Below are 288,358 nucleotides of genomic sequence, written 5' to 3' on the forward strand. Positions count from 1 at the left end.
GGGTTGTACAATTTGATAGGTTGGAAACACTTGTGTAGTCTTTGTGTTCCAGAGCTGCATCAGCATCTGATGGATAGTAAGCTAACTGACCCCAGGAAGCTTGCTCAGGACACAGACCATTGGCCAAATACCTGGGTCCACAAGGGGTATGTGGGAGACCCAGTCAAGGGTAGACAGGGCCCCCAACAGAAGAGTGAGGGGGCAAAGGATAACCAAAAGGAGTTCTCTAATGGGCCCCATAATAGTTCCCAGGGTACAGATTTCCAGCCCCCCAGTGGTAAGAAGCCATGTTGCTGTTTGTTTTGCCCCTCGCTGGGGCCAAAGACTTGAGACCGCAAAAGGCAGGCGGAGAACAGACCGGGAGCTGGGGGAGTGCAGAACCACAATCCCCAGTGTCCCCTGCGGCTTCCAGCACCGTCACACAGCCACCAGCGTTGCTTGTGCGCCAGGAGGCGCCTTTAAAATCTTTCAGGGCTCCTGCAGCGCGGGACGCGTGTGGGCCTGTCTGTGCCACGCCCAGGCAAAGCCTGGGCCAAGGGCAGGCCCATCTGCACCCATCCGCGTCTGGACAAGGCTGAGCTGGGCCAGGTCCCTTGGCCCTGTGGGAAAGGCACAGAGACATTGCATTGGTCCTACTCTACCCAAAAGGTAAGGAGATGGGGAAGTGCAAAAAAACAGTTAAGCCCACCTCCAAGGACTGTCCTTAATTACAAATTTCTTGACAAATGCAATGGGGTGATAACTAGTGAAATAGAATCCGTGGAGGAGCGACTGGGTGCTACACAAAGAGTTTTGCACAGCGGTTCAGTGACTGTGTTAGAGTTAGAGCAAAATGAGGCGCTGGAGCACAATGTTGGGGGTGATGGACCAGGGAGCTCTGACCCAGTTGACCCAGTTGTGGGGGCCCTAGCGCCTAATTTCTCTGGGACTGCAGTTAACACTAGTACTACACAACAAGGAGGTTTTGTCGACACACTAAGCCCTCCTCCGTCCAAAAAAACTAAGGCTTGTGGTAAAGACAAAAAAGATGTATCGCCCCCGGTAACACGAAAGAAAATCATGGCACCCCCTACAAGGAAAGCAGCAAAGGCTTTAGTTTCAGACACTGCCCCAGGCATTAGAAACATTGAGCATGCAGGGGACTTTTGGTCAACTACCATCAAATCATTACTTGAACCACTTATGGGAGTGCTAAATAGCATTGACACGTCTTTAAAAGTATTGATTGGTGCTAGTGTTTCGAGTTAAAGACACACAATTGATGGACGGAATGCAGAACAAATCAAAACATTCACCCCCAGTCAAGAGATCTGGGTTAAATCCATCATTCTTTTGTTTTCGAAATTAACACCTCGTCCAGGGTCTGTTCCTGATTCTACCAATAAATTAAATCAGGACATACCTTAAGCAATGCCATCTTATTTGGCAACAGCAACCCAAAATTGTATTGCAAATACCACTTTGATTGTATTACAACAAGCAAAATCACAAATAGAAGAGACACATACATTGGGTGATGGTCGAACAAACATAACAACTAGGTGCTGGGATCCTGGAAGGCCTAACGTTGCAGTCAGTCAGCGCAATGCAAGCCTGGGTGATGATCAAAAGGACTATAGAAGAACACTTCACCTCCCGCCCGAAGCTACTCCTTATGTCACTGTACTTAAAAATGTTGCACCCCTGCCAATCAAAAAGGAAGAGGACTGGAAACAGCTTAAAAATAAACCTGTACAGTGGTTGGCAAAGGCTGCGGATTGGATATGTAGCAATGACTTGTATTGTAAGATAAATAACGTTGAAAGTGTTTCATGGGTGCATACACAGCCAAAGAAGGAAAGTGGCGAATGTAGTATTGTTAATTTTAGGGACAAGTCCCCGGCATACTGGCTCATGGATAGGCTCCTTTGGAGTAACAAGACAAGGGGCCCCATTGAGGCATTACCACTGGATTATTTTTATAGGCCATTAATAAACAGCGGTCCTGGGTCTGAACCCACAGTCGTTAACAGGTCATCTGCCTTTGCCATCCCAACCTTCAATTGTTTCTCCCCTTTAGATAATGTGGATTGACTTTATTTTATGGGCCCGAATTTGTGTGGAGTTAAAAATGGTTTATTATATCCTTTTGTCTAGCATACTGGATCTTGGGGTGGACAACTCGCCATCCTCTTTTATGACCAAGATGGATGTTGCTAACTTTCCTAAGAGTTGTCACATGTTTATGCATGTGGTTAGCATAATTCGGTCTCCCCTGCTTCGTCTAACCCAGTCGGTATTACTTCCTATGTACCACCAGAGAGCAAGTCTCTGCCACTGAGCGTAATTTAGCAGGGTGAATTGGAACCACTGGTGGCATCTATTGACATTGTGCCTTTGGACAGCCACGTTCCATCTTTGCTATCCATATTGGAGGGGCCTACTTGTGACAATGATATGTCCGCCTATGGTAGATTATTCTGGAACATTGCAGGTTTGTCGCACAAGTTAGAAATTATTGAGTGGGCCGTCTTTATCCAAAAATATAGTATAATATGACTACAGGGAACATGGATGTGAGATACTGTACATGGTTTCTTTTCCATTCACACACCAGCAAACGCTTCTTTAGGTGGTCACACAAAGGGAGGATTACTGACATTGATTTCAACAACACTGAATGGCAGGCTAGGAAAGACTAAGACTGATTCACCGCACTTTTAGATTATTAATATCTCTCTCAGGAAAAATCTCACATTGGTTATTGTACATTTTTATCACAACAACTTTAATGTTACAAATATTAGTATTGCTCAAGATTTGAATAATGTTTTGTCAACCCATGTTGAAGAGTTGAATACGGATTTTGTAGTCCTTTGGAGCAGTGATTTTAATTGCAAACTCTGTCCTTTGTCCAAACAGGCTGCATGCCACCTGGTGGCTGAGGCCACCGATGGTAGTTGTCATGTTAATCACAATCCCTGTGGGAATATTTTTCGTTCACTTTTGTCAACATTTTCCCTATTCCTTACTGTGGATCTTATAAATTCCTTAGGCACTGATTTAGTTACATATACAGGGAGAGGACAAGGCACCCTAATTGATTTTATTGCTCTTTCAGAGTATTTTAAACCTCACTCTTTGATTTTTAACATACACAAAATTCGTTATGGTGATCACTACCCCCTATCCTTAGAGCTGATGACCCAATCTTATGAACATACTGCCACAGTTAGATCAGGTCCATTAACCTATGTTAAGAAAAAGGGGTTTCTTCAGAAGTGGTCTACTATTAACCCTGATCTGGTCTTATCTCAAATTTTAACAACTAATTTGACTCAAGTCCTAGATTGCCTGGAAGATGCCATAAATCCTTCAGTTATGATAACATCATTTGTCAATAACAAAGACCATAAATGTTGCATTGACCAAACAAATCAAGTCCAGCATACAGAGTAATAAGAGGTGGTTTAATAGTGACTGTACTATGTTCCATAATAAATTGATCAAGGTATTGAAAATAAAATCTGAAATATATCCGAGGTAAAGCAGTCACTCCTTGAGTATAAGCAGGTGCTAGAGAAACGCAAGCTAGAAATTAGACATGAGGCTTGGGAGCAACTCCATGTAGCTTGCCAAAGTAGAGACTCCAAACTGTTTTGGCAAACTGTTAACCAGGATTATTTTAATGGGAACCATAGTAGTAAGATTGATGTGGCAATTATGCCTGAGATTTGGGTCTATCATTTTTCAGATCTTTATAAAACTGGTAGTGATCTTGATTTCTGTACTCATTTTAATTATGCGGCCTCAACCCTGGCACCCCCCACATTAGATGAGGTGGATAGGGCCTTAAATTAGACTGTGAGGAATAAGGCCGCAGGCCCTGATGGCATTCCCACAGATCTGTTTTTAGCTAATACTTCCTTGTGGCTCCTTCTGCTATGCGGCTCAGGGACCCCTTGACTCTTGGCGATCCGTGACAATAGTTCTCATCTTTTAAAAAGGTGATAGGGCGAATCCCAAATGTTACCGACCAATATCCTTAATAGACTGTACCAGTAAAATTATGGGCAGAGTTACCTTAGAAAGACTGGAGGATTGGGTGTTGGAAACCGGCAAGTTTTCGGACATTCAATATGGTTTCAGGAGAGGTCTCGGCACCGTCGAACAGTGCCTCAATCTGCACCTACCATTAAGCAAATGGGGTATGACCCGAAAGAGTCAAAGGACCTGGGTATCGTATAGTATAGAGAACAAAGTGGTCCTAGACATAATTTATCTAGTACATTTCAGTGCAATATTCATTTTTGCATATAAGTAATCTTTAGAGGATTCAATCCTGAAATGGAAAAGACAAAACAACAAAAAGCCAAATGTGTATGCAGTCTCAGCACAAAATTATACATATGTACCCAAAAGCAATTATTACTTATTATGACTTATTATGACTACGCTTGCATAAGACAATAGTACATTCTGCTCCCTATTGGGTTGCCGCATTTTGAACATCACCTTTGGTGAATTGGATACAATCCTCTTGGATACTTTCCCTAGTAACCTCTCCATGCAAGGCAGAGTTGTTAAATCAGATGTTTAACCTTTGGAATAATGGAGCACACCATTAATTGGTAGCTACCCCCCATTCCTTTTGGGACGCTGTCTCTGCAGTCTAGGTTCGCCCCACCCCTTCCCTCTGTCCGTCCAGAGGAAGACCCGTAGCTGAGGCGTTGATCCTCCCTCAACAGCGCTAGGGTCGAAACGTCGACGATCCCCACCCTTTCTGAGACCTCCACCCTTTTACCCCACCATGTGAAATACTATAACGGAATCATATGAACAATATACGAGGAGCAGTCTCAACACTAAGAGAATAGAACCTTAGCTTTTGTTCTAAAACCATTTGAATTTTCTTTTCCTTATTTTTCTTGTCTCTCCTGAGCACACCTTTTTGCACTTTCTACTGCACTGGCAGAACTTCCCTATTCCTGTCTTAAAAAACATGTATATATTAATATGAAATAAAATGTGAATTTATTTTGTCGTACAAAACTCAGTGTGGTAATAATTGCTTTGGGTACATATGTATAATTTTGTGCTGAGACTGCATACACATTTGGCTTTTTGTTGTTTTGTCTTTTCCATTTCAGGATTGAATCCTCTAAAGATTACTTATATGCAAAAATGAATATTGCATTGAAATGTACTAGATAAATTATGTCTAGGACCACTTTGTTCTCTATACTCAATCTGCACCTAGTCATAGGTAAGTATACCCTAGCCAAGCCTGGATCCCTTTTCTTAGGGTTCATGGAGTTGACGTCTGCCTTTGACTGGGTGAGGAAAAAGAGGCTCTGGGATGCTGCAAATTGGCATCGAACTGGCCATTGTGCATTTTTAGCAGCAATGCACCGGGATGTCACAGGGAGGGTACTTTATGGAGCAGGTGGGGAACTCACTGTTCCAATTGAAATGAAACGCGGGGTACATCAGGGCTGTGTCCTTTCCCCATTTTTATTCTGTCTGTATATAAACGACCTAGAAAGCCACATTAAAAGTGGGAATGTTGACGCTCCCCAGATAGGACGAAGGTTGTTACCAGCGCTACTATATGCAGACGGTTGTGTCTTAATGTCCAGAACTGGGGTGGGGTTGCGAAGGCTTTTAACTAGTTTCAATAATTTTATGGATGACCTTGGCCTGAAGACAAATGTAGCTGAATCTCATATTATGGTGGTGGGTAAATCCCCCGCAATTTTAAATATATGTTTTATAAACAATGAGAAATTGCTTTATGTGCCCACCTTCTCTTATTTAGGAATTCTTTTTGAATCAAAAAATACTTGGTCTCACTTATTAGAGGCAAGGATCAGGGGTTTTAATCAAAGCCTGCAGGCAATCTTCAGCTTTAAAAAAAAACTAGGCTCTCGACCCATTAAGGTAATGACTGAAATTTATAAAGCAGGCACATGTGCTGTCACCCTGTATGGTGCCGGAGTTTGGGGTTCCTGTAATGTGGAATGCTTGCAGACAGCTGAGAATACGTTTCTAAAACGTTTGCTGAGTGTTCCAAAAAGCACTGCTGCTACCATCTATGACAGCGAACTTGATGTGATTTCCCTGTCCTTCCGTATACATTTAGCCCCTTTGTTATTGTGGCATAATATCTGGGTGAAGGAAGAAGCAGCTTTGAATCGTGCTGTCATCACAGACTGTTTAGAACTGGAATGGGTGAGTAAAATCCCATGGATCTCTTGTGTTAAGACTCGATTGGAGACCCTGGGATTGATGGATTATTTCGACAACCCTGGAAATATTGCCAACACATCAAGGGCAAAGCTGGAAAGGGACTTTTTAGCTCACTCCTATTCGTTGAGAGGTATACAAGAAACAACTTAAAAAAGGGTTGTTGATCACTCACTTTTAGTCTGCTCTCCAGGCACATGGATTTAGCTATCCTTCTACCTTAGCCATGCTAAATTCTATTACCTTATTAGGTTCAGGTTTGGAATCTCCCAGTTCTTGGTTTCATATTCAGAATCTGTTCAGAGCATATTGCACTTAATGTTTTTTTGTAAACTTTATACTAATGAAACACATGCTTGTTTAAAACCACTTTTAAAATTCCTAAATATAAGAAAATGTTGGGCCACCTTGCATTATCTCCAGCTTTTAAATGATGAATTTATTTGCCTAATGCTCCATAAATATATTTCTTCTGCAGTTCAGCTTCGAAACATTGTCGGAAATGACTTTTTATGTATTTTTTGTTCCCACAATGAATTATGTCAAAACTTAAACATGAAATGCGTTGCTGATATGTGCCATGCTTGCAGTTACTCCTCTATTTATGGAACTCTTATTTGATATTTGTATTTTATTTTTTATTTTTTTGGTGTTTGATCATCAAATGTGTTATTTCTGTCTCATACTCTTTTATGGCTGGTCACAGCCGAATAAAGATTTTCTGAACTGAGAAGCCATGGCCCCCTAGAGGGAAGCCATTCAGCAGGGGTCCCCCCCCCCACGTGTTTTGCATTTGGTCAGGAGGATCACTTAAGGGGGGATCCCAGGTGCCCCAAGCCAACATCCACTGATACTCCGTCACAGGGGTTAGTTAATGTATTGCTAGGCGATTAGTTGGTTTTCAGTGATGGGGGGAGCCAACTGTGATGACTCTTATCTCATTAGGAGACAGAGAAATGGTCCAAGAAACTTGCCTGCTGGATAGCACTAAGAAATACCTGTAGTGGATGACTATCAATGGGAGGGGGGTGCAAGCTCTGAGAAACACAGTAGCCAGTGTGGCATCTGTGAGGTGTCAGTGGGGGTCCGAGGAGCAGGTAATCCCCAATGTACTTCTCCCTGTAGTTGCTGCTAACAACTCTGAGTGCCTGGATAAGGTTGTGCAGGTTACCTTTGAGTGGGGGGGGTCTCAGGTACTTTGAAGGTCGTAGTAAGTCTATCCATGCCTGTTGACTGTCTCCTGGGCAATGACCTGGAGAGTTCCCCTTGGAAGTAGGTGGAACGCCAGGCTCATTTGGAGATGCTTGGTTTGCCTGCGTGTGTGTGTGTGACCATTAGGTCAATAGTAGCCAGTAGGGGTAATCAAGAGGACTTAGAGCCTGAAACAGTGTCACAGGTGCCTTCCAAAAAGAGGAGAAACACAGTGTGTGGGGAAACCCACCCCAGAAGTGCCCATGTTCCAGGAGGAGGCAGACCTTGAGGGGGATGCCCTGTAACCTACAGGGGAACAAGGGGCCGAACTGGGAGACCTACCTGAGCTGACCCATTCGCAGCAGAAAAGGGGATCCCACCAGGGAGGAATTCTGCAAGGCGCAAATGGAGTGACCTACTCTTGCTGGTTTGCGGCAGCAGGCTGAAGACCAGGCAGCAGCTGATCAGAACGGATCACATTGGATTTATTTGGAGAATGTCCTCCTATAGTGAACCTAAGGTTGCAGAGCCAGGGTCAGCCCATGTGCTGGTGGTACCCGAGCACTTTAAGACCTTTCTACTGGGGCTGGTTCATGTGCCACTGGATTCAAGCTGTCCTGGCTGATGAGGGGTGAAGCCCTGAGTCTGGTCCTAGGATGCTTGTTTCTGGTCAAGGGAGGACCTGGCTTGGCAGTTTGGGCTGGACTGTTCCGATAATGAACAGGGTCAAGACTGATTGACATATGGCCAGGTCTAAACTGGGGTGGCACATGGTGAGCAAAATAATGAGGGATTTAACCCGTATCTCTTGACTGGGGTGAATGTTTTAATTTGTTCTGCATTCCATGTGTCTTTTGCTGGATCATGATGTGCCTTTGGCAGGACATTTGGGGTGTGACAAAACCTTTCACAGGTTTGTCATCCACTTATTTTGCCCCAAATGGAACGGCACAATGACACACATTGGAGGACTTGTCAGACTGGCCAGGCAAGTGGCAAGAGTGGAGGGAAGTATAAGACTCCCCTACAACCCATCCCTGTGGTGAGCACCCCTTTCGCGAGGGTGGGCATTGATATTGTGTGGCCACTGGAACCCAAGTAAGCCTTAGGTAACAAGTATATCTTGATCTTGGTGGAACATGCAACCCGGTACCCGGAATCTGCCCCTCTCAGGACAATCACGGCTCCTTGGTGAGCCATGCATTGATGGGGATCTTTTCCCATGTGGGTTTTCCCAAAGAGGTTGTCTCTGATAGAGATACAAACTTCATATCTAGGTATATGACATAATTGTGGAAGGTTTGCGGTGTAGTGTATAAATGGGTTGGTTGAGAGGTTTAACTGAACCCTGAAAGGCATGATAAAAGGTCTTACAGATCCCATGAGATGTAAGTGGGATGTCTTCTTACCATGCCTGTTGTTTGCCTATAGTTAGGTACTGTAGAAATACTTAGGGTTCAGTCTCTTTGAATTACTGTATGAGCACCCTGTGTGAGGACCTCTTAGTCTGATAAAGGAGGGCTGGGAGAACACTCCTGGTAAGATTCCCCAGAATGTCTTTATTTACATGCATGCCTTCAGAAACTAGGCTCAGTGTTTCAGGAAGCTTGCTTAGGTGAACATCGAAGCCAGCCAGGAGGAGATGAAACATTGGTATGACCAGAATGCCACTCTGGTAGAGTTTCAACCTGGCCAAAAAGTGTAGGTGATGGCATCAGTTGAGCCTTGCGTGCTCCTAGACAAGTGGTCTGGGCCATTTGTGGTGGTGGAGGGCAAGAGTGAAGTCACCCACTTGAATTTGCATACTCCTAGGAATACTTTGAGGGTCCTGCATGTGAACCGCCTCAAACCTCACTCTGAGAGGTCTGAAGTGACTATGCTCCTGGCTACAGATGATGGGATGGAAGAGGAGACTAAGGGCCATATTCTCAAGGAGCTATCGCCGAGGTAACGGAACTTTATCTCAGCCAAAGTTGCGATAAATGAATCTCCCCATTCACAAGCTGATGTTAACAGCTGATACCACCAGTTTCCTGCGAAAGCATCCGCAAAAAACATCGCCATAGATGACCCCGGCAACTATCTCAAATGAGATGCAGAGTAGGCGTTCCCAAGCAAAAAGCCACGACAACACCACTCCACAACATTTTCAATGACCAGCCACATCAGCGATAAGATCACAAAACATGCGATAAGGCGCGTTAGCACCAGGAAACAAACACCTGCTCGGACCTGGTGCCAAGTCAGACTACAACCTGCACCACAAAAGGGAGCCCAGAGCCACACCTGAAGAACAACAGATGCCATGGAGCCTGAACATGCGTGTCGGACACCCAAGAGGGCCACAACACCCACCGCTACCACCCCCAGGACCACCCCCCACCGGACCTCACCCCGGGCAACCCCACCTCCCCCGAACTAAGACACTGCACATCAACGGCACAAAAACATGAACAAATGCACTCGCCTGATGTCGCACAATTGCAACAATCAACATACATGTGAGTACTGAAATCCTGATTCATACATTCACCATTGAAAGACCAAACAAAATGTCACATCCTAATTTGTCACCAAACAACTATTCAGAAGAGTCATGGCAGGGCATCCCTGGACAATCTGTGACTCACAGCCTGCAAGACAATATCCAAGATAAGAAGGTGTGTCAGGCACTCATCAAATGACATGGAGAGAGAGAAAGAGAGAGAGAAAAAGAAAGAGAGAGAGAAACTGAACAAGGATTGCAAGGCCAATCGGGCCCTTGGCTCATGCAAACATGCCAACAGCTGTCTGTGTCTCGAAATCTGTGCACCCCAGATCACAGGCCTGGCATCACAGTCAGCGTGAAGTCCACATCACATTCAAGAAATGCAAGCAGTAGTCAGACTGATACCTGGAATGAAAGCCCCTTTGTCTCAATACACAAGGCTGAAGGCCAGCCCAACCCCGACCTTGGTCCTGAATGTGGCTGGCACACAGTGCGTGAGATACCATACCAGCCTCCGATGACTCCCACACCATGAACTGCGCTAATGAAACACCAACATGCCCACACCCCACAAACACTTGTCCCTGCACAACCTACACCTGCAAGAGATGCCTTTGACACATAAGTCAAAAACTACCCATACGTCCAAACGTCACACACACATATGACTCATTGCCAAGAGCTGTGGCATATCGTCCACCGAACTTCTGCCAGTCTGATGTGTGCCAGTGCCACAAGCCCAACAAAGGCAATGGCAGGCATTCCCGGGCACATGCACAACCCCTGTCATGTGGAACTGTACTGTGCACGAATGCTGCATCTGTTGGGATCCCTGCCAATGGCAGTGTTGCAAATCAGTTACCGTCTGAGTTTCCATCGCCATTCGAGTGGCCCATGGAGGTCTGCCTATCCAACGCAACGGTAGCTGAATTGGAGTATGACCTGACAGTGCACCCCCTGTTAGCCCACGAACATGAGTGTCACCAGGATAGCCATGCATGGGATCCACTGATCTTTGGCGTATGTGCTGGCAGTTGTGCATAGGAGATTGCACAACTCCTGATGTGCAGTGACCACAGCTAGGCGCTATTGGGCAGTGTTGCTGATTAGGGAAACGGCGTGGAGTGAGCACATCTGCCTGGACCAGTTAATGGATTGGCTCACATTGGTGTTCCTTGAACCCGACAACGACTTACTATCGGAACACATTCCACATGAGGCTGCGCTGGCATTCATGGACGAGTAACTGCGTTCCTACAGCCACATCGGATTGTCACCCACAGCACAGGTCCCAACAACTTGTTGCATCGTGGGGAATGCTCACATATCCCACCACAACAGAGGAGGTCTGCCTTCGCCTGGACTCTGAATGCATGTGCGTGGAACTACACGTGTATACACACACCTGTGTAATGTGATGCTGTTCCATGGTCGGAGCAGCACAGCGTTGTTTGGCAACGTTACCAATTTGTACACACTGCTGGGGGAGAGCACAAACATAGCAATGTAGCACGACATGTGACCTAGTCTGACCCTTTCACCTGATCACTGTTATCAGAGCAGACAGTTGGCGCAGTCCGGTGACAGAGCACTATGCAGACCCCATGGGCTGTAAGTCGTGCCCCCTCACACGGGGCAATGGGCAGATGTCAAACAGCACATGAATCATCCAGCAAGGCAAGGTGGGCTGAGACCGTTGCCATCCATAATGATTGGTGTTCATCTCTGCCTCCCCATTTCCTGCACCTCGAAAAGTTCCCATGCTGCGTGCAAGTGTCTTAAGCATTTCCCTTCCTATTGTGGCCTTTGCCTTGTCTGTAATGACACGCACATGCCAATAAAGTCTACGCAACTTCACTGGTGTCTAACTGTGAAGAGTGTTGATTAGCTTGACCACTCGTGCGCCACAATACGCATCGTCCTTACACAGGGAGGGTCTGACTGACGCATGTACAATGGGGGTGGGTCCCTTTTGACAGCTCCACCTCTGTGAGCCAGACATTGTTTTGGGATAGTTGCTGGCAGACCAGTGCACTTACGTGTCGTCAGCAATGTGAGTATGGTGTCCAACCTCTGACCATGTGGAGCAATTACATGAATCAGAACAGAATGCGTCCACACAGATGTGTGTGAATAGGTATGCGACTTGAAGTTCTGTTGCCACATGTGATGTTGCACACCACTCCTGGCCTGCTACCGATTTGGTCATTCCTACACACAGCCCTATTCAATACATGGACGTGTGCCTACTTTGGTGGGTTGTGAGATTGCTGTTGGTGTGCAATGGGGACACAGCTAGTACTCACCTTCACAGTCATCCAATTGGCCATGTTCTCAGGGATAAACATTCGCATTGATGTAATTCACCAGATGGCACCTTCTTGTGCAATCATTGTCCCTACATCCAGCCATACTTTCATACATGAGTGAACATATTCATGACACATCTGTGTGATTTTGAATGTTTTATTCACATTCTGGTGAATGACGGAGCAAGAGTTGTACATGGCCATGAAAGCCCACATAACATGGAAGCCCAGTGGTGGGCCAACCAGAGTTCTTTGGGGCTTGAAAAGTGATTGGGAATAGGGAGAGTGCAGTCTGCCGCAGGATTACTGTGTAATTATCAAACGGTGAAAATGTGATAGTCCATGTCGGGGTCCGGGTGGATGTCGCAGAGTATTCCGGGGGACAGTGGGAGTTGTTGTCCCAGGGCATGATGCATAGGGCTGAACCAGGCAGGGTCAGGCCATCTGAGGGTTGAGTTTAAGAGCCTTTGTATAGCACACAAGGCGATCTACGGCCATGCTCCGGCCTACATCAAAGCTCGTCTGGAAGTATATAACCCAAAGAGAATACTTAGATCATCGGATTCTCAGCTACTGGTCTGCCCCCGCTACAAATTAGTGACCAAGGGAGGGAGAGCCTTCTCTGTTCTGGCCCCCCAGCTATGGAACAAGCTGCCTGAGGGGCTATGCAGGGAGGCGAACCTCTTACGGTTCAGGAAATCATTGAAAACTCTGCTGTTCGGAAGAGCCCTGATTGCAATGTAGCCTGTAGCTGTGTCTCTCTGAGGAGTGAGCCAAGTTATTGTAATAACATCGATTTCCAAGCGCTTAGAGACCTGCAGGTGATTGAGCGCGTTATAAATCAAAAATAACAATAACAATAACAATCTGGTGATGGATGCTACTGCCTCCTTCCTCACACAGTAATTACCATCCACATCTTACTCCTCTGATACTTCTTCTGTGTCCGTTGGGTCCGGTGTGTGTGATGGTGTAATGGCTGCATCACTGGGTGCCACTGACACATCAGGGTGCAAAGGTGATTTCCCTCTCATTTCTGTGGTGGAAAGTTCTGGAATCTACGTGGATCCACAAAATTCCACCCACCCCGCATTCCCCAGTCTTCAGAGAAAAATGGTACCTCACTTGTGTGGGTTGGCCTAGTGCCCGCAACAGGAAACAGCATAAAAGACAATGTGGACACACCCCATTTTCACAATGAAAAATTACCCTTTTTTTTGCAAAGTGCCTAGGTGTAGTTTTTTAACCCTAGCTCTGCCGGCACCTAGGGAAACCTAGCAAACCTATACATTTTTTTTAAACTAGACACCCAGGGGAATCCAGGATGGGGTGACTTGACTGGCTCTCACCAGGTTCTGTTACCCAGAATCCCTTGCAAACCTTAAAGATTGTAAAAAAACTAATTTTCCTCACATTTCTGTGGTGGAAAGTTATGGACTCTGATCCACAAAATTCCACCCACCCCGCGGTCCCCAAAGTCTTCAGAGAAAAATGGTACCTCACTTGTGTGGGTAGGCCTAGTGCTCGCGACAGGAAACGGCGCAAAACGCAACGTGAACGCACCACATTTTCACAGTGAAAATTGTCCTTTTTTAGCAATGTGCCTAGCTGTAGTTTTTGAACCCTAGCTCTCCTGGCACCTAGGGAAACCAAGCAAACCTATACATTTTTGAGAACTAGACACTCAGGGGAATCCAGGATGGGGTGACTTGACTGCCTCGCACCAGGTTCTGGTACACAGAATCCCTTGCAAACTTAAAAATGTGTCCAAAAAAACACATTTCCCTCACATTTCTGTGGTGGAAAGTTCTGGAATCTGCGTGGATACACAAAATTCAACACACCCCGCGTTCCCTAAAGTATTCCAAGAAAAATTGTACCTCACTTGTGTGGGTGGGTCAAGTACCCGTGACAGGCAAGGGCCCAAAACCTATTAAGGTGACATCAAAATGACCTATCACAAACCAACCTGGTTTTGCAACGGGGGTCCCATGAGTTTTTGGCCCCGGGCTCGAAGTCCATCTAGGGAAACCTACCAAACCCACACATTTCTGAAAACTAGATAACCGGGGTAGTCCAGCGAGGTATGGCTTGCGTGGGTCCCCTAACATTTTCCTACCCAGAATCCCCTGCAAACCTCAAATTTAGCTGCAAAAAATCGATTTTTCCTCAAAATTCTGTGTGGGAAAGTTCTGGAATCTGCGTGGATCCACAAATTTCCTACCACCCAGCGTTTCCCCAGGTCTCTCGATAAAAATGATACCTCACTCGTGTAGGTGGGTCAAGTAACCGCGACAGGCAAGGGCCCAAAACCTATTGATGCGACATAAAAATTATCTATCACAAAACAGATTGGTTTTGCAGGGGAGGTCCCATGAGTTTTTGGCCCCGGGCACGGCGGCCTTCTATGGAAACCTACCAAACCCACACATTTCTGAAAAGTGGAAACCTGGGGCATTCCAGCGAGGTATGGCTTGCGTGGGTCCCCCAACGTTTCCCTACCCAGAATCTCCTGCAAACCTCAAATTTAGCTGAAAAAAATCACTTTTTTCGCAAATTTCTGTCTGGGAAAGTTCTGGAATCTGCGTGGATCCACACATTTCCTACCACCCAGCGTTCCCCCAGGTCTCCGAGCTAGGCACTTTGCAAAAAAGGGCCATTTTTCACTTAAAAAATGTGGCGAGTCCACGTTGTGTTTTGGGCCGTTTCATGTTGCAGGCACGAGGCCAACCCACACAAGTGAGGTACCATTTTTCTCAGAAGACTTTGGGGGATACGGGGTGGGTGGAATTTTGTGGTTCCATACAGATTCCGGAACTTTCCATCACATAAATGTGAGGGGATTTTTTTTTTTGATACATTTTTAGGTTTGCAAGGGATTCTGGTGAGAGCCAGCCAAGTCTCTCACCCCATCCCATCCTGGATACCCCTTGGTGTCTAGTTTTAAAAAATGTACAGGTTTGCGAGGTTTCCCTATGTGCCAGCTGTGCTAGGGCCCAAAATCCACAGGTAGACACATTGCTAAAAAAAAAAGTCTGTGCCTAGTGGGCTTTTTGTCGCCCTGGGCTGGAATCGGGGGAGGGGTTTGCCTCGATATGCCCCCAAGGGGTTGAGGGCATTGGTATGCCCATTCTGGGCAGCCCCACCCTCAGCCATAAAAAAGCCAGCGTAATCGCAGGTGCCTAGTGGGATTTCTGGTCCCCCCGGGGGCAGAAATATTGGAATTTCTCTGGGGGAAGTGGGGGTATTGTCATGGCCATTTTGGGCAGCCCCCACCCTTACATGAATAAAAAAAATCCCTGGTTTCTAGTGGGCTTTTTGCCCCGGGGGCAGATTGGGGGCTACTGCCCCCATATGCCCCCCGGGGGGGTAGAAAGACTGAATTTTAGTGGGCAGGGGTGGGGGCATTGGCATGCCTGTTTTGGGCAGCCCCCACCCCTGATTGAAATTGGCAAAATAAATCCCTGGCATCTAGTGGGCTTTTTGCCTCCCCCGGGGGGGCAGATTGGGTGCTACTGCCCCATCTGCCCACCAGGTGAGACAGAAAGGCTGTAATGTTTGCAGAGGGGGTGGGGGCATTGACATGGCCCATTTGGGCAGCCCCCACAACTAAGTGTAATTGTCCAAAAAAATCCCTGGTTTCCAGTGGGCTTTCTGCCCCCCCGGGGGGGGCTACAGCTCCCATTTGCCTCTCAGGGGGGACAGAAAGGCTTTAATTGTGGTGGGGGTATTTGCAAGCCCATTTTGGGCAGCCCCCACCCTAATTAAATTGCCCCAATAAAAATCCCTTGCATCTAGTGGGCTTCCTGCCCTCCGGGGGGGCAGATTGGGGGCTACTGCCCCATCTTCCCCCCGGGGGGGCAGAAAGGCTGTAATTTTGGCAAGGGGGTGGGGGCATTGGTGTGCCCATTTTTGGCAGCCCGACCCTAAATAAATATGGCGGCAAAAAAATCCCCCCCGGGGGGCAGAAACACTGAATATGGCCAATTTGATTGGGGAGAGCAAAAGCCCTTACCCAAGGGGCCGTCCCCCCTCCCTGGTGTCTTAGTGGGTGGATCCCTGCTTGGGGATCGCCCTCCAGAGGACCCACACACCCTGTGTCTCTGTTGCATGTACCACATGGCTAATATGCCTGGACAGATGTAGTGAACTGTACAACCCACTGCACTTGTATGCAGTCCATACTGAACAGATTACTGGTTCAGTATCAAACCTTTGATTTATTCAAATGTTGTTTCATATATTTTTTCACATACACACACTGTATAGCTGCAGTAGCTGAACAAACTGACCCTGAAGAAGGCCGCAACACTACCTAGGTCCTCCGGCCGAAACATGTTGGTCTAGCTACACATGTGCCTCTAATGTCAGCATTTGTGTCATCAGCTCCTCACTGTTTTTAATCCTGACACCGGGTAGCTGAATAAAGTCACAATATAGCTAACCCTGTAACCAGTTTTAATCTTTCACACCACAGCACTGCACTCTTTTGCTCCACACACACAACCGGCTCACGTAGGGGTTTAGTACACCCTGCCTGATCAAATAAAAACATCCCTGAGCTCCTCCTTTGTAGAGAGGGGGTTGTAGCCCACACGAAGACAAAGGGGCCCATTAGGATGACCTGTCGGAATTTGGGACCGCTCGCCATAAGGGTGGGGGTCCCGTGGGGGGGTATTAGGATGTGTCCGCCACAGTGGCGGGCACATCCTGCATTTTTAGCATTGTGGCGGGCGGTGCTCTCTGCACCGCCCGCCACAATGCTAAAGATGCATTGATGCATGTGCATAAACAAAGCGGCAAAACCATAAACAAAACCACCATATTACTCCTTTTCTGCCCCGGCCGCAAGGCGACCGGGGCGGAAAAGCGGCAGACGGTCTTTCCATCCGCCGAGGTCCCCCCCGCCATACTAATATGGCGGGGGGAAAACGAGTGTGTATGTCGGGCGGATTGCCCCCGCCAGGTTGGCGGTGGCTACCGCCAGCCTGTTAGGGGCAATCCGCCCGACATCATAATGGGCCCCTAGGTCTTTCGTGTGAGGAGGCAACCCCATGATGAAGCATGATACCTCTGGTGTGTAAGGGGAAACGTCCTAAAAAGGGAATTTCTCCCCCTGCATGACACACTCACCTCCTCCCAACCCGGACCCGTGGCTTGTTTTGTGTGTTACATTATTTGGTGGGGAGTCAGCTCACGCAGGTCCTTAAATCTCCTCAAGCCCTCAAGTGTATTGATATGTCCTGCCTTTCCTGTGTGACTCTGGGCTGACTTGAATAGACCTTGGCTGCATTAGGAGTGGTGGGAGTTTCACTTATACCTGAATATACAGTGTCTTCTTTGCACAATGCTGTCTCCAACTCCTGCAGTGATACTACACCAAAGAGAACAGAACTGATTTGGACTGAGCTCAGAGACCCTTTCCTCAAAGAGAACAATGACAAACTGGGGTACATGTATTGCACCTAAAACCCCAGGACTTTAGATTGCTTCCATGGACATGAGGACCCTACCAAGAAGAAGAGCGTAAGGACTGCGTGAGGAGCGCTGAATTTTCTGAGTGAGTGGTGGGTTGGCTTGCAGTTGCTGCTTCTGTCTTTGGTGTATGAAAACGACTTACTCTATTTGCCCTACTGTGGTATCCTGCTTGGGAAAGAAATCTCCAACGCTTTGTGTGCTGGCCTCCTGTCCTGGGAAACTCGGGAACATCAAATTTGCAGTGTGCTTTATCACTAAGAGCTCTGGGTGCTTTACTTTCCAAGAGATTCATAGGCATTTTATTTTCACTTAAAACTACCTGTGCTTCCTGGAAGTTCTTTGAAGTGGAGAAAATCACTTGGCTTTGTTTTTCTGAGATCGCCTCAGTCCGCCTCTTGGGGAGGCCCTCTAGCACTACTACTCCACATGGGCGCTGCGCCGCCGTGGGCCCGAGTTCGAGGCTGAGCCAATCTGCTGCGGCATAGGAAATCGGAGGAAGGCGAGTGCAGCCGCTCAACAGTGAAGTGAGGGCTGCAGGAGTGCAAGGCCTTGCCTGGTAACCCAACCGATGCCGTTAACGTGGGTGCAGAAGCTGGAAGAATGGCTGTTGTTCACCTGTGCCCTACTACCACCAAGATGCCATGGAGAGTGCGCCCTCGCAGCGAGGAAGTTCTCCAAAGGAGAGAGAACTTCCTCTAGCCCGGATTAGCAGACACCGGCTCCGGAGGATGCTTTCAGAAAGGAAGAGTGCAGCCACCTTGCAGCCACACCAGTGAGCATCGCCAGCGAACCCTTTTGCTTCTCATTTATTGCAGCAGGAGAGGCTGCACTACAAACATCCTGTTGGTCCGCATAAGCACGAGCCTCCGCTATTCTTGGCTGCTAATAAAGAGGGGGCCTTATTTATGAAGGCCTTGCGCCGCTGGTGCGCCGCTTTTAAAATGGGAAAAAGTGACGCACCGGCGGCGCAAGGCCTTCATAAATAAGGTCCGGGTTATTTATTAGCTGGTACCACGCGTCTGGTGGTAGCGCACAGACGTTCCTCAATCCGGGCTGCCTCTGATAACAGCTAAGGCCCAGATTGTTAAGGTTGCCCTTTTTGTGAACGGCCGGTAATGTAGGAATAATTAATACAATGCCCAGGGTTTGCTGATCTGTGAAGGTGATCAAAATAATGGGGATCTAATGTATTTGGCATATGCCTCAAGGTGATATATGTGTAACAATGCACTGGATATGATGGTAGGTTTGCATAATTGAGTAGGCTCATTTATTTATAAAGTGGTGTGTGTATGACGTGCATATAAGAACCTTTCTTTTACTTGCACACATTTTTATTCCTATGACAGTTGCCTGGTTGGCACAGGGAGTCAACGTGGTTCATGACCTATGTAATTTGATGACAATTGTCTAGTGACAAACAGGTACATACATCATTGTAGTCATTTGCGAAGAATTCGCAAATGCCTATGCATGTAGAAATCGGAGAAATATGTGCGATTTCTAAACATTCCTTAATTGCGACTCGCAAATTGCAACTCGCAATTAAGGAATCCCTCCCCATTCATTCCTATGGGCCTAGAGGCCCATAGGAATGAATGGGAAGACATTTTCATTCTGCGAATCGGAATTAGCGATTCGCAAACGGAGAATGCGAATTCAAGGGTGCAGGGGTGTCCAAAGGACACCCTGTTGCACCCCTCTAATTGGTATGTGCACCCATGTTACGCACACACATGTTCCAGAGGCATGTGTGTGCTTAACATGGGACATTAAAAAATGCAGTTTGATGCTTTTTTTTAAAAAAAATCGCAATTTACCATCACCTTACATGTGATGGTAAATTGCGATTCTTAATTGCGAAATCGCAAATCTTTTCACTTTCTTGCATTACATTTAAGGAATCGTAAATTGCGATTCCTTAAATGCAATCGCAATTTAAGAAATCGCAAAATTTGCGATTTCTTAAATTGCGAGGGGCTACTTGTTTCATGCATTCCAAAAGCAATTTTTACGATCGCAAACGGCCGATTTTTGTGATTCGCACCGTTTGCGATCGCAAAATGCTTTGATGCATGTGCCTGAAAGTGGTTTATGTGATTTGAGGTCTAATGTGTCTTATGTATAATACAGCGGAAATTTTTATATAATCTTTGGTGCAATCTCTTTTTGTGGTGTGCCTAGTGTGTCACTGGTGAGTGTGTGTTGCGCAAGCGCTTTACACATTGCCTCTGGTGTAAGTCTGACTGCTCTTCCAACCTACCAAGAGTGTGAGCAGGGGTTATCTTGTGGATGTAACTCCCTTAACCTAACTAGAGTGGTGGGTTCTACCTGGCTTAGGTGCATACCCCAGCCAACCAGAAATCCCATTTCTAACAGGATCACTAGTACATTTTCAATGATCCAAGGTGTCAGTGGAAAGGTACTTCAGGTCTAGAGAAATGCAAGTATACAGGAGCAGTGAGAATGATACTCATCCTTATGGGTAAAATAAAAAAATCAATATCTTGAATTTGGAGAAGGGTTTTAACTATTTAGAAATAATGCATTCTTTTGATGTGGTTTTGTTGGCCTGACTAGTCCTTAGTTAGTTTGCATTGACAGCTGTTCAAATTTGCAGTATAATAGTGTGTTTTCCTATATGAGCATAGCCTGTCTTTCTTTCTCTCTCTCTCTCTGTATGCTTGTGTGATTTGCCATTCCAATAAAATCTTAGAAAAAGAACACTCAACAGTGGTGCCTGCCATGTAATGTGTTGTGTTCTGTCAAGTAAGCCGTGTTGAGGAAGTTCTTAATTCTGTAGCTTTTCAAGATTTCCAGCAGAGGTTCTGTGCATGTCATTCATAAGCTGTACATAATACTGTTGCTTTGTTATATGAACATGCCAACTAATTTCCTAAATTAGTTCTACACAGGCTAACCAGTGAAATTTAGTGGGACGTAGGTTTCTCTGGAAGTATCTTAAGTATTTGAATATTTTTCGATCCTTGTTGTTTAACATTGCAAGTCCAACCCTGTCATGCCTTCTGAAATAATGACGTGCATATCAGTATCCTGAAGCTTTATAAAAACATCTGAATTTTTTAGATCCTTCTGGCATACATTAGAGGGAACTATCCATCAGTCAGTCTATTTGTATTATATTTAGTTCTTGCGTTGGATTTCTTCAGAGTCCGACCTTATGTTATTCCTCTCGCAGAATGTGACTTAGTCTGTTTTGTTTGAGCAAATTCATGATTAACTAACTAATTAACTTTTGTTTTTTGTAATGACTATATATATTTTTTTAAATAAAACCATGAAGTTTTGACATGGAATCCTGTCTTGCGCAACTTTATTCTAATAAGCCTTTGTCTAAGTCGTAAAAATGCTCAGAATGTCTTTCAAATCCTCAGACCGTCCCGATCTTGTGCATTGCACCTTCTCATTAGTTAATTAGTGCTTGTGTTAATTTTACCTTTAAAAATAGATATTTTGGTATTTCTTAGCCAGTATGTTAGCTGGGTTGACTGAAGGTGACATGTTCAAGTCCCAGAAGAGCAGCTCTGCCATTTGTCTTTATGAAATTAATTAAGAAAAAATCTTGGACTTTGGTGAGGATAGTGCCCGTTATTTGTTCACCGAAAAGTAGTTCCTTTTCTGGTGTGCATCACATTGGTATCACATTTAATAATGTTAATAGCTGAATCTCAATCCTAGCATATCTGCTCTATCTCACATATACATAGACAGAAGTGCCAGCAGGAGACACGAATGACTAAATGCACAACTGAAAGGAAATTACAAAGGAATATTATTACAACAAGTAATGGAACCAATAGAAGATGTTATTTTTTATTTATTGCGTTTGACCATCCAGTACTGACAAAAATAGCAAGGTCCTGTAATCACTTTATGCTACTGGGAAAGAGTATTCATTAACAGGGAGTAAACATGATATGTTCATTTCATTTGTTAAATCAACATTCATTTAAGGTTTTGGGAATAAGGATGAAATGAGGGGAAATTTGTGCTCAGGATCTGAGGGGCATCCTGCTGAATCTGAAGGGTGAAGGGGAAATGGCTGTGGTTCTGGATCCTGAAATGGACCAATACCACCAGGGACAATAGGTTGTTCTGGCTCAACAGCCTCTTGACCTGGAGAAGATCCAGGGGGATCTATGGGATGTGAGGGGACAGGATTGCTTGGGGAGGGAAAAACATCAGTCTCATTGATCATAAGATAGTACTCCACTGAACCAATAGGTCCTCTGGGAGGTGAAGGGATCAGGTTTCGCCCCTTGTGTTCTGGCGATGAGCCTTCATCAGGTTTTTTGGCAGGGTGATTCTGAGGTTCACCAGAGATAGATCCGTGTCCATAGTTCTCCTCATGCTTTTCCGTATGGTAGTCTTTGATGCCTTTTGGAAGATTGATAATTTTTCCGCTTGGATCATATCGGTGTTTATAAAATATCTGAACCTTTCCATGTTCTTTACCGTGATGCTCATGGTGTCTGTAACGTGGAAGACCGAGTTTCTGTAACTGTAAGAAACACAAAAAAATGAAAAATGAGAGATTCTTCTATATAGTGATGACATTCTTGTCAATTGTAATATGATTCTCAGTATTACTTTTTACTTTGCTACACACTTCTATAAATTCTAACCTCCAGGCTTATGTGCACTGCACAAACTAAATAAAAAATACAATTACTTAATCCAATTGACAAGAAGGCCTGTTTTGCATTTTGAAAGGTTAAGCCTTGTTTTAAATTTAAACGTGGGTTTTATGGTATAGACATCATTTTGTTTGTGAGGTGAAAACGTTTTCCTATTTGTTTTTCCTGCTTCTCAATATAAATTATTTCTATGATTATTATTTGGTATAAAAAAACAAATGTCCTAACACTTGATCAAACATGTTGTTTGGTCAAAATGGTAATTCACAAAAAAATAGAACCCATCCAACCATTTAATGGACTATAGCCGAAGAAGGAAATGGTGACCCACCCACCCTTTACTTTTTCATAGAGACAAGTTTTCCTTCCTCGCTTCAATTTTTTTAAAGTAGTTTAAACTGCTAAATATTCATTTTCTGTGTTTCTGACCTGTGGTTTAGACGTGTCCCTAGTTTTTCCGTCATGCTGAAATAAAAAAAAAATATTTTGGGTCTCTTAAATATGTAACCCAAATTTGAACAGATACATTTAAAGCATATAGCATTATCGCATTTGACCTGTTGTAGAAATACTCGTCTTATGACTGGAGTAATCAATGAATAAGGGCATAAGGTAACATTCAGAAAATGACATTTGAAATCTGCTTTTTTATTTGGTTACTAAATGTTTTTTTATGTCCATGCTCACATAATGAACTCAGTATCCAGCACCCACTAAGAAGTTACAAAGGTTGCTCTTAATGCAACAAGTATTAGATTTATACTCATTAACCCACTCATGTAAAGTCCAGACTGTGCACTGGCATCCTTCTCTATTTGTCTACCTTACACAAAGTATTGTTTGCAATGCAGAAGTTATCAACAAGGGACGATCCCTAGCCAGTTCCTGAACACTAGAAAGTGGGCCCACATCCTCTGTCTGAAAAGTATGTCTAAAGGGGGGGGGGGCAAACCTTCACACTTGGCTCCAGTTACAAGACATGTCACTAACCAAGGACAGAGGCACTGCATAGAGTATTCAAAGAGCTGCTGTGATACAGGGTTGGTATTACTGATAGCCAGTCTCCCAGAGGAAAAGGGACCACACCTGAAATCTGCACCTCTTAATGGAGAAGCTGTGGGTCTGCCTGAGACCTGAGTGCCTTTCTGCCTACTGAGAGGAGGAAAGGGAGTTTCCTGTCCAGCATGAGCTCTCTCCCCAAGAAGAAGTCCAGCCACTGAGTCTGGGGAGAGAAGCAGAGCAAAAGAATCAGAATGTCAAAGGATTTTTTGGGCTTATTATCAAGAACGGCGTTAACATTATCGCTGCTTTAGCCGCAGAAAACTGATGCTAAAGCGGCGATAATGGGCTTGATAATACGCCGTACAGTATTCCCATAGAAGCCCATGTTCACACCAGAACATGGGCTTCTATGGGAATTCACAAGGGTGTATTATCAAGCCCATTATCGCCGCTTTAACTGAAGTTTTCTGCCGCTAAAGCGGCGATAATGTTAACACTGTTTCTTGATAATATGCCCTGTGTCCGGAGTTGACCAGTGCGAGCCCAAGAGTTTCATGGCCTTCCTGCCTGACCAAAGACAGACCAAAGAACAGCTTCATAAATAACACTCAACCAGGAAGCCTGCTCTACTACCATGGTGGAATACAGAGGACGTGTGCTGACTCTTCCTTTGTTGCACCCGATGACCTCATCCAGCGCCTCAGACAAGAGCGATTGATCCGTTTGTCAGGACTACCTTCAGCAAGCTATTGCAGTCTTCACAGACTCAAAAGGGAGAGGAGCAGCAATTCTGCTGAAACAAGCTCCAGTGATTGTGAGCATGACTGCTCATCACCTGAGCACAGCAGCTACCTACCTGCATTTGAAAGTTCAGAGAGAGATACTCATCAAATAATGAGAAACAATGACTCTTTGTGGTATAAACAGATTTTGATGGGACTTTGAAAGATAAATGCAACCCAAATTCAAGAACTGTATAATCAAAGCTTGCAGGCCGACCCATGGGTCACAGAGTACAGGAAAGCTATTCTGCTTCTCAACAGTAAACCTTTTAGTGTGCAGTCAAATAGTGCTACTTCTTCTCTTTGTGCCCTATTACATTTTGGTGTAATTAAAGCACTTATTTTTCTTAAATGACGACACTTGCAGGGCTTTCACTTATTGTGCCTGTTGCTTAATTGCTGGCATTCTATACCACAACTCTACAATCCTGAGACACTTGGACCACTTGCCCTCACTATCATGAGCGTCAATTGTGGTGGGGTGTACTTTGTGCTGTTGTAAAAAAAAACATCTGTGGTAAAAGGCCCAGTCCTCCATATCTGAGGCCCAGTAATCACTGCTTGCCCTGTTGCACCACCCCAAATTGGTTCTGACAAAGGTTCACAGGTAAACTTTATATTAGTTAAGAACATCTTCTTCATCTTAACAATTGTCTTCTGTGATGTGACAGCTCATTCATGGCTGAGATGCTTATTTTGGCACAACATATGAATGGCATATCTCACAATTGTAAATATTATTATAGCCGCAGCTGACGCAGGTGCCAGTTTCAGCAAAGACCAGAGCAGAGACAGCAAGCCTAAGCGCTGCATGCCAGGGCTTTGTTCTCCGTACCTGAGGATTTGTGCTGGGCAGGGCTGTGGAGGGCGGAGTATAATGGAGGAAGTGAGCGAGTGGGCTCCATGTTCCTGGGGGTCCGAGTAGTGTTCCGCGTCCTGAGCTTCGAAGAATTCTCGCCGATTCGTGCACTGCCTTTTCAGCAGTGGGACTACAGGTCACAGCTCCTGACTCTCGGCCACGGCACCAAGCCCCTCAGTACTTTGGCCCCCCCAGACTCCAGTAGCTTCACTCCCGGAAAAGCTAAGCATGGCTTGGCATCTGAATGCTGGCAAAGCAAACACAAGGAGATGATGGATGGGACGCTGAAACTTTTCAGACACTCACCCCCAGTCACAGATCTGGGTTGAATCCATTATCATTCTTTAGCTCACTTCCACACCTTAGTTCAGACCCAGCTATATGCAAATCAGACTTGGCCCTGTGCCTCATGGGAACAGTCCAGCCCAAACTGCCAAGCCAGGTCTTCCCTGAACTGGACACAAGCATCCTCAAACCGGTTTCTGGGTAACACTCTTCATCAACCATGCTAGCTTGAATCCAGTGGCAAAGGGAGCCAGGGACCCACGTCTGGGCATACCCTGCCAACTTAGGACGAACAAAGCAAACACAATGAGCTGCATATAGGGATGGCGAACACAGGAGCAGTGGCGACCATGGGGACCCCGAGAAAAACACTCAGAGCGATCAAGGTGGAGGCTACCCAAGACTAGACGACAGTCGACGAGCTGAAGAGGCAGATCCAGAAGTGACTTAACTGATTGGCACATGACTCGTGGCAATGACTCGTGGCCTGATGCTCCGCTTGGTTGGTAAGGCCTGCTGAGATGGGGAAAGAGAGGTACTGTGAACTTCTTGACCAGGGGCACATTGATCGTGACATTATGGAGTACAACTGTGTCATTTAGGAACGGGGGCTGGTCTTGGTCTTTGGGGGAGGAGGAGGCCTAGGTTGGCTAATATTGAGGAGTACGGTCAATAGGCTGACCGACATACAGTCACTGGCCCCCTCCAAGACATGTAGGATGTTTCCATGGCTCCACAGGGCACTAGCAGGTAGCTCTGGGTCTTCTTCGATCACTGAGGGTCTACAAACGAGATTAGGTGGGTAAAGAGGCCAACCCTTGACATGCTTAAATTATACTTGAGGATGACATGCGCTCTGTAAATTGGGGAGGTGGGTAGTTCTCGACCCACAGTGCAGGGTAGCAGGGAAGGGGGGTTCGGGGAATGGTTAGGTTTAGAATTGTCTTGTTAGTAGTTGCGGCGAGCTCAGCAAAACAGCGGAGGATGAGTGGACCGGGGGAGGATGGCCGTACAACGGGCGAGGTGAATTGGTAGGCACCAGTGACACCGACCAGACCAACACAATAAAGTACGCAATCACTCGGAACTAAAAATCATGTCCTGGAACATCAACAGTCTGGGCTCCAGAATAAAGTACACCCTGGTGCTGCAATATATTAAACAACAGGCCCCCGAACTAGTCCTCCTCCAGGAAACTCACCTGAAGGGTCAACGCTGTGGAGCCCTGGATAGATGGGGCTTTACCCTAGAGGCACATATGAGCTAAACCTTAGGGTCACGGGGAACAAGTATCTTGCTAAGGACTGCAACATCATATACACCTGGCCAAACCTGGTATGACCCCCTGGATAGGTATGCACTTTAAACTGGTCTGTGGGAGGGACACACTAGTAACCTGGGATATGTGTTTGCGCCCAGGGATACAGGTTGACATGCTCTTGCCACTTAGGGCTTCACTTTTGGATATGCCAATGGGCTCCCTGATCCTAGGTGGTGACATGAATGATGTGGTCTCTGTGACACAAGATAGAAGGCAGGGAAAGGAAGAGACTCGGGGTGGGACCCCCCTCAAATCCTTTTCGGACTCCATGGTTTGGTGGACTCATGGAGGTCACAACACAGGACTGAGCACCAATGCACCCACCTCTCAGCTAGACATGGCAGTTTCTTTCAATTAGATTACATATTCACTCACTGTTATGGGGTGGCCCATTTTCAGGACACTTAGCGCAAGGTATATCAGACCACTCCCCAGTAATTACCTCTCACAGGACTGGCCAGGGAGAAGGCTCCGCCACCCCGAATAGTGGCGTGGCACTTAAAAGATAGGAAGATACAAGACCAGATAGTGAAGGGCACTGAACATTATTTCCAACACAACGATGGATCGGTGGATTCGCCTTGCACCCTATGGAAAGCATACAAGGGAGTGCTACGTGGGCACATCCAGGCTCTTATTGGGGTCAAGAAAAAAGAGGGAGTTTTTTCTGAGTCTTTGTGATTGACCTGTGAGGTGACCTACAAGGCGGAGAGTGCAGGCTGCGGTGAGAGGAGGAGGGCTGCCTGCCGCCCCGAGCAACAACCGTTACACCGCCTACACCCGGGCTTTGGACTAAAGCCCCCAGGGTGCATCACTGCCCACACACCTGCTGCGAGTCAGGGGGTGGCGCTGTCACAGCACCTAAAAGCGCTGCCTCTGCCCCTGTGCTGCGGGAGTTTTTTCTGAATCTTTGTGATTGACCTTCCAGGTGACCTGCGAGGCGGAGAGTGCAGGCTGCGGTGAGAGGAGGAGGGCTGCCTGCCACCCCGAGCAATGACCGTTACACCGCCTACACTCAGGCTTTGGACTACAGCCCCCAGGGTGCATCACTGCCCAGACACCTACTGCGGGTCAGGGGGAGGCGCGGACACCTCGCCTAAAAGGCACTCCCCTTTCTCTGCGGCGCGGGACGCGGCACAGGACGAAGCCGGAACTAAGCCCGGGACCAAGGGCGGGCCTGTCTGTGCCTGTCCGTGACTGGGAGAGACTGGACTGGGCTATCCCATACAGATCACAGTATCATATATGGTATTGTTATAAGTTGTTGAACTATTTGTAGGGGCCCATTAAGAATGGACATAGGTCTGGGCTGGGGTTGGTTGGGGCACTCAATGTTAAACAACCAAAGGCATATTATTCTTCTCTCGTAAAACGTGGGTTCTTTTTGCATTTACCTTTGTTGAATCTTATCTCACAGCTGTAAGAATGGGCAAATCCAACACCATAAGCTCACGTCCTCCGACACTGCAAAAAACTTTCTCAACTGGCTTATCTACTAATCCAACTGCCATCGATAAAATGCTGCAAAAAGCCATCGGAGCAGTGTCAAGTGCCATAGAGAGCACAGAACGACGCCTTTCAATTACTCAATTAATCTCCAACGCCTCGTTGACACAAGGGCCCCCAGGTTATCCCCCCCCCAATTCACCGGGCACTATCGCTGACCTAATTACTAGCGAGATACCGTGTGAACAGCCCCAAATAAACGACTCATTAACACCCACACCTCCCAGTACTAACGCGCCAAAAGTTAACATCAGGAGCCATAAGCGCCACACTAGATCTAAGAAAGGCAAGCACGTCAATAAAACATCAGTAGTCGTTAACAAATAACCAGAGGGTTCTCAGGTGGGCACAGTGCCCACAAATCTTGCATTTGTACCCCCTGTTTTGGCAACCCACCTTTTAATTGATCTGCAAACGCATCTCGAACAACTCATCAAAACGCAGTTTAAAACAGTGATGAGTCGGATCGATAAGGTTGTTACACTGTTGAACACAAGGGGTGTGGGAGGTACCCATTCTAATGCTCCAAATGGGATTAACGTTGCTGATACGGCCCCTCACGGTAATCATCATTTCTCACCAGGTCTTGTTATCTCCAAGGGCCCACACGCTGAAAGGCCAGCCCCTGTGTTATCTCATGTGACTCCGTGTACCTCCGCTCCCAGCTCAACCAAAGCATGTTTTAACAACATAAATGAGGCTATCCCCTCGAACCCACAAATTAACTTCCAAGGTAACAACTTGAACCACCCTGTTCAGTTATTAGTTCCACCTGGTAGTAAACACAATCAGAACTCCATTGAATATCACCATCAATTACCCTGTCTGGACTTGCCCCCAGCAGCATCTCCATATGTAGACGTACTTGCAAGGGTACCATCGCTAACGTCTGAGCGAAGCTAATCTTCTGCAGAGCTCAAAAACAAGACCATTCATTGGCTGAATAGGAATAGACCACTTACAGGACCAGCCCAGAGAGAAATTTTGTTTGCCCGTAGAGTCAGATGGCTGGGGTCGAAATGCAAGGATATTGTTGGGAACTGTGTGGTCATTAACTTTAGGGATCAAGGGGTGGTCAATCCTATACTCGACTGGGGTAGTAATAATCCATCTGGCACAATCTACCCACTTCCCCAGGGCTATTTCTATCCACCAGATCCAATGACCAGAAGCAATCGGAGCACAGGGTAGAGCAATTACCATCCCCTTAGAGAACAGATTCAGCCCCTTGAATTATGTAGATTGACCATTATCAATGCCTAAAATATGGAGGGAAAAATCTTGCCTTACCGAAGGTAATCCCCCGGAGGTGCGGGGGACAACTGGGGAGATTATCTCCATTACAAATAATAGACTTACAGGGTGGAAGGCATTGAGTCCACATAGCGTTGTTCAACATCCCCTTAGTCCTAATGTTTCTTCTGGAAAAGTTCACATTAGTCCCCCCATGGTTAGGCGTCCACCCTTAATCACAGTTATTCCCCCAGAGGAGGACCATAAGACTATGCTTATTTCTTGGAACTTAGCCGGTATCACCTCTAAACTAGATCACCCGGAGTGGGGGGACGCTTATAGATCAGTACGATCTTTGCCTATTTCAAGAAACTTGGGCCTTGACAGCCCCCCACAGACCGGGTTTTGCCACTTACTATATTCCCGCTTGCCAGGGGACCAGGGGGCGACCATATGGGGGACTTTGTACTTGGGTGGGAACCCACCTGGGTTGTTCAGCAAAAGTGAAAGACACTCACTCCCCTGATATCCTTTGCATCCTCCTTTCTTTTACAGATGGCTTAAAGATAGCAGTAGTCAATGTCTATTCACGTCCCACTTCCTCCTCTCAGGCCTCCCCTATTTTAAATATGCTGGATCGACTCCTTTCCACACTTCCTGCCTCAACTCATAAAATATTAGGTGGGGATTTCAACTGCCACTATGAACCCTTAGATGGTATCACTACTGTCACCCAGGAAGAGGATTCTGTATGGTCCATCCCTGAATGCACTATGTACCCAACCAGGGGTTGGACTCATTTAGTCCTCCAGCTAAATAATCTCACAATCTCCCACTCAATTAGAGCCTGTAATGGAAGATTTCCTTCAGATACACCCGGCAAACTCACTTTTAATAGACCAGTCAGAGGCACCACGATAGATTACATAATGGTTAACATTGAATTTTGGACCCATATCAAGGGCTTTAACGTAAATAATAGACACGATAGTGATCATAATCTTTTGTCACTAGAACTAAAGCTTCCGATCGGTCATAGCCAATTGTCCCCCTCTGAGGAGTCCCCTTACCGTCCGAACTTAATTGCTACCGCTAGCGGTAGACGAATCAGATGGGATAAGCAGGTCCAATTAGTTGATAAGGTTGCTGCACTATACCAACATGCTGTCCCTTTTTTACAGAATGCTCTTAGTCACCCTGTGGAAAAACTTGACCTATCACACCAACTTGCTTTTAAGATTATCCATCAAGACCTCTCTAATAAACAAGCAACCTTTTTTTACACCTCCGCCAATCCTAAAGCTCGCCCCACGCGTTCCAACTTATGGTTCAATATTTCCTGTAGATTGGCGAAATGTACCCTTTTAAAGCAGGTCAAAAGTGGATCTAATGTAAGCATTAGAACAGCAAGATTTCATTACAAGAACACAATCGCTCAGGCCAAGCAAGATTGGGAGGTAGACAGATGGGCAACCATCAAAATAACACTTGACAGCCGTGATTAGGGCCTTTTGGAATTTAATTAAAACAGGCATGGTTGAGGGATGTGCTGCTATTGTGCCCAATTTAAGTGAAGAGGTTTGGAACACGCACTTTAAAAAACTGTACTCCCGAACCAATAGGCCACTATTCACCGACCTTTCTTCCACACCTGAGGGGACACTCGTCTCCACCGCCACCGGTAGTTCTAATTTGATAGCCCCGCCATGTACCATGAAAGAAGTAGTCGCGGTCTTGAAGAGTCTACCCTTAGGGAAAGCCCTGGGTTTGGACAGAATCCTGGGAGACTTGTTCCGTAGTGAACAGAAGGTATGAGCTCCCTACATTTGGGTGCTGTTCAATGCCATCCTTCAGGGTATGGAGGTACAGCACACGTGGCTAGAGGCAGAAATCATACCCATATATAAAAAGGGCTCCCCTCTTGACCCGGCGAACTATCGTCCGATTAGTTTGATAGACGTCCTACAGAAACTGTTCGCCCGCTTCTTTTTATCGAAGCTGCAGTCTTGGATGGACAAGTATCGGATCCTCACTCCCCTACAGGCCGGTTTCCGTTCTAAGGTCTCTACCATCGACCAACTATTTAGACTTCAACTAATTCATTGGAAAGCTGTGGTTATGGTGGGGGGTAGTTTGTATTTGATATTCGTAGACTTAAGATCTGCATTCGATTTGGTCCAAAGAGATAAGCTTTGGGCCATATTGAAATAAAAGGGTATTCCTTTATATCTCTGCCACTTGTTCCAACGTTTGCACCAAGGTACATTTGCAAGGGTGGGGTATGGGAAAAAGGGGGAACTTTCTGCTCCATTCCCCGTGGAAAGGGGGTTAGGCAATGGTGCGTGCTGGCCCCCACCCTCTTTTCTCTTCTTGTTAATGGCTTGATCGCTGACCTTCTGGGCAAGAAAGATTTAGACTCTCCTTGATTGGCAGATCGCAAGATACCAGCTCTCATGTTCGCTGATGATACGTGCCTCTTGTCTAAATCATCCATGGGCATCCAGCAAACATTGGAAGCGTTCTGTCAATTTTGTAAAAATAGAAATCTGGAGATTAATCCCTCCAAAACCAAATATATGGTTTTCATGCCAGTACAGTAAATTGCCCTCACCCCCATAAGGACGGTATGGCCCTCGAGAGAACCTCCACATTTGACAACCTAGTGTGACCATGAACGACCGGATGGATTGGGGGACCCACGTAGCCAAAGCCAATTTGAAGTTGGCACAAGCATCGGGGGGTATCCTTAAGGTCTATAATGACTGTTCCCAGAAAATCCTAGGACCCCCGATAGAAATTTATAAGACCCAAGCCAGGGGAGGAGCGCTCTATGGTGTTGAACTCTGGGGGCATGTTAGTGCCAATCCTATGTCCTCAACTGAGAATGATTTCTCAGACCCCTTTTAAGACTTCCCCAGAGCACCCCTATCCTCCCATTGCGACTTGGTTTGAGCATGGTCCCTATCTTGGATATAATAGCCAACCGCCCCATTCCCTTTTGCAGACGTCTTTGGAGCACACCCAAGCTCTTCAGTTACAGAGAGAAATTGAAGGATCTGTTATCTATCCTGGGGGTGAGGAAGATTCCTTGGCTTACGCAAGTTAGACATCTTTGCTACGCATTAGGGAGGGCAGACATCTGGCTTCTACCATAACAGACTTGTCCCCTTCTTTCTAAAAAATCTCTTGCATCTGCCCTTAAGGATTATCGCTTGGCTAGCTTATTACGAAATAGCACTCTAGGCGTACTGAGTTCTAGATTCTTGGAGGTTAAGTTCGATTTCCATTTTGAGCAGTTCTTGGACTATATACAGACCATTCTAGCAAAAAAATGATATCTGCAATGCAGATATGGAACACTTCCAGTAAGGGCTTACAGTAACAAGTGGATAGGTGTACCTACCCCTGCCCAGGGTTGTCCAGGGTGCGCTGCTAGTGTAGAGTCCGATTTGCATGTCCTTTTATTCTGCCCTTTATATAAAAAGGCCAGAGCTAAATGGATTGTTCAATTATGTAAGAATCTGGGTCTTAGGAACTATCTGGAGGTGTACAGAATCCTAAAATATGATCATCTTTTTTGATGGTATTCGTCACCTTCAGGTTCCTATTTTCTATGTGGTGTACTAGAAGTGCAAAGATTAAATCAATAGAATTAGGGAGACGCGTGGTTGCGGTCTCTCCTTCACAAACTTGAATTGTGGTATTACTATTGGTCCTAATCAGAAGGTCAGAGTCTTAGCCTAGCACCATTGTATCCACCTGATTATTCAATTGTAGTGTCTTTCTCTTTTTTTATTGATTTTATAGTAACTTATTCGATTGTTTTAACTTCATATTTTAAGCATTGTAGACTCAATTGTGATACCATATTTATGCTAATGCTGTTTTATAACTATGTAGGACATCTAATCTGTTGTATTGCTTTTATGGCCGTACAGCCGATAATAAAGCTTGTTTGACTGACTAACTGACAATGCCAGACCTAGGAAAGGGCATGAAAGGTCCTTAGAGGATGACATACTGAGGGGGGAGGCCCAAGGGACAGATCGGGTCCATTGCCTACATCTACGAGAGTGGTAATTGAAGGATATTCCAGAGAATGCGGCAAGGGGCCACACTTTAGCAGTACAGATGAGGCTATATATCATGGACGATAAGGCTACCAAGCTTATTGTAAGGTTGGATAAAAGGGACATAAGCAGAAGCTGGATCATCGAATAACACAATCACAAGGATAGGGTACACACTAAGAGTGGAGACATAGCTGAAACATTTGCAACATATTATGAGAACGTGTACACATCCGAATCCCACAGGGGGAGACTGTACGGAGCTCCTAGTGACCTCAACACTACGAGCTGGTATCTGAGGAGGAAAGAGAGGCCTTAGAACGGGACTTGATGGTAGAAGAACTTGAAAGGGCACTCAGAGGACACCAATCGGGCAAGGCAGTGGGCCCAATGGCCTCCCCCTTGAATTGTTTAAATATGTAGCCCACAAGATTGTGCCTCACCTTCTCAACATGTTCCTGGCTGTGAGGGATGTCAGGTCTTCTGATAGACCAGAGGACGGCCCCAATCATGGTGATTCCCAAGAAGGGCAAGCCCCAAAAGCCTGCAGCTCATACCGCCCTATATCCTTACTTAATATGGAACTCAAGGTGCTGGCCAAGGCCAACATACTGGCTGTTCAGTCCAGCTTTATCCTGAGATGGAGCACTCAAATAAACCTGTGGCAATTGAATTGAGTGATGCCTATGACTGCAAAACCAGACTCGGGGGAGGAGGCGATGGAGCTCTTCCTAGATGCAAGAATGGCCTTCAATAGCGACAAATGGCCTATGTCTTCGCGGTTCTACCTAGAATGGGGTTGGCCCTAAATTTTGCTTGTGGGTCTGCCTATTATATGATGATCATATGGCAGAAGTAAGCGTGAACCGTGCATTATCATGTGCCTTTGCTCTATGCAGGGGCACACGACAGGGTTGCCCCCTGTCACTGATGATCTTTGCCTCTGCCTTGGAGCTCCTGGTGGGCTTGGATACACCAGGACCCCCTTATATGGGGAATCAGGAACGTGAGAGAATTGGGAGAAATTCAGATGATATTTTGCTCTACATAACGAGGCCCCACTTCTCTATCCCACAGATCCTTCACATTCCCGACCTATTCAAGAGTTACTTGGGCTACCAAATTAATCGGAATACGTCCCTGGTGAGTGGGGTGTACCATTATTTTTGTGCTTAGTTTTTACAAATCTTAACAGTATCACAACTATCCAGAAAGAGCTAAAACAACAATATAATCTGCAAACTCAGTTCACTGGTATGCACATTACTTTTTAATTATTTAAAAAATTTACATTAGAAATGAAGATGGATATGGGAGTGTGATAAAAAAGAGTATCACAGTGATATAAAAAAAATATATCAGATGAACTGTATGTGGCAGAGAGTATGTGCTTAAGATGTTCGTACTGTTGAAAGTTACAATGAGCAATGCCTTTCAAAAATGACAATTCTAAAGGTCTAAGCATCATGTCAGGAACCAACAGATCTATGTTATTTGCATTTTGGGAATTGTAGTACTTTTAGTCACATTATTAAACCGGAGTAGTTTAGTCATGAATAAAAGATAAGAAAATGTGCTGGACCTGTATCTGAATTATAAAGTAGTAATACCTGTTAGGTATGTATTAGAAAGTGTTTGTAAATGTGTTTTTTAACTTACATGACCAATTTGCATAGGTTTAGATGCTGCATTATGGTTTTTCTGGTTAATAGTGCAGAATGTCTCTTGAGAGTTCTTGTGCTAGCTTCATTCGGTGTGTAACGTTTCTTTGAGAACTACTGAATATATGTGTTAAAGACACAAGAAATATTTGAGAAATAATGTAGGTATGCCCTTAAGAAAAGGCTTTGTGCTTTAAAAAAAGAGAATAGTTGTTTTCAGTTTTAGAAACGTACGGATGCATGTGCACGCTGAGCAATAGAACTATGCGTGCTCCTAGACAGCCATGTATCAAATTATATATCAAGTGAGATATCTAGACTTCACTCACACATAGCTCAGTAGAAAAGTATAGTTACACTAAAGCAGATAGTGTGAGACTGACAGAAGAACTTAAACAATGAGTCACAGATATCATCACATCTGACTCACGCACTATCCATGCACATATTCAATTACCTAGGCACTCTTGAAATCATGCAGGCACTGATTATGTAATCATTAAACTATGCATGCACTACCCATGCATTCCTCCAAACACCCAGGCACTAACTATTCAATTATACAATCATCAAGGCTGTACCCATGCAGTCATTCAAACACCCAGACACAACCCATGCACTCATCCAAACACCCACTTACAACCCATTACATCATCCAAACACTGAGGCTTAACCCATGCACTCATCCAAACACTCAGGCACTTCTCATGCACTCATCTAATTACGAAGGGAGTACCATTGAAGTGAACCTATCACCCATCCAGTACCTATGCACTCATTTAATTACTGAAGCAATACTCTTGTATTAATACAATCACCCCAGCAGTACACTTTATTTCATCTAATCACTCAAGCTTTAACAATGGACTCATGCAATCACCCAGACACTAGTCATGCACTCATCTAATCAGCCAGGCACTACTTATGCATTTACTCAATTATCTAGGCACTACTCATGTACTTATTTAAAGACCCAGTCACTAGCTGGTCACTCAACTAAATGCACATGGGCAGTAGCCATGTACTCATCCAATCACTGAAACACTACTCATGCACTCATCTAATCTGCAAGGGGCTATGCATGCACTTAAACAATCACGAATGCACTATCCATGTAGTCTATAAATAACCTATAAACTATCTATGTACTCCTGCAATCATCCATGCACAAGAGTTGCATTAACTTAATCATACAACCACTATCTATGCATGTATTGAATAACTGAGGTATTAGTCATGCACTTATCTAATCATCCAGGCCCTACTGATACACTCATCCAAACACTCAGATAGTAGTGATATAGTCATAGAAACATGCAGGCGATAACTATGCAGATATGGAACACCGCACTGAGTTCTCACATTCTCAGGGAATCATCCAGGCACTACCTGTATCCGAAGGGATTTAACTAGGTACTACCTATGCAATCATTTAATCATCCATGGAGTATTGATGTACTCAATCACAACCACATAAATTTATAAGATTTAGGGCCAGATGTAGGAAGCCTAATACCGGTCGGTAACAGCCGAAATTACCAACTTTCGGCCGTTACCGACCGGTATTAGGCATTTGAGATGTAGGTGGCTACATTTCAGATTCGGTAATTTACCGAATCAGTAATTTAAGGAATCGGTAAATTACCGAATTCTTAAATGCCGATTTGGTAAATTACCGAATCTGAAATGTAGGAAGCACTCATGTGAGTGCTTTTCACTTGTAAGGATTTGTTATGTACCACCAACTACAAGTTGGTGGTAAATAACGAAAACCGTTAAAAAAGCAATTTTGTGCTTTTTTAACAGTGCCATGTGGCAGACATACATGCCCTTAGGGCATGTATGTGTGCCACATGTGCACCCATGCCCTATTCAGGGGTGCAACAGGGTGTCAATGTGACAACCTGCCACCTGTGTAGGTCTTCCCCCTCTTACCGATTCGGTAAATACCGAATCTGTATTTACCGATTCGGTAAAAATTACCGAATGAATACCTACATACCATTTACCCATTCTAAAATACCGAATCGGTAAAATTCGGTATTTTAGAATCGGTAAATGGTATTTCTCTACATATGGCCCTTAGTGAGGAATATGTAGTGTTTTATATCCATATGGTGACTTATATATATGTTGATATGCACCGTTTTCCAAAATTTAAATCTGATGCATCTAAGTAGAAAAGTACTGAGACACAAAATCCACCCATAACAGAGCAGTAGACAGGCACACAAATAGCTCTTATGTTGTGTTTTCGGATTTACAGTATAAAGACACTGGGCCCAATTCACAGAACTAACTTAAGACAAAATCCTAAACTTACTACTTTTGGTATTCACAGAAGTTAGGATTTTGTCTTAAGTTTGTCTTAAGACAGACTTAAGACAGACTTAAGATAAAATCCTAACTTAGGTCTGTCCTAAGTCTGTCTTAAGACAAACTTAAGATAAAATCCTAACTTCTGTGAATACCAAAAGTAGTAAGTTTAGGATTTTGTCTTAAGTTAGTTCTGTGAATCGGGCCCACTGTATGTACTTGTACACTATGGGGATAAAATTAAAAGAACTTTGGTTGATGTTCATTTTAAAATTAAGTACTGAAGGGATAAAATGGTCTTTTACCAAGTAAGTTATGTGTTTTGCTTTGTGTTTGATATATTGCAGTAACTGCATGTAGTTATACAGATAGGTTTAACTGTAGATTTAAAACTGCAACATAACCTAAACACTGGTTTTGTTTTATATGTAAGTCGGTAGTAAAGTAGTTGGTACATTGGCTAAAGCAAAACTGTAAATAAACTTATTTTTTTTAACAGAACAATATCTACATAACTGAAGACAGTTAGAATGCATAAAAAAGCTCATAGGAAAAAGCAACAGAAGTAACTACAGTATATCTGCAGTAGTTCTGCAGAACAGAGACACAAAAGGAAGAAAATGCAGAAAAAGTGGTGAAAGAAAAAAGAGTTACTGGTAAGAGGACAACGCCATTTCTTAAAAATATATGTGGGCACCTGCAAAGATGATGAAAGTATGTAACAAAGATGGACACACCTTAACCAGGAGACAGAATCAGGGCCAGGAAATTTCATAGTAGAGTGGTTGTAAATCTATTGATAAATATGAAGTATAAAAGAAGGAGAGAGGCTCTGAAACAGAAAGAACAAGTTAAAGGAGTAATTGATAAAACCTTTGCTTTGAGGAAGAAGCTTTTCATTTTGATTATAAATCGAATGTAGCCTCTTGACAAAATGGTGTTGTACATGAGGAGACAAAACCAGAAGAAAATACTAATGAGTAGAAGTAACTTTTGTACAGTCTTTATTGGAGAATGGATACATGCTTCTACTATAGAGACTTTCTTTAATGAAGAAAGTTATCTCCAGGATAACACATTAGTTCATGCTATTGATGAAAGAGGATGAGGTTATGAAATGAAAAATGGCACTCCTATAGCGAAAGAGGTGATAGCATCTAGAAATGTAGAACAAGTTATTGCAGAAGAGGTACAGGGAAGGCATAGTCAGGCCCTGTATACAAATGGAATTGCGGTAGTGTTTGTAGTATTCAACAGCAATCCATTGATATACTAAGAACACTTTTATTTATCTTTCCTAGGCGAAGTTTAAAACACAAAATAAATACTTTACAAGGATTGGATCCTTGTCCTTGCAAGGTTACAAAGCATACACATTTGGAGGGATACTTACTACCTTGTTTATCACAGGAAGTGTGCCAAAGCACCTTTCATCATTTCAGATTGTAAGCTGTACAGCTTTAAATAATGCAAACTTTAGGTAGGAGGCTATACTATGTTAAAACTCCTGCTTTATGTTTAGGAGAAATGAATAGAGCACTCTTGCATGTTGCTGTGCCACAGGTAGAAAATGTTTGTGATGAAGTGCAGCTTAATTTTGTTTGGCCACAACAGGACTCTACGGAAAATGCAGAGTTGAAACAAGAGGAGTTGCAGAAAAGGACACAGGTATTATAATTGATAGCTTTGAAGAAGAGATTACAAACTTTAACACAGAGTGCTCTTAAAAATCCAGAGTATGATTGTATATGTTATCGACTCACTTACTACAAGATTGAAACACGGACTGTTGACTTGTATTTGAAAAGTGAAATAATGATAGCTAAGAAAAGTTTGCTGCATATTTTATTGTAGAGGAACGTTTTGCCTTGTCCATACAGCAAGTTATATGTAAGTAATGTTACACTAAAATAGAGGATAATAACATGTCTGCTTAATAAGTTAGTACTGGCTTCCATTCCAGAACTATTTCAAGTTTTAAATGTTTTTGAGTCAATTCTTATCCAAAGTATACTTGAATTTCAGGCCATAGTCCGTATGAAGCCAAAGACTGGCAATACACCACCAACTGAGATGCAGAAAGGTCTAAAAGGTAGAGTAGTGTACTGGATTACTAGTGTTTTCTCAAAATGTTTGGAAGTATGCTCAAGAATTTTTAATGGTAATACAATGACTATTAGAGGGAGAGGATGTGAATATCAGTGAATTATTTGGTTTAACTTATAAATGGAATTATAATTGTGAACATTGTGAATTCCTCTCTAGCTCTAAAATGAATTCGGAACAATTCACCTACTTGATGTAACCAGATTGTAAAGCTGTGGCCTTTGAAGATTGTAACCAAAAACACCCATCCAAATATGAGCTGTCCGAACTGCAGATCAGAACTCAAGTGTACATTTTTGGGAAATATGTCATAGCCATGCTACAGTGATGTAGAGTGGATGGTACTAAATTAGAAACTGAAATTACAAACTTTGTAGATGGACACATTTCCATCTCAAGAAGAAGTTTCACAAGTATAGCAATCATATTTCATGAAGAAGTTACTAGAATCTCTACACACTACACAATATATTTAAGATGTGAAAGAGGATGGACAGAGTGCAATGACATAGAAATGTACAAATCTAATGAGATGACCAGGCATATATATAGGCGCTCAACAAGAGTATGGCATTCAGTATAACATTCACAATAATGATATATGCTTCAAAGCAAAGAAAGGAAGGTCACCCCTCTTCCATACAAACCCAGAATAGCAATTCCAGGTAAACAATTCAAATTAGTTCCTTGCTGAGCAACACAATAAGTACAGTCCAATTTTTCGTATATATCCAAAGTTTTTCAATCCCGAAATTCCATATAGGGAGAGTCCCTTAAATTATAACATCAATTTTATTACATACTTCCTTCCATCAATCAAAATTGGCTGCCAATTTTGATTGATGGAAGGAAGTATGTAATAAAATTGGACTGATGCTGCAAAACAACAACATACCTTGGTGTTATAATTGAAGTGACTCTCTCTATATGGAATTTTGGGATTGAAAAACTTTGGATATATACAAACAATTGGACTGTACTTATTGTGTTGCTCAGCAAGGAACTCATTTGACATAGAAATGTAATTCAAATAAAGACGAATTAAACAAGATTTCGCAGTGCACTCTGTGAATCTAAGGTTAAACTTGGTTGATCTATTTAATCAGTGTTCATCCCTGCCATCGCGCAGTGTCCGATGGCACAAAGTAAATAATGACAACAAGTGTGCAGGGAGGGAAGGGTCCCTACCGGGCTGACGGGAAACTCAACTGTTTTCTTAATCAAACTTTGACGTAGTGAACCCGCTTTGATCAAAATTGATGACACTTAATCCGATATTGATGCTTGTTCCTTATAATTTTTCAGAAGGCCAATATCATTGTACAGCTGATGTAATGAGTCATTTAATATGTGAGCTCATAAGCAGTGCATTGCAGGGCATGAGTTATTGTTTGCTATACCTACTGAAATTTGAGTTTAACTATAACATCCCTGTAACCTTTGGCTTTTTTCAGTGAATAATCTATTACTCCTCAAATATGCGTTTCGGGCACCACTTGCCCTTGATCACATTTCTGAGAATGCAGTTCGCCAACTTTTTTTGTATGCTGTGTGCTGAAACCACGTGATAGAACAAATATAATAAACATAGTAAAAGCACTGGCACATTATTCTGCATGTGGTTGAGTCTGTTTTCTTTTCCAATATCATTCTGGCCTTATATTCAAATCATACAATATTCTAACCATAAATGATTTAAAGTGCACATAGTTACAACATAAAAATAACTGATGCTACAAGATGGAATAAAAAACAGTGTTTCTATAAATTAATTATTTTATAAAATACATATGTATATGAGTTTGTATACACAATGTCTCCGTAGTGGGTGCCTCCAATCCTGCAGGCCGGCTTCAGCTTCGATGGTGACGGAGCATCCCTTTTGAAAACAAAACATCCACAAAACATGCACAAAATCCACAAAAAATGCAGACACCCAATTCCTGATACTGCCAACATTTTATTTCAGAGAAAGGAATACAGTGTAGGATGCTCACTACGCTATATTCCTTTCTCTGAAACAAAGCATTGGCAGTATCAGGAATTGGGCTTCTGCATTTTTTTGTGGATATATATTGATATATATATATTATATTTTTTTCCTTTTTTCAGTGAAAAAAACAAAGGTTACCAGGATGCCATAGTTAAGCTCAGATTTTACACGTACAAAACCAGTGAAATTCAGTAGTTATAGTCCTGGGCTGATCCCCTGGAGCCCAGCCTCTCTAGTGGGTGCTCTGATGCCACACAGGCCACCATTCACACTAATGGGGACCGTGGGGGGAGCCTCAAGGCCCTGAGGTCCCTGCCTGCTTCCCACCTCCTGCAGGATCCGGCGTTGCTTTTACACGTAGGATGCTGCTAAACATACATCTCCCTCTGTATAAATCCAATTTTGCTTCGCTTCAAGCAAGTGAGAGCATTTTCTTTGCTCTTCTTTGCTAGAAGCTGAGCACAATTTGCTATGGCTGTTAAGCTCCCGCCAAGCCTTAGCTCACAGCTATTTCCCACAGGTGGGAACCCTAGGACATAGAAGGAGACGACTTTGGGAGGTGGCAGTCACCAGGGCCATGTATGGCTCCAGAAGAGGAGCTGCATTGCCCCTCTCCTCTCTTAGAATTTGCCACAGAGAGGTAGGAGTCCCTGGGTTTGCAGAGGGCTGCGTGGCCCCCCAGCATCTAATTTGACAAAAGCCCCAGGGAGGTGGCAGTCCTTGGGATTCCTAGAAGTGCAAGGGGCCCCACGTTGATAAATTAATATACCCTAGGGAGGTGGTGGTCCCGGGGGAAGCAAGGAGGGCCAATGAGGCCTCCCTCTATTTTTTGTTAAACAAGCCCCAGGGTGGTTGTAGTCCATGGGGCACCAAAAGCCCAGGAAAGGGGGCCTATGGGCCCCCCTCCTTTATCAAAATGCCCCCGGGACCTGGCCCACCTGGGGGCAATTAGTAATGAAGCACAGTAGTCTGCATTTAATTTTTTTGAAAATTCTTGGCGGCATCCGCAGATCCTGCGGAAATTTAAAAAAAAAAAGCTTTTGGGGGCCCTGTAGGGTCCCTATGGGACCCCCCTGGGGCCTAGGGGGTCATTTTCACCCTGCCCCCTTTTCTTTTTTTCATACTTTTTCGGTGACTCGTTTCAAGCAGAGTCACATGATGGCTGCCGGCACTTCCTGGTTTGAAGTGCTTGCAGCCAATCAGATCTCAGCACGTGAACAGGAGGGTGCCACGGATTCACCGTGTCCCTATAAATACAACTGGAAATGTATTTCAATAACTCCGCAACTACCGAACGGATTTACACCAAATCACAAAAAGGCACTTCCCTGGACCAACATCTACCTTACTGCCAGATTTGGTTTATTCTGTTTAGCAGTTTGGGCTGTAGCTGTGCCTAAAGTTCCCAAATGTAAATGAACATGGGGAAAATGCATTTTAGGACTCACCCCCTTTTCTTGGCCCCTGCCTAATGAATTACCCTGAAACTTTAAAGACAGCAACTGAATTGAGCATCAAAATAGTTTTGACACCAAACTTATTGGCAAATGAAAAAATGCTGTTCCTGCAGAAACTACACCCTAACTATAACTATCTAGTGCCGACAGTCAGTAGGTAATATGTATATGTATGTATATGTATATATATATATTTCCTTACTCCACGAAAACTGCTGCTCCTCATGAAGCGGGTGGGGTGCTGACATCCGTGAGGTTAGAACACATGTATTCATCATTTGCAATGTCCTACTCATGAATGAAAGACAGGCACTCTCGGGGTTCGATATACTTCAATTTATTGCTGCACAAACAAACAGACATTTTTCAGTACTCTGCCTTTATTATGGTTAGTGAGCCATACGCCATTTGTTTTTTCTTTTTGTACTCATCATCATTACAATAACATGAAAATCGACAAAGGTTTCCCGCTATATATCAGTAAACATCACGGTCATCTTGAAATATGCATTTACACATGTTATACTATGAACATTCGAGCAAAACAAAATGCATTCATTATTGTTGGCACATAGTTAAGGGAATCATTATTAAAAAATCAGAAACATCATCATTACATAATTATGTAGCTATTAGATATTGTCAATTGTTTGTAATATCACCACAATGAATTGCTACAACAATATTGATATACAGTATCTGCTCGAATCCATGCCATATGGAATGTCATCTGTGCCATATTGACTTCATTCGCAGGAACTAGGATATCTCCCCTCTATAAATTATGCCCTGAATTGGCTATCCTTAGACTGTTCCTAATTAATTACGTGTGCCCCAAATTCTAACTCTTTTACGATAATCCTGACAAGTGTTAAAATGCATTCACACCCAAATAAGATCTGCATGATAAAGTCTAAAAGTAGACATTTAGTAGACAGAAAGGACTTAGTGTCACACATCTCCAAAATGTATATTATACTTGTATAATATGAATTGCACCACCAAATTAAATAGATTCAGTTCTATATGTGGTTGTGGTCCTGATTAATATTCCAGCATTTGTGTTGTATCTATCGGTGTCAGCTGTCACTGTCAATCGGGGTACATGTTTTATATTTTTAAACCCATTTTCAACTTTTTATCTATGGCTCATTTCATAGGCAATGCTCACACCCTCACCAGTCGAAATCATTTTTAAATGTTCAATTAGTTAAAATCATTACTGTAAAAACAAGGTTGGGTTAAAAAACAGTTAGTGAGAATTTTAAAATGGATAAATGAGAATTTTAAAAGGACAATTCCCCCCGTTCCCCTACGCCCTCCCCACCCCATTATTGTCTTAACTTTGTAAATGGCCATTGTCCTTTTAATGGGTGGTATGGTTCCTCTGTGTCACTTGAGTTTCCATGTTTAGTTGAGATAAAAAATAAAGCTAGAACGTTAAAGTGCTAATGCTTCAAGAGCCCCAGGTTGGGCGAGTAACCTTTTGGTGCCTGTCGGGGGTCATCCTGCATCCTTCAACGTGCTGTTAGTTGCTGGCTAACTGTCGCAGGGGCAAGATTATTTTCTGGGACCTCATTTAGGGCAATCCTGCCCAAATGTGTGAATTTTCCCAGTCTGGCTAGATCCTTTGTCTTTGAATTGGTAAAGTATATGGCCGAGGCCTCGCTGCAGGACTTAGTCCCATTTGAAAGGCATATCGGGCGGAGAAGAAGCCGACGTTCATACTCAATTTAGAGCAGCAGCACAAAAGATGCAGCCATGATTCGTTACGAAAGAAACAAAGCCTGCACTCCATATTGTCCCCCTTGAGAGCCCATGCTGGGTTGAAGTCCTTGATGTGTAGCGGTGTTAGTGTCATGAGGAGAATTTTCCTGCAGGCTTGTGACATCAGGAGATGATTCAAATACTGCAGGGCTCTACCAAGCAAACATGATTTATTCAGTGCCTCTAGGATAGAGCTTGTGTGGAGGACTTTGGTATCTTGGGCAAAGGATGTTTCCAATATCTGCTTATTTATTGCTTTCTTCCAGGCAGAGAGTGGGATTTCTGATTGGTGGAAGCTTGCTGCCTCAATCCTCAGTGTTTTTACGGCAAGGTCAAGATTGGCGTGCCAGGCTGGCCCTGCTTCCTGAAAGGCAGATCTCAGCTGATATCTTAGTGAGGCCACTGGCGCCCTCAAGATCCTTAGATATAACTTTATCTGATCCCCCTGGCATGCGAGGTCCGGTCTCCCAATGCCTAGCTCTAATCTTAACCTTGAATTCCTGGCTGACCACAAGAGGAGCAGCACTGATTTGTATGCTTTGGTTTGGGTTATATTTAGGAACTCATCCAGCGATCCGGGAAAGGCCAGGTGTCCATAGCTGATGGCAGGTAGCAGTTTTTCTTTTAAAGCGTCAGTATCGGGGCGGCTGTTGGGCTTTGCAAGTACTGGCTCAATTGTTTTAGAAGGTGAATGATGGTGCTGGACTTAGAGGTTAGGTATTTTTGATGGATGTTAATATTGGCCCTTTCTGAGAGCCAGGCCCCAAGGTAATTGCAAGATGTTACTGTGCCAAGTTGCAGATCACCCATGCGCCATTGGGCTTGCCTTTTGAATTGGTGTCTCCCAAAAACAATTACCTTGGTCTTTCCCTGGTTGACCGTAAAGTAGTTGGCCTTGTTAAAACTGTCCAGCACATGCGGGGCTCTTTGGAGGCCCACCTTTGTGTGATTCATTATTATTGTGCCATCTGCATATTGTAGAACCGCCAACCTCACACTTCCCAGTCTTGGTTCTAATAGGTTGGCACCTTGGAAGGTGGCCCCCAGGTCCGCGGTATACAGATTGAACACCAACACGCAGCCCTGTATGAGCCCGTTGCATGTAGGGATTTTTGGGGTCACTGTGTTGGCGCTTATTTTGACCCGCACCCAAGTATTTTCACATAGTGATCTTATTGCCTTCAATAATTTGGATGGAATTCCTCAACTGTCTAATTTCCACCATAGTCTTCGGCAATCCACTTTGTCAAAGGCTGTACTATAGTCAATGAAGCAGCAAAACAGTGGGAGGCTCTTCTTCTTCCCCACCTGTGATGATAGATGAGCAAGTACTATTATGTTATCCAAAGTTGATGACTGTGCCCTAAAACCTGGCTGAAAGAAGGGGATGATGCCTTTGTCTTGTACCCAATACTCCAGGTCCTTCAGGAGAAGTCAAGCATAGCCCTTTGCTTCAAGATCGAGAAGGACTATCAGGCTCTAATTTGATGGCTTTGAACAGTCACCTTTCTTAAAGATGGGGACAAGTATGGAGCCCCTCCAGGAATCGGTATGCTTGCTGTAGAGAAAATATTAGTAAACAGTGGGGTTAAGCTTACTGCCCAAAAGTATGGCGCTGTTTTGAATACAGGAGCCGGTAACCCATTTGGCCCTGGAGCTCCATTGTTCCTCATTTTCTAGAAGGTCAGAATAAGGGCATCCGTGTTAATTTAGCTTGCCGGGTTGCGGAAACCCTCTTCCCAGCTGTGCTTATTAGTGGAATGTTTGTCTTGGGTGGCACTCCCTCCATGTTGGTTTATGTTGTTCGGTCCGCTCTGCCACTCACCCTGGTACATCACTTCTATTCAGCCTTTGTCTGGAGAGGCGTTTGAGTATAGTTGTTTTATGTAGTTTGACCAGTCATGTTCCGCCACACTGTTATCTCTTTGAATTCTATGATTGCTCAGCTGATTGATGTACCTCCACAACCTGAAGCAATTTCTTTCTTTCAGCAAGGTAAACACTTTGAGCCATTCCTCGTCTGCTTGTTCCTTTTTGTAATCCCAAGCTTTCTTTCTATAATCTGACCTCAGAGCTGTAACAGAGAGGCCCTCCGTGAGAGTTCCCCCTCTTTTATTTGCAGCTGAGGCCTTACACATTTGCTGTCAAGTATGTCTTTCGAATGGCGGTTACGCCCTGAGTCAGCAGGGCCTTAGTGCGTGGGCGTTGATGTCCAGCATTACCCAGTTTTAGATGGAAGTCCACTACAATGCTCTCCAAATCCATTATAGATGCTACCTAACTTGGTGAGGTGCATTTCTGCTTCGATTCCTGCCAGGCTCGCATCTTCTCTCCTGCGTTATCGGACCATTTTATCCTCCTAAGAACCTTGTGATCTTCTTCCCCTCTAGTTCCTTCTAGTGATTGGAAGGTGGTTGCTGTTGGAACCTCAAGCTGGATCACTGCTAACAGGGGCCTATGGTCGCTTTTGGCCTTGTCCTCTACTTCGAAATTAATCAGGCCTTTTGCAATTGTTTTGCTGAGTAGGATATAGTCGATTGTCTAAAATTACGATGGTTTGGATGCTAGGGTTTAGAGAGTGCTTCCATCAGTGTGTGGGTTGAGCTCAACCTATAGCTTTTAAGAAGATTATAAATGGGTTCTACCCGACCCCTGCTCCAGGGAATGATGGTAGGTTTGTCTAGGTCCCTCAGATTAAAATGCCTCGCTACGATTGTCTGGTGGAATCTGTATTTGGTTAGAAGCTCACCTAGAGTTCATGTCAGTCCATCCATTGGGTCTTTCATATTGGTCTGTGCTGGGTTAATGTAACAATTTATTAGCAGAAGGCTGAGCGGTTGGAGATTTACAATCAAGCCTCTGATCAGTAGTACTTGGGTTTCTGGAGTTTACCTTTGCATTTCTATGGTCACGAGTCTGCTGGTGAGCTTTATAAAGATGGCGAGTGCACCTCATGGTCGCCCAAAGATGTTCCTTTTTGTCACTTCAACATGATGTTCGTAATACCCTGCCAGGGGGGAGCTAGATAGAGCCCATTTCTCCTGAAAGCATAGTATGTCGTCCTTCTCTAGGAACTCCTTCATAGTTTCTCCTTTTGCAATCTTTCTTATCCCTGCTGTGTTCCATGAGATTAGGGTCAGTTGCTGCAGGGGCGGGTTTACATCCCTTGCATCCTCCTTGCCGGGCCTGCTGCCCTGTGTATTAGCAGTAATGCTGCTGTGATCTTAATTCTCCTATTCGTGCTGGGGTGAGGTGGCTGGAATGTCCGAATCGGCTATATAGAGGTTTATAATCCTAATGCCAGTGGAGGCCATACGGCCCTACCAACTGCTGCTATGGGCTCCAGAGCGGTTTGTCCCATTCGGGATGGGCCGGACGCCCTTGTCCCCTTTATAATCCTCCAGGATGTGCGGATATTTTGTTTGTGGTGGAAGATGTGCATCTATGCCCCACTCCGCTAGCTGTTGTGATTCGCTCAGTACCGCTTTTTGATAGGTCTTTTGCTTCAGGCCCACCAGAGTTGAGTCACCATGAGTGTCCCTACGGAGGCTCATGAATTTGACTCATTCCAGGTCTTCAGATTGGATATGTCCCAGGGAGGCCAGATGTTAGAAAAGATGAAGGATATTGCTCCAGTTCAGGTTGTCATGTTGTCCAGTGGAGTGGTATCGTGGAGTGAGTATCACCTCAAATATATTTGTTATTTGCTCCACGGCTAGTACAGCTCCTATTTACAGATCCTGGGCATCCAGACTTATCTCAGGGCTTGTGTTGGCTCAGTGGTTCAGAGAATTTCCTTGTTGGTTGGCAGTTTTCCTTCCTTGTGTGCTCAATGCACTTATCTCCTTCTCCAAACTTTGCTGAGAATGCAGTGGAATATCTGTGACCAAAAGCAGGTTGTCTAATCTTTCCTGGGTTGTTTTACTCACCTTTGCAGGTCATGGACCCACCAATGTTTCATGTTCTGCACTTGGTCTAACATGGAGCTGAGCAATTTTTGCATTGATGTGGCTAGAAGGAAAGGAAGGAAAATCATGTTCTTGATTATGCCTGTTTGTTGAGTTTGACCTAGCAGCTGGCTTAGATCCCCGCTTACCTGAAAATATTGGGTAGAGCTGTCTGTTTTTGGCATCGAGTGAGAGGGGGTCGATCTGTGATTGGGGGTTGTAATGGTCTCCTTTTTATTTGAGACTTTTTGAGTTGTTTCCTTAGCTTCTTCTTTGCTCTCCTTGATAGGGGTGCAACTGCCTTGACCGTAGGGCTCAGAGCACTTATATCTTGGCTGATTGTTGTTTACGCCTCGGTTGCAATATTATTTGCCCTCTCTATGCCAAAGGTGACCTGCAGCTGCCCCACCTTTTTGCAAGATCATATTCGTTTCTGGCCGTTGACTTCAGGCCTGGTTAGGCTCCTTCCTTCTTGCTTAGGTCAATGTAATGGTTGCTTTAGGGTGCCCGGCCGTCTGTCGTGTTGGATGACGGAGTGTCACTTCTCCCTCTTACTAACTCTATGATGTCTCCTAAAACCTCCGGGAGGGAGGCCTACTTATCCATGAGTGTTGCACAAGAGCATGTGCATGTATGTGGTTTGGCATCAAGATGTCTAACAATCTTATTTTCCACCCTGCTGCTCAGGTTAACTAGGCAGAGTGCTATTGATTGCAGGAGGTCTATTTGGACCTCCATCTTTGTTGCTTGCCACTGTAGTGCTCTACTTACTTAATTCTGTGATGCATTTGTTGAAATTCGTTGTGCGTCTTCATTGAGGTAATTGAAGTTGGCATTCGATATGTGACAATCGAGCTGGGTGCCCCATGGGAGTGCTGATAACCGCAGTAGATTTGGGGTAACCTTTAGAGTTCTTTCTATCTTTTGCCCCAGTTTTTGAAGAAAGGAAGTGGTGAGGCCGCTCGTTTTGAAATCTGAGGTCAGGTCACCTCTAGGTGAGCAGGAATTTAGAATAGGTGATAAGGAGTCATTTTTCTGGCCATCATGGCCGTGGCTGCCAGTCCAGTGGATGTGTGCCGCAGTCTCGGGGGGGGGTCCGCTTTTGGAAATGCAGCCTGTTTGTTCCTATTGATTAAGGGGTCGAGCACCGATTCTTTCATAGTGGATATGATGATACACCAGTGAGACCAACTGTAGAGGCATGGGAGGTGTAGCAACCTTCTTTTGTGAGTTTGTGGAGGCTGAAAGGGCTCTCCGCCCATACTTGTGTTGCTAGTTGCCTGTGGGGTGGACGTGTCTGAAATAGGAGAGGATTCCTCTTGAGAGCCATCCTTTTAGTCGCCCTGGGAGTGCTGAAGTTGCTGGAATTGGCATTTTTTTAAAGAAGTGCATAATGAGCCTCTTTGTGGGGTGGGCTGGGGGATTTTATTAGACTCGGAGGCTGGGTGGTACTCCTTGTGATCCTTTTTTGTTTGCAACTTCAGACTAGTCTGTTCCACTGGGATCATATTTGGGCAGCCGGTATCCTTCTTTTTAGGTCCCATCCTTCTATGATCGGGCGCTTGGGTGAGATGTCCACCTGGAGAGGCCATTGCTACCTCGCACTGCTGTGCTCTCCGCTTGGATTTCTTTGGCAGTGTGAGGTAGGGGTGCATGACAAGAAGAGGGAGCAGGTTTTAGGCCTCGTAGCACCTGCCACGTGGCACCTTGCGTTCCTCAATACAAAGCTTGGGTTTACCAAACTCCACCCTCTCTGGTACTCCAGTGGAAGGTAGACACGAAGGGAAATGTGGTCCGTGGTCCAACTCGGATGGCTGCCCATTTACACCATGTGCGCTGTCCCAGACCTGGCATTGGGTTGAGGGTCGACCCACTCTGGATAGAAAGCAGCTTCTAGGGGGGATGGGCCCGCTGCCTGGGTGCCGTGCCACCTGATCCCCTTCCACCACACCCTCTGCAGACACAAGTCTCCCCTGAACCCTGGGTCCGAGCTCCAGAAGAGGGAGGGTACTGTATGTAAGGCGAAGTGCCCGGGGTGTAATGCAGTGCCTGAGCGGGAGCTCACCATGTCCCCTGCAAGCTGCACCCAGACCTAGCTGGGCCACTTCGGCAGGGTCCTGGGCTTGCCAGCAGCAGTCTACTAAGACTGCCATGCTCGTGCCCTCTCTCAACCCCCTACCTTTAGCTGTCTGTAATGCCCAATGGTCAAATGCCACTCAGCTCCTGGTAGGCAGTGTAGGCAAATGGTGGAAGCGGGAGCTGCCTGTTGGTGCTCCACTCGGTGGGAGGAGACCGCAGCCAGCAGCAGACCCCATACCGCAGTGAGGAAACGAAGAAGATCGGGGACTTGTCCAGGCCAATGTTATGTTATGTTAAACTTTTATTTATATAGCGCACGGCTACTCAACAAGAGTGTCCCGGTGCTTTATGAGGGCGACTCAGCAGTTAAAAAACATAACAGTGAACAGCAAGGAAAACATAAAAAAAGAAAAGAAAACAGCCTAAAGGTTAAAAAGCCAGGTCTTCAGGCTTTTCCTGAACAGGATCAGACTAGAAATACTGCGTAGAGCAAGGGGCAGAGAGTTCCACAGCTGGGGAGCCTTAAGGCTGAAGGAACGACCCCCGGTGCGAGCCTTCCTCACCCGGGGAACCACGGCCATGAACAAAGATTCCGACCTCAAAGAGCGGGCCGGACGATAGAGGGCCAGTCTACGCTGCAGATACTTTGCTCCGGAACCAGAGAGTGCCTTATGCACCAGCGTCAAGGTTTTAAACATTATCCGCTTTCGGATGGGGAGCCAGTGAAGAGACTGTAGCACCCCAGATGTTCTTGCCCGCATGTGAAGGCCAAAAATGGCGCGAGCCGCAGAGTTCTGCGCCACTTGCAACCTTTGGACCAGATAATCCGGAAGTCCTAAATAAAGAGCGTTAGCATAGTCCAGTCTAGATCCTATTAGAGCTTGGACAGTGATCTTTCTATGCTCCTCTGTAAGCAGGGGTAGGAACTTCCAGAGCATCTTAAGGATGCCAAAACAGGTGCCCGTCAGACCAAGAATGTGCGATCTGAACGTAAGGTTATTATCGACCTTGACTCCCAGATTTTTGGCAGTCACAGATGACTGGGCGGGGGGACACATGTCCGCTGGCCACCACTCCCGCCATTCCGGTTCCGAAGCACAACCAAAAAGCAGAACCTCCGATTTACTGGAGTTGGCCTTGAGACCATTCTGCTGGAACCAGTCAAAGACCTTCTTCAGACATCCCCGGATGCTCTCCCCATCAAATGGCTGATCTTTCTTGCAGGTGAAGAGAAGCTGAGTGTCATCAGCATAGGACACGATCTGGGCCCCCGAAGCCTCCACAAGTGCCGCCAAAGGGGTCATAAAGATGTTAAAAAGAGTTGGGCTCAACACAGAGCCCTGTGGAACTCCGACTCCCTGTGGCGGCATCTCAGCCGAGCTTGAAGAGGCCCAGACCGTTTGTCGACGGTCCTCAAGAAACGATGTAAACCATTTGAACACCGTACCCCTCAGACCGATGTCATAGAGTCTGGTGAGTAAAGCCTCGTGGGGGACGGTGTCGAAGGCCGCCGACAAGTCCAGCATGACAAGCACGGCCTTCCCACCTGCATCCAGTGTCTGGCGGATGACCTCAGACACCTCAAGAAGTGCCGTCTCCGTGCTCAGGTTAGGCCGAAAGCCGGATTGCGAGGGATGCAGTAGATCATTTGATTCAAGGAAGCCCGAGAACACGCCGTGCACGTGCTTCTCTGTAAGCTTCGCAAGGGCCATATGGAGCCTACACCAGCCTACACCAGCAGGGTTTCCCTGGGCTGCCGGACAGTGGTATTGGCCCTCTTACGCCCGTTAGCTGCTTGCTGCTTGCCACAGCGGCTGCTCTGCGTGTGATGTCAGGCAGGTTCAGACTCGATCAGCCACTCCTCGCACCCTCCAGCCACACCCCCACCATGAAACCCTTTATTTGATCTTCAGAAAATATTTCCCTAATGCGACATACACTTTAATTTTTACAGAACGTTTAACACCTTTATGCATCCAAAGCTCCTTCTTGCTATTGAGACCCATTGGCCTCTTGGTCTGTAATTTAATAATGTATTCCGATTCCATTTTATAGAGGGGAGATATCCTAGTACCTGTGAATCAAGTTTTTAGGGCACGGATGACATTCCATGCTGCATTGATTCAAGCAAAGGCCATATATCAATACTGTTGTAATTCATTGCAGTATTATGACAAGAAATGGTCGTGATAGCTATGTAATCATGTAATGGTGAGGCATCTGATTTTTTAACAATGATTCTCTTAATGTGTGCAAACAGTAATGAATGAATTCTGTTTTGCTTGAATATTCAAACTATAAGGTGTGCGAATGCATATGTCAAGATGGCCGTCATTTTCACTGATATATTACGAGTATGCTCCACGTAGGAAATCTTTGCCTATTTTCATGTTATTGTACTAATGACGAGTAGAAAAATATTTAAAATGAGGTATTGCTCACTAACATTGATAAAGGCAGAGTGATGAAACTCCCCTGTTTGTTTGTGCAGCAAATAATTGAAGTATATCAAACCCACAAAAGGGCTCGTCTTTCGTTCCTGAGTAGGACATTGCAAATGGTTGTTTGATTACCTGTACATGTGCATGAGTGTCTGTGGGGGTGGGTGGGGGGGTATGTGACTCCCTCCATGGATGTGTGAGTAGGTTCATGAATACGTCTGCGAGGGGCTGTATGGGTGAGTGAGTGTACATTTGGTTGCGTTGGTGAGCAAATGGATGTTTCAGTTGTATATCTGTGAGTAACTACATAAGTGAAAGGCAGGATATGTGAATTTTGGAGTATATAAGTGACTATATGTGAGAGTGAGTGACTGTGAGAGGGCTGTATGGATGAGTGTGTGATTGTGTCAGTGATTGTATAAAAGAGTAAGTATGTGTTAGTATCTGTATGAATAACTGAGGTGGTGTGTGTATAACTGTATTGGTGAGTAAATGGCAGTGTGATTGAGTATTTGGGTGACTGACTAGGTGTGTGAGTATCTCTGTGGATGAGTGGCAGTATGTGAGTGTCTGTATGGGTGTATGAGTGCATATATCAGGGGCTGTATTGATGAGTGACTGCATGTATGAGTGATTGTATCGGTGAGTCAGTGGATGTGTGTAGACCTATGAATCAGTGAGTGGGCATGTACTAACTGGTATTGGTGTGTCTATGGTTTCAAGAATGGTAGTCTGTATTTTAGAGTGGGTGTATGAAAGGTTTTATTTGGGTGTGAGGAGGTGCGTCAGATATTAAATGGATGATGTCATCAGTGATGTCATTACGATGTCATGAGTGATGTCACTGACCATGTCATGAGTGATGTAATATGTGATGTCATCAGCAGTGCATTGCGGGGGCAGGAGTTATAGTTAGCTCAACTAACTATAATGGCCGAATTTCTCTGGTTTTGAACGAGTGAAATGTCCAACTCACTATAACGTCCCTGAAACCTGTGTTTTTTTCAGTGAATTTCTAAGGTTTTTAAATGCTAATTTTGAACTATAACGTCCCTGGAACCTATGTTTTTCTGTGAATTTCAAAGGTTTTTTATATGCTAATTTCTAAATATAACGTCCCTGAAACCTATGGTTTTTTCAGTGAATGTCTAAGGTTTTTAAATCCTAATTCCTAACTATACCGTCCCCGAAACCTATGGTTTGTTCAGTGATTTTCCAAGGTTTTTTAAATACTAGTTTCTAACTATGCCTACAGAGGTAGGACATGTGCATAAAGAGGAAGAAAGGTGCAGAAAGAAGCAAGAGAAATGCAGAAAGAGGAAACAGAAGTCCAGAGAGGCGAAGAAAGGTGCAGAAAGAAGCAAGAGATATGCAGAAAGAACCAACAGAGGTGCAGAAAGAGGCCTGGTTGCAAAGTCATCTTATGCCCCCAACTTTTTGCTGAGTGGCAATGGTGGTAACGGACTCTGACTAACCAGAATACTTAGAATACAGTGAAAACACCTGCATACACTATGGGTTGGGGTACCCCTGTGATTGGCATCACCTCCCCTGTAAGGCCCTAGTACATAATTGAGGCAGGGGGATTAAAACTACCTCTAAGTCAGAGGTGCAGAAAGAGGCAAGAGAAGTGCAGAAAGAAGCAACAGAGGTGCCAAAAGAGGCAAGAAAGGTACAGAAAGAAGCAAGTGAAGTGCAGAAAGAGGCAACAGAGGTGCAGAAAGACACAAGAGAGGTGCCGAAACAAGCAAGAGAAGTGCAGAACGAGGCAAGAGAATTGGTGAAAGAAGCAACAGAGGTGCATAAAGACACAAGAGAGGTGCAGAAAGAAGCAAGAGAAGTGCAGAAAGAGACAAGTGAGGTGCAGAAAGAAGCAAGACCAGTGCAGAATGAACCCACAGGGGTGCAAAAAGAGGCAAGAGGGGTGCAGAAAGAGGTAGGAGATGTGCACAAAGAAGCAAGAGGGGTACAAAAAGAGGCAGGAGGGGTGCAGAAAGAAGGAAGAGAAGTGCAGAAACAAGCAACAGGGGTGCTGAAAGAGGCGCAAAGGATGCACAGAGGCAAGAGAAGTGCAGAAACAAGCAACAGAGGTACATAAAGAGGCAAGAGAGGTGCAGAAACAGGCAGGAAAGGTACAGCAAGAGGGAACAGGGGTGCTGAAAGAGGCAAGAGAAGTGTAGAAAGAGGGGAGAGGGGTGCAGAAAGAGAAAAGAGGGGTACAGAAAGGTAAGAGGGATACAGAAAGAGGCAACAGAGGTGCATAAAGATGCAAGAGAGGTGCAGAAACAAGCAAGAGAAGTGCAGGAAGAGGCACGAAAATTGCTGGAAAAAGCAACAGTGGTGTAGAAAGAAGCAAGAGAGGCGCAAAAAGAGGCACAAGAGGTATAGAAAGAAGCAAGAGAAGTGCAGAAAGAGGCAATGGGGAGCAGAAAGAGGCAAGAGAGGTGCAGAAAGAGGCAAGAGATCTGCAGAACAAAGCAACGGAGGTGCTGAAAGAGGCAAGCGAGGTGCAGAAAGGGGCAAGTGAGGTGCAGAAAGGGGCAAGAGAAGTGCAGAAAGAGACAAGCGAATTGCAGGAAAAAGACAGTGATGTGCAAAAAGAGAAAGAAAGGTGCATAAAGGAGTAAGAGAAACGCAAAAAGAGGCAAGAGAGGCACAGAAAGAAGAGAGGTTTGTGCACCATTAGTACCAATTTAACACCCAAATTTAGCAATAAGTAACACATGACCATTTCAGCTTTGCAAAAGGCCTTCTACCACGCTGTAACAATCAGTAACACATGACCTTTCCTGCTGTGCAAAGAGCCTTCTACCATGCAGTAACACGTGACGCTGTATTTCTGGGTACATTTGAGCCTTTTGAGCTAGAAACAAGGCTTTTTTTGTTCAGATCTGCAGATTAGGCAGCAGATGATGGAATATTTGGTAAATGCGGAAAATGCTTAATTATGAGAAAATTGGTGCAGCCGAACAGTCGCATAATTCCAGTGGCCCTGCTCATGCCTCCGACTAGGTCCAGAAGTGCTTCTCAGTGGTTCCTTCTTTTTTTGGGTCTCATTGAGTATACAGTTTAGCTTCTATGGAAACGAGGAAGACTAAACCTGAGGTTACCACTCCACAACACAGACTACAATACCACATAATTACTCTCCAAAACACATAATCCCACTCCAAATAATTCCTACACACTAAATACCACATACTTTATATTCACGTAATTTCACTGCACAACATACCACATAATTCCACTACACACAACATACATCCACTCTACACCAAAAAACATTTGTTATTTACAATGCCAATATCTCTAACTGTTGCAAATGTAAGACCTATTACATTACAAATGCTTCTTTAACTGATAGTCTTGTTTGCAGAGTGGTGCAGAAAGGGGGCTGGGCCTCCGACCAGTGCTCTGGAATTTCGCTGCTTAGGACTTACAGGAGGTACCAGGAGGGCTTCTTCGTCCCCAAAGTCCCTCAGGAGTAAAGTTGACTACATCCCCCAACCAGTACTGTGCCAGGAGGTGCGTTTGCAGAGTGGTAGAGAGGGGTGTGTGGCCTCTGAACACCTCTTAGCAATCCCACTGTGTGGGACTGAGTGGAGGTAATAGGAGGGGTAGTTGGCCCCCTCCTATTACCTCCAGTGAGTCCCACACAGCGGGATTGCTAAGATGTCATGGCAGGCCACGCCCCCTTTCCCCACCACTCTGCAAACGCACTCCCTGGCACGTTCTTGGATAGGGATTAAAGTCACCTTCGCTGCTGGGGGTCCATAGGGGCTAAGTAGCCTACCTGATACCTCCAGTAGGCCCCAGATAGTGGATTTCTAATAGGTAGACACAGGCCATGCCCCCTTAGTTCTCCACTCTGCAAACTCCTGGCGAGTTCTTGGTTGAGGGATAAAGTCCCCTTGCCTCCTGAGGGTCCCTGGGGGCCAACTAGCCCACCAGGTACCCCCAGTAAGCCCCACCCAGCTGGATTGCTGAGAGTGGTCTGAGGCCATGCCGCCTTTTTACACCACTCTGCAAACACGCCTCCTGGTGTACTGCTGCTCGGGGGATGAATTCCACTTGTCTCCTGAGGTCCTCATGGACACAAGAGGACCTCATCGCCCAACCAGCAGTGTGTCAAGAGGGGAGTTTGCAGAGTGGTGTAAAAAGGGGCGTGGCTTCGGACCACCTCTCAGCAATCCCACTGTGTGGGGCTTACTGGAGGTACCTGGTGGGCTAGTTGGCCCCCAGGTACCTTTAGGATTCAAGGGGACTTAGTCCCCCAACTTAGAACGTGACAGGGGGTGTGTTTGCAGAGTGGTGCAGGGAAGGGGCTGACATCCGTCGAGATGCCAGCTTTTCTTTTTTTTTTTAAATGTTGTATTGAGGGAGGGCTGTGTGGCCCCCTTCTTTTAGTATTTTTTTGGGCCCTGGGGACCCCATCCCCCAGAGCCTGAGCATTTCTTTATTTTATTTTTAAAACGGGAAGGGGGCCTCCATCCCCAGGGTCTGCCCTCATTTTTATTTTTAAATAAATGTAATTTTCCCGAGTGGGGGGCCACGTGGCCTCCCTCCCCTGGGTCCCTTCTGGCCCCGGGGTCCCCATCCCCAGGGGCCTGGCATCAGCATTGGAGACCGTTGGGGGAGCCCTAATGCCCCCACGGTCCCTGCCGGCTTCCCGCCTCCTGTGGGAGCCTCCTCTGGCGCATACTGGAGGTTCCTGGTGAGCTAGTTGTCCCCCAGGGACCCCCAGTATTCAAGGGAAATTATTCCCCCTCTGCAAACGCGCCAGGGGGCTGCCTTGCAGAGATGTGTAAAGAGGCCATGCCCGTTTTTACACCTCTCTGCAAGGCAGCCCCCTGGCACATACTGGAGGTTCCTGACCCCTAGGCCTGCTCAGGGGGTCCCACAAGGACCCCCAAGGCCAAAAAAAATAATTTTGTTTTAGAAAACAAAATCCCGGGATACGCGCAGGGTACGCGTACCCTGCCGATCCCCCCCAAAAAAATTAAGGCACCAGTCTGCAAATGCGCCCCCTGGCGCATTTGCAGTGGGGGAACTAATTCTCCTTGAATACTGGGGGACCCTAGGGGCCAAGTTGCCCAGCAGGAACCTCCAGTATGCTCCAGGGGGCTGCCTTGCAGAGATGTGTAAAGAGGCCAAGCCCCTTTTTACACCTCTCTGCAATGCAGCCCCCTGGCGCATACTGGAGGTTCCTGGTGGGTTAGTTGGCTTCCAGGGACCCCCAGTAATCAAGGGGAATTAGTTCCCCCTCTGCAAACACGCCAGGGGGCGCGTTTGCAGAGAGGTGCAATCCGTCACCTCAAGCCATGCCCCGTCGCTTCACCACTCTGCAAACGCGCCCTCTGGCACGTTTGCAGAGGGGGAAGTAATTTTGCTTGAATACTGGGGGTCCCTGGGGGCCAACTAGCTCCCCAGATCCCTCCAGTAAGCGCCACGGAGCTGCTTTGCAGAGTGTTGTAAAAAGGGGCATGGCCTCAGAACACCTCTCTGCAATGCAGCCCCCTGGCGTATACTGGAGGTTCCCGATGGGCTAGTTGGCCCCCAGGGACCACCAGTATGCAAGGGGAATTAGTTCCCCCTCTGCAAACGCGCCAGGGGGCTGCGTTGCAGAGAGGTGTAAAAAGGGACGGGTCTCATTACACCACTTTGCAACACAGCCCCCAGGCACATATTGGAGGTTCCTGGTGGGCTAGTTGGCCCCCAGGGACACCCAGTATGCAAGGGGAATTAGTTCCCCCTCTGCAAATGCGCCAGGGGGCTGCATTGCAGAGAGATGTAATGAGGCCGCGCCCCTTTTTACACCTCTCTGCAACGCAGCCCCCTGGCGCACACTGGAGGTTCCTGGTGGGCAAGTTAGCCTCCAAGGAACCCCAGTATGCAAGGGGACTTAATTCCCCCAACTTAGAACGCGCTATGGGGCGTGTTTGCACAGTGGTGAAGGTAGGGGGCGGTGCTTGAGGTGATATGTGTGCAAACATGCCCGTGGCGCATTTTAAGTTGGGGAATTATTTCCTCTTCAATTCAGAGGTCCCCTAGGGGCCAACTAGTCCAACAGGTACCTCCATTAAGCGCCACGGAGCTGCATTGCAGTGTTGTAAAAAGGGGGTGTGCCCTCTGAACACCTCTCTGCAATGCAACACAGCTCCCTGGCGCATACTGGAGGCACCTGGTGGGCTAGTTGGCTCACAGGGGACCTCAGGATTGAAGAGGAATTAATTCCCCAATCTAAAACGCGCCACAGGGCGTGTTTGCACACATGTCACCTCAGGCCCCGCCCCCTTCCTTCACTATTGAGCACAATATTCCTCTAAAATCAGCGGAACTGCGAATTCAGATTTACTCACCTGTTATCACGACAGACGGCAGTGCTGCCTCTTTGAGCCCAGTACAGACCCTGAAAAGTAAATCTAAGAGTACTTACCAGTAACTTGTATTTCCTTCCATAGGAATCTATTGTGTGGTTTTCACCAGAAAAGTTTCTAAGTGTCTATTTTTGAAACATACAAATATTCCTCTAAAATCAGCCAAACTACGAATTCCAATTTACTCAACTGTTATCAGGAGAGACCTCAGTACTGCATCTTTCAGCCCACTACTGATCCTGAAAAGTAATTCTAACCATACTTACAGTAACTTGAATTTCCTTCCATAGGCTAACATTGACTGGTTTCACTTGGAAATTCTTCCAAGTGTGGAGTTTTAGAACTTTAAACAATTCCTCTAAAAGCAGCCGAACTACGAATTCAGATTTACTCACCTATTATCAGGAGAGACCTCAGTGCTGCATCTTGGAGCCCAGTACTGATCGTGAAAAATAATTCTAACCATACTTACCAGCAACTTGAATTTCCTTCCATAGGAATCCATTGTCTGGTTTTCACCAGAAAAGTTTCTGTGTCTATTTTCACAAACTAAAAATATTCCAAAAAAAATCGCCTGTATGACTTAAACACATTCTTTCAACTGTTTACAGGAGATGCACCAGTGCTGGAGCCAGGATCCACCACTGAGTAAGAAAAGGTAATGATAACACTACTTACCTGCTAAGTGAATTTCCTCCCATAGGATAACATTGGTGATTCTATGTGAAAAAATTTCTGTCAACTTTTAAAATGCAATAATATTCCTTAAAAATCACTACTGTAACTAAAACACTTTTACTCAACCGTTTACAGGAGATGTCCAAGGACTGAATCTAGGATCCAGTCCTGTGGTTAGAAAAGTAATCCATAAAGTAACTAATTGCATTTAACTAGAAAAACACATTGAGGTCAATGTTGCATTGTGTTTGAAATTGTGTTGCCATTGCAACAACTGTAACTACTGTACTTAAAAGTCTATTGCATATTTGGAAAGTATTTAAACTAAAGTAATTCATTCTGAGAAAGTTTATTTTGTAATGTAATGTATAATGTAATTACAATGTAATTTAAAAAATAAAATATCTAAAAATAAATAGTTTAAAAAATGTAGTAAATCAGTATAAAAAAATATAACAATTAATACATTTAAAAATTGTCATTTACAAAACCTTCAAAATTCACTGAAAAAACCATAGGTTTCAGGCCTGATATAGTTAGGAATTAGCATTTTAAAAACCTTTGAAATTCACTGAAAAAACTGTAGGTTTTAGGGGTGTTATAGTTAGCTGGACATTTCACTCGTACAAAACCATTGAAATTCCTCGGATATAGTTAGTTTTACTAACTATATCTCGCGCGCCCGCAATCCACTGCTGATGATGTCACATATTACAGCATTCATGACATGGTCAGTGACATCACTGATGACATCTCAAATTACATCACTGATGACATCACTGATGACATCATCCATGTGACGATACACCTCATCATACACTAGTATAACCTTTCATCACTCACTGTAAAATATGGAGTACCATATTTGAATCTATTGACACACCAATACAAGTTTCTAAAAATCCACTCAGTGATTCCTAGATCTATACACACATCTAATCACTTACCTACAGATTAACTCATACATGCAGTCAATAGAACACTATCAAATATACTTATACACCTATATCGACATTACACACCAGCACACATCCTATTCACTTATAAAGTCATCCTATTCACTTATGCAAACAATGGATCATACTTACATTTACTTAGCTATACACTTATACAAACACCCCTTTATCTATTCATATAGATAGTAAATTATACTTAGTGTGTTATAAAATCACTATTACAAGTATACAGTTATCCATACAGTCACGCATACAATCACTGAGTCGTATGTATACTTATTTATAAACAACAACTGACATACATTGCCTTTTTTTTCTACTTTGTTGGACATGTACCATTTATGAGAGATATTTGCTCATCACCACACCCATAAAGATATTCACTCACCCACACAACTGTTATAACATGTAGTTTTAACGTCATATACCTACTAAATCAACTATTCACACATCGGTGGGCAGTCACACACCTCCCACCGAACCACATACACATTCACTCTCCCATACAAATACTCAGTTAACTAGTCAATAACTAATATAGACTTTCAAATAGCTAGTAACCAACTGCAGAAGTAGTTTTTACAACAACTGACAGTGATACAGATGTTCACACAGTTTAGTCACTATCCAATATATTTAGAGAGACACTTTAAATTAGTCAAGTAAACAGTCAATCACACTTCTACTACATCCAGATATTTATATTTATATATCCACTCTTCTTCAATGCAAATTGCTATATATATAATACATATTGAAATAACGAAGCAAACCACATTCACTGGATGATGTCATCAGTGATGTCATCAGTGATGTCATCAGTGATGTCATCAGTGATGTCAATTGAGATGTCATCAGTGATGTCACTGATCATGTCATGAATGATGTAATATGTGACATCATCAGCAGTGGTTTGCAGGCACGCGAGATATAGTTAGTATAGCTAACTACATCGGAGGAATTTCAATGGTTTTGTACGAGTGAAATGTACAGCTAACTATAACACCCCTAAAACCTACAGTTTTTTCAGAGAATTACGAAGGTTTTTTAAATGCTAATTCCTAACTATATATATATGACTGGTCGGCCACAAAGTAAACTGCAAATAGCCAGTATCAAAATACAAATTCAAATGTAAACAGATGATGATAAAGTGATGTAAGAACTGTACAGTCAATACCCAGTATGGCAAGAATGTCAACAATAGCTGCTATTGCACATTAGGTTAAAGAAGATAAATAAATGTTTTATAATTATATTAATTTTATTTTTCACCAGCACATTAGGCACTTTTTTATAAGTTATCTCGAAGGAAGGTGATATAAAATTTCCAACAAGATATAGGTGTATGTATTTTACAACAATATTCAGAGACGCAATTAACAACAGTTACATATCAAGTTAACTTTTAAAGGGTTATGCCAAATCAACATTAGATATTTGTACAAACTATTTATGTTTTGTAAATGACATCGTAACAAGATAAAGATTGAACAGGAGAATATGTCTTTTCGATGCGAGGCAACCCATCAATGTTTTAATGATGTTTCAAGTATTTAACTAACATATGTGTATTTATTTCATTAATGTTTATGGCGTCCCTTTGCACAAAAACAAATATTTAAATGTTGGAAAACAATGCGCATGGAACATTGCAAATAAGAGCGATAGAGTATGTTTTCCATTTCCATAGAGATTGTAAAACACGTGATTCACCGAAATTATGCACTGCCACTTTCAAAATGCTTCCCAAGTCCTGATTATTTGTCGAGTGAACAAGCGGCGTGAAGCTGCGAAACGCGTCTTTGACTTTGGGGAAAATAAACAACTGTTTGCTGGTGGCGGCGCGTGAGTTAAGACGTGGCAGCTATCCTGACAGGATTACGCTATATATATATATATATATATATATATATATATATATATATATATATATATATATATATTAATATTACCTACTGGCGGTCGCCAGTAGGTAGTTATAGTTAGGATTGTTTTCCATAGGGAAATCGCAACATTCTATTGGGAATAACTTTGGCGCCGGTTGAGGAATCTGCCTGAAAATTTCCTCAAATTTGCCTCGCGGCTCTCCGCTCCGTCCCTGAAAGTTTGGGGGGGATTCGTCAAGCGGGGGCCGAGATAAAAGGGGGGTCCCAAAATGTGTTTTCCCCATGTTAATTTCTATAGGGCGGTTGGACTCACTTTTAGCCCGAACGGCTGAATGGATTTCCACCAAACTTGGCAAAATTGTAGGGACTGGTAGCCCGATGTGCCTTTGCTATGTCTCAAGATATGCGCTCCAGTGGATTTTGAGTAATTTACGTTAAAAAAAATATATATATCTATAAGCGCGCCCCGGTACGCGCACCGGGGAGCGCAATAGCGCGTACCGCGAATACGCGAGCGGAAAGCTGATTGGCTATCGGGTGTTTGTAAACATTCCAAACAGACTGGAGCGGCCGCCATCTTGTGTCTCGGTAGGATAGAGACACAAGAAGGGCCAAAAACAAAGGGGGAAATAACCAAAAGGGGGCAGGGTAGACCCCCCCTGACCCCCTAGGTTTGATGTGGGGGACATAAAAGGGCCCCGGCGCTGAAAACGGAAAAAAATAAATCGATTTTCGCGGGGGGAGCGACCGGTACGTGCCCCGGTACGCATACCGGGGAGCGTACCGTGGAGAAAAAAGCATGATAGAGTTTCCCAAAAAAGTTGCTTTTTTTTATACATTAGAGGTAGTTCTAAAAAGAACTGTTGTTTTTATTCTTTTTGTTTTTTTATATATTTTTTTTTTTGAACATTTTTTACTTTTTTTGACTTTTCTGAACAGTTTTATATTTTTTTTGTATTTTTTAAGGGGAGAAACAAAAAACAGGGAATTCTAAAGGGCTCAACACGAGCAAAAAAAAAAGCGGAAAAAATTAATGTTTCCTTGGGCACTTGTGGTTATCCCAAGCATGGTTAATAAGTGTGATGCTTTTCTCTCCATAGCATATTGTTTGTCCACAAAAAATACAAACCATTTTAAAATTGGAAAACTTTGTTTGTATGGTGGAGCACATCTCCCTAACTTTCGGTCCCGATGGGGTAGGAACATTAGTTTGGGAGGTGCTGGCAGAAGATTGGACAGTGTTTTTGGCCAGTTCCCTGACCTCTGCCCTAGCATAGTTATTTGGATGCTTCCGTTGCATATGTCTGATCATGGTATGGTTAGCAAAGGAGTATTTTTTGTTGGGATTCCCCCTTGACAGCTCCTGATAACATATTAAGCAGGTTGCCTTAGGCGCATTTACTTTTTTCTTGTCCTTGGGGATTGAAAAAACTGCCAGATGATGTGCTCTTTAGGTTTGTAGGTAATATTGTCCTCTCTGACGAATCTCCTCTCCTCCTCCTCCTCCTCTTCTTGATCTCCACCACTGTGAAGTTGTGGTGGTCCTTGTGGTGGTGGTGGTGGTGGTGGTGGTCCAGAAGCTCCAGCAGCAGCAGCTAATGTAGCCATTTTCTACTGAAATAACTGCAGGTCTACCTCTCTCAAAGCACAAAGGTAGAATGAGGAAAAAAGGTGGGGTCTTTCATCATTTGGAAAAGAAAACTGTTCTGAACCAATGAAAAGTGTTATTTTTAGGTCACATGACCTGGCCTTACATCATTAGGAAACCAAAAGTGAAATGAACCAATAAAAAGTTTTATTTTCAGGTCACATGACCCGACGCGCTTACGCTACGCGCCCCGGGGCGCGCAACGGTGCGCGCCCCGGGGCGCGCCCGGGGACGTGTACGCCACGGGCGTCATATGCACCGCGCGGCTACGCGATACTTCACGATGTTGTTTTCGTTCGCGGCAATAGCGTTAACGGGACGCTCCCCGGTACGCGCATCGGGGCGCTTACCGGGAAGCGCACCGAGAGCGCTCCATGGCAAAACACAAAAAAAAAAAATAAACATGATCACTATATTAAAAAAAATAGTATTATATAAATATACAATATAGGATTCATTATAAAAAAGTAAAATATTTAATAGCTACAAAAATTAGCTATTGAAAAACCTATGAAATTCACTGAAAAAACCATAGGTTTCAGAACAGTTATAGTTAGGAATTAGCATTAAAAAAACCTATTAAATTCACTGAAAAAACCATAGGTTTCACACCAGTTATAGTTACCTGGAAATTTTACTGACATAAAACCATTGAAATTCCCACGTTATAGTTAGTTGGACTCACTATAACTCGCGCGCCCGCAATGCACTGCTGATGATGTCACATATTACATCATTCATGACATGGTTAGTGACATCACTGATGACATCACTGATGACATCTCAAATGACATCACTGATGACATCCTCCAGTGACTGTTTCTGTAAAGTTTAAATATGTTTTACATATTCAAGAATGAGTGGGTGTATAAGTGTCTAGATGAAGGATTTAGTCGGTGCATGACTGACTGTATAAGTGAGTGATTAAATGTGTCTTACTGAATGCATGGGTTAGTGACTAAACTGTCTGAATGTGTGCATCAGTATGTCTGTTGTTGTGTAAGCTGCTGCATGTGTTGATCAATAGCTATATGAGTCGCTATATGGTTTATTGATTGGTTGCACAAGTATTTGTATGTGAGGCTGAGTGTGTGTGTGTGTGGCTGGTAGGTGTGTGACTCTGTGCATAGATGTGTGAGCAGTTGATTCACTAGCTGTATGGGTTCAAGAGTGCATGTGGAAACAGCTGTATGGGTGGTTGACTGTGTGCATGACTGTGTTGGTGAGTGAATGGATATCTCCGTGCTACATGTCCAAGTAAGTACATATGTAAAACACAGTGCATGTGAGAGTTGGCATATATAAATGACTATACATGAGAGCCAGTGATTGCGTGAGTGGCTGTATGGATCAATGTGTACTTGTATCAGTGATTGTAAAAGAGAGTAAATTTAATGTTTTGTGTGTATAAATGTATAGATGAGAAAATGGGAGTGTGATTGATTCTTTGCATGACTGACTAGGTGTGAGAATAACTCTGTGGATGAGTGTCAGCGTGTGAGTGTCTGTATAGGTGTATGAGTGGATATCATAGTGTTCTATTGATAAGTGACTGTATGTATGAGTGATTGTATGTGTGAATGAGTGGATGTTTGTGTAGACCTAGAAATCAGTGAGTGCGTATGTAGTTACTGGTATTGGTGTGTCAATAATTTCAGGAATGGTATTTTTTATTTAACAGTAGGTGTATTAAATGTTAGATTAGAGTGTGAGGAGGTGCATCGTATTATCACATGGATGATGTCATCAGTGATGTCATCAGTGATGTCATCAGTGATGTCATTTGAGATGTCATCAGTGATGTCATTTGAGATGTCATCAGTGATGTCATCAGTGATGTCACTAACCATGTCATGAATGATGTAATATGTGACATCATCAGCAGTGCATTGCGGGCGCGCAATTTATAGTGAGTCCAACTAACTATAACGTGGGAATTTCAATGGTTTTATGTCAGTAACATTTCCAGGTAACTATAACTGGTGTGAAACCTATGGTTTTTTCAGTTAATATATATATATATAGTTTTAGTATTAGGGTTGGGTTATAGGTTATGGGGTGGGTAGAGGATTGGGATGAGTAGGGGTACAGGGTGGTAAAGGTATTTTACAGTTTATGGATGAGTAGGGGTATAAGTTGGTAAGGTATTTTTAGGGTTTAGGGGGTAGATAAGGGTATTTGGTAGTAAGGGAGTTTTTAGGTTGTGTAAAGGTATTGGTAGTAAGGGTGTTGAAGGGTGTGGGGTGGGTAAGGGTTTTCTGTGGTAAGTTTTTTTAGGAATTAGGGTGGGTAGGGGTATTGGGTGATGAGTGTATTTTTATGGTTTATTGGTGGGTAAGGGTAGTGTGTGTTAAGGGTGTTTTCAGGGTTTCGGGGTGAATAAAGCTATTGTAAGGGTAGTTTAAAAAAAAAGGTGGATTAGGGTGTCTCCCCCCAAAGATATAAAACATGGGTGTGTGTATATATATATATATATATATATATATATATATATATATATATATTACCTACTCGCGGTCGCCAGTAGGTAGTTATAGTTAGGATCGTTTTCCATAGGAAATCCGCAACATTCTATTGGGAATAACTTTGGCGCCGAATGAGGGATCAGCCTGTAATTTTCCTTACCTTAACTTTGCCTCCCTGCGCTCCGCTCCTTCCCTGAAAGTTTCGGGGGGATCCGTCAAGCGGGGGCCGAGATAAAAGGGGGGTCCCAAAACGTGTTTTCCCCATGTTAATTTCCATAGGGCGGTTGGACTCACTTTTAGCCTGAACGGCTGAATGGATTTCCACCAAACTTGGCAAAATTGTAGGGACTGGTACCCGGATGTGCCTTTGCTATGTCTCAAGATATATGCTCCAGTGGTTTTTACGAAAATTTACTTTGAAAAAATATATATTGGGCTACATTGGGCTATATATATGTTAGAGCCCAAATGTAGCCCAATGTAGCCCAAAGATGGCCACCAGAGACAAAAAAAACCAAATGTTGCCCAAATATAAGCCAGATGTGGCCCAACTATAGCCCAATGACAGAATGTCCCAGAGTGTTCTAAAGAACAACTAGAACGCTAACAGTCTTACTTATGACAAAAGTATGGCACACCTGAAGTCATCTTGATTGGAATAAAGTGGTAACACTTAATACATTTAATTTGAAAAGGAACAAAATGAGGGGTTTCATTTTGCCATAGAAATTTTATATATATGGGCTGGTGGGAAGAACTGGTCCTCAAGAGGCAATACAGGGATACATACACAGAAAAAGTTGTATCTTGGCTAAGATACATAGATGATCTGATGATTGTGTGGAAAGGGACGGAAAAGGAAGCTACAGATTTCATTCAGGAGATCAATAGAAACGATATTAATTTACACTTGACGCATAATATAAGTAACTGTCAGGTATCCTTTTTGGATGTGTCAGTAAAGATAGTGGACAACAAAAAATGTACATCCCTGTTTAGAAAAGAGACAACAGGGAACACGTTGCTGCATGCATCCAGCGCACACCCCAGACACCTCATACACAGTATCCCATATGGGGAAATGCTCAGGCTACGTAGGATATGTAGTAAGGAAGACGAACTTAAAATGCATCAGCAGAACAGCAGGGCCAGGTTCCTAGAACGGGGTTATGGTGCAAAAGTAATTGATGCTGCCATTGCAAAATCCATGGTCAAACCAAGGGAGGAGCTTTTAGAAAGTACAGTAAATAGCAGGCAACCAGAGAATGCCAGTACTCAAGCATCTCAAGAACCCCCTAGGCTAATACTAACTTACAACAGACAGCATAAAGATTTGCGAAAAATTATCCAGCGCAATTGGCATGTGGTAAAAGATGACCCTGTCATAGGTAGTCACCTTCCAGAGTTTGCTGCAATTACATATCGTAAAGCCACTTCGATGGCTGATATATTGGTAAAGAGCAGTCCAGAGTATAAGGATTCCACCGGTTTATCTTTAGCACGGAAGGGATTTTACAAATGCCCTCAGTGCAAAGCATGCACATATGGAGTGAATAGGACCTCTTTTTGCACTGCTTTCAGTACAATACCACAAAGTATTAAGTATCATCTCACTTGTAAAAGTGAATATGTGGTATACGTTTTAGAGTGCAGTTGCAATTTGAAATATGTAGGGAGTTCCAAATTACCAGGCCACAGACGTATACTACAACACATAAGGGCAATTAACAATAATGACCAAAGTTACCCGGTGGCTCGTCACTTCCAAGAATTACATGGTGGTAAGCCCAAAGACCTGAGATACTTTTTGATAGATACAGTGCCGATGCAAAGAAGAGGAGGGGACAGAGAGGGGATGTTGCGTAGGTTAGAGACTCACTACATTCTCTTATTAGACACGAAACAACCAAATGGTTTAAATATGAGTGAGGATTTGTACACCTATCTGGACTAATAGATTAAGGAGATACTGATACACTAGAGTAGGTACCATGACTTTTCAATTCCATCCCATATGTTCAAACATGATATGCCATTCAGATTATAAAAACTACTGAACGTTGTATATAAGAAATGAAATTCTTAATTCTTTTAACTTTGCTCTGATTGTAAATATGTAGATATATATTTTTGATACTATAGCCAAAGATTATAGAGATATTTTAAGATTTATACTGTATATATGGTAGAATTAATCAATTAGTTACTGGTTGGCATAATTGACTAATTGTGGGAATCTTCTATGACTACAAGTATAAAATCCAATGATGTTCCTAATCGAATTTAACGAATAGGGGTTTGTAATAAGGTCTTCGACTGCACATATGCGCCTTGATGAGTTTTTTGAAGTATTTTTACATTTTACACACTAAGGGAGCACTTGTTTGTTTGTTAGATTCACAATAAATATAACAAAAAGAGAAAATGAATATAAAAAGACAATATGAAGAATTTTTAGCTATAAAATTGGTTCTAGGGATGCACGGTGTATACTGTATAGGCGTTTAGAATAAAGGATATATTAGGATGGTTTAGATATCAAATTGGATTTAAAATTATATGTTTTGATATTGACAGCGGCAAATTGATGAAATTGTAAAATAGCATTATAGCGATATATTATATGAAGCTTGTCTGTATGATACATAAAAGTCAAAAGCTATTGCATTTAAGCACGAATGTCACTTTAAAACCACTTATCCTTAGGATACAATTTTGCATATAGCATTATTATATTCTATTGTCTAATTAGGAAATGCATAATATCTATAAATGTGTATTTTACAGAAATGAAACACAGAAATGTATAGATAGTATTTCTTCTATGCTTACTAATGCACTATCACTTTAAATTGAGGTGTATCTCACGACACTGTTGTCATGTGATCAAGGCAGGGATCTGCCGAAACGCGTCGTGACGATATGGCAAGCACGGAAATAAATATCTAAAAAACTTGCACCAAACCAGGGTCTTCCTCGTCTTTTTCGTTTCGTTGAAGGTGAGCCTTGTAGTATATATATATATATATATATATATATATATATATATATATATATATATATATATATATATATATATATATATATATATATATATATATATTTATATTCACTGAAAAAACCATAGGTTTCACACCAGTTATAGTTAGGAATTAGCATTTAAAAAACCTATTAAATTCACTGAAAAAACCATAGGTTTCACACCAGTCATAGTTAGGTGGAAATTTTACTCGCATAAAACCATTGAAATTCCCACGTTATAGTTAGTTGGACTCACTATAACTTGCGCGTGCAATGCACTGCTGATGACGTCACATATTACATCACTCATGACATGGTCAGTGACATCACTCATCACTGATGACATCTCAAATGACATCACTGATGACATCATCCAGTGAATGTGTATCTTTCTGAAAAATAAATATTTTTTATATATGTATATCTAAAGGTTGATGGAAGAATAAATGGGTAAATAAATGTCTAAATGGATGTTTTTTTGTGTGAAATTGATTGGTTAACTGACTTATTAAATGTATCTTAGTGAATACATATATTAGCGAGTAATGTTTAAATATTTAAATATCTGTATCTGTGTCTCACTTTGTGTATAAGTGGCTGCATGGGTTGGTGAGTAGCTACATGAGTGTGTATATGGGTTATTAGTTGTTTTTTTGAGTATCAGTATCAGTGTCTGTATGGTTCGGTGGGGGATTTTACTTAGAGCACAGATGCATGAATGAGTGACTCACTCTTTGTATGTATTTTGAAGACAGCATGTGTGCAAGACTGTATGGGTGGATGATTGTGTGTATGGGTGGGTTAGTGAGTATGTGTTTTTATAATTGATTGTTTAAGAGAGTAAATATGTTTCCGTTTCTGTATAAGTATCTGTAGTGGTGTGTATATAGCAGTATAATCAAGTAAATGGTTTTTTGATAGTTTATTTGCATGTGTGAATTTGTGTGTGAGTAAATATATGGATGAGTATTAGTGTGTAACAGGATGTATAGGTGTATGAGTACATATGATGAGTAAGTACATGCATGAGTGACTATATAGAACTGTTGGTGAATGAGTGGATGTGTATGTAGATGTTGGAATTACCTAATAAGTTATTGTAATTGGTATTGGTTTCTCCTTTTTTAAGAAAATGTTAGTTTCTATTTTTGAATGTGTGTGTCAAAGGTTATTTTATGCTGATAGGAGGTCTGCCACTTTGTCACAAGGATGTTGTCATCAGTGATGTCATTTGAGATGTCATCAGTGATGTCATGAGTGATGTCACTGACCATGTCATGAGTGATGTAATATGTGACGTCATCAGCAGTGCATTGCACGCGCAAGTTATAGTGAGTCCAACTAACTATAACGTGGGAATTTCAATGGTTTTATGCGAGTAAAATTTCCACCTAACTATAACTGGTGTGAAACCTATGGTTTTTTCAGTGAATATATATATATATATTCTGAATTTACCTTAATAATACTTACCTTAAATAGTCTTTCAGTGTGTGTGTAGGCATATGCATGGTAAGAAATTGTGTGGTAAAGGCATGCATGGTTTTTTCACTCATTGTTATTTCGTCCAGACATACAGATAATATAAACCTTCCTGCTCACACATTTGAGAGTTAGCACAATATGATAAAGAACATTTAAACCTCCCTATGGTTCAAGGGAAGCTTTATTCGGCTGTTTTTTTAAAACAGGCATAAAAGCACATATATATAAAAGACATTCATAAAATATTCACAACAATATAACAATAAAAGAAAGCTCAATAGATATAATACAAGCTACTCCAACTACAGCTCAGTAATTGTACAACATTTCCTGTATTGAAGCACCTTCTTTAAAAACATAGCTATTCTCCACGCTACATGCTCATTTTCGAGTAGCTGGAGTAAATACATAGCGGGGTGACACTGCCTAAGCCCCTGGTTTTGAAAAAACAGGAATAATCCTAACTTTCCTTGGCTCAGTTTAATATTTAAAAAACAGGACTAAGTGGATGGTAGATTGTTCTGAGGTATTATCGCAAGGACAGGGTAATACATCATGGGACCAATCGTTCATTTTCGGTAAATACACTAATCTGTGTACAATTCCCAGTCTAAACCTAGTTAAAAGAAACCTGTTGAACATCCCGGGTACAAAATATAGGTAGGGCTCCATCCCCAGAGTTGTTAGCAACGATGGATGTTGCCGAACACTAACTTTAGAGATTTCTTCTGCTATTCTGATTGAATCCAATAGATGGAGGGCCTCTTTTTAAAACATCTTTCTAGGGATCTCCAACATGGAGATCAGATTTGAAATATATTCTGGGTGACCCAGGTCGTTCATGAAATCATGAACAATACGAATCCAGGGGATTGTTAGAGCCCCTTCCAATCTCAAAGTATCTTTCAAGATCTCTCTGTTTAACTTGGTCTGATCTTTACACCAGACTCTATGCCACAAGAGTATTGGCTCCAATTTTATAAGATCCACAACATAATGGAGGCCCAACTCCTCATGGCAAACATACGAGGAGGTACTCGGTGGAAAGGAAAGAATGTACCTAAGAAATTAGTTTTCAACCGTTTGTAGTGGGATAGCATTTGTGAACCCCCAGACCCCTGCCCAGTACGTTGCCATTGTGACACCTTTAGCTTTATATATTTGCAGGAGTTCTGCGGGAATTTTCCTACCTAGTTTTTTCGCAAAGTTAGTCAAAGCTGCTATTGATCTATTGAGTGCCATTCTCTTTTAGGAAATAGTTTGTGCCCATAGATCACGCTGATTAAATAATACTCCCAAGTAGGAAAAAATTCTAGTAGTTTCTAACTTTTCACCATCTACAAACATTTCCTGCGTCCGCTGGGTCCCTTGTCTACATCTCATGACAAGCGTCTTTGAGATGTTAGTATTTAAACCTAAGTCCTTCATAAAATCTCCGAACCTATCCAGAGCTCTCTGGAGGTCCTTTTGGGTACGTGCCATTAACACGGCTTCATCCATATAAAGAAGTGCAGGTATAAACCGCCCTCCAGCTTGGGGAAAGTCTTTACCTTTCAAGAGTAGAGCATCACCCAGTCTGTTAATGTAAAGGTTAAAAAGAAATGGGGCCAGCACACTCCTCTCCTAATGGGAAACTGCTGAGTACATTCACCCCTCAAGCAGTACCGCACACTTGCAGTGGCTCCGTTATACAGCCGTTTTAGAAATACTATAATCTGGGGGTCAACCCCATCTTTCTCAAGCACCTCCCACAGCCTAATATGCCTGACTGAATCAAGGCTGCGATGAGGTCAACAAAGGCCAGGAAAAGGCTCCCCTTTTTTGGTCGTGTGTACTTGCCTATCAAAATAGACAAGTTCAGACTCTGTTCGATTGTACCGAGCCCGGAACAAAAACCATACTGAAAGTCTGACAAAATCTGGGTGTCTTCTGTCCAATCTTGAAGGCGTTCTAGAATGACCCGACCTACCACTTTGATCGTAGGATCCAGGAGTAAAATCGGTCTATACCACCCCGGATCCTGATGATCCCCTTTTTTAAAGATAGGGATGATCACTGATTGCACCCAGGTCTTAGGGAATGTTGTCTTAAGACTGGCATTAATAACTTATTAAAATTGGTCCCCAAAGTAAAACATTTAGTTTAAACATGTCAACTGGGACCCCGTCGGGTTCAGGAGCTTTGCCGCCTAAACTAAGTGCCAAGGCCCTATTCACCTCCTCCAGTGTAATCTGTAAATCAAGTTGATCAATGCTATTTAATGTGGTATCAATCACTTCTCCCCCCTGATTTCCTAGGTCACAATATACTTTAAAAAAGTGACTTATCCAAGTTTCTTCGGAAATATTTCAACAGAAGGGCCATTTTTGGGGGATAAGAAAGGGGTCCTCAGAACCTTCCAAAATGCAGTGCAGTCTTTTAACTGGGCAGTGCATTGAAGAGCCTAACAAGCCTCATTTCGTAATGTTAGTTTCCTCTCTTTTATCGCCACTCTATATTCTGCTCTAGCCTGTCTAAATTTTGTTGGGGATCTAGGCTGCCTATGCAATTCTTTTTTCAAGGTGGAATGGGCACTGGTGCATTTCTAATCGATCTACCCAGAGGTTATTGGCTTCGGATGTATAACGTTTCAACGCATGCTTTTACAACCCATGCCATTACGACGCAGGTTTTACAACGCAAGTCGTTACAACGACTTGCGTTGGGGGGCGCTGGATAGTGAATAGTTTAATTTACTATTCCAACTCCAGTCCCCGTGGATAGTAAGGAAGGTGTTGGATAGTAATTAAACTATTCCCTATCCTAGAGCGTCCCCCAGCACAATGCGTTGTAATAACTTGCGTTGTAAAAGTTGCGTCGTAATGGTAGTGCGTTGTAAAAGTTGCGTTGTAAAGGATGTTCCCCATTGGCTTCTTATGATACAGGCCATGAGCAGGTTCTTAACCTCCTTAGAGATGTCATTAAAGGAAAGCACAATATCCGTATCAGGCACTATGTCGCTCAAACATATCTCAATAGCGGATTTTCAGTTTAATATCACTTTCCTAGTTAATGCTTCAGGGTGGATATTTGCCCATTTTAAAGAATAGCCATTTTTTTTATTTAATTCAATGTCCCCCAACATTTGGGTAGTCAAATTAGATTTCTTCAATTCGTGAATAGCTAGCCTAAGCTGTAAACAGAGAGGAAAGGAAAGCTTATACTAGTGGCCCCTACCTCAAAGGAAAGGACCATATGTGCGTGAGTGCGTAAGGCTAATATAAAACCAATTGTAGTTGCAAAACCCCTCCCATTAAAGGTTTGTGGCATGCAAAATGGGGTGGCCAATAATTCATTTACATAACCAAGATCTGTTGTAGAGATGAACTCATTAAATAGGTCCTCCGTCCTAGGATAACAGAAGTGGGCACAGTACTCTTCTTCATTATACAAACCACACATTCTATTATCAGCGAGATTAGACCGAGCACAGTTAAAATCTCCCACCATGATAATAATTGTATCCCAATACATAAAGCATTCAAAGCCGTATTTAAATGCTTATCACTAATCCAAGGCCATTGTGTGGAACATTATTATTAAAATTTATCAACACTATACAGCGGGTTGCATTCACTACTAATTCAATTATAAGATAATAACATTCCCCCATATGAAAATGTATTTTATTTAGGGTCATACTATTGGAAACATAGGTAAAAATACCACCCTTTGGCCTTCCCCCCACACCCTTCACAGCCTGTGTGTGGTAGGTCTTGAAGCCATTTATGTGTAGTGGCTCTATTGCCCATTTTTCTTGTAGATATACAATTTAAACATTCCCAATAAGGTCAACCCAGACTGGATTATGTAGCTTGGTGCGCAGCCCCGATATGTTCCATGAAATAATTGAACAAGTGGAAGTGACTGGCAAAGAGAAAGAACTTACCGCATTCAGCAGGAAAACTGTTGGGAAGACCGTACTCAGTGGCACTGACAATCCATTAGAGTACTCCACTTGTTCCAACGAGGGAATCGGGCTCACATGGCCACCTCCAGTCCCTACAGATTCAGTGACATACTCCAGGGGTAAAGCCCCCTGTAACTTTTCTATATTGTGTGCACCAAAATTCAAAGTTAAATCTGTGGGACTAGTATCTCTGTCCTCTTCTATCCCTACTTCCACTACAGCATGTGGTAGGAGTTGATCATTCCAAAGTGCAAAGAGGGTCAAAAAATGTATGTACAGGAACCTCATATCTACACTGTAATGGACCCAACATATTTCTCTCCTTTGGGTGGCGTTATACAACCATGGAGCGTTGATAGAAAAAGCCCAGGGGGACTGCAATTATCCCCCTGCTACTAGCCGGGCAAAACTCAAAAATATCCAATATATTTTGAACCAGTCTCAGGGATTTAAAAGTAAGAACCACACAATCCCCAGGAAGCACTTTGGTAGAGTTTCCAACCCATGGGATTCAGCGCACCATTTTAAACTCATAGAACAGTATGTTGGTCAGACCTGTTTTCGTACTTAAAAAGTGTAACAATTTGTTTCAATATGGAACAGTGCTCAGATTCTCCACAAGTTAATGAGGGACATTTGTGAAAACCACTATATAGGGTGTTGCTTCCGGAGGGAGGTGCAACTGCCTGGGCTCCAACAAGTTACCACTCCCCGTGCTTAGATGAATTAAGCTATTGGAGGGCTGTCTCCCTGAGTTTAGGTTGCAACTTTCCCCAACTGTAGCCACCTGGTTCAATGTATAAGCAGAGCGATTCTCTCCTCTACTTTCACCTTGGCTGTTAGTGGAGGGCAGCAGCTGACTCTGCATTTGTATCAAGTTTGTGCCAACTGCCAACACGGGGCGTGTCAACTGATTTTTTAAAGTCGAAGAGTGTTGAATGTTCGTGTTATGGGATACTCCAGATGGGGGTATTTTCTGTTTCTTATTTGGAACGGGACCTCCACTATTGACCGTGGGTCCAATCTTGCATCTTTCCTGATCTGTATCCTGCAGACCAGCTATCTGCCGATATATACTCACTTCCAAGGTGGCTAACCTATCCTCAATATAGGATAGTGTGGTTATTAACGGTCTTAGAAGGACCGATATAGTATCGTGCAATTTATCCCAAAAGTCTACATTATCCATTCTCGATGTCCCCCCTAACTGAGTATTAGCGTCTGAGACAAAAGGATGCTCCTGAATTTGTACACTTACTTCGTTCTCAGTCACACACAGAGCCTAAATGTTTATTTCGGGGAGGTGCCATCTTATTTTTATTATTTCCATGGCCCCTCCTCTTTTTAGGTGGAGGGACGGGTCCTTTAACTTGACTGATCTTCACCTTTTGGCCCGGCGTGACTACATTTGATTTATTTATTGCGGTTCGTGATTCTGATAAAAGCGCTACTGGTACCTCCACCGGGGGGGCCGGCAAGGCATCCACCACTAAAGCCAGAAGAGGTGAGTGACCTGTGACAGGCTGAGGAGTTTTATCTAAGTCTGTAGGGCTAATTCTTCTTAAATACCTGTTACTTGTAGTTCAATATCAGATATAACAGATATAACAGGCCCAGTAACGAAATAAGATAATGTTCCGCAAGGCGTAATAGCAAAAGTCAGTACCGTGGCCCAACTCAGACTCTTCCTGGATCTGACGGCATCAGACGGGCTTCAACCGGCGCTCCCGCCTCGCAGTTGGTTAGGCTCACTTTATGCACCTCCTGGCGCGAGTTCTATGACGCGTGCAGCTCCTGCCGCAGTTCGCTCTGGGCGTTGGAGTCCATAGTGCTTGGGAGCAGGATTAAAGTGCGATGTGCTAGAGCCAGTGACAAGAGGTATTGGGCAGAGTTCCCCTATTTAAAAGCAGCGTGCCAGTCATTGCTGTCAATAAAAGTGCGGTACAAAAGGAGGTGGTGATGGACAGAGCATCTGAACCAATCAAACACTCCCACCCAGTCAACAGATCTGGGTTTAATCCATCACCGATCTTTAGCCCACTCTGCCACATCCAGTTCAGACATGGCTATATGCAAATCAGTCTGACCCTGTGCCTCATGGGAACAGTCCAGCCTGAACTGCCAAGCCATGCCTTCCCTGGACCGTAAACAAGCTTCCGAGGACCGGTTTCTGGCATTACAGCCGTCTTCAGCCCAGCTTGCTTGAATCCAGTGGCAAAGTGAGCAAGGGACTCACGTCTGAGCATACCCTGCCACACTTATGGCGGCCAAAAGCGGTACAAAAGGGGGTGGTGATGGACGGAGCATCTGAACCAATCAAACACTCACACCTAGTCAACAGATCTGGGTTTAATCCATCACCATTCTTTCGCCCACTCTGCCACCCCAGTTCAGACATGGCTATATGCAAATCAATCTGACCCTGTGCCTCATGGGAACAGTCCAGCCCGAACTGCCAAGCCATGCCTTCCCTGGACTGGAAACAAGCTTCCGAAGACCGGTTTCTGGCATTACAGCCGTCTTCAGCCCGTCTTGCTTGAATCCAGTAGCAAAGTGAGCAAGGGGACTCACGTCTGAGCATACCCTGCCACACTTATGGCGGCCAAAAGCGGTACAAAAGAGGGTGGTGATGGACTGCCACACTTATGGCGGCCAAAAGCGGTACAAAAGAGGGTGATGATGGACGGAGCATCTGAACCAATCAAACACTCACACCCATTCAACAGATCTGGGTTTAATCCATCACCGTTCTTTAGCCCACTCTGCCACCCCAGTTCAGACATGGCTATATGCAAATCAGTCTTACCCTGTGCCTCATAGGAACAGTCCAACCCGAACTGCCAAGCCATGCCTTCCCTGGACCGGAAACAAGCTTCCGAGGACCGGTTTCTGGCATTATGGCATTACAGCCGTCTTCAGCCCTGCTTGCTTGAATCCAGTGGCAAAGTGAGCAAGAGACTCACGTCTGAGCATACCCTGCCACACTTATGGCGGCCAAAAGCGGTACAAAAGGGGGTGGTGATGGACGGAGCATCTGAACCAATCAAACACTCACACCCAGTCAACAGATCTGGGTTTAATCCATCACCGTTCTTTAGCCCACTCTGCCACCCCAGTTCAGACATGGCTATATGCAAATCAGTCTGACCCTGTGCCTCATGGGAACAGTCCAGCCCGAACTGCCAAGTCAATAAAAGTGCAGCGTGCCTTTAAAAAGTGCAGACCGGAATGATTCACGGCAGTTCCCCTCCCTATGATCCCTCAGTATCGTACAGTAAATCCCATCTTGGAGTATTAAATACACACGTTTACGTTTTCAAATTTCAGTGTAGTCCTACGTCACTCGAACACTGCATGTGATACATCTACATGGAAGGCCAGGTGTGGTATGAATTACTACCATCATTTGCTTTTTTATAAATCATGCATTACCATCACTTGATATGAATATATCTGAGACAATTTAGTACACATATGCAGAGCAGACAGTACCTTGGGTTCATAGATTTCACAGGAAACAGATACACCATCCTCCCCAAGTCTGCTTATTTGGCTCCCCTTGCAGTATCCAAGGTGCTGTTCAGGCAAGAAAACACATTATTGTTCTTAGTTGTTACTGCAGCCAATCAATGTCATTTTGAATGATTCATGTTTTTTCTACAGTGACTTTTATCTAGGTGGATCACATGATGAGCCATTTATGCCAATAGAACTCACGTTTCGGCTATTGTTTTCAATCCAAACCATTGTAAACTGTTCTCACCCTAAGGGGGGCCGTCATGCATTGGAATCTGCCTCTGGAGTAGAATTATTTTTTGCAAAATCTTAAATAATTCTATAAGTTCCCCTTGGAAGTGGAGACAGTCACAGTGTCCCAGGAAGTAATTATAAGCATAAATGTACATGGTGTATATAACATATAATTACAATTTGTAAAAGTACATGGGTGCATGCTATTTCTTTGGACGTTCACTCTTGATTCATTGAGTGCCACAGTGCAAACGTTTCTCAATAGCCATACATAAATAAATAAATACATAAATAAATGGAGAGGTTTGTGGGTGTTCTCACGTTGGAGCATCAGCACCCTGCACTTGAGCACATTCTCCATATAACTGTAAGCCATTGTAGTTTAACAATCTGCATCAAAAAATGAATTTTTAAGTGTAAATTCACTTTGTATGAATTTTAAGCATGAATTTAAAGCATGCCCTTTTTGCACATAAGTTGAACTTAGGTTGAAGAACTGGTCTTGTCAGTCTCAAAATGTGAGTAAAAACGTATTACATTTCCTGGCCTATAATGAATTGCTGTGAGGTAAGAACAAGGGGCCTGGTGTATGAAAGGGCTTTAACACTTCTGTGCCCATAGTCCTTAATGGTCTACATTTCTTGTATTGTTTGTAATCTCTATTGAAAAGTAGTCATTTTACAGCTGAAAAAGCTATGACTTGGCATCTTTAATTTAGTAACGTATACCCATATTTCTATGTGTAATAGTTTTTATTGAACTAACTCAGAAAACCTTTAGACTAATTCAGGATTGTAGGTATCTAACCACGATCTCCAAGGAACAAAGATCATTTTCCTCTAACTTTTTGCATCATAAACATTGTTGTCTGTGTGACCTTAAACAACACTGACTTCTTCTGTCAACCAGTACCTAGCCCCCAGGGGTGTCCAACCACTTTTGTACTGAAGCTAGTACTGGTCACAGAAGAGCATACTGACTTAGGGCCATATGTATCAACATACCCTTTTGCGATTCCTAAATAGCGATTTTTAAGAAATCGCTATTTAGAAATCGCAAAATGGTATGTATGAAGAAAATCGCTATTTTTTTAGCGATTCCTTAAAATTCCTTAATTGCGATTAGCAAATTGCTAATCGCAATTAAAGAATAATTTCCCATTCATTTTTATGTGCCAGGAGGCCCATAGGAATGAATGTGAAATTAATCTCAATTTGCGATTCGCAATTTGCTAATCTCAAATTGAGTTTAATTTCAAGGGTGCAGGGGTGTCTCAAGAACACCCTGCTGCACCCCTGAAAATGACATGTGTGCGCATATGGCGCACATACATGCCCTGAGGGCATGTATGAGCGTCACATGGCACCTTTGGATTTTTGAAAAAATGCTTTTTTAAAAGAATTCGCAACTTTGGTGGTAATTTGAGATTCCTTAAGGGCATTTTTGATTTTTTTTTTCCTTGATAGATTGCATTTAAGGAATCGCAAAATTTGCGATTCCTTAGATGCAATTGCAAAATAAGGAATGGCAAATTTTACAATTCCTTATTTTGCACCCAAATTGTGTGATACATACCATTTTGCGAAAATGGGTTCGCAAACGCCGGCGTTTGCGAACCCATCTGGCCTTGATACATATGGCCCTTACTGCCTAATTTATGGAAGTTAGACAGGGGCAACTTGAAAACCATCCCTAAAGTATCCCAGCCCTGCTCCAGTGAACAACATTAATGCTACATGAGCTCTATAGTAAATATTAGCTTGAAAGGACCCAAAGGATCAGGTTTGCCCTTTGTTTATGAATCACACTAAAAGGTGAAAGTCTACTTTAAAATTGTGTTTCCATTACCATGCAATACATAGGAGGCAGCTGCTCTCACTTTCTGAGTTAGGGCATGAAGTGCCACCAGCAATAATGCATTTTTGTGAGGCCTATACAGACTTCATACCTATCTACAAGCAAACATATTTCGGAATTGACTGGCATATTATACAACAGCCAGACAATAATGGCACATAAATTAGTATATGAATAGATTGCTTTAGGAAGCCTGGCACAAAGAAAAGGGGAAAGAGAGTTATAAAAAATCCGAAATCGAAGTGAAAGGGAGAGAGGAATAAATGATAATGAAGTAGAGGGAGAAATAAGTGTAAATGTGAAGAAAAAGAAGGTGAGGAAAAGAAGCAAGAGAAAGTGAGAGAAATTAAAGTAAGGAGAGGAACAAATGGAGGAAAGTGGAAAAAAGAGGAGGCAGGTGAAGCCAGGGAAAGACAGAAAGAAGGAGAAAAATACAAAAGAGAATAGCAGTGGAAAAGGTAGGTGAATGAGAGAGAAATGAAGGAATAGAGGAGAAAGGTGGGCAGAGCATGAAAGAGGAAAGAAGAAAGAAGCGATCTGAAGAAAAAATTAAAAGAAGAAATAAGAGGACTAGAGAAACAAGCCAAATTGAGAGAATGAGAGAAAAAAGACACATGAGAAGGCAGAATAACAAACAAAGAATGAGATTTAAAAAAAAAACAAGCTAAATAAAGGAGAAAAAAATAAAGACGAAAAGGGAGTAAAAGAACGAAACAGAGGAAGAAATTAAAGGAAAGGAAGGAAGAAAAAAGAGGTAGAAAAAGAAGAATGAAACCAGGAAACAGCAAGTCCGAAAGAAAAAAGAGCGAAGGAAATAGAAAATTAGAGCAAGTAGAGTACAAGTAGAGAAGCAAAGAGTGGTAGAAAAAAATTGAGCAAAAAAAGACAAAGTGAAAGAAAGAAAAACAGGAAATGAGGGTAAGGGGAGAAAGAAGAAGGGAATGGGAGGAGAAGAAAAAGGAAAGTCAGAAAGAAAAGAAGGAGAGAAAACGGAGAGGAATAAAAGAAAGGGAAAAAGGAAAGCAAAAACTAATTGTAAGACAGGAAGAAAAACGAAAGGAGATAAAGAAGAGAAGTTGAGTATTAAATAAAGAAGAGAAGTTGAGTATTACAGAATTGGGGAGAAACAAGAACAAAGAAATGAAAATGGGAGATTGAAAGGAAGAAAAAGAAACAAGAAACAACTAACAAAACATAGAAAGCTGTACAGAAGTAAACGTGATAAAACAAAGTAGTAACAGAAAGAAACAAGTTTGCGAAGAAAGTGAAAGAAAAGAAACAGAAACAATGCAAAGAAAGAAGCTACATGGTCCTACAGTTTCAGCCTCCCAGGCCACACCGAAAGTGATGCACTGTGTTTTAACGTGCTGCCTTAGCATTTGGAGAGCTGCATATTGTCAATCCAGCCGACATTTAATTATCATGCACAAGCTATTGAGAAGTAGTTAGAGAGCTACTGGTAGTTTGCGATTAACCTATTGGAGACCCCGAACGAGTCTAACTTTAATATTCCTGTTTTCTGAAGCCTTGAAAGCCCCAGGCCTTCACGTTGCAAAGAGGCGAAAGAAGTGTTGGCCTATTCCCTCCATAATGTCTCCTAAAAGCACATACTGGGGCTGAATCACAAAAATAAGCTTGCACTTTTGTGTAAGTTTACGATGTTTTGTTGTTCACAAATATATTTGACAAGTAGTATCTTTATGATTGCGAAGTCTCCACACTCGTAGTGGAGACTTTGCACTTAAAAATATAGGACAATCCTTACTTTTTATGTGAAGAGTCTACACCACAAGTGCAGAGACTCTGAGAGTCCTAAAGACAGTACTCGTAACATTCCTCTGTGAATAGCAAAACAATTTCAACTTACAAAAAGGTGTCAATTTACTTTTTTGTATCAGGTCCACCATTATCAATTGACTGGAGAATGAGGAAATATGGTGATAATTCAGCAAATGTTACTGTACATTATGAATGGATCTTACTTGCATAACTGCGCTGATGCAATCCATCTCTGTGCATACTAACAAAATTATTATGCTTTATTTTTCTGGTGACATTCATGCCAATCTACTGACTCATTTACTGTGGGATGGTACACCATTTGTACAATAGTATACAATAGTATATGAACTGTAATGACACACAAGATAAATAATACAAGCCGCAACAGAGAACTATAATGAATAATAAACCTGATTGCAAATGATCAACACATTACACAGGTTCTTAGAGAAAGTTAAGAATTAATATAAAGAAAAGGCACATTTTGAGTTTAGGAGAAAACAGAAACAGTGAGAAAATAAAACAATAGAAGAAAAATGAACACGTGATACCAAATAGTGGCAAAATATATTGTATCATAATATAAATAATATGTTACAATTGATATTAAAAAAGATATATTTGAATTGGAAAAGTAAAGCTATTTAATGTTGATATAGTCTTCGACAATAAACAACTAAAGGAAACAGAAAATCCCTGTGTCGTGTATATATATATATATATATATAATATTATATATATATTCACTGAGAAAAACAAAGGTTACCGGGACGTTTTAGTTAGGGTGATATTTCACTCGTACAAAACCACAGAAATTCAGCAGTTATAGTTAGCTGAGCTAACAATAATGTGTGCCCCCGCAATGCACTGCTTATCACCTCACATACTGCATCTCAAATTACTTCAATGATTACATCACTGATTACATCATCCAGTGACTGTTAGTGTTTTAAAATGTTTATGAGTGTTAAATATATATACCAGGGTGCATTGATGAATCTGTGGGTGTATGAGTGCCTGTATCGATGATTCAGTAGGTATGTGACTGACTGTATTAGGTGTCTCAGTGAATGTATGGGTCACTGAATATGATGTCTGAATATCTGTATCAGTCTGCCAGTTGGGTTCGAAGTGGATGTATAGGTTGGTGAGTGGGTACATGGTTGGGTGTATGGGTTACTGATCAGTTGTCTGAGTACCTGTATGGGTGTATGAGTGTCTGTGTGGGTGGGTGAGAGGGTTTGTGACTGCCTGTATGGATGAGTGATTGCATGAGCCAGTGGGTGTATGGGTTAGTGAGTGTAGGAGAAGGGTTGCACAAGTGACTGAGTAGGTCTATGGATGTGTCCGTGAGTGAATGGATGTGTCAGTGGTATATGGGTGAGTAAGTGGATATGTGAAAGGCAGTATAGGTGAGTGATGGAGTATATCAGTGACTGTATGTGCGAGTGAGGAATTGTGATAGTGGCTGTATGGGTTAGTGAGTACGTGTGTGAAGGTCTGTATGGGTGAGGGATTATATGTTAGTATCTGTCTGAATAAGTGAGTGGGTGTGTGTATAACTATAGAGGTCAGTAAATAGCTATCTGACTGACTCTATAGGTGAGTGGTAGGTGTGTAAGTAGCTCTAAGAGTGACTGACAGTCTGTGAGTGGCTGTATGGATGTATGAGTGGATATATCAGTGGCTGTATTAGTGAGTGAGTTGGTGTACAAGTGGCTGTGTGGGTGACTGAGTTGATGTGTGTATAGACCTATGAATCAGTGAGAGGGAATGCAAGTACTGATATATATATATATTTTTAAACTTTATTTTTATTGCAGAATTAGACAATGTACATCTATCTGTTCTGGGTAACCCGCTAGCAAAAATAGATAAATGCTTTGCTTTCAGTATAACGTATACATATCACAGCCATTCAGCCCACATCCCGGAGGCTGGGCGGCGTTAGTAATTCAATGACATAATTGGTGTTTCTTGCGGGGGACCTTAATCTCTGCCACTTGGATCATCTAGTATCTGCTTTACTGTAATTCCATGTCCTTCATCCCTTCCAGGCAACTAAACCTATGATCCAGGTGGTATGTATTTTCAGGTTCTGTCAGTGTAGTGCCCAGTCCCAGCGTCAAACCCCTATTCCTCTTCTGTTAACCTCATTGTAGTGCCCGGTCTTCCTAGCCGCTCCTCATAAGGCGTCGCCAGATTAAGTCCTTCAACGTAAGAACCACCCATTGACTTCTAAAATGTCCATCCCTTCTGCAATAACAGTAGATGTCTTCAATATCCCCATGAAACCCACCCCTCTAAACTGCAGTTAGTGTGGGCCTTCTCTCAGTCACTTAGCACCTAAAAAGGAGGAAACCTGTGGGATCGCAATTATCTTCTTGTATTTTACATGGAACAACTCACATAACTCACTTGGTTTAGTCTCCCGCTGGGGATAGGTTGTCACTTAACACTCTCACTAGTTCTGCCCATGCGCGCGCTGCTTCTAGATTCCTCTCATTAGCCGTACGGGCTGCCTGGCGCAATCTGATCATTCTCTCACTATGGGCCCACCTATGGAGTTCGTTCGCCCACCGTTTACTAGAGGGACCTTCCTTCGACTTCCAATGCCAGGTTATTTCCCTCTGGGCCAGGATGAGGCCCAAGTCAATGAACTTACTAGTGATCTTAGTCGTTTTAGTGTGGTGAAACCAAAGCAACAAACAAGTCGCCATAGTATATTCCACTTGCCGCTTCGTGACTTCATTGAGAAGCGACCCTACCTCGGACCAATAGGACCCCAGTTTCGACCAATCCCACATCATGTGGTCTAGTTCCACATCAGGCGCTAAGCATCTAGGGCACGCTGCGTCCTGCACCTGGAAATATTTCCGGATCTTCCCCGGAGTGAGGCAAGCTCTATGTATTATAAAAAGGTGTACCTGTTGAAACCGTGCATTCCTACACCCTTTCCAGGTCCTCATCATGATATGACCCCAAGCTGTGTCCGGAATGGGCTTCCCTACACTCGCTTCCCATTTCTGTTTGAGAGTCGTCAGGGGCTCCAGACCTTCACACAGCATTCGAGAATGTAGGCAGGTAACGGCCTTGACCGTTCCCGCCGCCATTACCACATATTGGCAAGCCATCGTGGTTTGCGGTTCTGACTGCCCCGTCTTCCAATGTTTCCGCATTGCTGTAGTAACAGCCTGTCAGCATCCACCCTCTTCGCTCTAAAGGCCTTACTAAACGATTTCTTTGGCGAAGAAGTCCGTGCTGGAAATCTTCGTTGCGGCAGCTGCTGTCAGAAGTGCAGCGTTCCGCCATCAAGGGAAGGCAGTAGAGGTTCCATTCCCCAGCGTAGGTCAGCAGTCTAGTTGACCTCGGGGTTTGGAGAGTGTTTAATCAACGCGCATGCGCGTAGGTCGCGCTGCGCACTTCACCCGGCAGAATCCATGAAATGAGAGCTTTTCCTCACGCTCTCTGTCACAGAAAACTAAAGGCTCGGCGAAATTAGGCTAGCAGCATCAGAACTTCAGTAAAATGGAAAGTATACATAAGACGCTTTCCTTGTTGTGTTAAAGGTGAATATTAATGACAACTTTTTCCTCAGAAATCATTCGGGGAGAAGAGTTCAGCGTACAGTTCGGCGTCATCGGTTCAGGAGAAAAGGAGCAGGTATTCCAGGGGAGTCTTCAGTCAAGAGAAGACCTCAACTTCCTCAAGTAAGCGTGTAAAATTATTTTCTTGGAAAAAAGTCTCTGGCAATGACTTAGGGGTTTTCAGCTCGCAAGACACGGCGAGTTTTGGAGAGCCTTTCTGAGCCTCGAGCCGGATAGAGACTATACTTGTTCTGTAAGGATTTTCCAGTGTTAAAAGACTGTTATAGAATTCTCAGAGTTCAGAAGCTTATTCGTCAGAGTAAAGAAAGTTCAGAAGGCTTTGGGAGAGTTTTTCAAGTGAACCAGGAAAAGATTAAATCGTTGTGAAAAGACTTAAGACCTAAAACTCCTGATAAACTGTTACCTAGAGGAGAACTCCATTGGTGTCTCTAAAGCAGAATATGAGAATAACGCTTCAGGAGTTCTTACAGTGAATCAGATTGCAATCCACAACAGACAAAACATATACAAGAGTAGCTAGCTTCATTTCACGCACTGGTAAGACAAGAGAAAATTAAGAGAAAGTTAGTAAGAGTTAATAAGGTTGTAATGTAGGGAGGTTAATTATTGCTTTTCCCTTTCAGAGAGTCTCCTGATCCATCGAAGGCGAAATCAGTGTTGAAGCAAGTCTCTCTTTTTTTGTCTTCCACTTCCCCTTTCCCCCGGAGTTAACTCTAAAGGCTGCATTAGTTAAGGTAGTCTTTGGTTTTGGCTGAGGGGGATTTGGGGTAAGAGTTTCTGTTCCTGAGGGGGCCGCATCAGTGTATCCAGATCTGACATAACCATGTGCATAAGGAAACCTCCGTCAGGAAGGCCAAATTGGTCTTGCAGCGCCCGGAATGGCAACAACTCGCCATCGGCATATAAGTCGCCCACCATTTGTAACCCCAGCTCCTCCCATTCCAGTAGCCGGGACCAGTCCCCCCGTGTGGCAGTGCTGTCAGCATGCCAAGAGGGATTTCGGGTGCATATGGGTGTGCCACTCTTGCCCTCTTTTGACTTTTATTCCCGCATAACCTCAGGGTCTTCTCTTCCAGGGTTAAATCCCAGACTACCAGGTGCTGCTGCATAACTATATAGGAGAGGACATGCCTCTGTATCCCCAATCCACGAGCTTGTTCCGGATCCCCAAATTCCTGTGCTACATTCTGTGTAAGGATCTGCAGCTGCGCCGCCAGATAATAAAGTTCGAAGTTAGGAACCGCTACTCCCCCCTCCGATTTCGGCCTCAACAACGTATCCAGTGCCACCCGTCTCCGTCCCGTCCCCCATAAAAAATCAATGGTAAGCGTCCGTAGTTCCCGAAAATACCGAGGTGGCACCCACAGCGGGAGTGTACGGAAGTAATAAAGCAGACGTGGCATGGCCACCATCTTGAGCAGTGCAACTCTCCCTAGTACAGTGAGGGGCAGGGTTGCCCAAAACGCCATATTGCCCCTCAGTGCCCTTATGCAGCGCCCTACATTCCCTTCCAGCATATCTTCCGCAGTGTGGTATATCCAAACTCCCAAGTAGGTGAAGCACGAACGCTCCCACACCAAATCAGCGGCTAGTTGCGGCTGGGGCATATCCTCCCTTAAGGGGAAGACACACGTTTTAGCCCAATTCACACGGAGTCCCGATAGTTTCCCAAAGTCCGATAACATGCTCACCGCACCCTTCAGTGCGACCGTCGTGTCCGCCAGGAACAGCAGTAAATCATCCGCATACAACGATATGTAGTGCGGAAGTCCACCACTAACCAGGCCATCATACGTTATCCCCGACCTGGCGTTGACCGCTAGAGGTTCTATCACTAGTGGGAACAGCAGGGGCGAGAGCGACGAGCACCCCTGTCTCGTGCCTCTCTGCACCAGGTATTCCGGTGATACGACAGAGCCCAGACGCACCCTAGCAGCAGCAGAGAAGTACAAGACCTTCGTCCAGCATCTAAATCGCTCACCTAATCCAAATTTCCCCAGCACCTTATCTAGATACTCCCATTCGAGGCAGTCAAACGCCTTTTCTATATCCACTGATAACACAGCTGGCGTCGCCTCATCTCCGAGGTCATTACTCAATACTTCTATAAGGCGACGGATATTATGCGAGGTGTTCCTAGTCGTTATGAACCCCGCCTGATCCTCGTGAACCAAAGCAGTCATATGGGGCATTAGTCTTGTAGCTAAAATGCGACTCAGTATCTTGTAGTCCACCGCTAGCATAGATAGCGGTCTATAGGAGGTCACATCATCACCCTCCCTCCCGGGTTTCAACAAGGGGACGACCAGCGCCACCCTAATGGATTCGGGCAGGTGGCCCAGCTCCATCGCCTCATTATATACCTCCTGCAGTTGGGGCGCCAGGGGATCAAGGTACGTCATATAAAATTCTATGGGGAGACCATCCACCCCCTGAGTCTTGTTCCTGGCCATGTGTTTGATTGCTCCCCTGATTTCAGCTATAGTGATAGCTTGACCCAGGGTTTTGGCGTCCTCCTCCTCTAGCTGCGGTAGCGGAATCCCGGTCAGGTAGTTCTCAATATCTAGCGTATCCACCTCCAGGTGACTCTGGTATAGTGTTGTGTAGTATCTTAGGAAGCGCGAGATGATCTCAGACTGAGAATAGAGCATACTCCCTGATTCCGATCGGACACTCAGGACTGGGGACCCCCCTGTCTTTGGGTTCGCCATTCTTGCCAGGAGCGTGCCTACCTTATCCCCCTCAGCATGTACCTTTGCCCTATACTGCTTATAATCGTAACTACGCAACCTTTCTGTCTCAGTGGCCATGAGCTCCCTGGCTGCCAGAAGCCGGTCCTGCAACTCTCTCTGTTCCGGTCTCTGTTTCTCAACCTCCTGCAGCGCCTCCTCTGCTTTCTTGATATCATTTAACACCACTGTCCTTTCTCCCACATGTTTACTGATACATAACCCCCTCATCACCACTTTAAATGCATTCCATTCCATTCCTCTAGCAGAGGCCGAGTTCTTATTTACAGCAAAATACTGTTCAATACCCTGGGGCTGGGTCCTCTAGAGGGTCTGGGCGTAATCGCCAGGTGGGAACCTCCGCCCTCACGCGCTGCCATTTAAAGGATACCAACTGTGGGTTATGATCCGAGATCGTCCTCGCCAAGCACTCTGAGTGTGTCGCCAAGGGTGCCAGTGTTTGGGTGCATAAGATAGTGTCAATTCTAACGTGCAGTTCGTGAAGAGCAGAAAAGAAGGAATAATCCTCAGGATGCTGCACTCTCCATATGTCAGTCAGCCCCCATCCGCTCTGCCACTCTGCTCTCTTCTTCGCTATCTTGCGTACCTGGGAGTCCCTCAACGGGGGGTGCGACCTATCTAGTGCTACATCTGTAAGTGAATTAAAGTCTCCACCCATAATCACTTGGCCTGATAGAGATGTGCCAGTTTCCCGGAAATGACGTCAAAAAATCGGGGTTGGTCTGTGTTCGGTGCGTATATGCTACATAATACCACCTCTCTGTCATACAATCTCCCCGTTACCGCTACATACCTACCCTAAGGTTCTATCACAGTATGGGCGGCCTTGAACGGAATCCCCGCCCGCACCCATACTAACACCCCTCTGGCGAACGCAGAGTAAGAAGTGCCAAACACTTGACCTCTCCATCTCCTCTGTAACGCAACACATTCTTGTTTAGTGAGATGGGTCTCCTAAAGCAACGCTATCTGGACTCCCCTCCTTATCAAATATGCATGTACCTTGTGACGCCTCGACATAGTATGTAATCCACGTACGTTCCAAGTAATACATTTCAACTCAGGTAATGGTCCCATTACAGCTCCCCCGTCTACTTCCTCCCTCATGATTCGTATGCCCACACAGCGCAGCGAAAACCCCAAACACAAAACACCCCGAAAAACTTCCATGACCCTCCCCCCCCAGAACAGGTCCCAATAACTCATTATCAGTCCCCATCCAAACTACCCTAACAAATCACACAGTACTATCCTGCAGTAGTCACTACAGGTCGCCTTACGGGCAATGGGGTAGTGGTCCGACCCCGACAGGTGGCAGCTCCCGCGCCAGCCCCCAGCCCTCAACATCCCGCAATAATAAGGCACAGTCATAAAGTTCACAATTGTTACCAGGCCTTCCAATATCACCACGCTCAGTTCTTTAGCCATGAGACTGAGACAGAGAGAAGCAACCTACAAATCATCAGCCGATCTGGGCGTCACCTCCGGGCCTTTGGTACTATCATCTTCCGACACCTCGGTGCCAGAGCGTCTCCTGTCTTCTTCGGATTCCGTCCCCTTGGCCGAGTCCTCTTGCTGCGAACCAGTTATCGCCGCTGTAGCCGCCAAAGCTCCTTGTTTATCCGCCGCTATCTGTGCACGTTGCAACTCCTTTTGTAGTCTGTTTTTCTTGCGGAGGCACTGTGATTGGCGCATCCGCGGCGGCTTGGGCATTTCACCTTCACCCTTGGCCCTACGATCTGTGCCTGCCCTGTACCTTTCTAGCCAAGACCAAGCGTCCTCAGGCGTCAGGAAAAACAGCGTTGACCCATCCAGTATCACCCTCAGTTTGGCTGGGAATACCAGCGAATATTGTATGCCTTCATCCCTAAGCTCTTTCTTAACAGACAAATACGAGGCTCTACACCTTTGTATCTCTTGGGTATAATCCGGGAAGATCGTCACAGCGCTATTGTCTACCTGGAAAGGACCTGCTGAGCGTGCATTTTGGATCAGTAGATCCCTGTCTTTATAGTGTAGGACTCTGGCCACCACGGGGCGGGGAGGACGGCCCGGTGCGGGCGGCTTGGCTGGAACCCTATGTGCTCTTTCGAGTGTAAAGAAAGGAGAGAGGCCCATTGGGGCGACGGTAGTCTTGAACCAGTTCTCCATATAAGAAACCATGTCTGTCCCCTCAATATTTTCGGGCAGGCCTACAACCCGGACGGTGTTGCGCCGATTACGACTTTCAGCATCCTCAGCCTTTTTTTCCAGTGTCTCGAGCCTCCTCAATGCATCTTCCAATTTACGTTCTACCGTGACCACCGCTGGTTTGAGGTCCTGAAGGATCAATTCAGAGTCCTTGACCCTATCCACTAATTTCTAGTGATGCGCTCTCAAAAGCCCCAGCCCCGTTGCAACTTGAGTTATGTCCTGATGGAGGGACTCCTTTGTTGCCGTTATGGCGTCTAGGATTTGATCAAGACGTTTGTTCAGTCTCTGTTCCGTGGATGTTGCCTCAGCGTCCTCTCCGTCTCTGTGGGCCCCCGCGGGGTCCATGCCGTCCTCCTTCCTGCTCTTGGGCGTCATGCCTTGTAAACACGTGGCCCTCCTCCTCGCCAACCGACTCCGTCCAGCGCAACACAGCCTTCGCCAACTACCTTTGGATTTCAGAACAGGGTCTGGACCTGCGCAATCCACTGGAGATCCACAATACTCAAGGTATCAGTCTGTAGCCTCCACTCCTCTCATTGTTCATCTAAGCGGCGTACTCCACCACCTTTCCTCCTAGCATACTCTGGAGCCCCCAGCCACGCAGATCCCAGCACGCCGTTGTGGTTTCCCGGTCCCAGTGAATCTCTCCCGGTTATCGTTCTCTTCAACCTCCACTCTGCTCCCTGGTCAGCCCCTCCTGCCCTCCAGGGAAGGACCCCATATCTCCGCGCCAGCCCACACTGAGTCTCAGTGATCGGGGCCACCACCTCACCCCCGGTGTATCAGCGAGATGAACCCAAGCTGGTCACTGGTCGCTCCTATCTGCACTCCGGTGCCCCTGCTGGCCATATATAGTGAAGGCTGCTCCCCATAGCTCGCCGCCGCCGCTCCCAGGCGTCTCCGTGGTCGCTCCTCGCCCTCAGCACCCTAGTCAGCCCTCCACGGCCCCCGGCTGCCCAGCGCCACGAGCCTGCTCCCGCCCCCACCTCGCTGCACCAAGATCAGGCCCGCAACACCGCACTCTCCGGCGGCCCCAGGAAAGGGCCCTCATCCACCACAGCTCCAGTCGTCCTGCGCTGGAGCTCTCTGGTACTCGCTCTGCGGTCCGGTTCACTCCCGGCCCCCAAGCGTCCATCTCAGGGCCTCCGTGGGCACACTGCACCACCGGAGCTCTCACGGTGCTACAAGGTCGCTTCCAGCCGCATATCCGCCCCAGCTCCTCCGCTGTTATTGGACAGCACCGCGGACCAGTCAGTGCCCCGCTCCTGGGCCGCTCCGATCTCTTCGGCGCTATCGGGCTGGGGACATTAAACCGAGGCCATCACCAGCGCGGGCGCCATTTTAAGCCCACCAGCTTCTCGTCATCCCCTCGTCCGGGGCGATTTGTGACCTGCCACAACCCACAGCAACCTTCAATTTTCGTGCGTAGCGGCGGTCCGCCTGCGGCGCCCCCTCTACAGTCCTTCCGCAGGAGCGAACCCTAGCACACAGACAAGAAGGAGCCACGGACTAGCTCCTCCGGGCGAGTCCGGCCGCCATCTTAATGCCGCTCCTCCTACTTCACCCACAGAGACAAAACCTCAATGCAGGGGCGCCTGGAGATACCAGACGTCACCCCGGTGGGCAGGAAGGCCTCCGATCACATTCCGACGTCCGTTTCTGCCAATCTCACAGTTACCCAGGCAGTTTTTCAGGATAATCAGCGGAATCAGGGCCGGAGCTTGCTGCTCATGCTGCCTCCGCCATCGGCGTCCAAACCACGCGCACTGCTGCTTGGGGGAAGAAGTCCACTTTAGTCCTGAGGCCCTCACGTGACAAGGGGACCTCATTCCCCACTAGCAGTGCACCAAGAGGCGCGTTTGCAGGGTGATGGAAAAAGGGGTGTGACCTCCGACCACCTCTCACAAAACCGCTGTGTGGAGTTTACTGGAGGTAACAGGAGGTCTTTTTGGCCCTCAAGGGCCCTCAACAATCATGGGGACTTCATCCCCCGTTCTTGAGCAGCGCACAGCTGTGAGAGTGATATAGAGTTTTGTATTTTTATTTTTGCAAACAGAAAATTCTTTTGCTGCAGTGTCTTAGTTTTGTTTATTTGCCATGGAGGACCAGGGTCTCTCTTTTACGAGGGAAGAAGTAGATGCCATTCTAGGGGATGACTCTCTATTCTCTGACCCATTACTGGCACACGCCATTTCACAAACAGGGGACTGGGAAAAGTTGGGTGAATTGAAACGTAGCAGGATTAGGGCCATACTGCATGGAACCATGATATTCCTTGTTTCATTACAATCCCACACCTGGGTTCCTAATAAAAACTGATGAATTTTGATTTGTATCAGGCTTGGCCTTTTTGATATTCTGATAGTTTACTAACTGGCTGGGACCTTTTTCGATATGCCCTCGTTCTGCACCGGGACTCGAACCCCTTCCCGTTCATTCGTCTTCCCGAGTCATTTCCCCTTTATCGCGGCGCGTCACCGAACATGTGATCCGCCCACGTGTGCCACCAAAACCTATCACTGAGCGTGTGCTTTTAAGTCACTCCCTCCGCCCCTCACGGCATTCCCGGAAGACAGTAGCCGAGTGAGTAGGTACTATGCGGGGAGCCGCGGAGGTGAAAGTAAGTCTCTTCTTTTGTTAACTATGACCATCGCCTACTCTAAGTTCCCGGAGGGCCCAGCCCCGGTTTAACTTCGTGCGGCGTTGGTCTTTTGACAGATTCCCACCGCGTGAAGATGCCCCGCGCTCTCTTTCCCGACGGGGCATGATTTTGCCTCCAATGAGGTTGGTCTATTCCTCTTTTCCCTTTCCTAGGAGGGGGGTGACCTGGTTTACTCATGGTTATCGATTCTCACTACTTGTGATTTTCACTAATATACTTACCATCCTAAACACTGCAATTATTATATTTTTTTCTCTCCCACAGACAGCCCAGAGGGACGTCTGGAGTACCGACGGACAGAGCGGGGCTCCGTCATACCTGCGCTAATGCCGGGTGAGGTGGGGCGACATTCTCCAGAACATTGGGAGAATTAAAGGTGATAATCACTATTTCACTTCCCCTTTATGTTTACTCACGTAATTAAGCAGTAGCAAAGAAGGTCCTGATGAAGCAGTAGGTGACCTATGGGGCCAAGGTAAAACTGCAGAAACATGTCGACCATGACCATTACGATTGTCAGGGTAGTTATTTGTTGACACTACCTCTTTCACTGTTTTTAATATTGGGAATGGAAGGTCTCCATTAGACTTTTTTCCTTCCCTTACCCCATTTTATGAACACCACCTCTTTTTTGATATAGTTTGTTTTTTCACTATTGAGCACTGCTTGTTAGATACCTCCTGATACCTACTAAATATCTAGATACATTAGGATACAGAAGATGGCAAGGGCATTATTATGCCAAATTGTACACTGGGTCACTCCCTGTGTGCTATCTGTCATACTCCCAAATGATGCAGGGCGGTACAGGTAGGAATTCTGATGGGAACACTTCAAGTACATCGAGAGTGCCCAGTGAATGATTTCGTTACTAGTTCACACACACTAATCATCCCTCCTTAGAGGTCTTGACCGAATGCTACCATTGAGTTGTTTTTTCAATATTTTTTTCTGACCACATCGTTTTATAATAATTGAAACGAACGATACACTGCTCGACATGATTTATCCAACCGAGCTAGTGATTGATACCCGTTACATTATTTGGACGGGAAGTCATGTGCACCCAGGTGCAATTAACCTCATGATCCGGGGCAACACCCCATGTTTGGCGTGATACTAATTAGTTTCGACGCCATAACCTGTATTTTACAGTGATCAGAACTGCATCTGATAGAAGAAATTATTGGCTAATTTCTCTCCATGTGTGTCTGTTTGTCTGTCTCTTTTTCCTATATAGGTTTTGTATGTTTCACTACTGAATTTGTAGTGACCAAATCAAGATATTTTCTTGATTTCTATCACTGTAAATATTTTTCACACTACGAGCCTCCTGGGAGGGTGCGCCTTAGCGCGCGCACACCACCGGAGGACTTTGGTTAAGGTCCTGACGAATGCTGAGCAAAAAGCAACTGACAGCAGAAACATGTTGACCATTGTTTGATATTGATTAGGATCCCGGTTCCTTAATCCAGAACCTGTGGAGTCGCCCACCTTGTTTTTATTCAATGCAGGTTGGCCAGTATTAAAGACTTTTGTAATGGCACAACCTTGCATTTTTTAATACACTTACACTTTCACTACTAGTCACCTCCTAATTTCGGCACTGTTGCACTCACCACATCCTGCTCCGCTGTAACCAGGCGTCGTAGCACGCTGGGGGGACATTCGGTCACTCCAGCGGGGACCCAATGATGAAGCATGTCACCAACTAGTGGTGAGTGAGGGTCCTTCTAATAAATAAGGTTTTTTTCCCTCGTTTTGAGCACAGGGTGACCCTCAGGCCCTTTGGTTCCTTCCTCCAAGTAGGAGCCACCGGGCGTACACAGCGAGACAGCTTATTTTCTCCTGCTGGGTGCTAGCATGTATGTGTGAGTATTGATCACATCTGCGACACCGAGCAGAAATTGTCACACTTATTTTTTATATGATTTAAATCCCAGTCACTCCTTTGTTGTTAGTATATGACTTCATCCTTCAACCAGGAGCATGCCCAGAGGTGCATTTCAAGAGCAATGGAGAAAGGGGACTGGCATGTTTTTATTTTTTAGATGGGGAGGGGCTGCATGGTCCTGTGGACCCAATCCCCCAGGGCCTGATCCTTTAAATAAATATAATAATTTAAGCACAAGGGGGGCCGCACGGCCCACCTGGGCAAGTTTTGGCCCTAAGAACCCCATTTCACTGGGCCATGCCTCCATCATTATTTTTGTAATGAGGAGAGGGCAGCACGGCCCCCCTACCTGGGTCAATATTGCCCTGGGGACACCATCCTCCAGGGCATGGCCAGGTCATTGAGGACCGCGGGGGCCTCAAGGCCCCATGGTCCCTGCCGGCTGCCCACCTACTGCAGGAGCCGGGGGTGGGCACCCTGGGACATTAATGGAGTCGTGCCTGGGGATGGGGTTGGCAGTCCCCAGGGACATGCAAGGCTCCTGGAGTGGGGCTGCATGCCTCCCCTACCATCCTGCAGATAGCTCCGGGTAGGTGGTAGTCCCAGGGGCAGTAGGAGGTGCAGAGTGAGTCCCCGTGTTTGTAATTAAAAGTGCCCCAGGAGGTAGTGGTCCCTGGGGCAGCAGGGGAGGCCATAGGGCCTCCCCTGTATTAAAAAAAAATATACAGTGTGCCCCGGGGAGGTAGTGGTACCCGGGGCAGCGGGGGGCGAAGCAGGCCCTGCTTTTGGAATTAGAAGTGCCCCGGAGGGTGGCAGTCCCCGGGGCTATGGGGGGGGCCAAACAGTCCCCCCACATTTTCATTGTTACAGGCCAGAGGAGGTGGCAGGGCCCCCCTCCTTAAGGCCTCCTGGATTTGGTCCACACACCCGGGGGCTTTAAAAAAAAGATGGACGGGATTTTTTTCAAAACAAATTTTCTGTGGATTCAAAACTACACATCAACTCCGTGGCAAAAAAAAATAAAATTTAGGTGGCAGGTTTCTGTGGGACCTCCCCACCATATCTGGGTGGTCAAAGTATTCTACCCTGACCCCTTTTCTTTATTTTATAATTGTTTCCTGGGACTGAGTCCCAAGATGGCTGCCCTCACTTCCTGGTTGAAGTTTTGGCAGCCAATCAGAGCTGCACATTTTACACCAAATAGGCAAAAGGCACTTCTTTGAACCAAAATCTACCTCCCTGCTAAATTTGGTCCATTCAGCGGTTTGTTGGTGCGGCTAAGGGTTCCAATGGGGATTAACATTACAAACACAACCTTATTTTGCCCCCCAGATTCTCAGTTCCCAGTGCACAGATCACCCCCAAACTTTCCCAATCAATATTACCCACTGTGACACTTTTTTGGCAAAATGTCATGCAGATTGGTCAAACGACCCCAAAGTTATAGCCAAGTCAAAAAATGCTTTTCCTATGGAAACTACGTCCTAACTATAACTACCTACTGGAGACTGCCAGTAGGATAGATATATATATAGATATATATATCGACAAGATAGAATTACGGTCTGCAGCACCATAACCCTTCCATTGAATCAGGTAATGGAGCCTGCCCCTAACTCGTCTTGAGACTAGAATAGCTCCACCCTCATACTCAATTTTGCCCTACACGTCCACAGGAGCAGGTTGAATGGGTAACACAGTGCCCTGAGCAACAGGTTTCAGCAATGACACATGAAATACCGGATGTATTTTCAGGTTTACAGGAAGTTCCAACTTCATCGTAAGAGGATTCATGAGTTTTATGATCTTGTAGGGCCATATGTAACGAGGCTTAAACTTCCAAGCCCCTTTTATCTTAAAGTGGCATGTGGACAACCTCGCCATATCCCCAACAGCATATTCAGGCTTGGACGGAGATGAAGATGTGCATTTCTCTTGTAGTCTTGTTAACTTTCTCTAAATTGAGAGTAACAGCCTTTTGTATTTTCTGTATTTTTGTGACAAATTCATGGACAGCAGGGGCTGGAGTACAGGTGGTGGGAAGAGAGAGAAAAAAATCGAGGATGAAAATCAAAGGAACAGAAGAAAGGGGATTTGCCAGTAGAAGAGTGTATACTATTGTTAAGAGAACTCAGCTGCCCACAAGTACTTGTCCCAATCAGAGGTGGATTGACATCATAAATATTGCTCCAAGCATTGATTTACCCTTTCTGTCTGACCATCGTTCTGTGGTTGATGATCAGAGGATAAACGCACATCAATGTGTGACAACTTGCCTAACCACGTCCAGAAATTAGACACGAACTGAGGGCCACGGTCAGAAACCATCACAGAAGAAAGACCATGTATTCTCACTATGTGCTGCACAAATAACCAAGCCAACTTCTGGGAAGTGGGAAGTGGCAAGAGATTTCAAGGCTACAAAGTGAGATAGTTTTATCAGCATGTCTGCCATCACCCACACTACAGTGTTTATCAGGGTGGTTTTGGGTAGTTCCACTATAACATCCATGAAAATGGAGTGTCAAGGACTGGGAAGAGTCGGTAGGGGGACCAACAGTCCTTCGTGAACCTGGTGTGAACTTTTGCTTTGTGCACCAATGTAACATTTCTTGATGTAAGCCTTCGTGTCTGCGGCTAAAGAAGGCCAGCAAAAATAACATCTGACAAGATCCATGGTCTTCGCGTAACCTGGATGACCGGTGAGTACGTGATCATGACTCCATTCTAAGGCTTGACGTTGAAATTCAATTGTGGGAACCACCAACCCTCCCTTAATGTACAGAAGATTTTCTACTCTGGACGCTAAGGACTTCTTCTCCCATCTCCTGACCTCATCAGTGTCCTGAGCTAATGCAACTTTCTGTAAGTACTCCTCTGAACTGATGACCCCAAGAAAACATTCAGAGGCTACAATAGGAGGATCCACCTCTTGCTCTTCGACCTCGTACCCAAATCTGGATAAGGCACTCGCCTTCCCATGTATTTTCCCAGGGTGGTACTGTATCACGAAATCGAACTCAATAAAAAACAAAGTCCATCACAATTGCCTCATGGTCAGGGCTCTAGCTGATTTAAAAAATAGTAAATTTCTGTGATCCGTGAGAATAGAGACCTGATTTAAATCCCCTAATAGATACTGGCTCCATTCCTCAAAGGCTCTATTGATGGCCAGTAATTCTTTGTCTCCCACTGAGTAATTCAGTTTTGTGGAACTTAGGGGGCATATTATAAAGACAGGCGATAAAATTATTGCTGTTTTAGCGGCATAAAACTGCCGCTAAAACCGCGATAATGGGCTTGATAATATGCTGTATGGAATTCCAATTGAAGCCCATGTTAGATGTCCTTCACATTTAACATGGGCTTCAATTGGAATTCCATAGAGCATATTATCAAGCCCATTATTGCCATTTTACCTGCAGTTTTCTGCCGCTAAACAGCGATAATTTTATCGCCTGTCTTGATAATATGCCCCTTAGTTTGTGCGAAAAGAAAGCCACCGGATACAGTCACCCCGTGGTGGCATCCCGCTGGTACAGAACACCCCTATGGCCATGTGTGATATATCTGTTTCTACAGTAAAGGGGTGAGAAGGGGTTGGGTGTCTTAATATGGGGCCTTAGTAAAGGCCTGTTTCAATTTCTCAAAGGCTAACTCGGCTTCATCGGTCCAAGAGAATATCACTCCCTTTTTGAGTAACCATGTAAGGGGGGAAGCTAAGGCAGAAAAGCCCTCAATGAATCGCCTATAAAAATTAGCAAACCCTAAGAAGCTCTGTATTTCCTTGACTGATTTAGGTAACTGCCATTGTGTAATTGCTGCTACCTTTTGAGGATCCATTCTTACCCCAGTCGGTGAGAGGATGAATCCCAAAAAGGCCACCTGAGAGACGTGGAACTCACATTTCTCCAACTTCACAAACAACTTATGTTCCTTTAGCTTCCGCAGTGGATGTATGACGGTACGACGCGGGCTATTACCACGCGTACCGTTACAACGTGTGTTTTACAACGCAAGTCGTTACCACGACTTGCACTGTGGGGTGCGGACTTAAGAATAGTTTAATTTACTATTCCAACAACAGTCCCCGTGGATAGTAGGGAAGGTGTTGGAATAGTAAATTAACTATTCCTTGTCCTTGTGCGCCTTCCAGCGCAAGTCGTGGTTACGACTTGCGTTGTAAGAGATGCGTCGTAATGGTAGCGCGGGGTAACATCCGCGTGGTAAAGGATGTTCCCCTTCCGCAGTAGCATCCTTACATGATTCTCATGCTCTGCCACAGAAGTAGAATAAACCAGAATGTCGTCTATGTATGCTATGGTGTATACATCCAGCATCTCCCTCAGGACCTCATTAATGAAGAACTGGAAGGCTGCTGGAGCATTACACAGCCCAAAAGACATCCCTAACTATTCGTACAACCCGAAGCGGTCTTCCATTCCTCTCCCTGTTGCACACGTACCAAGTGGTATGCCCTTCGTAAGTCACTCTTGGTAAAGATTTTAGCCTCCTTAACCTGGTCCAGTAAAGAGGGAATCAAAGGTAAGGGATACCTGTTCCTGATGGTATTGTCATTTAATGTCCTGTAATCAATATAACAACGAAGACTCCCTTCCCGCTTGGGTATGAAAAAAAGCAGGGAAGAGGCAGGGGACCTAGAGGGCCGAATAAATCCAATGCGTAACATCTCATCTAAGTACTTTCTCAGGTAAAAATTCTCCTTTTCAGTAAGAGCATAGATGCGACTACAAGGGATTTGAGCCCCGGGAATTAAGTCAATCCTGCAATCATAAGGATAGTGGGGGGGAAGGATTGTGGCTTTTTGTTTGTCAAAGACTTCTGCTTCTGTCTGATAGCAAGAGGGGAGTTCGGGTTCTACGGTGACACATTAATCTATCATTGCACATGGTTGAAGCTGGGTGTTTAGACAGTGATCTGTACAGAAAGCAGAATTAAAGGATAGTGTTTTCTGCCTCCAATCTATAGCAGGATTAGGTTGCGATAACCAAGGGACACCTACTATAGCAGGGAATTGTGGGGACTGAATTAGGTCAAAAGAAATGGTTTCAGTGTGGTTTTTGTTTCTGCATAACGACAAGGTATCTGTGGTGTAGGTAACAGGCCCTGATTTTATGGTACTACCATCAATTGTCTTCACTACCTCTATGGAGGTTTTCTCCTCCACAGAGATCCCCATATCTTGCGTCCATTTTATATCCATAAAATTCCCTGTTACCCCAGAATCCACCATGATTTGTAAGTCAACAGACTGATCTCCCCCAGTAGAGATGAGATTCTACATACAAATCAGAGGACGACATGGGAGTGACACTCTGAGAAATACTTTGCGAGACTATTAGCCCTGACCCACCTCAAACTCTCGTCACCTTAGGCTACAGGCTCAACAGTTTCCTGAGTCCTTTCTTCTCTTAGATTTAACTGGACAGTCTCTTAAGAAATGTCCTTGCTTCCCACAATACAAATCCAATTTCATGTCTCTATGACACTGTTGTTCCTCATTAATGATGGGGCCCTTAATGCTTCCAATCTTCATTGGTGCTACTTATGTCACAGGCCGTTCTGTCTCAGCTCGTTTTGCACTAAAAACCACAACTCGTGCCTCTGTAGTGTAGTTCCTATTATCCCAATAGGCTCTGCGCATTGGAATAATACCTTCAATAGTATAGGCCTAGACCAGACGTTAACTAGGTCTACTACTGTCGATATTAGACTTAAAGTTTTGGGTTTGCCAGCTAGCTCAGAGTTCACTAGAAACGTTCTCGAATAGGCAAGGAGGAGTTGAACCTCCCTGGATAGACAAGAAGGGATTTAGTTTCTGACAACCATAGAACATGACAACTTTGCTCTCCCCTAATCAAGAGTGTATCTCGAGAGTCGTGTGAAAACAAAAGGCAAGTTATTTTACTCAGTCAGTACGTGCATTCTTAGTCTCATCAGATTGTAGAGAAAAGGAAGAGACGGGCGTGTTCAATAAAAGATGTTATTTATTGATCAGTCTCTTTTCTCATACAAGAGAAATGGATCGATATTTTTGCAATACTTATGGTTAAGTAAAGTGCATACATTAAAAGCAGAAGTATAAAATAATACTGTAAAAACATTGATATGGTTTCTAAGCCATATGATGGTTTAAAATGAATAAAATGAATACATACACATATACATTTGACTAATCGTACTCAACTGGTGTTTCTAGCTACGCCTACCCCGTGTACCTGACCTAAGCCTAATACGTGGGCGGGAATAGAAAGTTACAGTTTAAGTTAAGTTTGTTTTTGCCAAGTGTCTGACTAAAGAATTCTCTTCGAGGGGTTATTCAGTTCTGTACCTGAAATCTAGGATGGATGAGGGATGGTATCTCTCGTCTCTGGTCTCGATATTCCAGGCTGCCTGCGAGGGCTACCCGGAAGCGCCGGAGCTGGATTTCTCGGCAGGAGAAATGGGCAGCTGCTCGTTCTCAGCGCGTCAAGAAGGCGGGGCTGCGCCAGCGGGGTCTGCTCTGCTCTGGGCTTCGGCAAGTCTGGCTGCTCCGTCCTCGTCACCACCGCGTGTGTTTGCATAGGGCAATATCGGTAATATTTATACCTTTAAGGTGCCGAGATTGACGTAAGGATGGACATAGATACGTCAATAAGGATGTCATACGACCAGGTCGTTAGCACATTCTTTTGCTGAAGTTCTCGGTGAAATCAAAACAATGGCCGCAGGGTTTTTTCCCAGGTTGTCATAGGTTTGATTTGTTTTGAGAACTCCGTATGCCTTATCAGGGGCTGGAGGAATATCGCTTGTCTAATTAGATGGCAAGCGTTATGACCTAATCAGATAACACGTTCCTGTGCCGTAGTGTGGCTTTATCAGATAACGGTTCCTGCATCATGGGGGTTTTTCTGCCTCATGGGATGGCTGCTAGTTAACTTGTTAGTTTGCTAACCAGAATAGGGTCAGGAATAGGGGGATCGATACAGAACCTATAGGAATACATCACACCCACTCCACGCTAACTATGGACATATTTACTAATCTATGCATAGTAAAACATACTATAGAGTATTGTGTTACCTTACCACCCCAAAATACATAAATGCATTTTGAAATTATCAAATATACGGAAAAAACAGCATTTACATGTATTGTATGCACTCAAGCTGTAGGAAAATGCTAAAGTAAGCACGCATTTGTATACATTATTGCTATTTTGTATATGAAAATTTACACATGAAATGGCTCTTAATACAGAAAAAAGCTCGAGACCATTCCATCACAGAATAAAATAATTATGAACATACCAGCGGGCAGCTAATGTCTATAAGCTATCTAAAATTAGAAATTTTAGTTCTCTAAGAATAGTTCTTACTTTAAGCAGAAGATAGTGTCCCGAAAAATATGCAAAAATATTTTGGGGCTGCTGAAAAAATTGCTGTCCGTGAACTGGAGGGAAAATTGTTCATGGTATTTTGCTTTTCTAGTTGAAGGCCAAATTCAGGGAACGCCGTGTACGAGCTTGCTCAAAAGGCTCTGGTGAGAACATCATATCATTTAGACTCTCGAAAAAGTTGTCAACAGCTTCCTGGGAGAGTTCCACTAACTCGGAAATCGGTGTAACCATGCATTCGTGCGCATGATTGTCTCCATTGACATTTTGATTTGGATTGCTGACAGAAGGTCGTACCTGATCGATGCTGCTTTCATCTTGAACTTCACTACCCCTTAATCGTAGTGGTGAAGCTTCCACGAATGCCGTCATCAGGATTGGGAGCCGTTGAGGGCAGCACAAAGCATGAGCCTTTGTAGGACTCAACAATGTTTCTGCATCCATTGGCGCATCCGATTGTAGCGTCAGACAGGTGTCTAACACGCATTCTTCTCCGCATAGCAGGCACCTTAATACAGGTAAAACACATCGTTGCCACATCGGTCGAAATGATAGAAACCAAGTCATGTTCAGGTCTCTAAGCCGGGGTAGTCCCAGGATTTTTGATATCCGGTCCCGGTATCCAATGGCTAGGATTGTTTCTTCCCTTGTCGCAGGTGTTTTGTCTGTGACATGGTTTGCCATAACGAAATATAAGGACTAGGAATAGGATTCCTGCAATCAGTCCTAAAATGAGGGGAAGTACGCCAAAAATCGAATGGACGAAATCTGGAAAAATACCCAGTATGGCTTTGAATGGTGTTAATGCCATCGAAAATACTGTCTTAAATACTTTTGAGACTCCACTGGTATCAGAAATATTTAAGATTTCATTCAGGATTTCTGCGAAATGTATGGGGGAATTAGTCGATAACAATGAATGTATCTCTGCAGTCGTCCTTGCGACTAGGAGATCATACGTTTCGTTTGATGACGTGAGCTTTGTCGGCGTCTGAAGAAGCACTGTTTTCATTCTGCTTAAAGTATCTATTCGAATAGAAGTAATTTTCAAGTTGGGCCATGCCCTTGCCTCCCTGTCTGGAAAGGAGCTGGGGAACAATAAGCGTCCACAGCACTTGAACTTCGCAGTCGTAGTTACGAGATAAGGAGTCCCGGGCATAAGACTACAGCATCTGCGGTCCACAATTAGAACGTAACTCCCATTATAGAGTCTTTGAAAGAATGGTTCTATCTCTGTTGCAGGTGTGCCTAGCTGGTGACATGAAAGGTTATTTGAGTTCCCTTCACAGGCTCCATGCAAACTAATTCCGTTACACAGAAGTGTACCGCTTAGTGACATTGCACAATTATTGCCACTAAGAAACACTTTCTGTCCTTTATTACTGACACATGCATGTGAATAGGGCAGGTTCCATGTTGTTTTAATGTACCCTTTTCCCAATTTCTCGTACATGCCAGCCTGTATATATTTTTGGCAGTATTGAAACCTGAAGGTTGATATTGGAATATTAATTATCCCATGTATTATCCATTCACTGACAGGTCATTCTGACATTGTCACTGGTAATCTTTCGAGTTTCTCAATGCTCAGGATTGTATAATCAGCACCCTTCTGGGCCATACTGATTTGTTTATCAGTAAGGTTAAAGATATTGAAAAGTGACGTTGTGTTGATTAAACGCCAAGGCACATAGCCTGAACGCAGATTTTGTAACGTCCAGCCAAGCTGTACAATAGAACGCAATTGGGACTGACCGTGTTGTAATAACAGTAAGTCTTGCGATATTATGTCGATTGCTGAAGACACAATGCTGTCTAGAGAAAAAATTCTGGAGGACAGAGTCATTAACCCATTGTCCACTACAGAAAGTGATTTTTCCAAATTAATACGGTCAATTTCCCGTATTCTTTCTGCTGTCTCAATTTGAGTAACCTTCCAGGCCTCATTGTATGCTGCATATACAGAGGCTGCTATGAAACGTTTCTGACGCTGTTTGCGCGGTCCCATAATGAAATCACGCAAGTCAGCACCCTCAGTAAGTAAAGTTAGGTGTTGCTTAATTTCTGCCAGTGTGGAAGTCTGTAGCCACTGAAGGCATAATTTGCCCACACTGTAGGTGGTTATTATTCCTGGGTGTTGTCTTTGGGAATATCTAGGGTCTGGCCTGGTCATTTTGAACCCCTGTGTTTTGTTCAGGAATCTGTCTTGACAGTTATTAGTATCTGTGGGCCAGATCAACCACTGTTTCCAATCAGGATGTGTTCTGTTTTGCTTTAATACATAATTTACGTCTATCTCTTCATCTGTAGAGCTATTGCTGTTCATTGTTGGTTTTGGAATAGACGGTTTGTTTAAGTCTTTGATTTTGGCTAAGCCAAGACAGGTAGTTTGTTGAACAGTGTCATTTAAAAATATAATTTGTTCTGGGATCATGCAGGCTCTAAACAAAGATTCTATACCCTGTACTTGCCATTCTTTTGTGCCCCAAACACTCTTCAATTCAACATTTTTGTCCCAATAATCGAAACCAAAAGTATTCATTTGTTCAAAGAATGAGTCTGAATATATCAATTTCGTGTTTGTTATCATGGTCTTTGTCCCTGTCTTATTTGACAATTTGAAATAAAATGTTTCAGCATTACTTATGTTAAAACCTGAAAAGTATGAATATTTGTCGTAAATGGTTCTTGAGCTTCCTTTTGGAGGGGTTGCACAATGTTCCCATTGATTATAATTTAAAACATTTCTAGGTTGTGCAGATTTATGTAAAAAATGGTTACCATAGTGGTTGTAGCAATACATACTATCATAATTTGTAGAACCCTGCAAATAATCATGTTTGGTAAATTTAGCAGACATTCCTAAGTCAGACATCATGTTATTTATACTTTCGAAGTCCCAATCATCAGCAAATGAGCTTGGTTTTACAAAGTCACTCAATGAGATCTTAATTTGGTGTGGATATTTCAGGATTTCAACCGGACCATAGATTTCGTAGTCAGTGTTGTCCCATGCTACCCCACCCGGTATAGGATTGGCTGTGAAGTTGACTGAAGAAAGTTCTCTTTTCTCGACGTGTGAAGATGTGTGTGGTTTGAGGATCAAGTTGATTTTCTGACTTGCTGTGTCCATTTTAGCATATTTTCCCTCAATGAAGCGTCCCAATCTTAGTATCATGATGAGCCAAAGTATGAGGATAAATGCACCAAAACCCACCCAAAATTCAATCCATGGAGAAATCAGATATGTTTCTTTCAGTTGTTTCAAAAGTACTTTAACTTTATCTTTAAAGGTTTTTGTTGATGGCTGTGTTTTTGATTCAGTGAAGCCTTCAGAGGAATCATCGAAGTTTATGAAGTAGCCGGATGCAGTTCTGTCAATTGTTCCAATAGCTTCAGGATTACTGTTTCTTGCATAGTCGTTTGTTACTTCATTATAGGTTGGTGTGTCTCTGCTAAATGTTTTTATTTGGGTGTTCAGAGGTCTAAGTTCCATTCCATTGTTGCATAGTCCTTGTCGTAGTTCTGTAGGCGTTTCAAATGTGATTAGCCTCTTAGATTGAACCTCTGTGTTTGTAGCAAATCTTGGTGTTCTACTACTTATGGGGAGTCCACTTGGCCTACTATTTGTTATCGGCCACATGATTGTGGTTTTACCAGGTCGATGGATACAACTCGGTTCTCCTTTTTACCAGCAAGTGGCGGTAGTACAACTGATCTTGTCCCGTTGACAGACAAGACAGGAACTGCTTTTCTGTAAGAAGGCCCAAATTCCTTCTTTACCGCAATCTTTTCTCTGACTAGATCCCCGACTTTTGGAATCCAGACAGGTCTTGCTGGGACAGGTGGTGGTTCTTCAGTGGTTGTTGGCTGTTGTTTCAACTTTATGTTGCTCAGGTCTTTTCTTGTTTCATTCAAGTCCTGCAAAATAGCCAAACGGTCTTTGATATCAAAGCTTTTTTCCTTCACCACTGAAGTTTGACTGTCAAGGTCAGAGATTAACATCCTAGTTCCAAATAATAATTCGTACGGACGGAATCCCTTCAGAGAATTTCTTGGCAAGTTATTTAGACTACGTTGGACACTTATTAGATGTTTGACCCACCCAGCTCCCGAACCTAATATCCTTTCCGTTATAGATTGCTTTATGCCTTGGTTTTTTCTTTACACCATCCCGTATCCCTCAGGAAGGAAGTGAGAAGATTCCCGCTGTGCTATGCTCATTTGGCCATGTTTCCCCTCAGGCTGGAGGGCTAGAGTGAAAACAATGGTCAAACGTAGCATGCTCTTAGCGTATATGCCATTTAGACTCGCAAATCTTTGTATAACAGTCCAGACGTCAGCCGAGTGCTGGTGATCTACATTAAAAGTGGAAACTAGCCTGTATATGTTAATCGCAAGCCTTGCTTTTTACTGTTGATTTTTTCTGGAGTGAAACGACACGGTATTACACCGTTTCTCTCACCACTGCGATTCCTGTTGCAGTTTGGGCAGTTTTTTACAAACATGGTATGATGCAGGCGCATGCCTGGCCACCAGTACCTTGATTGTAATTCTTCCAGAATATCTTTTAGTTTGAGGTGTCTGAGACCCTCGCCCATATGTGCGTCTGCGATTAACAAGTTTCTCCTGTCCATGTTTGGAATCACTCTATCCCCCACTCCAGGGATTTGAGCAAAAGGGACGGAGTTTGCATCGATTATGTATGTATAATTGAGTGGATAGTTGATCGGTAGCGCTGAGCAGTCACCTTTTGATGACGTTTTCACTGCAAGCACTGTTTCACCGTCAATATACTTCACTGTACGCTTTTTTCGAACTACGGAAGCCGATTTAGTTGCTACCGCTGTGGCTGTCTCAGCCAATGAATTCCCTGCAACGTGAACGCCATCACGCTGATGACTCAGTGAGTGTGTCACGTGAGTCTTTGGTAGTTCTTTTTGTAAAAGAGCTATTTGTTCCCAAAGCAGTTTTTGCTTTATTGTTGCACCTGTGTCATCTTTGTAACCGTTTTGAATCCATGTCTGCAAATCGTTGTTATATGATTTGACGCAGTAATATGAATCGGACACTATAAGTGTCGGGAATTCGTGATCCGCATTATCTAGCGCCATTTTTAATGCTATTATTTCAGTTTGTTGTCCTGAATTAGTTTCTACTGAGTGTGTTTTTGTTAATAGAGGTTTTAGTTTACCTCCGCGCCACACTTCTTTTGTAATCTCACATGTGGGGTTGTATGCTTGTTCTCCCCAAACGGAGGGTTGAGCATGTCCGTCTGTATAGATTACACAAGCGTATTGTCGTAAGGGCAGAATGTCGATAGGCAGAGGGAATGTTCTTTCATATTCTAGATTTTTTAATTCCTTTAGTTCTGGATCAAAGTAGTAGTATACTTTGTCCGTTGTAATTGAATTCACCCATTGTATCCATTCCGGATTCAATGTTGTTGTTGGTAAATTACCCGGGGTTGTTAATGCCTCAAAGGCCGATTCTGCTGTTCTGACTGTGATATGTCTACCGTCCGCTTGATCTTTTTCTCTAGCTATTGCGGTTTGAACTGCATGAACAATGTTTTCCTTAATGCTGAACTTCTTTTCAGCTTCTGTGTACAAGTGTGATTTGAATGCAATTGGTACCTTTTCTCCCTCATTAGAGGTCAGGTATGTGAATCCGCATCTCCCTGGGATGACTCGAATCACAAGATTGCGTGTGTTATCACGTGTTTCTAATTTTGTTTTAATTAACATGTCTGTTTGTAAGGATCTCAGAATTTCTGTGTGTATTTGAGTCCAATTGGTTCTTTTAAAATCTGGTTTTATTAGATCATAAAGGGGTTTCACCCTTTCTGCGTAATTTGCAATGTATGTTCTTCCGAAATTTAGGAAGCCTAGAATTGACTGTAGGTTTTTTAGTGTTCTAGGTGCTTGGAGTACGGCACATTTCTCTAGAAAATTGTCAGCCAGGCTTTTGCCTTCACTTGATAATTCATATCCTAAGAACAGGACTGTCAGATGGGCAATTCTGGATTTTTTAAAGTTGAATTTGTAACCCTCTGCTGCGAACCCAAGTATTATGGTGTTCACTCTCTTCAAGTGAGTCTCCAAGTCATCATCTGTTAAGTATATGTCGTCGACATACGATAATGCTTCGTCGTCATATGTTTGTAGTAATTCTGTTACTCTTGCTGAGAATACTCCCGGGCTGTTCTTGTACCCCTGGGCTAACCGACAGAATTGTTTTTGAGTGCCATTTATTGAGAATGCAGACAAATATCTGCTCTCTGGTGCTATGTTTTGACAAAAGAATCCATTAGAGATGTCTAATGTTGTTTTGTATTTTTTGCGCACTATGTTATTCATTAGTGCAGCACTGTGCGAGTTTTGTACTGCAAAAGTTTTGCAACATGAGTTAAGGTGTCGGTAGTCCAAAACTAGACGATATGAATTGTCTGGTTTGGAGACCGGAAACAAAGGGTTGTTCATTTGTGAGGTGCAAGTTTCAATCACCCCCTGGTATTCTAGCTGATCTAGGATTTCTTTTACCTGTTTTTTAGCTTCTTGCTTAATTGGGTACTGCCTCTGTGCAGTAGGTTGTGATTTTAACTGGATTTTGTGAGGAGGAGAGTCCTCATCCCATCCTACATGATTTTTATATAAAGCAGGAGCTTGAGCTACTGCCCACTTTCTGGCAAGTGTGTATTTTTTATGAATTGGGATATGATTTGAGAAGGCAGGCATAATTATTTCTTCGCCATGAGGGCACTCCCTGACAAACTCTGGTGGCCAGTCTTTTTCAGCTAGAAGGATGTCATAGCCCTTGGAGAGATTATCCCAAAACAGTCCCCTTATTTTTCTAGTCTTATCCCCTTCTATACGTAAAGTTATTTCATATATTTTGTGAGGTTTGCTAACTCTGGTGTCTGCAGTTTCCACTTGAAGATATTCATTCGTGTCCACTGTCTCCAGATGATTCATAAGGACTTTGCGAGCTATGCTCACTTCTGCTGCGCTGTCTAGCATTGTCTGAGCCCATTCTCCGTTTTTCAGTTGTGTCCTCAGTATTCTCGGCATTGTTAACTACCTTGATACTGGCTACCTTCTTTTTTGGAAATTGTAATTTCTTTTTTAGCTGAGCAGGTTCCTTGTCTTGGACTTGGCGTGCTCTTCTCTTTGTTCTGATCGTCCTCTTCTTTCCGATTTCTGCGAGGAAGTCTGAAAAGATTGAGAGGGACGTGTATCAATGTCTTGATATCTATCAGGCTTCTTTATATTATCCCTATTTCTAAGGTTATATCTTTTCCCAGAGGGGTCACTCTGGGGTGACCTGTGTCTTTGGTTCGGAGATTTTTCTCTTCGCCTAGGAGACCTTCCTCTGGACTGGAATTTCTTTTCTTTAGGATTGGATTGTTTGTTTCCATCCCAGCTCTTTTTCTGTGATGTTGAATTATTATTAAAAAATATTTTTTCAGGACTTTCAATCAGTTGTGGTTTTACTGGTATTCCACCTAAGCTATCTCTACCTAGTTCCTCATAGGATTTTTCTATAATTCTGGCAATTTCAGCTGGTTGGTCTGCTATATCTGTCTCCTTTAACCTCTGGCGGATCGCCACGTTTGCTGCTTCTCCCTTTATGTTGGCTAATAATATAGCCGAGACCTGCTTGAAGTCTTTTAGTAATTTCATACCAAGAGTTAAAGCGGGCTCTGGACCATATTCGTCCTGAATTTGTTTTAGCACCTCTGGTATTACCGAAATAGATGGAACACCGTGCGTTTTTGTGTGGATGGAAGCAAAGACTGTACCCCAAGTGTCACAGTCCTCGATGTGTGGTGCGATTCCCATTGGAAGACAGATAGTCAGAATCCTGTGTTTTTCTAACGGGGTGGTGTCTGGAAACACAGCCTCTATTTGGGTGATTTTTTGTGCTAACCAGAATGGTATTTGTTCCCGTTTAGCTGGTACTTTACCTAGGCAGGATTGTATGTTCTGTGGTGTAATTTTATTTGTGTTCCCCTGGTGAGGGGTCAGCTGTGGAATTTTAATTGCTGGTTGAATTGTTGAAGTCCGCATCACATATTGGACTAATTGTCTATGTATTTTTATTAATTGTTTTAGCTGTGTTAACAGCTCTGCTGCAGACATCCCATTGATGTCTGGATGTGGTGTGTATCCGGCTAGGACCGGCCACGTTGCTCCTGGTCTACCTAAGGGACCGAGCCTGGTGATGTGATTATTATGTTTTAGGGCGCCATTAAATAAGAGCAAATGCTCTTGAAATTTAAGTGGTACTTCCACCTCCTCGAAAGGAGTGTACTCTCCAGGAGGTTCCTCTACTTTGTAATAGTGGAAGTACTTTGTTACAGCATTTGCTGCTGGAAAATGTATCCATGAATAGTATACCTCTGTCTGCCGATATTCGTGTGCCTCAATTACGAATATGACTGTACCACCTCTAGGTGTCAGTCCATTTTCTATAAGTTTTAAAGTTATAGATTTCCTTTTAATGACCGGGATGAGTATTATATCCGGGTCTGCTTCTTGTAGTGCAGTATCAGCTGCTGCTATTTCAGCTGCTAATCTAACTGCCTCTCTTTCTCCTTCACTGTCTGACATTGTACCGACAGAAGGTTATTTTGTTTGTTTGCAGATCAGGTTTCTTATGGAAACAAAGATTAGATGCACAATGTTTTGGAACGGTTTATCCTTCAACGTTGACTAAACCAAGTACCATACATAGGAGTTTCCTCCTGCGAGGTTTGGCGGATATTACCTTTCGCCCACTCCAGACGTCTTTGGAGTATTTATGGGAAAAGGGGTCTGAGTGAGAAAGCACGACTGAGTTACTCTAACTGTCTTACGTTAATTTTATCGCCCTTCCAAACACGTTGGGCGCCATGTAGTGTAGTTCCTATTATCCCAATAGGCTCTGCGCATTGGAATAATACCTTCAATAGTATAGGCCTAGACCAGACGTTAACTAGGTCTACTACTGTCGATATTAGACTTAAAGTTTTGGGTTTGCCAGCTAGTTCAGAGTTCACTAGAAACTTTCTCGAATAGGCAAGGAGGGAGGAGTTGAACCTCCCTGGATAGACAAGAAGGGATTTCGTTTCTGACAACCATAGAACATGACAACTTTGCTCTCCCCTAATCAAGAGTGTATCTCGAGAGTCGTGTGAAAACAAAAGGCAAGTTATTTTACTCAGTCAGTACGTGCATTCTTAGTCTCATCAGATTGTAGAGAAAAGGAAGAGACGGGCGTGTTCAATAAAAGATGTTATTAATTGATCAGTCTCTTTTCTCATACAAGAGAAATGGATCGATATTATTGCAATACTTATGGTTAAGTAAAGTGCATACATTAAAAGCAGAAGTATAAAATAATATTGTAAAAACATTGATATGGTTTCTAAGCCATATGATGGTTTAAAATGAATAAAATGAATACATACACATATACATTTGACTAATCGTACTCAACTGGTGTTTCTAGCTACGCCTACCCCGTGTACCTGACCTAAGCCTAATACGTGGGCGGGAATAGAAAGTTACAGTTTAAGTTAAGTTTGTTTTTGCCAAGTGTCTGACTAAAGAATTCTCTTCGAGGGGTTATTCAGTTCTGTACCTGAAATCTAGGATGGATGAGGGATGGTATCTCTCGTCTCTGGTCTCGATATTCCAGGCTGCCTGCGAGGGCTACCCGGAAGCGCCGGAGCTGGATTTCTCGGCAGGAGAAATGGGCAGCTGCTCGTTCTCAGCGCGTCAAGAAGGCGGGGCTGTGCCAGCGGGGTCTGCTCTGCTCTGGGCTTCGGCAAGTCTGGCTGCTCCGTCCTCGTCACCACCGCGTGTGTTTGCATAGGGCAATATCGGTAATATTTATACCTTTAAGGTGCCGAGATTTACGTAAGGATGGACATAGATACGTCAATAAGGATGTCATACGACCAGGTCATTAGCACATTCTTTTGCTGAAGTTCTCGGTGAAATCAAAACAATGGCCGCAGGGTTTTTTCCCAGGTTGTCATAGGTTTGATTTGTTTTGAGAACTCCGTATGCCTTATCAGGGGCTGGAGGAATATCGCTTGTCTAATTAGATGGCAAGCGTTATGACCTAATCAGATAACACGTTCCTGTGCCGTAGTGTGGCTTTATCAGATAACGGTTCCTGCATCATGGGGGTTTTTCTGCCTCATGGGATGGCTGCTAGTTAACTTGTTAGTTTGCTAACCAGAATAGGGTCAGGAATAGGGGGATCGATACAGAACCTATAGGAATACATCACACCTCGGAATGACCCCTCTCCTTCTTTCTTTCATGCAATCTATGGTCTAACTTTACCACTAGATCTATGAGGGCTTTACAATCATCAGGAGGGTCCACTACCTGTGCTAACATATCTTTCAGGTTGTCTCTTAGGCCTTTATAAAACAAGGCGCTCCTTTTTGCCATAGACCAACCTGCCTCTGCCACCAAACGATTAAACTCAGAAATATATGTAATCAGATCCTTGGTTCCCTGTTTTAGATTCAAAAGTTCTGTGTCAACTGATTGGATAAACGAATGTTTATCGAAAACTTCTTAAACTCCTCCGAGAATAAAATCATAGTCATAAAGTAATGGGTCATTGCGCGCGACAAGTTGCATAGACCACGTAGCCGCAACCCCCCCTAAATAAGACAATACAAAGGCCACTTTAGCCTGCTCGGTGGGAAAGCAGGCCGCTTTACACATGAAGTGTAATTGGCATTGATTGATAAAAGATGCAAAACGGGAAGGGTTGCCCATTAATCTATCTGGAGGGGCTAAAGGAATAGAAGGAGTAGTGATAACCTGTATTACCTGGTTTCCTAAGCTAGGCGGTGAGGTAAAAGGAGAGAAGGTACCTCAAGGAGCCCCTATGAGGGACTCGAGTGTAAATCCCCTTTGTATAGTATTGACTCTCAATGAATGAGCTTGTGTATCTTTCTGCAGGTTTCCTATCATGTGAGCCAGGTCAGCCAGGGTGATCTGATATTCCTCCATCTTGCTCAGGTGGAAAATCAACATGGGCTTCGCGTTCTGTCAAGGCTCACCTGAGGTTTCCACTGGAATGAGAGGCAGGAGACAGATGAACAGGTCCCAACTTCCCACTACCACTAGCCCACCCAACTACGTCAACGCAGAGCCAGTGAGCAGGGGAAAGAGGTTTCCACTGGAGAAGGACCCCTCGGCACGACCTGGGCAGCAAGGACTCGTCACTGGAGGCGTCGGAATCCTGTGAATTAAAGTAATATCAATGATCTACTCTGAGCTCTGAGCTCTTACCAAGACTAAAACATACCCATGCATGGTCATGAAACAAATTAATAAAAATGACTGCCTGTTAATGTCCCCTCTTCTGCTTGTGTCCAACAAATGAAAACCAGGAATTCAAATGCAACACTACCTAAACAGTACAGAAAGGAAAATTACTAACAGCACAGGGCCAGGTAGTGTAATGAGGTGATATAAATGAAGCTTACCAGTAATGTAGTGTGTAGGAAAAGGAATTTAGCCCAGAAATAGTAGAGACTGACTACCAGGAGTCAACCTAGTAAAGAATATCAAAAGGTGCAAAAAGTTTGGGCTAATATATCTCATATCTCCTTATATGCAGGAAGTCAAGATATAGGCAGCTCAGGGAACTGCCAAAGTAAAAATAACAAGGACTCTTTGATCTCAGGAGTTAAAGGATTCCAGAAGGCACAGCTCTCACACATATACTGAATGAGAGCGTAGTACGCCCCCCTTACATCAGGAGAGACCACTTCATAACTTCATTAAATGCCAAATGTGATGCCCCTTCAGAGAAATGCAGAAGCTCACAAATCACCCCTAATTATTGAGCGAAGTAATATGCGGGCTTTACATACAAACAGACGTCTGCGAATCATACGTGCACAAAGCGCGTTACAGCATTGTGTAAGGTGCTAGTCTTCAGCTTTTATCGATAGGGAAATGACAAGGACCCGAATGGTGAGAAGCGTTCGGCCAGAAACAGGTGACGGAGTTACGCCTACATGGGACCACAAGGCTCAAGGAGTAACTGCAGTGGACGTGGAGGAGAGGAGCCGGGAGTTTGTGGATGTGGCTGCCGTGAACCTGATAGTGACGTGGTGATGATCTGGACTGGAAGGAAATGCTTGGAAGGCTAAAAGGCAAAGTACGCCTCCCGTCCAGAAGCAGGAATTTACCTCCCCTCAAGCTCCGCCCCTCACGCTGACGGCAGCCGGGACGGAGCAATCCTGACACCAGCGGCCTTATCCATCGAACAGATTGTTGCAGCTACAAATGCCGAAAAAGACATGCTTGACCTTAAAAACATCATTTCAGCGCAATCATGGAGACAAAGTGTTTGACCTCTGAATGAAGATATTTAATTTCAAAAGTATCTAAATGTACAAGAGGAATAGTCTGTCACTAAAGAAGGCATTGTGCTAAGAGGCTCCAGGACTGTCATACCCAATAGCCTGAGACAGCCAGTCATTGAACTCTCTCATGAACGACATCTTGGCATTCTCGCCACCAAATGAGACCTGGGAGACTAAGTGTGGCTCTCTTGCTTGGACGAGAAAGTTGAGAGGGACTTAAAGGAGTGTCATTTATGCAATTGCCTTTCCCCTAAAGTTACTCCTTATCCACTAACCATGTCTGAACTTCCTGTACGTGCATGGGAAAGAGTGGCCATAGTCTTCTTTGGGTCGTTAGCAAACGGACGTCATCTAATGGTGGTCATTGATGAGTATTCCTGTTTTCCTCTGGTAAAGGGAATGTTTTCCTCTGGTAAAGGGTAAGTCATTGAGCGGCTGGAAGACCTATTTGCAGTGTGGGGCATTCCAGACATTCTCAAGTCTGACAATGGTCCACAGTTCAATAGCAAGGAGTTTGAGGAGTTTATGACCAGACTCAATGTCACAGAAAAGGGGGTGGTGATGAACAGAGTGTCTGAATTAAGCAGACCACTCTTACCCAGTCCAAAGATCAGGGCTTGATCCATCACCGTTATTTATCTCACTGCCCCATCCCAGCTCAGAACCTGGCTATATGCAAATTAGTCTGTCCCTGGCCCAGTGCATCATGGGAACAGGGCAGACCAAACTACCAAGCCAATTCTTCACCAGAATCAATGTCAAGCATCAGAAAAATACACCCTTGTGACCTCAGGCTAAGGGTGTCTTTGAACTTCTTATGGGAACCCTAAAATGAATGATCGCGTGGTTGGATGGAGGGAATCGAGCTGAGTTAGGCCTATGGGCAAGCCAATCACCTATGTAACTCCTCACTCCACCACGGTGAGAGTCCTGCCACCTTGATGTTCGGGAGAGCTATACGAACCAAACCACCACAGTGGACCACTGAACGAACCCAGAATGATGAAAAGGTTTGTGCTACTGACACTGCTCAAAAACGTCAAATGAAGACTTATGCTGATCAATCTCGGCTAACTCAGGAGATTGTCTTCGATGAAGGTGACTGGGTTCTTGTCAAAGAAAAACGGATGCAAAAAACAGATTCTCTGTTTGCTGTTGAACCTCTGAAAGTTACGCATAAGGGACACAAGATAACGGTGCAACATCCCAGAAAATCTATTACAAGGGATTCTGTTATACTGCTGCTGTTCAGCCTGAGTGTATGTGTGAGAGAATGTTGGTGAATGGAATGTTCTTGTGTGTGAGTGTCAGTTGGAGATGGGCTGAGCAGCAGTGAGGCTGCTCCTGGTGGGGCTCTCAACGTAACTCTACATGGAAACCTACCTGCACTATTTATGTTATTTACAACATATGTTGGCGACGATCTGGAAAAGAACCTGCATGTTCCACCTGATGATCTACTGAAACTTGCATACTGAAGAAATCCTGAAGAAATTCAAAGGTAAAGAACCTTCTATAACTACAAGATACAGACTTAAAGCATACTGGCACTCCTGAGTGAGCCCCACCAGTTACCCCTACACCGGTCACCCCAACTACTTTGGTCCAGTCCCTGCTCTCCTTTCCTGCTTCCTCTCCTGCTTCCTAGGGACTGTTGTCCCTCTCCTGTCACTTTGGGACAGTGTCTCCAGAAGTGCAGTTTCCCAGGAGAGCGCTCAGTTTTTCCTTGTCCAGCTACCTGTCTTCCCTGCTGTTATGGATCAGCTGTTCCCTGTACTGCTACTTTAGAAGAGTGCCTCCCTGTGCTGCCTGTTTATCCTGTTGCCTGCCTGCTGTGCTGCCTTGAAACAGGATGCACCAGCCCTGTTGCCCTGCTAGAGAGCGGGAGTGTTCCCTTTTCTTGTCTGCCTGCCCAGCTGTCTGCCAGTTTTTTTTGTGGATTTACTGCTGTCTTCTACCTGGTGTGACCCTACTGGATGAGCCATGGGCAACAGCAGGGTGTCAACATTCCCATCATTCATGCCAAACTCTATCCAGTTGCGTGCCATCACTTAAAATTTGCTTGCCTTGATGCCAGCCTTACTTGCCACCACATTGGAGATGCACGCCAGCTCTGCAGTCTCTGTTTGACCAGTTTTGACTCACTGGCATCGAGATCAGATCGAGATGTTTTGCCATGTTTGATTATATGGGGAGGACTTTTGCTAGTGTCCTTTACACATGCCTTGAGTATATTTTTTTCTTCTGCATTTGCCTTTTGCCCATGCTTGTTTTCTTTGGCTTTGTTGTACTTCTACCTCTGTTCCTGCCGTGATAGTTTAACCGCGACTAAACATTTAAAACTTGCCACATACACTTGCAGAGCGTGCACAGCCTTACCTTCCTCTTGCTGCATGGTGCCTCCTCCCTTCGCTTCACTGTGACATTTGCGGCATGCTTCTTGTTGCTCCGCATGTTTGGTGCATGGTGAGACCGTGAGCCATCTGGCGCGTCATCACTAGTGTGTGCCACCATCTTGAGTTTGGCGTGTTTCTTCGGGTCATCTACAATCTCCAACTTACCTCGCGATGTGCCAACCACGATGTTATTGCTTTTTCAAACATGTTTTTGTGAAGAAGTCTCCCGCGCTGTTTCCCTGTCGCGTCTTCTTCAGCTTCAGCGTTTTTCTCCCACACATGCATTTGTTTCAAAGACATCGGATCGCTGTAGCAGATCATCGTATTTCACTGCAGGTACTGTTTTCAGTTTGGAGAACCTTCTGTCCCTCCTGAATTGCTTTCTGACTCATGCCTTCTGGAGCTATACATAATGAAAAAAAATGTTTCTCCTACAGGGACTACAGTTACTGCTTGCTGCCTCTAGTTTTTTTTTCTCTCCCCTCTTGTAATTGACTTGCCCGCCTGTCATATCATATTGCTGCATTCCTCGGTGAAAGGCACACCTTCTGCAAATGTTTAATATGTTTTTTCCACAAACCCTGTTCTTGTGCCATGTATTACCCCAATGTTTATACTGCTGCAGTATCTTATTTTCACCATTTGCATTGGATTTCATCTTACATTAGTATTACTTTTGCATGTCAAGAGGAGTTTCTGTTGAGAGATCGCTCACAAGTGTTCTAGAGTGTTACTGAGGCCTTATGTCCTATGCTATATACATGTTGTTGTACTATGCTTACTGATGTGCTAATGTGTTAATGCTTTATTCTTGCTTTCCTAAGGTACTTGTGCTTATGTTTCCTGGCTGGCATGTGTATGAATATGATTGGAAATTAATGTTAATTAATGTTTCCTTCTCTTACGTGGTTATGGGTTAGTGTTGTTCAACCACCCATTGCAGTACGAATGTATTGTGTTTGACTCAGACGGGTGTTTTGCATTTACTTACCTTATATGCTGTTATGTTCCTTATGTGCATTTACTTACGTGATTTCCAGGTTAACTCTTGCGTCCATATATATGTATTACTCCCTTGGATTTCAAGGTTTCCTGCTTGATTTATATTTTTTCACTCGCACGCCAGGGTTGCGTTGGGTGTTCCCTTGGTTCTGTGTGAAGCCCCTCCGCACTTCACACCCCAACTTGAGTTGTTGGGGGAAGAGGTTTGCCTGCTTACTTTACGTGCATTTACTTACGTGATTTCAGATTGCTTCTTGCTTTGGTCTGCATTGCATTGTTACTCCTTTAGGTGTCAAGGTTTCCTTTACTTGATTTGGGTTTTCCCCTTGCATGTCAGGGTTGTGTTGGGAGTCCTTTTGGTTCTGTGCGAAGCCCTTACACACATCATACCCCATTTTGTTGTTGGGGAAAGTTTGCTAAAGGTGTGCTTGTTACTTTGTTCTGTGTGGATATTTTCCACACCTGCTTACTGTTTTTTATTACTGGTTAGTTTTCCTTTCACACTTTCATTGTTGGTTCCCTTGTGCTTCTCGTGTTTGCCTGGCCAGCTTGCACCACCCTAGTACTTGGGTTGGTCTGTAGTGAGTGGTGTGGGACTGTTGGCTTGCTTTGCGATAGAAAGGAGAATGGTGTGAATGAGTCATTGCACTTGTGTTATGTTTCTCCCTCCTTATTTTAGTTTCTTTGCGTGAATATTCCATCTTTAATTTTTCATGCTATACTTTAGTAAGTTGTACAAAAGGGGGTGGTGATGGACGGAGCATCTGAATCAATCAAACACTCACACCCAGTCAAAAGATCTGGGTTTAATCCATCACAGTTCTTTAGCCCACTCTGCCACCCCAGTTCAGACATGGCTATATGCAAATCAGTCTGACCCTGTGCCTCATGGGAACAGTCCAGCCCGAACTGCCAAGCCATGCCTTCCCTGGACTGGAATCAAGCTTCCGGGGACCGGTTTCTGGCATTCCAACCGTCTTCAGCCCGGCTTGCCTGAATCCAGTGGCAAAGTGAGCAAGGGACTCACGTCTGAGCATACCCTGCCACACTTATGGCGGCCAAAAGCGGTACAAAAGGGGGTGGTGATGGACGGAGCATCTGAATCAATCAAACACTCACACCCAGTCAAAAGATCTGGGTTTAATCCATCACCGTTCTTTAGCCCACTCTGCCACTCCAGTTCAGACATGGCTATATGCAAATCAGTCTGACCCTGTGCCTCATGGGAACAGTCCAGCCCGAACTGCCAAGCCATGTCTTCCCTGGACCGGAAACAAGCTTCCGGGGACCGGTTTCTGGCATTCCAGCCGTCTACAGCCTGGCTTGCCTGAATCCAGTGGCAAAGTGAGCAAGGGACTCACGTCTGAGCATACCCTGCCACACTTATGGTGGCCAAAAGCGGTACAAAAGGGGGTGGTGAAGGACGGAGCATCTGAATCAATCAAACACTCACACCCAGTCAAAAGATCTGGGTTTAAGCCATCACCGTTCTTTAGCCCACTCTGCCACCCCAGTTCAGACATGGCTATATGCAAATCAGTCAGACCCTGTGCCTCATGGGAACAGTCCAGCCCGAACTGCCAAGCCATGTCTTCCCTGGACCGGAAACAAGCTTCCGGGGACCGGTTTCTGGCATTCCAGCCGTCTTCAGCCCGGCTTGCCTGAATCCAGTGGCAAATGGGGGCAAGGGACTCACGTCTGAGCATACCCTGCCACACTTATAGCAGCCAAAAGCAGTACAAAAGGGGGTGGTGATGGTAAGTTGTCATCTCGTTATTATTGCAATGTTTCCTATGCCTTTTATTCCCTTCTTTTCCGTTGCAAAGAAGAGGGATGTGTTATACTGCTGCTTCTCAGCCTGAGTGTCTGTGTGAGAGAATGTTGGTGAATGGAATGTTTGTGTGTGTGAGTGTCAGTGGGAATGTATGACGTTACAATGCATACATTTACAATGCATGCCTTTATAACGCAATTTTTACATTCCAACATCCTTTACAATGCACTCTTTTACATAGCATGGCAATACATCGCATTTTCAGAAACTACCTTTACATTGCATTCCATTACATCGCATTATACCTTTACAACGCATACCATTACAATGCATACCATTACATTGCATTAAGGTAAGTGGTGGATAGTATAGGGGTAATAATTACTGTTGGATTTGGCTCCTTTGGCAGGTTCACCCTGAAACTTTTTGTGTTCTCCTTGCCTTTTTCTGTAACCTGGTGTTGGAAATGGGATCCCCGGCTGACCAGGGCTTCCGCCAAAGTCAGTCAGAGACCACCACACCCAAGTCAGGGCAAGGGAGTTACACGCCAAGATAACCCCAGCTCACCCTCTAGGTAACGTGGCGCGAGCAGCAAGGCTAAACTTGGAGGCGATGTAGGCTAAGTATTTGCGCACGCACCCCAGCAACAACAACCAAAGGCCCACCACAAAGGAAACTCCACACAAGGTTATATAAAAATAGCCTTTGTATTACACCAAAACACATTAGATAAAACACACACTTTACAATGTGCCAGAGTCACGGGCAGAATTTACAAGGGGATATTTACAAGACAGGGCCACCTGGACCACTGTCAGGAATCAGCACTTTTAGAAGTAACAATACAATACTTGTAGGCCTAGAACTTAGAACATAGCCTATCAGACAGTACCTTCCGTCCTGGTTGCACGGGATAATGCGAGTGACCTCCTTAGTAAGCTTGAGCGGGCGACCCAGCGAAGCGGCGCGGCTCAGGGGAGAGCGGCGCTGCTCGAGGCTTGGACGGGCTGCCGGCACGGTACAAGCGTTTCTCTGGGGCGACCAATGTGTGCGGCTCAGAAGAGGAGGGGGAGGCAGGATGCGGGCGACCCAGCGAAGCGGCGCGGCGTAGGGGAGAGCGGCGCTGCTCGAGGCTTGGACGGGCTGCCGGCACGAGCTGCCGAGGGGAACGAGCGAGGCACACTTCAGCGAGGCCCCAGGGGCCCAGGGAGATCAGACAAGTCCCATCAATTTGGCAGGGAAGGCACCATAGAGTCCACTGGTCCTGGGACTCTGGTCAGGGGGCAAGCTTAGTATCAAGCCCTTGGAATATCACTTATAACAGAAGATCACTGTAACACAAAATAGGACATAAAGCACACAACCAGTACCCACTGGTAACTGGTAAGTCCCCCCTACGCAATCCTAACCACCCTAGGAACAGGTCACGCAGGGAACCAGGACCTTACTAGCACCACCTGCACTAGCAAGAGCAACCACCTCAGTATCACAATACAAGTAGGGGCATAGACCTGGGGACAAAACACATGATGCAATGCATAACATTCATTCAGAGGTGTAAGAGAAACAAGGCACATGATGTATTAGCAACACATTCAGCGGTGCAGCAAAGAGCACTTTGCAGAAATCACAGGAACATGAACTTACATCAAAGTCCAGGGTCCAGGTTGCGCCACTTGCGCCAGAACCTAAACGTAGCAGCTGCCCACTACTTGCTGGGCAGCTGAGGGGCAGGACAGGGGGCCTAAACGCTGCAGCTGGCACCAAGTGCTGCGCAGCTGGGGAAAGGCCAGGGATGAAGGAGTGCGCCTCACTCCTAAAGTCCAGAACATGTCCCTAGAAGCAAAATACCTAAACGGTGCAGCTGCCCACTAATTGCTGGGCAGCTGGAAACAAATCTGCGCCAGGGGCCCTCACTGGCCCCTCAGGAAGCAAAACTGTGCAAACGGGGAGCCTTCTAGGCTCTAGAACATACATAGGCGCAGTTTGGAGCCCACTAGGCTTTCAAATTAAGCAATGCCCCTGAGCCTCTCTGGCTCTTCAAACAACTGTGGCGCCTCCTTGAGCCTCTCGGGGCTCTGACAACAAATGGCCCCGCTGTTGGAGCCTCTCGTGGGCTCAGAAACCAAAGCTGCCCCCAAGAACTTCTTCAGGGCTCTCCACACAAATGGGACACCTTGAGCCCCTCGGGGCTCTGTGCCAACTACGGCGCCCTGAGGAACCTCTCAGGCTCCAAGAAATGATGCCCCCGTCACTGGCAGAGTCCCCCTCGGGGACTCGGACTCACAATGGCCCCCCCGCGTCCCCCTCGCCCGTTAACACTCACCGGGCTGCTGGGGCGGGGGCTCCTCTCGCCGGGGTACCTCCTCCGAAGGCAGGGCTCTCTCTACCAAACCCCCCTCCTCCCGGGCAGCTCCACTCACCGGACTGCCTTCAGGAGGCGGCAGGGACGCTGGCTGTCTTGTTCCTCATTTTCCTCGGGTACTCGAGGAGGCGGGACTCCCGGCCGGGCCGCGCTGCCATTGGGCGGCCGGCCAACCGCTTCCGGGTGATCTCCGGTCTCCCTCTCCACACGGGAGACCGGACAAAGGCGGGACAATGGCCTTAACTCTGCACTGGCGGCCCCGGGGCTCTCCACAGCTCACAGGAGCCCCGGGCCGCGGGAAGACTTTCCTCCTCTTCTCTTTGGTGCTCGAGGAGGCGGGGTGGGCTCCCGACCTCCTCTCTCTTGTCCCCATTTCCGGCCGCATTCTTCCTAATACTTCCGTCCCGCTGGCCCCGCCCACAGTCAGGCGGGCCGCGGTTCGCGGCGGCAGGGCGGCAAGAGGGGTAGGCTCCCTCCATGGAAAACAAACAAACGCAGAAGCGGGGTGGACACCCGCTATTAGCACTATTCACTTGGGCACAATGCAGGGTAGGCACCTGCGGACATCGGGGCATAAGCAGGGTGGCACCTGCGAGGCAATAGCCCCATCAGCAGCACAGAAACGCCATCGCGGCGGCGGTGTTCAGGGCACGAGCTTCCCCAGTCTCCTCACGGCCACGAGCTCGGAAGAGCAGCCAATTACCCCCACGCCTCTTGCAGACACCAGTGGGGGGGATTAGAAGACAAGCAGAACAGCGCTCCCCTGCAGCAAAAAGGAGCTAGATGCTTTTTAAAGGGAGGCAGCCCTCCCAGGGCAAAGTACATGAAGTCCAAGGTTTCTAGGGAAAAGAAAGGGAGCAGGTAACTTCCAGTAAAGCAAGTCCTCCAGGGCATCAGCAGTCCAGGGGCTGGGCAGGGCCCAGGGAGGCAAGCCTTCCCCTGGGCCCCAGCAGCAGCACGCCCCTGGCAGATTCAAGTGTCAGAACAAGAACATTTTCATGGGGTCACAGCCCCTCTTTTATACACCTTTTCCCTTTGTCTTTAGGTGCAGGGTGGGGGCAGAACCAGTCGCAGCTGGTTCTGGGGCACTCTTGATGGCCCAACCACCCATTCTATTCACTGGCAGGGCTTGGGTCATCAGTCACACCACAGGGGGGCGGAGCCAGCATTGTGTGGGGAAAACCCAGCCCATCCAGGACACAGGTACACTCCTCCCACACATCACTCATGCTAATCTCCCACTCACCACCGGGGCAGACCCACACAGACTTCCTGGAGCCTGGCATCCCAGCCAGCTCCAGCCAATCAGACGCCAGCACCCTCACAGCACACGTACAGCCATGTCTAGAAATGGCGCTTCCCTTCTAGACACATACATGCTGCATACACCATCTCGCAGCATTCACTCCCCCGAGTTCACACATACCAAACTTGACCATGCACACCTCACACATCAGGAACTACCAGGGACACAGACATTCCCCATGCATTCCTATGGGAGGGCAGGCCAATCTCACACACGCACTCAGGGAGAGCACGCACTTTACACTGCCCCACAGTGTCAAAGTGCGTAAAGGACAGAAATCACTATAATTTAAGGCAAAAAGTTCAGGGGTGAACCTGCCACAAGGCCCAAGTCCAACACAACCCCCTTCCAGCCAAAACGCAGGGGAGACCAATCACCACCGTGATGGACTTCCCTGCTTGGGGCGATAGAACACGGACGCGGGCCCGCACTGCAGGGACACCCTCCGGTTCTACACCAAGTTAATCCATAAGACAAGCACATCCTTAAAAAAACAGGCCCAACTAGGCTACCCCACTGGTACTCCTTAGTTGTCCACGGCTAGGACCAGACCCTAGGCCACCTAGATACCACTGGTCCTTGCCAATACACAGAGTGGGGGGTAGTAACCCCTGGCCTACAATAGCCATTCTCCACTCCCTTTCTCAGCGTAGTTCCAAACTACCACTGATCCTTCAACCTAGGGTCCGCACCCTCCGGCTGACCAGAGGTCACGGGCAAGAATGCCCCACCCTACCTCTACTTCTGAAGCACCCTCCAGAACACAAATCTCCCACCTGGGATCCAAATTCACCGGATGCACCGGGGTCAGACTCCCTCTGACCCCCTTCCAGAGTTCTGCACCCTCCCACTGTAGAACAGGGTCCCTCCACTTAAGGTAGGCCCCACCTGCTCTCAGGGTAGTACCACAACACTCAGCCAAGAACCCTAAAGATCCCTGCTAGGCCTGTACCACCCCTTCTGGGAAACACAGGGTCTCTTCACTTAAGATGAGCCCCACCTGTGTTCACAGGGGTACCCCTAGAAGACAAACCGGCCAGGACACTGGCTACAGTCGCCCTGCCGTCCAGGACAGGCAACACCTGAACCTGGCTCCCTAACCTAGGGACGCTACCCTTTGGTTAGATGCCTGGCACACCAGGACTTCTACAAGTTGAAAACAAAAATCTAAGACTTTCTCTCCTCCTTCAGCAGCAAGGCAACCACTGCAGGTCAATACCCCATACAGCTTACCCGGTTCCTTCTCATCAGGCAGGAGTTCCCTCTTGTAACTTCAGGACACTACATACAGTTGCCCTGACGTCCAGATCCGGAAACACCGGCTACTGGCTCCCCAACCGAGGGACGTACCCTTTGGTCAGATGCCTGGCGCACCAGGACTTCCTTGAGGGTGACACAACTAATGTGTCGTGTACAAGTCTGCCTGACACTCAGGACAGAAGTGGCATCACCATGGTCACTCACTGGCGACACAACCCTTCTGGCTGGCCCCTGACCCACTGGCTCTTCCACTGGGGAACCTATCCCCCTCGCACCCCTCCATCTGGACTTCTGCACCCTCCCAACTGGAGCGGTACTGCCAGACACCAGAACTACTGGAACCCTGGTTACAGAGGTTCCACGTTCTCCAGACACTCTGGAAGATCCTCCTCAAATGACCTATTGGTACAGCCTAGGCCCCCGACCTGATGTTCCCTTCAAGAACAATCCAGGCCCTGAGACTGGGTTTCAGGCACCTGGAGACATGCAGTCCCACCCACTCCTTCTCCTCTTGAGACAGGACGTGAGCCCCTACACCGAGACCTAGCTGGGCTACACTGAACCTCTTCCACCACGCTGGGCTGGAAGACACCTCAGACACTCCTTTTGGAATCACTCCATCCCCTATGCCTCTCTCCTCCCAGAACATTACCAACTCTAAAATTCTGTCTCTCAACAGACCACAGAAATCAAAAAGCAGGCTCCACTATCTGCAGACGTTCTTGGGAAAAGTTCAACACACAGGACTTTAGGTATCTGAACAAAACAAGCATTCAGCAAGCTCCCCATCCAGAGAACTTACAAACACGTCCAGTGCCACACACCATTCATCCACACACACCCCTCCCCAGACTGGTAAGGCAGTTTCTACCACCCCTGATTTCTCAACCTGACCACACGTGACACAGGTACCATAACTCCAGGGCAGGGACGGGGGACACATGCACTGAACACACTTATGCTGCCACCACTGGATCCCACCCTCATGGTGAATCCAGAAAACATACTGCACTTAGGGGGATGATCTACCCTCCCGAGCTAGGGACACCTAACTCAAAGTGCACAAGAAACACATTTCCACAGAAATGACATTTTTAGCAAACTCCATACAATAATCCCCAAAATGTTTTTATCTAAAATGCAGAGTTTTGTGGTGCAGCCAGCTGCTACTGTGGTACAACGCAAACACAAATCCTTATCCCACCGCTTGCCGCCAATGTTGGAAATGGGATCCCCGGCTGACCAGGGCTTCCGCCAAAGTCAGTCAGAGACCACCACACCCAAGTCAGGGCAAGGGAGTTACACGCCAAGATAACCCCAGCTCACCCTCTAGGTAACGTGGCGCGAGCAGCAAGGCTAAACTTGGAGGCGATGTAGGCTAAGTATTTGCGCACGCACCCCAGCAACAACAACCAAAGGCCCACCACAAAGGAAACTCCACACAAGGTTATATAAAAATAGCCTTTGTATTACACCAAAACACATTAGATAAAACACACACTTTACAATGTGCCAGAGGCACGGGCAGAATTTACAAGGGGATATTTACAAGACAGGGCCACCTGGACCACTGTCAGGAATCAGCACTTTTAGAAGTAACAATACAATACTTGTATGCCTAGAACTTAGAACATAGCCTATCAGACAGTACCTTCCGTCCTGGTTGCACGGGATAATGCGAGTGACCTCCTTAGTAAGCTTGAGCGGGCGACCCAGCGAAGCGGCGCGGCTCAGGGGAGAGCGGCGCTGCTCGAGGCTTGGACGGGCTGCCGGCACGGTACAAGCGTTTCTCTGGGGCGACCAATGTGTGCGGCTCAGAAGAGGAGGGGGAGTCAGGATGCGGGCGACCCAGCGAAGCGGCGCGGCGTAGGGGAGAGCGGCGCTGCTCGAGGCTTGGACGGGCTGCCGGCACGAGCTGCCGAGGGGAACGAGCGAGGCACACTTCAGCGAGGCCCCAGGGGCCCAGGGAGATCAGACAAGTCCCATCAATTTGGCAGGGAAGGCACCATAGAGTCCACTGGTCCTGGGACTCTGGTCAGGGGGCAAGCTTAGTATCAAGCCCTTGGAATATCACTTATAACAGAAGATCACTGTAACACAAAATAGGACATAAAGCACACAACCAGTACCCACTGGTAACTGGTAAGTCCCCCCTACGCAATCCTAACCACCCTAGGAACAGGTCACGCAGGGAACCAGGACCTTACTAGCACCACCTGCACTAGCAAGAGCAACCACCTCAGTATCACAATACAAGTAGGGGCATAGACCTGGGGACAAAACACATGATGCAATGCATAACATTCATTCAGAGGTGTAAGAGAAACAAGGCACATGATGTATTAGCAACACATTCAGCGGTGCAGCAAAGAGCACTTTGCAGAAATCACAGGAACATGAACTTACATCAAAGTCCAGGGTCCAGGTTGCGCCACTTGCGCCAGAACCTAAACGTAGCAGCTGCCCACTACTTGCTGGGCAGCTGAGGGGCAGGACAGGGGCCTAAACGCTGCAGCTGGCACCAAGTGCTGCGCAGCTGGGGAAAGGCCAGGGATGAAGGAGTGCGCCTCACTCCTAAAGTCCAGAACATGTCCCTAGAAGCAAAATACCTAAACGGTGCAGCTGCCCACTAATTGCTGGACAGCTGGAAACAAATCTGCGCCAGGGGCCCTCACTGGCCCCTCAGGAAGCAAAACTGTGCAAACGGGGAGCCTTCTAGGCTCTAGAACATACATAGGCGCAGTTTGGAGCCCACTAGGCTTTCAAATTAAGCAATGCCCCTGAGCCTCTCTGGCTCTTCAAACAACTGTGGCGCCTCCTTGAGCCTCTCGGGGCTCTGACAACAAATGGCCCCGCTGTTGGAGCCTCTCGTGGGCTCAGAAACCAAAGCTGCCCCCAAGAACCTCTTCAGGGCTCTCCACACAAATGGGACACCTTGAGCCCCTCGGGGCTCTGTGCCAACTACGGCGCCCTGAGGAACCTCTCAGGCTCCAAGAAATGATGCCCCCGTCACTGGCAGAGTCCGACTCACAATGGCCCCCCCGCGTCCCCCTCGCCCGTTAACACTCACCGGGCTGCTGGGGCGGGGGCTCCTCTCGCCGGGGCACCTCCCCTGAAGGCAGGGCTCTCTCTACCAAACCCCCCTCCTCCCGGGCAGCTCCACTCACCGGACTGCCTTCAGGAGGCGGCAGGGACGCTGGCTGTCTTGTTCCTCATTTTCCTCGGGTACTCGAGGAGGCGGGACTCCCGGCCGGGCCGCGCTGCCATTGGGCGGCCGGCCAACCGCTTCCGGGTGATCTCCGGTCTCCCTCTCCACACGGGAGACCGGACAAAGGCGGGACAATGGCCTTAACTCTGCACTGGCGGCCCCGGGGCTCTCCACAGCTCACAGGAGCCCCGGGAAGACTTTCCTCCTCTTCTCTTTGGTGCTCGAGGAGGCGGGGTGGGCTCCCGACCTCCTCTCTCTTGTCCCCATTTCCGGCCGCATTCTTCCTAATACTTCCGTCCCGCTGGCCCCGCCCACAGTCAGGCGGGCCGCGGTTCGCGGCGGCAGGGCGGCAAGAGGGGTAGGCTCCCTCCATGGAAAACAAACAAACGCAGAAGCGGGGTGGACACCCGCTATTAGCACTATTCACTTGGGCACAATGCAGGGTAGGCACCTGCGGACATCGGGGCATAAGCAGGGTGGCACCTGCGAGGCAATAGCCCCATCAGCAGCACAGAAACGCCATCGCGGCGGCGGTGTTCAGGGCACGAGCTTCCCCAGTCTCCTCACGGCCACGAGCTCGGAAGAGCAGCCAATTACCCCCACGCCTCTTGCAGACACCAGTGGGGGGGATTAGAAGACAAGCAGAACAGCGCTCCCCTGCAGCAAAAAGGAGCTAGATGCTTTTTAAAGGGAGGCAGCCCTCCCAGGGCAAAGTACATGAAGTCCAAGGTTTCTAGGGCAAAGAAAGGGAGCAGGTAACTTCCAGTAAAGCAAGTCCTCCAGGGCATCAGCAGTCCAGGGGCTGGGCAGGGCCCAGGGAGGCAAGCCTTCCCCTGGGCCCCAGCAGCAGCACGCCCCTGGCAGATTCAAGTGTCAGAACAAGAACATTTTCATGGGGTCACAGCCCCTCTTTTATACACCTTTTCCCTTTGTCTTTAGGTGCAGGGTGGGGGCAGAACCAGTCGCAGCTGGTTCTGGAGCACTCTTGATGGCCCAACCACCCATTCTATTCACTGGCAGGGCTTGGGTCATCAGTCACACCACAGGGGGGCGGAGCCAGCATTGTGTGGGGAAAACCCAGCCCATCCAGGACACAGGTACACTCCTCCCACACATCACTCATGCTAATCTCCCACTCACCACCGGGGCAGACCCACACAGACTTCCTGGAGCCTGGCATCCCAGCCAGCTCCAGCCAATCACACGCCAGCACCCTCACAGCACACGTACAGCCATGTCTAGAAATGGCGCTTCCCTTCTAGACACATACATGCTGCATACACCATCTCGCAGCATTCACTCCCCCGAGTTCACACATACCAAACTTGACCATGCACACCTCACGCATCAGGAACTACCAGGGACACAGACATTCCCCATGCATTCCTATGGGAGGGCAGGCCAATCTCACACACGCACTCAGGGAGAGCACGCACTTCACACTGCCCCACAGTGTCAAAGTGCGTAAAGGACAGAAATCACTATAATTTAAGGCAAAAAGTTCAGGGGTGAACCTGCCACAAGGCCCAAGTCCAACACCTGGTGTTGGTGGTTTTAGGCCTCTGAGCACTTTAGCACTGTGGTCCAGTGTAAACTGCGTGCGCTCTCTGTGTATGTGTGGTGAGGCTTGCCTGCCCTCCCATAGGAATGCATAGGGATATGTGTGTCCATGGTAATTCCTGGTATGAGAAGAGTGCAGGGGCGAGTTTGGTGTGTATGAACTCATGAAGATAAATGCTGCGCAATGGTGTGCGCAGATTTATGGTGACAGGTGGAGAAATGCCACTTTTAGAAGTGGGCATTTCTGTGTACTGTGTGTCTACCTGCCTGATGTGAATTGCATGTCTGGCTTGTGATTGACAGGTGCTGGATGATGTGGGTGGCTCCAGAAGCCAGGATGAGTCTGCCCAGTGGTGAATAGGGAGATCTGCCTGTAGATGGGAGGGAGGAGTTGCACCTGGGACCTGAATAGGACTGTGCCTTCCCTCCACAATGCCGGCTCCGCCCCTATGATACGTCTAATCACTGAGCCCCCACCTGACAAAGAAGAGAGGAGGTGAGCAAAAAAAAGTGCTCCAAAGCTCCCCTATACCAGTTCTGACTGGTATCCCCCAGCCCTGTGCTGGCACAAAGAGTTTTTACTAATATAAATATAGGGGCTGTGTCCCCATAAAGTTGTTCAGTCTGTCTTGGTGTGCTGTTCCTGAGGGCGTGCTGCTGCTGGGCCCAAGGGAGGGCTGGAATCCCTGGGCCCTGCATTGCCCTTCCTTCCTAAAAAGACTAGGTGTCTGTCTTTTGCACCCTGGGAGCGCTGAGATTTGGCTCCTAAGAGGAGCCCTGGAGCTTTGCAGCATTGAGCTGCACCTTGCCCTGAGTAAATCCCCGCTGTAGGGATTCCCCCAAAATTGCCGAGATTGAGCAGGTGCCCACCCCGCTTTATATGGATGGAGAATGGCGGGTGCCCACCCCGCATTTTTATGGAGCTTTGCGGGTGCCCACCCTGCTTTTATCTTTAGTTACACTGCGGGTGCCCACCCCGCTTCTACCTCTATTTTATTTAGAGGGAGTCTACCCCTCGAGAGCTGCGACCTCCAGAGAAGGCCTCCGCTGCCGCGGCCCGCTTGGTTGTGGGCGGGACCGGTAGACGGAAGCGGAAGAGGTCGGAAGCATAAGGGGTCGGAGAAAACTAGGGCGGGACCCTACCCCGCGCCAGGACGGACTGGAGAGATGGGAGTCTATCCCAACTCCCCGAGTGGCCATGAAGAGTCCTGGGTCCCAGTAGGGGGCCCGGGCAAAGGAGAAGCGCAGCCGCCACCAGCGAGGCTCTCAAGAGTGAGAGAGAGCCCAGCCCGCTGCACCGGTGAAGCCAGCCGAGGCACCCCAGTCAGGAGAGGGAGCGGGGCTTCCGTGAGCAGTTGGGAGCCTCGGCAGTCCGGCGAGACAAGAGGAGAAGTCCCTTCCTGCGCAGGGGCCCAGTGAGTGAGGGCTGGGCAGGGGACATGGCCGCATCATGGGGCTGAGGTGATTTAAAGGTCCCGTGGGGGTGATGAGTGAGGCATGGAACCAGTTCTGAATGGCCCCCACCTGATAGGGGGGCTGCTCCAATGTGGGCCATGTTTGTTTCAGAGCCAACGTGGCTCCAACATGGGGCACAGTGATTTTCAGAGCCTACGGGGCTCCAACAATGGCTATAATTATTTTATGGAGGGCCCCGAGGGGCCCATGTTTTTTCCGTGTTGGGCACAGATTCTGAGCGGTCCCACCAGGAGAACAGGCTGCACCAACGTTGCTGGAATTCTTGTTACTGGATGGTCCAGAGGGGCCCAGGCTTTTCCCCGTGTGGGGGCACATTGATTCCAGAGGCACAGTGGTGGCCGCGTTTTTGCTGATCCCAGCTGCCCTGCGAGAGCGCAGGCAGCTGCAACGTCTTGCGCAGATTTACCCTAGAGAGTCCCAGTGGGGACCCACTCAGAAGGCACAGGGGTGGCAGGCCTTATTTTGAGAGACACAGCTGCCCAGCAAGTAGTGGCAGCTGCAACATTTAGGCCATTTGTTTCTGTGGGGACATGTCGGAGTTAGGAGTGAGATGCACTCCTTTGCCCCTGACCTTAACAGCTGCGCAGCACTTAGTGCCAGCTGCAACGTTTAGGCCCTTGCCTTTCGCTGCTTTGGCAGCGCGCCCTGACTCTTGGGACACAGGGCGTTTGAGCGTCTTTTTGAGATGGCCAGTTGGCCAGGAGGACTGTTGGGATTATAGGGCGCCAGGCCCTAGTGTGAGGGTGGTGCTAGGAAATGCAATGTATGTAGTATGTTTTACACACCCGGTTTGATACCTCTAACTATGGTTTTTCTGATTATGAGGTTGTTTTGCATATTATGGTTTATGCTAGTGAGATTATATTTCACTGTGTGATTAATGCCCCTAATGTGGGTTATGCTTAGGAGGTTAGGGTCTAATGCGTTTAGACTGGTGAGATGATTGCATAATGTGTGTATGTTGGCGAGGTTGGCGCAGAAGGTAATTCGCGCCTAATGTGATACTGTGCATAATGTAGTTTATGTTAACAGGCTGATGCTAAGTACAGTGATTACCAGTGGTTACGGGTTGTACGTTTATGATATGTTTTACTTTTAAAAAGGTTGCTTTGTGATGGTTCTGACAGTGGTCCCTGTGGCTCTGTCATGTGTATATAATCCCTTGCAAATATTGCCCAGTGCCAGTTGGCACAGTGTATATTGTGTGATTACTATTCTAATGTATTATGAGAATGCAACGGCTATTTTTTACATAACCTTATGTGGAGTTCCTTTTGTAGTGTGCCTGGGATTTTGTTGCTGTGTGCGTGCGCAAATGCTTTACACACGGCCACCGGGATAAGCCTGACTGCTCGTGCCAAGCTACCAAGGGGGTGAGCAGGGGTTATCTGTGGCGTGTAACTCCCTTGCCCTGACTAGAGTGGTGGTTTCTGCCTGGCTTACCTTAGCCAACCAGAAATCCCATTTCTAACAATTACTATTCTAACTCCAGTGAGTGCAACAGTAGGGTAAGTGTTGGATAGTGTAGGGGTAAAAATTATTATTCTAACTCCAGGAAGTGCAACAGTAGGGTAAGTGTTGGATAGTGTAGGGGTAAAAATTACTATTCTAACTCCAGTGAGTGCAACAGTAGGGTAACTGTTGGATAGTGTAAGAGTACTATGCGTTGTAATGGTATGCATTGTAATGACTTGAGATGTAATGCTTGCGTTGTAGTGACATGCATTGTAATGACATGCGTTGTAGTGATGTGCAATGTAATGGCTGCATTTTTTTTTTAAATAGTTTTTATTGCAGTCATTGAATACAAAAGTTTTATCACAGAGTTAACACCTCTTAGCTCTTCCATTCTTCCGTCTCCAATTATTACTATACACAGCCTGGATGCCCACAACCCGCAGGTCGGGCGGCGTTAAAAAGAAGAATTTTCAAGGCTTGGTAAGGCGTATCTGGTGTAACCCTCTCTCCTGGAAATGTACTCGTCTGCTTTTCTTCTTCTCCCCGCTATAGAATCTCCTAACATTTACTAACTATCCCCAACGTCCCATCCCTCCCCCCCTCCCACCTGTCCACCACCTACTCAGAAGCATTCTCCACTATCTCATCTATGGGTATAATCAGGAGTCAGTGTCTAGTATCTACCTACGTTTGCAGTGTCCCTGGTGTGACGCGGGAGCCGTTCTCTTCCTCGTCTAGGTCAACCTCCTCCTCCTGTAGTGTGCTATCTCTCAGGGCTTGAACCAATGCCTCCCAAGCCGCTGCCGTGTCCAATGCTCTATCGTTCGGTTTACGGCGAGCCGTCTGGTATCGGTGCGCACTGTCACACGCAGCCCACCTCAATAGCTCATTGACCCATTTCCTGTGTGTGGGACGTACTCTCGCCTTCCAATGTCGTGTGATCTCTCTTTTAGCTATGATCAGTCCCATGTCTATGAATTTGCTTGTGGTTTTATTTTTGGGCGTGCGCGGAAACCAGTGCAGTAAGCATACTGCTATATCATATCGTAATGTTCTGTCCGTCACGTCAGTTAAAGTATCACCAATCGCTTGCCAATATTCCCGGAGGCTGGGGCAGGACTACAACATATGCTCCAACTCCGCCACTTCCATAGCGCATCTCGGGCATGCCGCGTTGGCTGGACCAAAATACTTCTTGATTTTGCCTGGGGTCATATAAGCCCTATGTAGCACATAAAAGTGGATCTGCTGAAAGCACGCATTTCTTGTGCTATTTTTGGCCCGTCTCACTAACTGAGCCCAAGTCGTCTCAGGAATCTCCCTGTTAAGGTCCGTTTCCCATTTGGCCTTTAGTGTCGTCAGTGGCGGCAGGTTTTCCCGTAGCATTCTAGAGTATAAGCATGTCACTGCCTTATAGGTTCCGGCTGCCATCATGGTGTACTGACATGCCATAGTCGTCACCGGTTCCGCAAGTCCACCCTTCCAGTGTGTCTGAATGGCCCTAGTCACCGCAGCATGCAGTAGGTAGTTCCCTCTAGGTAACCCGAATTTCTCCTGCAGCTCCTGATACTGGACAAGCGCCCCGTCCTCGTAGAGGTCGCCGACCACTTGTATTCCCGCGTCTTCCCAGCTCTGCAGCTGCGACCAATCTCCTCCATGGGGGAGTGCTGTTAGCATTCCCAGGGGTATCTCTGGGGCATATGGGTGTTGCACCCCCGCGCGATGCTGGGATCGGTTCCAGCAGAGCCTGAACGTCCATTCCTCGGGTGTCAGATCCCTAAGAGCGATTCTCTGCTGCAAAGCGATATAGGCCAGAACATGGCGCGGTGTGCCCTCACCTCTCCCACTCTCCGGGCCTCGATAGACCCTCGCTACCTCCTGCGTAAAGATCTGCAGCTGTGCAGCTAAATAGTAAAGTTCAAAATCAGGGGTCGCCATTCCGCCCTCATCTTTCGGGCGGGTGAGCGTCGCCAGCGCCACTACATCTGCCCGCCCCCCATATGTAGGAGGTCATCTGAGATTTCAATTGGCAAAAGAAGGACCTAGGTATCCAGACAGGGAGGGTGCGAAAGTAATATAGAAGTCGCGGCAGGGCGATCATTTTCAATAATGAAATGCGCCCAGTGACCGATAGTGGGAGCGTAGCCCAAAAGGCCATACAGCCCTTCAGTGCCCGCAAGCAGCGGCCTACATTACCCTCTAACAGGTCTGCCGCCGTGTGGTATATATATACTCCCAAATACTTCAAACACGTGGGTTCCCATTTGATCTCGGGTCGGTGGTCAGGCCGTACTGTGTCTCGCCTCAGGGGAAACAAGCAGGTTTTAAACCAGTTAACTTTCAGCCCTGATAATGCACCGAATCGCTCTAGGAGTTGCTCCGCACCTTTCAGCGCCTGTGATCCGTCTTCTAGGAATAATAGAAGGTCATCCGCATATAAGGAGATGAATTGTTGGCCCTCCATGCTGTCTATATCCCAAAAATGTTTACCTGTCCGGGCCTCAGCTGCTAGGGGCTCAATCGCCAAGGCGAACAGCAGGGGGGAAAGGGAACAACCCTGCCTAGTACCCCGTTCCACCTGATATTGGTGCGAAACGAGGGAACCTACCCTCACTCTAGCCACTGCCGCCGTATACAGGACTTTAGTCCACCTGATATAACTCTCTCCCAGGCCAAAGTTTGTCATGGCCCTGTATAAATATTCCCACTCCAGGCTATCGAACACCTTCTCTATATCTATCGATAGGACCTGGGGTGTCAGGGCTTCCATGTGTGGGCTTTCCACCAAGCGTGTAAGTCTCCGTATATTTATCGTCGTGTTCCGCGCAGGGATAAAACCCGATTGGTCTGTGCGGACTAGATCGGGCATGTGCTGTAGAAGCCTCGCTGCTAGTATGGAACTCAATATTTTGTAGTCCGTGGTTAGCATGGACAACGGCCTGTAAGAGGCCGGGTCTTCGCTCTCCCTCCCTGGTTTTAGTAGTGGTATCACTAGGGCCTCGCGCATAGATTGGGGCAAGTGGCCGGTCTTCTTGGCCTCATTATATATCATTAGCAGTCTCTGCGCTAGCAAGTCTAAGTACTTGCTGTAGAATTCAATGGGTAACCCATCCAAACCCGGCGTTTTGTTGCGAGCCATCCGGTTAATCGCCCCTCTGATCTCTCCTAATTCTATGTCCCTACCCAAGTCGTCCGCCTGTTCCTGATCTAAATGTGGCAATTGTAGGTCCACAAGAAAAGCTTGAGTGTTGTTCTCTTGCCCCACCAGCGCACTCTTATAGAGGCTCTCATAGTATCCCTGAAAACAATTTAGTATCTCCAGCTGGGAGTATTGCATGTGGCCCCCTTCTCCTTCGATTGCCAGTATCGGGGAGCTTCGTTTAGCAGGGTTGGCTAGCCACGCTAGTAGTGTCCCAACTTTGTCCCCCTCAACATGGGCCCGGAGCATGTAAGCTTTATGGTCGAAGCTGCGGAGGCGTTGTACTTCCACCGCTACTGCCTCCTTAGCCAGGCCGACCTCCCCCTGCAGCTCGGGGTGACCCGGTCGCGCTTTCTCGGCGTCTCTCAACTTAGAATCCGCCTTCTGCAGATCTTCTAGTAACACCTTCCGCACGCCCACATGCTTCCCTATGCATTGACCTCTAATTACCACCTTAAAAGCGTTCCATTCCATCGCTCTGGTGGCCGTGGACCCCTCGTTTTCCGCGAAGAATTGGGTTATGCCCTCCTCCAGTGCCGCGTGAAACAGTGGGTCATTCAGTGTCTCAGGCCGCAGCCTCCAAGTCGGGACTCGTGATAACTCCGTGACCCAGTCCAAACTAATCAACAACGGATTGTGGTCCGAGAGTGTCCTGGTTAGGTACTCGGTCCGCTTCACTGTCTGCATCACAGTCCGAGAGCACAAAAATGCATCAATCCGGACATGGAGGTCATGGAGGCTCGAGAAAAACGAGTAGTCACGCTCAGCCGGGTGATGTGTGCGCCATGTGTCCATCAAACCCCATCTCTCTTGCCAATCCAACCTCCCCTTCGTGAGACGGTGTACAGGGGGAATCTCCCAGTGGTGGGTGGGACCTGTCTAGTGTTGTGTCCGCTACTGAGTTAAAATCCCCCCAAATCAGGACCGGACCCGCTAGGTAGTGTGCTAGTGTTCCCGATAGTCCCGTTAAGAAGGCCATCTGGTCAGTGTTTGGCGCGTATATACTACACAGTACTATGTCCCTACCCCGTAGTCTGCCACATATCTACCCTCAGGGTCCACTATGTGCCTGGTCGCCTGAAACGGGGTGCCCGCCCTTACCCACACCAAGGCTCCCCTAGCAAATGCTGAGTAAGTGGTGTTAAATATCTGGCCCATCCACCTCCTTTGCAATGCTATCCCCTCCGGTTTTGTAAGATGTGTCTCTTGCAGCAGCGCTATCTGTACCCCTCTGCGGACCAGGTAGGCGTGCACTTTGTGTCTTTTGGTCATGGAATTCAGCCCCCGCACATTCCAGGTAATACATCGCAGTGCGTTGGCATCAGCCATTGTCCCATAGTTCACATTGCAGTCTCCTCCGCAATCCCATTGCGACATGAGCGGTGGTGTCCCTCCAACTAGCCTTCGAACCGTCTGACATTTTAAGTCCCTTATGGTCTAGAACCCTCCACTGCCAGAAAAATGAAGCAGGCCCCAATATCAAACTATCAGTACCCATCCAAACTTATTCAATCCACTCAACTCCCCAACTAGTTCACAGTCGTAACCGTGAGGGCCTTAAGGGCAATCGGGTTGTGGTCTAGGCCGGAAGGTAACTACGCGAGCCCCGCACCCTATCTTTAGCAGCGGTCTGACATCCCGGTCAATGACCCCCAACCGCAGTACCTTACAGTTCGTAAATTCCTCCAGTTGCAGGAGTGTCCTCTGGCCATCATCTGTATCTTAGTTATTCCAGATCTCTTCTGCCGTTTGTGGTGTCACCGGCGGGCCCTTGGTACTATGTGTTTCTGAGTGCTCCGTCTCCGATCCCGTGCCTCGGTCCTCCGAGTTCGAGCCCTGTTGTGATGGGGAAGTGCCCGATCTCGACAACGATTCCACTGCCTGTAGTGCAGCCTGCCGCCCCACCTCCGTCTGAGACACCGATGGTTTCCGCGATCCCTGCCTTCGCCATCGCAGCCGCTGTGATTTCCGAGTCTGCGTCTTTGCTCTCTCCTTCTCCTCTCGAACTCTGGCACCGTCCGTGCCCGCCTTATACGTCTCCCACCAATCCCAAGCATCCGCCGGCGTGGGGAAGAAGTGTGTTTTGTCATCCAGTACCACTCTTAGCTTGGCCGGAAAGAGCAGGGAATACTGAATGCCCTCTGTCCGTAATTCGCGTTTAATAGATAAGAAGGAGGCTCGCAGTCTCTGCGTCTCAAAGGTGTAATCAGGGAATAGGGTCACTTTACTATTCGCCACCTGGAATGGCCCCGCATCACGGGCTCTCTGAAGCAGGAGGTCCCTGTCTTTATAGTGCAGCAGTTTGGCCACTACCGGCCTCGGGGGCAGCCCCGGCTTAGGAGGCCTAGCCAGAACACGATGAGCTTGTTCCAGGGTGAAGAATGGTGATAGGCCTTCAGGCGCCACCGTGGTCTTAAGCCAGTTATCCAGAAACTCAACCATATCTCCCCCTTCTGTTTTTTCGGGCAGGCCCACTATGCGGACATTACTGCGTCAACTCCTGTTTTTGTATCCTACCCAGGGCGTCCGTGAGCCTTTCCTCCATGTTCTTGTGGGCTGGGGCCAACTCGCCCAAAGTGTCCTCGGCCTCCTTGACTCTATCTTTAAGTTTGTCATGGTCAGCCCTCAGGAGGCCCAGCCCCGACACCACCTGTGCAATATCGTGTTGCAAAGCGTCTCTTGTTGCCGCAATAGCCTCCAGTATGCGGTCCTGACGTTGCTGCAGGTCCGAGGGCCCTATAGGGTCACCCTCTGTTGTCTCAGAGGTCGCAGCTCCCTCGGTTTTCCCCTCGTTTCTCACCATGGTGTCAGGTCGTTAGTCACCCCAGTGCCCAGAATCTTTTGCTCAGTTGCCGGATAGGCTCAGTGGTCGCTCTCAGGTCGCGTTGACGTGTCAGCTATACCCCCCAGGCTTCTAGTCCATCAGCCGGCTGTCCACTATGGGATTCAGACTCAGTGTCGTCCCTAGGTGGGGATCCACCGTCTCTCTCCCCCGGCGCTCCACCTTCTCCACGCCTTTGGGGTCGCCTCAGCCGCCGGGCGCCCTTCCCGGCCTCCGTCCTCTCCGTGTAGTCGCTGTGGACCTGATTGCCTTATCTACGAGTGTTCAGGGGTCTACCACTTCTTCCAGCCACGATAGGGGAAGGATCCCAGGGCGTAGCACTCGCCCTATCCGCTGTCAGGAACTTGCCTCCTATTGGGGTCGTCTCGTCAGGGAGGCCCGCTCCTCAGCCGCAGTTCACGCCGTCTCGGGTCCTCTCAGTTGTTCCTAATCGAAGCCGAGTTCGCCCCCAGGCCTGGCTGTTGCAGTGGGTTTCACGTCCCTGCCCGGCGTCTCCTCTCAGCCCTCGGCGCAATAGCTATGCCTCCATTTCTCCCTCCTGGACTCGCCAACCTCTTCTTTGCTCCCGTGTGCGGTCGAGGGCCACCCAGCCACGGACGGAGGCCAAAGAAGTATCTCTCCACTTCTCAGCAGCTGCGCAGGGCCCATCCGGGGTCGCACGGCTTTCAACCCCTGCTCACCGCTCCCCTGTGTGTGGCCTGGGTGCGTGATCGCCTACAGTCCACCACCTTAGCACTCCTTCCCGTCCTGTGGTGCCAGCTACGCCGGCAGGTCCCCCAACCCTCCTGGGTTAGCCGCGGGTAAGCCGCTGGACGTCCCCAGCGGCCAGGATCGCAGTCTTCTTCTCGGCCCCGTTCCGGGCCAGGTGCCCCGCCGCACTCCGGGCTACCTGCTATGCGGCCCCACTTCTCAGCCCTCCATGACAGGCGACTCCCCGGGCACACCCCTACAGGGCGTAGAATCAGCGGAATGGTCGTCTCATAGAGGCCGCATCTCCTCCGTCATTCCCCCTGCCGCCATCTTGTCCCAGGGGTCACGGCTGGGTCCGAGTCACATACCGGCGGACGTCCCAGTCAGGGGCCCCGGGGCTCACCGCCCTTCCGCCTGGCTTCACCCTCAGCAGACCGACCGCCCTCCCTACTTGCACAGTTCTCGGAGATGCGCCTGCTGCTCAGGCGTACTTCTCAATTGCTCTCGGCACCCGAGGCATCCGCCATTTTGCGCTCTCCCGTACTCCGGTCCGTGATCGCCTTTTCTCCGCCGGCAGGCTCTCTCACAGTTCCGCCAGCCGGGTCGGGGGAACAGTCCAGATTTACGCTGCCTCCGGTCTGCAATTGAGGGCTTTCACGGGTGTCGCCGCACCTTTTATCAGGATAAGTGCGGGGATCGGGCGCGGAGCTCCGAGCTCACGCCACCATTCCCCTCGGCTCCTAAGCCACGCCCCCATGTAATAGCTGCATTGTAATGACATGCGATGTAAAGGATGTTGCGATGTAATGACTGCTATGTAAAGGTAGTGCGATGTAATGACTGCATTGTAAAGGTTGTTTCCCGTCAGCTGGAGATGGGCTGAGCAGCAGTGAGGCTGCTCCTGGTGGGGCTCTCAACCTTGTAACATCTTGCTTATAATAATTCTACATGTAAACCTACCTGCACTACTTATGTTATTTACAAAAGATTCATCACATTTCAGACATCTGTCTCAACGATTATCGGTCCCTGTTAACTCAGATGCGGCTGCTCCACCTATAGACCCAGATCAAGCTTAAAATCCTGTACCCTCTGTGCCCACTCCGGGTGCAGTTCAACTACCACATACCACGTGATCTGGTTTAACTGGGCGAACATCTCGATGACTGACCAAAGAAATGTAATGATGCTGTTATATACCTTTTTATTGAACAAGGGGGGCTGGTAGTGTCTTGGGACTGTGATCACTGGGACACCCTGGCTGTGGGCAGACTCAAGGAAAGAATTACATAGTCATTTGGGAGGTGTTAAGGAGTGGTTATTATTGGTTATGAGATGATGCGAAGTTCAGTTTGGATGTTGTACGCTGATGAATAAAGATGTTGGTTACGAGCTCCGTGAGTGGCATGTTCTTGTGCATGCTCCCGTGCAAGGAAGGACGAGAAAATTAGGTTAAAATAGGCTATTCCAATTGTTACCACCAATACTGAGTGCCAAATGAAGGATTTCTTTATAGTTATTCCTTATAAAACATTGGTTCCTGTTGTAGAGCTATCACTGGTAAGTGCAGCTCTCTAAGCTGTGTGAATTTATGCTTTGCACTCTGATAAATGGCCCATATAGCACAAATAGCATGCCTGAACTTTAGGCACACTATACTGGCCCAATTATTAATATTTCATTGTTGTGAAGAATCAGCCTGAAGCTCTCACAGCCTGAAGCTCTCACAAGTCAGTTTCACATTAGCTGCATTGAGATAGAAAATACTAACCATTTTCGCGAAGCACATTTCTACGAGTGCAGTTTAGCTGGTCTCAGTCCATACAGAAGTGAAGTTATAAACAAGTTTTTAAAAAAACACAATTGAAACACACCATGCTGGTGAATTTCCTTACAATAAATTAGAAAGGTAGCAGTTCTGCCAACACATACCCAGTCCTGCCAAGCGCCACGCAACAGGTGTGACGCTCACGCATTTCAATGCGGTGATCCGCATCACCGCACTGAAATGAATTGTCACGCATTTTTGCCACCTCTGTGCCAGGCGCGCCAGTAGCTCTGTGCCCGGGCTCTCGCTGCTGTTTTGAGAGGTGCTGCTCAGCCCGACTTAGTGCCTAAACAGTTAACCGGACTGCAGTTGAGCTCTATGTTCTGTAGTGTCAGCGGCGCGCTACAATATATCTCTCTGCGGAGCTGCCTGTCTGACACCTGTTGCCCTGGAAACTACTAATGCGGCAAATGGTGCGGCGCCGGCGCGGCTATCTCAGAATCCTCATCACAGTCTGCAGGGGGGACGGGCTGCCCGCTCAGCGATACACTAGTGCAGCTCAGAGCTGCAATTATCACGGTGGTGCACCAGGGGGCCAGGATTAAATCCGGATGTGCCGGCCGCGGTAGGGCAGTCACGTCCGGAGGATGGAACTAGGAAGTGCAGAAGCGGCGGGAAATTAGAGTGTGCAGGCTGCGCATGAGACGCAGTCTGTCTCTCACAAGCTATGGCCGCCCGCCGTGGCCGCCTGTGCCCTGCTAAAGAAGAACACAGCTGCAGGCTGCAGTGTTATGCACCCGTTTTACTCCTTCCTATTCAGCAATGAAGGTGGTCGGTTGGAATTTCATTCTGCAAGGGTTTCTGATCAGGGTTGGCTGTTGCAACTTCGAAGGGATTCCGGATTCTGCAAACTAAGTTCGAGCTGAGTTTCGTGTGGTACGATCGGGGGCGTAGGGTTTTATTTATTAGACTATTCATATTGTAATCGACTGTGAATCCTGTCTGCTATAGAACAAACAGAACGTTCCAAGTTTTTTAAAACGTTGGACGTGCGAATTTTGTTCATAACAGTGCCATTTTGTAAATGTTTATGTATGCATTGCTTTTTCCATCTCATAAGACCAATGCAACCCTGCTGACAGTCTGACAGGCTGCCCCGGGACACCAAAGGTGGCTACCTGCGAGGGCGGCCATCCTTAGTGCCATAGGATGGCACAGACCCTAAGCGGTCTAGTGGTTGGCTGACTAGATGGTCAGCCAGTGGTCTACTGGGATTCCCCCCACGCGTGAGGTCATTTCCTGTCCTGGGGGAGAGGGGGGAAGGGCTATATAGCCCGGGGGCGAGGGTCTGGCGTCCTCTTTTGTTCCTGTGCAGCGGCGTGTAGACCCTCGCCCCCCACCTTTGGAGGATCCCGCAGCGCGGACCCGGACTGCCCGGCGTTCTTTTGTTTAAGGTGAGGGACTTGTGCGATGCTCGTGGGATGAGAGGGGGAGGGCTCAGGGGGGGGGCGCGGGGCTTGCCCGGTGGTGAGAGCTGGGCGCGCTTACAGCATCTCGCTTTGCGGAGGAAAAGTTTTGTGGCAGATTCATGCTTTAGTTTTCACCTGCGGCGTGTTTTGGGCGCTACTTGTGTTACGGAGTTTAAAAAAAAGAAAAGAAAAGAAGGGGGAGGGGTGGGAGCGCTTCAGGTGAAATTCGGTGGGTGCCCCCGCGGGGGCCTCGCACTCTCCTAGTTTGTGGGGTGGCGGGCGTTGGTCCAGATTCATTGCTTTGGTTTACACTTGCTGCGTGTTTGGGCGCTACTTTGTCCCGGAGTAAAAGGGGTTGAGCGCTTCGAGTGGGGTCGGTAGGTGCCCCCGCGGGGGCCTCGCGCTCTCGGGCGGTGGTCCTGGCTTTCGGCCCGCTCTGCAGGGGGGGGGGCGCCCAGATTGGAGTTGTGCTTGGGGGGGGCGCACGTTAAGGGGGGGGGCGCTCCTTCGCTGCGCCAGTGAGTGGCGGGACATCCCTGTGGAGCGGACTGGACGGCGCCTCGTGCATCAATTTCCCAGCTTAGGCTGTGCAGTGGGGGGTTGCTTTTGTTCATTCCCAAGTTGTTTGGGTGTCCTGGGTGTAGCGCTTCCTTCGCGTGCTTTGGCTTTTGGGGGCTTTTGCGCTAGGGCGGCCGCCCGCTCCTCTCACCTTTGGGACGGAGGCGGGGCGGGCGGGTCTCGGAATGCGGCTGGCTGGAATGCAGCCTGCTGCGGGGGGGCGGCAGGAGGGCTGGTGGGGATGTTGTTTCGGGCCCTCGGGGGGGGGGGGGGGTCGGGTCAGGTATGGGCCTGCCGGGGGCACGTGGGGTGGCCGCTCGCGCCTGCACCTTCGGGCCGGGTGGGGGGGGGGCGGGTTTTGGAATGCGGCCTGCGTGGCGGGCCTGTGGTGGGCGACAGTGCCACTAGCTGAAAATGCGCTTTGACTCCGCGTCACGGGAAGTAAGCGCCAGATAAATGAAATTGCAATACAATATAATAATTGTTTTCGATTTATGTTTAGAAACAAGAAGCTCTAAGAAATGTTACATAAAGAAGTAATGCTCTACTGTACCAAAAATCAAACGCACATTAAAAACATTAGTATGTATGTATTATATTTGCATATGATCGTTGATGCACGTTTGACATTCTTAGATACTAATGAATGCCGCAATCACCTCGGTTCTGCCTATTCATTCAGGGATGGGATTAGCAAGGGAGCGGGTATTATGGGTGCTGTAGTTGGGGCAGGCAAGAGTAGGCGCAACGTGTATTGGGGTTGGGGGGGGGCACTCACATGTTGTTTTGTCTTTATGCAGGATTGCTTCACGGATGGAGGAGTCACAGCTCACGCAGGGAGTTGCGCAGGTGGGGGGGGCTTTATTAAAGGGGCATGTTTGGTACTACGCACCTTCGGGGGTAAGGACTGCAGAAGGTTTAGGCAAGGCTTAGGATTAATGTCGGGGGGTCAGCTGGGCTAAGGGGCGGGGGGGCAGGGGGCATCTCATCATGTGTTTAATTTTACAGACAAATTAAAGGCAAAGGGTCTCGGGACTGTCAACAGGGACGGCATAGGTAAACGGTTGGCTTACTGTGGTCAGGAAGTCACATGGAAAAGACAATAAAAAGAATTTTGGAGGCACGTTCCTAATTTGGGTTTTCTCTTGCAGAAAGGAGTGGTGGAGCAATATAAGCTCGGGTGGACCTGTGGACCGGATTAGGAGCAGCAGTGCAAGCGTTGAGTTGTCTGGTCTGGAGTTCGCTCGCACACGCGCAGTTGCCGCAGTCGCCGCACTATGAATTAGTCCGTTAATAACTGGTTATTATCATCGGTGAACAGTTTAAAAGGGTATCACTAGTGTGTCGGAAATAGTGGCCAGCATCCTCTTTTCTGTCAGGAAGTGCTGGGACTATGGTAACCACGCCAGGTATGAATAAAAGTTTAAACAGAAAAATGCGGGCCTACTAGGATATATTTTGCTTGGCATGAGGATATTAATGCACAAACTCATAACCATTTGAGGCCGAAACTCTTTTGGGGGCAAGCATAGATCAAAACCAATCAGTAAAGCGTTGAATGACCGAACTAACCTTGCAAGTTTAGAGGACCACAGTCGATTATACTGGCTAGTTTAATATGCAGAGGTGAAAGGAACCTTGTTGGCAGGTCTCGGCAGCTCGTTGCTCCAGGTCGTAAATAGCACGGACTTTACCCGATGGTGTCAGTGCGCTTCACAGGGGGGACTGAACTGAGGCACGGTAGTACGTTAAGTGTTCTCATTACAAAAGCAAACGCTAAGTTACGTGAAGCAAAGTGGCGAACATGAGCAGACAGTACAAGAGGTGGTAACGGGGCATGACAGGAGGAGAATAGGGCATGGGTGCAAGTTACTAAAGCGTATATAGTACAAGTGTGGTAAATTAGTACAATCATGGCAGACAGTCATACACAAGAACAATTCGTTATGTATGCATTGGTGCAACTTGTGCAAGTACCGGAACCAAACAGAATGTAAGCGGTAGCAAACTGCGTTGCCAGTGATTGGTGAAGGGTGCATGCTACAAAAGAGGACCAAACTCAGTTAGAGGGCTAATACTGCAATAATGGGCTGACTTTAAATTCACTTGAACACATTGGGAAGACTTCCTGGGTCAAGGAGAATAGTATTTCTTTAATGAAAGGTCTTCCTTCAAGACAATAGAGAGGCCCCCTATTAGTTTTCGAAGTGTGCAGCTAATGCGGGCAAATTATTTCTTGTAACTCATAACAGGCCTGGCATGAGTAGCTTGTGGGGCAGTGATGGCCCTGTCATATTGCAGGGAATGCAGATTGGTTGATAGGGGGGGGGTGAGCTTGTAATTAATGTTTTCTGTATCACATGCAGGAACCGTGCTGGAGAACCGCCCTACCTACATGGGGGGGCCACCCGAATTATCAACAGGTATAAGGATCTTAGCACACTGGGGGCAGGGTGCTAGTGTCCGGGATTCTCATGTTCTCAACAGTGGTCATTACTATCCGCGGTGTGGGCTGTGCGCTGGTTTCACTCATGAAAGTAATACATCAGGTAGTTAACTGGGAGCCGGGGCACATTAGGTGGCCCCTGTGCAGTATTTGGAGGTTCTCTCTTACTGTGGAGTCTGGACAATTTGTTTTACGGTGTAATAATTGGGGCGTTCTCTCGGGATGCAGTGGCAGAGCAAGGGCAAATCATGCATTTCCAGCGATAATTAATGAATTTGAATGTTGCAGGGAAGAGACCAATCTTTCTTTACCCCTGCCTTGTAAGACCCAGCATTACACCATTGTGTTACTTGAATCATTCACGTTAGTTACTGCTTCCTGTATAGCAAAATAGTTTGTTGCTCTGGCCCGGTTGCACCAGGGAGCCTCACTATGAGGGCATGATATAAACTGATTGCACTATAGTGTTAAGGGGCATGTCCTTTTGACATGGACTAAAGGGTAGTTACACCGATATAAGTGGCAAACTAGCTCATGCACATGTACTGGCAGGCAACGCGTTTGCATCCACTTGATAGGGCTCGTAGGAATGCTTACGTTACTAAGGACAGCTGCAGAATTGTGTTGGAAGCTATTGGATTTGTGCAATTCAGCGATTGTTGAACTCCTCAACTTGCTGTGCGGAAATACACCTGGACTTACACCAAATTTTACTTAAATTTTCTGTCATGGCATCCACCTGTGTCACACAAGGGGGAGGGGCCCTCACTAATTTTCCAACCTAGTTAGTTGCGGGGTACACAATTGTCAAACTGGTACCGTTTACACCCCCCTTTAACGTCCGGAGGTGCGGCTATGGCCCGCCACTGCCATTTTCAGCAGCTAGCGCACCTGCGCTTTAGCTTTATAGGGTGGTTATGTCTGGTGCGCGGCACCGTCCCTCAATTGTCATTTTCAGCACTGTCTGTCTTTCAGAGAGGACCGCTACTCAGCCACAGAGTAGGCCAAGATCACAGGACCGCTACTCAGCAACGGAGTAGACCAATATCACTGGTGACCTCGCATTTATTTTCTCGGTTGGTTTAAATCTGGTGCCCGCAGTAACTTGGACACGTATTGGCACGCTTACGCCCAGTTTAGGGTGCGTAACAGGAGGGCCTGCGATGTATTTGCCTAGGCTGTACTGGCAGGGCCCAGATGTGGGCGAGTAATAACACAGTCTCAAACGAGAGCGTTGCAAGTTGGCAAGTTCTGTATGGGTCAATGGGCGCTGCGACATGAATAAAGGCAAAGTACAGCATCTATTTCACTGGTTCAGTAGGGAACCATCATTAGCTGTAGCGGCTGCGCACAGGTGTAACAGTGTGGTTCTGTTAGTTTGCCCGAGGATAGGGCGGGCAAGGTCACCAGCTTGGCGGCCGGAAACTGGAAGAAATTCATGGCCGCGTAGGTGCAATGCAACCTCAGCAGTCAAGCATGCAAATCTTCTGCAGAACCCTGAAGTGACGCTAAGTTCCTTGCAAGGGCTGCTGGGGAAACTTTACTTTGCCGCCAGAATCATTCCGGCGGGTAGGGTCTTCGCGCGCAGGCTGGCTAGGGCATGCGCGAAAGGCAGTAAGAGTTATCATTTGGTGAGACTTAGTAAGGGCATGAAGGAGGATCTCAGGATGTGGGCAATATTTCTCGCTGATTTTAACGGCTCTGTGGTTTGGAGGGCGCCGTGGGCAGGGTCGCCGGAACTGGCCATGTTCACAGATGCTTCTGGTAGGGAAGGATTTGGGGTTATTCTTGACACTGACTGGTGCGCGCAAAAGTGGCCGAATGTCTGGCGAAAAAAGAGAGTGACTTCCAACATCACGGTGCTGGAACTGTTCCCCATTGTTGTAGCTTTTCACCTTTGGCCAGCGAAGTTAGCCGCGCGTAGGGTCTTGATGTGGTTGGATAATCTGGCTGTGGTACAGGCCATCAATTCTCAGTCTGCGTCTTGCCCTCTAGTTTTATGCTTACTCAGGGAGTTGATGAGGTTTTGTCTGGTCGGTAATGTAGAATTTAGAGCGCGGCACATCCAAGGGGTCCAGAACACAGCTGCTGACGCTCTTTCGCGCTTTCAGTGGCACAGGTTTCGGGAGGAGTGGCCGAGGGCAAAGGAAGAGATGACAAGATTCCCGGAGCACCTGTGGTTCATTCTGAATCTGAGAGGCGATTGAGAAGTCTAGGCGAGCTGGCTTTGGCACCGCGAACAGTCAAGCGTTGCCGGGCAGGCGTGGAGAAGTTCTGTGCAGTCACCGGGGATTGGGAGCAGGTGCTGCCAACTTTGGAGTCCAGGACTCAGGACTTTATCATGTGGGCGAAGGATGAGGGCAAGTCACAATCTTGGGTGGTGGGCCATTTGTCGGCCATTAGTCACCGCGCTAGGCTGAGGGGACAGCCTGACCCAACCAACTCCTTTTTAATACGGTCAGCGCTGAAAGGTTGGTCGAGAAGTGAGCCCCGAGCTCCTGATAACAGGGCAGCGATTGACTTTGCAACTTTGAAAGGGATGCTGGACAACCAGCTCCGCGTTTGAGGCAGCACTTTTTTCCGCTACCTTTGCACTAGCATTCTTTGGGGCCTTCAGAATAGGGGAGATTGTGGCTGCATCGAAGAATGACAAATCTGGTATCGCTTTGGGTAGGCAGGACGCCACGTTGGTTGGGGGACTGCTTGTCTATAAGGTTGAGGCAATCTAAAACAGACCAAGGAGGTGCAGGCAAGGTAATAGTGCTGAACAAATTGGGAATCGCCAGGTATTGCCCCGTACGACTGGTGGAAACTTATCTTGCGCGGCGCCCGCCGGGGGAAGGTTACCTTCTGACTCATGCAGATGAAACCCCCCTGACCAAGTACCAACTGCGGCGCGTCATGGACACTTGCTTAGAATTAGCGGGCTGCAACAGACAGGGGAAAAGGTTTTGTACTCATTCATTTAGGATAGGTGCTGCGACCACAGCTTTTCAGGCAGGGCTGCCAGTGGCAAATATAAAGCAGGTGGGGCGCTGGAAGTCCAGCTGTTACAAACGGTACATACGCTCATGAGAGGGTTAAAACAGGACTGGTTGGCGGGCATTTTTGGGTAATAGGTTTGTGACATTGATTCAATGTATGTTTGCAGTGTATAATCGATATGTAATAAACGTGTTTTACACATCTGCATCTTTTATTTGTTAGGTAAATCGGTCTGGGTGGCAGGAAATGTGAGAACCCAAAGGGTAGCCCGGTGGGCCGATAGCGGAAAATGGAAGCATGGTTTTGCAACAACAAAAATCAGGTGGTTAGTGTCGCACGATTTGCATTGGAGTAGCGTGCAGCGCGTATTTCAGCAACTATTGGACGGGGCCGAATCTCCACCAGACTTACTAATTGTGCATTTGGGAGGCGAGGAATTGGTCTCCTTGGAGCGCAGGGCCCTGCTGCAGTTAATGAGGGGCACGCTGAGCAATTTGAGCAATCTGTTGGGGCTGTGCGAAGTATGGTGGTCCGAGATCACTCCAAGACTGCATTGGAAGGGCGCCAGATCAGGGGTGGCCATCGAAACTTCCCGCAGACAAGTGAACAGTGCCATGCGCAAATTCATAGAGCAGAGGGGATTCGGCTTCATAAGACACAGTTTGTTGCACACCAAATGTACGGGTTGTTTTGATGAGGATGGCGTCCGTCTATCAGAAGTAGGGATAGCCATTTTCCTGCTGGACCTATCTGAAGCGATGGGAGCAGCGGGTTGTAAATAGAGGAAAGATAAGGGATGGGGGGACTCTCGGACGGCGGCTGCCGCACCGGGAGCCTTGGTGGAGTTACAGGGCGATCCAATACAGGAAGGTACGGAAGGGTACCCTCTACAGGAGCACCGGAAGGGTGCGTGAGCGATATATCCCCCAGGGAGATCCACAGTAAAAGGATCCTGGGGGACTGACGGCGCCCCGTTAGTCCTTCGGGCGGTTGTGTACCTGAGCAACCGGGGGTTGCCAACGCTCTGCCCCCCGAGGGGGGGGTTTGAGTAAATGGGCGAACGAGAGGTTCGCCGGGGGTAGGGGTTAGACCTTCCCCCCCAAACTGATAACGCCCCTAAGGTTTAACACCGTGGGGGGGGTTATAGCTCGGTCAGGTGGGCGGGTCGCGAGGGGCGGCCTGTTCTGGATCGCCCGTAAGTTAACCCAACATGTTGGCATAATGTATATGCTAATAAAACTGCAACAACTTTCTCCATCAACTTGTGTGGTGTCCGTTATTGTGGGATGGGGGGGGTTGTGTGTAAGCGGGTACGGGCCGATATTGGCACTATGCACCAAAATGTAATGTATTTATTTTTTTCCATGTGCCCTGTTTTGCTGGCTGTTTTTTTTCCTTGGTTGTTTTCTTTCCTTTCGCCCCCTCTCCTGTGGGAACCCCCTTTGAACTGATAAAATGCCAGCGCCTTTCCCCGTCCTTCCCCTCCCGTCCCCTCCCCTCCCCCGTTCCCCGGGTTCGATTATTGTCAAAGTTTCTCTGAAATGTCTTGGTTCCATTCACTCAGGAGAGGAGCAAACGTGTCCTACAAGTTCTGCCTTGCAACAGGAAAGTTAACTGTCGAAGGAGCAAGCAGTGTCTGAGTCCCCGTGCGGGTCTATTCTCTTCATATATGCTAACGCGGGATTACTGGTTACTAGTTACTTTACCAGCTCCCAAACCAAGTCGACTGGAACGTTGGTACCTGTCATTGAGTAAAAGGCAATCTAACAATAGGTCAATCAATTTAAGAACTTACACCACTCTAAATGACCACTGACCAAATTTAAGTTTCAAAGATTTAATATAAAGTCAAAGATAACTGAAGATACAAACTTCTCAAAATGAGATTCAGAAGATAAATTGGTATCACTATGAACATGAACTTTTTGAATAGTCTGAGTCTGAAAAACAGAATAATGAGTACAATTTCAAATAACATGAGCGTTGCCAAAATGGATACAAGTTGCAACCTCAAAGTCATTACAGAAAAGAAAATTCAGGTTAGTCTGTCCCTACACTACACTAAGTGACATCCCTACTTAACAAGATCTTTTACCCCTCTAGGTGTCAGCCGTGGTGACTTCCTAAGAAGATCACGCACTTCTCTTTGTCTCTTCTCTGCTAATGGGTTTCTCCTGATCAGCCTATCTGCCTACCCATCCGCTTCCTTAGGCTCCCAAACCATCTGCTCTGCTCTCCTCCCGGGTCTCTTTCCCTAATACAAAATCACATTTCTGATAGGAACGCCCCTTGGGACGCCCCTCACGTGGTATCTCTGTGCGCGGCAAACTCCATGATGGTACTCTTGAAGACCCTCGTTAAAGTTGACCTTGGTTCCCAGGCTTCTTCTCCAATGCGCCGATACCCCCTAAATTCCTGGAAACTCCTACAGGCCTGCGCAAGGCGCCACTGAACAAAGTCCCTTTCATTCGAGCTGATTAGGACCCTCGCACCTGCATACAGCTCGTCCTGCAGTGGGCCTCAAATTCCAGACTCCACCATATCTTTAAGTCGTAAAACACACTCCAAACCCTGTGCTGGACACCTCTCGACTTCTTCCCTAACGAGCACATGGCGGTTCAAACGACATGTCATTATCTGTTCAGGCCTACTTGATTTACACGAAGCAGGTCCCTGCACTCTTAAAACGTTAACTTGATTTAAACAGCAAACATTCTTAACTAGCATACGTTTCTAAAATAACACATCTATAAAGCATATACTTTTAACCCTAAGTTCAATAATACATTTGGAAGAACCACGTCAACCTTATCTCACATTATTTTAGCAGCACGTTTAGGTTTGCTGTGAATTGCCCTAAGGCCTACACATTATACTGGATTTCAGAATTACATTTTAATTCGGACATGATTCTTTTAACATGAGAACATGAGGTTTTCACATTTATTCCAACATTTCTACATTAATCTCACACCTGTTATAATTATAGTTACTCTACTTAACATTCTATGCATTTCGCTACTGAATATAAAACACTCTGTATATTTCACTCCTGGATATAAAACACTCGTGTGCATTTCACTCCTGGATATAAAACACTCGTGTGCAAAACATGTTTAAACTAACTACGTGCTTGTAAATATGGTGTACTTATACATTTTTTCAAACTTGTGCTCTCTCAGTCCCCCCTTTGATGACCTTCAGGGGTCATCATCACCAAGACACTAAAAATGTAGAACCCTTCAAAGTGAAGTCATGGCAGTGCCACCTCTTTTCATACTCTCCAATGCTTTCAGACTCTTATATTGAGTGTCCTGCATCGCTGTCAACTCTTCTTCCTGTTTCCTCACAGCTCTCTGCAACCTATTTGCTCTATAACATTGATACAAACGCACCAATCCCCACAAAGTGATTACGCAAATCACAATTATGATGATGGGTTTCAGTATGTACCAAACGATACCCTTTCCTAAGTTGGCAAACCAACCTCCAACTTTACCCATTCCATGACCTACTTTTTCCCACACATTTACTTTTGCCAGATCCTCAATTTCGTAGTGTATGGCAGTGATGTTTCGTATATACTTCTCTAGAGGTTTTGAATTGTCTGGAATGTAGGTGCAGCATTCCTGGACCTTCAAAGCCTTACAGACTCCTCCCTCTTTAGCTAACAGAACGTCTAAAGCAAGTCGGTTCTGAAGAACCATTGCCCTAATCGATTGCATCTCCCCTTCTATCAGCATCAATGATCTTGCAGTACTGGCAGATAGCCTATCTACGACTGTAGCTAACCTCCTGATCTTAATGTCATTCAATATCAGTCCTAAGATAGGGAATGCAGCACCGAGTACATCTCCAACTACTTCTGCTGCACCCAGCCCTCGCTTCCATCTAGTTGGTATTTCTTTCTTTGGCGTGTCTAAATTCTCAACATGATATATTTTAGGGAAGACAACAGCCAGATAGCATGATCCGTACCAATTATCTGGTAACTTCACATAGGCATTTCTTCCACATACAAAATATACATTTGGTATTGCTTGCATCCCCTTCAAAAAGTCCTTAGAATAGTACTCCAATTGAAAGGCATGTTCACAATTGACTTGACCTACATAAAAGTTTTCATAATAAGAGTAACTCCTGTGAATGCACAGTTTCCCCCGTTTCTCCTTATCCAAAGCAATTGGACCAATACTACCTTTTCTTTGATGTGCCCTTTCCTCCTTGGTCCAATCTGTTTCCCATTGTCCTGATGCCTTCAAAATCTTCTGCCTCCTGTATCTAGTATCTACCTGTCCTATAAACTTTTTCTCAACTTCTGATATTTGACAAGTCAGATTGTTTCTTCGAGCATGTGAAGTATCTAACGTTTTCCATGGAATAAACCATTTGTGTAATCTGTCTTCGCTTTTGTAATAGTCCCACTTGTTCAAATGCTTGAAATTCGGGACCTCTGGCAATGTCGAGTCGAAATTCGAGAAATAATACTCAAATCCTTCTCGTCCATAAAATATGCTCAACAACAAACTGCACGTGATTCCATACGTCAACGGAAGATGATGGTATCTGATACCCTCCTCTACCGAAGCTGGTAATTGCATACAAACGTAACAATCCTTCACTTCCATGGCATCAACATATTCATAAAGCAATTTAGCATAAGCATTTGACTTGTAATTTCCCTGTGACTCATCTGTATGTAGCCTTTTTATTTCTGCATCTAACAACGCTTTGTCTTTATCATTGATGTTTCCCTTTTCCTTAATAATGGTAGTTTTCGGTGTTGACACTCCCTTGACCTCCTTGACTGCAGTTTCATCCCTCTCGTGTCCCACTAGGAATGAAACAGTTACCACTAAAATTATAAGAGAAACCACTACTCCTAAAAGTGTAACAACTATACATTTTGCCCTGCGGTTCGGGTTGCCAGCCTCCATGTTCTCAAACAGTGTCGCTTTGGACGTTCTTCCCGCATCAACTTCTTCCCCTTTTCAAACAAAGTCTTTCTCTCTTGCAATGTCTCTCTTTTGAACACTTGGAAGCTTGACAATTTGTTTCCGCAAAACAGTTCAAAGTCCAGTAGAAAATAGACAACCCTAGCCCTTCTCCATCCACTAAAATGAAACCCCTACCATTTTTTCTTCTTCCACTCGGCGCTAGGTTATCTTGCAGCAATTTTTCAAAGTCCTTTCAAAAATCTTTTTGCAACAAAGTGTTAGTCCAAAACAATGAGCATTCCAAGAACTTCCACTACTCGCTCAAGCATTTCTAACCGAAGGAGCGTTCCCTCCAACACTGGATATCGTGAACAGCAAACTGGAAATTCAACTGTTTCTAAAATCAATTTTCTTATTCCGCTTAGGAGAGGAGGATAGACGATGTTGAGTGTCAGCAACCTTTCAGTCTCCGCCCCCGGTAACAGGAACAGTATTTGTACAGTGATGATTGGGTCAGTTCTGATCAGGTTCACTTCCCTGACCCTCCCGGTTCTGTGCCCCACCGACATCTGCAATGAGGTAGGTCCAATCAGGAGTAGAGTATCTTCTACTAGGCACTCGCACCCTCCTTGATCTTCTAGGGCCCTCCTCGGTTCCCTCCTGGGTATCTTCTTCCTGATCCGAGTCTTCGGATATAGGAACAAGTGTTTCTTCCTGGGCCGACCTCAAACTTAGCCTCCTGTCTCTTCCCGGCCAAGTGGCAGCCTCACACCTTGTTCTCCTATATCTCGTCCTCACACTCGGTTCTTGATCACTCTGGTACTGATCTGTGTCTGTTTCGTATTCACTGCTGCTCTCTCCTTCAGTTGCGTCTTCAGTCTCACTGCCGTCCTGCCTTCGCTCTTCTTCTGAATCCGATGCGTTCCCAACTTCTTCCGACACCCCCTCAGCTGCTTCAATCCCTTCTTGCGACTCTTCTTCCACTTCCGGGCTTTCGTCTGGGATAGGAGCTGTTCCTTCTAGAGGTGCTGGAACTCTTCGAGTATGGGATGCATGGATCCAATTTGGCAGCCCCCCGCACTTCACCGCGGTGTTCGTGATCAGGATTACCTGAAAGGGCCCACGCCAGCGAACATCTAGGCAGTTCTTCCGGACGTGCTTTTTAACCAACACCCAGTCCCCTGGGTTCAGGTCATGACACAGGTTCCTCGATGCTGGAACTTCAGCCGCATGCACCTGAAGGGACACAGAATGGATGGCGTCAGACAATCCTTTACAATAATCCAAGATCAGATCATCTGTAATATTCAATAGGGCAGCAGTTGGAACTGTGGGAAGTCTCATGGCCCTCCCCATCAGAATTTCGTGTGGAGAGAGACCTGTCCTCCTGTCAGGGGTGCTGCGCATGCTCATAAGCACTAAAGGAAGAGCATCTGGCCAACTCAAAGATGTGGATGCCACTACTTTAGCCAATCTATTCTTCAAAGTGCCGTTCACTTGTTCCACAATTCCTGAAGCTTCTGGTCGATAGCTACAATGCAGTTTTTGATCGATATTCAGTGTGGAGCACAACATCTTCACTATTTCGCTGTTAAAATGTTTTCCTCTGTCAGATTCCAAAGAGGCAGGCACCCCGAAGCGCGGTATCAACTCCCTGAGCAACAATTTAGCCACTGTGAGTGTATCGCACCTACGTGTAGGGTACGCTTCAACCCATCTGGAAAATACACATACAATCACCAACACATACCTAAGGCGATTGACCCTTGGCATTTCGATGAAATCTAATTGCATTCTATTGAAAGGCCCCCCCGACCTCCCAATGTGACTCAGTGTGACTGGTGTTCGCTTGCCTACGTTCAGTTGTTGGCAGGTAACACATCGCTTGCATACTGATTCTGCTGCTATTCTAAATTTAGGGCAATACCAAGTTTGCCTAAACACTCTCATCATAGCATCCCTTCCTAGATGTACTGGACCATGTATTTCTCTCGCCATGGGATTAGCTAATTCTTCAGGTAACACAGCCCTCCCATCTGCTGAAACCCAAAAATCCATTTCGCTTCGCACGCAACCTGCTATTTCCCATGCCTTTTTCTCTGTTTCAGGTGCGTTCTCCTGCATCATTCTTAAATCCTCCCAAGTGTCTACAGTTTCTAACATCATACTTAATTCTGTCTTTTCTTCAGCACCATCTATTTCCACTTTTGAGAAAGAATAATTTTGCTCTGCACAATAACGTGCGACTTCATCAGCGTATCTGTTGCCTTGTGACACAAAATCTGTATTCTTAGTATGAGCTACACACTTTACGATTGCAATGTCATCTGGACCTTGTAATGCTTCTAACAACAGTCGCACAAATTCTCCATTTCGAATGGGCGAACCAGAGGAGGTCATGTAACCTCTCTGAGACCACAACTGCCCGAAATCATGAACCACACCGAAACCATATTGGCTGTCCGTGTAGATGGTGACTCTCTTTCCGTTTCCTGCTATGCAGGCACGAGTTAAGGCAATAATTTCTGCTACCTGTGCGGAATGTACTCCTTCCAGGCAAGCGGCTTCCACAACTCCAGTAATAGTACAAACAGCATAAGCTGCTCTCAACCGACCAGTATCGTCTCTTAAACATGAGCCATCAACAAAATAAATTTCATCGGGGTCAGACAATGGCTCATCCACAATATCTGGTCTGGGTTTCGTGCATAGTTCAGTCACATCAAGGCAATCGTGGTCTTCACATCCTTCGCCTTCTATCACAGTGGGTAATGGCATCAAAGTAGCAGGATTCAAGACAGAGCATCTCCTGAGAGTCACGTTCTCTGCGGCAAGAATAACTTGCTCGTAGCGCGTGAGCCTACTATTGGTCAGATGCTGCGTCTTCGTCCTGGTCATTAACAATTCAACTGAATGTGGTACATACACCACCACTGGATGTCCCATCACAATACTCTCGCTCCTTTCAATGCTGACACCCGTTGCAGCAACGGATTTGAGACATCCGGGCAACGCTGCGGCTACTGGATCTAATGTAGCCGAAAAATATGCAACTGGTCTACGGGCGTTTCCGTGGGTCTGTGCCAAGACTGACAAAGCACATCCCTCTCTCTCACAGCAATAGAGTGAAAATGATTTATCGTAATCGGGCATTCCCAGAGCCGGAGCACGACACAAATCGTCTCTCAGCTGCAAGAACGCCACCAAGCATTCTTCGTCCCATGGTACCGGATCACTCACCTCCTTGTGCGTCAGTTTCTGTAAGGGCTTTGCTTTCAGTGAAAAGTTAACTATCCATTGTCGGCAGTAACCCACCATTCCTAGGAACATTCTAACTTCTCTCTGTGTTGTAGGCGCATTCATTTTCATTATCGCCTCAATCCTCTCTGGGGACACCTTGCGTTTCCCTTTTTCTAACCTGTGCCCTAGATACTGTACTTCTGTCAGACAATACTGCAACTTGCTCGGAGATACCTTATGTCCATTTTCAGCTAAATGGTTCAGTAAGGCAATTGAGTCTGCTTTACAGGCTTCCTCTGTTTCTGACGCAACAAGTAGGTCATCTATGTACTGTACCAGAACCGAGTTCTGTGGCAGTACTAGATTCTCAAGATTCTTCTTCAACAACTGATTAAAGATGGATGGGCTGTCTGTGAATCCTTGTGGGATTCGACACCATGTTAAAACGCGATCTTCCATTTTAAAAGCGAAAAGGTACCTGCTCTCTTCATCCAATGGGATTGAAAAGAAAGCCTGACAAAGATCTATCACTGTGAACCATTCTGCTTGACATGGTATTTGAAACAGTATCACTGATGGATTCGGTACCACGGGACAACATGAAACAACTATGTTGTTAATTTTTCGTAAATCCTGAACTATCCTAAACTTCCCGCTAGGTTTCTGCAAACCCATAATCGGGGAGTTACAAGGACTACCCACAATTTCCTTCAGTATTCCCTGTTGAATCATTGACTCGATCACAGGCTTTATTCCTGCAATCGTTTCCTGTGACAATTTGTATTGAGGCGTTCTTGGAAACTCAACATTTGGTTTTACCAATATTTTTACCGGCTCTACCCCCTTAATCAATCCTATTTCTTCTCCTGTGAAATCCCATACCTCTGACGCCACTGCATCTCGTAGGTCTTGGGGAAGATCTTCTATTGTCAGAGTAGGATATAGTTCTACACAAGATTTCGAATTGGCCACCTTAAAAGTAGCATCTTCGTCGGTAGTCTGTACCTCCACTCCTTGCGGGGTGCAGTATATGGTGCAGTTCAATTTGCACAACAAATCCCTTCCTAACAGACATACCGGACTCGAGTCACAAACCACAAACTGATGTTCGTTCATGTGGTTTCCAATTTTCACAGACACTGGTTCTGTCAAAGGACTAGTCATTCTTTTATTTGCGACTCCTACCACCTGAATTGTTTACCCTGACATTGGCAAGTCTGGAACCACCGCTGATCTCAGAGTCGAGCGAGTAGCCCCAGTGTCCACTAAGAACGTAGTGGGACACCCTGCCACTTCTGCCTCAACAAATGGCCCTCTCTGATCCACTTCTAGGACTGCCCCGAGGGTACAGTCCTCTTCACTGCTCACCCGTTGTCCTGTCAATGGATCAATGTAATAACACTTTTCTTCCTCGATAAACAGAGGCATTTGTTTAAAGACCTTTCCCCCAGCTGCTATCTTCGGTGGCTGTGGGAAGTGGACCCGTGGAGCCGAAGTCCCCCCTTTGGCCGCCTTACTGCTTGGAACTGTCACCTTTTGCGTTGGGACTTCTTGGACCTGCTCTTCTACTTCTAGCTCTCCATTTTCCGGGTTAAAGGGACACTCGCGTCGCCAATGCCCCACCTGGTGACACTGATGACACTTTGTCGTTTTCTTTAAAGTGGCAAAGTCTATCCTAGGTCTCTGCCCTTCCTCATTGTCCTTATTCTGACCGTTTGGCTTTCGTCCCATCCCCTGTTTCTGCTGGCCACCCTTCCCGGCGGACTGCATTTGTACCACCATCAATTTCTCCTTTAGATTCTTGGCTTTAGAGTCTATTTCATCACTACAGTATCGTGCATAACGTAGAATCTCATCTAGTGGTTTATTCTGCCAACAGATTAAATGTTGTTGAATCATCAAGCAAATGTCAGGTCTCAACCCCAATACAAATTTTGACACAAATTGTCCTATATCTTTGGGATCCATTACATCAAGTCCACTGTATTGCTTGAATGTTTTCAACAACCTCTCATAAAACTCATGCACGGTCTCCTTCGGTTCTTGCCTTGTTCGATCTATCTTTACCCAATCTATATCCTGTGGCGGTACCTTATCTTTCAACCAAGCTATTACCCTTTCATACTTTCGCATGACAATCTCAGATGGTCCATTAGTTCGAGCATCCCTCAATGGTTCAGCATTTGGCCATTCGACACTAGTTACAAGGGGTCCACAGATCAGATGGGACCACGATGTCAAACAACGTGTTCAAATCAATCCACAATACCTTCGAAATTTTAACAAACCTCTCTACCTGCTTATACCACTCTACTGGATTGTCCCGCAACTTCGGAAATGAGTTGGTAAATGCAGCTAAGTCTCCTCTACTCCAGGGCACATGTACATAATTTCCGTTGGATATTTCTCGCAAAGGGAATGCCTCCATCTGCATTACCCTTCCCTCCGGGGTCATCACATTTGTACTTCGCCTAACCGTGCCCTTTTTCGACCACCTTTCTTCCCATTTGTCCAGTTCTCTCCACACTCTTATCCCAGATATCAACTCCCTTATGTGAGTTTTCAATCCAGTAGTCCTCTTCTCATCTAGGTCTTGGTCTGAGTATTGTAACCTATGGTTACTCTGTAGTGCCCTTGTCCTAGATAAATCTACAGCATACCTGTCGGCCAAATTAGATAGTTTCTCGTGGAATGCTCTAGCTCTCCTAGTAGTATCCTTCGCTATGAACAGCAATTCGTCTTGTTCGTACAAATCGATCCTTTCTAAAGGCACCGTTCCTTCTATAATCTCGTCAAGATCGGATTTTAGACTGGAGACATCAAGCCTTTTAACCTTTATCGCAGCTTTCAGCACCTCTGGTCCAGATGTACCTTCTGCCTCCCTCCCGTCCCAGCTCCTAGCCCTGCGTCTAGGCACTGGTGAGTTAAAGGGAGTCCTCCCCTGTTCCCATCTCTCTAAGTCCCATGCCTTTCCATCTTCTCGGGGTGGGTGGTGAAACACTCCTTCATGCCTCCTAGCCTCTCTCTCCCCATCCTGGCTAGTTTCACGGGATGCAGGGCAAGATGTTCCATTACTCCCTCTTTCTTCCTCATGCATCTGTGACCTCCGATCACTCGATGTATGACGTGACCTTTCACTGTTCCCTCTTTGCCAGTGCTGTACATTTTCCCCAGGTGCGTGTGAGTGATGAGTGCACCTAAACCTATCTCTGTACTCTTGCGTTCTTTGGTCTCCCTCTGTTTGCGTGAGGCGAGACACTTCCTCACACTCCATACTCCTCGTATTCTGTTCCTGCTGTTCTCTCTGATTTGTAGGACATGCATCCCCTCTATTCTCGGGACTTCGGCCTTCCCGTCCCTGACTGCTTTCGCTGGCCCCACAGTGAGATACAGTCCCGTTACCCCTGCTTTCCCACTCTGGTTCCGTTCTTGTCCTGTTACTCGGGGATACTATGGACCCGTCCCATTCCCTCAAATCAGCTCTTAATTCTGAATAGGATCTTGGCCGCGGTCCCCTTAGATCCATTGGTCCTCTCGGACCTCCCTGTTCTGAATTGGGACCGACAGTCGTGTCTAATGGGGTATTCCATGTTACCGATCCTGGCAATTGTTTCCATGCATTTGTCACATTATTCCTCCTTTCCATCTCAATCCTTTCCCTATCCAATTGCCTTTGTTGTTCCTCTCTATCTCTCTCAGGGTTATAAATCGAAACTATGGGTCCTATGGTAACAGGCACCTGAAGAGCATCTGGCAATCCCACAGACTCAGCCCTTTCGGTGGTTGGCGTTTTCTGCACCACAAACCTTCCCACTACACTCTGTACAGTGTTGTTTTGAGGTATTTCTCCGCCTTTGATAGGTGTCCATTCCGATATAGGGAGTGGTGTATATCCCTCTATGTCATTCCCATCTTCTCTTGCGAGCCCTCTATCTTCTATCACCCCACCCTTGGAGGTGGTCTATCCATCAACAACCTGTTTATCAGATTGTCCTCCGACTGGCTTTCCTCGTCTTCTTCCATGAGGTTTCCTCCTCCTCCTGCCACCTCCCTCATCGGATACATTTTTTCCACCTCAATAGCCTGTACCCTCCAACGCTTTGCCTCCTCATCCCATTTGGAATCTCGTACTGCCCTTACCGATCGCGTCAGCCTTTGTTGACGCCTGTTCAAATTTCGGTCGTGTGCAGCCTTAATCCATGCATTAAGGGCCTCAAACTGTGTTGGTCTAGGTGAGGGTTTCAATGAGGACATGGTTGCTTTTAGCCGATGTAACACCTCTAACTTAAACGTCCCGTACTTCGGGAACTGCATTTCCTCATTCCCTTCCGTAAGCTTATTCCAAGCCCCAATCCATAATATGGTATGCAGCCCAACATTCGTTGCCATATAATGAGCTGGCGTACCCTCCGGCGGAGCCTCTTCCCCGTAATAATGTTCACTTCGTTTGCGTTTAAAAATCCCTTTCAAACACTTAAAACACTTCATGATTTCTCTTTTCTCTGCGTTTGTTTACTTCCTGATGACACTCCACCAATCTCAGCGCCGTTCTCACTAACTGGCCTATCCGTACGCGACTTTCCTCCGACGTCACTCCAGCCGCCCAACCAGAGCGCGGCTCTAGCTAACGTCACACCAACCGCTCAATCACAGCGCGGCTCTAGCCGACGTCACCCGTCCCCCTTCGCAGCAGTTCCCCTCCTTTCTCAGCTCGTCTCCTCGGTCATGCACGCGTCCCATTCATACTCTGAAAAATGATTACTTCCGTCCAAGCGATCACCTTTCTTGACTGTACGCCCACAGTCTTTCTGTAGTTGTCACCTTAACTTGGCGAAATGTCTTTCCGTTTACTTCCAGACAATCGCCTTCTCCGATAGGTTACTCACACGTAGTAACTTTCGACCAGCGTCCGTTACTCATACACTCACTCTTACACTCCCCCTATCTTGGATCCACGGCGGTCAATGGTACCTCGTGACCTCCGTACTATGGTCGACAACTACCCTGGATGTTCGATACACCCAAAACCACTTAAGCTCTGGCCTGAACTTAAGATTTGCCAGTTCACCCGTTTACCAGGTAACCGGTTCACCAGGTTGCGCGCGCTCACAACCTTCTCTCATTCACACTACAGGCATTCAACTCCGCAAGACATTACAATACAAATACAACATAAAACACCGCAATCTGTTCACGCATGACCCTTTTTATACTCACTCTCCTCCGATACTGCTGCTTTTCTCGCACCGTCTGCACCTTTCGGCACACGATTCTTCCGCTGCTCGTCTCTCGACGTCTAGGGGCCTTGGGGTAAACTAACCTCTCTAGATTACCTTCCTCAAGAAGATAACCATCCTCACTCTGCTACCAACTGCTAACGCGGGATTACTGGTTACTAGTTACTTTACCAGCTCCCAAACCAAGTCGACTGGAACGTTGGTACCTGTCATTGAGTAAAAGGCAATCTAACAATAGGTCAATCAATTTAAGAACTTACACCACTCTAAATGACCACTGACCAAATTTAAGTTTCAAAGATTTAATATAAAGTCAAAGATAACTGAAGATACAAACTTCTCAAAATGAGATTCAGAAGATAAATTGGTATCACTATGAACATGAACTTTTTGAATAGTCTGAGTCTGAAAAACAGAATAATGAGTACAATTTCAAATAACATGAGCGTTGCCAAAATGGATACAAGTTGCAACCTCAAAGTCATTACAGAAAAGAAAATTCAGGTTAGTCTGTCCCTACACTACACTAAGTGACATCCCTACTTAACAAGATCTTTTACCCCTCTAGGTGTCAGCCGTGGTGACTTCCTAAGAAGATCACGCACTTCTCTTTGTCTCTTCTCTGCTAATGGGTTTCTCCTGATCAGCCTATCTGCCTACCCATCCGCTTCCTTAGGCTCCCAAACCATCTGCTCTGCTCTCCTCCCGGGTCTCCTTCCCTAATACCAAATCACATTTCTGATAGGAACGCCCCTTGGGACGCCCCTCACGTGGTATCTCTGTGCGCGGCAAACTCCATGATGGTACTCTTGAAGACCCTCGTTAAAGTTGACCTTGGTTCCCAGGCTTCTTCTCCAATGCGCCGATACCCCCTAAATTCCTGGAAACTCCTACAGGCCTGCGCAAGGCGCCACTGAACAAAGTCCCTTTCATTCGAGCTGATTAGGACCCTCGCACCTGCATACAGCTCGTCCTGCAGTGGGCCTCAAATTCCAGACTCCACCATATCTTTAAGTCGTAAAACACACTCCAAGCTCTGTGCTGGACACCTCTCGACTTCTTCCCTAACGAGCACATGGCGGTTCAAACGACATGTCATTATCTGTTCAGGCCTACTTGATTTACACGAAGCAGGTCCCTGCACTCTTAAAACGTTAACTTGATTTAAACAGCAAACATTCTTAACTAGCATACGTTTCTAAAATAACACATCTATAAAGCATATACTTTTAACCCTAAGTTCAATAATACATTTGGAAGAACCACGTCAACCTTATCTCACATTATTTTAGCAGCACGTTTAGGTTTGCTGTGAATTGCCCTAAGGCCTACACATTATACTGGATTTCAGAATTACATTTTAATTCGGACATGATTCTTTTAACATGAGAACATGAGGTTTTCACATTTATTCCAACATTTCTACATTAATCTCACACCTGTTATAATTATAGTTACTCTACTTAACATTCTATGCATTTCGCTACTGAATATAAAACACTCTGTATATTTCACTCCTGGATATAAAACACTCGTGTGCATTTCACTCCTGGATATAAAACACTCGTGTGCAAAACATGTTTAAACTAACTACGTGCTTGTAAATATGGTGTACTTATACATTTTTTCAAACTTGTGCTCTCTCATATAAATATACCTAATTTTTGATCTTACTGACTGAAACCCTCTCGCAATCGACCAAAATTCTGCTAAACATCAGCAGACAGCCAGGAAAGACGTTAGCAGCAGCTCGCAGACCGTGATATGTGAGATGTGCTAATTGCTAGGTGATGGGGTTTGAGTGTAGGGGATGGCGGATGTTAGGGCAGAGATAAAGTTCTGTGGAGTGCGCCTGTGCTCTTTGCTCGCCGGCTTCCCCTTGTATTTGCTGTGTTTACTTTACGGCAGCTCTTACCCCTGAGGCAGTCGATCCATTCACAGCCCCCTGACCCTGCATGTTGTCCAAACACAGCTCTGTAGTGCTTCATTCGCTTTGTATTATGTCTTCTGCCCAGTAACATAAACATAAACATTTGCTCTTTGCTCAAGATTTTTTTAATGAATCGGATTCCCTTAAGTCACCACAACTGAAACTATCTCTGGCTGGCAGATCTTCGTGTATTTGAGAAGCCGAGGGGACCACGATACAGCGTGCATGCAGGCAGGGCAGGATGTGTTTTAATGAAAGACCCAGGATTACCGCACACCTGCGGCTAATAATGTGTACTCATTTGAAATTGTTTCTATGGGTCTCCGTTGTGCCCCAAATCAATCACTCCTAAAATACGTTTGTGTCAAGTAAGTGTGGTTTGTAAGTAGTTCTTGAATGACTCTTCATTTGGCTCAGAAACTGCCTAGCACCAAACTGCCTGTTGAGATTAATGTTCCCAGTGACTATACTGAGACCCTGGCGCAGCATCATCCCATCCACAGTGCTGTTACAGTGGAGAAGGTTTTGGGCACAGGTGTGCCCGGGACTCCTTTGGTATTCAAAGAAGACAGCAACAGTGGCGAGTAAGATTTTTGGACAAAGGGGCGGAGCGCAGACAGATGTAGCATACATTTCAATGGCATCAATCGGGAACACTTGCCCTGTGTGTATGGTAGCCCGCCACACTCTTCCAGACATTGCGACTACTGACAAAGTAAGTGCCACCAGCCTGTGTGATTTACAGAATGAAGGGCAGCGAATGGTCAGGCACAGCTGCAGCCTGCAGCCAGTGCCGGCCTGTGTTAGTACTAAGGTCACAGGTGGGACTGCCGGATTTTTTCAATTTCGAATATCCTGCTGGCCTGAGCCCCCAGTTGCTAATTATATATTTGTGCTCGGATTTCTTGCAGTACATCTGACAGAATGCTTGTGAACACTGCAAAGCACGTCAGTTTCACCCCTCACTATTGCTTGCTTGCTTGATGGATGAATTACCCATTAGACACTTCAGCTGCTGTCAGTGGAGATGTGCTACGAATAACATTTGCTAGACTATAGTAACTACGAAAGAGTAATTGTATTGGTATAATGTGTGCCTGATGTGAAGTGCCCTTACACCCTACATTGGTATGAGCATAACTATAAAGCAAATGAACTGTTGGTGAGAGAGGGACCAAAAGATGTTAGAGTGCTTTAGAAATTAAATAGATTATATACACGACATATAAATGATTGGTACTACACGATGGTGTTGGGCCATATATGACAGACAAAGAGCATTGCAGTAGAAATACAGCAGTCACCAATAGTGAGTAAATGCAAAGCCATAGGTCCATTGCAGCAGTTTTAAGATCTTCTTAGAGTTTCTCATTGCTCCAATGTGTGTAATTTCTCTGATATTTATATATGGTTCCCTCGTTTTCATTGCTTGATTTAGCTCGCGCGAAAGTGTCACTCATAGTCATTAAAATGTCACTCATAATTTCACTGAAATATGAAAATGTCACACTTGGGCAATCTGAAACCTTGGCAGCTATGCATACCATTCTCCCAATAGAATGGATATGGCTTTTGCTACAAAGTCCCAAAATCGCACGTTCCTGCCTTTAAACTTTTCCTGCTTTCTTTCCAGCCAATTGAAAGTATATACTAAAAAACAGCCCATGCATAATGAACATTTTAAGCACCTCTGATGTCACCCTAGTGCTCACATTATTTTATTTTCAGGTACTTGGGTGATCAAATTACATAGTCGGCACCTCATAGATATAGCAATCATTCAATAATATATAGTAGTAAGAGGGGTAAAATGTAGCAAGCTTTTTTATGGAAACTTCGTACAAATGTTGCCACCTATCCTAAAAGGGTAGAATATATTGTGATAAAGTACGATGCATCATTTACAAGGACTGCAATTTGAATTCTGCACTTACAGCTTGTTCATCCTCCAAGAAGTGACAGTCAGTAACATGGGTTTCTGATTTAGAGCAGTTTGTTTCCTTAATAACGAATTCCACAAAATATGATAGATCAAACTCAGACTGAAAGAGAACAAATGCATTTGTCAATAATATTCAAATGAGGGAACACATCTAATGTACTAGGCAAAATTTACACTTTTATTAAACCATATTACGTACAATTTGTGAAATTGCACTTAACCACGTTATTCATTTCGCATTAGAGAGGTACCATATTTCCCTTTTTTCACTGTACAATGATGGTTCCTACCTAACATCTATTATGGGAATGATCAGAAGAGCTGCTGCAGTGAAAGGCAAATTTTCATTGTAAGTATAAACCCCACAATTAAGTTTCCTATAACTAAATCACTCCATTGTGTCTCACATTATGACCTGCCAGAAGGATAATTCAGTGAGGTAAGTGCTGACAACTCAGGGCCAGATTATAATGTGGTTAGGGAAGCATTCCCACCTTGGGCCTGATTATGATGCAGCTAGGAAGGCCTCCTAACAGCATTTGCTCCTTCCATATCGGACCGGGAACGTGTCTTTCCGACTGAGGGCCCGATTACGATGCGGTTAGGAACATAGGCTCCCATAGAAGTCAATGGGAGTCCAACCAAATTGTATCTGGAAGCATCCGGATGCATCTTACTCTGTCAGTCGGACTCTCCTGATCCGAGTTAGTTGGAACCATTTCCAAACTGATTCGATCTGGAAGATTTCCTAACTGTATCATAATCGGGCCCTTAATGTTAAAATACCAATTAGTAAGACTTCCTCTTTGCATTATCCAGAAATTGCAAAACTGATGTTTCAAGTGCTTAAGTAAAAACCAGTCTTGATGTTTTGTTGTGCTTGGGAGATTAAGGGTGGCAACTTTGTAATAAGTAGTTATCTTTAGAAGTACATAAAAATAAAGCCATTTTAGCTTTCATTCTCAATGTGGACTTCATAGCAGAGACAGAAATTCAGTCTTCCTCTTTTAACAATGCTTTTAACAATGCATACATGTGAGAAATTGGGTTTTTGGTTTAGTGGGCTGTAAACTCTGCTCAAGCAACAGCCACAATCCCTTGCAGGGTAAACCACTAAAGTCACTAAATGTACCTGTGCTTACTCCTCTGGTACATTTGTACAAAGCAGCCAAGATTAACCAAGAGGCAACATGTGAAGTAGTTACACAGCACACAAACAGGAATAAAGTGAAAAGACAACACAATAAAAATCTATTAGAAGAATAGAGAACATTTTAACAAACTATTTGACACCAAAATATCAAACATCCAACCAGTATAACTCGAGTTATGATGTTTTAAAGTTTAAGGTAGAATTTAGTCACAAAATATCAAAGCGCCAACCGCAGGCATCTAGTCCGGTTCAAAGTTAGAAAAAAATGGCAGAGTAATTGAGCACCGTTTGGATACAGGAATTGGATTGGGCCAGTGGGCACTTACTTTTTGAGTTAAAAGAAATTCCAACAAAAAGTGTCTGAGATGGTAGAAATTCAGTGGGGCAATCTTTTAACTTTAATGCACCCTGATATTTGCACTACTTAGAGCCTACGTTAGGGGTTCATTATATGTTATAAAAGGGGAGTTTAAGGCTTGGCAAGGGTTTTATTTTGCCAAGTGGGTTGGCAGTTTAAATCCTCATACAGGCTGCAATAATAGACCTGGGACATGTTTAAGGAGCTATGTTTTAAGGGGCTGCTTAAGTGGATGTCACAATAAGTGCTGCAGCCCCATTAGTAGCATTTAATTTACAGGCCCTGGGTATACAGAATACCACTTTATTAGGGACTTAAATGAAATATGCCTATAAGGTGTAAGCCAATTTTAGCATGTTTTAGGGAGTGAGCACAAGAGCTTTGACACTAGTTAGCAGTGGTAAAGTGCACAGAGTGCTAATACTAGCAAAAACAAATTCAGAAAAATAAAAGGGTGAAGGCAAAAAGTTTGGGGAAAGACCACCCCAAGACTGACAGATCTAACACTTTCCACTCCCTGTTGCTGAAAGTGGTGAAAACTACCCATCCTCCTGGGCGCCCTCATCACTAAGGCATTAGAACCTGGACAGACCATCAGCCCTGGCGTTGTCTGACCCAGGACGGGGTTCCAACGTGGAATCTATTCCCTGTAGGGAAATGGACCGCCTCAACAGTTTTGGATTCTCATCCCTCATCTGCATGAGCCATCTAAGGTGCCTGCGGTGTGTCTGAACCCGGACGTGAGACCAAACAGGTATGGTCACCGCTTCTTCAGTGCCCTTAACACTGGAAAGGCTTCCCTTTGAATAGCATCCTGCCTCCGTTCCCTGGGAAGTAGCCTCATAGAGATTAAAGTGACAGGTTGGACCAGGCCCTCCTCATTTAACTGTGATAACACTGCCCCTATGCCATGCTCTGAGGCATACGTTTTCACAATGAATTCCTGTTAAATGTCAGGGGCCTTGAGTACAGGGGCTGAACACATGGCCTGTTTGAAGGTGGCAAAGGCTTTCTGACAGTCTTCTGTCCAGATCAACTTTTTGGGCTGCTTCTTGGAAGTCAGCTCAGTTAAGGGGGCAACAATGGTGCCATATTCCTTAACAAACCTCCAGTAGTATCCAGTGATGATTAGGAAAATCCTCACTTCTATTTGGGTTTTGGAGAGGTCCCAGGCCAATATGGTCTCTATTTTGGCCTGGGGGGGGGGGGGCTGCACCTAACCTCCGCCCATGAGGTACCCCAAGTACACCACAGAACCCTGACCTATTTGGTACTCTCTGGCCTTGATGGAAAGATCTGCCTATTGCAGGGTCTGAAGCACTTCTGGAGGTGAAACAGGTGGTCCCCCCCAGCTGCAACTACAGACACCTATGACATCCAAATAAGCAGACCTGAAGGCCTCCATCGCAGCTAAGACTTGGTTCAATCACCCAGTAAGTACCCTGAAGTAAGGTCAAAAGTATCATTGATCTTGACAGCCCCTTACTGATAGAAAAGCTCATCAGCTCTGGGGATGGGGTGAGCATCAGTCTTGGAGACTGAGTTAAACCCCCTCTACTCCACACAGAACCTGAGTTTTGGGAGGTGCCAGATGGGGTTGAGTTGGGTGCTGGCATCACGGGGATGGACCAGCGACCACTGGAGTGCTCGATAACTCCCAATTCCAACATCTTGGAGACTTACTCCCTAATGCTGACAGTGAATATGTACGACAGCCTATAGATTTTCTTCTTGACAGGCAGGCTGTCCCTAGTATCAAAATCATGGGTACACAAGTGTGCAAACCAGGACTGAGGGAAAACTGTGAAGTATACTGTCCCAACAACTGGCGACAGTCCCTCTGCTGTTCTGGGGTCAGGATAATAGAGAGGTTGACACCTTCCACTGACCCATCTTTCGTCTTAAATATAGCAGGTCAGGGAGGGTTTTACTCTCCTCTTCGTCTCTATTATCTGTCACCAACAGCATGGTGACCTCAAACTTCTCATAGTTGGGTTTTAGGCGATTGATGTGGAGGACCCTTAAGGGTTCTCTTGGGGTCTTGAGGTCCACCAGGTACGTGGACTTCCCACTTCCTCTCAATCCACTCATAAGGCGCGGTCCAACAATCAATCAATCAATCAATCAATCAATGTTCCTTTATTTCGCAATATTTCATCACATATAAAAATATATTTTTAAATCGACCTTCCGAATTGAAAATCTATTAATACAGTAAAAGAGAAAGATAAGATGCCCTCGTAATAATATACATGTACAATATGAATGGTGAACAAAATGTACATGTATCTACTGGCTGAAAGTCCAGAAATCAATTGGGTTCTCCTTCCCCTTAAGGCTGACCACAAGAAGGAGGCTAGAGAATAACACACAAACATGTCCCCAAGCATCTGGATAAAATATAGAGCTACCCGACATAGCCTGAAATTGTATTTCCGAACAAGACGTAGAATACATCTTTTTCTTGGCTCTTCGCAGAATTTACTAAAAAAGATAAAGTGTAGATCTGTTTTTGAAGATGAGCCACCACACGGACATAGGGTTAGTTCTTCCAGTGCATGCATATTACCCGGATAACCCAACATCAGGGTCAATATAATTTAGTCTGAATCTTACCAAGATAAAACAATGTTGTAGATTTTGGACATGCGCTAAATAAGAATAATTAATCACCTGCATTAGCGAAAAAGGTTGATAGAGCATTACTGAGGATTTCGCCCAGTTTGTGTCCCTTCTGTCCCGAACGGCCTTTAGGCAAAAGGGCTCTTTCAGTTTGGCTTTAGAAATCTGTTTAAAATTAGGTTTGTTCTCAAAACGTTTGGAGAGGCCCAATGCTCTCAAAGTGTTTTTGACATAATGTAACTATCTAATATTTCCGACATGATCCAATTTTAGACAATCACTCAGGATGGTTTGAGTTAATTTAACCGACTCCCTTCTCATATAGAATGCCACAATGATATCAGTGCTAAACAAATTATATCAGAAATAAACTGGGCACCCATTTCATTGTTACAGCAGTAGTTGTCCCAATAGTTTCGCAGTTCCATCTAATAGAGATATTGGCCTGTAATGAAAGGCTGTCTCTTTATCCCCTTTAAAAAAAAATTTGAATAAGAATACTTTTCTTCCAAGAATCTGGAGGACCCAGTTTACATATGGTGTTAAAAATATTTGTCAGAATGGGAGCCCATACGTCTTGATGGTCTAAAAAGAGGTCTATCTGCACCCCATCCGGCCCGGCTTTAGCGGGGATGCACTGTGCTAGGCCAAATCTAACCTCTTCTATATTGAAAACCAATGGTTCGCCAATCATATTATGGTAATCACTACTAAGCTTGGGGAGCTCGTCTTCTGCTGTTTCAAATATTTTGCTGAAGTGAGTCACCCACACTTCCTCTCCTACATAAAGTTCTAAAGTAGGAGATCTTAATCACTAACAAGAAAGGGGGCATTTATCTCTTTCCAAAAGGCCCGGCTATTATTTGGTATTGCAGCTGCTCAAAGAGCATCCCAAGCTTCCTCTCTTATGCTTTGTAGTCTGGTGGTACTTGGCTCTCTATACTGCTTGTGCAGACTTTGTAATGCCCTCAGATCTCATGGGGTATTTGTAAGGGCTGCATGTAGATTTTTCAGGGACCGAGTACAAGCAGCATCAAACCAGAGAGGGACAGATGCTTGACTAGAGTGTGTAGGGCAAGTCATTAAGGGCCAGATGTAGGAGGCCATTTACCAACCGGTAACGGCCGATTTAGGCCGTTACCGACCGGTAAATGGGTATTTGTGATGTAGGGGCATCATTTTACAGATTCGGTAAATTTACCGAATCGGTGAAATTCAGTATTTAAGAAGTGGTAAAATAGAATTACCTACATCTAGCCCTTAGTTTTTTATGGAACCCAATATTGCCACAAAGGCCCTTATTAGCCATATTGGATCAGAATTATGATCTAGCCAGCTAAGTGTTTCGGTTTTCCTCTCTGCTATTACCCAAGGGGAGAAATTCCTTTTTATTTATTTTCTCCCACTTAAGGGTATAACAGTTCCTTGGCCCTTATATGCTTGGGGACCAATTTAAAGATGCCTGTGAGGGAGGTGTGATCGCTGATGTTTGCCCAGTTGGTTTCTATGTGCGTAAACCAGTCACTGAACCCTGAGAGGCTTGAATGAAGTCTATTCTTGAAGCATTATTCGTGTTCCCAAAGGTCTTTCCTAGTTACTCTGTCTATGCGTGGTTTTTATTCAATATAACTAGATTCCTCATTATTAAAAGTCTGCTAAGCTCATTCCCATGTAACAAAAGATAGGGGGGTTGTGGCAATAGAAGACCACACTTGCTAACAATATTATTATAGGATGAAAGTGTGATATTTCCGATGGTCCAAAGAACCTTGGAGTACAACCCGTCTCTACTCCAAATGGAAATTTTCCAAGGAAAAATAGCAGACAATGGTTCAGCACTCAAAATTAGTAACCATATTGTATAAAGTGCATAAAAAATTCAGCAAAAGTCTTTTCATTAACAATGACAGTAATTACAATGCATATGTATGCATCTAATGAACAAAGTAGATGTTGTGGCTTTCTTTTTCATTCGTTCTGTATTAATTTCTTCTCATGGAAAAATACATCAATGAATAGGAGGTAAAATCCAGTAGCTGATGCGTTTCGACCACACATGACTTCTTCAGGGAATTATGCATGAGATTCTTCACTTCTTTGATATATACTTGCATTTAAAACATCCAAGTCTTGTCAATTCATGCAGTATAAGAATTAGAATACACTTGTTCTTCTATCATGCCACATTCATGGTGTCTGCTTCCAGTCATATTATATCCTGGTTGTCCTCTAAATCACACCAATCTGCATTCCCCAATTTCTGCCTTAATCCTGCGATGTTCCATGTCATGAATTTAACCCTCACAGTATCAGATATCTTTAACCCAGTCTTGCTCTGATTCATCAGTCTTTTTGACTCAACTCCCTTCCTTCAAACAGATTGCCACACCTTCAGTCACACTCTTCCAGGCCTTCCAGAGAGGCAAATCTACTGTGAAAGCTCTGTCCAACAATTGTGTAGGGCCTTGGGCTCCACTGACTCCAAAACTCATACCTTCTGGCTAGTTTAGAAATCTACCAGAGTGGCCTTTGGTCTACACAAGAGTTTAAGGACTCCCTGGCTAGCTTCCAAGTTCTCAGAAGCCTTTCTGAGGGCTAGCATGTTACTAACCACATCCTGGGAGGAGTGAAGGACGCTTGTTCCCAACATTCCTTCACTAGACTGAGAGGTCCCCTAAGAGGGTGTCCACACAGAAGTGTGAATGGGTTAAACCCAACTCCCTTCTGTGATACCTTCTTGTAGGCAAAGATCAGGTATGGCAAAATGACATCCCATTTCCACTTCAGGCAAGCCCATAATCATGCATTTTAGGGTCTTGTTGGATCTTTGGAGAACTTGTAGGTTACTCCACACTCTTCCCACATGATCATCTTGTAGGCAGGCATTAAGTGTGTGCCCCTGTCGGGTACCTTTTACTTGGGGAACCCCACTGGGGTAAAAATCCCAATCAGGGTCCTATCCACTGCAGGTACAGTCACATACCTCAGAGGAATTACCACTGTGTATCTAGTGGCATGGTCCACCAAAACCAGAATAAACATGTTGCCTAAGGCAGTTTTGGGGTTCAAGGCTCTAACAACGTACATGTCCGCTATTTCAAAGGGGGTGTCAATGACAGGTAAGGGATTCAGGGAGGCCTTAGGCTGTTTCCCTGGTTTCCCAATGGTCTGGCAGGTGAGACATGTCCTGCAGAATGTAAGTGAGGATAACTTCATCTGGGCCCATAACAGTGGGAGACAAGACTGGCAACATTCTTGTCCTGTACTAGATGTCCTCCCAATTATAATACATGAGGCAGTCCTATTAGGAAGCCCCTATATTATTGAGAGACTACAAACACACAGGCTGCCCCATGCACTGGCGCCTTAGGCTCACTATACAGGAGGTAATCCTTACAATAGGTGAGCGGATCTCCAGAGGTGTCACCAGCTATCTGGGCTTCAGCTTGCCACATCACACGGTCTAGGGTTGGGCACTCTTTCTGTGTCCTATAGAACTCTTTACTGGTGGCCCCTCTACTTGCTATTCAACAAGCTCAGTCATGTCTCCAAGGGAGGCAATGTCCTTCCTGGTAGGCTGCAGGGTGGCCTCCTCCAGCTCACCATCCTCCTATACTGTTGGAGATTCAGGGCCTGCTCTTCCTTTTCTTGACAGCTGCCTGGACCATTCTTCCAGGCTCAGGTCTCCTTGACTCTCCTACTGGGCACTATGGACCTTGTGGACATACAGACCCATTCAAGTAACCCAACGTTTCTGGATGTGATCTGAGCTCCACGTCCTTCCAGGCATTCTGCTCCTGATCATTCCCAAGAAAATAATCCACAGGCATGGCAGGGCTCACAGCTACCCAAAGAGAACCTGAGAGTCCTCCATTCAAAGGGATCCAGAGCCAGTGGGTAATAGTTCTCACAGTTGTCTGCAACTACAGCTTGGTAGAATGTACTAGGTATCACTTCCTCTGAGGTCCCCAGATGGCATCTGACAGTAGTCATGCTGACTCCTGTGTAACTCACAGACTCCAACCTCTTTACATTGATGGTGACCCACTGCCTGTACTTGGAAGTATTAGAAGTGGGCTATGGACACCATCTCTTTGCCATCTAGGGATACAAGAGTAACCAGAACTGTATCTCCCACAATAACTGTGGCCATCTTCTCAACAAGTGCTACACTGGCCAACACAGGGGTAAGCCCACCGTTGTGGGGGGGGGGCTCTTGGCATCACCCTTGGTATGCCAACACTGGTAACACTTAGGTCAACTTATCAATGTTCATATCTGCATATCCTTTTCTCTGATCAGAATGGGACTGGGTCCCTTTTCCCAGTGAGTTAGTTTGGGTGTCTTGAGAGAACTCCTTCCTAGTTTTCGCTCTCACCTTCCTTTTCTGGTAGAAACCCTAACTACCCTTTTGGGTCCCCACCCAGAAGCCTTCTTGGTTACTCTGGTACTGACTCAGAAGTCTGTGACCTTAGTAAGCTCCCTGGGTCAGTGAATATACTGTCCACTAGGTGCTGGCACAGGTTCTGTTAAACAAGTATTGAGCATGTGCTCCCTCAAGATTAATCTGTACATCCCAACATATGTTTAAAGTTTACTGCCACTCACACAGCCATTCAGTGCCTTGCTAGAATATCCCAAGAATTCCACCCAAGAATAGTTTAGGAATGTGTGGCTATCCCTGAACCTCTTATAGTACTTCTCATCGGTCAATCCCAATTTAGTGACAAGAAGGGTGTCTGTCACCCTATCCCTCTAAGGATTTAAAGATGTATTGCAAGCATCCCCGTTTTAAAATCACATTAATAGTGCACTTCATGTAACATGTTTTAACAAGCTCCTCTCTGGGTCTGTAGGAAGATGTGGTGAAAGATCCATAAAGCAGGTCATTGGCACACACACACACATAGCCATGAAACATTTCAGCCACTTGAAATTACAAAAGGAAAGCTCACCCGGTCTTTCTGTTTTGCCGGCTTGCCTGTCTGGTAAAATTCATATCTGGCGCGTCCCCTTATTTTACTCCTCTCTAGTCTCTCTCGGTTTCCACTGCCAGAAGCAACATGGAGGGAAATCTTGGGTGCCTCCTCTCAAGCACAGGAGGCATTTTAAGTGCAGCGCAGGAAGCATGGCACTTAATATAGCACCATGAAAACTTGTGGGGATATACTGCGCAGACACCAATGTCCTGCTTGCCGCCTGCAGCTCTCAAGCCCTCCCTTTCACAACTTGTCACAGGAAGAGGTAGTGGTCAGTAAGGTTTGTTGGCCCAACCGCCCCCTTCCCCTATGATGAAATGTGAACATGCAGGAATGCTGAGCTCCAGTCCCTGACTGATGTGAAGCCTCTTGAACTACATGGCTTGTACTCAGAGCACCTAAGGGCTAACAGTCATCAGGCTGTGGAGTTTATCTTATAAGGCAACAGCTCTGCTGAGCTGATGACCTCACATGCATCAGGGCTGTGAGCTCGTCAGCCCAGCAAATGGTGATTAATGGCATCTGTCTGCTGGTAGCTGTGCATGTGCAGCATCAAAGGAGGTCCAGGAAGAAAAACAGTGCGACTGAGGGCGAGTGTTTTTGATTGCTACCCTCAGTGGACTGTTCTTCTTTGGAAAAATTGTTTTAAGCTATTTAGGGAAACAGTAGAGGGGGCGTAGCCCCCAGAGCCCATATGGGAACACCACCCATTCCCCAATGTTATCCTACGAGAGAGTCACACTAGTGAAAAACGACATTTAGTGGTTTTTCACTACAAGAGCATGTAAAACTTGTCTAGCAAGACACTCTTGGGTCCCCCTGGCAAGTGGCTTGGGAAAAGGGCAAGATTTTCCTGTACAACAGGGTATTCAAAACCAGGGGTCCTGGCAACTCGGAGTGGAGAAAAGTCAAGCCTTTATGAATTGGACCCTGAGTATCCACTAAGAAATCAGGAATATCCAGGCAAACTGGTAATTCTAGATTTCATTCCCAATGATTTCATAATCTCTGGACAAATGTTAACAGACCTACACTGTTCGCATGGTTCCAATGGGGCTGTTATTGCTCTAAACAGCCCCAAAGGAATTAAGAGGCCACCCACAATGATAGCCTACATGGTTCCAATATTACTGCCCTCTGAGAGGACAACGTTTGCAACCCTACCCCTTTGATGTTTAAATAAAGCATCTAGTGTCACATCAACCTAATTGGGAAGTTTAAATCCTTCTTTCTAAGAGCTCAGTCATCTATACAAAATGATTCATCATGTAAGATCTCCTTCTAGACCACAGTACTGAATTGCTGTGTATCTTCTCCCAAACTACATAAGTCAAGGATTGTTGGGCTCATGAATTTTTTTTTTACAATACATGTGGCAACTGCCATCCCCAATAACCTCCTTTACGTTTCCAAGGAACCTGCATCTGTGTTTATGGGCCACCTCAAAAAATTGCTTGTACCACGTCACTATTTTTAACCACTTGATAGTCCTAGGTGATTTTAATATATGGGTTGACAATCCATCCCAGGCTTATGTATGTTTAATTAGGGGAAACATTTTACTTTAATGAATTACAGAATATCGAGTCCACATTGCAACATGGGGATTCGCAATATTGATATTTTAATATTAACCTACAACCAAATTGACACCACAATATCGGCGTCATTACGTTGTCAAGGTAAGTTGAAGTGAAGATGGAAATGTAGATCCATACTTCCTTCCATGTACTTGACAATATATTCATAGCTGATATTTATGGAGTAGATATGTGTGTAGGTTGGTATTTTTGTATTGGATGTAGTGACATACAACCCATTCTTTTTGTGGGACATACTCATAGCCTTCCTATCAGCAAAGGCCCTTCTTTTTTCTGTGGTCCATGGCATCTTCTTACTACGTCAGATCCCTTGGCTACTCCTTGTGAAATTCAGGACCAGATGCTTAGTGCAGTCAGGTTTACCTGTAAGTCAGGTATCCAAGAATACACTTCTAGGAAAATATGGACCATTCTTGTCAACCATCTTTCACTGAAGGAGGAAGATATACAATGAGTGAGCCACCTCCCTGTTCTTTTCTCAAAATAATGAGAATGACAAAGCTGCTTCAATAGTTTCTGTTGAAATAAAAACATAACATGCTATTCCAAGTGGTTTGCTAACACATCAAAGAAGAGGCCACACTACAAAGGATGGTGGGGTGGATCATGGGGGGTTACTTATTTTACTAGATTTATCTGCAGTCTTTGACAGCATCTAGTCCTCCTTTATCAGACCTATAAATTAGGCAGAGAGCTTTAGATACTGGTATAGCCCTTGGAATTGGGCTACATAGCTAACACTAATTATACACAATTGATTCCAAGTGTCATGGATGAGGAATTTTTACCATTCTATTTATCAGACCACCATTCTGTCAAAAGGCTCAAAATCACTGTCTAGCAATTTTTAAAAAATGAGCCCTACAAAGTCCATATTATTGTTGAGGAAGAAAAAAGCACCTCTTTGCAGGATGAATGTTTGGCCACAAGGAGTAGTCATCGAGCACTGTTGTGAGAAACCTGTGCTTTCCTGTTGATCATCTCTCCTAATGACCTTACATTGGAGTAGTGTCAACATCTCTACTTCAACACAGTCAAATTAAATACAAATTGTTCTTTCTTTTCCCCAGCAGATTGGTGGATGCAGCTGTATGTGTTTCCTGAGGGATGGGTTATGACACATTCCTTTATCTTTCAAAGATTGTGTGGGTTTTGCACAGATTACAGCACGTTCAGATCAGTGCTGTACTCCTATTAAAAGTGAAGGGAATAGGATCACATTACACAAACTCTTGTTCAACCTCATTGGCCTCCTGTGGTTCAATTCCCTCCACTTTGCGCCAAGGACCTTCTGTGGCACTGCACCCTAACTGCTGGAAGTCAAACTCTTCCAATATTCAACTTTTTGCAGCTTGTAGTCCTCCACCCATCTCTTCCATGACATCTTCCTTCTGTCTGGAGAGGGCTGTGGTGGCACTTTTTGTATCTAAGCTGCCAGAGCAGGGAAAAATCTACATTTATTTGTGATAAACCAAAAAGAGCATTTGTTTGTCTTTAGAGCCTTGAAAAAACTTTTAATAACCATTTAATCTCAACCCTCTGGAGTTGTTATGATTTTCATGTATGCATGTCCACATCCTAAATTACAGTGAGAGTTTCGCAGGTGCCGTAGGTAATTTCTTATGAATACTACAGAATAATAACAAACACATGATGAATAAATAATGTATCCTGTAAAACAAGATAACAGTTCTGAAGAATGTATGACCTTTTGTGGTCAAGTGCGAAAACATTTTGTAGTTACCTCCATGTATGCGAATTCTGCCACATACACCTTGTAGTAATGAGTGTTATTGCTTTCTTTGTTGTATTTTGCAACCATTTTATCAGCTAGTGGTTCGTAGAAAGCAGGATCTTCGCACAAAGCGGAGCAGTCTTTACATATTGAGGAATTTAAAGGTAGCGGAACTGTGGAGGAGAAAAAAACTATTATTTATTTCTCAGCTGCAGTACACATGCTACATTATGCCAATTTGTATAATTGGTATTACAATACATGCATTTCTCATGTATAGATCATGCTACAATGGCAAAAATGTAAAGATATAGCAGTCAGCGGAGTTAGAGTTTAGTTCACATGTCAAGTTACTAACGGGCACATGCATCAACGATAATTGCATTCGCAAATGGTGCGAATCGCTATTTTCGGCCGTTGGCGAATGCAATTATCAAAAGTGGAATGCATCATGTATTTCACAATTTTAGAAATGGCAATCATGTTGCGATTTCTAAAATTGCAATTGCATTTCAGAAATCGCAATTTCAGATTTCTGAAATGCAATGCATGATCATTTTTAAATTGCGAATTAGTAATTTGGAAGGGGTAAATTAGCATGAGGTTGAACCCCGTGCTAATTTACTGAAAACCTTCAAACATGCACAAAAATGCATTTTTGAAAGTTGCATGTTACACACACACATGTCCTTGGGACATGTGTGTGTGTAAATTGCACTTACGTTTAATTTCAGGGGTGCAGGGAGGGGTTCTTTGGCCCCGCCCTGCACCCTTGAAATTGCATTTTCAATTTGCGATTCGCAAATTGAAAATCGCAAATTGTAAATGCCTTCCCATTGATTCCTTTGGGCCTCTTGGCCCATAGGAATCAATGGGAAAGGTTTTCCTTAATTACGATTCGCAAATTGTGAATCGCAATTAAGGAAAATTACCGATTCGCTAAAAAAAAAGCAAATTATTCATGCATTGCCGTTTGCGAATCCTTAATTGCGATTCCTTAATTTTCGCAATTAAGGATTTCCAAACGGCAACATTGATGCATGTGTCCGTAAGCATCATATTTACTGTTTATTGAGATGTCAAACCTTTTTTTTAATCCACTACCATCTCAAAATGGCGTTCATGGTCAATCGCATACATGCAGACGCCATCTTGAATTGGAACTGTTAAGAGAGTACATCACGCAGTGACAGGGGTTTAACTCTCTTGAATGCATCCACCAGAATAGCACAGCTGGCACTAGCAAAGGTTCTCTCCAACTGCTCCCCGGATGTGAACTAATTAGTTAACTGTGTGCTTAAAAATTCAACACACTCCTCATAGTGCCTTAAAGTTCTCTTAAGGTAATACTTCAATGCGTTCCACTGCAGAACAGCTACAAGTCTGAGGGATTGCTTCAAAATTACTCCAAATGCCAAACACGATCATTGGCTCAAGTTGCTCGGGGGCATATTATCAAGGACTGGTGTTAAAATTATTGCTGTTTTATCGGCAGGAAACTGCCGATAAAACGGCGATAATGGGCTTCATAATACACCCTTGTTAATTCCCATAGAAGCCCATGTTAATATCAGGACATGGGCTTCTATGGGAATTAACAAGGGTGTATTATCAAGCCCATTATCGCAGTTTTATCGGCAGTTTCCTGCCGATAGAACGGCGATAATTTTAACACCGGTCCTTGATAATATGCTTCTTAGGGGGGATAATTTTAACACCGGTCCTTGATAATATGCCCCTTAGGTGCATATTATCAATCTCTGTTTTATCGGCAGGAAACTGACGATAAAACGGCGATAATGGGCTTGATAATACGCCCTTGTTAATTCCCATAGAAGCCCATGTCCTGATGTTAACATGGGCTTCTATGGGAATTAACAAGGGTGTATTATCAGCAGGAAACTGACGATAAAACGGCGATAATGGGCTTGATAATACGCCCTTGTTAATTCCCATAGAAGCCCATGTCCTGATGTTAACATGGGCTTCTATGTGAATTAACAAGGGCTTATTATCAAGCACATTATCGCCGTTTTATTGGCAGTTTCCTGCCAATAAAACGGGGATAATTTTAACACCGGTCCTTGATAATATGCCCCTTAGCTTAGTTCCTCAACTTTGGAACTCTAGAGCACGTCTCAAATGCGCCACATTTACAATTCTAATACTGCTTCCTGTGTTGTGACCACTGGAGCACGTCTACACTCCCCGCTGCCTACGCCGACATGGAACAAAGAAATTGCAGCTAGGGCATGCTTAATGTCTGTGTTACATTTCTTGAGCACCTGCACGCGCTCCTCCTGCCAGCTTCATCCAAATTTTTGGGAATAATAGTTCTGGAATACGTCTCGTACAAGTGCTGGGGTAATGCACCAGGCCTCGCGTCAATGACAGATTCCAGGACTAACAACAGGTACACGCGCACCAAACAGCCACAACTGTCCCCCTGGTTACAAAGAGGTGTTGGTGACCGTAAATTTTAAAATAGTCCTTAGTCTTTACTAGAGGAGGCGATAGCCACGGCAGCACAATCACTGTTATGGCTCAGTTCTTCTATTTTCAGCACAGGCACAAAAACAATATCACCTCAGACAGGGTTCATGGTGGATGCTTGCAACTAGGCACCAGTGTTAAGAGAGTACATCACACGGTGACAGGGGTTTAATTCTCTTTTTTTTTTTTCACAATTTTTTATTAAAACAGGTGTTTATATATGCATCCATCAGACCAGCGTAGCCAGCACTGGGCTAGCTTCTCTCGAACTGCTCGCAGGACGTCAGAGCAACACACATTCCACGTGACGCACTTAACACTCCAAGGATTACATCAACAACAAAGAGGCATAACATAGACTATACATAGTCTATAACAGAAACAAAAGCATACCTCGGTTGATGATACAGTTATAACCGTACAGTTTGACTCTCCTCCAAGGCAAACTCAGATACAGGATAGCTTTACACTGTCCATAAATCTGGAAATAAATGTTGGCAAGTTAGGCATAGAACATAAATATTTTCTTTTGATTTTGAACACCTTTTTCTTTTTTTTTTTTTATATGTACTACTATAACATATTTTGGAATTATTTTCGGACATCAATCTCTAGAGACCTGGATACAAGGGCCCAGATTTTCTAAGGCGTTGGCTACATTTCATTTTTAAATGCTGCGAATGTTTTTTTTTTTATTTTGTAATTTGGTTTGGATGATTTTAAAGTAATACTGTAGTCATTGATTGCATGAACAGCTTTAAAATAAGCAAACTTGCTAGCTTGCATTCCCTTTTTGCTCTTCAGAAGAGCTAAATGAAAGGGTGTGCCTTTGATGCATGTGTATGCTTCTGTGATGAACATCGCATGTGATGTGTTCATTGTATTCTTGCATACTGTAGGGGATGTATGTCAGTACAACGCGATCTTTTAGATCGTGGTACATGACAACGCTGCCATTACAACGCAAGTCGTTGCAACGACTTGCGTTGTAGGGCATGGATTGTGGAATATTATAATTTTATGTATTCCAACACCAGTTCACGTAACAGTAGGGAAGGTGTTGGAATATAAAATTACAATATTCCTTATACAACAGCGCCATCCAGCGCAAGTCGTAGTAACGACTTGCGTTGTAATGGCATCTTTGTAAAGGCAACGCGGTGTAAACACCACATTGTAAACGATGTTCCCCTACTGTAGGACATATATATGACTATGAGTTTTTTTTTTGATTGTTCCAAAATTACTGGGCGCACTATCCTGTAATCCGCATGAGTAGTAACAAATGATAGTAATCAGTTGGGCAATGAGGCGAGCGGAAAATACCTCTGAACCGCTCAGCGTGGACTAGCAAGGTAGTCTACTGGACAAAAACAAACTCTGTTGCCTCTGCACTACAACAAGTTAAAGAGAGCTATGTAACAGCAGTGTAAATTTACTATAAGACAAATAATGTATGCAAATATCAGCCAAATATGGAACAAATAAACAGAAGTGCGACTTCAAGAAAAGACTTTCCTAATTGTCGCACAGTCGACGGAATGATCTGTGAATTTTTCAAAGAGTTTCTTAACCTGCTTAAAGAATGATGCATACATTATTTGTCTTATAGTAAATGTACACTGCTGTTACATAGCTCTCTTTAACTTGTTGTAGTGCAGAGGCAAGAGTTTGTTTTTGCCCTACTGTAGGACATGTTGCTAAGTACATATTTAAAACATTATCCCGCCTAGCTCCGACGTTGTAGACATCTTTTTTATACTGTGAGAAACTTCTATATGTTACAGGCAAGGCCACATTTTGGTTCATTACCCAAGAAACAGGAAGAGGAAGCTTATTTCAGTTTGTTATTAATTTGATTGAACAGCAGACTTGGCAGCATTACTTGCACTTCAAGTGAACAGCGCTTTGAAATTTGCGGTACTATAAGTGATATCTAGTGAAGAGGGGCTCTGACCAGATACCCTACTAGCAAGTTGTCTGCCTGTTGGCAGCCAGTTGCAGACCTGGACTGGCCGTTGCGGGCACCGGGCAATCCCCCGGTGGGCCGCAAGGATGGGGGCCGGTTTTGGGCCCCTGGGGGCCGTGTTTGTTACAGGGCCGTTTTTGCGGCCCTGTAACAAAATCGGCCGAAACTGGCCCCGGCAAAGACCTCGGCGGCATCTCCACCCCCCCCCCCCCCTGAGTGGGGGGCGGCTGAGCACTTTGCCAGGGCTGGTTGTGGTTCCCAGTCCGGCCCTGGCCAGTTGTCCTCTTCCTCAGATGCCTTATGCTGATTGTCGGCCGCTAAGACCACCTACCTCACCCAGCCATGAGACCACCTATTCCTACAGGGACCCCAAACTGCACTATGAACACTCCTGGTGCTAGCCTAGATGCAGCTAGGTCACTACTTGTCTAAATGGACTGAGCAGAACTAGGCCTACTCAGCCATGCACCACTATTTCCCCCCCACTCTTTTGGACAAGGGTACAGTGCCTCAGCAATGATGCCTCCACACTGGATATGTCTAGAACCTATCCCCTGGGTCACTGACTGGTCCCCTTCTGTAGAATATTCCACCCAGAACCCTCTTTCTTCTGGGTCCCTGCATCTTGAAGATGCAGACTCTTTTGACCTTCATCCACAGCATGCCACTGGGGTCTTTAGCTGCCACCACCCTTTCTGGATGTCTGTCTTCTATAAAGAAAGTACAGCCCACTCACTTCTTTTGGTACCTCTCCCTTGCAGAGATGCACCCTTGGCCTGACTCCCTGGTAAGACTTCAGGCTGGCCTCACCACCACACTGGCAGTGTCAGGGGAGGAACACTGAAGGTACGTCGTCAGACAGCCTGCAGCTCACTCTCCGTTGGTAGTTCCACATGGAAACCACACCAGGAAACTAGGGGGCTCATTACGATGGTGGACGGATTGGCTCCATCCACCATGGAGGTGTAAACCAGGACCGTCTGCCATGCATGCGGCGGTCCCGCATACCCCACTATGATGGGACCGCCACCGCGGCAGTCTTGTGCGGCACTCTTAACATTGCTGCGGTGACCGCTGACAGCAACACCGCCGCAATGTCAAATAGAGCATGTCGTGCATTTCACTGCACTACATGACAGGCACTACACTGTGCCTGCCACTTGGTGCAGTGAAATGTGGGGGGTACCATGGGTACCCTCCCATAACACAAGGGGGCCCGCAACGGGCCCCCAAAAGCAAACTTCGCCTGCCTTTCAACAGCAGTTGCACCTCCGCGGAAAGGCTGGCTGGAGACCTCATAATAATTTGGCAGATGGTGCTTGCTAGGCATTACCACCATTTTATGGATGCAGACCGCTCCGCCGGGCAATCGTAATGATTGCCTGTGGTGGTTCTGTGTCGGACGAGCTTTGCCTCCACTGTGGTCGTGGTCTGAATCCTACCGCCATCGTAATCTGGCGGTGTGAGAATCACGATCCGCAGGGACGGCAGACCTCACCGCCGGCCCGGCGGTCCTCCTGCCATCATAATGAGCCTCCTAGACCCTATCTTTGTTCTCTGCTAGGAGAACAGGGCCTCTGCAGCCTTTTCTCTGAGAGAATGGGCTCCCCTCTCTGAGTGCCTTTGGAGAGCCCATGAGCCTTCGCCAGTTTCAGCCAGGCCCACCTCTTTGGACCCTCCCTGGTCTCCCAGCAGAGCCTCGGGAGACCGTCAAGGAACCCTGAATATTCCTGGTAGTCCTGCACCACCCCAGTCTGCAGTACAGGGTCCCTTCACCTAAGATAGGCCCCACCTGGCTTCGGAGTAGTTCGACCTTTAGAGGTCTGCCCGGCACAGTCCTCTGCAGCCTGTCCCTCATCGACAGTCAGGGACAGCAGTGGCTACCTCAACTCAACCTGATGCACAGTGTCCCTTCACCTAAGATAGGCCCCACCTGGCTCAGGGTGACAGCGAATTGCACCAACGCAGGCGGACCTGCCTTTTGCACATTGTTGGGATAACACCTCCCCAAACTGCCACCTTAAGGGGCCCCGGGACACATCTCAGGGCTTGTACACCTACAGGGCACCAGGCAGGGGTCTGCATCTGTAGCCTGTCACTCATCTACCGCACAGAGTGCCCCAAACAGGACCTACGTTAGTGGTCACTTGGCCAGGCACTGTGCCAGTCACCTCCTCAGGTTCAAATCTACACCGCTTCCTGGGATAACCATCTACCCTACCCTGATACATCAGGGTTCACTACTAACCCTCCTCCATCACCTCCTTTCAGATATCCTCAGGGTCAGTTACTTAGCCCGCCTAGGAAACCTAAGGCAACCACTATACCTCCTATTTTGGGAACCACCCTCCTTTAGGGCCACCCACCTCATGGGCCACACCTGTTTGCTCACCCTCACCACCATATAATCTATAGGAACCATGGGAACAGCACCTTTCTCACACCCTCTTCCCACTGTTGTTCCCCTAATCACCTCCCTCACCCCACAAAGTAGGGTCCACCCCTACACCCCAATCTGTGGTGTGGATATCAGTTGCAGTCCCTAAACCTCTAGAGAAGAATATCCTCCTCATGCAGGCCTAGTGTGTGTAGTGTTAGGGTTCACAGCGTACACCATGGCCTGGAACAACTTTATGGAAACACTCTGTGCAAGACTATCCCCGACATCCCACCCTTTGTGAATGCAAACCAGTCATAACAACACAGTTTAAACATGGAGCCTACATTTCTTAACATGACATGTGTGGGTAGGGTGCAGGGGCTTTCCATTCTCATACCTTTAGTTCACATGACTAAACCTTTGAACCATTCTCAGAGCCTTGCACTCTAATATTTGCCCATTAATGCATAGGTAATACGTGGCAAATGCTATCAATGCATACCAAAATGGGATACTATGTATCTCGCCGCTGAACACCAATGTTAGAAAATGAGTCATTAGTTGTGTGGCCTGCACAAATAATGGGTCGACATTTGTCCTCCACTGGTAACAAAACACCCCATTGTAGTGCTTGACTGTCATAGGGTAGCGAAGCAGAGCAGCCCAAACAACCGCACATGAGTAGACCTTGGACTGCTCTGCTTTGCTACCCTATGAAAGTCCAAGCGCTACAATGGTGTTTTTGGTTCCCAGTGGAGGACACTAGTGCAGGCCACACAACTAATGACTCATTTGCTAACAGGTGGAATACAGAATTTACTTGCACAAGTTGGACAAAAAACATTCATGGGATGTTTACAGACTATGGCATGAAGGTTAGTTTGATGGTGGCATGTGTATTTACTTTTTTAAATTTTATACCTGTCTTAACCAAAAGAAATGTCATATTTTGACTTGTCAAGAAATCTCAGACTTTGGACTCTATTTGTATTCTATTGTATTTCAAATATGTCTTATGTGAAGCGTACAGTCTGCTTTAAATTTTTAACTCAGTGTACTTACTGCATAATTTAAGGGTGTGAGGTTGCAATCCTTCCAGCTCTTTCGACTTATAAGATGGCATTCTGTTTCAAGCACATCAAGCGTGAAATAATAGATATTTCCAGCACCCTAAAAAACATGGAACATAGAGCTTATTTATAAACGAGGGTAAAAATGTTGAATCAAATAAACCACTCAGTTCTTGAAACTCATAACATTGAAACTGCTTTTCTACCTATATCTACCCCATTAATCTCCCTGTGATAAATCTCATGCTAAAGACCGCCGGTGGTAATTACTTTTCCACATGGTATTAGGCAGGATATAGGGCCAAGGTGGTAATAGGTGATATAATTAGTGGATACACAGTTACGGCTGATGCATTTCACATATTTTCCATGGTGATTACTTCGAATCCTATGTTGGTAGTAATCATAACAAAATTACTATGGACTCATTTATTTTAAAAGTAGTTATCTGCTTTTGTTTCTTTAAAGCTCAAAAGATCTTAATTGAAAATTCATTAAAAAGAGGTTATAAGAGCATGCCACTCGGTCCCACAAGGCATGCCCCTTTAGCAAGGGTTGTTGACACAAGAAATACTGGAAGATAGGACACCAGTCTAGGGTGTTCCTGGTAACAACCATTAAATACTTCAAAACCCATGTAAGCTATGGAAGATGACACTCAAATAGCAGGTCAAAATTACACTCTGAGCTAGGCTTGTTTGTGGGGAGGGTGCAGGGCGGTACCTTCTTCCGGCTTCCTGGCTGGGGCAGGCACCGATTGGGCAAACTGAGTTGTAGAGGCGGAGCTGAACAAAAGCCCGGCCTCTACAAAAGCGCTTCTTCACTCAGAGTCTTTCTATTTGACAAATTGATGATTGAAGGTAATGCTGTTATGCCGGTACATGCTGCAACGCTAAACAAAAGCTGCATGACTGATTGAGAGTCACTCCGCTTCCTGATTTTTAAATCGTACCTCATCTGACAACGCAGAACATCGAACGCATGTTCGAGCGAAATTCACTTTTTAAATTCACTGCGCCAATTTGATTTTACTAAATTGCACTAAGTGAAGTTAATTGTGGAAATTTAACTCGTAAATACCTTGAGACAGAAAGAATAATTTGGGTCCCCTGTAGCCCCGGTCCTCCGCAAGTGCTAGGTTTGTTTGTGGGGAGGGTGCAGGGCGGTACCTTCTTCCGGCTTCCTGGCTGGGGCAGGCACCGATTGGGCAAACTGAGTTGTAGAGGCGGAGCTGAACAAAAGCCCGGCCTCTACAAAAACCAGTCACAGCAGATGACGCGCAGCGTAGACGCGCAGCAGCCGCGCCAAAGCTGCGCCAAAGACTAGCCTAAGACATGCCCGTCTGGGCCCGTCTGGGCCCATCCGGGACAGGACGGGGCATGGGGCAGAGAATGCTCCACAGACAACTTCCCAGGTATGAGCTCCTTGCAACTTAAAGCGTTACGTCCCGCCCCAAATCATGATTGTATTGTACTTTCACCTCTGGGCGTCACACACTGCCCAAATTGTAACGTTCTACTTACTAATATCCAACCTTACCCAGACCCAGAAAGTCATACCCAAACTCTATCTAAACGCCCCAAACGCTCGAGCGGCGCCTACTCCTTTTTTTCCGTAAATTGCAGATCCCTGCCACAGCACAAACTAGATATCTTCAGCCTTCTAGTAGAAGAAGCACCTAGTGCTCTCTTCCTCACAGAAACTTGGCTACATGACAGCTCCGGCCCGGATGTGGCAACAGCTCTCCCAGACAACTATGCCATAGCAAGAAAAGACCGACAAGGCCAAGTGGGCGGGGGTATCGCGATCATATACTGCAAAGACTTTATCTGCAACATGCTCCCAGTGAACATCCCAGACTGTGAAGCTGCCTCCTTTCAAATTACTCTGAACCCAAATTTTACGTTCTCCGGCCTCTTAATATATAGACCTCCTGGGTACGCCACTACCTGGACAGCCAGCCTAGCAAACTATATCTCGCCACTTATATTAGACTACAAAACTTTTACACTCCTAAGGGACCTAAATCTGCATCTTGAGGACCCAACCAACCTGGCCTGTTGCAATCTAATAGATGATCTAATGGCCTTAAACCTATCACTCCTCAACTCCGGTCCCACGCACAAGGCAGGGCATCTACTAGACTCCATAATCTCAAATCTCCCAGAATTACAATGGACTCTAACCAGTCCTATATGCTGGTCAGACCATCACCTTATCAGTTTCAGTCTAGCCAGAACTCCCTCCCCCAGACATACTACATGGTCTTCAAACCCCATGAGAAACTGGAAACTACTCGACATTAATAAACTGAATCAAGTGCTAACAATTAGCACACCCTCCCAGGATCAAAACGTGGAAAGTCTAGATGTAACCACAAACCAGTGACTAGAATCCGCAGTCAATCAATGCCTCCCCCTATCAAAGGCAAACAAAAACTTCCACCGCCCCCAGCCCCCTGGTTTAACGAACTTCTCAAAGTTGATAAATCTAAGTGTAAAGCACTAGAAAGAAACTGGCGCAAAGATTACAACCCTGAAAAAAAGATTATATACAATAAGGCGAGAAACGCATATCACTCCTCTTGCATCAAAGCACGGGCCCTATACGTGGCAAACTCCATCAACAATGCCACAAATAAAGCAAAGACTCTATTCAATACAGTAAAGGACCTAGCTGGGGCCCAAACAACTGCTACCGCCAATCCCCTAACCAAAAAACAATGTCAGGACTTTGCGACATTTTTTAATGATAAAATTGAGAATATTATCATCAACATCACGACCAGGCCCTTCAGCAACTGTTCACACCAGGATATTCGTGTATCAAGAGAGAGAGAGAGGACCAGAAAGCTAGTCCATATCCCCCGGTTTATATGTAGTTAATCAAAAAGAGACTAGCTCGAAATAGGTAAAGATAACAAAAATTAAATTAATTTTTAGTTCAAGGACTCAAGTATGCTTTGTCACGGGTTAGTGGCACCTGGTAGGTGTGCTCATGAAGCCCTCACCCACCAACCTAGTTGGTGGCATGCTTCATCATCGGGCCCACCCAGTGACACCTAGCGTGTCCCGGGTGTGCTTCGACGCCTGATTGCAGCGGAGCAGGTATGTCGCTGAGTGTGCGGTGAAGAGTGTTATGGGAAGTGAGTTTAAAACGGCTTGGCGGGGATCCCAGTGCCCGGAGGAAAATTATACTTTAATAGCTGGGTCACCGTCAGCGTGTTAAAAATAAGGCTGTTGGATGTTAGAGGCGGGTTACGACCTCCCACATCCTAGGATATGTCAACATGTTTCAGCCAGTGCCTTATGACTAAGCTGGCTTTCTTCAGGACGGATAAAATACGTGTGTGTGATTAAAACTAGTGGGTGTATATTTCAGACTATGTGTATACACGCCCTAAAGTGTTTTTCTATGTGTGAGTGGGGGATTCCCATCTCAAAACACCTGTACATATAACATATAAAAACAAGGACAAAACACACAAGGAGAAAAAAAGAGTCACTTGACTGTATAGCAATGTATACATCTGGTTGCCGACTTTATAGCGTGGTTGGTGCTGGCTATAAGCGGCTATAGTGTAATGGTATTGGTGATACCATTATTGTGGGGTTCGCACTGGATTTCGAAGGTGAAGTGGCTAAAACACGGTATGTACATAAATAGTGCATAGTGCTAGAAAAGGAAAACACAAGAATTCTTTCTTACGCTAGTTTTAGAAATGTGCTACTTCAAGGTTGAGAAGTGGCAAGGATTGACCCTGTGGGGTAAAAAACAAGGGTTTTGCCACTTAGATTAAGAGGAAACCTGTGGGAGAGAAAACGCTTACCAGTGATGAGGATGGTCGATCATGATACTCACAGAATTGTTGGCCAGAGCCTGCTGTGGACCTGTAGTGCCTCCTTCGCAGAACCGGTGAGTAATGGCCATAGTGGTGGAGGTTTTATACTGTAGTTGATTGTATGATTGTTATCACCTGCATAGTAGGGGAAAGGGTAGAGAGACTCGATCTGCCGAGTCATCGCGCTCGCGAGCGCTCAGGTGTGCGAGGAGCAGTGGTGGAGCTTCGCGCATGAGTGGTACAATGCGCTAGCATCGCGCATGCGCGGAAAAGTGTTATCTCCGCGCATGCGCGCCTCATTGAGCGTGCGTGCGCTATATATTCGCGCATGCGCGATCACAATTATCTAATAAGTGCCGCATTCGCGCATGGCATTCGCAAGTGTCTAAGTATCTAATGAGTGCCGCCTTGGTACATATCATGATATGTTCAGACATTGGTGGCACAGAGTCAGGGCCATAGATTAAGGTGGGATTTGTAACAACAGTATTTTGAGGTATGAGACTCTATGTTCAGGGGAACCATACAAGGAGTTTCTAGTGGGGTCAGGAAGTTGGCAACATGGTCCAAAGGTCACGTATATGCCAGGGAGTTCCAGGGGATGGCATCGTTAAGGCCATTGGTAGCTGTTGAAAGGCGATATATCCATCGCTGTTCTTTGCCCAGGAGTTTCTTGTCATTTTCAATGGTACTTTCGGGGATTTGCTCAATCACTGTCCAGTTTAAGTCATTGGGTGTGTGGCAGTGGGTGATGAAGTGGTTAGTTAGTTTGCTCACATTCTTCTTGCATCTTATGGTACTTCGATGCTCAGTGATTCTGGTTTTGATTTTCCGTGTGGTCATTCCCACGTAACGGAGGCCACACGTGGAGGTTAGAAGGTATATTACATTGCGTGAGTTGCAGTTGGTGTGGTTGAGCTGGGTCCAGATTTTATTGGGCTCAAGGTTCAGGGTTTTGGTGTGTGTAGTCAGGTGACATACACTGCAGTCGTTGCAGGGGTAGTGTCCGATGACTTTGGGCAGTCCCCACGCATTCAGAATGGTGTTCATAGGTTGTTTGGGCGGCGGTCTTGGTCGGGTGCTCACTAGTTGGTCCTTGAGGTTCTTGTTCCTCTTGTAGGCAAATCTTGGTGTGTCCCATTTCCTTTGGCCAGAGTTGATTATCCTCCAATGTTTTTTAATGATTTTCGCTACTTCGTTTGACGCCGTATTGTAGGTGGTAACACAAGTGATTGGTTGTTCCTGATCCTCCTTTACGTGTGTCCCGAGAAGGGCATCACGGTTCTGATTTCTCGCCCTTTTCTGGGTTTTACGGACGATGGTTTTGGGATAGCCACGGTTTTCTAGTTTTGTGGCCAGATCGGCTGATTGTGATTTGTAGTCACTCACGTTGGTGCAGTTTCTCCGGATTCTTAGGAACTGGCCAAACTGTAAGTTTTCCTTGAGAGGACGGGGGTGGAAGCTTGTGAAATGAAGCAAAGCATTCCTTGCGGTTGGTTTGTAGTATGTTGTCGTGATCAGGGTCCCATCTTTTGCTCTGATGTCCAAATCCAGGAAGGGCAGTAGTTCATTGCTAGCTGTACCTGTAAAATTCAGATATTGATCCCTGGTGTTGAGCCAGATCATGAATCTGTCAAGGTCAATCTGTGAACCCTGCCAAATAACCAGGATATCATCAATGTATCTGTGCCATTTCAGGATGTGATGGTTGAACGGGTTAGTGGCCGCAGCGATGTTGGTGCTTTCAAAGTGGTGTACATACAATCCTGCCACGCTGGGGGCAAAAACGCTGCCCATGGACGTTCCATTCGTTTGTAAGTAGAAGTTGCCTTCGTATTCGAAATAGTTTCATTTAAGGGCCAGTGTGGCACACGCCAGTATGAAATCCCTAGGGGTGTGGTAGGGCCAGGGGGATGCCATTAGGACGTCGTGAAGAACTTTCAAAGTTGCGTCCTGTGGGAGACTGGTGTATAGGCTCTCCACATCTAACCCCACCAGGAGTTGCGTGTCAGGGTTGAAGTCCATTTTGGCCAACAATTCTGTGAGTATCATGATAGACCATCCTCATCACTGGTAAGCGTTTTCTCTCCCACAGGTTTCCTCTTAATCTAAGTGGCAAAACCCTTGTTTTTTACCCCACAGGGTCAATCCTTGCCACTTCTCAACCTTGAAGTAGCACATTTCTAAAACTAGCGTAAGAAAGAATTCTTGTGTTTTCCTTTTCTAGCACTATGCACTATTTATGTACATACCGTGTTTTAGCCACTTCACCTTCGAAATCCAGTGCGAACCCCACAATAATGGTATCACCAATACCATTACACTATAGCCGCTTATAGCCAGCACCAACCACGCTATAAAGTCGGCAACCAGATGTATACATTGCTATACAGTCAAGTGACTCTTTTTTCTCCTTGTGTGTTTTGTCCTTGTTTTTATATGTTATATGTACAGGTGTTTTGAGATGGGAATCCCCCACTCACACATAGAAAACACTTTAGGGCGTGTATACACATAGTCTGAAATATACACCCACTAGTTTTAATCACACACACGTATTTTATCCGTCCTGAAGAAAGCCAGCTTAGTCATAAGGCACTGGCTGAAACATGTTGACATATCCCAGGATGTGGGAGGTCGTAACCCGCCTCTAACATCCAACAGCCTTATTTTTAACCGCTGACGGTGACCCAGCTATTAAAGTATAATTTGCCTCCGGGCACTGGGATCCCCGCCAAGCCGTTTTAAACTCACTTCCCATAACACTCTTCACCGCACACTCAGCGACATACCTGCTCCGCTGCAATCAGGCGTCGAAGCACACCCGGGACACGCTAGGTGTCACTGGGTGGGCCCGATGATGAAGCATGCCACCAACTAGGTTGGTGGGTGAGGGCTTCATGAGCACACCTACCAGGTGCCACTAACCCGTGACAAAGCATACTTGAGTCCTTGAACTAAAAATTAATTTAATTTTTGATATCTTTACCTATTTCGAGCTAGTCTCTTTTTGATTAACTACACACCAGGATATTCCCATGTCTTCAGAAAAAGTAAACACCCTGGAAAACTGGCCCCTGGTAACTATGGACTCCCTACAAACCTCCCTAAAGTCCGTCTCATCAGGCTCCCCCTGCGACCCTCTCCCTGTGAGTATTCTAAAACAACTTGACCCTACCCCCCTGACTGCCATAACAGACATGCTTAATGCTTCCCTCCAAGCCTCCACCGTCCCATCAAGCTGGAAGCATGCAGTGGTGACCCCACTACTGAAGAAGCCATCATCCGACCCGACAGTTCTCTCTAATTATCGGCCTATATCTCTGCTCCCTGCCTTTTCCAAACCCATGGAAAGGCACATACACTCCGCCCTCACCTCTTTTTCAGAGGACAACAATCTCCTTCACCCCTCACAGTCTGGCTTCAGAGCAGGATACTCCACGGAGACTTCCCTACTGGGTGTGACGGAAAAAATTCGACAACTCCTGGACAGGGGTCAAACGGTCGCACTCATTCTTTTAGATTTGAGTGCGGCGTTTGACACCATATCACACAAAACTCTTCTGGCTACCCTAGAGAAAAACGGCATTCGCAATGACGCCTTACAGTGGATCAAGTCCTTTCTTTCCGAAAGAACCTTCCAGATTAAATCCAGTATCGCAAGTTCAGACATCTTCCCCACTCCACATGGAGTACCACAAGGCTCCATCTTGAGCCCGCTGTTTTTTAACTTGTACCTTAGACCACTGGCAGAACTGGCCGATGGCGCAGGCCTGACTTTAATGATCTACGCTGACGACTCCCAAATTATTTTCTCCCTCTCTGAGTCAAACCCGTTAGCCCCCTCCCTTCTCAAAAACGGACTCCAAAAAATTTTCAACTGGATGACCACCAACCAGTTGAAATTAAATGGGGATAAAACCGAGGTACTCCTACTGGGAAGAAACGAGGAACTATGGAACCCCTCCCACTGGCCGCCTGAACTGGGTAATATTCCCCCGCCAGCTACTCAGGTGAGAAACTTAGGGGTTATTATAGACAATACCCTGTCTATGAAACAGCAGGCAAATAAAGTCGCAGGACTCTGTTTCACCATAATAAAATGGTTAAAAAAAATCATCTGGATGCTGCCCCCTGACACGCAAAAAACCGTAGTCAACGCACTAATAACATCGCGAATTGACTACGGAAATATCCTTTATCTTAGCTCTAACCTAGCAGTAATTAAGCGACTCCAAATGATTCAAAATTCTGCTGCAAGACTCTTGTGCAGGATCCAAAAGTCGGAAAGAGTATCAAAACACCTGAACGAATTACATTGGCTCAGGGTTGAACATCGGATCAGCTTCAAAACCCTGAGCTACATGTTCAAAATTAAAAACAAAACGGCTCCCGCCTATCTACAAGCCTTAGCCTTTCCCTACCTGCCAACAAGAAACCTTCGCTCCCAAACGGCCTCGAACTTCGCCGTCCCCAGATTTAAATTACAAAGAACTGGAGGGAAATCCTTTTCTGTCGGAGGACCAATCTTATGGAACTCACTTCCCTTTCATATCCGGAAAGAGGATAGCTACACCAAATTCCGGAAATACGTAAAAACCTGGCTGTTTCAGAAACAACTGTGCTAAACAACCAACTTCAGCATCTTCCTTTGACCAACTTAATGTCAAAGGCGCCGGGAAACCCTTGTTGGGTAGCTGAGCGCCATACAAATGCAAAAAAAAAAAGAAAAAGAAAAAAAGCAGATTCAGAAAGGCATTTAGAGGTATGAAGTAATACTCCTGTAGTAGGCTTTTACACTTACACATGTCTGATAAGTACCCAAAAACAACGAATAAAATGGGATTATTCAGTTAATTTTCACAGACGAGTTACATAAATAGAAAGGACAGTGTCCTTTTTCATCTTTTTTTAATTGGGAGTTGAATGCTTCCACAGATTCACAAAGACACCAACCAGTACTAAAAAGAGTACTCCTGTGGTATTACTTTGCAAATCGGCCCCTTGGAGATTTGGACTTGCCAATATTTAAATAATTTAAAGCAGTGGTTCTTAACCTGTGGATCCTACTTAGGGGGTCCGTGACTGCTCAGAAAATAAAATAATATTAACAGATTAATAACATTTATATAAATAAAGAAGCAAAATTTAAAATCGAACATTTTAAAACGTGCTGTAAATGTGAGGGAATTTGAAATTGGAGGCTACAAATTAAGGGCCCGATTAGGATTGAGGTGAATCCGCATCCTCCGGGCCGGCGGAAGCCACCGCCGGCCCGTAGGAAGCGGATTCACCGCTGTGGTGAGAGAAAAGGCCCCCGCCAGATTAGGATGGAAGGGGGGTTATCTGCGGACGGGGAGACCGTCCGCGATTTTCCGCCGCGGTCCCGCGGCAGAAAAGCTCTAATATGGTGGCGGTGTCTATCAGACACCGCCAGCCATATTAGGATGCAACGGGAAACATGCTTTTCCACAGCGGGTTTTCCGCCGTGGAAAAGCATGTGGTCTTTGGCATTTGGGGCCCGTTGCGGGCCCCCAGGGTGTCGGGGGTGGGGGGTGCACTTGGGGGGTACCTATGGTACCCCCCAGCATTTACATGCACAAAGTGGCAGGCACCGCTTTGTGCCTGCTGCTTTGTGCATGTAAATGTTAAACATGCTTTTTTAACCTTGCGGCGGGTGCTGCTTCAAGCAGCACCGGTCGCAAGGTTAAAGATACAGGATGTGACCGCCAGGGTGGCGGTCACATCCTAATTGCACTGTAGAGACTACCGCTGCCCCTGCAGACGGTTCCTCCACCTCGGGGGTGGCGGACTGACGCAGGTCCGTCCGCCATCCTAATAGGCCCCTAAGTTAGTATTCTCAGATTGATTCGTGGCAGCAGTATAAATACATCAGACACAATACAGTATGGATGATGAGTGGCCTCAATTGACTTTAGAAAAGCTCCAACTTTCCAATAAAAAAAATTACATTTTGTTTTTTTTGTATGTGTTTGTGATTTAAAGGAAATATTTCAGTATTTGTGTGTTTCTTAGATAAATGTGTATTTCTGTATTTTTTGTGTATTATTTTGTTGTTCAAGTCAACAAAAATGCTTAGGCTGGGGTCGTCGGCTTCCAGTAATGACTCAGTATGGGGTCACCGGCTTACAATATTGGTTCAGTGGGAGTTACCTAGATCCAGTAGTGATTAACTGGGAGTCCATGGAAGTCAAAAGGTTAAGAGCCACTGGTTTATAGTATTCTGCTATGCCCCATCATCTGAGACATGAATATCTCGATTAACATAGCAAAAACCAAAGGGAAGAGGTGGTAGCACTGGTGGATACCACTTCTATAGAGAATCCCCCTGAAATGGCAAATTATTAATAAGGGGTGACAATGGGCACTCATAGAGACTCACTACCAACCCTCTTAACAGCTACGGCAAGAATTAGTGAGCAAAGCCTACAAATTAACCCATTTGACCTTGCTGAATGCCTTTTCCTCATCCAGTATTTGGAAGGAGATCTCCAGTGCCCGATCTAAAAGAGATAACACAACCCTAAGGGATAGTATACAGAAACAGAGAAAATAAATACTTAAAAAATATGTAATGTAAGTCATGTGTAATCCCACATTCCCTGGCTACTTGCCTCCTGAAATGTGAAACACTTTATTGTTTTGATCAATATAAATGTTTCTCTTTGCTATTAGAACACATTAAAACTTATCCAAGCAATTATTTTTAAAATGTTGGATGCTATGTTTTTCTCTTTCATCAGAACTCGTCTTCCAACCTCCCACAGTTCATGATGGCGTATAGAGGAATCAATGTTTCCTTCTGTCTTATTTCTGAAGAAATATACCAAGCAAGGGCCCTAGCAGTGGATCTGATTTGATAAAATTACGCCCAGCCCTTCAAACTTTGCCTGCCACGCTGTTACCTGCCACGGGTCAATAGCAAAAACACAAAACCTCTCCCTAGCGATAATTTTAACAAATGGGTATTACCTCAATTCGTTACATAGACATCAAAATTGTCCCAAACCCGAATTATATAAACAATTCTTTTATTATTATCATTGAGTCATAAGTTTCAACATGCTATTTATACCATATACACATTAGTTATCTGTACATCCTAAATATTTACTTGAAGCCCCAAACACAAATATATACATGAAGGTCATTCCAATCCTACTCATTCCACACATATCCACACGCATACATCAAACCGTCCACAACACAAAATACATCAAACTAAGATACAAAAACATTACAATATTCACAGAGGTTACAATATATACTAACACTGAAGACAATAACAGAAGAACAAGCACCGACGCGCGTTTTGGAGTAGGACAAGGGTCCAATTTCCTTCGTCAGGGCGCAATGGATGCAATTCTTTGCAAATACGGGTTTCCTCCGTCGATATTGAAACACAAAATTGCGTAACCACCAAAAAGGGCTTAGCCTCTATATCAAAATTCCAAGCCCGGAATATGGGATGACTAAAGGGGCCTTAGAGGTGGAATACATCCGACTGGCTGCCTGCAGAATTACATGACGCCAAGGAGTGTAAATACGAAGCTCAGTCTTTCCCCAAATTAGAGAGGGCTCAGTATCTCTCGGATATCGGGGCGACCAAAAAGCGAGATTAATGCACCATAGCAATGAGGGGAACTGATGTTCTGAATGGAAATAATTAAATCTTAAACCAATCCAAAAAAAGATCAGGGCAGATAGAATAAAGAATTCACAAGATAGATCTCTGTATTCAAGCTCTGATATCCTAGGCCTACCACCTGCCTCATGTCCATATGTATTAATCTTAGTAGGGGTTCCAGCGTTAAAAAAATGGGCTGAACGAATCTTGGACGACTCTCTGAAATAAAACAGTTTACTGGTTGGCAAAACACAAAAAATGTTGTCAACATAATACCAATGAAATCTTGATGGTCCGCAGAGTAGGGTGGGTTGGTGATTCCCCCAAGAATATAGATGGCGATTGTATAATAGTAAACGTCCGTTGCCCGCAGATGGTTCGATCGCTACTGAATATCAGAGAGGAAGCCTTTACCCAAAACACCTGCATTAGTGCTCTCCCGCTAGGGTATTTCTATAAACCAAATACCAGGCCACTAGTCATTGATGATACACCAATATTATCTATGAATAGGTTTTAAGCCTTATCTACTCTGGATGCAGGGGAATGACCTTTATGGTCGGTGAAAACCCCCCCTCCAGTAAAAAATGTAACAAATAGAAGTAGGGGACAAATATGCCCCATCAATACACATCACCAAGAGGAGGGACAGGGGGAGTCAGTCGTCCATAATACGAATAAGTTACGCATAACTGCTAGGGAGGAGGAGCTACATTGGACATTGTTTATGCCCACAATTCCTTCCCCTGAACCAGTTATTAGCGTTAACAGGCCAAACATAACAAGCTCGGGAGCAAATAGTGGGAAAGCTATGAGATTTACATCCTGGAATATAGCAGGATTAATTAGGAACCTTAGAGACACAGAATGGATGGAATATACAGAAAATAGTGACATCCTATTTTTACAAGAAACCTGGGCCTTGGAAATCCCGCATAGGGTAGGGTATAAGACTTTTAATGTAAATGCTATTCCATCAACGGTAGGGCCTCGGGGGGGCCTCACTATATGGATTGGGTTAACCTTCAAAATAGAATCAACTGCACTGCATATACCATCTGAGGATCTGGCCTGTGTAAAAATAAAAACACAGGACAAAAAATATTATATCTAATTAATATTTATAACAGGCCAAGTCCAACTACAAAGGAATCTGTAGTAACAAATCAACTAGACTCAATTTTGAACTCAATAGAGACAGGTGCAATGGTAATTATAGGGGGCAATTTTAATTGTAAGTTCGAACCAGTGGTGGGGTTCGACAACCTTTTCAAGATGAGGATATCGATAATAATATTCCAGCTCTACAAAGTTCTCCGCTAGTGTCCTGCTCTGTAGCAGCTGCGCAGATTACGAAACTAATCACAGGTCAAGGGCTTAGAGCTTGCAATGGCCGGTTACCTTCGGACAAACCAAATATCCCAACCTTTTGTAGAGGTAACTATAGGAGTAGTATTGATTACATATTAGCATCTGTTAAGTTCTGGACAAACATATTAGATATGAAAGTTGATGACAGGGCTGATAGTGATCACCGTCCTCTACATTTGTCGGTAATACCAGACCTTTTCATTGGTAAAGTATGGGATAATGAGGAAATGATTTCCTCCCTTGATGTTAGCATAGTGAGCAACAACCGTCGTGCTCTAAAATGGCCAAATATAGCAGGAAAGGTTGAATCCATGATGCAAATATATAACATCTTTGCTGACACTGTCCAATTACACCTAGATGCCCCAGAAGCTGAATTTTCGATAATGGCTGCACACCCACCAACTATTGCAGGAGGCACTGGTACCAGTACTAAATAAATTACCAGGGGAACACAGTAGAGTAGGAACAGGTGTAAAACCAGGCGCTAACCCATGGTATAACGGAGTGTCGGGAGGCAAAGGCTGACCTTATACTGTCAATAAAAGAGAATAACGTAACAATTATAAGGGAGAAAAGAACTAAATATAAGCAAACCCTAGCTCACGTTAAAAAAAATATGGGAGGACAACACTTGGACAGACCTATTCGAAGCGGCCACATCCAAAGATCAAGAAGGTTTTTGGCGCATAATAGCTAAAGGCTGAAAGATAAGTGGGGATGCCAAGGACCTCTTTTTGGATGCAAATACTTGGGAGGACCACTTTTCTATACTTTATGCAGACGATCAAGTGGTAGAGACACCTCGTTCTGTACTATTGGCTCCCAGTTCCACTATTGTTAATCTCCAGTTTAGCTTGGAAGAAACATTATTGGCAATAAAAACAGTAGAACCAGGGAAAGCCTCAGGGCCCGATAAAATACCAGGAGATTTATTGAAACATGATAGCAGTGTTTGGGGCCCTCACATTAATTACCTATGTAATGCAGTTGCTGCAGGTTTGCCAATACCGGAAACATGGAAAGGGGCGGAAATTGTTAAAATTCTTAAAGGAGGTAATCGTAGTGATCCTGCAAATTACCGACCAATTAGTCTAATTGATATTTTACAAAAAACGTATTCTCGACATATTATAATGAGACTGAACGATTGGCTCGATGAGAATAATATGATTTCAAAGTTCCAGGCGGGATTTAGAATAAAAACGAGTAGAATCGACCAGGTTTTTAGATTTTTATGTTTATGCTGGAAATATATTATTAAATATTGTATATTGCATTTGTAGACCTAAAGGCCGCTTTTGACCTTGTACCCCGAAATTCCCTCTGGGAAGCACTGAAACACCAAGGCGTCCCCGCTGAGCTCCTAACGCAAATATTAAGATTGCATGAAAACAACGTTGCAAAAGTAAAATGGGGCCCGAGGGATGAACTATCAGAGGCAATCCTGGTAAGATGGGGTGTACGTCAGGGGTGCGTGCTGGCACCCACCCTATTTTCCCTTTATGTTAACGACATCCTGAGTTACTTACTGGGGTGTGCACACGATTCACCTAAGTTGGGTGGGGATCCGCTGCCAGCTCTCTTATTTGCTGACGACACCATACTGATATCTCAAACCCCTGAAGGTCTACAATCCTTATTGAATTCTTTTAACACATATTGCAATGCAAATGACCTTGAAATAAATTCTGGCAAAACAAAGTACATGGCAATAAATCCACATAAGCCTTTGAAAAAGAATTTAGCTATTAGAGGCCAAAAGCTAGAGTATGTACACTATTTTAACTATTTAGGGATAATGTTGGACGCAAAGCTGTCCTGGAAACAGCAGTTGGAAAAAAATAAGGTTGTCCAACACCAAAACTCGTTCCCAATAATAAAGATGCATGAGCGTAGTATCTCAAAGCGATGACTCCAGCTCTAGAGGTCTACAAACATAAAGTACAAGCGGCTTCGCTATATGGCGCTGAAATTTGGGGACCACATTGCAAAAGGAATTTTGAATTGGGAGAAAACAAATTCATTAGACGGGTACTGGAGTTGCCAGTGAAAACACCATTAATACCCATTCTAATGGATTTAAACATTAAACGCACGGATCACCATGCAATATTGAGACCCTTATTATTCTGGGTACGACTATGGTCAACGCCTGAATTGACCAGCTATAAGGAGGGTCTGCAGGAGATTTTAGAAATTGACAAAAGTAGTGGCACCCCGTGGTTAAAACATGTCTCCTTTTGGTTCGAGAAATTAGGGCTGAAACACTTTTGGGAAGCTCCGACACAGATGACCATGTGTAGCAAAAAATTGTTAAAAACGACCTTCTGGACCCACATTCAAAATTATGTGTTACATCGTGCGGGTAACGGCACATTGACAATCAAGTTTCTCTTATTCAAGGGAATAACCAGTTATGAACCTTGAACCTTTTATGGATTAGATATATCCACCATTGGCTAAAGCCTTGTATATGAAGTTCAGGTACGGTGTACTAAACATTAATGCAAACACATCAAATTGGGCAGTAAATAGCGATAGAAATTGCAAGAATGCTGCAAACTATGTCAGAATGCACCAAAGGAGAATGATTTACATGTATTATTCTTCTGCCCTGCATATGGCAAACCAAGGAACAAATGGATTAAACCCATCTGCCATAATTTGAACACCAGAGTCTGCATTGAGACAGAAAGAATACTGAAAACAGATACATCCCAAAAAATTGTTTTCAGTGTTAGTAGGTTTTTATTTAATGTGAGTCTAATAAGATCAAAAGTTGGATTAAGACTATAAACGCACATGCACTTTAAGACCCACATGCTAAAACTGTTATCTATGAACAAGTATAGATTAGAATAATAAATAATGACTTTTGTAAAAAGTGTATTGCTCTTTTTAAAATTATTACGTTTAAGTTTAAATTAACGGCCTACATCTTAACAATTAACTGATTAATTTGTTTTTCTATTTTGAAATTAATGGAAGTGGTATGCCTATGTATAAATAATGTTGAACTCCATAAAATCATGGACAAGTATGAATTATATTAAGAAATAATGACTTCTGTACTAAGTGTAATGTTCTTTTATAAATTTTATGTTTAGGTTTTAAGCTAGCAAAATTATTTTCACTGGCATGGCTGTAGCTGAATCCTAGGAAACATCAACATACTGATGCATACACTTTAATCTGTAACGTTTTAAAAGAAACAGCTAATAAGAGTCATTCAACGACTATTTTCATATTTATTCAAATTTGAAGTCATTGGTGAAGTTAGATTGTTAATAAATATTTACTTATGCCTGATTACAGGAGGGGCTGGGTGTGGGGCAACTGGTCCCTATCAGCTCAGGAAGAAGAGTTGGGTGGGCCCTGGAATTTCATTAACTTGCAAGAGACAAATGTAAAGCCTGCCCATATTTAGTTTAGTGTAAGTAAGACATGAAGAAGGTAAAACCTTGCCACAGGGTTCACACAAACCAGGCTGACTTTGTACCCAGTGGGAGGGTAGCTACCCCTAGAAATGGTTTGGAGTGGGCACAGGGGAGGGGACTGGTCATTTAACTGGCCAAAACTCTGGGTGGAAACAAGAACTCTTCTCAAGGGAGGAAGGATTCCCCATTTTGGATTTTAGGACTGAGGTGCACTGTGGGATTGTTTGCAGGAAAGCAAACAGGATGTGCTTCAAAAGTGGTGCAGTTACTTAGGAAACCTTTTTCTCAATGTTTAGAGAGTGTCCGTTAGTTCCCCCTACCCACTGGCTAGTGCAAACTACAAAAGTGGCACTCTAAAGAACCCTCCTCAGAACACTTTCTGGACCTGTAACATTTTAGAAGAGGACTAGCTCCGCAGTTTGTGAGCTGAAAGGAGCCGTTATGGACTGCACCTGCTCCCTTTTGTACCCAGGACAAGGAAGTGAACTCCAAGGGTCAGTTGACTGTCATCATGTGTGGCTACATGGACACAACATGGATCATCTGTGTAATTAGCTCTATGTAATTGACATATCAACTATAGGTAGCTAGGTATTACATGTATTAGATTTCTTTTCTATTCTTCTGACAAGTTTTGGTGGTATTTTATCGCTGGCCTGTATTTAATTCACAGAAAACTGCACTATTACCTTGTTACATGCTGTTTTCTGCCTGATTAATTATTTCTGGAAATGTAATAAAATAGCTTTAGTGGAAAATAAATAACTATGCATATGTGAAACAACTGTGTTAATTAACATTGAGAATGGTGAAGATGGAAAACGATGAGACATTTATTGGTCCCAACATTCGAAAGAAAGGTGAATGGAAGGGAATTTTGCAGTGGAAATAGTTACTTTTCCAGCTTCCCACCAAAATGCATTGAGATGAACTTCTAAAATGAACTTATAAAAACACATATGCCTGAGCCAAGGCACAAAAAGCAAAATGACCCCCCGCCTCCAAATGTCGCCCATTTAAGAGGGATAAGAGAAATGCACCTCATTATCTGATAAGGTGGCTTCATGAACTTGCTTAGCACTGCAAGTAAGATGGCTGAGTGAGCTGAATGCTTACTTCTGTAGATGGCCTGTTTGAATCCTGGCTAGACTGAATCATCTGTCTGAGGTTGCTAAAATGAGTATTTTTTAAATCTGCAGTATTTGCGCTATGTAAAAAAAATTTTTTTCTTTTTTTAGTAGGTGAACATGTCGGCTGCATAGACCCCCCTCTCTGTGTTTTTTCAGCCTTTCTTCTTCCTGAAGGTGATCAATAAGGAAAACAAAGTTTTAATGTTCTTACCACAGGTTGACGGTGGGCATCAGCTACACGGTAAAGGCCGAAAACATAGCCTTCATCTCTGTCTTTATTGATCTCTTCCAGGGCCAGACCCGCTTGAAATACAGTAGCGTTGCAGTCTTCGGGTATCAAAGGCATGGGGGAGATGGGGGGCACAGAGCTGAGGGCACCGCTCAGGAAGAGCAGTGTGAGACATAGAAAAGGGACAAAGGGCTTCATGTTCTTCAAAGTCTGAAGGAGGGTTCTTTTACTCTCAGCTGTTGAACTAGCTACCCTGAGGACTAACCCTTAATGGGAATAAATGCAGATCAGGTTGACTTGTTTTTATACAACCACATTAATCAGAGGTGAATGCAGCCTTGACGTTAACCCGAGCTGAACCAGCACAGTTTGCAGTAAATGATTGATCTATGATGTTTAGCTAAAGTCAAAACTTTTGTGCAACAGGTCACTTTCATGCAAAAGGCCAGCAGCTGCTGTCAGTGTACCAAACCTTTTTGGCTAATGCTTCATCAAATCTATTCAACCTGAGATCTCAGTCTCGGGCCCTGGCTCCCTTTTTGTCTTTTGACACATTTCATGTAACTATGTCAAGTAACACCATTAATGCAGGTATGCATTTTTCTTAAAATCATTGATGAAACATATGAATCTATGACATAATATCTACAGACAGAATATAGACATACAAAAATATCGACATCAAAAAATCGGAGTTCTATCTACATAAAGGTAAGTACAAAAATATCGGGAAAAAAATATCGTAGTACAAAAATATCGAAGTTAAAAATATAGTTTTTTTAAATGTATTAATAATAATGTTAAAATAATTTTAAAATACATATAATTTAACAAATTATAAATATAAACATTAAAACATATTTAAAAAATAATAACTAATACATATACATTTAAAATAAATTAAAAACTCTACATATAAATAAATATATATACTTACTCCACATATTGCAACAGTAGGAAAAGCGTTGGATAGCGTAGGGCTAAAAATTACTATTCCCACTCCAGAGGGTGCAACAGTAGGGAAAGCGTTGGATAGAGTGGGGGTAAAAATGACTATTCCCACTCCAAAGTGTGCAATAGTAGGGAAAGCGTTGGATAGCGTAGGGGTAAAAATTATTATTCTCACTCCAAAGGTTGCAACAGTAAGGAAAGCGTTGGATAGCGTAGGGGTAAAAATTACTATTCCCACTCCAGAGGGTGCAACAGTAGGGAAAGCGTTGGATAGAGTAGGGGTAAAAATGACTATTCCCACTCCAAAGGGTGCAACAGTAGGGAAAGCATTGGATAGCGTAGGGGTAAAAATTACTATTCCCACTCCAGAGGGTGCAACAGTAGGGAAAGCTTTGGATAGCGTAGGGGTAAAAATTACTATTCCCACTCCAAAGGGTGCAACAGTAGGGAAAGCGTTGGATAGCGTAGGGGTAGAAATTACTATTCCCACTCCAGAGGGTGCAACAGTAGGGAAAGCGTTGGATAGCGTAGGGGTAAAAACGTACTATTCCCACTCCAGAGGGTGCAACAGTAGGGAAAGCTTTGGATAGCGTAGGGGTAAAAATTACTATTCCCACTCCAAAGGGTGCAACAGTAGGGAAAGCGTTGGATAGCGTAGGGGTAGAAATTACTATTCCCACTCCAGAGGGTGCAACAGTAGGGAAAGTGTTGGCTAGCATGGGGGTAAAAATTACTTCCCACACTACTCCCCCTTTAACACACAACACACTACACATACAAAAAACACAATTAATATAAATATCAGTTAATAACAATTAATATTATTAAATTGATGTAATTATAAATTAACTAATTAACACATATTAATTACCGATTAATAAGTAATTACCAATTAATAATTAATTAACAAGATATTTACAAGAATAAACAATATTTATTAATACATTATTTATAGTTAATATTATGAAATAATTTACAAAACGAATTACCAATTAATTAATTAATTAACAATTAATTAACAATAAATACCAATAAATAAATACAATCTCTTTAATTAATTTAATTTAATTATGTCACACCCTATTCCCCTATAAACACACAACCCACTACACATAAATAAATCACATAAAAAATGTAATTGTCATTTAATCACTTAATAATAATTAATTAGCAATTAATTATTAATTAACAATAACAAAAAATTAAAAATATTACTACATTAACTCTAATTAATTTAATTAACTAATTAATAATACTTAATTACCAATTAATTATTAATTAACAATTACAAAAAATAATAAATATTACTACATTAACTCTAATTAATTTAATTAACTAATTAGTAATGAATAATTACCAATTCATTATTAAATAATAATTATTTATTAATACAAAATATTTAAAAAAATATATTAATTAGTTAATTATAATTAAATTACTTCCCACCCTATTCCCCTATAAACCCACAACCCGCTCTTATACTAAACGCAAAATGTAAACAAAATTACTAATTTCTAAACATACATTAAAAACATGTTTAACAAACATATAAACAACATAATAAAATACATAACACTAAACAAAATTTCGATATTAGTAACATACATACCTTAATATCGATATTCTGTTTATCGATATTATTGCACATCCATATTCTATACCATCGAAATTAAAACATCAATATTATTGTATATCGATATTTTAATTTCGATATTTTGTCTCTCTACCGAAACATATATGTGCTTTTAGAATTCAAAAGAAAACATGTTAGCAAAGTAGACGTTGTTGACAATATGTCTGTCCAATCAGCAAATCTCCTGCACAATCAACACGTGATTTGAGCTCACCTGGAAAGCTGGTGGGCTAGGGAACCCAGACATGAATTTCTCGAAAGGGTTGTATATCAGAATGTCTCATACAAAAATATTGTGTCACTAAAAGCGTGTCCTAAATGTTCTTTACGAAAATATTGTCTCACTGCATGTAGATTTCCTGTTAAGTTTAGTGAGGCACAATTTTGCAGGAGATACTTGGGACACAATATTTATGTCACACAATATATTCCGGTACCATGCTCTTAATAGCCTATGGATGACTAAGGATCGTTGATTCAGCCTTCTCAGAACTATGCCTAATTGATGAGTAGAGGGATCTAAGGGTATCTCCGGCTAAGCTAAGAAGTGGCTGGCGGTGTGGTGCATGAAGGGAGGGGCCAGCAGCCGCCCCTGATTAAAAGGCAGCTAAGAAGGTTGAGGATGAAGTGGCTCTTCTGCGGGAAACAGCCATTACAACGCAACTAAAACAACGCACTACAATTACAACAAAACTTTTACAACGCAGGATCCATTACAACGCATGCCATTATGACGCAGCTGCTATTACAACGCATGCCATTACAACGTAAGTATGGGTAAGTATTTAATTAAATTTTAACCCCTACACCATCCAACACTTACCCTACTATTATGCCCCCCTGGAGTTAGAATAGTAATGTTAACCACTACACTATCCAACACTTACCCTACTATTACACCCCCCTGGAGTTAGAATAGTAATTATAACCCCTACACTATGAAATGAAATGAAATGATTACGCACTTGTATAGCGCACGACTACCCGTAGGCATCTCGGCGCTTGTACGAATACCGCCGAGGAACCCTTCCTGGCCTTTCCCTGTGAGGAGCCCCCTTCTGGGCACACCCAAGGTGAAGTCAGGCATCATCAGCGTTGTTGGGGCCGTTGTAGAGATTAAGCAACCTATTGCCCAGAGGTGCGGAGTGGGACTCATGATTAGAATAGGCACCGAGGCGAGAATTATCAGGTCCGAGGAAATTTAGCCTGAGACCCGCCGAGGCGGGAATTGAACTCTGGTCTCGGCCAGACTACAGCATCAGGGTCTGCCGCTCTAACCATTGAGCCACACTTCTCTACTTCTCTACTCTACTATCCAACACTTACACTACTATTACATTCCCATTAATAAAAAAATATATACTTACCCATACTTACGTTGTAATGGCATGCGTTGTAAAAGCAGCTGCGTTGTAATGGCATGCGTTGTAATGGCATGTGTTGTAATGGATCCTGCGTTGTAAAAGTTTCGTTGTAATGGTATGCGTTGTGAATGTATGCGTTGTAAAGTCATACATCCCTCTCTTGCAGAGTCCCAACCCCCATCGTAACCTTTGATTGATGTGTCCATGCTCGCAACCCTCTGCTGCTGCACCCGGCGATAAGGCAGCTAGAGAGTTATGGGGTAGCCAACGCTTTTGCCCCAGCTTGAACCACACCTAATGAGTCAGCGCTCTCTGAGAAATATTGGGACCTGTCAAGGCACATAAAATTTGAGGGCCTTAAAGAGGTGAGACCTTTGGGTCAGTGAGGACTTGCTTTTAAGAAGATGAAGACCTGGATGCAGATTTACTAGCAGTTTGCGCTGTGTCTGCATCACGAAAGTGATGCAAACTGTAGTGAAAACCACCAAGGGTTTAGTTAGGTAAATCTTCTTTATTACAAGTTGAGCGGTACAGTAAGAAAGGTGCTGGCAGCACCAAGCAGGACACAAGCAGTAATAACGCATACATACATTCTACAGTTCTACCATATATACACATTCTAAGTGACGCACAAACATTCTACACAGTCAGTTGGACTCATTACAAAATACTATGTTACTACACAGACCCAGCACAAAGATTTGGGAGTGCGATTTACTATCCTACACAAACGAGGGCTTGCATGGTGTGCTACTTTGAGTTACTTTGCATCACGGAAGCATTTTATGAGTGGTACCAGCGGGTTCCCATGCAACCACACAGAATGAATGTGCAGTGGAGTAAGTCTCAAAGGGAAAATGGTCTTTTAAGGAGAAACAAATAAAAGCATTCACAGTAAGGCCTCCTTGGAGCAGCTGCTGAAACTATGTTTGATCAGATCAAGGTGATAGTCTTCATATGTTTATTCTAGCCCCTTTGAGTATAAAATAAATAAATAAGGATTTGGTCCTCAGCGAAGTAAAGTGCTAAAATGTGTGATAGTGAAACATGGGTATTACTGGCCTATAGCTATAAAAGCTAAGGGAGATTTTGCAAGGCTAAAATTATGGATGTACGTTGTTACAACGCATGCTTTTACCACGCATGCTGTTACAACACAAGTTTTACAACGCAAGCCTTTACAACGCATTGCTTTGGGGGGTGCTGGATAGTGAATAGTTTAATTTACTATTCCAACTCCAGTCCCCGTGGATAGTAGGGAAGGTGTTGAATAGTAAATTAAAACTATTCCCTATCCTAGAGCGCCCCCCAGTGCAATGCGTTGTAATGGTTTTCATTGTAAAACCTGTGTTGTAAAGGCACTGCGTGGTAAAAGTTGCGTGGTAAAGGATGTTTCCCTAAAATTATAGACACCAGTGACCAGAAGCATCATGCTGTTAAGCGGTGTATGGCAAACTATTTTGGGTTCTTCTCAAGCATTTTGCTGCTCTAGAGGCAGCACAAAGGCCACTGCTTCAGCTGCAGCAGTGTGAGAGGCCAGCCTGCTTCTGTGACGAAGGGGCTGTCGAACCCCCACATTCCCAGCCTTCTCCAGGGCCAGCCTATGAGCTCGGTTGATGCCAGGACCCCTGTAGAATCTGCTCTAAGAGCCCGATTGCGAGTTTGACAGTGTGGCAGCGCGACCGTCCCGCGCAGCACCTGCGTGAGGACCGCCCACCTGATAATGATTTTTTAATCACTGGCGAGCATTTCCTTTGTCGCGCCCACAGCGATGCCTATAAATTCGGCGCCGTAATGGGAACACAAAGGAAGTTCCAATACGGAATGGACTGAAAAGTCCATGCCAGAACTTATGTGAATGCACACAGGGGAGCACATGTTTTAAAACATTCTAGAATTGTGAAGGAATTTGAAATGGGGGGGGTTAAAAATTAAGGGCCACTCGGTCCCACAAGGCATGCCCCTTTAGCAAGGGTTGTTGACACAAGAAATACTAGAGATAGAACACCAGTCTAGGGTGTACCTGGTAAGAACCATTAAATATTTCAAAACCCATGTAAGCTATGGAAGATGACACTCAAATAGCAGGTCAAAATTACACTCTGAGCAGATTCAGAAAGACATTTAGAGGCATGAAGTAATACTCCTGTAGTAGGCTTTTACACTTACAAACGTCTGATAATTACCCAAAAAGCACTAAGAAATGGGAATATTCAGTTAATTTTCACAGGTGAGTTACATAAATAGAAAGGACAGTGTCCTTTTTCATCTTTTTTTAATTGGGAGTTGAATGTTTCCACAGATTCACAAAGATACCTATGAGTACTTAAAATAGTACTGCTGTGATATTACTTTGCAATCTGCCCCAATGAGATTTGGGCTTGCCAATATTTAAATAATTTAAAGCAGTGCTTCTTAACCTGTGGATCCTACTTAGGGGGTCCGTGACTGCTCAGAAAATTAACTAATATTAACAGATTAATAACATTTATATCAATAAAGAAGCAAAAGGTAAAATTGAACATTTTAAAACGTGCTGTAAATGTGAGGGAATTTGAAATTGGAGGCTAAAAATTAAGGGGCCCATTATGATAGCGGATAATCTGCATCCTCCGGGCCGGCGGAAGCCACTGCCGGCCCGGAGGATGCGGATTATCCGCTGCGGACTGAGAAAAGACCCCCCGCCATATTAGGATGGCTGGGGCATCTTTTTTCAGTCCGCCGCTTTTCCGCCCCGGTCGCCTTCCGACCGCGGCGGAAAAGCTCTAACATGGCTGGCGGTGTCTATCAGACACCGCCAGCCATATTAGGATGGCTGTGCTCCTATGCCTTTCCACGGCGGCATTTCCGCCGTGGAAAGGCATACGTGTTTACTTTGGGGGCCCGTTGCGGGCCCCCAGGGGTGAAGGGGGGGTGGTGGGTGCACATGGGGGGTACCTATGGTACCCCCCTGACTTTGCGTGCACGAAGTGGCAGGCAGCACACGGTGCCTGCAGCATCGTGCATGCAAAGGTAATCATGCCTTTTTTATAATTGAGGCGTGTGCTGCTTCAAGCAGCACCCGCCGCAATGTTAAATATACAGGATGTGACCGCCAGGGTGGTGGTCACTTCCTAATTAGCACGGAGGGACGGCCGCTGCCCCTGCGGATGGTCCCTCCTCCACTGGGGTGGCGGACGGACACAGGTCCGTCCGCCATCCTAATAGGCCCCTATGTTAGTATTCTCAGATTGATGTGGCAGCAGTACAAATACATCAAACAGAATACAGTATGGATGATGAGTGGCCTCAATTGACTTTAGAAAAGCTCCAACTTTCCCATAAAAATTTTTAATGTTTTTTTTTTATATGTGTTTGAGAATTAAAGGAAATATTTCAGTATTTGTGTGTTTCTTAGATGAATGTTTATTTCTGCATTTTTTGTGTATTATTTTGTTGTTCAAGTCAACAAAAATGCTTAGGCTGGGGTCGCCGGCTTCCAGTAATGACTCAGTATGGGGTCACCGGCCTCCAATAATGGTTCAGTGGCAGTTCCCAAGATTCAGTAGTGATTAACTGGGGGTCCATGGAAGTCAAAAGGTTAAGAGCCACTGGTTTATAATATTCTGCTATGTCCCATCATCTGAGACATGAATATCTCGATTAACATAGCAAAAACCAAAGGAAAGAGGTGGTAGCACTTGTGGATACCACTTCTATAGAGAATCCCCCTGAAATGGCAAATTGCTAATAAGGGGTGACAATGGGCACTCATAGAGACTCACTACCAACCCTCTAAACAGCTACGGCAAGAATTAGTGAGCAAAGCCTACAAATTGTCCCATTTGACCTTGCTGAATGCCTTTTCCTCATCCAGTATTTGGAAGGAGATCTCCAGTGCCCGATCTAAAAGAGATAAAAAGATACCTAGGTTCCTTAATACATGGGCAAGAATAAACCCGTGTTGCACCTTGGAGTGGGCGATACAAACTTCAAATACAAATTCACATTTATACTGAAGATACATTGTTAGACACAGGTTTGGCCAATGCCTCAGCATTGCAGTTTAGTATTGACGTTGGCTCAAAGGACAAACAATTTACGTGGATTTTACTCTAGAAAGCAAAAAATATTTGCCATTAAGCAATCATTTGCCATTTTAGTGATTTCACAACCCTATTGGATAGTATTCAGAAACAGAAAACAAACAGTTAAAAAATATGTAATATAAGTCATGTGTAATCCTGCATTCCCGGGCTACTTGCCTCCTGAAATATGATACACTTTATTGTTTTGATCATTATAAAATGTTCTCTTTGCTATTAGAACACACTAAAACCTATCCAAGCAATTGTTTTAACATTTTTGGATGCTATGTTTTTTCTCTTTCATCAGAACTCGTCTTCCAACCTCCCACATTTCATGATGGCGCATAGAGGAGTCAATGTTTCCTTCTGTCTTATTTCTGAATAAATATACCAAGCACGGGCCCTAGCAGTGGATCTGATTTGATAAAATTACATCCATGATTTGTTTAAAATGAAATATTGACCCCCTCATTAGTTTTTCACTCATTGTGTGTATTATTTGATAATAGATATTCATGGTGGTACACATAAGGTGCTGCGAAGATTGGTGGCACACTGCAGAAGTTCTTTATCTAACAGTAGGTGAATTTATTTTGTCAAAATATGAAATGGGTACAATCCTCTCTAGCAAACTGCCTTTTCTGCATTGTCATACCAGATTTTTCACCTTTTATGGACCCTAGTATTGCTGTCTGTTTAGCTCTGTGAACCTTACCCTTACTAAACAAGAGCAAAGTGCATGTTCCTCCCTTTAAATCAGTGTTAAATTTGCTTTCCACAATGTACATATTTAATTTGCATACAAGGACCAAGTATGGTGGAAGATATACACACAGGGTGTGGAAGTTAAAAGCCTCCTGTGGACTGCAGCATCTATGGTACAATCCACAGGGTTGGCCTGTAAAGTAGTTTCAGGCCTACCATGTGTAACCCTCCTAAAGGAGCTTAAAAACCTGCTGCAAAACGTGTCAAAATAATAGTTTTTGACAGATGGGAAGCACTGCTTTTTTAAATATTATCATGTCACCCCACTTACACCTTGTCACCCACAAAATAGGGTGTCTGATATTTACAAGTTGAACAATAAACGAAATGAATGTTGACATGTACCTCCAGCTATATCGCAGAACTATTTTCACTGGCACGGCCGTAGCTGAATCCTAGGAAACATCAACAAACAGATGCATACACTTTAATCTGTACCATTTTAAAAGAAACAGCTAAAAAGAGTCATTCAAAGACTATTTTCATATTTATTCAATTTGAATTAATTGGTGAAGTTAGATTGTTAATAAATATTTACTTATGCCTGATTACAGGAGGGGCTGGGTGTGGGGTAACTGGTCCCTATCAGCTCAGGAAAAAGAATTGGGTGGGCCCTGAAATTTCATTAAATTGCAAGAGACAAATGTAAAGCCTGACCATGTATAGTTTAGTGTAAGTAAGACATGAAGAAGGTAAAACCTTGCCACAGGGTTCACACAAACCAGGCTGACCTTGTACCCAGTGTGAGGGAAGCTACCCCTAGAAATGGTTTGGAGTGGGCACAAAGGAGGGGACTGGTCATTTAACTGGCCAAAACTCTGGGTGGAAACAAGAACTCTTTTCAAAGGAGGAAGGATTCCCCATTTTGGATTTTGGGACTGAGGTGCACTGTGGGATTGTTTGCTGGAAAGCAAACAGGATGTGCTTCAAAAGTGGTGAAAGTGCCTTTGGAGAAACTTTTTCTCAATGGTTAGGGAGTGCCCATTAGTTCCCCTTACCCCCTGGCTAATGCAAACTAAAAAGGTGGCCCTCCAAAGAATCCCCTCAGAGCACTTTCTACAACTGTAAAAAATCAGAAGATGACTAGCACGGCAGCTTGTGAGTTGAAAGGAGCCATAATGGACTGGACCTGCTCCCTTTTGTACCCAGGACAAGGAAGTGAACTCCAAGGGTCAGTTGGCTGTCATTCCGTGTGGCTACATGGACACACGATGGAACATCTGTGTAATTAGCACTATGTAATCGGTATATTACCAAAGTAGCTAGTTACTACATGTATTTAATTTGTTTTTTATTCTTCTGAAAAGTTTTGGTGGTATTTAATCGCTGGCCTTTATTTAATTTACAGATAACTGCACGTTTACCTTGTTGTGTGTCTCTATAATTGTTCTTGGAATTGTAAAAAATAGTTTTAGTAGAAAACAGAATAAATAACTATGCATGTGTGAAACAATTGCATTAATTAACATTGAGATTGGTGAAGATGGAAAACGGTGAGACATTTAATGGTCCCAACAATCAAAAGGTGAATGGAAAGGAATTTTACAGTGGAAATAGTTTCTTTTTCAGCTACCTAACAAAATGCATTGAGATGAACTTTTAAAATGAACTTATAAAAACACATATGCCTGAGCCAAGACACAAAAAGCAAAATGACCCCCGCCTCCAAATCTCGCTCATTTAAGAGGGATAAGAGAAATGCACGTCATTATCTGATAAGGTGGCTTCATGAACTTGCTTAGCACTGCAAGTAAGATGGCTGATTGAGCTGAATGCTTACTTCTGTAGATGGCCTGTTTGAATCCTGGCTAGATCGAATCATCTGTCTGAGGTTGCTAAAATGAGTATTCTTTAAATCTGCAGTATTTGCACTGTTTAAAAAAAAGTTAATTTTCTTTTTTTAGTAGGTGAACATGTCTGCCACATAGACCCCCCCTGTCTGTGTTATTTCAGCTTTTCATCTTCCTGAAGATGATAAATAAGGAAAACAAAGCCTTCATCTCGGTCTTTATTGATCTCTTCCAGGGCCAGACCCGCTTGAAATACTGTAGCCTTGCAGTCTTCGGGTATCACAGGCATGGGGGGGATGGGGGGCACAGAGCTGAGGGCACCGCTCAAGAAGAGCAGTGTGAGACATAGAAAAGGGACAAAGGGCTTCATGTTCTTCAAAGTCTGAAGGAGGGTTCTTTTACTCTCAGCTGTTGAACTAGCCACCCCGAGTACTATTTCTTAAAGGGAATAAATACAGCTCAGGTTGACTTGTTTTTATACAACCACAATAATTAGAGGTGAATGCAGCCTTGACAATAACCCGAGCTGAACCAGCACAGTTTGCAGTAAATGATTGATCTGTGATGTTTAGCTAAAGTCAAAACTTATCTGCAAGAGGTCACTTTCATGCAAAAGGTCAGCAGCTGCTATCAGTGTCCCAAACTTTGATGGCTAATGCTTCATCAAATCTATCCAACCTGAGCTCTAAGTCTCTGGCCCTGGCTCCTTTGTTTGTCTTTTAACACATTTCATGTAACTATGTCAATTAACACCATTAATGCAGGTATGCATTTTTTCTTAAAATCATTGATGAAACATATATGTGATTTTAGAATTCAAAAGAAAACATGTTAGCAAAGTAGATGTTGCTGACAATATGTCTGTCCAATCAGGAAATCTCCTGCACAATCCAAAAGTGATTGGAGATCACCTGGAAAGCTGCTGGGCTAGGGAACCCAGACATGAATTTCTCGAAAGGGTTGTATATCAGAATATCTCTTACAAAAATATTGTGTGACAAAAAGCGTGTTCTAAATGTTCTTTACGAAAATATTGTCTCACTGCATGTAGATTTTCTGTTATTAAGTTTAGTGTGGCACAATTTTGCAGGAGATACTTGTTATGTTATGTTATGTTATTAAGTCACTTATAAAGCGCGCTAACACTGATTAGTTTCTTGGCGCTAAAATTGACAGTAACACAGCCTAAGGTGGAGGAGGAGGTGGATTAAAAAGCTTGTCTAAAGAGCCAGGTCTTCAGAGCTTTCCGAAAAGGTAGGAGGTCTTGGCAAGATCGGATCTCCAGGGGAAAGGTGTTCCATAGACAGGGGGCAAGGGTGGCAAATCTACGACCACCAGAGCGTTTGAGTTTAAAGGGGGGGGTCTGGAGCAGGGCTAGATGGAGTGAGCGGAGGTTACGGGAGGGGACGTGTCTGGTGATCAGTTGATTGATAAATTTAGGGCTTTTGCCATGTAATGACTTGAAGATACTTAAGACACAATATTTATGTCACACAATGTATTCCGGTACCATGCTCTTAATAGCCTATGGATGACTAAGGATTGTTGATTCAGCCTTCTCAGAACTATGCCTAATGGATGAGCAGAGGGCTCTAAGGGTGTGTCCAGCCAAGCTAAGAAGTGGCTTGCGGTGTGGTGCATGAAGGGAGGGGCCAGCAGCCGCCCCTGATTAAAAGGCAGCTGAGAAGGTTGAGAATGAAGTGTCTCTCTTACGGGAAACAGCCATTACAACGCAACTAAAACAACGCACTTCCATTACAACTAAACTTTTACAACGCAGGATCCATTACAACGCATGCCATTACAACGCAGCTGCTATTTCAATGCATGCCATTACAACGTAAGTATGGGTAAGTATTTAATTAAATTTTTTTAACCCCTACACCATCCTACACTTACCCTACTATTACATCTCCCTGGAGTTAGAATAGTAATTTTAACCCCTACACTATCCAGCACTTACCCTACTATTACACCCCCCTGGAGTTAGAATAGTAATTTTAACCCCTACACTATCCAGCACTTACCCTACTGTTGCACTCACTGGAGTTAGAATAGTAATTTTTACCCCTACACTATCCAACACTTACCCTACTATTACATCTCCCTGGAGTTAGAATAGTAATTATAACCCCTACACTATCCAACACTTACACTACTATTACATTCCCATTAATTAAAAAAAATACTTACCAATACTTACGTTGTAATAGCAGCTGCGCTGTAATGGCATGCATTGTAATGGCATGCGTTGTAATGGATCCTGCGTTGTAAAAATTGTGTTGTAATGGTATGCGTTGTGAATGTATGTGTTGTAAAGTCATCCATCCCTCTCTTGCAGAGTCCCAACCCCCATCGTAACCTTTGATTGATGTGTCCATGCTCGCAACCCTCTGCTGCTGCACCCGGCGATAAGGCAGCTAGAGAGTTATGGGGTAGCCAACGCTTTTGCCCCAGCTTGAACCACACCTAATGAGTCAGCGCTCTCTGAGAAATATTGGGACCTGTCAAGGCACATAAAATTTGAGGGCCTTAAAGAGGTGAGACCTTTGGGTCAGTGAGGACTTGCTTTTAAGAAGATGAAGACCTGGATGCAGATTTACTAGCAGTTTGCGCTGTGTCTGCATCACGAAAGTGATGCAAACTGTAGTGAAAACCACCAAGGGTATAGTTAGAAAAATCTTCTTTCTTAGAAGTTGAGCGGTACAGTAAGAAAGGTGCTGGCAGCACCAAGCAGGACACAAGCAGTAATAATGCATACATTCTACAGTTCTACCATATATATACATTCTAAGTGATGCACAAACATTCTACACAGTAAGTTGTACTCATTCCAAAATACCATGTTACTGCACAGACCCAGCACAAAGAGTTGGGAGTGTGATTTACTATCCTACACAAACGAGGGATTGCATGGTGTGCTACTTTCAGTTCCTTTGCATCAAGGAAGCATTTTATGAGTGGTACAGGGGGTTCCCATGCAACCACACAGAATGGTTGTGCAGTGGAGTAAGTCTCAAAGGGAGAATGGCTGTTTAAGGCGAAAAAAATAAAAGCATTCACAGTAAGGCCTCATTGGATTGGAGCAGCTGCTGAAAATATGTTTGATCAGATCAAGGTGATAGTCTTCATATGTTTATTCTGAGCCCCTTTGAGTATGAACAAAGATAAGGATTTGGTCCTCAGCGAAGTAAAGTGCTAAAATGTGTGATAGTGAAACATAGATATTACTGGCATATAGCTTTAAAAGCTAAGGGAGATTTTGCAAAGCTAAAATTATAGACACCAGTGACCAGAAGCCCCATGCTATGAACGCCTTCACTGCTTCTGTCGGTAACGGCCATCGCAAGCACTACCTCCGTAGTGCTGCAAACGTCCGTTGGCCGACACAGCCCCGCCCACTCAATGGAACGCCCCGCACCGCGGCAGAATTGCTGCTGTGGTTAAGGCATTAAGCGGTGTATGGCAAACTATTTTGGTTTCTTCTGAAGCATTTTGCTGCTCTGGAGGCATCACAAATGTCGTATAGTCCTACTTGCGGCAGGCAATAATCACTCAGGACGCTGGTGAAGTTACAGAGGTACTTCTTTATTTATCTTTGCTGAGCAGTCCGTCAGGGCACGTCTGTCCTCGTCCTCTTCCTACTGTACACTGCCCTTTCCTGTCCCGGGACAGGAAGTGGTGTCCGGTGACCTGGTCACCACCCTGTGACCCACAGGGTCCTAGTGTCCACTGTCTATAGTCTGTCGTGGTCATCACATCTCCCCCTTTGTCACAACAAATGCAAGTACTTTCCCCATGCACACATCTTGGCGATAGTGTCCACACAGAGCAAAAGGGAGAGAAAGAGAGAGAGAGAGAGAGAGAGAGAGAGAGAGAGAGAGAGAGAGAGAGAGAGAGAGAGAGAGAGCCTCTATATTTCCTCTATCAGTCTCTTTGTCTTTTTGCACTCCCTTCTTGGTCTTTGTTCTCCGCTCTGTTCTGGCCCTCCATCTTCTTCTTTGTATGTTGTCACCTCTCCGTTTGTTCCTTGCTCTCTTTCCTCCACTTCCGGTGTTGTTATCGCTCTTTCTCCTTCTTCTGTTTTGAACTCCTTGAAGTGGGAGCTGTTTCTTGTTATCTTCCGACGGTCTGAGACCGCGGTCACCATTGAACCATTTACTCCAGTCACTACCAGCGGATCTTTTGAGAAAGGGCTGTCTGATTTTCTTTGCTGGTTTTGCTTCACTATTACTAAGTCTCCTTCTTTTAATTGGTGTTCAGCTGCATGTCTCTTTTTGTCAGCATATTCTTTCATTTTCTTTTTCTCCTTGTCGTTTTTTTCTGCGATCTCTTGTCTGTTAGTGTCTGCCATGGCTTCTCTCTGTGGGAGCCTTGTTTTGCTTTTTCTTCCCAACACCAGTTCTGCTGGACATTTGCCCGTGGTGCTGTGAGGGGTGTTCCTATAGTCTCGTAGTACCTGGCACAGCGCTTGTCCAATCGAGATCTGTGTCAATTTTGCTTGCTGGATTGCTTTTTTGATGGTCCCCATGAATCGTTCTGCCATTCCATTTGCTTGTGGCCACAGTGGAGTTATCTTCCTGTGTTTGATCCCCAAGTAGTCCATAAACCTGCGGAATTCTTCTCCTGAGAATGGGGGACCATTGTCAGTTTTCAGTGTTTCTGGCGAGCCCCAGGCAGCAAATATGTCATCCATCACTGGTAAGGTGGCATTTGCCGATGTCGATGACACTTCCCTCACTACCGGGAATCTTGAAAATTCGTCAATGACTACCAGCAGGTACTTTCCAGTCTCCAGTGGTCCATAGAAGTCTGCCGCTAGTTCAGTCCAAACAGCTACTGGTAGTTCTGACATCCTCAGCGGTGTAGGTTTACTGGAGGATCCAGTTACTTGACATGTGTGGCATTGTGACACTTCTTCCTCCACCATGCTATCCAGTCCTGGGAACCACACTCTTTCTCTCAACATCTTCTTTGTCGCTACTATTCCTCTGTGTGATTCGTGTGCTATCTTGATTGTTCTTTTCCTTAGTCGACGTGGTATTACAATCCTTGACCCTCTCATCAGGACTCCATTCTCTGTCTCCGACAGTTCTTCGCCTATCTTTTTGAACGCCAACAGTTCTTCTTTGTCAACCCCGTCTTCTGTGACGGTGTTGCTGTTGATGTGTCTCCATCTCTGTAGCCTCACTATCGTTCCTATGGTCTTCATTGTCGGATCCCTTTTTGTCTCTCGCTCCAGTTCCTCGCTTGTTATTGACGCTGGAGTGTTTTGTTTCACGATGAAGTTCAGGTATTCCTCCGCCATTGTGGTACCACCATTTCGATACGGGAGCGGGTGTCGCGACATGTAGTCGGCTGGGTTTTGGTCTTTGCCTGACTTGTGTATTATTTTGAAGTCATAGTCCATCAGCCTTATTCCCCACCTCTCTATTCTTGGTGGTATTTTCGCTTTTGGGTTGCCATAGATAGTCACTAGCGCTTGATGGTCTGTCACTATCGTGAATGGTTTTCCATATACGAACATGTGGTAGTGCTCACATGCCCATACTACCGCCAAGCTCTCCTTCTCTGGTTGAGAGTATGCTCTCTCAACATCGGACAGGCTTTTGCTTCCGTATGCTACTACTTGTCTAGGCGAATCTTTCCCAGGTTGGTGTTGTGCCAGAATTGCGCCCAGGCCTACCGGGCTGGCGTCTACTGTTAGTTCTGTGCATAGATTCGGGTCGAAGTAAGCTAAATGGTCCACTGCCATCACTGACGCTCTTATTTCTTCAAACGCTTTGGTGCATTCTGCGGTCCATTCGAATGGGTGTCCTTGTTTTGTCAGTTCTCTCAATGTTGTGCTCACAGTTGCGAAATCTTTTATGTACCTCGCACAGTAACTGGCGAGGCCAAGGAATGAGCGCACGTCGGCAACATCCTTTGGTTCACTCATTTTCGCGAGCGTGTCTATCTTGCTCCGGTCTGGCCTCATCCCTTTTCTTGAGAATATGTGCCCGAAAAACACTAGTTCTTCTCTTCCCAGCTCGCATTTCTTCTCGTTTACTGTCAGGCCCACCTCTACTAGCCGTGAGCAGACTTCCCTCAGTGCCGTGTCATGTTCTCCATCTGACTTCCCAAAGACCAGAATGTCATCGCTGTAGTTTAGACTGTTTGTTATCGGTCTTATTATCTGCCGGATCGTTTCTTGGAATATTTCTGCTGCTGAGGATATTCCAAAGCTCAGCCTTTTGTAGCGAAACAGTCCGAGGTGCGTTGAGAATGTAGTTATGTATCTGGATTGTTCATCTAGCTCCAATTGATGATACCCTTTGCACAGGTCCAGTTTGGAAAATGTTCTCATCCCTGTCAGACAGCTTATCATGTCGTCCAGATGTGGCCCTGGGTGCCTTTCTCTTTCGATGGCTGTGTTTGGGACTCTCATGTCCACACAGATTCTTATCTGCTTACTGTCTTTCTTTGGTACAGCCACTATTGGGGACACCCATGGCGTTGGTCCTTCTGCGGGCTCAATGATGTCCTGTGCCAGTAAGGCCTTGATTTCCTCCTCCACTTGAGGTTGTAGGTGAATTGGTACCCTTCGGTGGTTCTGTGCAACTGGCCTGATAGCCTCATTTATGTGTAATGTTATCTGTTTTCCTTTTAACTTCCCTAGTCCTTCCGTTAGTTTCGGGAATTCCTGTAGTATGCTCTCTTTTTCCGACATGTGATACATCATTTTCAGTAGTCCCATTACTTTTGCCGTTACATTGCTTATTAGACACGGCGCTGGAATGTCTCCTCGTAACACATGTATTTCTTCTACAACCGTCGTGCCTTTGTGCGTCATTGTATCCGTGAATTTTCCCATGTTGGTTACAGGATTTTGTGCGCCCCATGTAAATACTCTTACGCTTGATGGTTGTAGTGGCGGCTTCTTCTTCATCTTGTCATATTCTGTGGCACACATGATGTTGCACGTTGCTCCGCTGTCTAGTACAAATTGTGTTTTATGGGGCCCTACTTCAATTGTCACCCAATCCGTTTTCTTTATTGATTTCCTGTCTAGTAGCCTGATGTATTCTTCCTCATGTCCTTCATCTGTGGTCATGAGATATAGGCGTTCCACTTTCCTTGTTTTTTCTTCCTCTTCCTCTTCTTCTCCTGATTCCCTCGACGAGCTCCTCTCCGTCGCTTCCATGTGCCGTACATGTTTTGTTGTTGTCGTTCGTGGCTTTCCTGGCCTGCCACGTTCACCTTTGAATTGTCCACCTTGGCACATGGTAGCAAAGTGGTTGCTTCTGTTGCATTTTCTGCACGTTTGACCAAATGCTGGGCATGGTCCTCTGTGAGGGAACTCCAGGCCGCACCTGTAGCATTGGGAGCTTTGTTTCTTCGCCACCTGCTCCTTGTGTCCTCCTTTCCAGTTCCCTTTCCTGCCGGTGTCAGCCATTCTATGTATTTGTTCTCCCTTTCTGTCCATCTGTTTCGCTTGTATCATCGCTCTTGCTTCTGCCCTTGCAAGATCCAAAATTTTCTCTACAGTGGTCGGTTCTTTTAGTAGTCTTGAGCGAAATTCCGTGTCCCGGCATCCTTCTATCAGTTTGAGACGAAGTGCCTGTTCGTAGTCCTATTGTTCAAATGCGCAATGTGCTACTAGCTTTCTCAGCCTCGTTGCGAAGTCATCCATTGACTCTTCTGGTTGCTGATATGCCATGTGAAAAGAATATCTCTCAAAGTCGACGTTTCTTTGCGGGTCGAACTTGGCCGTCAGACATTTTTAGCTTCTCATAGGTTTCTAGTTCACTCGGCGGCAGTGTTATGAGGAGGTCATCTATCTCATCCCCCACGAGATTTAAGAATAGATCCAGTTGTTTTTCCTTCACCACGTCAGTTGCCTTCATGTATCGTTCAAATTTCATGATCCACTTTTCCCACCGGATGCCCACTTGTGGCTCCGATACAATGAAAGGCACTGGCACGCGGTACTGTGCACTCGGTGATTTTGTGTCTGGCATTTTCTTCCAACTCTTTTTCTTTCTAGTTCCTTTATTTCTTTCTTATATTTTCTTATATTGTGGTGACAATATTGTCCCTTTTTCTGTCTTTCTGCTGCACAGGACACAATCTTTTTTTTTTTTTTTCTATCCTTTGGCTTTGCCTGTGCTTTCTTTCTTCTTTTTCCTTGCAATCAGCGTTTTTTTCTTATTTTCGATCTTTTCCTGACTTGCCCGTGCTTTCTTTCTTCTTTTTCCTTGCAATCAGCGTTTTTTTCTTATTTTCGATCTTTTCCTGACTTTAAGATGGCCGCCCGATTTTCCTGCTCGCTGATTGGCCCTCGCGCCTGACCCCAAGATGGCCGCCGAGACTCTCGCGAGACTTCTAAGCCAATCCGAGCGTTGCCTGACTTCAAAATGGCCGCCGCGCTTGTATCTTGTTTCTATTGGCTCTCACGCCTGTTCCCAAGATGGCCGCCGAGACTCTCGCGGGAGCTCGCGCTGGCCTTTCAGCCCTTCGAATTTTCCGCGCTCTTGCTACTGGCGCTTACCGGCTGTTGTTGCTTCTCTCCTTTGCGGCGGTCGGGGTGGGCTCCCACGTCGCTGCTTCTTCCTGGACGGCGCTTCACTCTTCCCTCTTCCTTTTCGCCGCAACGCGATCCAGGGTGGGCTCCTGGTTTCAAATCGCGATTCCTGCACGCAGGGATCGGATCCTCGTCGCCAGATGTCGTATAGTCCTACTTGCGGCAGGCAATAATCACTCAGGACGCTGGTGAAGTTACAGAGGTACTTCTTTATTTATCTTTGCTGAGCAGTCCGTCAGGGCACGTCTGTCCTCGTCCTCTTCCTACTGTACACTGCCCTTTCCTGTCCCGGGACAGGAAGTGGTGTCCGGTGACCTGGTCACCACCCTGTGACCCACAGGGTCCTAGTGTCCACTGTCTATAGTCTGTCGTGGTCATCACATCAAAGGCCACTGCTTCAGCTGCAGCAGTGTGAGAGGCCAGCCTACTTCTGTTACGAAGGGGCTGTCGCACCCCTCCCCCTTCCCAGCCCTCTCCAGGGCCAGCCTATGAGCTCTGTTGATGCCAGGACCCCTGTACAATCTGCTCTAAGAGCCAGATTGTGATTTTGACAATGTGGCAGCTGGACTGTCCCGCCGCCGCGCTGCCAAACCCGCGTGAGGACCCCCTGCCCTATATAGACTTTTTTAATCACTGGCGAGCATTTCCTTTGTTGTTCACACAGCGGTGCCTATAAAATAGGCACCGTAATGGGAACACAAAGGCAGTTCCAGCACGGAATGGACTGAAAAGTCCATGCCGGGACTTATGTGAATGCACATAGGGGGACACATGTTTTAAAACATTCTAGAATTGTGAAGGAATTTGAAATGGGAGTTTAAAAATTAAGGGTCTGATTCAGATCTTGGTGGACGGGTTACTTCATCAACGGAGACGAAAATACCATCCGCCGAAATATAAAACCCATGATGTCCTATGGGATTTATATTCCAGTGGATGGGATATCCCTTACCATTGTGATGGAGTAAACTGTCTGACAAGATCTAAATCAGACCCTAAATTAGCATTCTTAGATTGATTTGCAGATACAGTGCAAGTCCATCAAACAGAGTGCCTTAAATTGATTTTAGAAAAGGTTCAATCTTCCCATTCAAATTTAAATTTAGATTTTTTTTTAAATTTGTGAATTACATAAAATATCTCATCATTTGTTGATATGTTAGATGAATGCTTCTTTCTGTATTTTTTCTGGATTGTTTTCTGGTTCAAACTATCTAAATTGCGTGAACCGGGGTCCCTGGCTTCCAGTTAAGACTCTGTGGGGATCACCAGGATCCAATAATGATTTGTTTGGTCCCAGTGTTCCAGTAATAACTAAATGGGGGTCCTCATAAGTCAAAAGGTTAAGAAGCACTGTTAGTGATCACTAACTAAGGCTTTTTGCAGCAGCTTCCAAGAGACCAGGCAGGTCTTTTTCACCCGGAGCCAAGCTAGGATGTGTGGTATTGTAAGTAAGACTCAACCCATGGAAAATTCGGCTTAATGAGATTATGTATAGTGCTGTGCCTTGTGCTGTCAAGAGTCAAAACACACACATTGACTCAGACAAGCTCATGCTCACTTTCATGTTAAATTACAACTTTAAACACGTCAATAGCTTCCAAACCTCACACTAATTCACACACTAAACCTCACACCTCATTAATTCTCACACACAGTGCTATAATCAGTTGAGCATCTCACTGAACACACGCTCATTGCCACACTTATTTTTCTGTCACACACATGCAGACATACTTTTTTCTACTTAGGAAGATGTCCTAGCTATCACCTGTACTCATTCTAGCTTTCTTGCACATTTATTCACACACTTTGATTCACACACTTATTCATGCACACTGATTTGCTGTGGTTCACATCCCTTGTTGACTCAAACTTATTCATAATGGTACACACACTTACACAGTGAAAAGCACTCACAGCGCACACACACACGGATTCCCACTCATAGTTGTTCCCCCACAAACACATTAACACTCCTGTTACGATGCATACATTGAAATCCTACACTTTTTTCATGTAGACAAAAACACACGTTACCACATTCACACAGAAACTGAAACACTTTAATTAATTCTTAGTTTTACAGACAATTTTAATTGCAAGCTCTACATAAAGTCTGTTCGTGCTTTCATGAGCAAACATCTGATTAATAGTATTTTTATCCTGTGCTTCTTATCCCCTTCAAGCATTTAAACATGCTTTAACTATCAAAACATGTTACTGTTACCAATTAAATGGTAACCAGTTACCATCTGTAGCAAAATGAAAGGTGTGTAGGATTTTAAATCATGACCTGCACATTAAGGGGCAATTTGGAGATCGGTCGAAAAGCCTCTAACTGACATCCCTGGTTTGACTTCCGACTGCTGTATTCCAATCACGTGGGCCAGAATTTAAACCGGCCGGTCAATCCGGCTGACTTCCAACAGGATCGAGGAGCCCAATGGCCAGTCGGAACGGCTACATAATCACATTAAGAAGGCGTTTCCACCTTTGGGTTATGATGGCAGCTTTCCGAGAGCAAATCCATGTTGGCCTTTCAGACATGGATTTGCTGTCAGAAAGTGCCTTAGAGGGCTCCTAGCAGGGCACCCTTCTCTCGGTCCTCGGGTTGGGGGCTTGGGCAGTACCTAAGGTGACCCCTGTAAATCCCTGCCTCGTGTGGCAGGCACCATGAGGTGTCTGCCACACGATGCAGGGATTTACAAAGGCTCCCAGTTCTCTATGGGAACTTGTGCTACAGCTGGCAAATGGGAGTATGTGACGGCACCATGCGTGGTTGCATTGTAATTACGGTGTCAGGACCGGAGGTCCCGACATCGCAAAGATGCCCTTAGTCACTAAGCCAACTTGCTAGCTAGAATGTGAGTAATACAGAATCATTGGCAAAGTCCACAGGCACTGCTTCTACATGTGGCCACCTTAGAGTGGGTTTGTCCTTAATTTGTTATTAGTTTACCTATTTAAGATTAGTGAAGTGTTAACATCAATTTGTCGTGCATCTTAATACGATAAAACAAATTGGTCCAGCCCTGGCAAACTGTGCTGTTTGTGGTAAAGTTCCAGGATGGCCAACATGTTCTTTCTAAACATATCTGCATCCTAGAGTAGTAAAGCAATGATAAAATGTGGCAGAAACATTCAAAGAAAGCCACATATACATGCACAGGTGCCCATCTTTAAATGGGGTATGCCATACTTTATCATTGGCTTACCATTACTAGATTGGAGACTTGTTGATTTTAACACATTATACATATTGGATCACTAAATTGATAATAAAGTGTGGACAAAACAATTTTTACCCCTTACATATCAATTGACACAGCTATTGGCCTGGCAGTCATGGTAGACAGTATTTAGAACTACTCAAAAAACAACCCACTTTCCGTTTTTATCCACATTTAAAAATAAATACAGACAAGAAAATGTTTTTCTGTCTCTACTTATCTATAAAAATCTGTTAAAATGGAAAACAGGGAGCCTTAATCACAGCTTTTAACCCCTTGCATGCGGCCGCGATTCTGCACCTGTGCGGCAAAATCACAAGTGGGTGGGTTTATGACGGCCCCCAGCCGTCATCAGCACACGAGCGCCGTAGTGCATGACGGCTTGGGGCCGTCATCAGCATGCAAGGGGTTAAGGCAACTTAAAAAATATATCTAAACTGTTGATAGTGACCTCTGTAAATTCTTGCTGTTTTCTGCATACATGATCAATTGAGGATCTTTAGGTAATTCCCAATCAACTGACTGCCATCAAGTTTGCCACTGGACATCATCGGTATAAATATCAAGTTGTATGACAGCATTAATTAAAAAAGTAAATTCATGTGTATGACCGGTGTATCAAGATTTTGTGTGTTTTCATAATGTTCTGAATGCTCTAATTAACACACATGGAGATGATCCAGAATTAAAATCTATTCCTACTGGTTTTCTTCACTTTATAAGCTGTAGCACGGGTACTCAAGTTTATGGTTGTGTCTAAACCTATATTGCAAGTCACTCTAAGCATTTTTTAAGTTCTAACAATATTTTAGATCAGAAGCAATCCTCTTCCTGATTTGGGTCAGAACCGTCACTGATTACAAAGGGGGTGTTAGCTATAAATGCGTAGGTATAACTCAAGGTTCTTAATTATCTACAGGACGTTCATATATTTAGTATTTATTTATTTGGAGTTTTTATGAGTGCTACGTTTTATCTTTCTGAAACTATGGCAAGCTTAAAGAAGGAAAGAAAATACAGCCTAGAGAAAACAAAGGGGAATACTGAGACCAATCTTATATTCTTTAGTTATGACCCATGACTATCCAGTTCAGTCCAAGCCTAGTTTGAATAGTGCATTTTTTTAAAGTTTCTAGTACTGCATTTAGTTGGGTTTAGATCTCAAATTGAGACAGAGGGCATTCCAGAGACTGGGAACTTGTGCCAGGAAGGATCTTCCTCCTTGCTTTATCCTACTCCCAACATAACAGTCACATATCAATATCAACTCTCTTTAAGTCTGATTAGATATGTTATTTTGTGCTGCAGTTGAACATGTTCTAGAAATAAACACATTCTTAATGGTTAGATGTGCTTCTTGCAAGCAAAGTGAGTCTGGACAATCATGCTGTACATGTCCAGAAATCAACATTCTCTTTATTGAAACAGTGGGTACAATTCCTGATATAAGATGCTACTCTGAGTACCAACTTAGCACTTGAGTTGAGTGTTCATTAGGTGAACCATGCATACGTTATTCAAGGGATGCTAGAATGTGTCAAGATTTTTTGTGAAATGTAGGTGCTTTCTTTGGTACTTCTGTCCCTTTTTACGAGCACCATTCAGTCTCCCTAGCCCCCTCTGCTCCTCTGTCCATCCATCTCGCAGGAAACTGCCCATTTGCTTGTTAAACAAGAAAAATATATGATTCCCCATTTTTCCTTATTTTATATGTATATAAACTTCATATATTGTGGGCTCTCAGAAATTGAGAAAGGTTTTAGAAATCAATTAAAAACTCATTAAAAAAATCATATGTACATGATTCTATACATATTCTACAAACAGCAATTGTATTACATAATCTTTCATTAAATATCAGGGTGGGAGGGGAATGTTCTACGGGGAACGTTTTGGAATGTGTTAACTGAAAAATGACTCATTGATGCAAGAAGTGGTCTACGATTAATCATATGAAGTGTAACATTTATGTATTAGAATACCATGCCATGAGAAAGTTTATATACACTGCCAATAAAAAGATTTTTTTTTAAAAAATCTTTCATTAAATATCATAAAACACAAAAGCTTGTATTTATGAATTCTTCTTTACTTTTATTAAAAATGGTTTTCTCTGGATTTATGAAAAATCCACAACAAATTAAATCAATAGTTAAAAACAAACATGTGTGGCTATTTTGCGTTATGTTATGTTAAAAGTTCTTGTAAAGCACACGTACACCAAGTGGCTTCATGGTGCTAAGGTCCAGGAGAAGCCGCTGCAAGAAAGATTTAGCCATATGCTTGTAGGAACAGACAGGTCTTTAAGTGTTTCCTAAACAGAGCATAAGAGGTCAGAGATCTGATATCCGGAGGAAGAGAGTTCCAGATTTGAAGGGCAAGGACCGCAAATCTTAGTCCCCCGTGTTTCTTCCGTTTCGAGGACTGGGTGACCAACAGATTCAGATGGAAAGACCTAAGGTCCCAGAGAAGAGCATAGAGCTCAATCCGGGAAGATATAAATACTGGGCTGCTGCCATGAAGAACCTTGAAAGTGATGCACCCCAACTTGAATGCACAACGTTTGGCTCCAGGAAGCCAGTGAAGTCTGACCATTGATGGCTTAACATGATGCCATTTGGGCTGGCGGTATATCAGTCTGGCCGCCTGATTTTGCACTAGTTGCAGACGTTTTAGCTGATATACCGGGATGCCCACGTAAAGCAAGTTGGCGTAGTAAATACGAGAGATGACTAAAGCCATGACGACTTGGGTCAGGGCCTCTATGGAAAAACATCTACTAATATTCGGATCCGTCACAACTGGAAGAAGCAGGAAGAGACCATTGTCCCAATCTGTGCTTTTACCGACAGATCACTGCTAATGGTGATACACAGACTTTTAGTTGAACATGCTGGTAGTAGGGGATTTCCCAATATGGGTGGCCAGAAGTTGGAGCTCCAAGGGTTTACTGATCCACCGATAAGGATCAGCTCCGTTTTATCGGGATTCAGCTTCAAATGGTTACTGTTCATCCACCCGCTTATAAATCGCATAGTGGATTGAAAAATAAGAACAGACGAGGCCGAATGATTGATGTCAAATATCTATTGAAGGTCGTAAGCATAATTAAATGTGCCAACTTTCCTTTCTCCAAGGGAGCGAATCAGGGGCAGTAGGTATAGATTAAATAAAAATGGCGAGAGAAAAGAGCCCTGCGGCACTCCACAAGCCAGTTTTATTTTGGGGGAGGGAATATGAGTGAGACGGACAGCCTGAGAGCAATCTCTGAGAAACGTTATGATCCACTCAAGAACCGGGCCCCGGATCCCAGCACTGCTGACACGATCAACCAAAAGATCATGGTAGACAGTGTCAAAGGCTGCTGAAAGATCAAGAGGAACCAAGGCCTGAGTGGTGCCCGTGTCTGCCCCCTTCCTAAGTTCGTCCAAGACCGTAAGAATAACGGTCTCCGTGGAGTGAGCCGGTCGGAAGCCGGCCTGGTGGGGGTCCAGGAAGTGAGAGCTTTCGATAAAGGAACTAAGACTACTAGCCACATGAACTTCCAGGACCTTAGCCAAGTAGGGGAGCAAAAAAATAGTGCGGTATTTTGTAAGGGCTATGGGGTCCGCGCCAGGTTTCTTTAATATAGGACAATTTCTGCCCCTTTAAATACATTTGGGACAATACCCTGCTTGAGGGAGTTATTAAGAAGCGTAATGGGAGTCCAGGCAGATACGGAGGGTTTCCCTTCATAAGTGTGGAGGGCAACAATCGGTGGGGGAGCCAGAGCTAACCTTCTTCAGAAGGCCAAAAAAGGCTTCTCTGGGGATAAGCGGAAGCTGGTCCAGTAGTAGGGGGTTCCTACAGATAGCAGGTGGAACCGTTGGATAAGTGTTTGACAGAATACTAGCTTTGATACTGGCGATTTTATCTATAAAGTAGATGTTAAGGGAGTCACATAGGGCTTGAGTGGGAGCAGGCTTTGCTGTCACTCTATCAGGCTTGGATGGTTCATCCACAATCATAAAAAATTTCTTGGATTTATTAGCAGAATTAAAAAGGTTATTGGAGAAATGAGTAGCCTTGGTTTGCAGGATAGTATTTTTGTATTCTTTTAACTGTACCACAAATGCCTCTTTTTTGTCTGGGGAGTAATTACATCTCCAACTACATTCGGCTTTATGCAGGGCAAGTTTCTTAAGTTTTAATTTGTCAGAAAACCAGAACTGGGCTTCGTAAGGTCTAGAGAATGTGATTTTTTTTTTACAGGAGCAAAGCAATCGTTTGCAGATTCGAGCCAAGATTTAATAGTATCTGCTTGGTTATTAATATATTGCTGTTCCAACGGAGCAGTGGTAAATAGCATATTACAGAAATTTCCCAGATTGGCTCTTCTTCAATTCCTAGCCATATGACCAGCCTTCAGGTGAGATTTAGTTGAGTGAACAATGGAGAGAATAAATGTTAGAAAGTGGTGGTCTGACCAAGTGCACGGGTGATACTTAAAATTAGAGACCCTAAGATTAGATTCCAGACTTGGTCAAGCGTGTAGCCTTTGACGTGCTCTGTCACATTCACATGCTGGGTGCAATTCAGCCCAGAAAGCAGTTCTGTCAATTCAGCAGAACTGGCACCTTCCGTAATATTGTTGACCCAATAATTAAAGTCTCCAATAATGATGACTTTTGCGTTGTTAATGAGAAATTGGGAAACCGTTTCACCCAATAACTGGGGAAAAATTGGCATATGATAAGGAGGTATGAAGATCAGTACACAAATCAGGGGGAGTGAGGGGAATCACGTTTTAAGATTAGGCTGTTGACTGATGGTATACCAGCCACCGCTAGCAATGTAAATTGTAGCTTTTGATGTATAATCGCTGCGACCCCTCCCCCTACTTTCCCAGCACCCCTGTTAGCCTGAATAATGTAGTAGCTGTTGGGCACTGCTGCTAATATAACTGGGGTGAACTCTTCAGTTAACCAAGTTTCGGTGAGAAGTATAACCAGTTTATCAGAGTCCAAGAGCTGAAAGATGCCTAATTGGTGTTTGACCAAGGAGCGAGTGTTCGGTTAGTTCTCTATACTTCAGGATGCCAAAGTTGTGGAGTTTAATGCGAGTGGCACTATCAAGATTCATGCTACTGATGGAGCAAGGTTTTGTACGTAAAGAGACTTGCTCGGACTCAATCCTCTCGAAATAACATTTAATATATTAATTAACATGTTTTGTCTTAATAATAATTGCACCACACAACATTTCTAGTATCTAGGGAAAGCTTGACAATGTGCTTATACTAACAGTAACGTAAATGCACTAAGATGGCCGCCAAACGCGGGAATTTCACTGCGCATGCGTCTGCCACACTCACGTGGTGTGACGTCCTTACTGCTTTGGAGGGAATCTTTGCAGCTGCGCACTAGTATTAAAGATGGCTGCTTCATGTGATTACATACTAATGCACCTGCTGCTGCTTTGACTAAACCATGTTCGTTCTGCTTAACCATTAATGCTGTAGTTAAAGTAAAGTAATGGGAATAGTGTAGAGATAAGTGGGATACAGTACATTCATTTATTCTTTGTTCTAAATCTGTTTCTCTTTGACTTTGCTGCTAGCTCGTATTTGGGCCTGATGTAACCTTGCTGCACTCCATCTTGAAATCCTGCAACTGCGCAGAAGAGCTCAAGAGTCCTCAAGTCATGGCATTGAACCTGTGCCAGTGACAGTCTTGCCTGCGAAACCCCTGGGAAAATAAACTATTGAACTTTCAGAGGAAGCTAAACTGTACAAAAAATTGAACATCCATTCCCGGGTGGAATAAAAGTGCATGGGAAAATAATATTATGGGAGGGAACGTTAATTTGAATGAAATGACGTCATACTGTTATGGTGTGTTGACCTCTCCTCGCCTTTTGTCCAATCAAATTGTGGGAACACACACATTTGCAACATTGGGGGGTGGTACATTGCCCTGAAAAATGGTATAACTAAGGTAGGCTTAGTTAGTTAGATTGTCCGAGTAGCTGACCTGTCACTGACCCAACGCACTCAGTAGGGGATCGAGAGCAGAGGTGCTGGTGGAGAAACTCTGTCAGAAGAATCGATAACCCAATCGGGGTTAGGGAGAGGAATCGATCACCCAATCGGGGTTAGGGAGAGGAATCGATCACCCAATCGGGGTTAGGGAGAGGAATCGATCACCCATTCGGGGTTAGCGAGAGGAATCGATCACCCAATCGGGGTTCGGGAGAAGAATCAATAGCCCAATCGGGGTACGACTGTTAGCCGTGGAGAGGGGTGTAACACTGGCGTTGCACTTAGCTGAGGGTACCCGTCCTGACCTGCATCCGTCCTATCCTGATCCATATTGGTCTGCATCCATCCTGGTTCTGGTCTACACTTGTCCTGTCCTGTTGGTATCTGAACTATCGGGAGTCCTGTTTCTTTATCCCAGCCCGTGGCCAGGGTTAGTCTTCACACCATTCTAGGTAAATATAAATCTGTGTGGGTATGCCAAAGTATTGTTTCCCTTTTCTGCCCTTCCTACCTTTCGATGCTTAAAGAAAGTCTCATATAATCTCTGCATATCATTATCTTGCTAATTGAAAAAGCTTTAATTGCATATTTATGGACTCTAACATTAAAGAATTTACATAGATAAAGTGTTTAAATTATTCCAGAGTCTGTGGTTATTTTATAAAGGAAATGATACATACCACCTTTTTTCTTGCTAACTCCCTTGATCACTTAGGACTCTAGGTACTGGTGACAAGGATTGGTAAGTCAAGGTACTGGTTAGGTCCTAAGAGTAAAGTGAATAATATCCTGATTTAGCAAAAGGGTTTACCTGTTCGAAGTGTGTATGTTTATGGGCCCAGGTGAGTATGGTAACTGAGCAGGTGAACCCCGCGCTCTATCACTACCATGCAAAGATTTCAACTCTGTAGGGGAGTAGCACAGAATTTGGGCATGATGAACGGCCCATGACCCCGTCCGGACGAACGGGCACAGACGGGCTTGCCTTTGGCACCCCGTTGGTGCGCCCTCTGCGCACGTCCACTGTGCACCCGCGCTAGTAGCAGCATTTAAATGCCAAGTGCTGAGTTGACTCCTCCGCCCTCCCACAATGATTGGCTATCGAGGTGCGAGTCTTCCCGGCCAAGGATCAGGAAACCAGAAAGGAACTGTGGCCTCAGTACAACAAGATAATCAGATTCAAATTCCAATTCACTTATACAAGCTGAAAAAATCTGTATAGCAGAGTTTAAAAGCATTAACAGGCTAAAATAAGTACACTATACAGCAGTTTCCCCCAACGACGTTCACTCCCGCGCTCATAGCGGCATTTAAATGCCAAGTGCCGAGTTGTCTTCCCCCCACTCCTCCCGCAATGATTGGCTATTGAGGTGCGAGGCTTCCGGGCCAAGGATCGGGAAACCGGAAAGGAACTGCAGGCCTCAGTGCAACAACAAGGTAATCAGATTCAAATTCCATTTCACTAATACAAGTATAGCAGCGTTGATAAGTTTAAAAGCATTAACATGCTAAAATAAGTGATAAGTACTATTTTAGTACACCTTAGATGGATATCCTTCATATAAGACCATCATTATATGTTCTACATGTATTTTGCTAGTGTCCACATTGTTTGAAGTATATATACATATAAAATAAGGAAAAAAGGGGGAAGAATATATTTTTCTTGTTCTACACTGTCCCTTTTTAGGTCTCGCCTATGTAGCGTGCATGCGCTGCATAGTAAAAAGACCTTTGAAATCGATCCGGTTTTGCAGGCAAAAACGTGCACGCGTTGTATTGCTTTGAATGGCAATGCGTGCACGTTTGGCGATTCCCTTGCGGGAGTGAGCGGCACCATGTGTTGGCAATTATCGCGCTCGCTCCCGCAAGGTAAATGCTGCATGCTCTCGGCCGCACTCCGCCCACCCTTTACTTGCACAAGGCACGCGCCCTTTTTATTTATAACGTGCTCATAAACGCATTTGAGCACGTCATTAGATAAGCCCCATTTACATATGCAAATATCCGATCTGAGCATTCTGTCTTTAAACCGAAGCTCTAGACTCCAGTTTGTGACCTGTGTGTTAAGTGTCGGTTCTGTCGCTTTAGTTATGGGCACGCTGCTTGTCTGGCTCCTCCTGGCAGTCTTTCCACCATGTACGTTTTGTTTGATTCCACCGCAGTTATTCATACAAATCTCACAATTCCTTTAGGATGTCGCGCTATTCTGCTCTTTGTAATTGGTTGTATTATTTGTTTCCAGGCACTTATTCTGCTGCGGAATCCAGCCCGGGGTCTTGCAGCCGTTGGGGGGCTGCTGCCTCACCTGCACGGTGTCCGGATTCTCCCTCACGAGCTATGGGGAGCACTGGGCCCGAGAGCCGGCAGGGAGAGGGCTGGAGTGGCTGGGAGTTATCTGGTGCGGAGGTGGCACAAACTACTCTCCAGTCTTTCAAAGCAGACTATCAGTTTCTAAATACACGTCCAAGAGCCAGGTTTATTTCCACCTAAGCGGCATGACAGCAGCAGACTCGGCCACGTACTTCTGTGCCAAAGACGCACAGTGAGAGAGAGGAAAGAAGGGCTCGTGCAAATACTGCCTGGAAATCACCCTATGGGTTTGAAGTCAAGAAAACCCATTTTTTGCAAACGTCTGGAGATGTTTTAAACAAAACTGGGCCTTTTTAGCAATTAAAATGATATGTTTAGGGAAAGATAAACAGCCAGAAAAATATTTCAGCACTCCCAGAGTAAAAGCTAAACTCCTGCAGGGGATATTTTGCAGCTGATGTACAGAGCAGCGGATTGAAAAGATTTCAAGAATGCTTCCATCGCCGGCCTCCTCTCCCGCTTCCTTATGTCTATGTAGAGGCATGAACAAAGATGATGACATTGTATTTTTTCAAAGCAGGGTTGGACTGTTTGCTTGCGTGCGCCCGTCGTTGCTGTGATCTTGAACCTCTAGTCCCCGTTTTGCAGTTTCCTCTTTTAAGAACCACTTCTGTTGAAGAGACGGTAGCTGGTGCAGTGTGTAGCTGCTGGCATGCATGGCGGGCAAGGTTTTATCATGCCAGCAAGATTTCGTTAATTTCCTTGTTTTGTGCAACACAGAGTTGCAGTGTTTCTTTAAATTGCATGTCTTCAAAAACATTTCTATCAATGTAGTAGGTGAACGATTGCAAAATATATTTTTTACTTTTATTTGGAAGGTTGTGGGTCTGAAAAAAGTTAGTGGAGTCATGTGAGGCAATAGCTTGCCCGTATAAGAGCATTACTTTTATAAACTATTCCATCAAATTAGTTGATATCAATAGACAATAAGGAGCACCGAGGTTCTGGATTACATTAAAGATCACCTCTCTCTCTACCTCTCTCTCTACCTCTCTCTGTCTACCACTCTCTCTCTGTCTACCACTCTCTCTCTACCACTCTCTCTCTACCACTCTCTGCCTTTCTCTACCTCCCTCTACCTCCCTCTACCTCTCTCTCTAGATCTCTTTCTACCTCTCTCTCTACATCCCTCTCTACCCACCCCTCTCTACCCACCCCTCTCTACCCACCCCTCTCTACCCACCCCTCTCTACCCACCTCTCTCTACCCACCTCTCTCTACCCACCTCTCTCTACCCACCTCTCTCTACCCACCTCTCTACCCACCTCTCTCTACTCACCTCTCTCTACCCACATCTCTCTCTACACACATCTCTCTACACACATCTCTCTCTCTCTCTCTACACACATCTCTCTACACACATATCTCTCTCTCTCTCTACACACCTCTCTCTCTACACACCGCTCTACCCATCTCTCTCTACACACATCTCTCTCTCTCTACACACCTCCCTCTCTCTACACACCTCTCTCTCTCTCTCTCTCTAGACACCTCTCTCTCTCTCTCTCTCTCTACACACCTCTCTCGCTCTCTCTCTCTCTCTCTCTCTACACACCTCTCTCGCTCTCTCTCTCTCTACACACCTCTCTCGCTCTCTCTCTCTCTACACACCTCTCTCGCTCTCTCTCTCTCTCTCTACACACCTCTGTCTCTCTACCTCTAAGTGGCAGCCGGAGCCTGATAGCACTGCTTGTCCTTTAAATAAAAATAAAAAGCATTGGCATAGCCAATAGGTCTCGCCTTTGGGGCCTTATAAGTATTTAACCATGCAACTGTTAATGTTGTTGCACCAAGAATATTGTGATGTATAACTAAATACTTATAAGGTCCCAAAAGCGAGACCTATTGGCTATGCCAATGCTAGTTTATATAAGGGTGACTCTCTTGTGTCTTGGAGCATTCACTTGATGATCCACTAGCCACTACATTGCATCTTAGCCGGAAAAGTTCATCATTAGCTAACATCCTACCTGTCATGACACCCATGCTGCACCTTATCTATGAGATATATATTTGCACTTCTACAACTTGTTTACGAATAGCCTCGTCTTACCCCCCCCTTGTACGGGTATCAGGTTCATTAATTCATAACCTACCACTATCCCCTACTATGCCTCCTCTTCAGCTATCCCAACATGGCCCGAACTCCTGGTCCATTCTCTACCCCCCCAATCTCTCGAAATACGCAAGAAAAAAATTCAAACACAACATTCGCGTCCTTAACCCTGAAACTCTCATCGTGGACAACTATTACAGCCTGACCACCCCTATTATTACCAACTACATTTTCTATTCCAAACGCCCCTCTAAATGGAAAAGTACTTTCCTACAATCTCTCCCAGTCACGAAGTCCCTCAAAATCCCCCATGGCCATAAACTATCCACTTCTCCCTCTTCTACCTTTCCTGGGGAAATCAATATCTCCATTTTTAAAACCGGTAACATCTCATCCAAGCGGCCGTTCCCCACCTTAACTCCTTTGAATTACACTTCAGATCACTGACCATCCAACTTCAAAACTCCGCTAATAACCTTCCCCCTCTCATCCTTTGTCCTCCCCCTTAACCCCTCTCCCTCATCCTATACTCCCCTCCGCTGATGCTCCCATGTCCAGTAATACCTTACAATTGCCGACCATCCAGCCTCACAATTCCGCTAATAACCCGCCCCCTCACATCCTTTGCCCTCTTCGTTTACCCCTCTCTCATCCTATACTCCCCTCTGCTGACGTGCCCACAGTCAACAATGCCTTACAATTGCTGACCATCCAACTTCATAATTCCCCCAACATTCCCCCCTCTCTCCCCTTGCCCTCCACTTTAACCCCTCTCCCTTATCCTTTACTCCCCTCCGCAGATATGTCCACGACCAACAACGCCCTACAACTGCTGGCCTTGTACACGTCCAACAATGCCTCACAATTGATAATCCCCCCCCCCCCCCCGCATACCCCCCGGCCCGACCTTCTCCCATGGACCCTCCTCTTCCCCTGATTCTCCCTACTCCCCAAAGCTCCCAATCCCCCACACATGACCTGCCCTCCCCCTCCCCCCACGCCACGAGTGCTATCCCCCACCCCCTTTCTGACTCTCACTGCCCTTCCCCTCCTACTCCCACCCTATTCCTCCTCACCCAAACCCATCCTCTGTCCCCCCCCGAAACTCCATGCACCCACCAACCCGAACCGTCACTCACTCTATTCCAGAACCGCCCCTTCACCCCCCTAGTCCCATCCTCTCTCCCTTTGATTATCATGGCTCCCCCCTCCCGACCCGTCCCTCACCGTTCTTCCGAACACTCTGCCCCTCCATTTCCTCCTACTTCACTCTCGATGACCACATACCCACCTTCCCCCTCCATGCCCCTCCTCTTGCCCTACTACCACAGTCCTCCCATCTCCCTTTCTAGGAACCCCACCCTCCATCCCAACAGCAAACCACTCCCTATGACGAACATCGCTCATCCTGTGCCGCTCCCTCCCCCTTCTCCAATATCCCACCTTAGTCTTATATCTAACTCTCTTCGCAACATTGAACACTATCTCACCAGAGATCTCGCTCATCTTAGATCTGACTTCTATTCCCTCAAAAATAGAGCCCTCCCACTTCGGTTAAACTGCGCTCGTACTAGACATATGAATCCCGCTACCCCCAAACTGTTTTGCACGACTCCTCTACACTGCGCCACACACAGACCTCTCCGCACCTCCTGCCCCCTCTCCCCCATGGAGATCATCGACCTCTGCAAATCCTACCCTCACCGCTCACCCACTAATATCCGGCCTCCAGCATCCCTGTCATACTGGGGACTAGCCGAACTCCCCGCTCACCTTGCTCACCTAGGCCTCCTCCCCAACTCACAGCCATCCACTCCCCAAAACTCCCCCGAAACCTCTTCACTGCATGCTTGTTAATTGTCGGTCCGCTGTGCGACATGCCACTGAAATATCAGAAACTATCCTTAGTGAATCCATTGACATTGCGTTCCTAACTGAAACCTGGCTCACAGACCACTCGACATGCATCCTGGACCTCCTAGTCCCTCCGGGCTATTCTATTCTCAGGAAAGACCGGCCCATCCGAATTGGCGGTGGTGTTGCCATCATCTTCAAAGAGGAACTACAATTTTCCCTTGTCAATAATACTAATTACTCCACCCTTGAATACCTTGAAGCTGAACTCAAAAATCACGGCTCCCAACCCATTCATCTTCACAACATATATAACCCTCCCCGCAATACGCATCCCTTCGTTGATGAGCTATCCAACATTCTTACACAATCCTCACCTTTCAATTCCCTCAACATTTTCCTGGGAGACCTTAACCTCCACTGGAATGAGCCCAGCGATCCCTCTATCACCCTCCTTTCCAACCTTCTCGAGATCAATGACCTAGAGCAACTCTGTCACTCCCCGACCCATTCCAAAGGAGCTATCCTAGATGCCATTATTACTAGCAAAGATCTAGCCCTCCTATCCAACATTGTTCCCATCGACTGGTCCAACCACCATCTCATACTGTTCTCTATAGCGGTCTCTGCCACTCCCCCGCCCACGAAAACCACTAAACCCTCGAAACTGACCAGAAATTTGAATGATATCCCCCCCCGGATGTACTGGAATCCAAACTCCATGCCCAACTTCTCGCCATCCCGCTCTCACTTAACGCAAATGAGCTTACAGAACACTACAACAAAGCAGTTATCGAAACCCTAGACCTCCTGGCCCCGCTTAAGCTCAAAAACCAAAGAACCGTTCCTTCCAAATCATGGTTTCAATATGGAGCTTAACAATTAAAGACGCTCACTGAGACAGACGGAAAGAACATGGAGACTGCAGCCTTCCCCCTTGCACCTAGCTCGTCTCAGACTTGCAAGATCCTCTTACAAAAACACATCTTTAAACTAAAAGCATCCTTTTTCAGAACACAACTTGACCAAGCCAAAAACAGACCCAGAGAACTGTTCAACATTGTTCGCAATCAAACCTCAGCCACTCCACCTGTACTTATGGCCTCGACGACCAGATGCGAAGAAATAGCCCTCTTTTTCTCTGAACAAATTGCAAAAATAGAGCAATCCTTCCTGCCGACTCTGACCCCTACCTCCATACTACACATCCCCCCTACTGCATCTGCTTCCAGCCCACTCCCCCTCCACGACCCTCCATAATACTGATCTCACTCCCTCATCCTTTCCCGCCACCCTCCAAGATTCTAATCCCCCCAACACTCGCCTTAAAAATAACGCCGCTTGGCATAATTTCCAGCCAGTCACTGAAAGAGATGTCTTTGACATCATTGCAAAACTTAAACCCTCCTCCCACACTAAAGACCCCCTCCCTTCTAAACTCGTCCAAAACCTCAAACATATCATCACACCTGCCTGGACCTCGATCATTAACACCTCCCTAGCCACCGGCTGTGTCCCCATCTCGCTTCAACTGGGACAAATCACCCCCATTCTTAAAAACCCTACGGCTGACCCTAATGACCTCAACAACCTCCGCCCTATCTCCAACTTGCCCCTCATCTCGAAAGCCCTTGAAAAATGTGTCCTTCTTCAGCTTGACAGACACATTGAACTTTTTAACTTACTTGACCCCCTCCAATCAGGCGTCAGGAAAGGCTGCAGCACCGAAACCGCCATGCTTAACATTATAGATGACATCCACCACTCCCTCGACAATGGCAAATCTAGCCTATTGATCCTCCTCGATCTCTCCGCAGCATTTGATACCGTTAACCACTCTGTTCTTCTCAAAGTCCTTAAAGAACGATTCGGCCTTAATGGCATGACTCATAATTGGTTTGTCTCATACCTGCAGCACCGCGCTCAGCAAATTAAAATCCACAATTGCCTTTCAAACCCCTCCCCCATCTTTCTAGGAGTTCCACAAGGATCCATACTATCTCCCTCTCTCTTTAACCTCTCACCCTCATTCTCAAACAAGCAGGGATTAACTATCACCTCTACGCTGATGCACAACTCTACCATAAGATAAAAACTCATGCGGACATCCTCCACCTCAACAACACCCTCTTTTTTTTTTGCAGAGTTTTATATAGCGCGAACTAGACCCAATCAGGCATCAGAGCGCTTTACATATTTTCCAGTTACGTTACATGAGGACACACTTTCATTTTAGGTACGGGGAGATTAAGTGATTTGCCCAGAATCACAGGAGGTTTTGGCGTCGTTACAGAGACTCGAACCCAGATCCCCAGGTCCGAGGTCGAGCGCCCTAGCCGTTAGGCCAACTCCTCTCATCAAAATTCAAGCCTGGTTCCACTCGAACCATCTCAAACTTAACCCCAAAAAACTGAAATTATTCTTTTCTCCCCAAAAAACAACCAGCTCCCTATCCAAAAGTGGATCACAGACCTTAACGCCCTCAACTGCTCCTTGTCCCTAGCCACCTCAGTCAAATCCTTGGGCATCTCCCTTGACAACCGCATAACTCTCAACGTACACATCAACAACTCTGCCAAAGGAGCCCTCTTTACCCTCCGTAACCTTAAGAAAATTAAGCCCTTCATCCCAATTGATAACTTTAAACTGGCAGTCCAATCGCTTGCTCTATCGCGCATTGATTACGGCAATGCCATCCTCACCGGAATTCCCAGAACCCACCTGGCACCTCTTAAATCTGTGCTCAACCTCGCGGCTAGGCTTATCATGGACTGCAAACGATTTGAACACATCTCTCCCGCCCTTAAATGGCTCCCCATTGAAGGTTGATCCACATATAAAACCGCCTGCATTACGCACAAAATCCTCCACCAAAACACACCGACATACCTCTCCAACAAACTGACCAAAGCAGGCTGCACGCGATCACTGACAAGCTCCAACACCCTCCTACTTATCCCCCCCTTCAGAAAAAGAATTCCACTCAGTCACGCTCCTTTTCAGGCAATGCCCCACTTATTTGGAATGCCCTCCCAAAAGACCTCCGCTGTAACCAGTCCTTCCCCAGCTTCAAAAAAGAACTCAAACTTCTTCTCCTTAATAAATACTGGGGTTTCTAATCGCTCCCTGGTAGCCTCGCCCCTCTGCATCACCCCACCTAGCTGCTCCGCATATGACTTGTGACCACCCGCCTGGCCAACTCCCTTTCCTCCTATCTAATCACCTTACCTCCCCTCCTCATGACCCTCAGTTCTCTTGCATGTTTTTTGTATACTTAAGTGAGGCTTCCTGCTAAACTGTAACCGCTATTTTGTATTAATCATAGTGTCTAGCAATTTGTTTTTACTCGCTTATCTAGATGCCATGTATCCTATGTGGACTTGCTCTTTTATTATTCCATTGTCTGTGCTTATACACACTGTACCTGTATGGAAACACCTTGTAAAGCACTCTGATACTCCTGGGTCCAGCCAGCGCTATATAAAACCTCTTAAATAAAATAAATAATAACAAATATGAGACAGAAATGGAAACGGAGGTAAGAGCTTGTGTGGGTTTATGAAGACCATAATCTGTGAAAGATTTACCCCAAAAGGGTTAAGCTGTTTTTCTACTTCACCAAATATTGTTCAGCCTGTCAGTCCTGAACCTTCTTGTCATTAACCAGAAACAGAGACCAGGAAAGGAATCTGACTGATTGGCTGGGCTTTTTATAGCATTCGTCTTCTGGGTTAGGAGCAAGAGGCCCATGCAATACCAAGATTTTACAGTAGGAGTGTAAAAAACAAATATCCCGACCATGTTATGAAGTAGTGGATCATTTCTAGAATTGACTGTTCCTGGCATGGTCTACCAGAGACGGCACAAACATCTGCAGGTTTTCCATCCTAAATGCTCTATAAAAGACAGAGTTTTGGGCTGTCTTTGGTATTGAGATTAGCAAAAGCCGATCGCCAGACAAACAAAATTACCTTACCCAGGAAGTTATTTAATGCATAGAAAACAATCCCAAGCAATGAAAGTCGTCATCCTTCAGCAGGCTACAGGCTGCGGCGAAATAAGCAACCCATCTAATCCAAATGCTTTGAATTTCCAAAGTCATTGTGCCTGTCTGCTAAGCAGCCAATTAGAATGATGCAAACCCAGCCTGCTCCGGACGTGAGCAGCTGGCACTTGCAGACTGTTCTGAGATGATTGCAGGCAGCCCTAAATCAGGCAGTTTTCCGTATTTGGACACAAAAACCACACCTTCATTGTAGAGTATAGTGACATTTTTTAACAACAAAGGGGCATATTATCAAGGGATTTATCTCCACTTTTTTGGCTTTAAAAGCAAAGAAAGCGGTGATAAAATTATCTCCCTATCAGCAACAGGCTGCTAACACGCAAATTCGCATGTTAGCACCCTTTTTCTCTACGCTTCCCCTTGCATCTCTAATGAGATGCAAAGGGGGCATTCCAGAGAAAAATAGGAGAAATGTTGTTAAGCGCCATTTCTCCTATTATCAAGGATTTCGCTAACCCTGTTAGTGATAAAAAAAAAAGCAGCGCTAACCGCGGTTAGCGCTGCTTTTTTTACACCTGGTATTTTCCTGACTTAGCCATATCCTATGGAAGGTGGATATCATGGCTAAGTTTGGGGGCCCCATCATCAAGCTAACGCCAAACTTCGAGAGATTATCGTTGGTTTTCCAGCGATAATCTCTCATTTGGCAGTTAGCGCAAGGATTTTGATCACATCTGAGATAAACCTTGCTAATAGCAAGTTATCTCTGCGATAATTTCCGTCAATGCTTAGCGTTAAAAAAATCGTTGCTAAGCCTCGTTAGCGATAAATATTGCGAATCATTGGTAATATGCCCCAAACTCCTTTCAGCTGCTGGACAATGTATGCATGCACGTGCTGTTTTCAGCTCTGTCTAGTTTTTGGCTGATAATTTTGCACAGGGCGATTCTCCTGAGAAGGGTATAACTCCTATTTAATTTGCCAAAGAGTTCATGTGGCCTCACCACTGATCTAAACATAGTGGATAATTCCCACAGTTACACCATCGAGTGATGTCGGAAATTAAACACTTTTTCTGACAATAGGAGTGTATGATAGATCACGAGAAGGGGAATGGGTCTCATAACCAGTGAAGTATCTTCACTTTCTTCCTTCAAAGTGTGATATAAGGCGATTAATTTATATCACATATTGAAGGAAATATATCTTCAAACAAACAAATTGTATCTTCAATGTAACCTCACATGGTCTGTTTTAATCATTTTATGTATCTTGAGAAACAAAATGTATCTTTAATCTGCCTCACGTGGTATGTTGTATTAATTTCCGGTATCTTGAGAAACAAGTGATACGCTTAGTAGTTAAAAGCTCAGAGGGTACATGCAATGTTTCCGAGTGATCTGTAAGATTTTTCCACCCCCCCAGTAAAAAGTGAGCACCACTTGGGGTTGCCAGTTGGTTCCTATGAATCAGTGCATGCATGGTAGACTTGGGTGCAGAAACAATTTTAACCTGACTTTGCAAGGATTTGCAACACCTTGTTTTAATGTGTGTGGAAACAATATTAGCCACTTTTTAGTCCTCAGCACACTATATTTAATGGATTTCCATTTTTGAGCCCTGGGCAAAATATTAATATTGACAGCATGGTGCATGCCAGAGATAGCTTGGGCACTGCATTCGGTCATAAGATGGCATTACTGTGCATGGACAGGGACAGGTGTCTGGAGGCTAATGTACGTTAGAGTACTGCAAGCACTGAGTTTATATGTACTGAATGTATAATAAGTAAATAAGCACCTACAGATAATGTAACTTCTGTGGGCATTTGCCATTGTGGCCTCTTACTTTAATCAAACTGGCCTGGCAAAGATAACTATGTTAGAGAAGGCCTTGCCCTAGCTCTTTGGTAAATCGTAGCCTCACAACTGAATGCAGGTCTGAAATTTGTTTTATTCTCTCATCAATATGTTTGTTGTGATTAGAGATGTAGAACAAGTGTTCCTATAGCAAGTACTAACTCAGATCAACAATGAGTTAGCTTGGACCCTTGGCTATTTAGCTGGGCCAGCACCGTGACCTTAGCAAAACTAAAAGTTTGAAACTCTTCCTCTAGTCATTCAGCCATCATCTGAGCCTTGTCTAACTTTAGGTATGACAATAAATTTGAAGCCTGTGCATCAAAGGCAATCTTCTAGGTCCTCAGATTTTCTTTTTAAGAAAGCCAATTACTTTTTTCTTGGCTGTTTCTCTCTTTACTAAGATACATGATTGTATCTTCCATTAAGGCCTTAATATTCACCCATCAATTGCAGCAGTGCTAGCTTAGGGTGATCAGACGTCCCCGTTTTGCCAGGACGGTCCCTGTTTTTAAGCAGCTGTCCCAGCAAATTTCCAGAAATTTAGCTCATGTCCCCGTTTTTGGAGAGGGTCGACAGAAAACGGTGGGTGATATTTTTTTATGTTTTGCAAAGCAGGGATAGTTAGCAGTTGTTTCAAGAAAGCAATTTAATTAACAGGCAGGGTACTGGGCTTAAAAATTGCGTTTTAAGTATGTTCTTTCTGCCTGTTCTGTAATTCTCTGCTGAGGAGCGCTCTCATCGCTTGAAGTAAAATTGCAGTCCTATTTTTGTGTAATGTCCCTGTTTTTGGCTTTAAAATTCTGGTCACCCTATCTAGCTGCCACCTCCTCTAGAGGCCCTGTTGCTTATCCTGCGCTCTCGGGAGTCTAGCCCCAGCAGAACAACTTTCACATCAAATTCGTGTAGTAGGGGGACATGGTACATCCTACAACTCAGTTACTTGGTACACTTCCCCCTTGCATTTCATGGTGCTTTCTTGTGCCTGTGTAGTTGTTGGACCTGGCTTTTTCAGCTGGTTTATCCCCAGACTTTTTCCTTTTTGGCCTACTGTTTTTGACCCTGTTTTTGTTGGTTTTAGGACTCTGAACACTTTACCACTGCTGATCACTGCTAAAGTGCATATGCTCTTTGTGTAAATTGTTATTACGCATTGCTGTTTCCATGATTGGCTTATTTGACTTATTACTAAGTCCATAGTGCAGTGCACTGTGGGTGCCCAGGGCCTGCAAGTCAAATGCTGCTAGTGAGCCTGCAGCACTGATTATGCCACCTACACAAGCATCCTTACAAAATGTTCTCAGACCTGCCACTGCATTGCCTGTGCACAGTCTGGTACTGCCTTGTCAACCTGGCAAGTGCACCCACTTGCCAGGCCCTAACCTTCCATTTCTTACGTTTGAGTCACCCTAAGGTAGGCCCAAGGTACCCCTGTGGGCAGGGCGAAATGTACGTGAAAGCTAGGACATGTGCTGAGGTGTGTGACGTGTCCTGATAGTGAACTACAGTGTATTTTATTTTTCACTATTAAAAGTTTAACTTCCCATTGGGACAAGATAGAAAGATGGAGTTTAGTATGCCTAAACTCAGAATATAAAAATTCATCTTTTTGGAAAGGTTATTTTTATATGTGTTTGAAAATACCACTTTTAGACTGCCTAGCTTTGTAGTGACAGGGTGGGGATGTGCATTATCTCAGACAGCCACTGGTGGGAGGGGGTGAGGTGTGTCCTGCTTTTCTTCGATGAGTCAGGGCTGGACTGAATGGACCTGGTCTGCATTTGGAGTAGGGGGGGGGGGGGAGGAGATTTTCTTTCACCTGAATGGGCCTGGTCTGTCTCCACCTCCTGCCGGGAATCTGGACCAGAGAGGACAGAACTGGTTTTCACTGCGAACAGAGCCTCTTTGCTAGGAGAGAACAAAGGGAAATGTATACATATTGGAGCCAAGACCCCAGAACTTTACAATACTTCTGGATTCAAGAGTAACCTCTGCCAAGGAGAAGAGCTGGTAAAGCTGACGCTGTGTGCTGTCTGGGGTTGGCCTGCAGTAGCTGTGTCGGCCAAGGAAAAGATAAAGACTTTGCTGTGTGCAGTGTCTCCAGTTTGAAGAAGATCCATAAGGGCTTGAAGTACAGCTTGCCTCCTGTTCTGAAGCCTCAGGGACACAAAGACTTCACCACCAGCTCCCCTAAACTTTCTTGCTGGGAGTTCTGTTAATGTTAATGTTAATAGGTATTTGTAAGCGCTCGTACGCCCGGGGGCTTCATGGCGCTGTAGAAAGGAGCTAGGGCAGGGTCACAGGGAAAGGAGCGGCTCAACAATGGGCCTGAGTGAAAAGCCAGGTTTTCAAGGAATGTCTGAAACTGAGGATGTTGTCATTCAGTTTCAGATGGAGGGGAAGGGAGTTCCAGAAACCAGCTGCAAGAAGGTCAAAGCAACTGCCTCCAAGACACTTCCTTTTGTAAGATGGAACAGTCAGAAGGGATTTATGAGTGGAGCGGAGGTTACGTGGGGGAGTGTATCTCGTGAACGTCTCTGATGAAAAGGGGGCCAGAGTCATGCAGAGATTTGAATACAATGCACCCTGTTTTGAACGCCACACGCTGCTCCACAGGCAGCCAGTGTAGCTGTTTCAGGCCGGATCTTACAGACTGCCTCTTAGAGAGGTTCAGGAGGAGTCTGGCGGCCTGGTTCTGAACCAGCTGAAGGCGTTTGAGCTCTCCAGCTTGAATGCCAAGGTAAAGGCTGTTGGAAAAGTCAAGTCTGGACAGAACCAGGGAGATGACTATCTGAGTGAGAGCGGCCGGGGAGAAAAAGCTAGCAATTTTCTTAATTTTCTTCAGCTGGAAGAAACTAGCTGAGACAACTGCCCCGACTTGTTTTTTTAGGGAGAGGTCTTCGCTAATGTGTATTCCCAGACTCTTGACCGAGCAGGACTTGGATGGGGGAGTTCCCATACAGGAAGGCCAGAAGCTGGGGTTCCAGCTGAGGGCGCTCAGCCCCGGCAAGACCAGTTCGGTCTTGCCAGGGTTGAGCTTCAGATGACTGCAGTTCATCCATTTTAAAATGTGGGACATAGTGTTTTGGAACTCAACCACCGCATCCTTGGAGTTTAAAGGGAAAATCAACTGCAGATCGTCTGCATAGTTGAATATCGTTACCTTGGCCCTCCTAAGGGAGTGCAAAAGGGGGCGTAGGTATATATTAAAAAGCATGGGTGATAACGAAGAGCCCTGCGGGACTTCGCAGGTAGAGGGTATGGTGGGGGCAGTGAAAGATCCGAGTCTGACAGCCTGAGTGCGCCCCGTAATAAATGAGCGGATCCAGCTCAATGCCAGGCCCCTGAGACCTGCCTGCTCGACACGGTCGACCAGGATGTTATAGTCGACTGTGTCGAAAGCGGCTGAGAGGTCCAGCAGCACCAGAGCCTGATGTATTCCCTCATCCGCATTCCGTCTCAGGGTATTCTGCACCGAGAGGATAACTGCCTCGGTGGAATGACATGGGCGAAAACCGGCCTGGTTCTGACCTACCAAGAGGTGCCTGTTGCTGTATTAGGTCTCTGGAGGTTGTTCCTGCTATTGGGAGCTGAAAAAGAGACGCAACTAAGGGAAGCGCAATGCATCAGCACCCGTATCTGACGCATCCCCGCTGTGCCGCTGAAGAAACAGACACATCACCTACCTGCAGTGGGAAAAATCGCTGAGCACAATCCCATGCACGATCTCTGAAATCTGAGTTCACTGCAGCGATTCCAACGCAAGATCTACTGTGTGGCTGCAAGACCCAACACTTTGGTGACCATGGCTGTAGAAACCAACACAGCGCCGTTGCTGCCGCATAGAGAACCTCTGGTCTGAGCCACTCTCTCCCCAGCAGCTCTGCAGTGCCGTCGCCGCACCACAGTAGCAAGACCTCCTCCGGTTGAGGGTTCGTACCTGCTGCCAGATTCCTGCCTCTGCACTGCTCTAGCCTTTGCCTGCTTGGCGATACTGCATCTCTCTGCCCGCTTGGTGACTCTTGCTCTCAACTTTATTTTAATTGTAATTTCACCTAACTTATTTAATTTTTCGACTGCATTTCGGCTGGTTTCCCCGCTGCTGCTGCCCCTCCCCCTGGACAGCCCCTACTCCTGCCTCCAGCACCTCAGCCCACCCCCTCCCCTTTTTAATAGCAGCCGCTGTGCAGTCGCGCTGCTGGAGCGCCTAAGGCAAGGCTATCTGCGGCTGTCCGCGACCCAGCCGCAGCCAGTGCCAGGAACCCTGGATCTACAACCCCCCACCGCTACACCTCCGCCGCACTCCTCGCACTCAACACCGGAAGAGAGAACAAGTGCCAGAGATCGTAGCCAAACACCATCCACGGCCAGTTCTCCTGACGACACTTCCAACATTCCTTCTCCATCAACAGCCCCCCCCCACGACTGCAGAACACACGCCTGATGCCTGGACCTCCGGAACCCTGACATGCCTCCTCCTCAACGTGCATTCCCTACCCAAGCACACCACAGAGATCTGGGACCTGCTCGACACCCTCCCGCCAGACGTCACCTTCTCATAGAAACATGTACCAACGTAACCTCCGCCCCTGACATCACCACCGCCATTCCTGACAGATACAAGATCCAGAGAAGGGATCACCCCCACCGCCCAGGAGGAGGACTCGCCATCGCACACAAGAGCTCCCTCAGAATCTCCACCTCTAGCACGAACGACCCCCCCTTCCAACACAGGGCACCTCCACTTCCAGGTCCAAACCAGCCCCAGAACCATGCTACACGGGACCCTCATCTACAGACCCCCCCAGCCTCCGCCACCTCCATTGCTGAGCTTGTTGCACCCCACGCCATCGCCTCCATAGACTACATCCTCATTGGAGACCTGAATTTCCACCTCGACAACTGCAGTGACCCAGACTCCACTACCCTCCTTGACAACCTCGCCAATCTCGGACTAAAGCAGCTCATCACCACCCCCACCTACAGAGCCGGACACACACTCATCCCCATCTTCTCAGGAGGGACTAATATTAACTTCAGTCACACCACTGAGCCCCTCTTGACAAACCACCACTGCGTACACTTCACCTTCAACACCACCACCGCAACCAAATCTGCTTGCGCCCACTACGAAGGAACTGGAGCAATATCAGAGAGGAACACCTCAACACCACCCTCCTCCTCTACTCCACCCGCTAACTCTGCATCCAAAGAAATACACCGCTGGCTGCGCTGAGAAGCTCTCACCCCTCCACCTCCCCACCAAACAAGGCCCCCTGGTTCACCACTGACCTCCAAGAAACCAGTCGCTCCTGCAGACGCCTCGAGAAACTCTAGCGGAACAGGAAAGCCACCGAAGACCAGAACAACTACAGGAATGCCATGAAAGAATAGCACCAGCGCATAAAAGCCCCCAAACAGACCTTTATCAAGAACAAAATCCACACCAAGGCAAGTAATGCAAAAGAACTCTTCAACGTCATACAGAAGTTCACCAAACCCCCCCAGCAAAACCACAGATGTCACACCCTCTCAAGACCTTTGCAACAAGCTCAGCACCTACTTCCACCTGAAAATCAAGGCCCTCTATGACAACTACAGCGAACAGATGCCAGACCCACCCCCTTCTTCACCACCAACAACCAGCAGACCATCACCACTTGGAATTCTGCCACCACTGAAGACAATACCACAACCATGAAGAACACCCACTCAGGAGCCCCCGCAAACCCCTGCCCACCACACATCTACCAAAGAGCCCCCGCCACCATAGCACCCGAACTAGGCCGGACCATCAACGCCTCCCTCAAATCTGGCATCTTCCTTGACTGGAAGTGGTCAGAGGTCAAGCCCCTCCTCAAAAAACCCTTGGCCGACCTGACGGACCTGAAAAACTACTGGCTCATCTATCTCCTTCCCTTCGCAGCCAAAGTCACCAAGAGATTCATCAACACCCAGCTAAGGACCTTCATCGAAGAGAACTCCATCCTCGACTCCTCCCAGTCTGGATTTCGCAGCAACCACAGCACCGAGACCGCCCTCCTTGTCCACCACCGATGACATCTGCATGCTACTGCACCAGGGCCACACTGGGGCCTCATCCTTATAGACCTCTCCGCAGCCTTCAACACTATCTCACACCACACTCTTGCAACTAGACTCCACAATGCTGGTATACGGGGAACCGCCCTCAACTGGATCCGCTACCTTCTCTCTGGCAGAACCCAAAGGATCAGGCTCCCTCCCTTCCCCTCTGAACCTACAGAGTTAAACTGGGATCCTCGCTCAGCCCCACGATTTTCAACATCTACTTGGCACCACTCACTGCCATCGTCAGACAGCATGGACTCAGCATAGTATCTTAGGCCGAAGACACCCAGCTTATCCTCTCCCTCACCAAGAACCTTGAAGACACCAGACTAAGCTTCCAAGAAGGAATGAAAGACGTTACAGTCTGGATGAGCGACAGCTGCCTAAAACTTAATTTGGAGAAGACAGAGGTCCTCATCCTCGGGCCCTCCCCCGGTGCGTGAGACAGCTCCTGGTGGCCCCCTGCCCTTGGAACCCACCCACCCAGACCACGCTTGGAACCTCTGCATCATCCTAGACTACTCCCTCACCTTGACTCTAGATCAATGGCGTCACCTCCACCTGCTTCAACTCCCTCTGCATCCTCTGTAAGACCTTCAAGTGGATCCCCTAAATGCAGAAAGACAATCACCCACACACTCATAACCAGCAAGCTGGACTACGGTAACACCCTCTATGCCAGAATCAACAAAACTCTGCTACACAAGCTCCAACCCATCCAGAGCACCGCAGCCAGACTCTTCTTCGGAACCCCACGACACGAGCACATGACCCAACACATAGAAGACCTCCATTGGCTCTCCATCAAGAAGAGTGTAACCTTCAAGCTACTCACCCACGTCTACAAATCCCTCCACAACATCGGCCCCAAATACCTCAACGAAAAAGTCTCAATTCACGCACCCAAGAGGAACCTACGCTCCGCTTACTTTTTTTGCCTCTCCCTCCTATTGAGCCTTGAATTTTAGTTTTTCCCCCCTTTGGGAGATAAGTTAACTTCATTTGATATGGCATTTTATGCCAGAGACAGTCCCCTTTGGTTTTGCTTTGTTCCCCCTAAGTTGGCAGGGTATGCCCAGACGTGGGTCCCTTGCTCACTTTGCCACTGGAATCAAGCTAGCCTGGCTGATTAGCCAGAAACCGGTCCCAGGATGCTTGTTTCCGGTCTACAGAAAACATGGCTTGGCAGTTCAAGCTGGACTGTTCCCATGAGGCACAGGGTCAGACTGATTTGCATATGGCCATGTCTGAACTGGGGTGGCAGAGTGGGCTTAAGAATGATGGTGGATTAAACCCAGATCAGGTGAGTGCTTGCATTGTTCAACACTCCATCCATCATCCCCTTTGGTTTTGCTATGCCAGAGACAGTGCCATAATAAAGCGACAAGGAAGGTCCCCGGTGTTTGCTCATCACTCCTGGCATGTATTCATGAGCAGGCCACCAGTATACCACTTTTGAGGCTGAAGAAAACATTGCAAGGAACAGCATGGACTATCAAATTAATCTGCTGAGATTTTAAACATGTTGCATGGAAATGACCGCTCACAAGGGGCTCATCGTGTACTTTAATCCCCTACTCTAGAATACCAACCGGACATCTGACTGGGCCCGTCTATATGTCATTGCCCTACAAAATCAACAAAAGAGAAATTGGAAACGCAATAGCCAATCTCAATTTGTAATTTACACCTTCCTGTGTTTTCGTGGCCTAGGATGCATATTTTAGATTCTATGGTGCCACTACTGGATTTTAAATAAGTCACTCACTAGTTCTACCTTTCAATATTTTCAGAATAGTTACTGGATAACAGACTGATTAGTGAGGGGGGGGGGGGGGGCGACATTAAGTAGACTACCTTCCACATTTGAATGATAATACATTGTAAGAATGGGTCTAAAGACTTACTGGAGTTAAGATCTTCACATAAAATAGTGCAACATCTAGGACGAAATGTACCCATGACAACCAGTTAATACTGTATTGACATAGGGGTCAAACACTGAGAAGAATCTATATAAGTAACAAATCCATTTAAACCAGGCATGCCAAAAAAAACATTCAGTGTAATCACAACATAGAGAATACAAATGTTTTTTCATTGTGCTTACAGGCGGGAGAGAGAACAGATTTATGTTGTTCTATTTCTAAAACTTTATTTAACAGCAGTACTGTAAAAGGGGAATACTGAAAAACATGATAAGACTACCCATATCAGATCAGGTTTTTAAAACTTTCACATTTAATAGTCTTTTCGTATGCATAAAAATCAAACAAAGGCAAAAAGTGTTTTAATGTTTATTCCCCCCAAGAAAGACTAGCCTTTGTTGTAGCTAGCCAATTTACAAGCTAGTTTTCCACTGTGTTTAATTGTAACCATGTTTTAGGTGACAAGGAAGCTGCAAAAATACTCTAGTTCAACAAAGTTATGATCACAAAATAATTTTATCCATTCTACAGTGTTTCAGGACAATTTAACTTGTAAAACACAAAGTAGGTCTAGATGCTAATGGTAGCTAACTTTGTAAGTTTTGTAACAGCAAACTGTTGTTCATGCAACATTTGTGCTCAAAGGGGAAGGCACAGCAGTTCCTACAATGAGCCACCTTATTAAGAGTTTTAGTTTATACTAATCAAGGTTGCCTTTAATTTAGTGTGCAACGCCTCAAAACCGAGGCAATCTTCCAATTAAAAAACACTTGCATGCTCCAAATGCAAGTTTTAAAAATACAAAGTTCTCTATAAAGTGGCTCAAAATAGATAGTTTGTGGCTGCCTACGTCTACTGTAAGATAAAAAGATTCTAAAACAATTGAACAGATTAGCCATAGTAAAGGTGTTCAGACCAGTTCGATTTGTACATCTATTCACATCTTTTTACTTGTCTTTATTCAGCAGTACATATGCACCAAATTTCTATTGATAAGTTTCCATATCATTTTCATAGAAAACAAAGTTTGAAAACAAGAAACATTGAAACACAGCACAGGATTCTACCACAACTGAAACATTTGTACAGACTCAAAATTCATCTAAAAATGAACTATGTTGCAGATTACCACATGCAGAGATCTTTAGGGTATCTTTGAAAATGAAAAGAATTTCTTAAACAGCATCTTGAATTTGTTTATTCCATATGGAATCTGCTTTTTCAGTTAGTCTTTAGGAACATTTTTTTTCATGCAAAGCTCTTGCCAATTAGTTTTGATGATACGGAACAAATTTCGTAACGTCAAACGTTCATCTGGTGCAAATGCACAGGGAAGCCTTACAGAATTTATCTTCAACATACAAGCAAATAAAAATATAAGCCATACATGTAAATAAGAAATTAAAAAAAGTAACTGAAGAGAAAGGGGAAAAAAAGCACACAGGATGCAGAGTTATCCAAAATCTGCTGCTAAACCGGTCTTCGTTTTCATGTCCAGTGTAAGTTAACACTTATAAACTCATTTTGATGATTTTCTAGGTTTAGTATCGGCCCCCTGAAGGCGAATCAAGCTTGCATGCGTTCACATACAGCGCCACACCCATACTCTCGTCTCTCGTACACACGCCACTCCAGATCTGGGTGTCAGCTTCATGGCTGAAAAGCCCCACATTTGAAAGATGAGCCTGGCTCTACACCTTCGAGCCTAGACATTCATTCAATGTCTTGCATTCACACAGTGCTTCGTAGCAAGCCCTGGGCTCAATCTCCTTTGACTTCTATGGGTATCCTATTCTCTTATGCTTAGAAGGCTTGATGATGATATAACTGCATTTTTCCCCACAATCGCTCTAAGTCAATGTTCCTTCTCAGTCACTGAAGATCTTTGACCTTTAGCCCTTCTCCTTTGCACAACCTAAATAAGCATTCATTGTGTAGGTTTTCGTTACATTTTCCACTCATTCTCACTCGCACCCACTCGCCATCTTGACTTCATTTGGGCTTCTCGAATCCAAATGAAAACTGCACAATTCTTTCCCGATTTAATGCAGCAGCAGCGGATCCCATGAGCCAAGCTTGATGGATCAAACCATTTCAGTGCTGCACCGTACCCTAAATTCCAAATACGCTTTCTAAAACTGGAATCCTTCAGCTGGTACGTTGGCAGATGAATTGAAGCCAAATGTTCCACCTTGTATTGCCTCTGGGACAAGGGTAGGATCTTCATCAATCTGCAAATAAGAAAACAAATCCTCCATCAGAACAAGATTTTAAGTTGTAAATTTATGTATAGTAATTTTTAATACAAAGAAAATGCAAATAATTATTTACAGTACAAATGGCAATTCGCATAAGTTACTAAATCGTATAGGAAAGTACGCAACAAGTGAATGTCTAGGTGTAACTAGTTTTGAATGGACAAAATGCAAATAAGGTTTTACAAAAGTAGTGGTAAGAGTTGCCTAAACTGAGACTCAAGACTGTTGAACTGTTATAATGGATGCAATTATAAATTAAGACAACAAAAGGCAGCTATTAAAAGGAAAAAGGCTACCAATGCTAGGACAAAGTTAAACACCTACAAAACACATTAGTGGTTGCAGTAGGCTTGTTTAAAATATTTGACCAAAAGAATTATCCAAAGTACTTCTTAACAGGATACTGGAAGCAGGTGTTGAAAGAATTGAGAGCCCTGGTTCCATAGTAAAGCTTATCTGCTACCAGCCAGTTTTCCAATGGGTCAAGCCTAAATGGCTCATAGTTTCAGGAAAACAAGCATTAGCAAATAGGTCTCATCTAGGAGAGCCTTTGGCTGGTTAAGCACGGCTATAAGTTTTGAGGAAAAAAAGGGCAATCACATGGTCAGCACTAGCCACATCATAGTGCTTTTTTTCCCTAACTCTCTATGATGTTGCACAGCAGTCACACTGCTTTACAACACTGACATTGGAAACACCAACAGCTTTTGTAGGTGGCACCTACTGGTTTAGTCAACGCTAGTTACCTTCTCTCAGTGGAGAGAGCTGTTCAGCGATTAAGTGAAGATCAATCCAAAATATTGTGGCAAAAAAGTGGTCTGCCTTATTGATTTTCGCACTTGGGGCTGACAAAAATTAAAAAGAGGACACAGTTACTGAAATGTAACTAAAAGTGCCCTTTATCTTATAAAGTGTGGAGAAGTGTGGCTCACTGGTTAGAGGAGGCAGACCTGGAAGCAGAGGTCAGCCCGGGACCAGGGTTCAATTCCCAGCTCGGCGGGGTCTTGAGTCCTAAAATGTCCATGGACTCGACAATTCTCGCTCCGGTGCCTACTCGATTCACGGGTTCACACTCTGCGACTCTGGGCAATAGCTTGCTTAATCTCCACAACGGCCCCTCGCGGCGGGATGCCTGGCTTTCACCTTGCGGATACCCTGCCGGGGTTATCTCACAGGGGAATACCAGGACGGGTTCCCTAAGCAAGCGCTTAGAAACCGCTTGGTGATTTGCGCTATATAAATTCCTGTACATGTACATAAGGATAATGCTACTTACCCAGTGAGCATCTGTTCTGGGCATGTAACACTGTAGATTCACAGGCTTTGCATACTCCTGCCATCTAGTGTTGGGTCCAGATGTTTGCAAGTTGTTGTTCTTAAAGAAGTCTTTCCAGTCACAAGGTAGGGTGACGCCTCCTTTCAGTGATAGTGCGCATGGGCATCAACTCCACTGTTAGATTGTTTTCCCGCAGAGGGTGAGAATGGAGTTAGCAAGTGTAGAATAAAGATGTACATGTGTATGTATGTAAACTGAGAACTGCAAAAACTACAGGTACCAGGAGAGGCAGGTAGGCGCATGTGACTCTACAGCTCTGCATGCCAAGAACAGATGTTTGTTGGGTAAGGAACATTATTCGTGCGAGGCATGTGAACTGTAGATCACAAGGTTTGCATAGATTATACAGCAGTTTACTCCCAAAATGGTGGCTAACCGTTATTTGTTGCAGTTGTTTGAAACAGTGTTTTAAGCACTGCCCGGCCTACATTAGCTTGTTGCCTCGCTAACACATCGACACAATAGTGCGTGGTGAATGTGTGCAGTGCAGGCCATGTTGCTGCCTAACAGATGTCAGCTAGGGGAATATTCCCTAAGAATGCCATAGTAGCCCCTATCTTGCAAGTGGAATGCGCTCAAGGGGTTTTTTATCAAATTTCTTTTCGCTTTCACATAACATGTCCGGATACATTTCACAATCCATCTTGCAATGCCGGATTTAGATATGAGATTGCCTTTGCGTGGTGGCAAAAAGCTGCAAAAAGTTGCTTTATTTTGCAAACTTGTGTTCTTTACACATAATCTAGTTGAGCTCTTGTAAAATAAAATTTGTGTAGAGCTCATTCGGATACAGAATCAGGTTGAGAAAAGAACACTGGTAACAACTGATTGATATGAAAAGCAGAAGCTACTTTAGGATGAAATTAAGGGATTGGTTTGAAGAACCACTCTGTCTTTGTGAAGCTGAAAGAAAGGCTCTTGTATAGTTAAAGCCTGGAGTTCACCAACTCGCCTTAGTGAAGTAATTGCGAAGAGAAAAGCAACCTTCTATGAGAGGAATTGTAACGGACACCTGTGCATTGGTTCAAATGGTGGACCCATTAGCCTTGTATGGACTAGGTTTAAGTTCCATACTGCTGCAGGTGGGACTCTTGGTGGTATCATCCTTTTTAATCCTTCCATAAAGGCTTTAATCACTGGTACTCTGAATAGAGATAAGTGTTGTCCGTTTTGTAAATATGCAGCTAAGCGAGTGGATGCATAGGCTAGTCCAGATTTCTGTAAATTTAACAGATTACTGATTGAGGGCGCGGGCACCGTGAGTGTGATGCCCAGCTTCGCCGCTCCTCGCAGCAATACCTCCTGGAAGGAGACAATGTCGTCTATCGGGGACACCCTCGTCCGAGGGGAGTCCGACCGGGTCGGTGAATAGTCCCTGGCACTGGACGAATCCGTGTGGCGAGATCTAAACCTGTCCCTCCTACGGCGCAGTCTGGACCGTGTAGACGAGCGACGGCGACTCCTGGATCTATCTCTCCGTCTGGAGCGAGATCTCGATCTCTGCGGCCTCGGACGGTCCGCGGGCAGGACAGGAGGGCGCTGTGGAGGCCTGACCGGGAGCATAGGTTGAGGGGGTCCCATAGGCGGCGGCGGCAAATGAGGTAGCAAGATAGACCTTGGCGGAGCCGGTGGAGGAGGCAGAGTAAGCCGGTGGAGGAGGCAGAGTAAGCCGGTGGAGGAGGCACCAGTGGTGGTGGAGGAGTAGGGGGTGGGGGCAGTGGAGGAGGAGTCTGGGTACGTGGAGGAGGACCCACTGGTAACGGATGAGGTGTAGGCAACCTCAGTTGGGAGGGTGAGTAGACTTGCGAGTACTCCGAGCCCAGAGACTTTCCCACTCTCCTTCTCTTCTGACCAGAAGGTGGTGATCGCGAGGCCCTACCCCTCGTCGACGAGCGACGTCGCGACCGTGGACTCGCTGAAGTAGACTCCGCCCTGGTCCTAGAACGTCTAGGCTTCCTCCTGGACACGGAGCGTCCTTTCGATGTCGACGAGCATATCCTTGACATCGACGAACGTCTCCTTGACGTCGCCGACCGCCCCCTCGACGTCGACGAGCGTTTGCTCGGCGTCTATGGTCGTCGCTTCGACGGTCGGTGCCTCGACGCCGACCGCCCCCTCGACGACGATCTCCTCTGCGTCGACGACCTCCGTCTCGACGCTGATCTTAGTCTCGACGTCGTTGACTTCCGCGTCGATGGCCAGCGCCAGCGTCTTGACCCCTCTCGACGTCGATGATGGCTAGACGACGAATCGGTCCACGACGTCGACCTAGTCTGAGGTCTCAACGTCAGTCCCCTCGACGTAGACCGTAGACGGCGCTTCGATCCAGAGCCCTGGGGAGACGGGGAACAGACTGTGGTCATTCCTTTCGACGCCGATGTAGAGGCAATTGACGTTGACGGAGACAGGTGGCGTTTACTGGCCTTTTCCTTCCTGGGGAGCCCCCCCAGAGGCCGGCGCACGGGCAGAGGAAGGAGCCCCTTCATGCCCAGACCCACCTTGTCCTTGCTGCCTTCTCTGCGCCAAGCCTTGGAGCCTGGTCTCCTCCAGGTCCTTCAGGGAACTGGAGGCAGATATCACACTCCTCAGGAACATGAGAAGAAGGCAGACAGGATGCAAACCGTGTGAGGATCTGATTTTGCCTTTTTCCTGGAGCACTCAGGACATTTATCAAATAAGGCAGGCATATTTGATAAAGTAGCCAAAACACCAGAAAAACTCCAGCAAAGATTAGAAAAGGCAAAAGCACGTCGAGTGAACACACTAACACTTCAAAAGTGCACAAATTGTAGAAATAAACCCAAAAAAAGGAGCGCTCAATGCTCCAGGGTCCTGCTAGCAGGAGCCGGAAAAAAAGAACTGAAAATGGAGAGTTGCTGTGCAATCTGGGATACCAGGAGAGTTCTGGAAAGTTTCCTTAAAGGCACGGTATCCCTTTTTAAGCCACATAATGGCAGCCTATGGGGGCTTGTCTGTCCTGTCCTTCCTCTATCATTCCAAGGATTTGGTGAAGGAGGGGGGGTGGGTGGAGGTGGGAGGTGTTTTCCATGGTGAAACCTGGCAGACGGGTTTAAATGTGGTATTGGTAGAATATCCTTTGCATTTCCAGTTGAAGTACTGGACAGTGTAGCCTTGCATGTATAGGCTGCATTATCTGTCTTTATTTCTCTCTTAAGTTCCAGCTCCCTACTCAACCACTCGCTCACGGCTCTCATCCCCAACTCCATCCCCAATCCGACTCTGGACATGATTATATCCACCCTCCTACAAGTCAAAGATGATCTCCACACCATCAAAGAACATCTAATCACACACCCCCTACCTACCACCACCTGCTCATCCAACAAGTCGCCCACCCGCCCCACAGACCCTCAATCAATACTCCCCGCGTTGGCCCTCTATCCCCGCTCGCAATCACACCTACCGCCCACGTCGCGCCCTCAACACCCTTTCGGACCACGACTTATGCACCCTCCTTCGCTCATTTGGCCCAGGTCCCTTAAAACACACAACCACCACACACCACCCCATACCCACAATTCTCACAAATCCCCTTAGGCCCCCCCACTCTAAGCAACAGAAGTTCCGTCACCAATAATCTCCGAAAAGTCCCCCTCTCTCTAGAACACTCGACCACCCTTCTCACCCCCAGACTCAAATGCATCCTACTCAATTGCAGATCGGCCCCAAGACACTCCTCCGACATCGCGGATCTCATCATATCAATGGATCTTGACCGAGCCATTCTGACTGAAACGTGGCTAACTGAAACTTCTACACCTATAATGGACATACTAGTCCCCCTCAACTACCACATCATTAGACTCGACAGGACCGGCAAGACAGGCGGGGGAATTGCATGCATTTTTAGGAGCAACCTCTCTGTTACCAAAGTCACCTCCCCCTCCCTCACTTCCTGTGAACTCTTCTGCCTCGATATCTCTAGCGAGGGCAAACCAGTATGCTCTTTACATGTCATCTACCACCCGCCCGGGGACAACCTCACCTTCACCCAACAACTCATGGACACAATCTCATCCAACGCCGGTCGGCAGACCACTCAAATCTACCTGGGTGACTTCAATCTCCACTGGAACGATCAGAAAGACGCAGTGGTGAACAGTCTCAAATCTTTCCTTAATGCGCTTGACCTCGCCCAAATCTGCAACAGCCCGACACACGACAAAGGCTCGATCCTCGACCTTATCATCGCTAAAGAGGACACTACCCAACTGGGGGCGATCCAACCCTGTGACTGGTCAGACCACCACATTATCACTTTCTTCATCAACCTCTACCTCGATTCTATGAACTCAATAATCAACGAAGCCGCCCCCCTGCAACTGAAGAGTGTCTCCACCAAGAACTCGAACCCCTGGTATGATGGTAAACTCAATGAAGACAGGCGTGCTATGCGAATGGCAGAGCGCACCTGGAGATCTGACCCCTCCGCACTGCACCTTAAAACGCTTAACAAGAGAAATGCCTACTTTAGGAAAATCAAGCGCTCGAAATCTGACTTCTTTAGCCACCAGCTGGACCAAGCAAAAAACCGACCGAGAAAACTGTTCGAACTAGTCAAAACTCAAACCAAGATGGAACCCTTACAAGCAAGCACCACAACAAGCGATATTCCACACTGAAGACTTTTCTGCTTTCTTGAAGCTAAAGACCGATAACCTAAGAAGTGATCTCCTAAATGATGTAAGCCGATACTCCAGCCACATCAGCATGACCACCACTCAACCTAAAAACAACGCATCATGGTCGTCCTTTGACACCTACTCTGAAGAAACAATTCACAAACTGCTCGGCACCTTGAAGCCCTCTGATCACTTCACAGACCCCCTACCTGCCAATGCTGTTAAAGACTTCACCCCCCAGCTCCTCCAACTCTGGACTAAAATCATTAACAGCTCCCTTCAGCAAGGACTCATCCCAGACTGCCTCAAGGTGGGGCAAGTCACGCCTATACTCAAGAAACCTACAGCTGACCCGGCTGACCTAAACAATTACCGCCCTATCACGAATATCCCCACCCTGGCCAAACTGCTGGAAAAATGCGTACAACTCCAACTGACAAAACACATTGATCAGTTTGACCTCCTCAACCCTCATCAATCAGGCTTCCGAGCGAAACACAGCACGGAAACGGCTATGACGCACATAATTGATGACGCCCTCCAAATCCTTGATCGCAATGATTCCTGCCTCCTCATCCTTCTTGATCTCTCCTCAGCATTTGATACTGTCAAACATGAGAACCTACTGGAGCTGTTAAATACCAGAATGGGTGTATCCGGGACTGTTCTCAAATGGTTCACTTCCTTCCTACATAACCGGTCTCAGAAGTTCAAGATCAACAACGTGCTGTCCTCAGCTGTACCTGCAACTTTAGGCGTCCCACAAGGATCTTCCCTATCCCCCACATTGTTCAACCTCGTCATGGAACCACTCACCACCGTGCTGCAAGCATCTAATGTACACTTCCATATGTACGCCGATGACACTCAACTGTACCTCAAGCTACAATCCCCGGAAGACATCAAACTTCTGAATTCCACACTCAGAAACACCCAATCATGGTTGGCCGATAATCACCTCAAACTAAACGCTCTGAAAACTGAGTTCCTTCTGATCTCACCTCCTGCGAAAATCGCCATCACCCAAACCTGGCTCAATCACCTAACTGCCCTCAATGTCCAACCCACCATTGTGGAATCCGCGAAATCCTTAGGCATCACACTTGACGCCAACCTCAACATGCAGCAGCACATTAGCAAAGCAACTAAAGGAGCTAATTTCCAAATCAACACTTCGAGGAAACTTAAACCCTTCTTCCCAGCTAAGGACTTCCAAACTGCTGTACAAGCCTACTCATCCCTTGCATAGACTACGGAATCGTGGCCCTCAGCGGACTCCCCCTTTCAACAACCGCACCCCTAAGAGCCTCCTTGAACGCTGCCGCGAGACTCATCACTGGTTCAAGAAAACATTCGCATATATCCCCCCACTTGAGATCCCTGAACTGGCTGCCTGTTGAAGCCAGAATACAGCTGAAAATTGCCTGTATGACACACTTGGCCGTACACCACAAGTCACCCAACTACCTCACTCAAAAGCTGACTATATCAGGAGGCTCGAGATCCAATAGAAGCACAAAAAATCTCCTCCTGAAACCTCGAAGATTCCGTAAGAAAAAAACATACAAACGCTCCTTCTCAGGAATGGCACCCAGGATCTGGAATGCACTTTCTCCTGAAACCAGACTTATCTCCTCCACTGCATTTTTTAAGAAGTAGGTAAAAGCCATCCTTATGGCCAAGTTCACCTGAACTCCATTATTGCTGGATCATAGACTTTGCACCGTTTGTGTATTATTGGTTACCTGATCGTTTATTGGTATTATATTTTTACATGTTTGCTATCCTATTTTGCTACTCACTCACTATCGACTACTATATTGTACCCAATAGTTGGTTTAATCACCCTCTTGTTGACCCTACCCCTCGTTTCTGTAAAGCGCTCCGATATCTGCAAAGATCCTTTTCGCGCTATATAAAACTTTGAATAAATAAATACGTGTCTGTGCAGTACTGCAAAGAAGACAGTTTAAGAGATTATTTTTGATTGCTCAGGGGTCCCCGCACATGAGGGGGACTATTCACTAGATTATGACTATACACAGAGATCCCCTACTACAGAACTAGGTGTACTACTGAGATTTTTAAACCCGAAATCTTCTAGGTAATTCTAAATACCCTACATTGTTGTCAGGAGGGGAAGGCTATGAAGGGTAAAGGTCTGGTACTTTGTCAGTAGGTGAATCAGCATTGTAGTCTTTCCAGGGATCAACATTTAAAGGAGCATCTCCATCAGTCTGTGATGGTGGAGAGTTAGTTGGTGTGATAAGTAAATGTTTTAATGCTAGAGTTGGAGGTGAATCTGTAGGGGAATGTGGTGTAAAAGGTGGAGGAGGAGAGGGGCTAGTACCGACATTCTTCCTCTTTGAAGGAATCATATAATTTATGTTCTCTGACTCAGGTTTGCGCTTCTGAGACAGGTTAGAAAGAAGATGTCCTGTATCTGGATTAATGTAAAGTTCCCTTTGGGTCCGATTTGGGAGGTGGGGCGTCGAAAATCGGATTCTGTAGCTTCGGAGGAACATTTATCGGTTTCAGCACTGATGACTTCGGTGCCAGGGTGGAATGACTGACGTGGAAGGATTGGGTTCTGAAGCAGTTTCCGATTTAGATGTAGAGGATTTCGTCTCCGAACTAGTCCTCGGCTTTTGAGCCCGAAAGTTTCAGCCCCGAGCCAGAAGACTTTGCGACGTGTTTTGGTAGAGAGCCTGGAGGTGGGGCGTTAGAAACTCTCAGTGTCGACCATAGCCCGAAGGCAGAGGTGGAACCGTAGCCTTTTGTTTGGGTTGAATTGGGTATTGACACAATGGGTGTTTGGTATTCACAGGACCTTGATCTTGCGGTCCATCTCGGAGTCAGACTCCGGAATAGATACAGGTTCTTCCTGTTCCTCTGCAGCGCATTGTGCATGTAATTCTTCTTGCTTGGATCCTTCACCGAAGATGTGTGGAGTGTATTTGATGTTCTGGATTTACATTTCACGTCGTCAAGCCCAACAATCTCGGAGTGTTTTCTTGAATCGAAAGGATCTGCACGCGTCACAGTCCTGTTTGTTGTGCTCCGGAGATAAGCAAAAGTTGCAGACTTCGTGAGACAGAGTGCAGATACTTTGCGTGGCACATAGGACCGAATTTTAATGGAGTCCGCTCCATTGACGGCAAGATGGAGCAACGCGGCTAGGCCCAACGGCCTTTCATGAGTTTTTCGATCGAAATAGAATTTTCTTCAACCCATACGAAACGCGGAGAAGTGGGATACGCGTATGAAACAATACTGATGTGGGTAGAGGACTGCGCACCGAGGGGAACCCGAAGAATGGTTTCGAACTAGAGCGTAGCAATACACATCCAGACCCCAATGGTGAAAAAAAAAAAAAAAAAACAATGGAGTCGATGCCCATGCGCACTATCACCAAAAGGAGGAGTCAACTTACCTCATGACTGGAAATTCTTCTTCGAAGAAAAAGAACTTGCAAACATCCAGACTCAGTACTAAATGGCAGGAGTATGCAAAGCATTTGATCTACAGCTCACATGCCTCGAACATATATATTTAATGGTTTAATATAATTTCTAATATCCCAAGGTACAAGGACATCTTTTACGGGAGCACATTCCTTATAAACGGTAGACGTTTTCTGGTGGGATAGTTTGAGTTTGTAGGACTCATGTCCTCAATATGGGGTGAGCAACAATACCGGTGGGAAGGGTGAGCAACAACAGGGAAGGGGCGGTGAGATGAGCAAGCAATAACGCAGCGAGTGATCGAATTGTGGGAAGAGGCAATCCACAACAAGAGGGACGGCCTGCAAACACATGCACTTTTATGGAGTTCTTCTACTAAAAGAAATAGGTAGCTGCGAAAGCATAAGCAGTGGAAGGACACCAGGCAAGGAAGAAGTACTTAGGCCGTGCTCCAGGTGAAGGACAAACAAAGAATTGAAGAAAGCACATGCTGCCCAAAGATAAGCAAGGAAATCAGCAACAATGAAGCAAACCAATGGTAAGCAATGGCTGGTCTCCAAGCCTGCTGTAAGCTAACAAAAAGTCTCATAAATGAGAGCACATGTGCCGTCTCGGGAAAGATCCAAAAATTAAAGCACCTGGGGGTCCCTACCAAATCACAGCCGGAATCTTTTAAGGAATCTTTATCAAATAGCCCAAGTTCATTGCAATGCCGAAGAGTAAGGATGGTCATCAACATGAACTGAAGGTGATGCCTCTGTGGCCATCAGGGGCCAGAAGAGGCTGGGCAGGGCCACCCCCTTTGTCTGAACTAATGGGTAAGCGCAAGCATTTGGGGACTGAGGGACAAGGGGCTAAAGATGCTAAGGTACCCCGCAAAGCAGACACTATAATTTCATATCTTACATCAGGGGTTGGCGCCATTAACCAGAAAATAGCCAACGCTGAAAAGGAATTGGAACTGGGAAAGGCCACTGACTCATCTAACACTGACCCCTCACATCCCATTGAGGCAACCCCTGAATGTTTTTTGGTTGAGGCATCACCTGCAAGTGAATCAGAGACTAATGATTCTCCGGAACAGTGCATAGAGAGCCAGGGATTGGGCCAAAATGTGTCACTAAACAAGGCTAAACAGAAGTCTAAGAAAAGTGGGGGGAAAGGTATTCCTGCCTCCCTTCACCAGGACCTTGTTCGTGACATTGGTTTACTCATGGGGGATAAACTGGAAAAACTGATTAATGCCCGACTAGAACCAATACTGGAAGAAATTGGTAAAGACATTGTTGACTGCCTGAACACCTGTTTGGTCGGGCTGCTAAAGAGGTGCGAGAAAATTTACTCATTTATTAATGATTTTCGCGCCAGAGAACAACTGTCTGCAAACGATAATAAGACTAATGAGATTCATAACTTGGAGCCCATGGAATGCACAGCGATAAAAGCCAGCTCTGTGAACGCACCCCCGCCACCCACACATGCCCCATCAACACAACCATTAATCTTACCTCACAAGGTGGTCAGGTCTGGTACTAGTAAGTCATTGCCACAATATAACCCCATCCCAGCCATACAAGAGAATATCGTAGCATGTTCCAATACCCCCCACAATCCACCTAACCTTAGTTCTCCTAGTACTCCCAGGCTGCATCTACCACCTGAGGCGGCCCCCTTTGTGGCAGTAATAACTTGGGTCCCATTTTTAGACCAAAATGAGAAAGAGTCCACCAGGGATCTACTAGATAAATCTAGGGAATGGTGTAAACAATACTCTAGTGGTGAATACGGTATAACCCGCTCCATCATTATGGCCAGAAGGGTGGGGTGGGTAGGGCATGGGGAGAAGAATATTAAGGGAGATTGTATTGTCATTAATTTCTCTGAGAAAGAAGTTGCAGAAAAACTATTCTGGGATGGGTCTCCTATTAAAAAAATTAATGCAATTAGACCGCTCCCTTTTGGGTACTTTTACCCCCCGCGGGGGAGCATGAAGGCTCATTCGTATTCGCAGAAGGTAGCTGGGAACAGAGTCACACCTACTCTAGGGCCATGTCACTTTGCCATGCAACATAAGTGCAGGGTTTCAGTTTCTGCTCCTCAGCACTTACCATCAATCACGATACCTACATCGACTTTGAATGGTAAACAGACTGAGGGTTTTCCCCTATTCAATCGTTTTGCATCATTGTCATTCCCAGATAACTCGGATTGACTACACAAGACAAAAGATACCAATCACATCTCCCCTTTGACACGCAAGAAGATGTGTAGGATTCTCAGTTGGAACATCGCAGGCTTAAGATCCAAGATCGAAGATGAGAATTGGCTGAGTTTTATCTCATCCTTCGACATTATATCTTTTCAGGAAACGTGGGATATAGCCAATAGATTTGACCTAGATGGGTTTGTTCATTTTAGTATTCCTGCTATACCAAGTGTGTCGGGCAGAGCAAAGGGCGGCCTATCTATACTACTCTCGCTTAACCTGAAAGGGAAAGTCAAACAGTTGGAGACTTGTTCCCCGTACTTTTTAGTAGTAGAACTGTCAGTGATGAACTCACTCACCATTCTACTTATCAATTTTTATAATTCCCCAGAATTTGTCAGTACAAATCAACTTATAGCATCACTTGAGGAATTTCTGGAAAGCTATAAATTAATTAAAAGTAGTTTTGAGGTTATCATTATGGGTGACTTCAACATTCATCCTTGCCGCATGGACTGCATCACGGAAGATAAAGGGGGCCCACCTTTTTCGCTCCCATACATTTTGAGCACACTAAACATGGGGAAGCTTTGGAGAATTTTTGGCCTCCTTTAATCTTTACGAATCAAGTTGCTGGCCAATAGGCCCTAGATCCCTAACGTTTAAAGGGAAAGACACAGGCTAGGTCATAGACTATATTTTTATATCATCCTTTATTTTGGCTTCTATCTTACGTTATAGGGTAGTAGACTATTTTTAGTGACCATAATCCTGTGGTATTAGAGGTCACACAGGGGGGGTTATTAGATTTTAAAGATCCCAAAGAATCTATCACGTGTTGTGTGACTGATTTGATAATCAAAGACCAGGGCAGAAGGTTGAAATGGTCTAATGTGACCCCGATTACCTTCCTAAAAGAGGTATTAGCAAAGGTCGAAGAGGAGGTTGGCATTTGTTTAGACCCTCTTGCCTCTAATAGCACAGTACAGGCTTTTAACTTAATATGCCAGCAAGTAAACAACGACCTAACGCTTAAAGCTAAACCCAGGGGGCAGAGAGGTAAACGGTGGTTTGACACCAACTGCTCCAGGGCTCACTCCGCCCTCTTAAAGGGACTAAAAGAGATACCAAGAAATAAAATAAACATAGTCCAACTTAGGAAGGCATACAAACAGGCCATTTATGCCCGGAAGAAGCAGATTAAAGAACAAGCATGGAAGGATCGCCAATCACCTGAGGTCCTCCGGGATAGCTCCAAATTCTGGGAGGTGATTAATCACCCCTATTTTTCAGGGGTGGAGAATCACGCCGCGGAATGTGTTATACCCGATGAGCAGTGGCTATCCCATTTTGGCAATATCTATAGTCAGCCTACATCTGGCCACACGCAGGACTGCCCTACTCATTCTCACACGGAGCTAATTCAAGCGTTCGACCCTGAGGATGTAGAAAAACCCATAAACTATACACTTAAGAACAAGGCACCGGGCCCTGATGGGGTCCCCGCGGACCTATATAAAGCGGCACCCAAATTTTGGGCCAAGATTTTGACAAATGTGTTTAACTGTGCAAGAGAAAATAAGTTTCCTCAATCTTGGGCAAGATCAATAATTATACCGATCTTTAAAAAGGGCCTAAAGGGCGATCCTGCTTGCTACAGACCTATTTCCCTAATAGACTCTGCCGTTAAGATCTTGGGCAGAGTCATTTTGGGTAGGATAACATCTTGGCTAGAAGGCAGGGGAATTCTATCAAATGCCCAATACGGATTTAGGCCCAAAAGAAGCACACTGGATCAGTGCCTAAATCTGCATCTGATCATTAGTAAATACACAACAGTGAAAGAAGGGGCTCTGTACATGGCATTTATGGACCTCTCCTCAGCCTTTGACCTGGTTAACAGGTCAAGGCTGTGGGGAGTCCTCTTGGAAATGGGTATGGAGAGACCACTGGTGGGATTTTTAGCAGACCTTCACCAAGGACTAGAGGCCTCTGTCAGAGTAACTCAAGATGGAAGATGCACTGGACTTTTTAAATCACAGAGAGGGGTGAGGCAAGGATGTATCCTTGCCCCTCTCCTTTTCACCGGATATATAAATGCACTTGAGCCAGTGCTCTCCACCCTGGGGGCCGACGTCCCGCGTGCAGGAGAGATTAACATCCCGGTCCTCCTGTACGCGGACGACGCAGTCCTATTGGCCCGTACGGGCGTGGCACTTAATTATTGGCTTCCTTTGGGGATTTTAGGACCTCGTTAGATCTGAAAATAAACACACAAATCCCAAGTCATGATCACAGGACTCAAGGGCAGGAAAAAGAAACCCATAACTTTTAGTTGCACAGGAAATGAAGTACAAAGGGTTTCTTCCTTTACCTACTTGGGCGTGATCTTTGATGATAAAGGAACCTGGGGCGCTCAACACAAGTCCAAATCAAATGCAGTCACCAGATCCGCTGCAGCCCTTTTGAAATTTGCTAAAAGAATGGGGTCACGCCCAATGGAAGCCATTCTTAAGGTATATAAAGCCAAATGCTTAGCAATCGCCATCTATGGAGCCTCAATATGGGGATATACAAACCCAGTTAATATCCAGAGGGCGGAAAATAGATTTTTTAGATCACTACTTTCCGTCCCCCAGTCCACTCCCACTTTTACCATCCACTCAGAGTTAGGCACTGGGTTTGTTTCAGACTACATAAAATCTGCCCCTGTTATCTCCTGGCTAAAATCTTGGCTAAATGTCCCTAAACCATCAAATCCTCAAAGATTGTTTGGCCATGGATGGAGCCCTAAAGATCCCATGGCTGACCTATGTTAAAACTATGTTATCTCATGTGGGACGCATTGATCTTTTCTACTCCCCCGATAGCATTCAAAAGGAAGATGTCATGATGATAAAAACATCATTGATAAACTCCTTTATAGCAGAGCGGGAGGAAAAGGAGCTTAAAAAAAATCGACTGTTAGAAAAAATTATGCCCTCATTACTGTCCCAGGCCCAGAACGATACCTGGTCTTTGTTAATAAACCATTCCACCGTTTTCTTTTAACTAGATTTCGTTTAAATTTGATACACTTTTTGTTAGGCACCTATACTAGGTGGGATACACCTGATAACGCAAGTCCTTGTGACTGTGATCACTTTTCATCTCAGGACACTTTACACTTCATTATGTTCTGCGATCATTACGCACAAATCAGGAGAAAATATCTTTTACCAATTCTTCGAGAGGCTGGCTTTTTACAGGTCAGGCCAGCACTCTTATTTTTGCAACTTTTGCACAATGCACGAATAACTTTTCATGTCGCAAACTTTCTAGTAGCAGGAGTCCGTATAAACAAAAGGCGTAACAAAGGAAGACAAGGACAAATCTTAAACGAAATATTTTAACATATTTTAACAAATTGAGATGTTTTAAATTTTCTACGTGAATCGACCTTTTTTTCAGGCTAATGTAGTACGATGTATAACTTGTGTATATATATATTTTTTAAGAACTAATGAAATCTGTTGGTCTGATGTATGATATATATTATGTAGTTATTTTTACTGTTGTACTTTATTGTCTATTTCATGATCTATATCCTATGTCTTTTTGTGATTTAAAAAAAAAAAAAAAAAAAAAAAAAAATCGAATAAAAGTGATTGACTGACAGACATAATAAGTCTATCCTAAATTAATTTCCTAATACATGCGCTACAGACCTAGCTTTCAACAATTTCTATTCAGAACCAAGGCTTTGACAAATGATTATCCCACAACTAAAGAGGATGAGGTACAAGACACTACCTTACTCCAGATCTGGTATCAAGAATTGGCATGGTGCAGCATTCTCCAAGTTTCAGTTGGCTTTCAAACTGGTTAACTGCATTTTACCAAATATATTTGCAATCATGCCATTAACATGTAGGAACTCAGTTTCTGCCCACGGAGGGCAGGCCGCATGAAAAAGGAATGCTGGCATGTGGATCTTTGAGTAATAGTATCTCATATTAAAGTATTCCACTTATCACTTGTTTTCCTCCCTGTGTTTTGAGACAGCAGCCCTTGACTACCACGCTTCAAAACGAAGACCATTACTAGGAACATAGTATCTCAATACTGCCATGGACCCTTCATTCAACGACCAGGATTGCACTTACAGCAGCATCTGAAATTACTACTTTTGAAATACACCAGTCATTATCAATCTGCAAAACAAACAAATGGGGAACTAAATATTACTTACATCTTCTGATGAAAAGAACTGATCAATGATTTCATATGCCAATTTGTAGATATCTTCATTTTCATGATTTTGCAGCTGCTCTATCTTTTCAAGTCCTACAAGGTAAACATATTTGTAAAACAGTAAAAAAAAATACTCAAAGAAACTAGCACTGTAAAGCAGATAAGTTATCAAACTAAGAAAAATGCTAATGTTTACCACTGGTGTTCTCAAAGAAGTGGATATAGCACACCAACTGTATAACAAAGGAGTAGACAAATTAAAGATATAGTTCAGACCCCATTGTAAATCCTCTGCACTGCTACATAGGCAAATCATTACACAAACAGACAGTTTCAAACTAAACAAGGCATTTTTCTATTAGTATATAGAATACCAAAATCTGGCTGAATGCATCGAAAGCCATAATTATTGTAGAAGCATTTCTACAATCAATGAGGGGTTCAAAGGTTTACTGAAAATTTTAAAGTCATTGTGCTCCGCTATTGTTGGAAAGTAGCACCTTTTACCATAAATAGGTCAAAATCATCATTAAGCTGGTTCCAGGTGAACATTCTTTCAAAACTATGAACCTAAGGTAACCAAGATTGGTAATTAAGGGGTGACCTAATAAGGGCTGTCAAAGATGGAGAGCAAGGATTAAGTATTTCAGAATTACCATGAAGCTAATTTTGCCTTACAAGTTCCCCAACTAGTTGACAATCATTGCACGCATGCGTAAATGCTGTGATTGGGGAAAGAATGCACATGCTTGACCGGGATTAAAGCAAGGAGGTTGTGTAGAACTTTCTAGACAAAAGCAGCATCTTTTCTGGGACACTAGTCCAGAGAGGAATGAATGCCTGCACTAAGCATTTATTGCAAGTAGGCGAAATTTAGGTATTCCAAATGTCTGCAACAGGGACATTTTACCGTAATGCTATTTGTAGAATGAGCATGAAGCCTGAACTTATCTATTGTCATAGGTTTTGGAATTGCAAGAGGCAAAAATGGCTTCAGCTGCTTAGGTGCCTCGAGAAAACAGATGCTCAGAAACTGTAGTGTTTCATCCTAGAAAGATCAAGCCTAGAGATTTTAGTAGAAGGAAAATGTTAATCTGCAAGCATTCGTTTGTAGCACGTAGTGCTATCGTCTTACAAGCGCCGCATAATCCAATCATCTAGGGTTGAGCTACAATGTGTTTTTCTTCAAAGAAGGCTTGAATCAAAAGGTGTGCTTGGTGAAGGAAGGAAAATGCTACCTACCCAGTATGCATCTGTTCTTGTCATGTAGAGTGGTAGAGTCACATGCTATGCATAGATCGCCATCTGGTGTTGGGCCCGGACTTTTGCAATTTGTTTTTGTTCGAAGTCTTTCCAGTCACGAGGTAGGCGACTCGTCCTTTCGGTGATAGTGCACATAGGCATTGACTTCATTGTTAGATTGCTTTCCCGCAGAGGGTGAGAATAGAGCAAGTAAAAGTAGAATAGAGATGTCCATGTGTAGTTATCTAAGTAAGACAGTACTGGAACAGATACAGGTAACCGGAGAGGTGGGTGGGCACATGTGACTCTACAGCTCTCCATGCCAAGAACAGATGCATACTGGGTAAGTAGCATTTTCCGTTTGATGCACGTGAGCTGTAGATCACATGCTGTGCATAGACTTTACAGCAGTAATCGCCCAAAGCAGTGGCTAACCTGTAGCTGTTGTAGTAGTTTGAAATAGTGTATGTAAAACTGCCTGGCCTACATTAGCTTGATGTCTGGCTAACATCTACACAATAGTGTTGTGTGAACGTGTGTGGTGTAGACAATGTTGCAGCTTTACAGATCTATTTCCTAAGAAAGTCATAGAAGCACCCAGTTTGCAAGTAGAATGCGCTCTAGGGGAATTGGTAAAGTTCTCTTCGCTTTTGCATAACATCTGAATACATTTAACTATCCATCGTGCGATAACAGATTTCGAAATGGGAAGGACGTGGTTGTTATTACAATAAATAACAAACCACTTCCAATTTGCTGCAATAAAAGCTCCTGTAGTAGGTCTTCTAGCCTCTTTAATAATATTCATAAAGTCTGGTGGAAGATTTAGAGAACCAAACTAGGACTTCAGGTGCCAGATCGTAAGATTGAGAGGTATGTCCACTCCAGGGAGATGTTCCGCTAGGAGAAATCTTGTGAAGAATGGCCCACTTCCAAATGTCTTGTGCAAGGTGTGACAGTTGGAGAGTGTGCTCCTCCCGGTTTCTGTATTGCGGTCATGTCTGTGCCTAGAAGGTGAGTTTGGAAGGCTTTGAGTGTTAAAAATAGTGCTAACATTACCAGATAATTTATGTGGAGAAGCTTTTCCTTTAGACTCCACAATCCTTGGATTGCGTGAGTTTGGAGATGAGCTCACCAACCAGTGAGCGATGCATCTGCTGTTAGCACGGTCTATGGAATGGGGTCGATGAAAGGCCATCCTTTTGGAAGGTTGTGTGGATTCCACCACTGCAGAGAGCGAGGACTGCGGCCGTCCAACACCAGATATGTTATTAGACCGTGAGACTGATTCCACTAACGTGCTAAGCATTCTTGAAGGGGACGCATTTGCAGTCTAGCATAAGGAACTATCATGATGCAAGATGCCATAATTCCTAGTAGTTGCGTGAACACACGAGCTGGTAATGAGTGATTGGGTTGAAATTTGGAAATGAGAGCCTGAATATTGTGAATTCTGGTTGGATTGGGATAGGCTAGAGCTTTGAGTATCTAGAGTGGCCCCTAGATATGCTTGTGTATTGCAGGGCTGAAGATGGGATTTTGCCAGACTGACTGTAAATCAGAGGTTGTGCAGTAAGCGTACGGTTTGTGTGTGCTGTAGGCACTTTGAGAGAGTGCTGGCTTTGCAAAATAAGCCAGTGGTCTAAATATGGGAAGACGTGAACATGATGTCTTTCCAGATGCACAGCAACTGCTAGGCATTTGGTAAATACTCTGGGAGCAGTAGTTACTCTGAAAGGAAGTACCATGAATTGATAAAGTTGCCAAACTATTACAAACCTGAGGTATTTGCAATGAGCGGGATGTATTGGAATATGGAAGTACACATCCTTTAAGTCCAGAGGGGATATAAAGTTGCCTTGTTCTAAGAGAGGAAGTGTCTGTTGGAGAGTGACCATGTGGAAGTGATCTGATTGAATGTAGAGGTTTAATCTGAGGTCTAATATAGGCCTCGGGGAACTGGCCTTTTTGGGAATTAGAAATGAATATGCTACTTACCAGTATGCATCTGTTCTTGGCATGTAGGGCTGCTGACATTCATATCTATAGCATAGATCGCCGCCTAGTGTTGGGTCCGGATGATTGCACATTGTTGTCCTGGAAGAGTCTTCGAAGTATCACGAGATAGGTGGCTCCTCCCCTGGACTACAGCGCGCATGGGCATCGACTCCATCCTCAGATTGTTTTTAGCCATTGTGGCAAAGATGGAGTGTAATAGTGTAAGCGATGGCCATGCCTAAGAGTAAATGCAAGAAAAGTCTGCAGCCGCTATAGGCGCCGGGGAGGAGGGCGGGCGATATGAATGTCAGCAGCCCTACATGCCAAGAACAGATGCATACTGGTAAGTAGCATATTCAGTTCGAGGCATGTGGGCTGCTGAATTCATATCTATAGCATAGAATACATAGCAGTCCCTCCATTAACGGCAGCCGCCTGTGCCAGCTGCAGAAGTCTGAAATAGTGTCTTAAGAACAGCCTGCCCTACAGCTGCCTGCTGCTTGGAGTGCACATCTACACAGTAATGTTTAGTAAAGGTATGTGGTGTAGACCATGTGGCTGCTTTACAAATATCTTCCAAAGGGATATTACCAAGGAAAGCCATAGAGGCCCCCAACTTGCGCGTGGAGTGGGCTTTGGGAGGGACCGTTAAAGTGCGCTTAGCCTTGTGATAGCAAATCTGAATACACTTAACGATCCACCTGGCTATACCTGCTTTGGAAATGGGGTTGCCTTTGTGCTGGGCTGAGAAGGCAACAAAGAGCTGTTGTGTTGTTCTAAAGTCTTTTGTCCTATCAATGTAGTACATCAACGCTCTTTTGACATCAAGAGTGTGGAGCATCCTTTCTGCTACTGTTTCAGGGTTCTGAAAGAATGCGGGCAGTTCGATGGTTTGATTAACATGAAACTGCGAAACCACCTTAGAAAGGAATGTAGGGTTAGTGCGCAGCACTACCCTGTTGGAATGAATTTGAATAAATGGCTCTTGTACAGTGAGCGCCTGTAGCTCACTAACACGCCGTAGAGAGGTAATGGCAATGAGAAAAGCCACTTTCCATGTTAAGAATTGAATCTCACAGGAATGGAGAGGCTCAAAAGGTGGGCCCATCAACCTGGTGAGGACCACGTTGAGGTTCCACACAGGAGCTGGCGGGGTCCTGGGACGGATGACCCGCTTTAGCCCTTCTAGGAAGGCTTTAATGGCAGGCACCCTGAAAACAGAGATGCTGCCTGTTTTGGAGATAAGTCGCTATGGCGGATAAGTGTATCCTAATGGAAGCATATGCTAGATTGCATTTGTAAAGATGTAACAAATAGCCGATGATATTAGGAATGGATGCATCTAGCGGGTTGATGTCGTGTTCTGTACAGTAAATGACAAACCGCTTCCATTTTGCTGCATAGCAAGCTCTGGTAGTGGGCCTCCTCGCCTCCCGGATGATGTCCATGCATTCAGGAGGCAAGTCAAGGTAGCCAAATTCTAAGACTTCAGGAGCCAGATCGCCAGGTTGAGCTGTTGCGGATCTGGGTGCTGAATGTCGCAATGGTTCTGCGTCAAGAGCCTGGGTGTGAGGCGCAGCCTTTGATGCGATACCACGGAGAGTTCTAGAAACGTGGTGTACCATGGTTGGCGTGCCCACGTTGGAGCAACCAGGATGAGCGTCATAGAGTGTTGCTTTAGCTTTCTTGCCACCAGCGGTATGAGAGGTGCTGGGGGAAAGCGTACACAAATCTGCCTGTCCCGTTCATCCATATCGCATTGCCCTGCGACTGTGGGTGAGGGAACCTGGCGGCAAAGCTTTGGCATTTTGCGTTTTCCCTTGTGGCAAACAGGTCTATCACTGGATGACCCCACTGCTGGAAGTACGGGTGGAGTACTGATGGGTGTAACTCCCACTCGTGCATCTGGTGGCTGTACCTGCTGAGCAGATCCGCCATCTGATTGTCCTTGCCCGGGAGGTGTTCCGCCATGAGGAAGATGTTCCTCTGAATGGTCCACTTCCACATGCTCTGAGCCAGGTGAGAGAGCTGTGGAGAGTGTGTACCTCCCTGCTTCTGGATATAGTACATTGCCGTCATGTTGTCCGTCCGGATCAACACAACCTTGTTGCACAGATGTACCTTGAAGGACTTCAGTGCCATGAAGATTGCCATCAGTTCTAAGTAGTTGATGTGCATCTTCCTTTGCTGCGTCGACCATAGTCCCTGCACCGTGTAGTGGAGTACATAAGCTCCCCATCCCTGGAGAGATGCGTCCGTCGTCAGGATAATCTGTGGCACAGGCTCTTGGAACGGTCGGCCCTTGCAAAGGTTGTGTGGATTCCACCAATGCAGAGAGTTGTACGCCTGACCGGTCACCAACACTAGGTCTTTCAACTGTCCGTGAGCCTGAGTCCACCGATGTGCCAAGCATTCTTGGAGCGGACGCATATGTAACCTCGCATGCGGGACTATGAAGATGCAGGAGGCCATCATGCCTATCAACTGCATGAACACTCTCGCTGGAAGTGAGTGTTGCGGTCTGAACTTTTGAATTAGCGACTGGATGTTGTCGATCCTCACTGAATTTGGCTGAGCCGGGGCTGCCAGAGTATCTATCGTTGCGCCCAGATACTGCCGCACATGTGCTGGCCGAAGGTGCGACTTCGGATAGTTCAGTGAGAAGCCCAGACCGTGAAGGAGATGAATGGTGCGGGACATGTCGGCGGCGCACTGCTGGTCTGACTAGCCTGAACCAGCCAGTCGTCCAGATAAGGATAGATATGGACGTTTTGTCTCCTGAGGTGCGCCGCCACTGTCGCCAGACATTTCGTGAACACTCTGGGGGCTGTGGTCACCCCGAAAGGAAGGACCTTGAATTGGTAATGCCGATTCAGAATGGTGAACCTGAGGTATTTCCTGTGGGATGGGTGGAGTGGGATGTGGAAGTAGGCATCCTTGAGATCCAAGGTTGCAAGGAAGTCTCCCTGATTGAGTAATGGAAGAACCTGCTGCAGTGTTAGCATGTGGAAGTGTTCCGAGAGAATATACTGGTTTAGGGGCCTTAGATCCAGAATAGGTCTGAGGGACCCGTCCTTCTTTGGGATCAAGAAGTACAGGGAATACACCCCTGTGCCTTCTACCTCCACTGGCACGAGTTCTATTGCGCCTTTTTGCAGCATGACAAGAACCTCCTGCTGCAATAAGTGCAAATGCTCTGCTGACATAGGACGGTGCTTTGGTGGTATGTTGGGTGGAGTGGATGTTAGCTCCAAACAATAGCCGAACTGGATAAGTTTCCTGACCCACCCGTCTGTGGTGATGGATTTCCAGACTGGCAGGAACCGCTGGAGTCTCCCCCCCGACAGGTGTTGGATGGTCGGGGGGCAGTGACAGGGAGTCACTGTTTGTTGGTGGCAGAGGAACGGGAGTTGTTGTTGCCTCTGCCTCTACCCTTGGCGCTGTTGCCCCGGTATCCTCCTCTACTCTGCTTGGTGTACGAGGATTGCGCCCCACTTTTATTGAACTGTGTCTGCTGTGACATCTGGCCTCTGTTAACACCTCGATTGCCTGAGCGACGAAAAGTGTTCCCTCGAAACTGTTGGGACTGGAGAGCTCCCATGGGACTTGGCAGTCTCAGTATCTTTCTTTATTTTTTCCAGGGTGGTACCCACCTCTGGACCAAATAACCTGTCCGGGTTCACTGGCTGGTTGAGGATGGTCGTTTGGATTTCTGGTTTAAAACCTGAGATTCTGAGCCATGCTTGCAGTCTGAGCATTACACTGGTATTAATTGCTCTGGCCGCAGTGTCCGCAACGTCTAGTGCGCACTTAATGGAAGCGTTAGAGATGAGCTTCCCTTCCTGGATAAGCATCTCTCCTGCCTCTTTATATTGGTCTGGTAGATGCTGCAACAGGGTCTCGAGTGTGTCGTAGTGTGCCCTGTCGTATCTAGCCAATAGTGCCTGCGTGTTAGAGATACGCCAGATATTGGCCGCCTGAGCTGCTACTCTCTTTCCCGATGCCTCAAGCACTTTAGATTCTTTGTCTGGGGGAGGAGCTTCACCGGTGGTCTGCGAATTCGCCCTTTTGCGGGCATTAGAAACTACCAAAGAGTCCAATGGCAACTGGCCCTTGATGTAGGTAGGATCGCCAGGTGCCACTCTATTTCTTCTCGATCCTAGGGTTGACTACCCTTGACCGTGTGGGTTCCTTAAAAATGTCTGCAGCATGCTTAAGGACCCCTTTTAGCATAGGAAGAGATTTGACAGTCTTTTCAGCAGTTGAGAAAGTGTCAAAGAGGAAGTCCACTTCCACAGGGTCAGCATGTAGTTCCACGTCGTGGTTCTTGGCTGCCCTTTCAATTAAGGCATTAAATGCCGCAGAATCCTCGGTGGGAGAGGTTTTAACATTGTACACCGGAGGGTCATGGACGGTGTGCTGATCCCCTTGGTCACCTGCCCCTATCCAGGAGTCCTGTTGTTCATCAGGCTCTGTGTTGGCTGGAAAATTGTATTCCTCGTCCTGCTCCCCTGCATCCTCTCCATCAGAGTAAGTGGGTGAGGGTGTTGCAAGTCCAGTAGGAAGTATGGGTTCGACCAAGACTTGGGTTTCTGGACCAGGCCTTTTGCGCTTCATAGGAATAGTATATGAGTCCAAAGGCTGCGATGCCGTGATTTTCCTCTTGTAAAGCAGGAGCTTTCCGGTGTCGGCATCGATGAAATGCTCCGACTGCTCCTCCATTAAGGGTGGTTGATGCGTCAAACTCCCAGCCGGGTGAGTTGGCTTCGATACCACAGAGTCCTTGGGCACCGACCGAGTTGCGAAGGCTTTTGGCGCCACCTTTGGCGGCAACGTGAAGAGTATCGGCGCCGAAGTCTTTGGCGTCGGTACAACTTGCGTAGGGGTGGAAGGCGTTTTCGTTTCCGACGCTGAAGCTTTGTCCCTAATTCGCTTGAGGGAGTCCGAGACTTGCTTCGTAAAGGAAGCGGACGATTTCGTCGACCAGACAGTCGACCTCTGACCACCCCCAGGGGAAGACCCCAGCGTCGATGACTTCGGCTTCTCTGAGCAGGGCGTAGGAGCATCCTCCTTGGGTGCGCCACGATCCTTGTCTTTGGCCGCAGACGGCGACGGTTTCGGATCGGCGGCCTTGACTACCGGCGTCGGGGTTCCGGTCTTCGGCTCGACGCCCTTGCCTGATGTCGGCTCGACGGCCTTCTTGGACTTCGGCTCGACTGTCTTACTCGACTCAGATTCGGCGGCCTTCTTTGGCTTCGGCTCGACGACCTTGACCACTTTTGGCACCTTGACCGGGTCGACAGCTTTCTTTGGCGTCGACCGCTTCGACACCTCGGAAGACGATTGAGTCGATGGGGGAGCAGACGTCTTCGGTATCGATGGCGCCTCGGCCATTTTTGCCTTAGTCGACACCGATGGTTTCAGTTTCGATTTCGACAATGGCGGGTCCGCCGATGTGTCCGTAGCCGGGCCAGAAGGCGGGGCCGGGGATGCTGGTATAAGGTCTTGGGTAAGGCCGCGTGGCGATCCCTCGACCTGAGCCTTTGTAAATGTTCGAACGGGGCATAGCTCTTCCTCTGAGCTATCTTCCATGGCCCCATAGGCCTCATCGTCGTCCCCTACCTCGTCGACGACTTCTTCTACATCGAGGCCTTAGACATCCGCGTCGTATTCGCATTAGATGCCCACCGTTGGAGGTGAAATCTGCAGTCGAACCTCTTGTTCGTCCACTTCTTCGTCGTCGATGTCCACCGGTGCTGGGGCCGACTGCTGGGCCGCCATGCGCGCCACGCGCCGAAGCCGAAGAGTCTTCGTCGAACAAAACTTTTAACAAGCCATACAGCTGGCTTCATTGTGGTCCGGCGACAGGCACTTGTTGCACACCGGATGGACGTCGATGTGTGGGTACTTCGATCCACACACGGGACAATTCTTGAACGGGCTCCGTTCCATGTCGTGTTGTCGAGGGTCTTGCTGCGTCGACTGGGCCTCGATCACCGAAGAGTCACTCGACTCTCTGGAAATCCAACTCGGGAACTGAGTCGGAATAGGACGGGGCACCGAACGCAAACAATACCGACGAATAGAAAAAGGCCTTCGGGCCTCGAAAAAGTTTAAGTTGATTCCGAACTGGAGATAACGAAATTACATCCGAACCCAATGGCGGAAAAAAACAATCTGAGGATGGAGTCGATGCCCATGCGCACTGTAGTCCAGGGGAGGAGCCACCTATCTCGTGATACTTCGAAGACTCTTCCAGGACAACAATGTGCAATCATCCGGACCAAACACTAGGCGGCGATCTATGCTATAGATATGAATTCAGCAGCCCACATGCCGCGAACATAGAGTACACCCCTGTCCCCTGATACTGTAGTGTAACGGGTTCTGTAGCTCCTTTTTCTAGAAGAGATTGTACCTCTTGTTTGAGTAGGTGTAAATGTTCTGGAGATAGTTTGTGTGTTCGTGGTGGAATGTTTGGAGGGCTCTTGTAAGCTCCAGGCAGATACCCGATTGGATAATTTGTAAAAACCATTTGTCTGATTTAATTGAATTCCATACTGGGGAAAATTGAGACGTCCCCCGACAGATGTGGGATGATCGGGGAGACAAGTCACTGCTCGTTTGTGGCTGGGGGAAGTACGGGGTGCATTACCTTTCCCTCTTCCTTTGCCACTGTTTCCACAAAATCCACCTCAAAAATAACCTCTGGTTGAAGGCGGGGTACTATTGCCTCTATATGAGGTAGAGGACCCTTCAGTAGAAATTGACTTTGAGCCTCCCCTATAAACGGATCAGCGAAAAGATCCACGATTGTATGGTGTTTGTAGCGCTCCCATAGATTTGGCTACTTGATTAGAGAAAATGAAGGATACTGAAGTGTCCACCGTAGGACCAAATAAATGCTCCTTATCAAAAGGTGCATTTAAAATGGATGTTTGGACTTCTGGTTTAAAACCAGACTATAAGCCATGCGTGGCATCTGAGAAGAATGCTGGTGCTAATAGCGAGTGAGGCAGTGTCTGCTGCATCTGGAGCACACCGGATTGATGTATTGGAAATAAGTTTCCCTTCCTGAATGAGGTCATGCGCCTTGGATTTATGTTCATCAGGCAGATATTGCATCAGTTGCATCATCATAATGAGCGCTGTCATATCTTCCCAAGGGTGCTTATGTGTCAGCTATGCGCCAATGATTGGCTGCTTGTGCTGGTACCCTCTTGCCTGAGGCATCTATTAATTTAGATTCCTTGTCGGAGGGAGGAGAGTCTACCGTTGACTGAGAATTTGCTCGTTTCAGAGCATTTGAAACCCCTAACAAATCTAGTGGAACCAGACTTCGAATAAAAATTGGATCTTTGAACACCTCATCAGCTTGTTTTAATATACCCTTGAGCACAGGTAGCGAATGTGTAGTTTTTTGTGATGCACTTAGTGTCTCAAATTAGAAATCTTCCTCAAGAGGCTCCTTATGGAGTTGCACCCCATGATACTGTGTAGCTCTATTAAGCAATTCTGTAAACCTCACATTATCTTCTGGAAGAGAAGGCCTAGAAGGGTATAGATCTGGATCATTGTCGTTATTAGTATCCGTGTTATAATCTACCCAGGGGTCTGGAGCATAATCTTGTGGTACATTCCCTTGAAATCATCATCTAGATCCCCATCATCCTGCTGAAGTGGAGATTGTGGCTGAGGGGAATTTGTGGGTGTTAGAAGGTTACGGTCAATAGGTGGAGGAGGTGAGGAAGGGGAAAGAGGTGGAGGAGAAGAAGTATTAGTCCCCATATTCTCTCTTTTTAGAGGGATATGGTAAGATTCCTCAATTCTGGTTTTCTTTTCTGTGGCAATTTCACAGAAAGGTGTCCCGTTTGTGTTAATAAGAAGTTCCTTTTGTTTGGAAGTTCCACCTATTAACACGGACCCCAAACTAAGCTCTTTGGATGGAGGAACCGACTTTTCCTTAGGAGCCATACTTTGACGTTGAATATTTCGGTGTCAAAGTTTGAACCGAGAATTTTGCAGCAGAGGATTTCGGCTCCGATGATTTCGGTGCAGAGGTTTTGGAGGGATCAGTTAACTTATGTTTCGGTGCCGAAGTCTTGTGTTAGTGTACAGAACCGGAAGGCTTTAATAGTTTTGGTGCCGAGCCCGAAGGTGGGGTGTTGGAAACTCTCGGTGCCAACCTAGGCCCAAAAGGCGGAGGAGGGACCGGAGCCTTTTTAAAGGGAAATTTTTGGGACAGGGGAGCATCTTTACTCACGGTGCGCTGACCCGGTGTGATGTCTTCCTCGATGTCGGAGTCTTCCTCGTACACGTCAATTTGTTGGTCCTCCTCTGCCTCAGCTCCATGTGCTTCGAGGATCTCCTGGTCGACATCTTCTCCAAACAGGTCTGGAGCGGAGTCCTTCGGTTGATACATCTCGTGACGTCGAGCCAGACGGTCACTGAGCTTCATTTTCGATCGGAAGGATCTACAGGCTTCACAGTTGTTTTTGTTGTGTTCAGGCGATAAACACAAATTGCACACGTCTCTAGGATCGGTACTTGGAATGGCACCCGGGGCAGAATTGAAATGGAATCCGTTCCATCTACTGCGAATTCGGTCGACGCGGCTAGGCCCAAGGGCTTCGCACAAGGTTTTCCAATCGAAGTTGTGGAATAGATACAATACGAGAAGGGAGGAATACACGATCGAGAAACAATACCGTCGAGGGTAGTGGATTGCGTATGTGATCTATATCTCGCATGCCTCGTACAGTGGCTTTCTGCTGCAATAACACCCCCACACACTTTTTGCCAGATTTCTGATGCCCTTTGATTTATTGTGCCCTGGGTCCCTGCCAATCAGGTTCCCAGGGCCTGTGTCGTAGGAAGCTTGCTCTGTATCTACTATACCAAAGTGAGGTACAGTGGAACCCCAAAGGTAGGCAGAGGTAAAGTTAGATAGCACCTCACTCTCTATTTGTGGTAGTATGGTCGAGCAGTAAGGTAGTATCGGTGGACAGTTTTAAGCATTTGTTGTGCACAGTCAGCAAATTAATTCACACACTCAGACAACTTCAGATCAAATGTTTTTGTATACAAATATGCTTTTAGTTATTTTATTTCCTAGAAGCAAGCAAGCCTGGCACAGATAAGTGAAATACTTTGCAGTAAATATATGTATTGTAACAGTTTGGATTGCAATTGTAAATGTACATTGATTTCATTACAGTAGTGTTACTGATAATGCAATGCTTTTCAGAATACAGTACCTATACTTTGAATGGAATTTTCAGTAAGATTACAGGTAAGATACTTTTGAGATTACTTTTCATGCAGAGTAGCCAACCTTGGCTACTACTCTGGGACATTTCCTGTAAACAGGCAAGTAAAATCGTTTTTGTAAGGTCTCGTGACCTATCAATGCGCATGCGCATTGAGAGAAGCGAGACTATAGGGCTTTAAACAAAGCTTACCTAACTGTGGCGATTTGGTGCTGTGCCCGTGGCTTTTAGGTCAATGCGCAAGCGCATTGACCTAAAATGCGCGTGCACAGCACCAAATCGCCAGCCATCTGTTCCCCAGCTTGGATCTCCTGGCTGCTCCTCCCCTAATTATCCGCACATCAAAGGCTGCTCCCGCCCCCTGCTTCACACTTCAAACGAATGCTACCGAGAGCATTTCCCGGCCGGCCGCTTTTAATTTCATTTCGCAAGCAGTTCCCCCTCCTCCCTCTCCTCCCTCTCCTGACTTTCTCCTGCCTGCCACACCAATCCAAACTGAGGCGCTGCTGCTCCAGTCCCTGTATTACTCCCACTCATCTATGATTAGGAATAAAAGACTGTCGGTTAAAAACAGTTTCAAGATAAAAATGGTTTCCCATTACTTTTGCAGAATGTTCTGCATTTCCTTAACCGCCTCCAACTCTCCGACTTTCACATGCACATACCACTTTGCTGATACTGACCGAGACATGCGCTTTATAAGCAGGAAATAAAATTCTACAGGAAACAATACTACCGAAGACCATTCGAGGGTGTGAGCTCAATGCCACCGAAGAGTACGTACAATTATTATACTTAAAGTTCAGTCAACTACCCTTGATGCACGGACAACCTTTGAAGAAAGTGAAAAGCATGTACCCTAACCCTCACTCACCCTCAACCCCTCACCCCCTCACCCTCACTCACCCGCCCTCACCCTCACCCTCGCTCACCCTCAACCCCTCACCCTCTCACCCTCACTCACCCCCAACCCCTCACCCTCAACCCCTCACCCTCACTCACCCTCAACCCCTCACTCACTCACCCTCACTCACCCTCAACCCCTCACTCACCCTCCCTCTCACCCTCACCCTCACTCACCCTCAACCCCTCACTCACCCTCAACCCCTCACTCACCCTCAACCCCTCACCCTCACTCACCCTCTACCCCTCACCCACCCTCAACCCCACTCACCCTCACCCCCTCACTCACCATCACTCACCCTCACTCACCCTTACCCTCACTCACCCACTCACCCTTACCCTCACTCACCCTCAACCCCTCACCCTCACTCACCCTCAACCCCTCCTCACTCACCATCACTCACCCTCACTCACCCTCACTCACCCTCAACCCCTCACCCACCCTCACCCACCCTCAACCCCTCACCCTCAACCCCTCACTCACCCTCACTCTCACTCACCCTCAACCCCTCACCCTCAACCCCTCACTCACCCTCTCTCACTCACCCTCAACCCCTCACCCACCCTCACCCTCAACCCCTCACCCTCAACCCCTCACCCTCAACCCCTCACCCTCAACCCCTCACCCTCACTCACCCTCAACCCCTCACCCACCCTCACCCTCACCCTAAACCCCTCACTCACTCTCACTCATCCTCAATCACCCTCAACCCCTCACCCTCACTCACCCTCACCCACCCTCAACCCCTCACCCACCCTCACTCACCCTCAACCCCTCACCCTCACTCATCCTCAACCGCTCACCCCCACTCACCCTCACCCACCCTCACTCACCCTCACTCATCCTCAACCGCTCACCCCCACTCACCCTCACCCACCCTCAACCCCTCACCCTCACCCTCAACCCCTCACCCTCCCTCAACCCCTCACCCTCCCTCAACCCCTCACCCTCCCTCACCCTCACTCACCCTCAACCCCTCACCCTCACTCACCCTCAACCCCTCACCCTCACTCACCCTCAACGCCTCACCCACCCTCAACCCCTCACCCTCAACCCCTCACCCTCAACCCCTCAACCTCAACCCCTCAACCTCACTCACCCTCAACCCCTCACCCTCAACCCCTCACCCTCAACCCCTCACCCACCCTCACTCACCCTCAACCCCTCACTCACCCTCAACCCCTCACCCCCAACCCCTCACCCTCACTCACCCTCAACCCCTCACCCTCACTCACCCTCAACCCCTCACCCTCACTCACCCTCAACCCCTCACCCTCACTCAACCCCTCACCCTCACTCAACCCCTCACCCTCACTCACCCTCAACCCCTCACCCTCACTCACCCTCACCCTCCCTCAACCCCTCACCCTCCCTCACCCTCCCTCAACCCCTCACCCTCACTCACCCTTACCCTCACTCACCCTCCCTCAACCCCTCACCCACCCTCACTCACCCTCACCCTCACCCCTCACCCTCACCCACCCTCAACCCCTCACCCTCAACCCCTCACTCACCCTCTCTCACTCACCCTCACTCACCCTCAACCCCTCACCCCCACTCACCCTTACCCCCACTCACCCTCACCCCCACTCACCCTCACCCACCCTCAACCACTCACCCTCACTCACCCTCAACCTCACCCTCAACCCCTCACCCACCCTCACTCACCCTCAACCCCTCACCCTCACTCACCCTCCCTCACCCTCACCCTCACTCACCCTCACACTCACTCACCCTCACACTCACCCTCTCACCCTCAACCCCTCACTCACCCTCAAACGCTCACTCACCCTCACCCCCTCACCCTCACTCACCCTCAACCCCTCACTCACCCTCACTCTCACTCATCCTCATCACCCTCAACCCCTCACCCCTCAACCCCTCACCCTCACTCACCCTCAACCCCTCACTCACCCTCAACCCCTCACTCACCCTTACCCTCACTCACCCTTACCCTCACTCACCCTCACCCACCCTCAACCCCTCACCCTAACTCACCCTCACCCTCAACCCCTCACTCATCCTCAACCCCTCACCCCCACCCTCACTCACCCTCACTCACCCTCAACCCCTCACTCACCCTCAACCCCTCACTCACCCTCACCCTCACTCACCCGCAACCCCTCACCCTCACTCACCCTCAACCCCTCACCCTCAACCCCTCACCCACCCTCACTCACCCTCAACCCCTCACCTCACCCTCACCCTCACTCACCCTCAACCCCTCACCCTCCCTCACCCTCAACCCCTCACCCTCACTCACCCTCCCTCAACCCCTCACCCTCACCCACCCTCAACCCCTCACCCTTACTCACCCTCAACCCCTCACCCTCAACCCCTCACCCTCAATCACCCTCACTCACCCTCAACCCCTCACCCCTCACTCACCTCAACCCCTCACCCTCACTCAACCCTCACCCTCACTCACCCGCAAACCCTCACCCACCCTCACTCGCCCTCACTCACCCACCCTCACTCACCCTCAAACCTCACTCACCCTCAACCCCTCACTCACCCTCAACCCCTCACCCTCAACCCCTCACCCTCACTCACCCTCACCCACCCTCCACTCACCCTCACTCACCCTCAACCCCTCACCCTCACTCTCACCCTCACCCACACCCCTCACCCACCCTCACCCTCAACCCCTCACCCTCACCCCTCTCACCCTCACTCTCACTCATCCCTCAATCACCCTCAACCCCTCACCCTCACTCACCCTCACCCACCCTCAACCCCTCACTCACCCTGTACCCTCACTCACCCTCACCCACCCTCAACCCCTCACCCTAACTCACCCTCAACCCCTCACCCTCACTCTCTCATCCTCAACCCCTCACCCCCACTCACCCTCACTCACCCTCACCCTTACTCCCCTCACCCTCACTCACCCTCACCCTCCCTCACCCTCAACCCCTCACTCACCCTCACCCTCACTCACCCTCAACCCCTCACTCACCCTCCCCCTCACTCACCCGCAACCCCTCACCCTCACTCACCCACCCTCACCCTCAACCCCTCACCCTCAACCCCTCACCCACCCACTCTCACTCACCCTCAACCCCTCACTCACCCTCACCCTCACTCCCCCTCACCCCTCACCCTCACTCACCCCCTCACTCCCTACCCTCCCCTCCCTCACCCTCCTCACCCTCACCCCACCCTCAACCCCTCACCCCTCAACCCCTCACCCTCACTCACCCCCTCACTCACCCTCACCCTCAACCCCTCACCCACCCCTCACTCAACCCCTCACCCTCACTCA

The 288,358-nt window shown here is 45.5% G+C and overlaps 2 protein-coding genes across 2 annotated transcripts in view; both read right to left on the minus strand.

Moving 5' to 3' along the window:
- Window positions 1–21,511: 21,511 nt before the first annotated feature.
- LOC144792135 (fetuin-B-like) lies at window positions 21,512–205,272 on the minus strand. Its single transcript, XM_078667011.1, has 7 exons — window positions 204,972–205,272; window positions 187,323–187,430; window positions 182,305–182,392; window positions 179,428–179,591; window positions 166,963–167,070; window positions 79,135–79,218; window positions 21,512–22,213 (listed from the first exon to the last, which is right to left on the minus strand). Exons 1-7 carry the CDS (start codon window positions 205,185–205,187, stop codon window positions 21,662–21,664), a joined length of 1,320 nt encoding a protein of 439 aa, XP_078523137.1. The 5' UTR covers window positions 205,188–205,272; the 3' UTR covers window positions 21,512–21,661.
- A 48,623-nt stretch (window positions 205,273–253,895) lies between these two features.
- The window catches only part of KPNA4 (karyopherin subunit alpha 4), a 121,858-nt gene continuing 87,395 nt past the window's right edge, over window positions 253,896–288,358 (minus strand). The window contains exons 16-17 of the mRNA XM_078667012.1: window positions 271,679–271,773; window positions 253,896–255,771 (exon numbers count right to left, since the gene is read on the minus strand). Coding sequence (XP_078523138.1) covers window positions 255,673–255,771; window positions 271,679–271,773 — 194 coding nt within the window. The 3' untranslated portion in view covers window positions 253,896–255,672. The remainder of the gene's footprint in view (window positions 255,772–271,678; window positions 271,774–288,358) is intronic.

Source organism: Lissotriton helveticus, chromosome 11 (genome assembly GCF_964261635.1).
Source record: "Lissotriton helveticus chromosome 11, aLisHel1.1, whole genome shotgun sequence".
Classification (NCBI taxonomy): Eukaryota; Metazoa; Chordata; class Amphibia; order Caudata; family Salamandridae; genus Lissotriton; species Lissotriton helveticus.

What these genes read in the sequence shown, in the direction of transcription:
- LOC144792135 (XM_078667011.1), bottom strand. Translation starts at nt 205,187, where the DNA reads ATGAAGCCCTTTGTCCCTTTTCTATGTCTCACACTGCTCTTCCTGAGC. An exon ending in TAACTGTATCATCAACCGAG is followed by an intron (nt 179,592 to 182,304) that starts GTATGCTTTTGT and finishes TCTCCTCCACAG; the next exon opens with TTCCGCTACCTTTAAATTCC. An exon ending in CAGAATTCGCATACATGGAG is followed by an intron (nt 167,071 to 179,427) that starts GTAACTACAAAA and finishes GTTCTCTTTCAG; the next exon opens with TCTGAGTTTGATCTATCATA.